Source organism: Sturnira hondurensis, unplaced genomic scaffold, assembly GCF_014824575.4.
Source record: "Sturnira hondurensis isolate 20B ecotype Veracruz unplaced genomic scaffold, ASM1482457v3 Scaffold0021354, whole genome shotgun sequence".
Lineage (NCBI taxonomy): Eukaryota > Metazoa > Chordata > Mammalia > Chiroptera > Phyllostomidae > Sturnira > Sturnira hondurensis.
This window is the reverse complement of record NW_028093985.1, coordinates 34,232,806-34,521,163: the sequence shown is the minus strand read 5'-3', so window position 1 is coordinate 34,521,163 and position 288,358 is coordinate 34,232,806. Positions and strand designations below refer to the sequence as shown.

Here is a 288,358-nt window from a genome sequence, read left to right as displayed (position 1 = left end):
CACAGCCATGTAGCTCAGGGTCCGAAAAGCGTCCTGCTGTTCCAGGTGTCCCAGAAGTCAACAGGGGTTTCAACGGATAGCTTCGTGTTTCTTCCCGATTTGTCTTCAAAAGAAAGGGTATAACAGGGAGGTGTCCGATGAATCTTGACCCTCATTTGGAGTTCCAGTTGAAAAAAAGCAGAGAAACGCAGTCTTCTCACACTCATTAAAAATAAAATTAATGGAGATGTGGGTTCAGTGGAAAACACCAGGTCCTTGGGGTGTCACCACCACCTCAGTGCTCCTGGTCCTTTTAGGATGTTTACAGTGAGATTAATAGAAAGTTAGACTATCAAATAGAAACACTGATAGAGTCATTGATAAAGTCAGTGTTAATTTCTAACCAAATAAGTATTTATTTAAATATGTATTAGCATCAAACATGAAATACAAGGACTTAGAGCAGCTAAAATAACCAGGGAAACATCTTAGAAACCAGCACAAACACACAGCACATACAGTGGCCAGCGCACTGCAGTCCTGGAGCCAAATCCAGCCCTCCACTAATTGTGCCTGATCCCCACGCTAAGAGTGAGTTTTACATTTTAAATGATGGGAAATAAAATAGAAGGATACTATTTTATGACATTAAAGTTATAAAAAATTCCTATTTTAGTGCCCATGAAGAAAGTTTTATTAGAACACAGCCACGTTTCGCTTCACATGTGTACCGTCCGTGGCTGCTTTCACGCTGCAGTGGGAGAACTGGGGGGCTTTGGCAGAGACCGTCTGGCCCACAAAACCAAAGCTGCGCACTATTCGGCCCTTTATTGAAAAATCGGTTTGCTGACCTCAGTTCTAAGAGCAAAGACAATAAACTGAAAGGCATATTTAACCTGAAGCAGAATTCATTTCAATGTTAAGTATAGCTGTATCGTGGAGATTTCAACCGACTGGCATCTATTTTGATGACTGATGTTTGGAATAATTTCAACCTATTAAAAGTTAACCTGAAATTCATTCATTCATTCATTCATTCACTCAACAAATATTAAGTGGCAGCTACTCTTCTGGGCCATGATATTCCATTGCAAATAAGAGAGGTAGGACTGTACTCTCATGAAATACAAACTCGAGTGTTTTTAAAGCACACATAAATAAACATATTTTCTGTCAGCATCTAGAATACTTCTCTCCTCCAGTTAAGTTGAAGCTTTTGCGTTCTTGCGTGTGTCTCCACTCTCCGTATCCTGGCCCTTCCTGTCCAGGTCTTCTACAATGCTAATATGCTGTGTAATGTTGGCTGCAGGCTGTGGTTATTCTTGCTTACAAGTAAACTTTTTAAGTTAAGTAATAATAATGATAGCTTTTTACAACTAAGTCATCTTTTAAAATTCATTATTTGCTTCTTTTCTAGTAATTGTAACAGTGACTAGATAATTACTGAAGTAGCAATCAACTGCAGGTCAAATCTTTCTAAGATAGATAAAGCAAAATTTTTATGTGCTAGATCTTTGACAGTTTCTCTGCTAGTAATTTGTTTCTTGTCTTCTTTGTATGTATTCGTCTTTATTTTGTCTTCACAACTAAATAATTCGTTACTTCGCATGAAATTCTAAGGTCAAAACTCCTCTTCCTTCAGAACTAGGCAAATTCTTCTATTATAACTGATAGACATTCTGTAAATTTATTTCAATGTTCTTTTTTATTAATTGTTGTTTCAGTACAGTTATCTCCATTTCCCACTGCCCCAATCTCCACACCCCACCCATCCCCACCTCCCACATTCAATTTTACCCTCACCATTGTCTTTGTCCATGGGTCCTTTATACATGTTCCTTGACTCAACTCTTCCCCTTCTTTCTCCAGTTATCCACTCTCCCCTCTGGTTACTATTTGTTCTTTATTTCAATGTCTCTGGTTCTGTTTTGTTTGCTTGTTTGTTTTGTTGATTAGGCTCAACCTATAGGTGAGATCACATGGTATTTGTCTTTCACTGCCTGGCTTATTTCACTCAGCATAATGCTGTCCATCCAGTTCCATCCATGCTGTTGTGAAGGGTAGGAGCTCCTTCTTTCTTAGTGCTATGTAGTATTCTATGTTAATGTGCCATTGTTTTTTTGATCCATTCATTTATTGATAGGCACTTAGGTTGCTTCCAGCACTTGGCTATTGTAAATTGTGCTGCTATGAACATTGGGGTGCATAGGTGCTTTTGAATTGGTAATTCAAGATTCTTAGGGTATAATCCCAGCAGTGGAACTGCTGGGTCAAAAGGCAGTTCCATTTTTAGTTTTTTTGAGCAAATTTCATACTGTTTTCCACAGTGGCTTCACTAAGTCTACATTCCCACCAACAATGTACTAGGGTTCCCTTTTTTCTACAACCTCACCAGTACTTGTTGTTTGTTGATTTGTTGATGATGGCCATTCTAACCAGTGTGAAGTAGTATCTCATTGTTTTAATTTGCATCTCTCTGATGCCTGCTGATGCTGAGTATCCTTTCATATGTCTCTGGGCCTTCCATATGTCCTCTTTGGAGAGGTGTCTGCTCAGGTACTTTCCCCCTCTTTTAATTGTATTGTTTGTCTTCCTGAACCCATTTGACCTAAAAGTGAATTTGGTGAAATAGTGGAATACAATGTCAATATTCAGAAATTGAAGGCATTTTTGTACACCAGCAATGAAATATCAGAAACAGAAATCAGGGGGGAAATCCCATTTGCTATAGTAACAAGGAAAATTAAGTACCTGGGAATAAACCTAACCAAGGAGGTAAAAGACCTATACTCAGAAAACTACATGACACTGAAGAAAGAAATTAAGGAAGACACAAACAAGTGGAAGCATATACAGTGTACATGGATTGGAAGAATTAACAACATCAAAATGTCCATACTACCCAAAGCAATTTATAGACTCAATGCAACCCTATTAAAGTACCAATGATGTATTTCACAGATACAGAACAAACATTTCAAAAATTTATATGGAACAATAAATGACCCTGAATAGCCTCAGCAATTTTGAGAAAGAAGAACAAAGTAGGAGGGAATCACAATATCTGATATCAAACTATATTACAAGGTCCCTGTAATCAGAACAGTCTGGTACTGGCATAAGAACAGACATATAGACCAATGGAACAGAATAGAGAGCCCAGAAATAAATACATATCTCTACAGTCAACTAATATTTGACAAAGAGGGCAGAAGCATAAAATGGATAAAGCATAAACATATCCTCTTCAACCAATGGTGTTGGGAGAGCTGGACAGCTACCTGAAAAAAAGAAATAAACTTGACCACCAACTTATACCACACACAAAAATAAACTCAAGATGGATAAAAGACTTAAATATAAGTCATGACACCATAAAAGTCCTATAGGAGAACACAGGCAGGAAAACCTCAGATATCCCACACAGCAATATTTTCACGATATGTCCCCTAGATAAAGGAACCTAAAGGAAAGAATAAACAAATGAGATCTCATCAAAATGAAAAGCTTCTGCATGGCTAAAGAAAACAACAGCAAAATGGAAAGAGAACCAACTGTGGGAAAATATGTTTGCCAATGACACCTCAGACAAGGGTTTGATCTCCAAAATATATAAAGAACTCACACAACTCCACTCTAGAAAGACAGACAATCCAATCAAAGTTCCTTTTTAAGAGAGACTTTTTCCCCCTATGCTATAAGCTTTTGGAGGTTTTCTTTAATTGCTACCAGTTTATCCTCTATTTTCTTATTTTGTTATTATAAGAATGCTATATAAATGAAATTATTTGATAACTATTTAACTTTATTTTTTAAAAGAGGAAGGGAAGGAGAAAAAGAGGGAGATGTGTGAGATGTGTGTGTCTCACATTGATGTGTAAGAGAGTGATCACTTACCTGTCGCATACCCTCAGCTGGGGACCTGGCCCTGAACTCAAGCGTGTCCCCTGACCAGGAATCAAACCAATGACATTTTGGTTTGCAGACCAGCACTCAGTCCACTGAACCACACCAGCCAGGGCATATATTGTATAACTTTTTGAGACTGTTTTTTTTAAATCCACTCAGCATCTTTCCTTTGTGAACCATCCCAGCTGTATGTATCAATGGTCCATTTCCTTCTATTGAGTGGTATTCTACAAATGCTGTACCACCGTCTGTTCAACCATTCACCTGCGGAAGGACACGCAAGTCCTCCCCAGTTTGGGGCCGATAAATAAGGCTGTTATGAACATTTGTGCGCTAATAGAGGGCATACCGTTGGCAGCCACCTCCTTAGAAAAATTTCACTCAAAACTGATGGACTGCTCCAAGTTCTACTCTTGGTGATCAGGACCTGGAGTCAAACTGACCTAGTTAATGTATTTTCCTCATTGTTCACTCAGAGTGCAGAGTTTTCTGCTCTATTAAACTGAGCGACCCTGTGAAAACCCTGCACCATTTCTGGCTTAGAATGTGAAACTTTCTCCCCCCTCCCTATTCCCAAACTTTAGGTACATCAGGTTCACACAGGGAGAATTCTAATCCATAGAGTAAAACTCAGGCATTTGTAGTCTTAACTCTCTCCCAGGGGACTCTAGGATACTGAGAGGTAGTAGTTAATCTTTTATTTTCCCTAGGAAATAAATAAATAAATGTTTTGGGAAAAGGGGCTCATCTCTCTCTTGATGTAAGCCCTGCTCAGAACAGTTCGGTTCTAGCTTGGTACATTCTGCCTGCTAATTATCCTGTTCTCCTGTCAGGCCTATAATCACAGCCCCTCCAAAGATTCTTTTAACTTACTTTGGGATCAAATAGGGCCACAGCTACTGAAAAGGGTAAGTGGTTAATAGAATAAGCATCAGAGAGAGCTATAAGATTAAGACAGTTCAGAAAGAGTTTCTGAAATTAAACTTCCTGTTGGAATCATCTCTGTTTAAGAGACAGCTCAGGAAACAGGGATTCAGAAGTTGCTTTGTGAATAAGCCTGTGCTGGGAAACAGAAGGCGAGGAGGCGCACTGCGTCGTTCTGTTCCTCTCCCAGCTCTCAGCCCTGCCTATCCGTCTGAAGGTTTCTGTTACCCTCACCTTCTCTTCAGCAGCATGACTAATATTTTCCTGGGCAACCTTGTTTAGTGAACATATGAGATGGAAACATTTACAATGCTGGAGAGAGGCTTAGGAGGAAATGACTGGGCCGGGCTGAACTCGATGCTGAGATGGGGCAATAAAAACTGTTCCTTTTGAACACATTCTAACCCTCTTGGATCATACTGTTAAAGGCCTGGAAAGTAGGCCTCTTAGGAGCTGAAGATTCGTTGAGGACTTTCACTGGAAGCAAAGTGTGTGTTCACTTCTCATCTTCTCTCTGTGAGCATCGCAGAGAGGCATTACTTTGTCAGCACTTCCAGGAGAAAGGTCACAAAGAGCCAAAGAACATGTTTATGGGATCGAGATGATAGTTATGTGACAAACACCACCTGGGAGATGGACTAAGAGGAGAGGCCCGGGGAGAAAGCCCCCTGGGTTCTTGCGCCTGATACTGACCAGTCGTGTTTCTTTTCCTGATGTATTTTCTCCACCCGTGAAAACAGTAGGGAGATTAAAGTGAGGGGAAAGGCATGGGGTCCCACAGACACATTTTTTTGGTTTCACAATTTTATTTTCTTCCCTTTGTTGTCTACCTTTTTAAATTCCTTTTTCTTCATTCTCCATCAAGTTTAAAATAAAATATAAATATTGGGAAAGTGCACCTAACAATGTGTTGTTCAGATTCTCTCAGGAGATGGGGAGGGAAGGTGGTGCCAGGTCTGTTTCCTGAGTGGCACCTGCCTCCCATTAGGAGTGAGTGGCGTACCCGGTTCTGTGGCGTCTCCATCCCTGCCACGTCTCCATCCCTGCCACCTGCCTCCTGCCTCCCAACGCCAACACCAGTGTCGGCTTCCACACTCTCCTACATTTCTGTTTGTCCTGCAGACAGAAACACTACTCTGTACCCATGTCTCTCTAAAAGGGGGAAAATGTAAGCTAGACCATAACATAACATTGTGTTAAAATAGAAGAGGAGTAGTGAGAGAGGGCATTTAATTTACTTTCTTCTTGATTGATCACATCTCTAGCATTTTCCTCAAAAGAAACGAATGTTGTAAATCTGTCAAGGTTGCCATTTTAGTCTAGCACACACTAGCTATGTGCCGTATCATTTTAGTGAACGAGATGAATTCTGTGATCTGATACCCGACAGTGTGTAATGTGATCTCTGCCTGTGACCATGCAGAGTGGCTCAGGTTCTCTGCTGCTGGCATGCGGCTCTATCCTCTCTCAAGAGAGCATTCTTGGCATGTTGTTCTGTTCCTGTGTTCTTTGCCTCTGCTTCTATTCTTTCACTGAGTAGGCAAAGGCATGTGGGCTCAGGTATTTAATTTCTCATTAAAACAAACTGCAAACTAAACTCAAGATGCTACATTTTAAATCTTCCAACTTTCATTCTGGAATAAATTCAGCCCCTCAATAAGCATCTAGTGTCTACTATATTCCAGGGTTTGTGCTCCCCTTGGTGATACAGAGAAAAATTGTAGTACCCCCGACTCACAGGCTAGTGGGAGTGAAAGACAAAAAGAACATTCCTGATCACATGAGGTCCAAGGCCCTGCCAAAGGCCTGCAGGGGGAGCTATTGATCACGCAAAGCTGGGGCTACTTGACTTGCTGAGCTAGGGAGAGCATCATTCTGACAGAGTTGCAACCGGTGCCTACAAAAGGGGAAGTTAGAGAAACGTTCTTATAGAACAGGTGGCAGTGGGAGTTGGGAAGAAGACCTACCTTGGTCATGAGGTTGTTTTAAGGCAGAAATTGTAAGCGAGATCTGGATAAAGATGAGTTAAATTTTATAAACTTAGGTGAGTTGCTGTACTATGGAGTGGTCTTTGTTTTACTAAATCATTTTTCATTGTTATTCTATTATAGTTGTCCCAATTCCCCACCCCGCCCCACCCTTTGCCCTCCCCTGCCCATCCCAGCCCCTGTTCCCACAGTCAATTTCCAAGTGTTGTCCATGTCTGTGGGTCATTCGCACACGTTGTGTGTCTAGTCCCTTCCCCTCCTTTCCACCATTATCCCCCTTCGAATTCACTTAGTGCAGGTGATCAGCCAGCATCAGCTGGGCTGATGACTTTCGTAGCTAGCATGGTTGTGAAGCTTCTGATTTTTCAAAGTGACCGCAGAGCCATGGAAAGAAATAGGGAGCCCTGAAACTTGCTGTTTTCACTGAGATTGAGCCCATTTTCTTAAATAAGTGCCCCCTTGGAATTATTGTAAGTCTTGCATTAATTTCCAGAGTTGTAAAGTATTTAGCTGACTTGGATCCCCTTTGCTAGTATTCTGTCTTACACAGGAGCAGATTTTTAGAGTGGATTTCTGTTTTGGAAGTGTTTCTCTGGGACTTTGCAATCCGTTGGCCTGGGGTCTAACACCATAAAATACAGACCTGAACGAACTGCTGTTCAAACATCTTCAGCTTAGTTTGTCATGACATCTTGTTTCGGTGCAGGTCATCTGTTTTGTGAGTCAGTGCATTCTTTTTTTCAGGAACCAGGTGCTTTGGGTGGAAAGGTAATGAACGGAGCCTGGGTTTGGTGGGGGGTAAAGTGAAAAGGTCAGGCAAGGCATCCTGGAGGGAGTGACATTGAAGAAGGGGAGGAAGCAGGAGAGGAAGCGTCATCCAGTCCATCATGACCCAGCAGCTGCTATGGGCCAGGCTCTGTTACAGGCCCTGAGGGCATAGCAGTGAAGAAAAACCCTGCTTTCATGGAACTTATATTCTAGTGCTGGGATAGGGCAGGGCACGGAAAGCAAACAAACGTGACAGTAGTGAAATGTGCTATGAAGAGAAGAATCTGGCAGTTGGTGCGTGCTGATTGGAGTACTGTTTGTACTCGAGGATCAGGAAATTCTTTTCTGACAAGACATTCAAGCAGGGACTTGAAAGTGGGTCCTGTGGTTTTCTGGGGCAGAATTTTCTGAGCATAAGCGAGTGGTGAGTGCCAAGGCCTGGAGTGGGAACAGAGGAGTGAGTGACCCTGGTTTCAGAGAAGTGGAAAACTGGGGGCTTGAGGATTTGCAGAAGAGGAGAGATCCCTGAGCACAGAAGCTGAGGTTGTCAACTCTTAGGGGAGGGGGGAAACGAAGATGATCGCAACACAGGCAGACCTCAGAGCCATTGCACTTTGGTTCCAGGGCACCCCAACAAAGTGAGTTTAGTCACACAAATTTTTTGGTTCCCCAGTGCATGTAAAAGTTATGTTTGCACTATGCTGTAGTCTATTAAGTGTGCAATAGCACAGTGCCTATAACAACAATGTACATACCTTCATTTAAAAATATATTGCTAAAAAATGTTAGTCATAGTCTGAGCCTGTTGGAGAAATGGAGCTGACAGGCATGCTCAAGGCAGCGTTGCCCAAAACCATCAATTTGTAAAAAATAAAACAAAACAAAACAGTAAAGCAAAGTACAATAAAATGGGTTATGCATGTAAGTGTAGATCATCAGAGGGTGGACCTGCATTCGGAGTCAGAGACAGTGGCACCCCCTGCTGCAAGGTTCCCTACCGTCTCTTGGTCTGAAGTTGTTAGTTACACGGGTGACATCCATCGGAGGGGGTGGAGCCTGGCCACAGTGCTTTGCTGTTGCCATGGCCTTCGTAGCTGCTGCGTTTAGACTGCTCTGCCTTTCTGAAATGGAGAATACTTCAAAGGATTGGATTTACAGAAGCTTCTCCATCTAGTCCTGGTCTGGTAGCCTAATCTTAAAACATTGAATAGTTGCTCTGCTTGGTCTAAGAGAACCCAGAATTCGACTGCCCTGAAAAAAGAGGCACCTAGTGCCTTAGGACACTACTAGGGACAGAGATTCAAAACAGCCATGTGGGTGTTCAGAGGTGGGCAAAAGTAGGTTTGTAGTTGTAATATAGATAAATAATGCAATACTTAAAAATAATGCAAGAATAAACTCTGTGTTTCGCGTACTCACAGCTGTAAACCTACTTTTGCCCACCCCATACCAGTGAGATAATGCCTAGGCTTTTCTACATTTTCCAAGCAAGACCCGCGATTTCTAGAACTGTAAATAAAAGATATGTATCATCACTGTTTTAATGAATTAGTTTGAGTTGCTGTAATGTTTTACTAGAGAAATATTATTCATCTGTTTATTCCCTGCTATGTCCCAGTGTTGGAATATTAGGCACTCAAAAATTATTAAATTAATAAATCTGTTAGAATTAACTTCTGAAAAAGTTTACTATATTATTAAATGTGATTATTATGTCCTCTCCTGGTGTGTTTAAACTTCTTTCTCTCAAGGCTCTGCCTGTTCAGCCTATACATATACTTGGGCTTGTCCATCTTCTAAACAAAATGTCCCTCTTAATTCTGACCCCCTCTGGCTACTCCAGTGTCTCTAGTTACATACCACACTCCCTTAACTTATGTTATTCACCCCCGAAACCACTGCAATCGTCCTTCCACATCTGTGAGGCTAGATCCCATTAAATAGACTATTTTTATTGCTGAAAATAATTGATGACTTTAGAGCCTCATTTTGTTTAGCAGAGACTACTTTTTTTATTTTACGTATCTCTTTAACCTTCATGCCATATTTCTCCTCTAGTTCCAATCTCTCTCTCTCTCTCTGAACAGTTTTCTGCCCCTGTTCCTTTATTATGGTCTTTCTATGAGTTTCGTCCTTATTTCTTTTCTCTTTGTTCTCTTCTCACAGAGAGCTGATTAGTCTAGGGAAGCATCAGGCCTGAGCACCAAACAGACTCAAACAGGAATCTCAAATGTGACTGGGCATACACTTGCATTTACAACATTCCCTCACTTTTCTCTTGGAAATGCTCTCATTCTTTTTTTTTTTTTTCACCTTCTCTTTCTCTTCCTCCATCACATTAAACTCCCCTTCCTCCTTTACATGTCCATCCGATCAGTCACTAGGAGCTGCCCATTCTGCCTGTTGCACGTCTTGAATTGCTTTACAATGTTATTCCCTCTGTATTTACCTTGATTCAGAAGCTCACTGGCTGTAATCTGTATTATTTAGTTCATCTCCTGATGGTTCACTCTCTTTTCCGTTCTCCTCATGCCTCTGCTTCAATAAGGTGAAGAGGGTTATATAGGAAAGATCAGGTTGATATCTACTATGTTATTATTTTAAAATTTTCTGCTCATTAATCGGACACTGTGAAGAGGCAGCAATCCTCCTTGGTGCTATACTTAATTTGCTAAGTATACCCTTCTAAGATAATGGCAAACTTGAGCAGTATCCAATTTTATAGTAATGGATCATCGATCTAGCTAATTCCCATAAAATAACGTATTATTGTATGGCTTGGAGACCTTTCCTAGGTAGCAATTTCGCTTCCCCCTCAAAAGCTACTCCCCTACGTCTTTCCTAATAGCACCTATTTTCCACACAGCCATGGCTTCAGGGGAGGCCAGCCACATTAACAGGATCAGGGAATAAATGTATAATTGAACTAAGCCAACCCTCCTGGTTCTTTTTTACTTTCAAATGGGTTGTGTGGGCAAAGGCATATGTCAAAATTCTGTCTTGAGACTTGAATGGAAATTCACCGGGAGCTTTTGGGAATTGCTTGTCTTGCTGATACACGGAGGCATGCCAAAGAGGGAAACGTGGCTTCTGTTTTCCTACGGGACGTTGTCATGGGATGTGGTTTCAGGAGCGGCTGCAGCCGTGGTAAGCGCGAGAAAAGCTAGCTGGAGGGAAGGACCCATTTGCTGAGGGTGATAGTTCGGCAAAATGTAAAGAATGTGGGTCCTGGATAACATTTTTCAGTGGCATTACATTTAAAACTCTCCTAATGACAGAGGGAACATTCTCCTTTTATTTCACACACTTGCATCAAGGCTGTCTGTTTCTTTAGGCCAAGCGCGTCCTGACATTCTAAGTGGTAACTTTGCCACGGTGGCACTTGCTCGGTGACGGAGGATCTCATTTGTCATCAGAGAAGTCTTGTCTTGAAGAACTATTATTCTTACTTAATTTGATTTTTTACAAAAGAGCAAAATCATGTAAGAGCTAAAAGTACAATACATTTAGAAATCTATTAGTCCAGTTTCTAACAACCTCAATTCCTTTTCTGGAGCTGGTGAGGCAAAGAATATAACTAAATCAATACGAATAGTCCAACTTTATTTCTACACATTAAGAAATAAGGGTCCAAACAGCTAATGACTTACTGGTGACCTCACCACAGTAGCAAACCTGTAGCAAACAGTGGCAAAATTCTGGTTTCTTCTTCATTGTCCACTGCTCTATACACTAGGTTTGACCCATACTTTTATATACTGAGTCGTCCTGTGATTAGCTCTGCTTTTAATCAGGAAGGGGCAACTCGTTCAGTCATCCATGTGCTGCTTCTCCTTACATGCCTGCCGATGGCCACTCTCAGTCTCCATGACACTAAGAATGCATGTGTGTAGATGGTTTGACCCACACTTTTTGAAAAGTGACAGATGAATCACTCTGAGCGAAGGCCAAGAATTGATACCTCAGAGTTCAAGAAGATTTCTAGATTAACTTTTGATCAGTCTATGTGGGTAAGTAAACTAGAAAATCCAGGCAAGTATCCCAAAAATTTAAGTCAAAAAGCACGTGGCTTTCATGTTTTTGATGTTAGAGACTGGGGTTTTTGTTTGTTTTCATCTCCGATATCATGTGTTGGTGTATTTCTGGATCCAGTAGTATGCTTGAATTTACCCGAAGATCTCTCGTTGAGGTCTTTCTAAAATGGGTGGGACAGAAGTAGTCTGATGACATGAAACCCACTTGGGCTGAGGAGGCCGGCTCTAACAGTGTGATCTCTGACTTGGCAGGCACAACTGCAGAGTTTGGGCTATTCAGTTTCAGTCTGATTCTCTACTGGCTCAAGTTCCATCTTTGGAACTCGATGGGTCCCAGCCAGCCTTAATAAGCAGCTGCTGCACTCACAAAGCAAAGAGGTCTTGCTTCTGACCTTCTCTGAAACTTGCCTCTGATGCGCTCACTAAATGCTCCATCTAAATACTCACGTATCATTCCCTCATTACCTCATTTGCCTAGGGCTTGTTTTCTTGAGAAGGGAGTGGAGCCAGAAAAAAGTTACAGGGACACTGTTGATGTAATTGAATTGTACACATATTTAACATTGAGATGCTAGAGGAACCTAATTTAAGCTTTCATTTGTTCAAATGGATAAGATGTTCATTAAACTTTAAGATGTACTTTGAATTTCACTAGAGGTACAATTTCCTCGTCTAGAGGTGCCTGTGTTGTAACATACCCGCATGTCAACGGTTGTGACAGCTTCATGACCAAAACTAACGTGTGGAGGACTGCAGAGGCAGTTGGGGCACGTGCAGCAGTTCTGTTGTCAAAGATGTTGATGCCTTTGGATTGTGTATAGCCTAGAATAGCATTTTTTTTCCCCAGAAAATAATCATTTGATAGTTTATAATTGACCACATCATCATGTTGTTGGGTCAAAGTGAACCCTGATAACTTGAGTTTATTTCGGTGGAAGGTAAAAATCCCTTTAATTTTTTTTATTACCATTAGCATTTCCCTTTCTTCTTTTAAATTTTTTTAAAGATTTTATTCATTTATCTTAGAGGGAAAGGGAAGGAGAGAGAGAGAGAAATATCAGTGTATGGTTGCCTCTCATGCGTCCCCTGCCGGGAACCGGGAACTGGCCTGCAACCCAGGCATGTGCCCTGACTGGGAATCGAACCGTGATCTTGTGGTTTGCAGGCCCGCGCTCAATCCACTGAGCTACACCAGCCAGGGCAGCATTTCCCTTTCTTAGTGACTTGGCAAAGACATTTGTAGGACAGAGATAAGCAAGAATGTGTTAAATTTTAGTATTTTTCTTTTCTCTAAGGTAAAAGTTGCTATCATTTTGTTTGTACCTATAAATGGCAGTGAGTGATTTGTCTTTAAGAATCCTAGCTTAAGACTTGACTTGGGGTGGTAAACACAATATAATATGCAGATGATGTATTATGTAATTGTATACCTGAAGCCTTTGTGATTTTATTAAGAAGTATTGCCCCAATAAAGTCAATAAAAATGAAAAAACAACCCAGAAACAAGGATTTTTTCTTCTTTCTTTCCTGCATAATAACCCACTGCTGATATCTATAGTTATGCTAATAGTTGTTTGGAGAAATATGAACTAAAATGTTTAGGTTATTTTGCTTTGTTTTTAGTTTAGATCGGTTTTTCTTATGTAGGTTCTGATACCAAGGGATATGATGGTGGAGAGTGTTCAGCTTTTGTCAAGTCCAAATCTTGTCCTGTACTGGTTAAACATTATCTTTGAGGAGGAGGATAGAAAATGGTTGTGAGTTGTGAGGAAAGAATGAGAATTATTTAGCTGTGGTATTCATGACTGGAATCTAAGGCAAGAAGAAGGATTAAGATACCTATAGGATACTGTCAAATATAAGAACCCCTATTCCTGAGAAGTTACAGGGCACGTCAAGGCATTAATGCCTTAAATGAGCCAAGCCAGGCTCAACTCATAACTATTTTCATTGTCCTTTCATAGTGTGGCAGATCATTTTTTCTCCAGAGAGGAGAGTGATCTTATTTTCTTATTCAGCTGAACATCCTGTTGGGTGCAGTTCTCACTGTGTACCTGGTCCTGATACTTAGGAGTCTTAGTTCTCTTAAGGAACTAGATGCCGTATCATGCATTGCTACACATGCACCCATATATCTATTGTTCCCTCTCTTTCTTCTTCCGTCTCATTCCTTCACTCATTCATAATGAGTGTTTTATATTTGTAGAGCATCAGGCAGTGTGTCATCAGTAATACATAAGACACTAAAGAAGCCCATGGTCTACCAAAGAAGATAACATTTGTATGCAAATAATGATAATGCAGTGTGGAAAGTGATATAGACCATGTGAGAGGTGGGAGGACCAGGAGGAATTGAGTGGATAGAGAGTCCACTTCCAGTTAAGGAAATCAGAAAGGCTTCATTTTTTTGCTTAGAAGTCAAAAGGTTGTATGGCAAAGAAAAACAAATTGATTTGAATGAGAAACACAGCTGGAGCTGGAAGTTGGTAGCCTGATGGCCTGAGACAACTTATCCTCCTCTTTCTACTTGAATTCATGAAGGATTTTCCACTTTTTATTCTCTCATTCAGACCAAACTTTCCCAATTGCAATTAATTTATATAAATGGAGGTTTGTTTGACGACCCTCTTCTCTGCCATAGATATTTGCATGACATCTGTGAAATGAATTCCAGGGATTGATAGTATAGAAACACCTTTTAAAACTTTCCTTATAACCATTGGAATTTCTTTGAACCAGAAAAATAAATTTTGGAGCCATGGGGATCTTCAGAGATTGTTGTCTAGGTTAACTAACTGCTTCCACTTCATAGATGAAGAAACTCAGGCCCGGAGAGGCAAAGTGACTGAAGTCTGTCATAAATGACCTAGTTAGAAGCAGAGTGTTTGAGCCCTGGCTGGCATAGCTCAGTGGATTGAGCACGGGCTGCAAACCAAAGAAGCAGAGTGTATGTTAGAACTGAGGTTTCCTGGCTACCCTTTCTAATAGACCGTGTTTCCTCTGTTATTTGCTTCTGTAGTTTGGATCAAGTTGGCATGAGTAATATATAAAGGAGAACTGGGAGACAAGGTGGCAGCAGGAAGAATTTCTATGACCTCAGAAAGTGTAGACAGTTTTTATGGAAGTAGCTTCCTTCCTTCATTTCTTTCTTTCTTTCTTTCTTTGCTTTTGTCCATTTTCCCCACATTGTTTCCACAACTTGGGACATGAAGGCCACTCCAGTCATCAGAAGGGTACCCACTAGGCAGACTTGTTTCTCAGGATCCGAGGGTGTTTCTCACACTCACTCCTCTCATTTTACTCAAGGTGTAGTGTGGGTTTTATTTTACCTTCACTTATTCCTTCTCTGTAGCTCTTTCTGTCTTTATGTAGACCCAAGTTTCTGAGCAGTATCATTTTCCTTCTTTTTAAAGAACTTCTTTTAACATTTCTTGCAAGACAGGTCTCTACTGGCAACAAATTTCTTCAATTTTTATTTGTCTGAGAAAGTCTTTATTTCTCTTTCATTTTTGAAGGATAATATTATAGGGTACAGAATTCTAGTCTGTTTTTTTTTCCTTTCAACAATTTAAATGTTTCACTCTATTCTTTTCTTGCCTGCAGGGTTTCTGAAGAGAAGTTGAGAGAAGGATATAGGTTTTATCTTTGTTTTCTGTTTTTTTTTTCAGGAATTTTTAGCTTTGATTCTTTGTAATTTGAAAATGATACATTTCATTGTCATTTGGGGAGCGCGTTTCTTGCTTGATGTTCCCTGAGCCTCCTGGATCTGTGTTTTGGTGTCTGAGATTAATTTAGGGAAAATTCTCTGTCATTATTGTTTAAAATATTTCTTCTGTTTCTTTCTCTCTTTCTTCTCATTACACAGGTTATACCGTTTGAAATGATCCCATGATCCTTGAATATTATCTTCAGGTTTTTTTTGGGTCTTTGTTCTGTTTGCTTTTTTGTTTTTGAGAATTCTTCTGATATATTCTTAACCTTAGAGATTTTGTTCTCAGAGTAATTTATTCTACTAATAAAGCTTATCAAAGGCATCTTCATTTCCATTAGCATTTTTGATCTCCAGCACTTCTTTTTTGTTCTTTCTTAGTTTTCATCTCACTGCTCACATTGCCCATCTGTTCTTGCGTGCTGTCTACTTTATCCATTAGAGCCCTTACATAATAATCATAGTTGTTTTAAATTACCTGTGCAATAATTTCAACATCCCTGCTGTGTCTGGATCTGATACTCACTTTGTCTCCTCAAATTGTGTGTTTTTTTTCTTGCCTCTTCATATGCCTTGTAATTTTTTTTTGGTAGTCAGACATGATGTACCTGGTAAACGGAATTGTACATAAGATATTAGGAATGTGGTGGTGAAGCATGGGAGGTGAGGAAGCAATCTCACATCCTATTACTTCTTGGTATTTTAGTGTTCTGTGTTCTAGATTGTGAACTTTACAAGTGTTTCTCATTTTTTTCCTCCCCTGTTGGTGGGATATAATAGCTAATGGGACCTGGAGTTGGTTATTTCCCTGTCCTGTTTAAGCTCTCATAATACTCTGGCAGGTTAGGCTCTGGTTAACCAATTTCCCTTTCAGCCAGGCCTTATTAAGAAGAATAGAACGTTGTAAAATAGGGATGAACCTCGGTTCCTTCCTCATCATAAGTTTATGGTTTTCTCTGTAGAAGGCACAGCTTAAATGCTAAAGCAGTATTTTTTTTGGGGGGGGGGCTGTCCCACTAATAGACTTCCCACTTAAGAAAGGATTTTGCCACAAAGTCGAATATAGTAGAGCAGTTTGGAGTAACACACACCCTTCTGCAAGAACGGACAGAAGTGTCCTTTGCAACTTTCCTAGTCCTTATGGGCATAGATCAATTTATTGCTGATCTCTGGCAAAAATTAGTTGGCTGTCAAAACCTGTCAATTTTGAAATAGGTAGAAAAAGAAAATGAAATGGTTAAAAATAAAAGAGTTTAAGGAAGAAAAGTCTAATCGAATTAATTTGTGAATGGGATAATTCTGGGTTGGATAAAAATACTTGCTTTTCTGAATGTGGAGGAGCCAGAAAATATTTCTTCTAGAATTATATATTGGATATCTGCACTATAACTAAAGAGACAGGCTGCCAAAGAAATACCCTATTCTCTCAAATAAGCACATTTTTCTATAAGAAATAAGGCTTAGTATGCCAAGAAAACAAGAAGACAAGTTGGGGCCAGGGGAAAATATTTGCAAAAGACAGATCTGATGAAGGACTGTTATCCAAAGTATACAAAGAATTTGACTTCTAGTCAAGATGGGGGCATGGATAAACACAGCTTGCCTCCCTGCACAGCCACATCAAAATTATGACTATGCTGTAGGACAATCATCACTAAGAACCATCTGAAATAGAGTTGAATGGAAGTACGACAACTGTGAAATTAAAGAAACCTCATCCATACATACTGGCAAGAGGGGTGTAGACACAGAATGCGCTGGTCCCATACTGACGTATGGTGGATAAAAATTCAGGAGGGACATCTTGGAGGGAGGGGTCCCAGCTACATACAAGGCCTACCACCCCAGGCAGGATTCTGGTGCCAGGAAGATAAGCCCCCATATTTTCTAGCTATAAAAACCAGTGGGGACTGAGTTGTTCAGAGAAAGTTCTGGAGCCCCAAGCAGTTCCTCTTAAAGGGCTCTCACACAGACTTATTCAGACTCACTTTCTCTAAGCCCCAGCTCCAAGTAGCAGCTTGAACAGCACCATTGGCATATGGGGAGGAACTGAAGTGTCTGGCAACAGGGTGAGACCTGGGGGACAGCTTCCTCCCAGACAGAATGGCTGGCCAAGGCCATTGTTCTTTTTCTGGACCCTCCCCCCACAAAGCCTCAGGGTTGGCAGATGGGTGCCATAATTGAGACTCCATCAACCTGTCTTACACTATTTGCCCCCATTCTGGCAATTCCATAAGGCTCTGTCCCACCCAACTTATGGGCCCACGCAGGCTGTTAACAATGGCTTTTCTATATAAATGGCTGGTCTTGGCTCATGCTTCACATCTTCCTAAATCCTTTAAACAAGCAACAGCCTGTCTCAGTGAGCCCCTGTATCCATACTTCTTGCTAAGTGACCCTAGGCCCAACTGTAACAGAAGCCAGCCTAGGTTCAAAGTTTGGCTTTGCGTGGAAAACTCCAAGCCCAGGACAAGTAGCAGCCAGCTGCAGATTGCTTTGTAGGTCATGTTGGGTGGCCCCAGGTGAAATACAGGTAGTGGCTAACCATGCCCTGAACCACTCACACCCTTGCTGCTGACTGGCCTGGGTAAATCCCTCCCATTGACCAGCCAACAGCAATCAAGGCTGAACTATAAGAAGAAGGTGTACTCAGCCCACACAAAAGGTACATTTTGAGTACCCAGCATCAGTGTTAGGGGGAGCTGTGCCGCTGGACCCTAAAAGATACCTACTACATTCAGTCATGTTACCAAGACAGGGAGTCATAGCAGCTTTACCTAATATTCAGAAAAAACACAGGGAGGCTGCCTAAATGAGGAGACAAAGAAACATGGCCCAAATGAAAGAACTGATCAAAACTTCATAAAAAGAGATAAACAAAGTGGAGATAAGTAATCTATCAGATGTAGAGTTCAAAACCCTGGATATTAGGATGCTCAATGAACTTAGCAAGGACCTCAACAGCATAGGAAGGATTCAGTCAGAAATTAAGGATACACTAATTGAAATAAAGGATAATTTGTAAGGAATCAACAGTGGAGCTAATGAAGCCAAGAATCAAATCAATGATTTAGAAAATAAGGAAGCAAACTACAAAAAACAAAAAATTTAAAACCCCAACCAATCAGAACAAGAAGAAAAGTGAATCTGAAAAACAAGGATAGTGTGTAAGGAGCTTCTGGAACAACTTCGAGTATTCCAACATTAGCATCATAGGAGTGTCAGAAATAGAAGAGAAAGAGAAAGAAATTGGAACTCTATTTGAAAAAATAATGGCAGAAAACTTCCCTAATTTGGTGAAGGAAATAGACATGCAAGTCCAGGAAATATAGACTCCCAAGCAAGATGGACTCAAAAAGGTCAACACAAATGCACATCATAATTGAAAAGCCAGAGGTTAAAGATAAAGAGAAGATCTTAAAAGCAGCAAGAGAAAAGCATTAGTTACCTACAGAGGAGTTCCCATAAGGCTGTCAAGTGATTTCTCAAACATTACAGTCTAGAACGGCTTGGCAAAAATATCCAAAGTCTTGAAAACCATGGACCTATAATCAAGATTAGTCTACCCAGCAAGGCTATCATTTAGAGTTGAAGGACAGATAAAGAGCTCCCCAGACAAGAAAAAAGCTAAAGGTGTTCACTACTACCAAACCATTATTATATGAAATGTTAAAGGGACTTATTTAAGCAAAATAAGATCAAAACTATACACAATAAAATGGCAAAAATTACATATCTATCAACAATTAAGTCCTGGCTGATGTGGCTCAGGGGATTGAGTGCTGGCCTGTGAATCAAAGGGCTGCTGGTTTGATTCCCAGTCAGGGCACATGCCTGGGTTGTGGGCTGGGTCCTTGGCAGGGAGCCCATGAAAGGCAACCACACATTTATGTTCCTCCCCCTCTCTTTCTCTCTCCCTCCCCCTCTCTCTAAAAATAAATAAATACAATCTTTAAAAAAATAAAATAAAATAAAAACAATTGAATCTAAAGGACAAACTAAGCAATCAAGAACAGAGACAGAATACAGAGAATGCTTTGATGATTGCCAGATAGAAGGGCAGTTTGGGGGGATGGGTGAAGAGTTGAAGGGATTAATAAGTACAAATAGGTAGTTACAGAATGGCCATGGAGGTGTAAAGTACAGTACAGGAAATGGAGTAGCTGAAGAACTTATATGCATGACCCATGGGCATGAACAAAGGTATGAGGTTTGCCTTAGGAATTGGGGGGTGTTGGGTGGAAAAGTTGGGGCAACTGTTACAGCATAATTAATAAAATTTTATTTAAAAACAAAGTATACAAAGACTTATTAAAGTTTAATGATAAAACCCAATTTTAAAAAAAATTGGCAAAAGTCTTAGGCGCTTCACCAAAAATGATATACAGTTGACAGATAAATGTGAAAATATGGTCAACATTCTTTGTTATCAGAGAATTGCAAATTATTTTTAAAATGACAATGAGGCCCTTGATGGTGTAGCTCAGTGGATTGAGCACATTCTACGAACCAAAGTGTCGCTAGTTTGATTCCCAATCAGGACATATACCTGGGTTGCAGGCCAGGTCCCTCGTGGGGGCACCATGAAAAGTAACCACACATTGATGTTCTCTCCCTCTTTCTCCATCCCTTCCCCTCTCTCTAAAAATAAATAAATAAAATTTTTAAATAAACCAATTAAAAAACAACAACAATGAGATTCCCCTGCATACCTATTTAGAATGGTCAAAATTGAAAACAGAATCTGGTGAGGATGTGGATCAACCGGAACATTCATAGATTGCTGGTGGAAATGCAGAATGGTACAGTCAGTTTAGAAGTCAGTTTGGTTGTCTCGTTAATAAATTAAACATATTCTCAGTGCACCATCCAGCAGTTGCACTTCTTGCTGTTTACTCAGTGGAACTGAAAACTTATGTCCATACAGAATCCCGCACAGGCGTATTTCTAGCTGCTTTATTCATAATCACCCAAACTTGGAAACAACCAAGATGTTCCACATTAGGTGAGTAGATGAAACAGCTAGATGCGGTACATGTAGGTGATAGAATATTACTGCTAAAAGGAAACAAAACCTCAAGGTATGGAAAAGCTTGGAGGAGTCCTAAATGCATATTATTAAGTGAAAGAAGCCAGTCTAAAAAGGCCACAAACTATATGGTCCCAACTATATGAAGTTCTGTAAAAGGCAAAGCTTTGAAGACAGTAAAGATCAATGGTTGCCCAGGGGGTAGTGGGAGGGAAGAGATGAAAATGATTTTTAGGGCAGTGAAACGATTCTGTATGACAGTATTGTGGATACATGTTGTTATACTTTTTTCCCAAACCCACAGAATATACAACACCGAGAGGAAGCCCTATTTTAATCTGTGGACCATGGCCGATAATGGGGTATCAGTGTAGGTCCCTCATTTATGACAAGTGCACTACTCTGGGATGGACACATTTCTAGTGGTGAGGCGGTGCGTATGTGAGGGCAGGGGTACATGGGGACTCTCTTTACCCACCGCTGTGAACCTAAGGCTTTCCAAAAAACAAGGTCTATTTTTTAAAACCTGACTGTGTAGCATGGTACCATGTCTTTACATTTGTTTCAAACAATGGGAAAAGCAATGACCAGGGTTGAACCCATCATACAAAAGCTTGTTTTTGTCTTTATCCCAAACAGGTTTGTGTTAAGACTCATAGAATATTAAAATAATAAACAGAGTCAAGCAAATGGGCAGGAAATACAAGCTACTTTTGAATGGGAAGCCATGAGTTCTTCTCTCGTGTAGTATTTGAGAAGTCCCCTCTCCTTTCCTGTCGGTCTTTAAGTGTGAGGACATTCATCATTCTCTTTCATTTATTTATAGTTTCTACCCATGTATTTTTTTATAAGGCACTGGTGCCAAGAACAAAAGCATGGACCTATCGGTAACCTGATGTAGGACAGTTAATAAAATCTTATAAACTAGGATCAATGTTTCAAAACCCAGCACTCCGTGATGATCTCTGTATTTCACCGAAGTTTCTGTGGCCTGAATCTGCCCATTAAAAAAAAGAAAAAAAGGAAGAAAGAAACATGTCCAGCATCTGGTTATAACTTGATGCCTTTACAATGGGGCATGATAGTTCCCGATGACATGCAAACCTCCCCTGTGAATGCCTTATTTTACTCCTCAGTTGATTAGAAGCTCATAATAAATCTTTTTTCCTTTGAGTAGCTCAGAGGCACCAGCATCGCAAGATGTTAAGACCCCTTGAATTGAATGTATCTGAAGTTAGAATGATCCGGTTTGCTCTCTTCGAGCCCCAAGATGAAATGCATCTGCAGCTCCTCGCTCGCTCTGCTTGCCACGCTGGTTGTACTTGAGGCCTGGGGTCAGGCAGATATATTGGTGGTACATTCAGAGTTAGCCAGACTGTCACAAAGATTGGATCCAGTCCAGCACTGAGACACCCAAGAAAGGATTTAGATTCCTTCACGTATTTACTCCTGCGGCATAAAGGGGATAAAACAGGCTCGGGAAAGTTCTAGCCACTAGGCCTTTACAAACTGTAACAAAACAGGGAGAGAACAGCCTTTCATTATTTTCTGTGTGGGTCTAGGCTGGATCACTCTTGGATAACTCAAAATAAGGTATTTAAAGACAACATTATAGAACTTAAACTCTGGATCAGGATCTGCTTTGTTAGATCAGCCTTTTTGTTAGATCATAGTAAGGCCTTGGTTGTGTTTGTGGCCCAGTGGGGCAGTGTCTCTCCCCTTCCTGTGAGGACTTAAGGGCACATGTCCACAGCGGTCAACCCTCAGACACTGACTCTCCCATTAGTGTGTTGTAGCGTAATCCCTGGGACAACCCAGGATTTTAAATCAGTAAAATTGTAGCTGGAATTTGCTTATTAAAATAACTGTACAGAAAATCCTGGGGCTATGACTTCCTTAATATGTTGGATGTCTGTAAATTTATAACTTGATGCATACAATTGCTGACAATCACCAATGGAATGAATGAGAGCTAAGGAAAATGGATCAAAATATTTATTTAGCTCACAAAATGAAAAGGTGGCTAAATATTTACCAGTTATAAAATATATCAGGCCATGCATTTTCCTGGCAACTCAATTCTCCATTGGTTTTTAAAACTCTCGTTAGGATAATAAAAAGTATTAATATTTTGATAAAATATTAAAATAGTATTATCTGGTGACCAGACAGTCTCATACAGTTTCAGGGTTTTTTATTGAAAGATGCATTCCTATTAGTGTGTCAGTCTGTGAATAAACTTCTTTTCAGTCTTTCATTTCTAGTACCTGCAATATTGATACAAATAATGTTATCTTTTATCTATTTCACCAAATCACTCTTTATTTTTAATCGGACACTTTGAGTACCCTGAAAAAAGTTATGTAAAAACACAACCATGTCCCCAAACCTCAGTATTTTTTTCCAGGTTTCTGGTGACACTCTCGCGCACAGTGACTACGTCCAGGGAGACACCCACGCACGTTCACTCCAGTGGGTTTGCCGTCCATCATTTTCCATGTGGTTGAGCCCACCCAAGGCAATTGCTCCCCCTTCTCCTTCCTGATGGTGTATGCGCTGCTGCAAAGAAGAAAAAAATGAATTATGTATTAGGAGTGAAAGCATAAGTTTAAAAAAATCATTTAGGTGGGAAAGCTTGAGAAAAATATAAAAAAAACCCTTACATGTTTTTTTCAGTTTCTGGTCTGTGGATATAGGCTTGATGGCCTAGAAATATTTGATCTGAATAATGCTAGGAAAAAATTATATTGTACATTTCTTTTTTTTAAATTCTTACCCAAGGATATAGATTTGAGAGAGAGAGAGAGAGAGGAGGAAGGAGTGAGAGAAAGAGAGAAACATTGGTGTGAGAGAGAAACATCAATTGGTTGCCTCCTGTATTTACCCCGACCAGGGATCAAACACACGGCCTAGGTATGTGCCCTGGCTGGAGATCAAACCCACAACCTTCTGGTGTGTGGGACTACTCTCCAACCATCTAAGTCACCTGGCCAGGGCTGTACATTTCTTTTTAAGTGATACTCCTGTTCTTTCCCCTTTTGCTTTCAGGAAATAACTCTGCAAACACAATGGATTTCCTCATACTCAGCAGACTTTTAAGACTAGAGGTCATAAACCTTATACTGAGGCATGGTTACAATTTCTTTACTGCGGAGGCACCAAGAATTCCCATTCTGTGAGCCTCTGCCTTCCTTTTCTCTCCTCCCAGATGTCCAGTCATTCCTAAATAGGATGGTCTCAATACTGGAATTCTGAGGGATCTTCACAGTGTAGCTACCAAAAAGTTGAGATTTGTTCCAGATAAGAAAGGAGAGGAAGAGAGTGACTGGGGCTCTTTATTCTGAGGAAAGTAACTTTCTAGTAATAAAATGATACCTCTGTGTCATGTTTATTCATACTATAGGACCTCTTCAAGTATCCTTCACTACTCCGAGCTGCATCTGTCAGAGACTCACCTTTTCTTTGTATCCTGATAAAAACGTATTAAAATTTAGAAAGTTGCCCTGCCTGGTGTAGCTCAGTGGATTGAGTGCAGGCCTGTGAACCAAAGGGTCATGGGTTTGATTCCCAGTCAGGGCACATGCCTGGGTTGCAGGCCAGGTCCCCAGTAAGGATGCGTGTGAGAGGCAACCACACATTGATGTTTCTCTCCCTCTTTTTCTCCTTCCCTTCCCCTCTCTCTAAAAATAAATAAATAAAACGTAAAAACTTAGCTTAAATACAGCTGAGCTTTGATCTTAGCTTAAATACAGCTGAGCATTTTTTTGAACTTTGAGACTGGGCCCTCGTAGCCCCTGGGGTGTCTCTCTGACCTGGGCCTTCACCATTGCATTCAAACGGTCTGGTCCGGTGGTATGTTTGTTGTTGAGTGCAGCAGTCCCAGCGTGCTGTGTGCTTTGGGCACTGCGCAACTCCGGGGCAATGGCTTGTATCTGTAGTCGTCTCGGATATGTATGTTTCTCACAACACTTCTTAAGTGGATGGCAACAAAGCATCTTGAGAAAGGAATGGCACTTTCTATTTCTTAAAATGGCCGCATTTGGATTGTGGGCAGGCTGGTCTTTTCACTACTTTGTCCTTGCAGTACAGAACTTGATGATGCAATATGAAATTTAAATAGGAGGTCTGTAGGATAAATAGATGAATGAACACATTATGCTCTCAATAAGCACTTTTCAAACCCAATTAAGGTGTCCAGTTTTTTATTTCATTCCAAATCTCTGCTCTCTTTCTAAATATTTCTCCAAGTGACTATGTGTATTATATATTGATACATTTATAATTTCCTGCACTTCTAAATACAGTCAGAGCTTCTAAAGACTTGGCTCTTTTCATCACATTAATTTATCACATTCTCAGACAATTACCCATCTACAGCAAAAAGCCATAACTTGAGCTGGCTGCTGGCATTGCTAAAAAACAATCCAGGTGGGCATTGAGTTTTTCTCTTAAAATGCTAGTTTGTTAGAAGAACATCAATTAAGGTCTCCTTAGGCCCATTAAAGCTAGAGCTGTTTTAATTAGGTTCAGTCAACAGGATTGATTAGAAGTCAACAAAAGCAGCTTTGGTGAAGTGAACTCGTAGGGGTGCATTTCACGGTCTTTCCAAATTGTGTTACGAATTTAATGAGTATATGAGCCTGGACTTGTTCAAAAGCTTTTTCATCCTTCATTGTAAACCTGTAAATTATGGCACTTAATAAAAATAACACGTGTATAAAAATACATACTAAATATTAAATAGGCATGTATCTATTATTACAAGAAGATTAACTTTCTTAATTACAAAAATTGTTTTTTAATAGCAAGTAAAAAGTAATATGGCATACCCTAAAAATACCTATGCTATTTCTTGCTATTAGAATGAAAATCATTTTTAATGTACAATTTTTTAATTAAAAAAGAAATGTATGGACAATATTACATGTAAAATAATATGAAAATGTATGAATAATTCAATAGTCTCCCCTTTCACCTCCCTAAGATAACGTAGTGTGTACCTTCACTATTTTTCTCACTCATCTGAATGTAAGCCCAGACACAGGGATGTTTATGAAAATGAGGTTTTACTGTACATATTTTTTTACTGCTTGAATTTTTTAATTTATCTTTTGATTAGAGTTGATATACGTTATATTAGTTTCAGGTGTACAACATGGTAATTAGACATTATATAGCTTACGAAGTGACCACACTAGTAAGTCTAGTACCCATCTGATACTGTACATAATTATTGCAAAAATGGTGACTATATGCCATATTCTGTGCTTAACGTCCCTGTCACTATTTTTATTACTGGCAAATTGTACTTGTTAATTCCTTCACCTTTTTCATCCAGCCCCCAATCCTGCTCCCACCTGGCAACAATCAGTCAGTTTCTGTTTTGTTTGTTCATTTATTTTGTTTTTTAGATTCCACATATAAGTGAAATGGGATGCTATTTTGCTTTCTCTGTGTGACTTATTTCACTCAGCAGAATCCCTCTAGGTCACAGGTGGCAAACACACGGCCTGCGGGCCGAATCCGGCCCTGCACCTTGTTGTATCTGGCCCGGCAGCTTGTTTCTACCCAGCGGCAGCGCTGAGCTCCTTGCCCCTAGTTAAGGTGTAGTTCCATTTATACAGTCCTAAAATTACATTTGGCCCTTTGAGGGGGACTGTGAGGCTGATGTGGCCCCCAGTGAAAATGAGTTTGACACCCCTGCCTAGGTCCATCCATGTTGTTGCAAATGGTAAGATTTCATTCTTTTTTTATGGCCAAGTGACAGTCCATTTTGTACATATGCGCCACCTCTTCTTTATCCAGTCATTCACTGCTGGCCACTCACATTGTTTCCACATCTTGGCAATTGTACATAATGCTGCAGCGAACATAGAGCTCCATCTGTCTTTTTAAAATCAGTGTTTTGTATTTCTTCATATAAAAACCCAAAGTGAAATTGCTGGGTCAAATGGTATTTCTCTTTTAATTTTTTGAGGACCCTCCATACTGTTTTCCACGGTGGCTGCACTGCGAGCGCTCCCTTTCTTTCCCCTCAAATGGTATTTCTCTTTTAATTTTTTGAGGACCCTCCATACTGTTTTCCACGGTGGCTGCACTGCGAGCGCTCCCTTTCTTTCCCCTCCTGGCCAGCACTTGCTGTTGATTTATTGATGACAGCCGTTCTGACAGGTGTGAGGTCACAGTTCTTTGTACGTCTAATTGGCATTTCCCTGATGATTAGTGGTGGTAATCATCTTTCCATGTTTATTAGTCATCAGCGTGTCCTCTTTGGAGAAACGTCTATTTGAGTCTTCTGCTCATTTTCAAATTGGTTTTTTCTTTTTCTGGTGTAACATGAGTTTTTAATATATTTTGAATATTCACTCTTCTCAGGTGTATCATTTGCAAATATCTTCTCCTTTTCTGGAGGTTGTCTTTACATTTTGTTGACGATTTCCTTCTCTGTGCAAAGACTTCCTAGTTTGATGTAGTCCCTCTTGTTTTTGTTTTCTTTGTGTTTCCCTTGCCCAAAACAAGGCATGCAAAAAATATTGCTAAGAATAACAGGAAAGAGTTTACTGCCTGTATTTTCTTCCAGGAATTTTATGGTTTCTAGTCTTACATTTAAAGCTTCAATCATTTTGAGTTTATTCTGCTTGTACATGGCGCAAGAAAGTAATGCGGTTTCATTCCCTTCTTTGCATTTATCTGTCTAGTTTTCCCAACACCATTGATTTAAGAGACTATCTTTACCCCATTGTATATTCTTGCATCTTTTGTCATGGATTAGTTGTTTATATCGATATGGGTTTATTGCTGGGTTCCCTATACTGTTTCATTAATCTTTGTGTCTGTTTTTATATTACCATGCTATTTTGATTACTATAGCCTTGTGGTATAGTTTGAAATCAGGTAGTATGATACCTCCAACTTTGTTGTTCTTTATCAAGATTGATTTGGCTATTCAGGCTCTTTTGTGGTTCCATATAAATTTTTGGATCATTTGTTCTAGTTCTATAAAAATACTATTGGCATTTTGATAGGAATTGCATTGAATTTGGAAATTTCTTTGAGTTGTATGGACATTTGTGCTGATTTGAATTCTTCCTGTCCATGAGTGTGGTATAGGTTTCCATTTATTAGTACCTTCTTCAATTTCTTTCTTCAATGTCATATAGTTTTCTGAGTACAGGTCTTTTACTTTCTTGGTTATACTTACTCCTAGGTATTTTATTCTTTTTGATGGAATTGTAAATAGGATTTTTTAATTGCTCTTTCCGATAGCTCATTATTGCTGTATAAAAATGCAACTAATTTCTTACTATTAATTTTGTATCCTATCACTTTACTAAATTCACGTATTAGTTCTAATAGTTTTTTGGTGGAATCTTTACAGTTCTCTCTACATAGTATCATGTCATCTGCAAATAAGGACAATTCTATTTTTTCCTTTTCATTTGGAACATAAGAAATAATATTCTCAGTTATCTGAAGCTTTAGTCTGTGATGAGAGGAATAAAGGAAACACATACAAGTCCATACATATATACATACATACATACATACATTTACACATACATAAGTATGTACATAGGAGTTGTATAGTGTGGTGAAAATGATAAACTGTTTAGAATTAGTTATGCCTGAATTCAAATCCCAACTCTGCTTGTTACTAACCATGTCATTTTGGATATATCAATTAACCTGTGATTATTTTCTCTTCTGTTATGAGAATTGAGAAAATTAAAATCCAATGATACATAAAGTGCCTGCTACTATGTGTGGCATAAATAAAGTTAATAAATTGAAATAAATAATAATACAATTGTGAAACTACTGAAAAATACTCAGTAAGACAAAGTTGTGAATCACTTTGTGTAGCAGATAAAGGCCTAAACATTTGGGATAAAGTAACTTCTTTCTATGTGCATATGTGTGTGTTTGTAAACTGCTAACATTTTCTTACTGACTTACATTGTAATTTTAGAGAATGTTTATTTTTTTTACGATTGATTAACATGTGGTCTTCATCTTACCTCACCCCAGTGTCTGACCTCTCCTAATCCATCTGGTGCCTGCCTGTCTGCCGTACAGCAACCCTTCCATGAAGTCAGGAAGTTTCCTTTTCAAACAGAGAATATCGATGTAATGCAAACCATCTCTTTATATACACAGATTTGCTTCAAGCAGGGCATACTTGTGCATGTTGCAAAGCAATTTCTCCTTTACTCTGGGGTATTCTTAAAGCTGTGACATCAAACATGAATATATTTAATGTATTCTTGAGGTTTTCTTAGCATTTGTATGCAGAACATGATGTTTTGCTTTTTCTTTTGAGATGTGGTTTTTCTCTCAGATTTTACAGATTATTTTTAAAATCTGTAGTAGGGAGGCGAGGTTTACCCTGGGAGAAATTAAGTATATGGGAAAGGTCAGTAATCAAACTCTTCGATTATCTTCCATGTGAAGTACCAGGAAGACACATTTTTAGAGATTTTGAAAAAATACATTTAAAAAGTTGGGGTAAATATATATATAGGTTGGAAAGCAGTCTTATCTGAAATAGTCTTCATTTTTTGTTCTAAATTTAATGTAAGTGATAAAATAGCTGCTTAGGTAATACAGAGTTTTGTTTAATACATGTTTATATTTGTTACTTTTATTAGCACAATATGTATTTATTAATGAGAGGTGATCCTTGTTTATCTTTGTTGAAAAATATTTTCAATGGTTTATTTTATGGTTTTAGAAGAGAAATAACAACATAGGAGATAACTGTCTTTTTTTTAAGCAGTCAAAGGAATTTTTATAATTGAGTCATCAATCTGATTATCATCACAAATCTTAAGGTATAGGGATTTTGGCTAAAAACAAACTTAACTCAGAATATTATAGAGTCCATGCCAAAAAAGATCAAATCAAGTAAATTCTTAGGTGTGGGGTTACTAGTTTAAAGGTTACAAGGGTCTTTATAGATTTCTTTTTTGCAGTATAGTATCGTACCTGTATAATTCCCCTAATGTCTAAAAGCAAGGTATTAAATCTCTCTCAGACAGTTTATTTTTCCACAAAAGGAGAAGGCTGGCAGTAAAAAGCATCACATTTTTATCACAGCACATTGGGGAGTGAAATAACTGACATCAAAATCTTTGCAAAGTGTAACTCGGTACAGGAGTTAATCATCACTCGGAAACTTATTTGCAGTTAGGCCTTCTGTCTGAACTTCTGCGGCCTCTGCACGAGTCCTTATAACACATTCGGTTCTGCTACCACTGAATGGTCTTTATTTGTGAATTGATCTGCTTACCGAATCCTGCACTCTTTGAAAGAAATAATTTTCTCTCTCTCTTTATTCATGTTTGCACTCTCAACCTTAATCTGATGTCTCATTCCATTCATGTTTGAGTTAATTAATCATGCTAAAGTGGAGAGTAGAGGATTTATGCTCACACCATTCATATTTCTGTCATCCACTGTACATCCGTTCCTTGCTTTATAGTCTCTAACTCCCGATAGGAACAGTGTAAGTAAAGATGAGCTAGTATTTTGACCTTTGTAACAGGAAACAACAAGCCTCTAATTGGAAAGTTGTAGGATTTGTTTGGGAAATTAAAGTGTGGAAAGAAGATGAAAAGGAAGAGAATGTTCCTTTTAAGAAATATTAGTACCTCTCTCCTTGTCCAGGATACTGTACTGGCTGGATACTTATTTCCCAGGGAAGTCAGAGCATCCGCATTTGGCACTGCATCGTGCATTTATCATAGGCTCCATAAATTCAGAGGTGACTGGGAAGAATCATAAAAGCTGTTCTGTACAATCCGGTACAGATCAGAAAATGGAAGCCCAGTGACCTCACATCTCACATCAATGTAATGTTAGAACTCAACTTGATTACTCATTGGCCAGTTCAAGTGCTGTGTTCCAGCCGCCCAATCCAATCTGAACTGATGGATAATTGCTTCTGTCTGTTGAGCTAGAATGACCAGCTAGGAGAGCCGGTCCTCCGATTTAATTTTTCAGAGCCTTGGAAATTGACATCATCTTGGATGTACACCCATCTTTTGACCTTTGTCATAGATAGGAAATAAGAGGAGCAAGAGACAGTAGCTACTGCTGGAGAGACCCCCTTCCTATTGCACAGTGTCCCCCTTGAAGGACCGAGTAAGAATCATAGAGCAGGAAAGAACAGAGATTATATGAATCCAGCTCCTTAAACCTGGAATGTAGGGTACAGGATCCTGATGAAATGGTTCAGTAAGATGAACAGGATTTTCCTCAATCATCAATAAAACATGGTTTATTCAGCTTAGAAGTTCATTAACTCTGGCTAATTCTGTTTTGCTCCTAAGAAAACCTCTTTCTCTAGCTCAGGCTGTGCTCACTGGCTTCTGTCTGTTTCTGTTGCCTGTCCACTGACAGGCTGAGGGGGAAATGAATGCTTTATAACAGACATCAGAGGAAACCATTGGGCATGCACACAGTTTGGAGACTCCTTAGCCCACTCTTCTGCAATCAGAGTACAGAGTTAGAAACAGGATTCTCACAGAAAAACATCACCCTGTCCACCCCCATTGTCACTCTATTGCCCTTAAATGTTTTGTAAAAGTCAGATAGCTTGAAATTATAATAAAGTTCCTCTCACATGGTTCTATGGATGGCACTGGAGTGTAATGAGACCAGAAAAATCATCTTGCTAGTTTGCAATATAGGAGGTCTCATTCACTGATTTCTCAAATGTGGTGGTAATTATTTGCCATTTGAAGAGCCCTAGTCGATTGCATTCCCCCAGTTGTCAGGTTCTTTGCCAAGTAAATTGGCAGCGCCTTCCACAAAAGATGTTCTTCTTTTAACTTAAAATTCCCATGTGATTTGCTTTAGTCAGTGGAATGTTAGTAGGTATGACATGATCAAAGCTTGGAAAGTGTCACACCTTTGGTCTTGCTCTCTGCCATCACTGTAGGGAGATGCCTGTTAACCACTGAGTCTGAGCAGGAGGGTGAGAAAGACATAAAAGACTCTGCCCTGGCTTAACATAGCTAACTGGCAGCCAGTGTCCGCACTTGTGAACTAAACAAATACTTCTGTAGGCCATTGACATTGTGTGGTTGTCACACAATATTGTGGCTATAGTTAGCTGATACAAAAAGTTTCTTGAAGTAGAGTAACCATTTATACTTCTGCACAGACTGGGAATTTTTAAAGTAAAATAGAAACTATTAATCATTACATGGGACAAAAACATAAACTGAGACTGTCCTGTGTGACCCAGGATGTATGACCATTCTACACCTAAGGATCTCTAAGCTTTTGTTAGTCCTAAAAGAATTCTTGATTTGTTAGAATTAGTTAAAAATAAATAGGCATATTCCATTTTTATGATTTTATTTATTTTGTTAACATTATTTAGTGCTTACTGGGAACAAAGCTCACCTCAAGTGGCTTACATTTGCTTAGGGAAGACAAAAATTGAAAAATAACTGTCTAGACTATTGGCATTTGTGGATTTGCAATCAGTGTTATGATTTGCTTAGGCAGCTATATTCACTGCATATGGAAGTTTCAAACTGTGCAGGGGCATGGCTTAGAATTGCTTATGCTTTAAGGCTGGTGTGCACAGGTAGTTTATAACTTAGTGCATGGCCCTAGCCAACCACCTTGCATCACCTGTACAACTCAGCCTACATAATCTTTTCTTTTCAATATTTTATAACTCCTGTGAATTAATAAAATGCTTTGTTGTGGAAAACTGACCACCGAGCAACAAAAACTCTGTAACAAAAAGCTGAAAATGTGGCTAAATTGGAGGACAGGAAACATAAAACTCCCAAAAGAAATAGAATTTGGGAGACAGCCCGAAACTATACAAATGTATATGTACAAATTCAGGGGTTAATTTCTCAGGAACAACAAAGACTTAATATTATAACCAGTGGGGACAGAGCACACACATGTGCACATGTACATATATACATGCATACATGGACATGCATGTCTGTGTTCCACTACGGTCCTCAGAAAACACCACATGGCAATGAAGATTAAAGATAGAATGTGCAGGCTGGTTAGTTTTCTAAAACTCTTTCTTCGAGGTAAAAACACAAATAAAACAGCACACAACTGAGTACATTCCAGCAGTCCCCTCTCATCTGCTGTTTTGTTCACCTTGCTTTCAGTTAACTGCAGTCAACCACAATCTGAAAATAATGGAATTTTCAAAATAAACAACTCATGTCTTAAATTGTGTGCTGTTCTGAGTAACATGATGAAATCTTGTGCTGCCTGCTTCCTTCCACCAGGATGTGAATCATCTCTCTGCTCAGCATTCTGTATGTGCTCTCTGCCTGTTAGTTCCTTAGTTGTCGTCTTGTTTATCAGTTGGCTCTCATGGTGTTTGCAGTCCTTGTGTTCAAGTAACCCTTGTTTTACTTAATAGTGGCCCCAAAGAACAAGGTATGTTGCTGGCAATTCAGATATGCGAAAGAGAAGTCGTAATGTGCTTCCTTTAGGTAAAAATGTATGCGTGTATAGGAAAAAAAAACATAGGGTGTATATGGTTTAGTATTATTCACAGGTTCAGGCATACACTGGGGATCTTGGAACTTATCTTCCATGGATAAGGAGAACTACTGTACCACAAAGTGAACACATGTATCCAACTCCCAATCTGCAAGGCCACTGGAGGGCTTTAAATTTGAACTGCCAATCAAATTCATGACACACAATTAGGCTTATGCAATACCGAATTTACTTAGCTTTAAAAAAGCATACAGATCAAGCAGTAGTGACACTTCATAACAGAGACTTCAGACACTCAGATGCATTTTGGTCACAAGTCTGCCAAAGACTGACACAAGTGTGGATCATATCCACATAGGGAAGCCAGCCCGAGGACCTTAAGGTTAAACACCTTGCTAACCAAGTAGTCCCATTCTTTAGCTCTTAAATTATGAGCTATGCAATGAGCATCCCTGGCAGCCATGCGCAGTGGGGTAATGAATGTTTGTAGAACAGTGATCAGCAGTGACAGGGCCTAAGAATCCTCTTCTGTCTTCAGGGTTAATGTTATAAAAAATAGAATATTCCTTATTCTTAATCATTATTAATGATAATAATATTCTATTTCATGACTTATTTTTTAAGTTTATAAGCATAAAACTACTTGAACAACAATAAAATTAAAAATAGAAAAAAGAATAACATGCTGTATACTATTTTGTGGCTGGCATCTCTTGCTCAGCATCAAGTTTTTGAAATTCATCAATGTTATTTTATGTAGTTGTGTTTTTTCATATTGATAGTATCTCATAAGGATTTATCACTATTTACTTAGCCTATTGTTGATGATATTTGGATTGTTTCTAATTTATAGCTAGAACAAATATTGTTGCTATGCATAGTCTTGCAAATGTTTTTGGTACACATGGGCATGTATTTCTCTTTGGATACATGCCTAGAAATGGAATTGGTTCATTCAAGGGCAACATTATGTTTAAATAAATATTTTAAATGTTTTCCGAAGTGGTACTAATTTGTATTTCTATTGATCCTACAAAGTAGTTGATTAGAATTTCTATTGATCTACATGTTCTGTTATGTAGGGGGGAGAAAAATTGTCACTTCATCCTCTAGATTTTTTGTGGGACCTCTTAATTAAGTTATAACCTTAAGATAGATTCATAGAAGAAAAAAATTAATCTTGTACATATGGGAGCCCCTAAAAATATGAGACTTAAAGAAGTGACTAAAGCAGTCAGATTTTATACCTTTTAGAGAAGGAAACACTAAATGTGTGATGAGTTGACAAGACAAAGGAGTTTGGACTTGGGGTAGTAAATTAGTGAAGAAGGGCTTGCTTACATAGACTTCTTGGTCCTGAATTCCCTATTTCTAGCAATAAGAATGTCCTTTACCCTTTGGTACATTGTATCTTTCACTTAGGAGTTTTATTTCTTGCTTTCAGCAGGGCATAGGATGGTAAGAATGTCCTTGAGCCAATTGTTTCTCAAGTAACTTTAATTAAAAATGATCAGTATGCCAAAACATCATATTTGGGGGTAGCATGTTCTGCTTCCCTTCATACAATATTTGATATTATCAGTTTTTATTATTGCTAATGCTGTGATGTATAGTGATAATAACACATTTTAAATATCCAGTGTCCTACTGAATCACAAGGTTTAGGATTGCCGCAAATATGAAGTACCCATATAGAATCTTATATGTTGTTAAAATTATACAGGTTTAAGAGGGTAGAAAGTGTTTAAAAGCATATGAAGTGTTTATAAGAGGATGGGAAAGGTTTATAGGAGTGTGGGAAGGGTTTATAAAACCTTAAATATATATATATAAATAAAAAATAAATATAATGACGCTACTTCACAGATTTTCTCCTATAGACAGGGTTTCTGGAATGTAACTCCCACGATAGATGAGGGATGACTATACTACCCATTGAATATCCTCTTGTGAAATGCTTACTTAAGTCATTTGTGTTGTCTTTATTTTTCTATTGGAATGTCAGTCATCTTTTTCATTGGTAGAAAGTATAAACTTTAAGCACAATGATTATCTTACCACTGAGTGGCTTGCCTTACCCTCTTAATTTTTAAAAATAAACAAAATTTCTTCTTTTTAGCAAACTTTTCCTTTATGGATAGTACCTTCACTATTCTGTTCATGGGTTTTTGTTATTCAGATTATGAGACTGTCCCCTAATATAATTGTCTAAGTGCTCTATTATTTCATTGTTTAAAAATTAAAACCTGATAGGATAAACAATTCCTTCTTACTCTTCTTCAAGAGCATCTTGATATTGCTGTTTTTCAAAATTGGAATTTTTTTAGTGTTGTTCAAGTACAGTTGTCTCTATTTTCCTGCCACTGCTCTCCCTGCCACATCCACCCCCACCTCACAACCTCAATCCTAACCCCCTTTGGTTTGTCCATGGGTCCTTTATACATGTTCCTTGATGACCCTTTTCCTTCTTTCCCTGGTTATCCCCCCTTCCCTCTGGTTACTGTCAGTTTGTTCTTTATTTCAATGTCTCTGGTTCTGTTTTGCTTGCTTGTTTGTTTTGTTGATTACATTAACTTATAGGTGAGATCATATGGTATTTATATTTCACCACCTGGCTTATTTCACTTAGCATAATGCTCTCCAGTTCCATCCATGTTGTTGTGAAGGGTAGGAGCTCCTCCTTTCTTTCTGCTGCATAGTATTCCATTGTGTAAATATACCATAGTTTTTGGATCCATTCACTTATGATGGGTACTTAGGTTGCTTCCAGCACCTGGCTATTGTAAATTGTGCTGCTATGAACATTGGGGTGAATAGGTTCTTTTGAATTAGTGTTCAAGATTCTTAGGAAATCTAAGGCTGTCAAAAGGCAGTTCCATTTTTAGTTTTTTGAGCAAATTCCATACTGTTTTCCACAGTGGCTGCACCAGTCTACATTTCCACCAACAGTGCACTAGGGTTCCCTTTTCTCCACGTCCTTGCCAGTAACTGTTGTTTGTTTGTTTGTTTATGATGGCCATTCTGACTGGTGTGAAGTGGTATCTCATTGTGGTTTTATTTGCATCTTTCTGATGGCTAGTGATGCTGAGCATCCTTTCATATTTCTCTGGGTCCTCTGTATGTTCCCCTTGGAGAGGTGTCTGTTCAGGTCCTTTGCCCATTTTTTTAATTGGATTGCTTGTCTTCCTGGAGTAGAGTTATGGGAGTTCTTTATATATTTTGGAAATCAAACCCTTGTCCAAGGTATCATTGGCAAATATGTTTTCCCATATAGTTGGTTCTCTTTTCATTTTTCTGATGGTTTCTTTAGCCATGCAGAATCTTTTTATTTTGATGAGATCCCATTTGTTTATTCTTTCCTTTATGTCCCATGCTCTAGGGAATATATCAGTGGAAATATTGCTGTGTAGAATATCTGAGATTTTCCTGCCTATGTTCTCCTTTAGGACTTTTATGGTGTCATTACTTATATTTAAGTTTTTATCCATCTTGAGTTTATTTTTGTGTATGGTGTAAGTTGGTGGTTGAGTTTCATTTTTTTGCAAGTAGTTGTCCAGTTCTCCCAACATCATCTGCTGAAGAGGCTGTTTTCACTCTATTTTATGCTTCTGCCCCCTTTGTCAAATATTAATTGACCATAGAGACTTGGGCTTTCTTCTGGGCTCTCTATTCTGTTCCAATGATCTATGTGTCTGTTTTTATGCCAGTATCAGGCTGTTTTGATTACAGTGGACTTGTTTAATAGTTCATTTTTAATAAATATGAATTGATGTTGAATTATATCAAATGCTTTTTCTGGGTCAGTTGAGATGATCACATGTTTTTTCTCTTGTTCTTTCAATGAGGTGAATTACATTGATTGTTTTCAAATGTTCAAAATTTGAATAAACAATCTCTTTATGATAAGTTATTCTTTTTAAAAACGATTTATTTACTTTTAGAGAGGGGGAGGGAAGGAGAAAGGGAGAAAAACAATCAATGTGTGGTTGCCTCTTGTACATCCTCTACTGGGGACCTGGCCCACAACCCAGGCACATGTCCTAGACTGGCACTTGAATTGGTGATCCTTTGGTTCATAGGCTGGCATTCAATCCACTGAGCCATACTAGCTAGGGCTGTTATTCTTTTTATATTCTTTTTATATGTTACTTAATCAGTATTAAAAAATCTTTTTTCACCTATTGTAAATATTTTTGTTGCCTATAATTTTTTCCTTTTAATATACATGATAGGTTTTGATATTAGGTTATTCTAACTTCATAAAATCTGGAAAGTCTTTTTTTTGTTCTATAATAATTTTTCTTTTGATATTAATTCATTGATAAGCTATCATAGGGTGGGTTTGTCTCCATTGATGTATTTTTAATTATGGATTCAATGTTTTAATAATAGTAGAGTAGTTATCTTCTATGTTTTATCATATTAATTTTGATAAAATACATTTTCTAGGATTTTCATTTTTTCTAAATTTTGATATGTATTGGCATAAAGTCCTCATAATATTCTCTCATTGTCTTGTTAATATTTGTAGTATTTGATATGTAACCATGTTGCCTATTTTTCCTTTCTCATATTTCTTAAATCATTTTTATTTGGGGTTTATCAATTTGAATAATGTTTTCAAAAAAATAATCTTTTAACTTTTCATTTTCTTCATTGTAATTTTAGTTCATATCTTATTTCTTNTATTGGCATAAAGTCCTCATAATATTCTCTCATTGTCTTGTTAATATTTGTAGTATTTGATATGTAACCATGTTGCCTATTTTTCCTTTCTCATATTTCTTAAATCATTTTTATTTGGGGTTTATCAATTTGAATAATGTTTTCAAAAAATAATCTTTTAACTTTTCATTTTCTTCATTGTAATTTTAGTTCATATCTTATTTCTTTTTTCCTTTTATCCTGCCTTCTACTATACTTAGGTTTGACTTGCATTTCTTTTTCTAAGTTCTTAACATAGATGACTATCGTGTTGATTCTCAGCATTTTTCCTCTCTAATAAGAGCTTGCAATACAAAAAACAATGAAAGACTATAACTGATAAACTATAATCCCCTTTCCAGTATAACTTTACCTGAATCCTATAAATATTTCTCTTTTCATATTGTTTTATCTGCAATGTGTTTTATTTTCATTGTGATTTCTTCTTTGATTCATGGTTTATTTAGCAGTGTTTGGTTGACCTCCAATGACTTGACAATTTTCAGTTACATTTAAAATAAAACATTATTTCTAGCTTAATTGCACTATGGTCAGAGAGCGCACTTGTATGCTTTTCATCCTGTGACAATTGGGGGCCTCTGTGAGTAGCAAAAGATAAATTTTGTATGTGTTCGGTGTGTCCTCACAAGTGATACCTATTTTTAATAGCTTGCTGTACTACATTGTGTCTGTAGTACATTGCTCATCGTTTTGGTCAATCTTTTACATCTTTATTGGATTTGTTTTAGTCTGCTTTATCTCAGTAACTACTGAAGTGTGTTAAAATCTGTATGATTGTATATTTGTCTTTTCTTCCTTTTAATTCTGCCCATTTTTATTTTATATCTTTAGGTGCTCTGTTATTAATGGCATTCCTATTTATAACTTTTAAATCTTTCTGGTGACTTGATTGTTTAATCATCACAAAATCCTCCTTTTTATTCCTATTAGTGCTTTTTGCCTTATAGTATATTGGGTTGGCCAAAAAGTTTGTTTGTTTTATTTCTGTATGATAACTCTAGTAGTGTTTAGTTGTCTTTAATCTCATTTGAAACAATTTTGTTAGATTGTATTGTAACAGCAGTTATATCAGTGTGCATTTAAAAAAACTTGCCAAAATTGGTAAAATTTTGTGTGGGCATTTTAATACTGAAGACTGAAGAAAATATACAACATTTTTGGTATATTATTTATGCTTTATTATTTCAAGAAAGGTAAACATGCAACTGAAGCAATTGAAATGCAAAACAAAAGATCTGTGCAGTTATGGAGAAGGTGCTGTGACTGATCGAGTGTTGAAACTGGTTTGTGAAGTTTCTTGGTGTTATTGACATTTTGGCCAGATAATCCTTTGCTGTGGGGCTGTCTCATGCATTGGACGACATTTAGCAGCACCCCGGCCTCTACCCACTGGAAGCCAATAGTGGGAGACAGCCAATATACTCACAATATCTAAATCAATAAAGTCATTGGTGAAAATGAAAAATGTGTTTATTTTACAAAAATAACACTAAACGAACTTTTGGCCAAACCTATACTTTCCTTCATCAATATAGCTACACTAGCTTTCATTTGTTTAGTGTTCTTTATAGTATCTTTTCATCATTTTACTTTCAAATGTTCTATATTCTTATAATTGTGGATTGTCTCTTGAAGTATCTTAAAGTGGAGTTTAATATTTTAAAATGTTCTGATTATTTAAAATTTGGATATTTAGCACATTTAAATTTAATGTAATTATTGATGTGTGGTTTTAAATCTACTTTCTCATTCTTTATACTTGATAATCTTTATTCTGTCGTTTCTTAGTTAATTTTTGTAACATTCTTTTATCCTTTACTAACTTGTCAATTGTGGCTTTATTTTTAAAATAATTATCCTAGTGATTACAATATGTGTTTTTGACTTCCCCATATTTATTATCTCTTCTCTAAGAATATAAGGATCTTAAAATTCTTTAATTCTCTTTATTCCCTTCCTGACTTACACTTTTGGTGTGTATTTTGACTAAATATATATATGTTTAACCCACAATAATATATACATTGTTAATATTTTCAACTGTCAATTTCCCATTTGTTTCAACTGTTTAATTCCCCATCTAGTAATCCTTAGGTTACTAGTCATTTCTTACATTGCTGAGCATCTCCCTAGCATAATGTTTTCCTCTGCCAAAGGAAATCCTTGTACTATTTGAGAACAACTTTTTCTCTTTTTATTATTCTAGAAAGAATACTTTATTTTACATTTTGAGTGAAAATATATCCTAGGTGTGAAATATTGGATCGGTTGCTGTTTTCTTTGATTGTTTCTGATAAAGTTAGCTTTGTTTTCAGTATTTGCTTTTTTAAAAATAATTTCTTTAGTTTTTTGAAGTATAGAAAAAATATTTTATTTACAGTTCTCTGTAACTTATTTTAGTGTTTTTTGAATTTGCATTTATCATACTTTGGGTTTATAGGTTTCTTAAATTTGTGACAATGTATTTTTTCAGTTTTGAGAAATTCTTAGTCATTATATTAAAAATTGTTTCCGTTTCCTTTTCTTTTATCTTTTTATCTAGGGCTCTACATAATGTATATTAAATTTTGTTTTCACTGCACACTTCTCATTTTCCTTTGTATTGTACTCTTTCTGTCTTTTATACTCTTTTCTGTGTTTTGAGCCTTAAAAAAAAGTTTGATCAAGTCCTTTCCCCATTTTTTATTTGGGTTAGTTGTCTTCTTAGAGTGAAGTCATGTGAGTTCTTTGTATATTTTGGAGATTAAACATTTGTCTGAGGTATCATTGGCAAATATGTTTTCCCATATAGTTGGTTGTCTTTTTATTTTAATGCTGTTTTCTTTAGCCGTGCAGAAGCTTTTAATTTTGATGAGATCACATTCGTTTATTCTTTCCTTTATATTCCTTGCTCTAGGGGACATATCAGTAAAAATGTTGCTGCGTGAAATATCTGATATTTTCCTGCCAATGTTCTCCTCTAGGACTTTAATGGTGTCATGGCTTATATTTTAGTCTTTTATCCACCTTGAATTTATTTTGGTGTATGGTGTAAGTTGGTGCTCAAGTTTCATTTTTTTGCATGTAGCAGTCCAGTTCTCCCAACATCATTTGTTGAAGAGGCTATCTTTGCCCCATTTTATGTTACTGCCCCCTTTGTCAAATATTAATTGACTATAGAGAGTTGGGTTTATTTCTGGGCTCTGTGTTCTCTTCCATTGGTCTATGTGCCTGCTTTTATGCCAGTACCAGGCTGTTTTGATCACAGTTGCCTTGTAATACAGTTTGGCATCAGGTATTGTGATCCCTCCAACTTTGTTCTTCTTTCTCAACATTGCAGCTGCTATTCGGGGTGGTTTATAGTTCCATATAATTTTTTGAAGTGTTTATTCTATGTCTGTGAAATATGCCATTGGTACTTTAATAGGTATTGCATTGAATCTGTAAATTGCTTTGGGTAGTATGGATATTTTGATGATGTTAATTCTTCCAATCCATGAACACAGTATATGTTTCCATTTGTTTGTGTCTTCTTTGATTTCTTTCTTCAATGTTGTGTAGTTTTCTGCATACAGGTCTTTTACCTCCTTGGTTAGATTTATTCCCAGATATTTTATTTTTGTTTTTGCTATGTTGAATGGAATTTTTTTCTTGATTTCTGCTTCTGCTGTTTCATTGTTAGTATACAAAAATGCCTTTGATTTCTGGATATTGACTTTGTAACCTGCTGTTTTGCCAAATTCATTTATTAGTTCGAGCAGTTTTTTGGTAGAGTCTATAGGATTTTCCATGTACAGAGACACATGAAAAGATACTCAATATTGCTTGCTATCAGAGAGATGCAAATTAAAACCACAATGAGATACCACTTTACACCGGTCAGAATGGCCATCATAAACAAAGCTATAAACAACAAATGTTGGAGAGGGTGTGGGGAAAAGGGGACTCTAGTCCACTGTTGGTGGAATTGCAGACTGGTACAACCATTATATAAAACAGTATGGAATTTTCTCAGAAAACTAAAATTAGACCTGTCTTTTGACCCAGCAATTCCACTGCTGGAATTATATCCTAAGAACCCTAAAACATCAACCCCAAAGAACCTATGCACACCAATGTTCATAGCAGCACAATTTACAATAGCCAAGAGTTGGAAGCAACCTAGGTGCCCATCAGTAAATGAATGGATCAAAAAACTATGGTACATATACACAATGGAATTCTATGCAGCAGAAAGAAAGAAGGAGCTCCTACCTTTTGCAACAGCATGGATGGAACTGGAAAGCATTATGCTGAGTGAAATAAGCCAAGTGTTGAAGGACAAATACCATATGATCTCACCTTTAACAGGAAGAAGCTAAACAACAAAACAAATAAGCAAGCTAAATACAACCAAAGACACTGAAATAAAGAACAGGGGGGCAGTGACCAGAGGGGAGAAGGGAGGGAATTTCAGGGGAAAAAGGGGAGGGATTTAGAGGAACAAATATAAAAGATACATGGACAACAACTAAGAAGGGTGGAAATGGAAGGGAGGGGAGGAGCACGGGGGGTGGGGGTGGGATGGGATGGAATGGGAGTAATAGAAAACTGTACTTGAAAAAAAATTAAATAAATTTAAAAAAGTTTGATCTTCCATAGGGGCTATTTTCTCTGACATTTCTTCTGTTTCACCAGCTCTTCCTTCTGTGCTATCTAATTTGCTTTTAATTTTACCTTTTAAAATTTTTTACTATTCTTTTTTTTATTATTGTTCAATTACAGTTGTCCCCGTTCTCCCTGCATTACTCACCCCCACCCTACCTGCCTCCACCTACCACATTCAGCTCCCCCCTTTGGCTTTGTCTATAGGTCCTTTATACATGTTCCTTGACAATCCTTCCCCTTCTTTACCCCCATTATTCTCCCTCCCTCTCCCCTTTGGTTACTGTCAGTTTGTTCTTCATTTCCATGTTTCTGGGTTTTTTTGCTTGTTTATTTGTTTTGTTGATTAGGTTCCACTTATAGGTAACATCATATGGTATTTGTCTTTCACCACCTGGCTTATTTCACTCAGCATAATGCTCTCCAGATCCATCCGTGCTGTCGGGAAGTATAGGGGTCCCTTCTTTCTTTCTGCTGTGTAGTTATTTTAATTTTTAGTTTTCGGATTTTTAATTGATTTTGTTTTTCATTTTATGAAAATTTCAATATAATATTTATTTTTAGCATAGATACTTAATTTTACATGTCTGTCTGGTAACTCCAATATGAAGGTCTCTATGGGTTATTTCTATCATCTGTTGAATTTCTTAGCTTTATAAAAATGTTCTCTCTTCTCTATAGCCAGTGATTTTAAAAAGTGGATTCAGAAATCACACATGAAATTATCTAGAGATAATAGGGGCCTAAAATTGTGTTTTCTGTTTTATCATCCTTTGAATAAAATTTACTTTTTTTTCCTCACAGAAAGTTTTGAGCATTAGTAATCTGGATCATCTTAATCTATTCAGGACTGAAAACATTATCATTCTGAGGTTTAGCCTCTGAAATGAGCTTGACTTGTAGTCTACACCTGTTGCTAAGGTGTCCACCTCCCCCTCTTTGCTCTGAGCTCTCTGCTCTGAACTCCAATTAATCTTTTTTTTATGATTGTCAAAAGTTCCGCTCAGCACCTCAGTGTCTCAACAGTTTCTTGCAAAATTGGCAGACAGCTTTTGCAAAAGTAGTCCCAAATATTCTTCTCAATTATCTTGTTTTCTAGATATTGATTTGTCATTGTTTACTTTGGGGAGTGTCAAATTTCCTTGTCCACCATTACTGAAAGCAGAACTCTATGCTCAGTAGGGTTTTGATTGTGAGAACGGATCATAGCCCACACATGACATGGGGGGAGTCAAGTCTGGAGACACTGGCAGAACTCAATGGAATAACTTGTCTAAAACTGAACGTTGTTTGGGAATGACAGGAAGAGCCAATGTCCTTTGGGCCCAGGTGATGGGTGGGTTTCATGTACACAGAAGTTGGACTTCATCTGGTTGATGCGTGGTAGGACACCCAGGATTTTTAAGCAGGGAAATGAAATGATGTAAGTTGCATTTTAGAAAAATGAATCTAACATAATAGTGCACTGTGTGCACTATGTCACAGCATATTACATCTGATTCCAAGAGAAGACCTTGGTCTCTTAGGAAGCACTTTATATTTTGAATACCATCATCAATTCTTGGGGGTGTTCTTGCTCAAACCTTTTTTTCTATAGATATCCTTTATTAGAGACTTGGGAATCAGAAGTATTTGGGCCACAAGCTATTCCCAGTATTTAGATTATGTTAAAAGTCAAATACCATTGGACAGAGAGACTGTTTGCTTTCTTATACATTAGAAATTTTAAGAGGTCTGAAAATTGATACATGTATAAACTATAAATCTGATTTTTGGACTCCTATTTATCTGCAAAGTGTTTAATAATTTTAAAAAATCATTAAATCTCTGCGATGCTTAGTTCTTCCCTTCTATGTAAATACAGTTATTATTTACATCTCACATATTCTTTTCTTCATCAGAGAAATTACAATGCTTTGGAAATGAGGATTTCAGAGCCATAAGGAACTTCAGAAATTATCTTAGTTCAACCTCCTTAATGCACAGTTCTGGAACTGAAGCCCAAATTGTGTATGGAACTTATCCAAAGTCACACAGTTGTTTAATGGGAGAGCTAGAAAGATAGCCAATATAATTTGGATAGTAGCCTTCTAGAACATTTTTCATTCCAAAACAAATTTTAAGAGATGTAATAGGTTAAATAGAAGATTATTAATTTACAGACAAGAAAATACACATTAATTTTAAAACTTTCTATACAAATTAATATGTAGCCCACAGATAAGCTTCAGAGTACCCTTAAATAACATATGTATTACTGTATTGCATGCATTTGTCTCTTGAGAATATACATTTTTTTCAGTTCTCAAATGAGTTCATGAATCAAGAAAAATTAACTGCAACTTACACTTTTTATATAGTTGGAGTTAAAACGTAGCTTTCTTTCATTCAACAGTATTAATTCGATGCCTACTTAATGCCAGAGACTCTCTTAAAGGTGGAGGATACAAAGATAAATGGTATATTTTCCTCCACAAAGGGCCTCACGTTGTAACCAGGAGGTGGAAATGAGTGACAGTGGTACAAAAACTGGTCAGATGATCTGATTCCCAGTTCAGTTCTTTATCTATCAGATCAAGGCCACACTGCGGGAGCCTAAATAGAAAACTGGAGCAATTACAGAAGTACTCGGAGTCTAAGATTTCTGTACAGACTCTGACTCATGTGGATATAGTTGACATTATCCAGATACATTGTATACTTGACCTCGGCAGAGGCACAGGCATGATTTCTACATAAGAGATCATTTCTTATCTTTTTTCAGATCTCACATCCAATAGAATATCAGGCATGTAGGTGATTTCTGATAAGTGGTTGTTAACTTTTGCCAATATTTTATTTAATCATTGACCCATGGACCCCACCTTACTGCCAAGTTAGCCAGATAGTTGATTTTCCATAGAGACAATTGAAGAATTTTAATTTTTCTCTGAATAGACTGTAGCAGTAAAGGAACTAATTACTTGCATAGTTATTATTTCAGAAGGTCCGTTTGGCAAAATTAACATGCTTGGACAATTGTTTAAGTACCCAAAGTACAACATTTCTTAAACCCACAATGCTAGTGGCTACCAGTTTGTTTGGATGCCAAAATCTCTTAAATTGCTAGTTTTATAAAGGTAACAAAAACAACATTAAAAACCAAACATTTCTATGGCTTTTAACTTTGGAATACAATGCAGAAATATATAGTGAATGTAGACTTAATAATTACAGTCTGTGAAATTGCAAAGCATTTTCTCTAAATACAAGTGACATTTTCCTTTACCTTTAAGGGGAAAAAGTAGGTAGCATAAAAAGTAGAATCTCCACTGCCGCTTTAGATAAAAGAGTTTGTCCAAGAATTGCATTGGACATAGGGTGGCATTAGTTTACTTTGAATGGAATTGTTTGGAAACCCATTAGAGAATGTGTGCAAACTTGTGGAGAGAAAACTATTCTTGGGACTACCAAACCCCGTGAAACTTTGGAAAACCAAAACCGGAGCCCCAGTCTCGGTGAGGTCATTTAACACCACGGACATGGAGAGTAGCTGCTGTGGTCCGCTGCACCTGTGCTTCAAGTTCAGCATGGGTCTGGCTCAGGTAATGAGCATCTTTTGAGTCCTGCTAACTATGAATTCAGGGATAGAGAAAGAACCCATGCCACCTACTTTTAAGACTGAACATCTAGTACAGATAAAATTATTTCCTCAGCTTCATCATTAGGTTGAGCTGCAATATGATTACACTTTAAAAATCTAATTGAATAAAATATTTTATACAGTAATATGTATCCACTTTAAGTATGCACAAGTATGTTGACATAGGTATGCACTCATGTAACCACCATCCAAATCAAGATACAAAAAATTTTCATAACCCAAGAAGGTTTCTTCATACCCTTTGGTAGTCAATTCCTCTCCTTTCTCCCTTCCCCAGGAGAAATATGAATATGAATGCTTTTGTATCTTTTTTTTTTGCTCAGCCTAATGTGTTTGAGAGTCATCCATGATACTGTGTATATAGTTAATTTCTTTTTCTTGCCGAATATGTGATAATTTATGATAATTAATATTTATGAATATGTGATCATTTGTTTACCAATTTACTCGGTGATATTTTTTCAGTGTTGGTGTCTATGAAAATCTGTATAAACAGCTTTCAGAGACATATGCTTTTGTTTTTCTTGGATAAAGACTTAGCAATGGAACTTCTAAATTATTTGATAAATATGTATTTAATTTAATTTTGTTTTTTATTTTAATTTTTTTAAAGATTTATTTTCAGACGGGAAGGGGAGGAGAAAGAGAGGGCAAGAAGCATCAATATGTGGTTGCCTCTAACACACCCCATACTGGGGTCCTGGCCTGCAACCCAGGCATGTGCCCTGACTGGGAATCGAACCTGCAACCCTTTGGTTTTCAGGCTGCCACTCAATCCACTGAGCTATATACCAGCCAGGGCTGTATTTAATTTTAGAATAAAATGTCAAAATGGTTTCCAAAATGATTATACATATGTTACATGTAAAATGTGACAATAGTGTCTTTTGACTACCATGTATTTTGATAAAGTCCAGTTTATCAATTTTTTATTTTACGATTCATGCTTTTGTGTCTTGTCTGTGATATTTTGGCTAATCCCAAGGTCAGAAGCACTTTCTACTGTATTTTATTTTAGCAGTATTATAGTTTTATGTTTGGGCCTACGATCAATATATATTTAATTTTTGTATATGGTGTGAAGTCATTATTACTTTTTTTTAAATGTGAATATCCAGTTGTTCAGCCTATTTGTTGAAAATTATCATTGCCTCATTTAATTTTCTTCTTGTGTGCCCACACACATCCATACAACATATATAATACATATGTGTGTGCACATATATTTGTGTATGTTCTTTGCATATTTATAAATTTACTTATATACTTATGGACTCTACTCTCTTGTTTTATATGATAGATAATTATGCCAAAATTACACTGATTTTAAGTAAACCTCAAAATCAGGTGGTTTGATTCTTTCAACTGTATTCTTATTTTTCAGCGTTGTCCTGACAATGATGGGGTTTTTGCATTTTCATTTACATTTTTAAATCAGCTTGTCAATGTCTACAGAATTACCTTCTGAAGTTTTAATGGGGCATCTTTTAGTCTGTAGATTTATGTAGGAAGAATTAACACCTTAACTGAATATTGAGTACTCCAATGCATGAACGTAGTGTACGTGAAGGATTAGAGAACCAGAAAGAGTGAATGCCCAGGCAGTTTGCACAGTCAGTTGACGGCACAGATGGAGGAAGTCACGCATACCAGACAGCCAGTACACTGCTGAACCCTTCAGCCCAGCATCCTTCGGTGTGTGCGGACCATTGCATGCCTTCAGCTGGTTCGTGTCTGATATGAATGTTTGCCTTTCAGAGGGCATTTCTCTTACTCAGGGCATTTGTCCTCATGTCTTAGAGCCCCTTCAGTGACAATGGGAAGGTGTCCTCATTATGTAGCTGCACTGTACTATCTTATATCTAAAGGAGGGAGAACACAGCTTTCAATCGAGAGGCTTCAGAAAACACCAATAGCAGAATGTCTCTGCTATGATTTTAACTTGATCCAAAAATGGATGGATTGGCAACGGCTTGCGAAACAAATAGTGTTGGTTCTATGTGTCAGTGCAGAGTTGGATTGTGTGGGCAGGGTTTCCAGGCATCGCTCCATTTGCTCCTCCAGATCAAAGGGCAGGGGCGCCGGGGGCAACTGAAATGTGGATTACAAATCCCATCACACAGAAGAGCAACCTTCTTCCTTCTTCATGGATGAAAATTTCACTTTTCAGTCAGAATTTTGTTCTTTAGCTCACAGTCCTTATAATGAATCTCTTAGCACCCTGGAGGATCCCAGGTCTTCCATTTTATTTAGGTGGTCCTTTCTCAGGATCTAAAACATTTTTTGTTTTTTTTGTAAAGCCTCCTCTGACTTCGTAAGAAATGCAAGAAAAATGAGGTAGTTTCTCTTGACCTCTGCTTTAATATCTGATGATTCTTAAGTTTTTGATTGAATATGAAACAATAAGTAATGAGATACCAGATGACCCTAGGCCTTTGCGCTGTTACTCTGCATGACAGAGTACTGTGACACACCCCAGACAAACACAACAGTGGCTTCTGCACCTCAGGGGACTCACAGAACACTACGCAAGGGCCTCCTCAGGAGAGGCATGAGGTGGAAAATGAGGTGATTTCCTACACAGCAACATTTCCTAAAAATTATATTGAACCATGTTTGTTCTTCACCAAATCTTATGTGACCCCATAGCTTTTCTTCTCCCCACCTCCCATCCTCTCCCCTTTTCACTCCCGCATCTTTTCGTCTCGGGTGCCCCCAGCTGTTCTCTTAGCACCATCAGGCTCCCTCTTTGGGCTCATTTCTTCGTTCCTGCTCCCTTACATTGCCTTTGGGAATACAACAGTGGACCCATGGCTCAACTCCTACTTAGAAGGTGAGGGAAGGAGAAAGTTGGGGAATATTTATATTTTATTGCCATTGTCGGCATGACAAATGTCACATGGAATTGATCGATGTTTCAGTTATGATGTCTCCATGATGTATGGAGTCAGCTTAGACACAGTGAAGTGGGTTGACCGGAACAAAGAAAGGGCGGCTGTTTTGCTTCTGAGGCTCCAGAAGTGTTGAGAACCCGTGAAAAACCTGGTTTTAGAAGGTGAGGACTCGACATGGTGTGCGTTACAAGGTCTATGCCGTCGATTAACCAGTTTGAGACCTGGTTATGTCACCTGTGAAATGGTGATTACAGATTTAACAAATGTTTGCCCAATCTGGCACTCTGCTAGTCGGTGTGTATATAGACATTTTTAATACTGACTTTTTCTGAGGAAGCGGGCAATATCACTGGATGGAGGGGCAAGAGCGTAATTATCACAGTTTCATCCACACTGTTGCAGAGGAACGAGAAGAGCAAAGGGGCAGCCGCTTCCTGGGCAAGCCACAGCGCATTCTGAATGGGCAGTGATACGCGTTCTAGATTAAGAAAGGTGAGGATTTAATTACCAGCAAGTAAATGTTGTTCCTGTTCGAGAGGTATAAATTAATTGCCTTCAGGGGCCAGGCAAGTGATATAAATATGCAGAGTGGAGGACGGTGGACAGCGTACAAAAGGAACCTGTGTCAAACTGGAGAGGCTGTGCCTGTTTAAAGCTATTCAAGCTCAAAATAAGTCTTTAAAAGCTCTTCTGAACAAATAAACAAAACCTGTAGGCAGATAATGGTAATGCCATGCATAATGTGTTTGAGGAACACGCTGTACACTGCTTTGGGGAAGTGGGGAAGTGGGGAAGTGGGTAGGGGAAAGGGTAGGACAGCTAGCTCTGTCAGGGGAAAGTGCAAGGAAGAGAGGGCATTTGGACCTGGATGTCGGGGCCTTCTGTGCTGGCCTAAGGAGTTTGGATGTTATCTTGTAGACAGCAGGGAGTCAGCTGAGTTTTTCAATTAGGTGGAGTGACATAATAAGGTTTGTTTTATAGAGTAATTTATTGCCCTTGAGAAAGTAAAAAGAGTGGAATAAATTGCCCAGTGACACATTGCACAAATCCATGTGAGCTGTGATGAGGGCCAAATCAAGGCAGTAACAGTGAGAATGAAGAGCGGCTGATGTACAAGGTGAAACTTCTGATGTAGGTTGAAGCCAGTCTCCTTGGAGTCCCTTGCGAGACATAATGGGAATGAGAGCAATTTGTAACCAGCACAGTGTGGTGTAGATCAAAGGTGAGGCTAGACTCTTACATGGAGAGTGGCTGGGGTCATTGCTGGAGAGCCTGGTGCTCCCTTATTCTGTTGTCATGGCCTCAGTGGGCACTCTGAACTCTGGGGGAGGTGACCTGGAATTGGATCCCTCTGAGGCTGACCTCTTTCCTGCAGAACACAGGCCTTAATGTCACCCTAGATTTGGCCACTTCATCTGGGCCTTGGTGCTTAGGACTTCCTCCTGCCCCCGTAGATGGCTTCTTCTATAAGCATTCAATTTTCTTCATTAAGAGAATAAACTAAAAAGAGCAGACAACTTTTATATTGGCAGAAATGTTACTCCATGTAAAAAAATAATACTAATACATCTCACAACTTCTAGCCAGAATCTGCTACACTGCTGCTACAGCAACCTGGACAGAGGACTCAACGCATCGCTACCACATCCTCTTCCGAAGCCATATACCTGGTAGTCACCCTCTTAGGGAGGCTGTCTCTCTTACATTACACCCACCAAGTGAAGATCCAAAGCAAAGAGACAGAAAATAACATCTTCTAACAATCTGCTTGTCATTTAGAAAAAGCTCCCTGTATAAATGTCATGGAAACAAGCTGTTCTTGCAGAAAGAAAAGAAGAAAGCCCTGCCTCACTTTCTTCCTTTTCAGTTTCAATCTTAGGAATAAAAGGGTAACGCAAAGCAAATGTTAAGTGTTTGAAAGCAAATATCTCTGGAGCTTAGCCATGGCATGGTTCAGCCACATCCAGCCTGCTGCTTGGCTCTAAGTAGCAGAAGTCCCAGACCAAGCTCTCTGTGTGAAGATCAACTGGATGCTACCCAGAGAACGTGAACTCAAAACAGGCTGATAAGAAACAATGAGTATTTTTCTTCTAATCAGAAAAAGATCCTTTGCTAGGTTACTGGCTACAAGGCCAACTCATTTCTGTTCAGTTAGTAAAATTCATGGGCATATAGTATGTACAATTCATCATACTTTGATTCTCTGTGGGAAACCCAGATAAACACGACTCTGTTCCTGAGTGAGAGGTCTTGCAAGTCTCAACTGCCACAGAAGGCAGGGTATGTAGGGAACACAAAGAGAAAACTGTGGTAGCTGAGAGCCTGAGGAAGGACCCTTTATTTTTAGCTGGAATTAGCAGGCAAGGAGGGCTACAGAGAAAGTAGCATTTGAACTCAGCCCCAGACAAGAGGTAGGATTGTAACGGCAGCATTAGGGGAGGAAAAAGAAATTATAAGGACATATTAAATTGAAACAGGGTCAAGAAAGTGAAAGTGTTATTCCTCCAAAGTTCATGTGCTGGAAGCTTCAAAGCTGGAAGCTTCGTATATCATAAGTTAGAGTAAGGAAAGGTTTTTTTTATCAAGAAGGCACCAACTGAGATGAGGGGAGACTTGGTGATGCCTCAAATCCATCTTCAGAAAGTACAGAGTTCGGGCTCCCTTTATGTCAAGGGAAAGAAGGAAATGGGAGGTGCAGGAGGTGATTGACACCCACCTACAGCCTGGGGAAGATTGTACTTAGTCTGTTGACCCTCGATGATGCGAGTCCAGTCGCCAAGTACCTGCAAATGTTTGATACAAAACACATATCTCCTTATGTCCTCAGGATAGGCACTTTCTGGTAATTGGCTGTTTTTGTAACACTGGCCACAATCAGAGGTCCTCTAATAATTAGCATGTCTACATATAAGAAGCTATGAATCTAAAGGTCATGGGAACAAAGCAGGCTTGAACAAGCTGAAGCCAGAGGGGTCAAGTATTTCACTCTCTTACAGAAGTGCAATATTGGAGAAAAATCATGGAAGGTGTTGAATAACCTTATAAGCACCATCTTACCTGGCTGGCAAGGGGATTCAGACAGATGTAGGGTATGTGTGATTAGTCAGTACTCACCTGAGAATCTCCTGATTTGTTTAGGGACACAAACAAATACCTTCCCTTTGGGAAGGGAACTTGAGTCATGTCACTCACTGCTTAGGGCTGAGTTATATAAACATGTATAGCAAAGTGGGGGAGAGGCTACAATGAAACTAAATTGTAGAAAGAAGCTGCAGAGCCTCTAGGGGAAAAAACTTCCAGAAAATTAAGCATGGTGAGTTAAACTCAGTATAATGGTCTGGGGCGTCAGAGAAGAGAACTAAAGAGAGTAAAAATGTATTCCTGTGGAAGAGGAGACTGCCAAAACTCGGGACCTAAGAGACCCAACTATATAATTCTTATAAAAATAATAGAGATGAGGGGTTTTTATTTTCTATTTACCACAAAGGAAATAACCTCCGTGAGGTGTCATAGTGGAGCTGTTACAGAACACTCAGCAAGGGTTGAGGAAGGGCCCATGGTGGAGGAGAGCAATGCGACGGAAGCACCAATGCACACGGGCAGGCACTTGCGTATATTTGAGTCCTCCTGAGAAGACTAGGAAGTTGGGGAAGGAGCCCTGAAAGGAAGTGGCTCAGAATCTGAAGTTCATCCAATGGAAAAGTGCTATAAAACTGGAGAATTATAGGCTTAACCTTGGCACACAAATTGATGATGTACAAGAAACATTTTAGGCTATGTAAAAAAAAATTGTGGTTGATTCTATGGGCAAATTGTCTAAGTGCTTTGGGAAGAACACTCATTCTGAGCAGGGTAGGACTTAAGCAGAGTATGTTAGGTTGGAAAGAGGGTGTGATGTGCAGAAAAGTGAGGAAGTCTTCGCAGGAGACCAGGAAAATGTAAGGACCTGGGCTAGGCTGGTTGGATACAGCTGGAAAGGGAAGGAGGTACCACAGGAACCAATTCACTGAAGGAAAATCGAACAGAGATAAAGGCTAGTTGCTTGGTCCGTTGTTTGGTTAGACATGAGTGAGAAAAGCAAGAATGATTAAAAATTGTATTGTGAAGGGTTAAGAGCCAAATATTAACAGTATTTATATAGCATAGCTGTTGATGAATGAGCTTTAGTGCGAGCCGAATTTGATCCTGCCTGGGCCACTTTCTAGTGCGGGACCCTGGGTGTCGCTGAGCCCTGCTAAATGTGTTTTCTAATCTGCAAATGGAGAGAATGGTGTCTATATCTCAGGCTCAGATCTTGCATTAAATGATATATTTTATATAACATAGTTAAAAAGATAATTGACACAAAGAGTTATCAATTTGTGAAGAAAAGCAATGAATTTGTTTTAAATAAAGCCATCTATTTAGGTCTTTAAAAAAATCTTGATGATTAGTATTTTTTGTATAAGGTTGCTTAATATCTTCCATTAAACTTATTCCTAAGTATTTGACATAACTTATGTTATTGCTAATTGTATGTTTTAAACATTGTTAATTTATAATTATTTGTTGCTGATTGGCTTTTCTATATTCACTTTTATCCAGCCAACATACTGACCTCCCTTACTAAGTTTATAGTTGATCTGTAAAATTGCTTCAGAATATCTATGTACATAACTATATTGCCTATATCACCGTGTTATTACAGTATACTGTGTGTATAGTATTCTTCCTTCCTGCATACTTTATAATTTATTCCATTTTGCTTCATTTGTTTTTTCTGAACTCTGTACTCTCTGAAGACGGATTTGAGGCACCAGTAAGTCTCCCATCTTCTCAGTTGGTACCTTCTTGATCAAAACATCTTTCCTACTCCAAATTCTGACATTTTGAATTTTGGCCTTTGAAGCTTCCAGCACATGAACTTTGGACCAGTGACACTGTCACCCTGTTGACCTTGTTTTAATTTAATGTGTCCTTTGCATGAACTACCCTCTCCTCCATCAGTCTCAGAGGGTGAACTTTCAACGTTCTACCATGACAGCAGGAAAAGGGAAACCACCCCTGTTATTGGTGGTTTTCCTTTTCATTGTTTCAGCTACTAGGGTCAACCATAGCCTACAAATATTAAATAGAAAATTCCAGGAATAAGCAATTCATAAGTTTTAAATCGCACACCTTTCTGAGTAGCGTGTTGAAATCTTGTGTCATCTGAACAGTTCTGTCCTGCCCTGGATGTGAATCATCCCTTTGTCAAGCATATCCATGATGTCTACGCTACCCTGCATTCGTACTACCCCGGGCTTCTGTTCAGTTAACTCTCACAGTGTCCTAACTCTACGTCACAAACCCTACATCATTTACTCCTCTTCATCTCATCACATAGGCATTGAATCATCTCACATCCTCTCAACAAGGGTGAATACAGAACAGTAAGATATTCTGAGAAAGAGATACCATATTCACATACATTTTATTATAGTATATTGTTATAATTATCTTAGTTTATAATTAGTTATTGTCAATCTATTATCGTGCCTAATTTATAAATTTAACTATCATTGGTATGCACGCATAGGTAAAAACATATACTATATATAAGGTTCGGTACGCTCTGGGAGTCTTGCAGTGTGCCCCCTGTAGATAAGGGGGGACTACTCTAAGACGTCTGTGGTAGGTCTTGTGTAGATTCCTTCCATCAGATTAAAGAACTCTCCCTTCCTACTTTGCATAAGTGTTTTAATAAATAGAAGTTTAATTTTATCAAATGATTTTATAAATCTATTGAATAGATCATATATTTTTCCTTTATTCTGTTAATGTGGCGAATTACTCTGATTGAATTTTTAACATTAAACCAACTTTGAAATGCTCGAATAAACCCAGATAGATTAATAAGTAGATATATGCATAGACATATTTTAATTTTAGTGTGCAAAATATTGGCTCATAATTTTTGCCTTGGTATTCGTGAGGGAGATTGGTGGATAATATTTGTTCTTGTGATATGCTTTTCAGGTTTTGGTATGATGGTTTTTCTGTCCTCATGGAATGAACTAAGAAGTATTTTTATATTTCTACTCTTGTCATTATTTATTTAAATGTTTGGTAGAATTCATTGATAAATTTATGTAAGCTTGGAATTGTTTGTGGTAAAGTTCCTAATTATAAATTTAATTTCCTTAGTAATATAGTACTACTCATCATTGCTATTTCTACTTTAGTCAGGGCTGGAAAGTTGTAATTTTTAGGAAATTGTGTCATTTAAATTTTTGAATTTATTGCCTATGAATTTTTTATACTATCCTCTTAATATCTTTTTAATGTCTGTGGTATCCTTTGTGATGTCTCCTTTATCATGTTACATTCTTTAGTTTTGTGTTAGTCTTAATCACACTAGCTAAAGATTTATTAGTTTTATGCACCTGTTTAAAAAAACAAATTTCATCCCTAAGACCTTCTATATTTTATGTTTTCTACCTCATTAACATGTGATATTCTGCTTTTCTAATAGAACTTTGAAGCTGTGTATTACCTTTAAGCATAGATTTAACTGCATAATACAATTTTGATGTTATATTTTCATTATCAGTCACTTCTGACCAGGTGGCGCTAAAACTGAGGCATAAATGATGCAGATTGCTGTGCCCAGAAAGCACTGCTCTCTGTCTGGGAGACAGCACAAAATGCAGCCTGTGCAGACTCAAGGCAGAACATGGCTGAGTGAGTTCCCAGGAGACAAAGAGGGCCAATGCTAATGAAGGAAAGAGCAGAACGTTGGCTACAGCATAGGCTAGAGAATTACCGAACTAGAAGACAGATCTGAAGAGAATATCTGAAATGCTATATAAAATAACAAAAGAAACCACATTTTTTTGATCCACTCATTTACTGATAGGCACTTTGGTTGCTTCCAGCACTTGGCTGTTGTAAATTGTGCTGCTATGAACATTGGGGTGCATAGGTTCTTTTGGATTGGTGTTTCAGGGTTCTTAGGATATAATCCCAGCAGTGGAATTGCTGGGTCAAAAGGCAGTTCCATTTTTAGTTTCCTGCTGAAATTCCACACTGTTTTCCATAGTGTTTGCACCAGTCTGCATTCCCACCAACAACAATGAAATAATTTTTTAAAAAAGAACACTGGATGATAATGACTTACATACCTTTTTGAAATAATGTTTATATTATACAAAATACTGCATATTAAAACAAAACAGCAATCAAAGAAAGAACATACCCTAAAACCACAAGGATGCCTTTGTTTTTGTTTTTAATTTCCTATTATTTTTGCTACATCTGTCAACATACTACTTTCAAAAATTTTTAAACATGTAGCTAGGAAAACTAAACAAAGAAACAAAAAAGCAAAAAGCAAAAAACAAAATGGGGTTGGGAGACATAAAATATGCAATGTGAATGTCTAATATTAAACTAATTGAGATTCTAGTAAAGCATTTCTGCAGGAAAGAATAGAGAGATGTGGAGAAACAATATTCAAAAAATTTTAAAAACTTTTCAAAATTGCTGAATTATGTTTTTTTTAAATTCAGGAAGTCTATTAAGCTCAAGACACATACATAATAGAAATTAATACTACACAAATCATACAACTACAGATAATCATAGAATTAGATTCAAAATTAGCAAGAGGAAAAAGTCAACTGTCTTTTAAAAAAAAACTGACAAAAAGTTGCCTTTTAATGATTGTAACACTATAAGCCAAAAGGCAATGGCTTCTTATCTGGAATATATAAAAGAATTCCTGTAAACTTCACTATTAATCAGAGAAATGTAAATTTAAACAGCACTGCCTGATTGCTCCACACCCACCAGAATAGCAGATATTAAACAAACAAACGATACTTAGTATTTCTGACAACCCAGAAAGATTGGAGCTCTCATACTCAACTTTGGGGAGTGGAAACAAATACAACTGATTTGGGAAGTGGTTTGGCAATAGCTATTTCAAACACCAAAGTTGAAGGTATTCATGTGCTCTATGCTTCAACAATTTCATTCCTACCTTTATATCAAACAGAAATGCATACATATGTTCCCTAAAATACATGTATATGAATGTTTTTTCTTCATCAAAAACTCAACACAACCCACATGAACCTTAAGCATAGAGAAGTTCCTTGTGGTGAAAGTACACAGTGGAAATGCTACGGCAATAGACATGAACTCCTGCAACCAGTGTACCATGGATGGACCTCACAGACAAAATGTTGTACAAAAACTGAAATACACAAATGCATGCATACTCTATGGTTATATTTACATAAAATTCAAATGAAGCTGAATAATCTCTATTGCAGCAGTCAGAATAACATGACCTTTGGAGAGGAGAGAGGGTGGTGTCTAAAGAGCTCATGATGGGAGCACCTGGGCTCCTAGTACAATGCACTGAGTTGGGGTCTCCCGATTTGTGTGCTTTTCTGTGTGTCCGTGATACTTCAAACAGGTTTCCTTAACATAGTTAAGCACATCAAGCTAGTTCTTAAAGGGGAAAATTTTATGTTGAATGTTGAAGTAAGTGCTCAACTTTGAAAGTACTAACAAGAATACCATTAAAAAAAACAACAATGAAGATGGAAGAAAACACAGATGGAAGAGAAAATGGGTATAGAAGGTGAGGGAAAAGTGAGTACATAAAACATAGTTTATTCTTGTATTATTATTTATTAATTATTGCATTATTTTCCATACAAACAACTGTAAACCTACTTTTGCCCCACCCTGTATTAGAAAAAAATATTGCCAAAGAATAGAGAAGAAATGTGAAAGAGCTAGGAACAATATTTAGTAAAATAAAAAAGAAACACTATATGAGCAAGGCCAGAAGTTGGGGCTTTAAGAAGACTGATAAAACAGATAAATCTTTGAGAAATATTATCAAGGTAAAAAGATAGAAGAAAGAAGGCAGAAACAAGCAATTCTAGGAATTTAGATAGGGATTATGACAATGGACATAGTAAATTTTTAAAAAATTAAACATCATGAGAAACTTTATTCAAGTAAAACTGAAAGCATAATGGAATTATTCTTACAAAATAAAAGATTTTAACTGAGAAAAGAGAACCCTTTAATAAACTCAAAAATAATTAAAAAATGAATCAAGTGGTTAAATATCTTCCCATCAAAAAACTGGAGGCTAGATTATTTTCTAGACAAGCTCAAGTAAACCCTCAACTAACAGTTAAGCACCGTTTTATAACTTTCAAAAGAGAAAATCCTAAAATAAGACAACAGTATTAATACAGCATAAGACAGTAACATTATATGCTATGTCTTGTGAAAACACAAACCAAAACTTCTAAATGAGCTATTAGGACATTAAAATCTACAATAAATATATATCTTAGAAATCATAACCGAAATTATATAAGGAATATTTCAAAGTATATGAAGTCCTACAAATCAGTAAACAAAGTAACACTCAGTAGGGGAAACGGAATAAAGGAATGAATAGGCATCTAGCAGAAGAAGGAACTCAAATATCCAACATACATGAAAACTTGTTCCAATGCAAATCAAAACCACTAGCAGATACAACTTCATGCTTATACGGTTACAAAAGTTAAAAATTGTGTCAATACTCATAGTCGGTAACTGTGATACATTGCGAACAGTTTTCTCCCTTTGGTAGGATGTAAATTGGTTCCATTACCTTGGGAAACAATTTGACCACACTAGGAAATTGGAAGACGGGCAAATGCCGTTGCAAAGCAGTTCGCCTCCTAGGTGTATCATGAGAGCAGTGCTACTTGGAGTGTAGTCTGCAGACTGGTTATGATCTGCAAGTTGTTGCGACCAGTTCATGAAGAAATCAAAACAAAAACTAAAAATACGCATTTAGAAATTTTGGTAGTAATTTGATGTTGCCATGTCATCTACTTTGTATTTATGAAATTATCAATTGTGCAGTCAATTGGGACCTAAAAACTGGAGGCTTTTTTTCTAATTTGAAGTTCTATGATTTTATAAAATGTTTCATTTTTTGCCTTACAGTTACATTTGAAAATAGTATAGTTTTTTTTTCTAGAAAGTAGTAATAGTCAATATTTTGGAAGGGTCGTCAGGGAACATGTATGAAGGACACATGGACAAAAAAAAACGGGGGCATTGAGTGTGGGGGTGGGTAGGGCAGGGGAGAGTGCGGGGGGAAATGGGGACAACTGTAAGTGAACAACAATAAAACATTTAAAAAATTAGAGTGTCCAGCGAAAAGGGGCTTATGTTGGCCGCTGCTCTCATTCATGCTATCTACATGAAAGAGATAAAGCAGTGGACTTATTTTTCAATTACAAATTATAAATAATAGACAGATCAGCATTCTAAAATGCATTAGTCAAGTCATTTTCCATAAATACAAAATAGACTTGATGTAGACTGTATGAGGATGTCATTATCTCTGCTTTTTGAAAAAATAGTTCACTTATTATTGTATTTTTCCCACTACCATTTATGCCCTTGTACCCTCATCTGCACCTACCTTAACCGCCACACTGCTGTCCGCATCCATGAGTTCCTTTTCTTTTTGGCTGGATCCCTCTACCATCTCCATCGCCCCACACCCCGGAACTGTCAGCCGGCTCTCTTTCTCTGAGTCTGTCTCTATTTTGCTTGTTAGTTCAGTTGAAGTATTGCTCTAGATCAGTTCTTAACACTCAGTGACCCTAATCCAGAACATTTCCTCTGGCTTTGTCTTTTCTAAAACTGACATCTTTGAAGAGTAAGGCTAGTCTTTTACATCTCAATTTGTATTTATTTGTTTATTTTGGTCTAGTCTCTGAACTTGTCTGATAGTTCCTCATTACTAGATTCAGGTTATGCATTTTGGGTAGGAATCTCATGTAAATGGTGTGTCCTTATTTCATTGTATCAGGAGGCATATGACACAGGTCTACACCATTATTGGTGATGTCGCTTTGTTTCCTTGGATAAGGAGCTAGTCCCTGGTTTTCCATTTCCTTTTTTGTAAATAGTAAAATTACTATTAACTCTTTGCAATTGGTAAAATAATGTATTGAAAGGTATTTTGATACTGTATAAATATATATCCTGCCTGGTTGGTATAGCTCAGTGGATTGAACACAGGCCTGTGAAGCAAAGAATTGCAGGTTCAATTTCCCATCAGGGCACATGCTTCCGGTTGCGGGCCAGGTCCCCAGTATGGGGAATGCGAGAGGCAACCACACAGTGATGTTTCTCTCCCTCTCTTTCTCCTTCCCTTCCCCTCTCTCTAAAAATAAATAAAATCTTTAAAAAAATTAAAAGAATATACATCCAGTTCTTACAACTTTGACCTACTATAAGAAAAAGTTTTCCCTTTTTATTTATTAAGCAAGGGCTTAATAGATATTTTTATTTTATGGGTCATAAACTATTAATAATTTTGATGCTCAGATTATCCCATATTTCTGATTTTATGATCTGTGCAGGCTGGCTTTTGTGTCTTTCATATCCTCATGTAAATATTCCTTGCTTTCTGGCATAAGATGTCACAGACTCATTTGAATTTCCCTACTACACTCCTGAAACCTGCCATTTCAACAAGGTGAATGGTATTCAGAATCCAAGATTTAAGCAATAGGCCTGGGATATTTTTGTAACTGGGTATTTTCAGCAAATGGATTAGAAAATGAAAGCACAAACATACATTTCTATAAACATGTATCTAAAGTCATGTCTATGAGTTCATACGGATGCCTCCAGTTTCATTTAATTCCATGGGGTTCCTCCTAGCCTAGCTTCATTCTGTGTTTATAACCCCTTCTCCAACATCTGGAACCTGGTTCCATTGTCTTCAATTTATTTATTTATTTTCTCAACCTTCTCGTGTACAGAAAGTAGTTTCAGAATTTCCAAGCCACACTGGTGTGAAAAACAAGCCCAACAAATTTAGACCAAAGTTATTTAGTGAAAGTGAAGTCTGTAGATCAGTTATACCTATGTTAATTTCTTGTTTTTATGATCACACGAGGGCTCTGTAAGATGTTAAGATTAGGGGAAGTGGGGTAAGAAACATAAGAAAACCTTTTTTACTTTTTTGGGTAACTTTTCTGTACATCTATGATATAGTGCAAAATAAAAAATTATAAAAATTGTAAGAGTTGTTTCCCATCTAACATACACATGTTGGCACAATTATTTTTTTCATTTGAAATGCAATGAGCTTCATTTATTTTGATTTGTATTCTGTTTTAAGATTTACCCCATATTCTCACTGGTATAATTTTTGGCATAAAAATATTAACATGGTTCAAAAGAAAAAATTATTATTAATAAGCTCAGAAAAGTGTGAGTATCATCCACCCCATTCTTTCCACTCTATTCCCACTTATTGCATGTAGATATTCAGTTTCCTCAGTTTCTGGCTTCTCCTTTCTGTACTTTTTTTTTTTGCAAAAATAGATGTTTTTCTTCTTTTTACATGAATATACTAAATATATAAAATATGTAAGTTTTACACTTTGCTTTCTTGAAATTTATCAATAAATCCTGGATGTCATGCCTTATCTGTTCATGAAGATATTTTTCATGCTTTTATGCAGCTGCATAGTATTCTGTTTTTGAACAAAATTTTTAAATGTTAGCATTTAAGTTTTATCCAATGTTTTGCAGTTCTAGGCAATGCTGTAATTAGTAACTTCATTGGTATATACTTTTATAGGTTGTATTTTTAGAGTAAAACCTAGAAGGGATTTAGGATGAAAAATTAATCTATTGTAGCTTTTCTTAGATATTGTCAAGCTTCCTTCCAGAGGGTTGTACTTTTCTATTTCTACCATCAGGGCAGTGAAGAGCTTATATTCTCAGCAAAGTATGCTGTCAACTTTTAATTTTTGTCAGTTTGGTATGTGAGAAATGGCAGGTATATTATAGTACTTTTAACTTGTATTTCTTTTATGAATAAAATGAACATCTCTTATCTGTTTAAGAATCATCTTATTTGGTAAATCACCTGTGTTTTGCACATTATTCTATTTTTCTCAGTGTTCTATATTTTTTCCTTTCAATTTTAAGAATTCTTTCTCCATGTTAGGGGTTTTAGTCCTCTATCCATAAGTGTTGCAAATATTTTCACCCAGTTTATCAGCTATGTTTGACTTTTCTTATAGTTTTCTATTGCTATGCAAAAGGTCTTTTCTTTTCATGATGTCAAATTTGTCTTTTCTTTTATTGATGCTGGATGCCAGAAAGCCTTGCATTACACACTAGGTTTTAGAGTAACCCATACATTCTGTGTTCTAATACCTGAGTCGGTCCAGTTTTTACGTTTAACTTTCTGATCCATTTGGAGTTTATCTTTTGTATGATAGAAAGTATGGACGTAACATTATTCTTTAATAATACTATACTTTATTTAACCCAATAATTCCAAATACCATTTCTTCATACAATCGTTATAAAAGAATTATTTTTTCTATTTTTAATAGTTAATTCTTTATTGTATTTTTCCATTACAATTTATCCCCCATATTCTTTTCTACCTCTGCCCAACCCCTGCCCCCTGTAATCACTGCACTGTAGTCTGTGTTCATGAATTTGTTTTCTTTTTTGCTCGACCCAAACCACCCCCCAACCAGAGATGTCACCCTGCTCTCTCTCTATGAGTCTGTCTCTATTTTGCTTGTTAGTTCAGTTTGTTCATTAGATTCTACATATGAGTGAAATCATACAGTATTTGCCTTTCTGACTGGCTTATTTTACTTAACATAATATTCTCTGGGTCCATCTATGCTGTGTCACAAAAGGTAAATTTTTCTTTTTTATGGCCGAGTAGTATTCCATATTGTAAATGTCCCATAGTCATTTTACATAGTTACCTATACTTGGGCTGCTTCCAAATCTTGGCTATTATAAATAATGTTGCAATGAACACAGGGGTATGTATATTCTTTTGAATTAGCATTTTGGATTTCTTTGGATAAATTCCCAGAAGTGGAATTTCTGGGTCATAAGACAGTTCCACTTTTAGTTCTTGGAGGAAATTCTATACTGTTTTCCACAGTGGCTGCACTAGTCTGCATTCCCACCAACAGTGCATTTCTCCGCATCCTCACTAGTACTGACTGTTGATTTATTGGTGATGGCCATCCTGACAGGTGTGAGGTGGTATCTCACTGTGGTTTTAATTTTATCTCTCTGATGATTAGTGGTGCTGACCATTGTTTTGTGTGTCTGTTGGCCATCTATCTGTATGTTATCTTTGGAGAAGTGTCCATCAACTTTTTAAGAATGCCTGTCCAGTTACACCAGGTCATTTATTAAAAAGTATATCTTTTATGCATCTACTAGTTCTTTGGCCAATTATGATGTTTATTTTTCTTTAAAAGTAATGACTGTTAATTTTTAGTTTATTTGAGTTCTCCAACGTAAAAGAGTTATCAAGATCTCACACAATTATTTTTCTTTCACTTCAAATAGTTTTGCTTATATGCTTTACTATCATTTAGTGCATAATTCATGTCAGGTTTTACCCCAGAACTTTTATAAATCTAATATGGCCATTCTCTGTGACTTCATACCTCTTGCGGTTTCCTTGAATTCTCTTAGTCTAGATGAGTTTTGCCTCACTGTTTTTGTTTACACCAGTCTAAATTATGCCATGTAATTTGGATTTTAACATTGCCTATCATTTTGTATGTCTTTTGTAAAAAGTATATAGGGGCATGTTGTTTTTAGTTCAATCTTGTATTTTCTATTCTTTGAGGTTGCAAATTTAACCATTGTTACTTATGTCACGCTGTTATGGTTCATCTCACTTTGGACACTTTGTTTTATTCTTTTTCATTTTTATGCTTTCTTGTTTTTTGTTTCTTTTACCAAAATCATTTAAAATTTTCTAATTATCAAAATCTAGAATGAAAACATGTTATTACCTTTATTCTCCACCTTTTTATAAACAATGTTTTATTAAATACCATTGCAAATAATTTTTTTCTCTAAAAATGAATTCTTCTAATTTGAAAATACTGCTTTTTAAAAAGTAGCATTTGGCCTTTGAGTAATCTTTCAGGTCCTCTTTATGAGTAATACAGGAAAAAATGCCCTCCTAATGTGACTCTATAGAAGAAGGAGCAGACAGGATTCTCATAAAGATACAAAGAAGTCCGCTCTGGAGCTGTCCGCCAGTCACTAGAAAATGTCTGTCCGCCTCGTGTTCATGCCTCCGGCTGCTTTAGGAGCAGTATCACCTTTGTTACCCATGGTCTCCGTGAAGTGCTGTAAGTCTCAGTCTTCATGAGCATGTTTTAGAACAAATGGTACAAAATTAAGTTTTTAAAGAAAAAGGAGGTAGGAAGCGCCCTATTTCAGCCATATTTAAGAGATGCTACTATATCCTTGTAATACATATATTTTTCCCCTTACAAACTGAAAAATAAAAATATTGGCTCATTGAAAGCCTTTTATCCATTCACTGTTAATTTCCACTCCGAGGCAATGATGTCATCCAACAGACAGGTTAATTTTGAACTTACATTCCCAAAGCCCACAAAATTAGGAATGTTGGACACAACAATTCCATTTTATGAGCCATAAAACACATAAAAGAGGGAGTCACTGAGATAGAGGGACAAGCGAATTAGAATTACGTGTAATCATACATGTAAAAGTGGAAGAGACAGGACTGCATGAGCTCTAGCCCCTGAAGGAACGGTACTTGGCACAGTGAAAATTCTGGTCTTTTAGACAGAATCGTGTAGATTTAGAATGTTATGACCAGAAGGCGTTAGATTTTGTTGTACACTATACCGAATGACTTCTTACTCAAACAATTTTCATTCTTTCTTTACAGTAAAGATATAGTTTAGATATTTTTATTTAGTATGTCATACTATTCCTCATCCACCATCAGAGGAAGACAGTTGGCCACAGTCCCTTCAGCACGCGAGGCGCAGGGTGACTGCGTGTTCATTGGGCTGCAGCAGAGGTAACAGGTGGTGGCGTTACCTCTGACTCTCAGTGGCAACACTGTGTTCATCCCGTGACCTAATTCCATTGTCATTCATACCCCCAGAGTAGGCCCCGTGCTTGTGTACATTTCCTTTTGTGTTGAACTCATTTGGAGTCCCCGCATGTTTTCATTTAGCTGAGGATGCTAAGTTTTCACTGCGACCTTTGGTCCAACTCTTGGGTGACTGTACCAGCACATCCCCAACCAAGCACCCCAAACCCTAGGCATGGAGGACAAGAACCTCCACATTTCTGGATTTTATTCATGAACAGATGTTATGCGATGGCAAGAAGAGGAAAAAGTATGTCAGAATCACCACGACAAAGCATTCACACCTACTGATGCTCTAGTTCACAGTAGACAGAAATCAGTGATAGGACCAGGAAGTAAGTAATCTAACCCAGAATCCAGTCAGTTTATGAAAGAATTAGACAGATGTGGGGGAGATTTTCTAACCTATATATACTGCCAGCTGTTAAAAGTTATACATAAAATAGGCATGTAATAGGGTACTTAGTATTTGTTGCCTTATCCTGGAAATAGTAATAAAAAGTATCTATCATCATTTGGTAAAATGCCAGGCTTTGCAGAGTCTCACTGATATCTATCTTTTAATACTCATTTTGCAGATAAGAAAAAGGGGCAGAAGGATTAAGGCTGTCCAAATACACAGAGCTAGCAAGAGGCAGAACTAACTTCCAAACCCAGGTATGACTTTAAACCTATTTTTTCCTTACCAAGAACATGTTTTTATTGATCTTAGAGAAGGGGCAAGAGAGAGAAAGAGACAGACAGCAATGTGAGAAACATTGATTTATTGCGTCCTGTAATGCCCCAATTGGAGATCCAACCTGGAACCTAGGTTAGGTGCCCTGACCAGGGATTAAGCCCACAACTCTGTGGCGTACAAGCCAATGCTCTAACCAACTGAGCCACCAGGCAGGACTACCCTCATATTTTTCTACATCATTCTTAAGACTTGGCAAAGATGAAAAATAGGAGAGGGCTATAATCTTAAACTGATAAGAACAGATACTACACTTGATCTTAGCCAAAAGGCCGAGAGGCGATGGGGCTATAGTATTTTAATCCACCCGTGGAGATTCATATTAACCCTAACCAATTGGTTTTTCTCCCGGTTTCCATATTCTGTTTGGAAGAAAATTATTTGATTATTCCAGATGCTTTAATGGAGAGTCTCTGGAAAATTTTCACCAACAGGGGAGGAATTAGGGAGAAAGCATATAAAATGTTACAGGTGAGCTACCTGTTATGAATTTGGCTCATTCTTACTGGAATCCTCATTTTAGTGACTAACCTGTGACACAGTGTACAAGGAGGGGAAGTAAAGAAAATTATTAAGGAAGGGGGCGCCATTTGTAATTCAAACTGATTTGTGGTAGCCATATGCTCTTGGATGGCTGTGGAGAAATAGGAAGGCCAGGGTGATAGGCTGAGTTGTACTACAGACTCAGTCATTATTAGAAATGTTGAAAAACAGAGTGCAAATTAGAACATCTGTCACCGCAGCAGAGCAGTCATCCAGGGAGCCCTCGGAGGGCTCTGCGTGATGTTCCCAGAGGAGTCCTGGTTGTGCTGGGGGAAGGAGGGTTCACTCAGCGTATCGCCAGCCACAATGTCTGTGCAACAGATAGGTCCTCTCCTTCTCTTTTAAATTGTGGTTATTTGGTGTTTTCTAAAAATTAGAGACAAAAGATCCCCCACTTTTGCGGAATCATTGCCAGTCTTCATGTACTCTGCATAAAGGAACAGGACAAGCCACATCCATTTAGAATACAAAAGCATGACATCTTACATGAACTGCAGCTAATTTGGAAGAAGAATAGACCCAAGGTAACAAAATCTAAATTAAAACCCTTTTTCTTCTCTTTCCTTCAACCAAAGGAGCAATACATTATTCTTTCCCTCTAGTCTTCTAGTGTTTTGGGATGGTAGTGTTCACTGATCAGTACGATGATAATTAGTCTTAATTATCTGCTACTTTGCCTGCCTTTTAGTCACAATAGAGGTTGAATCTCCAAGAATTAACTGCATTGCCCTGGTTGGTGTAGCTCAGTGGATTGAGCACTGGCCTGAGAACCAAAGGTTGCTGGTTTGATTCCCTGCCAGGGCACATGCCTGGGTTGTGGGCCAGGTCCCCAGTTGTGGGTGTGTAAGAGGCAACAAAAAGATTTTTTTCCCCATTCTTTCTCCCTCCCTTACCCTCTCTCTGAAAATAAATTTAAAAATTTTTTAAAAGAATTAACTGCATCAACTGCAAGAACAAATTAATCATTTTTCTTTTATATCAAATGCTTGCAGCAAATTCTTGATTCTGTTTTTAAATTGAGAAATTTTTAAAATATAGTTTTTAAACATTAATTTTAGAGAGGGAGGGGAGAGGGAGAAGGAGAGAAGGGGAGAGAGAGAGAAGAGGGGAAAGGGAGAAACATCAACATTGATTTGTTGTTTTACTTATTTTGCATTCATTGGTTGTTTCTTGTATGTGCCCTGTCCATAGGTCGAACCTGCGAACTTGGTGTATCGGGATGATGTTCTAACCAATGAGCCACCTGGTCAGGGCCCAAATACTTGATATCTTGTATGAAACCCAGAATACATAAATAAAATTTTGATTTCATCCATGAAGTAGAAACTCTGATAACGCAGGCTTTTGAAATTCATTGAACTGAGCAGTATGTTCCTATAAGCAGCGCTCTGGTAGTTTTTCTTGCTCTCATTATTAAAGGACTCCCCAGGCCTTGTCCTTATCCTACACAGATACAAGACACATAAGCGAGCTTTATATTTAGCCACTTTGGATAGGTAATAACACTGTTATTCCCTGGCAATCTAAAGTAATTATAGTTTTATGTCCTTGATCTTGAATGGAAATGTTCAATTTTGCATCAATTACGCAAACTAGCTATGAAAGTGATTTCACTCATTGAGCTATGCGAGATGACGAAATATGCCACTTTAGTTTTGTGTTGAAGAGGGAAACTACTTGGTATGCTAGCCATGTGCCGCGCTGCAAGGTAGACCCCAAAGGGCATGTTGTAAAGTAAAGGGAGGAGGGTGAAGCAGATGTCTCTGAACACGAAGGGGGCATTTGTAGGTTTAGGGCAGCCCAGGCACGTGCTTTAGAGCTGTCTGGGCAAGGCCATGTGTTTATGATGCGTTGCCCTCTTACCCCACGTCGGTCCTTCCTGTGGACTCTGACACGTCCTCCCCATGTGAGGGAATGCCACATTGCTCTCATTTCAAGGATGGTTCTCCAAAACCCAGTGGAAAGAGATGCGTCTGCATCAGTAACTACCGAGTTGCCTTTTACAGAAACCGACCCCAACCACCCATGAAATTAGTGTAATGAAACTTACAAAATTTACTAGACGCCACTTACTTCCTGGTACCAAATGTGTAGGCACAGAACAAGAGGGGACCATTTGTTAGGTGATGTGTGACATGTTAAGAGTTCTGCTCATTTATGTTCATTAAGTTATAGGGACTATGCACATGTGTATGTGTAATCCCAATACTTAGAGTGCACGGTGGGCCCAGATTACAAGTGACTGTATGGACAGAGATGACATGAGTAATTGCAACTTGAAATTCTGCAACTTCAGTTCACTGCCAATGGTGGATCTCAATAATTTAAGTTCATTTTGGGGGTGAATTTGTAATGAAATAATTCTTAAAAGCATCTGTACCTCTTGCTCATGTATGTTTTCATAGAACCACTTCACTTTCCACATCATTTGGAAACAAACCACATTAGAATTGAGGCACTATAAACTCAAACAATAAACTGGTCTGGGTGAAATGACTGTGACTACAGTATTCCACAATGAGGGAAAATCTTCCGTGAAGAGGGTATGGAATAACTGAAAGCCTTCTTCCAACCAGCTGAACTATAGGAAGTGAAAATTATCAGAATGCATCAGATAGCAATCAGTCATTTTGCCTGGAAACTAAGGTGACAAGTGAGTCTTTAGAAATGTCAAGTGACCAAAACCAGTATGTGCAGAAATTAACTTTTTTATTATATATCATATAATGTAGTAGTAAAGTTTCTTTGAAGTGCATGAATAAAAAGTTAGTGAAATTACAGGAGGAACAATCTATATAGCAATAATAGGTGCATTCCCTGTGCATCTGAAAGAAAAAAAAAAGAGTTTTCACTCATTTTGGCCTAAAACTTAGTGTTCAGGTTCCCAGGATTCTGACATCAGAACCCGGATAACGCTGATTAGAACCATAGGGGCTTTACAATAAAAGCTAAAATATTGACCATATGATGGCAAAAAGTCTTATTTTGTGATTATCTGATTCTCTTCTAGCTACTCTCTGATGAAGTTGGAGGCGCTGTGGAGGAGGACCGCCGCCTCCGGGACGAGGACCGGGACCGCTCGGCGTTGTAGGTGGCCTGCTTGTCGTAGTTCTCCATCTGAGCCTCGATGAAGTCTCGCTGCTGCTGCCTGAGGGTCTGGCTGATGAGCCCAGGGAGGGCGTGGATGCTTCCGATTAAAGTCTCTAATTTCGTTTCTAGGGTAACAATCCTCTTCTCGAAATCTTCGCTCCGCTCGTTTAGGTCAGAAATCATGTCATACATGATATTCTGGGTCTGGAAAACAGGGACAGAGAAACAAAGAACTAAGGCTTAGTCACTCTGGCCGGGAAGCGAACTGTCAGCTCTCAGTGCGGGAGGCTGGTCTCCCTCAGGTGACATCCAGTGCAGGGGGTGGGGATGGGAAACGTGCATTTGCAAACTGAACATTTTATCTTGCAAGTAAAGTTCAGTATGTTCATTCAGTGCCAGGGTTTAGGATTTTACTGTCTTAGGCATTAATATGATCTAGTTGTAGGGAATGCAGGTGTTATTCCTAGTGATTTCTGGTTGTATACAGATAGATAAACATGTTTTGGTTTAATATTTATGTATATACTTTAATGGTTGTTACAAATGTTAGAACATTGAATTCATTTTGTAAGAGGTAACACTAAGGCAGGGCTAATTTTTAACAAGAGATTTAAAGAAAAACAAATACTAGTCTGAATGGTATTGGGGTGTAGCAGAAATTCTGATGAAGGAATATGAAGTTTAGGACAAACTGACTTGATTACATAATTTAGGAGCTTAAAGCTGTAAAAAAAACTTCTGATTATCTTATGCTGTCCCATGTGTAAAATTAGGGTTCTCTGTGGGTCAGAGTATTTTTGCAGATAGTCATTGAGAGAATGAAAGTCGGAAATACCAAAGGTACAAGGCTACCTTATCCGCAAAGATTTGATCAGATGCTAAGTGGTTTGAAATAGATGTTTTTGGTGTCCTGGTGAATTCTGCAATTGATTGTCTTGACCAGCGGGTGTCATGGCTCTGACTCCCGGTTTTATTTCCAGAAGAATCGCAGAGACCAGAGAAGAGGACCTCGGGGTTGACTGGCTCAGAGGCAGGAGGGTGGCCACGAAGGGAAGAATGGGGATGGCAACCTTAGGTCCAGGCAGCCTTCCCCGAGTCTCAGCCCCCTTTGAATAAGCTTTCCTCCTTTACCTCATTTCCCTTTGCAGTATGTGCTCTTATACTGTTCAGCAGTCCTGTGTAACATTCTCTTAATGATGACAAACTGATTACATAAGGCGTTTATTATTCAGAACACAGGCCACTAGTTTTCAGTTTGGCCACAGAGATAAAACACATTAACTTTGTTTTTACTATGTAGTCTTAGACTATTGCAGCAATATCCACCCATTCAGAAAATATCAAGCCCTGTGGCAGGGGTAGCCTATGGTCACAACAAGCACTGAAGGATTAATTGGAGAGAAATAGTATCTTGCCTACAGATATACTCTTGAAGTATATGAAGAAAAATTATATAGCTCATATATAATAAATATTTCTATTATACATTATATTATATATAGTAAAATGATATATCACATGTATATTACTTCAAAGTGGTCTGTTTTATTTTTGCCTAAAAACAACTAATTTATCATTTGACACAGGAGTAATGAAAGAGCCCACGCCCTCTTTGTTCTTGACAAAGAGCAGGAGTCATGTGTAAATAACTGACACTAATCAAGGACGTCTTCGAGTGTCCTGTGTGTGTGTCCCGACTTCAGTGCATGATACAGTACACTCTCCTAGAGGTAAGTCATTCAATAGTTCACTTATATCTTCTATATATGTCTAATATTTATCTTCAACATTTATATGGCATGTTCTATTGATATATATGAAAGTGAATATAATTTAGATGTGTTACTTCATGAGTAGAAAAAGTATGTGTGGATTTCACAGATTCTACCTGAGGCCTCACAAAGGATGGAGCTGATTTATTAACTATGTTTAGAACATACAGGTTCAGTTGAGAATTGCCTCTTTGGAAGCATTTGTGTTAAAAGGCTGAATATTTACATAAACGCTATTCTAATCTCAACTTTAGAATTTAAGAAAATGAAACATTGTGATTGTTGACGAATACTCATATTATGAAGGTAGAGTTTACTTGGGAGAACAACCAAAAATCAAGCAGATATATCTTATAAATCTGACAGACGAATCTGGGGACTATTAAGGTGCTTTTAAAAAGAGGAACAATTTTCAAATTATGAAATGGAGAAAGAACCATAAATTATTTTTAAAAGATTACTTTTTCAAAAGATAACTTTTCACTTTAAGATATAATTTCTGGTATTTTTAATTCAATTTTACATTCTTCTGAGTTTGCTTAAAACACATTTTAAAATTTTTATCGATGAGTCTTAGCCTCATAGTCAAACCCAGGATACAGTCCTGTTCTCACAGAGATTGAACTACAAATAAGAATCCCGAAGGCATTGTCTCCACCCACATTTCTTACTGTACTTCCAAATCATTGCAAGTAGAAAAGCTTTCAGAATGCAGTTGAATAATGTATACAGGCAGAAGAGAAGACATTAAAAGTTTAAAAATAGTCTACTAAGTTGGACAATTACTTTAGGGCAGTTGGTGGGCTCAGTTGTTAAATATACTGGGGGTGGCCCCCTCCTGAAGCTTTATTAGTTGCTGTGCGGTGGTTAACTGGGACAGATGCATGGGTGAGGGCTGAGACCCCAAGCTTACCTTTGCCAGGTCCACCAAAGTATTTGCTTGGTCGTTCAGTTTCCTCTGCTCCATTTTCACACTTCTTAATCTAAAAGACAGAGTCTGCAGTCAGAAAGGTTGCTTTCTTTCTACGACTCTCATACGCCTTCCAAAGAGCATGCACAAAATCGACAAGAGCAATAACTGCATGGATAATGCCTGAGTATTGGGGGTAAACTCCAAACTGGTTATGTGTCTGGTACAATGAGAAGCATGCTTCCCCAACACCACAAAAAGGAAAGGAGAAAGAGAGAGAGAGGTGAGGTGTCCACAGGACAACTACTCACCAGGTGGTTAAAGTTGAATTAAGTAAGAAAGGCTCATAAGGATTGAACCATATGAGAAAAGCCAAAACATTCCTTAAAGCCCCAGTATCGTGACAAATAGACATAGGAAGAAATATGCAAAGCAACTGGAATTGCGTCAATGTTGGAGCAGTGAGCACCTTCCTATGCCTACGTGACTAGATACAGGTGTTAGCCCTGTTTAGTCTGAAATGGATCGGGTTAGGTATTTGCACCTGATGAAACACAGTGATAAGTGAGATTCTTATTAGCAAAAATAAAACTTTTATTCAACCAGCAGCAAGATAACTCAAAACACATAATTCCCTTATTCTTCATTTGACTTTTAACTTAAACTGCCATTGAATTTGAAGAGAAACCAGACCATTTCCTTGGGAGAATTTCTTTTAATTTTGATTGTACATAAAAGTCAGAGGACAATTAAAGTGTCTGACAGATGGAATCGTTACTTGTAAAGTTACTTTTAGATACTTTTAAATACCATTGCATATATGTGATTGACAGTCCAAAAGCCACTGTTCAAAAAAATCTTTCTGAATAAGAACTCTTAACTATTCCTTAACTTGTTTGCTTAATATTTTAACAAATACTTAATTCAGTGCTTGCTATGGTACCAAGACATTAAGATCTTCCAACAACAAAAAGTGCCTTGTTGTTCTTTAAGTCAACAATTCAAAGTTTTGCTCTGAAAGAGAACCGGGTCTCTCTGAGCTACCTAGAGAAAAAAATATATATGTCTACGCTGACTTTAATGCCTTGATGATGAATCATTTTACAAAGTGGAGTGGTAATGCTGGAGAGAGCACTTTTTATTATTTCCCAATTTAAACTAAAGGTAATTACATAGAAGGAAAAAACATTTACAGGGCAAGATTTTACTGCCAGGGAGATTTTTGTGACAAATGTTCACGATGCTCAGTGATTCTGTTCTGAAACTGGGATATCCAATATGTCACCAAATCTGCTCCACACTGAAGATACAGTTCCTTCTGCCAGTGAGTTTAACTGACACCTGCCTACATCATGCTCTTTAACGATCTAAAAAACAGTTTAAGGTTATAACTTGTCACTGCGACTGTGTGTTTATTAGAATAGAATGGCTCCTTTTCGTGCTATTACAGAGATGGAATATGTTCTAGTCTAAAGAAATTTGCAAACATAGATTTAAATCTAATATGTTGTTGAAAGATGTTTCCCTAAGCACTTACAAGGGGTACAAGTCTTGATGTATGCCTTTTAAAAACGAGCCATAAACAAAACCCACCACTCTCCACCCCCCCAGGAAACCAAACTTTAAACGTGTGAGTCACTGCAGAGACGTGTATTGGAGGGGGTGGCAGGTGTGTGGTCCACCCTCCCTCTGCAGCTGGTTTGACCGGCAGGCTCTTCGTGCACGAACTGAGGTGTGTCAGGTCAGTGTTTCTGAAGTGCTGGGTTTGCACCCAGAGATGTTCTAGATGACTTAGTAACACTCAAACAAGGCATCAAAAGACACTAAAACGGGTGGAGTGAAAGCAATTCTTGTTAATTCTCCTCTAATTTTCAATTATTATTATAAGGAAAAGGTTGCAGGCCGGTCCTATCCTGTTTTTATCTCTGAACACCTGCCATCTTCTCCTTTTTTAAAAAGAGAGTGAGCGGACTCACAGCTCACAGCTTCCTGCAGACAACGGCCTGTAGCCAGAATTCAATACCAGTGTTTCAATTGATATTACTTTTATCTCTCTTTGCTGGGAGTGCTATTTTTAATCCATTTGTGATAGGGATTTTTATCAAGCTTTCCTTTAAAATTGAATAGTGTAATTGGGGTCACCAGACCTGAAGCCCCCTACAACTTGTAAGTGCAGAGAAAGTCCCAAACTCGTCCAGTCTGGCGGCACGGCCAGTGCCGGTCTCTTGGCTGAGGGGGGCACATCAGACTCTTGTCAATGGAGCCTAATTGACTTCCCCTGGGTTACCATATTATGTTTCTGACAGTAGAATTTTGCCCATTTTATTTTCTACTAATCTAGAAAGCTGACCTAGCGTAGCCCTGTTTGCTTAGAATCCCTTTGGCCCTCTGCACTTAAATCTTCTCGCCTCACTGCTTCTTAGACTGGCTGTGGTGTGGAGCTGGTAGAAAAAGCCTACTCAAGCTGCAGCTGCCAGAATAAAAGGTAACACGTAGATGTGTATTTTACTTTTTTCTCCCCCCAGAAAAATAAGAAACATATGTTGCTTTCTTCCTTGTGAACTTCACTTATCACAGGAAAATATCATGATTTTGGATCACATTTCCATAGCAGCAATCAGACTAATAAAATTCACAAAGAAAGGATCCGTTGGGTGCATGCAGCCCAGAGAAAACTCTGCGAATGTTGAAGGGAGCGGCTCACACGACTTACTTCCGAGCTCTATTTTCATTTTGTTGAAATAAAAAGACAAAACAAAAGAAAAGAAACTGTAAAATATTCTGGAACAAAATAACACAGTGTGGCGTTCAGTGGTGCACAGGGGGCTCGATTCATTGGCCGGAAGATCCCGTTAAGATTCTGCAGGATTTGGGCACACTGACCAGAGAGGGACACTCTTCAATGTATTGTCATGCCTCGTCCTTGCTACCGTTCTCCCCCACCTGAAAGCCCATAGTTTCCTCCAGAGACAGAGTTTGGAAGGAAGAACTTGTGTCATGTCATTTTGGCCTCTTTGATATAGGATGTATAAGTAAACAATAGAAAACATTTTTGCCTCATACGAATATGATGAGCTTAAAAGGACAGCATTCTAAACAGTAGGACTATAATCTTTTTGAAGAGGTGCATCTTTTCTGAGTTGGGGCTATTTAGAAGCCCGGCTTTCTGAAAGGGAGGCAATGTAACACTTTATGTTATGGAAATTATGTTTATTGAATTTCTTGGCTCTGAGACAAGTTCTGTTGGCTGATGGGTATATAGTTGAAATGGAAGAATGATAAACTTTAAAGTTAAAGCTGCTACCAGAAAAAGGGTGAAAAGCTATAGAACAGATTGCTTGGAGGCACTAAGTGGTCACCCCAAAAGACAGACACATCACTGAGAAGACAACACAAGCCTGCAGAGTTCATGACCATCGGGGACCAGAGAGGCCACGTGTTGAGGAGAAAGGCTGTGAAGCTTGGAAAGGAGTAAGACTTTGAAATAGAGCGGGCCTGACAGAAAGGGAGAGAGAGCTACTGAAAAAGCTCTCAGGTCAAACCAGAGAATACAAGAGGCCAGGACAGCTCCAGCCAATGAATTTGTAAATTTTTCCTCAACCAGCAAAGTCTCACTTTACCCAATGCTGACAGACAAGGCTGACAGTCTCATTGGGTGTGAACAGTGGGCAATAAAGGCCTTGCCCTTAGGAATCGAGCCCTGTGTGCTTGTCCTTATGACTTCACTAACTTAAAATGAAAGGCGATTATGCATGATTAGAATAAACTAGCCAAACCCAGCCCATGTAAACTCTCAGTTGTATTTTTTCACAAAGTATAAGGCCCCTCCCACCTCAAAGGAAATCCATTAACCCAAGACTAATTCATAAAAACAATTCAGAACACTTCTGAGTTGCTTGAAGCTCATCTGCTGTAGGAGTACGTATTGCTATAGAAGAAACAGAATGAAAAATGTCTGAAAGAGGCAGAGGACCCCCACGTGGTTCCCTCCATCAGTCTGTCCCCGAGTCTGTCCCCCAGAAGCGCGCTGAGGGGCCACGGAACCCTTAGGGTCAGGTCAGTACACCGGGAGCAATACGCCAATAGCTTACGGACAGTTTTTAAAACGGATTCACTGAAAGATTTTTTTCTAACATTTATTATGGAAAATTGAAAAACCTATAGCAAAGTTGAAAAGATTGTATGGTGAACACCCCTAAAATTCCCGAGTTCCTGAGTGCCAATGCATTCAGAACTTAATAGCTCTGTGACCATATATAAATATGAATATAAATATATAAATACCCACTACTCACACATGGCTACAGAATTATATTACAAAAAAAGCTGTCAAACCATTTTTTTCATGTTCTGTGATATGAAAATTTACCCAAGGCATCAAAGGAAATCCCATTTAATTATACACTTAACAGGTTACATTGGCAGGAAGGGACATAGACCCCATCTGGAGGCCATGGGACATGTGGCTGCTGGACACATGGACAGACTGACCTTGCCCACTTCAGGGTCATCTCACACCAGAAGGTGAGCTTTCCTTCTAATGCATTTAATATATTCCCCTATAGCTTAGTCTGGGAACATTAAAAGTGGGAAGAGTGATTTCTGCACAGCATACCAGGAGCACCTCTTGCATGAGCATTAGGGTCACTGTGTCACATGGTTTAGGGGGTGGGGGAGAGTTGTGCTCGGACAGGATAAAAGGCCCGAGGAGGGCAGAGGTGAAGGCTCAGCATAATTCAGGGGCTCGCTCTCCGAGATCCAAGAGTCGGAAATCGAGATGACTAAGCAAGGGCTCTAGGCGGTGGTGCTCAGTGACAAAGGCCGCTGTCAGCTCCCCAGAGCAGCTCCTTTTTCCAGACTGAATGCAAAGTTCCTCTCTGTGCTTTTCCATCTTATTCTTCCCCAGTCTTTAAAGGTGCATAATCTTAAAATTCTAGCTTTGTGGGCTTCTAAAAGGCATAGTGGTGTGTCTCATGCATCACAGAGCTAAAGGAGAAATGATGTCACTTTGGTGTTGGCGGCAGCAAGGGGAAGCGCAGGAGTGACTAGCAGTGTGGGTCGGCTACTCCACCGCCTGTGCAGGCTCCCTCTGATTTACATGCCGCGTCCTTGAAGTTTCTTTTCATTTAAAAAAAGCTGCAATTTCTATAGAGTGCATAGATGGCCATAATTACAGACATAGTCTTCATTGTCAGTGGTACTTAGTTAAAACAGGAAGTTGGTTGGACAGGTAAAAAGGCAATATGAGTGCTTAGTGATTTCCCACAAAATGTTAGTGTAATAACATGTTACATACAAATTACCTAAATATATAAAATAAAAACCCCAGCCTCAGAGATGTCTCATCTGCAGTGCCAGTCAGCTCTGCGAAGACACATTTCACTGCACAGCCAAGGGCCCTGGTGCTTACCCACCTCTCCAGGAGTGCCCGGTGGGCTGCGTGAGGGAAGCCCACCAGCGTGAGCACGCCTGCACTTTCCCACTTGGAAATGGCATTGAGCAAGTCTGGGTGGCATTATAACTGACACCCACACATGAATGTACTTACGGTGAGGGCGCTGCCAGCCTGGGGGAGAAAGACCTGGTGCTTTCAGGTTATCATTGAAACTTACTAGACATGAATTTACACTTTAAAGGTCTGTGACAATGACATGGTTAACAATGACAGGGCATGAAAGACTTCAACTCTGGTGTCTGGATAAAGTCAGAATAATGATAAAAGAGTCAGGGTCTACAGGAACCATAAAATCTATAACGAACATGTAGCATATAGAAAATCTCCCAAATCCTCATTAAAAACTCATTTAAAAATTCAAGTTTAAGTCATTTGTAGTACTACCTTCATGTAGAGATGCTAGGCAGTATGTTTAAAAAACCCAGAGAGATCATAAAACGTTAAAATGTTTTCTAGATTTTGTAGTAGATTCAAACTGAGTGTCTTAGAGCAAACTAAATAATAAGCTAAATTAAGATATACAATTTTAACTGAAATTATATTGCTTCTATAAAACTGAGACTTTTACTTACTATATATATTCAGTGACTATTTTCCCAATAATAAATGATTTTTAATCATACAAGAACTGAAAACTTTTCTGAGGATTTCATTATGAAATTATTAAATTGCCACATGATGTCCTCTGGGAACAAGCATGACGATGTTTCCTTCTTTGCTCCCTTGCGAGAGGACAGCCAGTGCTAGAATCAAAGCCTAGAGACACCAAACCAGGATGGAAATGAAAATGGTACTTACTGATGAATAGCTTGCAAGAATTTTCGTTGATGTTTTCTTACTTTTGCATGATCTATTTTTTTTACTAGCTTTGTATTTTTGTAAATCAGCCACGTTTCCCTGAGTACATTGGCAGCTGCGTTTTTCACCTGTTAACAAACAAGAAAAGCAGTACATAAATTCCAAAGCAGAACCCTTTGCAACTTTGCAGGGGGCTCACATTCTTCATCCCACTGATCATGATAAACTCTAGCACTGTTTAGTAACTATGTCTCAAGAAAACTATTTGCATGCATCTCTAGGTTTTAAGAAGTCCCTGTGTGGGAACAATACTTAAATTGAAATGTAAGGGAGCTACTGATCTCTTCTTGGGCTAAACTTGACCCTATCAGGGACTTTCATTCAACCAGTTTTTTTTTTTTCAGTCAAGAGGTGCTTATTTCTCCACCTTGTATTGCAATTGTTCTCTTTGTGTTCTTCATTTCTCTGGAGAAAGGAAAAATGCCAGGAGGTTAATCTTGTCCTTTGTGGGCTTGCTCAGCATTTCTGGCTGTGCACTACAGGAAGGGGGCATGTTTTCACTGCTGAATGTATGGGGGACCCAGTCCTGCAGCCTTGCAGATGAACTTAGCAAAGTATATGCTTGTTAGCACACTTGGATGAACTGGCAGAGCATCAAGTTGTCACGACTTTGTCGGTAAGTTAAACATACTGCATTTCAAATGCACGGGACACACCCAAGGACGAAAGCCTTACAGTGACACTGCCAAGACCTACTGCAGTGGATGGGAGGTGTGAATACTTCCTGGAGATGTTCAATTACTTGTTTTCTTGATTAACGTCTTCAAAAAAAAAAAAAATCCTGCAAGCTGATGGAGCCCAGCCAAGAAAATATTTGTTCTCTCCCTTGCTCACTACAAAATTTGAAGGCCCACAGCTTTCACTTGGCTTCTTGTTGTTCATTGCTTATTCACAGAAGCTATTCCATTTCATTCCTTTGAGTGATGCATAAAGATGTTTCATAGAGATGTTTCAAAGCTGCAGGTGCATGGGGGCTGGGGGAAGGAAAACAATGCTTCCAGGAAGGCAGTGTGGTGGGGAAGACGGAACGATGAGCTGGGCTTCAGTAAGTTCTTGACTGTACAAGCCGAGTCCAGCCAAGGGGACTAGCTAACCACACAGGACTTTAGTTTCCTCTTCATTATGTGAGGTTTGGGAGAATTATCATTAAAGTTCTTTTCAGCTCTTAGGTTTACAATAAGGAAGAACCTTAGAATCACACTAAAATTATGGGCCCATGTATGTATGTGTGTTTTTTCATGTTAGGAAAGAAAGCCTCTTTTCCGCTGTGCTGAAAAGGTTTCTTTTTGAGTGAAATTTTATCACTAGAACCCATTTTAAGAAAATAACTGGTTTCTGATAACTGCTTTCAGGAGTGACTTTGATGACACCCCCTGGATATGCATCAGCCTCTGCGTGGACAGCATTTCTCGCACCTACAGAAAAACGGCCGAGACACTGGAGGCAGAGCACCAGCAGTGCGAGTGAGGAGTATCACCACCACCCACAGCCAAGGTCAGACGTGTTCTGGGCTCTTCGGTCTTCTGGAAACACGCCTCTTTTCCTCACAGAGGGAAGAGTCACCTTTCGGAAGGCTTTTTTTTCCCATCTGACCCTTTCGTGTCCTTTCAAAGTTCAGGAAATGGATGCAGCATACGCTGTTGAGGATTGAGGATCCAGCTTTTGAAAGACCAGTGGGATGTGACTGGCCAGCACTGCCTGGAGGTGGGATAGGCCCTTCTGTTTGAAGAAGGACCAGCCAAGGGAGGCAGCAGGGGAGGTCTCAGCTCTCGTGGGCTGTCTTGGACAGCTGGAGCTGCCTGAAGACCAGTAAGGGCCCTGCTGGATGTCCCCTCCCTGACTTAATCAGCCTGAGACGTAGAGGAGCAACCTAGAGGGCTGGTGGGGAAGCCAGAACACTGGGTGAAAACTGAGGAGCAGGAATACAGCAATTGAACATAGCAATGTTTGGGATGGAACACAGCGACTGATTTTAGTTTGGATTCCCCACAGGGTTTTGAGTAATGAAGCAGAGTTTACTCTCGTATTACTGTTTATGACTGTGTTATTTTCCACATGGACAACTGAAAACCTACTTTTGCCCCACCCTGTAGAAATGGCAAATGCCGAATTCCTAAAGTCTATGCACTTTTACAAAGGTGATTCAATGCTTGTCCTCCATGTATTTTAAACAATTCTCTTTGTGATGGTGGGGGAATGGCTGAGGGAACAGAGGGCCTCGAGTTCAGAGCTCAATGGGACGGCGATGCCTGATGCCTTATGTTGCAGTATTTGCATTCACTCCTGTTAGTTGACAGGCTGAAACTGAAAATGACTCCTCATCATATGGCTGCTTTTAAAACCTGTGAAACACATGTATGCATTTATGTTGCAACATCTCCTTTCTAATTCCCTAATAGGTTTTCAAACATAGGAATTAAACTCTTAAAGTGTCAAATTAAACTGCTGTTTTTCAAAATAGCAGCCACAAAACAATATGTCCAAGAATAGAAGAACTTATCCTCTGCCTACTGCTCAGATGTGTTTCCCGTAGGTTTCCTCAGCGCCCCCTGGGTTGAAAGGGAGCAGTTGTCAGGGACAAGACGAGGTGGGCAGCACTTCAGTGTTTACAGGTTCGAACTGTGGGGAATTGTTACATAAAAGTGCTCTGCAAACTTACAGGAAAAACTGGGAGAGGAGAAGCAGGTTTATGCATTTGTGATCACTGGCACAAAAGAGAGATGGATCTGGAAGGAATATGTCCTTCATTTGCACAATTTAGAATCCTACAGTCAGTCACCCAGCAATGTAACCCCGGAGCCCCTCTTCTGTTTCCTGGGGATGTACAGCAGAGAGAATATAGGCAGGTTACAAATTCTCAGAGGGCAGGGGCCATGTCATGAACCTTTGTGTCTCCCTAGCTTAGTGCTTTGGGCCCAGCTGGTACTAAGTAAATGTCTACGGGGTTAAATTTGCATCATGAACACTTCTAATCATGAACCACAGATGCATATTTCTCAGCCAAAGGGGCTTCCTGATAAGAAGCTTGTACAGGTGAGAGAAGAGACCGAGGATACAATAGGCCAGTGCATTTCCCTTTATTAATTCAACATATTTATTGAGTCTCTACCACATGTTAGATATCATGATAGTTTGTATGAGAGATTCACAGATGTACCTCAAACATTTAGTAGCTGTAATAATTCTATTTTCAGTTAAGGAGCCAATACCACTAAGAGGTACAACTTGCTTCCTATATTTCAAAAAAAATGAGAGTGTGAGGAGAATTCTTTTTTAACACAAAAGAACTACCTATTCACTCCATCCCCCCTCCACACACAGAGGAAAAAAAAAAGAAAATAAGAACAACTGATTTTGCCTTACTAATGCACAACTCTAATTCAAATCTTTTATCAGAAAAATTGTGAAAGGCATGTTAATCAGATATTTTAATAATAATAATTTGAGAAAACAAAGACCCTAAAATAACTCAAACTATTAAAAGTACTATTACTTTCCCAGATGGCTTAAAGCCACTTTGTGGGTATAAAGGATATGAAATATTATATTGCTGATTCACAGGAAATTATAAAATATTAAAGTCATAAAGTATAACAGTACTTTATAAACCTCAAAAAGCACTTAAAGCCGATAGACTTTTAAATGACAGTTGCTTTGTTCAATCCTAAATGACACCCATAATTACAGTGCTGTTTAAAAGGCTGATTTGTTTACAATGTTCTTTTGCTTTATAGCACTGACTCTTTTCCCACTTATTTCTTTGCTTTTCTTCCTCTTGCCTCTCCCTTCAGAGACTTGCTTAAGTGCAATCCTTCCACTCTTCCCAAATATAAGGGGAAGGAACATAGTCTGTGATTTAAGAAGCAGGGCAATTTTTTTAAAAAGAACCATTTCTTTAAAATTTGTGTTTAAATTACAGTTGATGTGCAATAACATAGTAGTATCAGGTGTGCGACATAGTGAATCGACATTTCTATACTTACAAAGTGATCACCCTGGTAAGTCGAGTACCTATCTGGCACCACGTATAGTGATTATAATAGTACTGACCCTATTCCCGATGCTGTACCTCCTCATAACTATTTTTATACCTGGCGATTTGTATTTCTGAATCCCTTTCACCCATTCCCCTAGGAGGAGAGTTTCCTGCTTCCCGATTCTGAAGTCCACAGTGAAATGTTGCCACACAGGCTGTGGGGGATGCCTCCGCAACGCCTGGGACCAATGCAGACAGTGCTGCTGAGCCTGTGCACCAGCTATTGCACCAGCTGTCACGTGCTCTAGGCCCCTGCGGCAGCGGCAGTGGATGTGTTCGGGGCTCCAACCCTGCCGCCCAGGTCTCCTTTAGACCAGGTACCTGGCTGGGTGAAGGCTGTGATGGTGGGACACGGCAAGGCCAAGGGATCCATCGGTTCTGTGTCTCAACCCACCAGGCTGTGAGCCCGAGGACACTGTAAGAGCTACATGGAGATATATCCCTCAAAATTTCCGTTCACTTGTTAAGAGACACACAGGAAACAAAATTATATAATTACATAACAGTGTTCTTATTATGGATCTTATTGAGAATTCTTAACAGGATTGGAAACACCCACAGTGGACATTAATATGTATAATTATCCTTCGTGGTACATTTAGCTACTTGAAAAATTTGTCAATCTTCTTTCCAAAATGAAAGAATTCAGAGAGCTAAACTCCCAGATTTCTTCTTCGTTTAGACCTAAATGAAGAGCAATAATATATTTCCCAAACATGATAAGCACACCTCTGTTGGGGGAGAAGCTGCAAATCTGTTAGCTCGCTGGCCCTGTCATACTGAGCCCAGTGACAAGTTATTGCTCTCATGCTCTCATTTTAAAATCATCAAATTATTCTGCGTATCTTTCCTGTGGGCCACTTTTGAATCGCAGAATGTCAGGCACACTTTTGGAATTATATAGAACCATCTGCCTTCACGCTGGTGCACAGTGAACGGTGAGTTCCACTTTCCAACACAGCATTTTATGTGGTCACACACAGGCACAGTTTCTGTGTACAATTGTTCCTCTGAAAATGTGTATGTGGTGAATAGTTTTTCAAGAAAATTTAATTGTTCAATTCAGTTAAGACCTACAATTATAATGCGAGGTTTGGAAAGGGACATTTCTGCTTGGAAGAATAATCTCTTTTCACATTCAGATTGCTCTCTCCTCAGTTGGACTCAGACTTCAGACTGTCTGCATGTCTGTGCTCACGACCTCTGCTGACCATCAGAAAAATGCAATTTTTTTTATGCAGTGTTTCAGGGGATAATTGGATTGTTCTCTGACAATAACCAGCAGGCTTGAATTTGTATTTTTAAAAGTTTTTATTTTATTGCTTTTTGAGAAAGAAATGTGTGTCCCACGACTTTGGTGTATTGGGACAACACTCTAACCAACTGAGCTACTCAGCCAGGAGAATCTGTATTTTTAATCTTTTAGGTTCCTTATTTATTCTTGGTTATTCATTCAGAAAGTATTCATTACTGATCACTCAATATTTTAGACTTTTTATTTAAAAAGTTAAAAGTTCTAAGTGGGCCCATTTAGACATTCTACAAATAACCAAATGAAGTTTCAAGTGACAGTCATTAAGTTGATTAACTTTGTATAAAATAATGCAGACAGAACTATAAAAGAACTATTATTTTCAAATGCTGTATTGACTATAGTATCGAAATGGGCCAGAAATGTACCTTTGATTCTAAGGTCATTTAAACACGAGTGCCTGTACTCAGCGACATCTTGCCCATAAGACTCGCTCCGTCAGCGAGGCTGCTGGAGTGCCTTCTCAGGCCTGTGAGAGCCTCTGGTCCAAAGACACACTGCGAAGTAGCTACGTTTTTAAGTAGTAACAACATGATAGAATTAATAGAGCGGCAGAAGTGTCACGGAGAATTTAAAACCAGACCAGTAGTTTTTACGAGAAAAGCTTTTTACACACAATCTGACTCAAAACAAGATTATCTAAGAGAGTTCAAAGTATTGACTAAACAAAAACTACAGAACAGCGGTAACATCAGGAAACTCGGTCACTGTTGGGAAATGAGTCAGCTGCATGAAAACCAAAGGCAGGCCACCCAGATTCATAGTCCTCTCAGGGAGCCTGGACTTCAGGGGGCTCATGAGGAGGAACACAAGTGCTTTTTTTGTTTTTTATTTTTACCAAGTAGGGAAGAAAACGGAGCCTTCATCTGATTTGCTTAAAATAACAGAACTATGAGGCATAACGGTCTCTGAGGACTGGAGTCTGATACATCAGTTCTTTATTCTCAGCAGTTAACATAGACCTCGATGCCTTAGGTACACAGTATGTTTTTGTTAAATGAGTATCTACTACTGGCAGGAAGGAGATCACAATAAATTAAGTACACTCAAAGATTATCTGTTAAAAGGAACGGTCTCAGTCTCCACATCCTTGGAGATAACAAGCTAAAGCAGTGGTTCTCCTTGCAGGTGGTTTTGTGCCCTCAGGGGACGCCTGGCAACCTCTAGAGGCATTTTAAGTTGTCACAAGTATGTGCGTGGGGGGGGAATTTCTGCTGACATCGAGTATGTAGGGGCCGAAATGCTGCTAGACGGCCACCGATGAAGATATTTCTGCAAATGAAATCCAATCCGAAAGGCCCATAATGCCAAAGCTGAGACCCTGAACTAAAGTAACGTAACTGAAAGTCCAAGCTGGAATGGGGAGATCTCTGAATTTCACAAAAATCTTTAATTAAAAGCAAATTATAGCAGTTATACTGTAGATTTTAAAATCAAAGACTTTTTCTTTTCTAACTCCTAAATGCTTTAATCATATGGACATGGAATATCAATATCCCAAAGTTAATTTAAAGAAAGTACATATTTTCTTAAGATTAAGCTATACACCTGCTTGTGAACCAGGAGAAATCTGCTTAAACTTGACAATTGATTTTCTAATTGGTAACTTTGTCCCTTTTTTTTTTTACTGTTGAAAAGATTTATATGCACCTATGTATTATGTTTTAAAGTATCTTTTGTGCCTGATATCTTAAGTGTGGTATTAACTTAATTGTGAAAGAATATAATGTATAATATCTTTATGGTGAAATTAGTTGGATTATACAAGGGACTCAACGGAAGGATTTTTTGGATAATGTGTAACTTCTGCCTGTTAAATTGTATAACACAGAACTCATCCAAACAAGCACATGGTTAGACACACAAAATATCTGCTATAATTTTATGTAGACTAATAATCTAATATGTGTGTATTTTCATTTCCTAGTAAATCTTTGAGAATGACAAGAACCCCAACCTCCCATTCAGCTTCTCTCCCTCTGCTCTCCCCGAACTGTTCTGTCACACCCAGAAATGCACTTGGAGAATGAAATTGGGAACTGACAGAAGACTGTGTAAAGATGTTCCCAAGGGGTAAGTCCAGTACGAGAGCCTGGCATCCGCACTGCTTTGATCAGCTACAGTATATACGGACCTGCAAGGGGACGAGTCTCACAGCACTGTCTGATAGGTAAGACATAGTTTAGCAAGGCAGTTGGAATTCATCTTTCCATCTCATAAATATTATCCAAATAAATAAAATGTGCATTCAAGTGATTGATCTACTAGGAAGTATTTTACCAAATTTAGAAAAAGACGTGACTACGTTTATACCCAGAACCTCAGTCAAAAGTGAGTAAAAACACTGAGAATTGGAACTCTGCTTGAAATCTCTATTGATTCTTTTACGAGTGAAGTTACCAAGTGACTATATATTTTGTTATTTTAATGACGGCCTGACTAAAATCTACTTTGGGATGTAGTTACCAGTATATAGCAAGATGACACTGCTTTAAAATAATTCCTAGTTATTTCTGACTTTGGAATTTTGGTATCTCAAGTGCCTATAAAGAGGCTAAAAGTTTAGTGTAATAAAAATCTTTTTCCTTTCACATTAAGCAACTTATCTAACCTCTCTGTGTTTTGGCTTCTGCGTTTAAAAGCAGGCATAATACTGGCACTTCCCTTACCACGTGCTGTGAGGATGAAGCCAGTCCACACGCACGCAGGACGTGGACATGCTGGGACGGGCGGGCACAGGGCGAGTGTGTGCTCTACAAGTCTGTGTCCCTGTTTCCTCTCTTCCTCACAGCTGGACACCGGTCTGCCCTTCGGGTGCTACGTATTGTTCCCAATAGCTTGTGATGGCCTTTATGTCGTGGAAAGGGTCTGTGTCAGCCCCTGTACCTGGGATCCTAATCATTAGGTGTTTTTTTTTCTTATTTGTCTTTGTAACAATGACTTGAGAACAACCACTGGCTTACAGAAGCTCAGTAAAATATCCGTTGACTCACCTTCCCATAAAACTTCTGTATGACATTGACAGTGTTCAATCCAATATTGGCCTCTTCTTGTACAATGCAAACTTAAATGTTAAGAATGCCTATTTTTATCCTTGAGTAAATACCAAGGTTGTCTCATTATTTCCTAATTGATCTAAAGTTAGGAAGAGTCCAAATATGGAAACATGGAATTAGTTCCAAGACTAATTTAACTTTTTAAACTTATGTCACTTTAGCTTTGGAGGTCAAAATAAGAAGTATATTACCCAACCATGAAAAAACCCACAACAATATTCCCTCTAGAGACCCAGGGGGTGGGGACTTACCCTTTTCGTCAGCTGAGTATCCATCATGAAGTTGTGCACGTGCTTTTCTGCTTTGGTAAGTTCTAGCTTCCTTGCTACTACAGCTACCACCAGGGCTGTGCAACCAGCACCCTGAAAGAGAAGAGAAGCCCCAGACGTTATTTCTGGTCTCAGCCACATTAGAAAATGTTTAGCACTAAGTACTTAAGTATCTGAAGTAAAAAAGACCCAAACCTACAGTATTCGGTGTATTCAAATAAATACTATAGAAAATGCATGGCCAACATGCAGTGTATCTTCATATTGGGGTTAAAAAAACTTAGTTCACAGATGTTAGGAAATAAAGCATGATGTGTGAATCAAACACATTTTAATCATAAAATATAGAATGTAAAACAACTTGCTGAATTTTCAGAGACTTCTTAAAACCAGTAAATTCAGTTATATACCTGTATATATAACAGGAGCAAATAATCAATGAGTAAATTAGCATAAATGCACAGAGTAAAAATAACTGTCCCAATATAATAATCCATAATCTTCTCTCAAATATGATCGGCAGGTCTTTGGGACACTCAACATTGTTACACCAGGAATGAAGAGAGATGCACTGCACAACTGCAACCTGTTCTACACCCATAACAGAACGAGCACAGTGATCTGAACCTAGACAGCAGATACAAGAAGTGCTGAAGGAAAGAGAGAACCATTCTACTATTCTAGGGGTTGACCAGCACTGAGAAAGGTACGCACTACCTTTATTTTGAGAAACCTTAACAGTGGTCCTTGTTGAATTATGGTCCAGTGCTGATCTCTTAGGCAGAGATGTGTGACACTCAGTGTGGTGCCCCAGACATGACAGTCCCCCTGTTCCATGACCAAGGTACTCTCACTTCAACTCATGAGGTGTGGGATCTTTTTGGCTGATTACACACAGGAGGGTCAGGAGGCAAGGCCCTGCTGCTGCAGCCACTACGCTGAGCCTACACATGGTCGACTTGTTTGTTGGTCGGGAAGGAGCCCACTGAGCAGCTACCGCTGGTGCTGTGAGAGGGAAGTCCAGAGCTCCCGACAGAATCTCACCCTGGAAGGACCATGCAGCAGTGGAGGTCGCCAAGCTATCTCAGTGGACAGATAACCATGAATGGGAGTGTTCAGGCAATAGCCCACTGAAGGGGGCGCAAACAACGAGATGTTAGTTACTCTACCTCCAACTCTTTCTATGGACTTGAATCTTTATGAACTAGTTTTTAATAGCATCCCCTTTTATGTTAATTAGATGGTGGTGTACTCAGTGGATGGCCATCCGAGAGTCTTAAACTCCTGGGCAGGAGCACCTTTTCCTGATTACCAGAAGGTCTAAAAATCCCCAGTTATGACAGCAACTCTCTGCCTTGAAAATGTAGTCATCTATATCTTGAATATTTAATATTGAGGAATGGTTAACACAGCATATCCATAACATACTGACTATATTAAGATTTTATTTCTATAATATTTAAAGAAAATATAATGTTTAAGCAAGTTAGAAAACTGTATTTATAATTTGCTCCTAATTTTGCTTAAAAGGATCTATATTTGGAAAACTGAAAAGAAGTATGCCCAACAGTGACAAGAGGTTTTTCTCTCAGTGGTGGAAATATCAGTACCATCTTGTTCTTTGTGCTTTTCCCTATAGTATAAATCTTCTACATGGTGGGCAAAAGTAGGTTTACAGTTGTTCATATGGAAAATAATACAATTATTAATAAATAATGATACAAGAATAAACTCACGTGCACACAACTATAAACCCACTTTTACTCCACCCTGTATTATAAATACATATTACTTATACAAAAAATATACACTTTATACATTGTCAAACTACATTGACAGTTTGTAGTTTTAGAAAACATCTAATCTAACCTTTGCCTCTTTATTAATCTTAAAAATACAACCTAGGAAAATGATCTTTATGAATCATTCTCATGTTTTATTTATAGTTAATAAACATAATTTAGCCATTTAGTTACAGACCAAAGAAGGAATTATTAGGCCCACAACAAATCTGGCAAGAGGGACAAGAGTGAGAATAAAAAAATCACACACTTGCCCTGTCTTGCTATATAACCTGATAACCATGACCATAGAGAAATGACCTTGTTTAGGGATAATATTTTCAGAGGGTGCTTTCACAAGGGATTCAGTTGTGAACAGTAATTAGCACTGATACATTCCCTTTACCTCATCTCATAATACTTCCACCCTATTTTTATCTATCTGTGGTCATTTCCATATCTATGATAAAATACAAAGTACTGTATTTCAAAACAAGACTATAAAATTCACCTTATTTTAATATGATAAACTCTTAGTGTAAATGTTTAAAAATTGAGCAATATGGTTAATTACCAAAATAAATCAACATTGTTCCTCTTCAAAACTGACACAACTTTTAGATTAGTAGTTCTTAACCTTGACTGTGACTAGAGGCACCTGTAAGAATTCCAGGGCTGACAGGCTATGTGCCCAGTGAATCAAACACTGACCTCCAGGGGTAAAACCCAAGCATCAGACCTTTTGAAAGATTTCCAGGTGATTCCAACAGAGTCACTGCTTTAGATGAAGAAGTACATGAAGGGAATTTGGTAAAGTCCTAAACTACTTTCTGTTTTGAACAAGAGAGTTAAAGGTTTATATCAAAGCCATTTCGGAAATGATAAACAAGGAAAGTCCCAGAGAAAGGCAGAGAGCGAAGGGTCGGAAATGTCTGGGCGGGTGTGATGGCTGTCCTGATATTTCGTGTGTTGTGTAGGACATGGAAGCAAGGCGACTTCAGAGCTGGATACCAGTGAAGGAAAAGAATGGCCTTGGAAGCAGCTACTGCTAATTTGTGGACTTTAAAACATCTGCCACAGAATCTAAATAGTCATGTTCTACTGAGAGGGGTTAGCCAGAATCGTTGGCCACTCATGAGAGCCATCCATATTTCCCCACTATATAACTTATCGTTCGCATGACAAGGACAGCAAGTCCTTGAATAACGTCATTTTTTCAAAGTCATTTCCTTATCATGTTGATGAGGTGCCAGAGCAACGTAACTCTTGTTTGTATCAATTAGCCTATGGTAAGACTGGTTTTGTTATATGTGGTTTCACTTACAGTTGCAGGGTTATAGGCGACGTTAAGTGAGGACTTATTGTACGGGATCACCTGTTGCGTGATGCTCCCAGGCACTCCTCAATCAGTGAGGCGTGGGAGATTCGAGGGCAATGGCGGTTTCTGAACATGCAGAGAATGTAAAAATCTGAGGGGCTCTGTCACTGTAAAGTCAGCTCTGAGCGGCAGCTGGCATTCTAAGTTGAGTACTGTTTTCCCCTGGCAGGTGGCCACCGCTGAGATCCTTCTGGAAAGAAATCAAAATCCTAACAGGAGTGGAAAATCACTGGTATCAACAGCTTTTGTAAGTCAATTTTTATTTGTGTTTGTTTCTGGGCTATATTTTTTCCTTCTGCTGCTGGTCCATTTCTGGCTGAGCGTTCTCTGTTCACCAAGTCTCGTGCATGAAAATGAGTGCCTTTGTTGCCAACGGAAGTGGAACAAACAATTTAGTAATTATTAAAACTGTTACCTGTATCCCTCGTTCTATAATCATAACTGTACCCTTTAAATTGTACCTCAAGAGCCACTTAAAGAATTTGAGTTGATGATTGTTCAAATACAAAGTATTTTACTCCTTCTCTGTAAGCCTAATTTTAATTAGGGAAACCATAAACTCCCCAGGTTCTTAATAAATCATAAGAGGGTTTGATATATAAACAGAATTGGATTTCAAAATAACTTTTATTTTCTAATTTTTAGAGTTATGCAAAATGAAGCTGGCTCGCCTCCAAAAGCTTTCTAGGTTCAAGGTAAATTCCTGCCAATACATTATGATGATAAAAATAAGCAATAGCAAGACGTTAATGTCCACTCAGTGTCTATTTCCATGACCATTCTGTTTCATAAAGTGAATAAAAATGAAAGTAAATATGCTTTCACAACATTTTTTCCCAACGCCTGTCGTCATCACAATGGATACAGAAACAGTTGGGACTAACATATGTTACTCTCTGAAATGAAGATCCCTGTATGCCTTTACTGAGATGAGTCACATTCTGTTCACCGAAGTCAGAAAATGTATCTGCATTACTTTTCTCCCATTTCATTTACATTACTAGGAAAAGCTAAGGAAGTCAGTAACCTGACACTTTGAGATGGTCAGGCAACCAGAAGCCAAATGAAGAAAAAACAGTGTTATGAAGCCAATATATTAAAGCAGCCAAGGAAAACCTATATATTTTTTTAAAAATCATCTGTCCTTCTAACAAATTGGATGTTTCAAGAGAAAGAGAAAGGTGGAGGAGAAGGCCTGGTCCTTAGAAAAGATAAGTAATTATTCATTCCCATCACCCTATGCCAGACCAAAGTGAACTGACAATCAGACATAAGCTCTATGGCACAAGCTATAGCTGAACGCCATCACTCGGACAGTCTTATATGCTGCCGCATTACAAGGTACTGGTTTCTCTGCTGCATTCTTCTTGATCACAGCACAGATATTATGGTTGGTCCTAGAATGTCATTTTCCCCAAATCATTTATCATGTCATATTTGAAAAAGTCAAAGGGGTGACATTTTTTAGTTTAGATAACCTGGTTATGCTAATCCTACAAATGCTTCCAAGAATAATTTTAAAAACCATATTGGGATAAGGCTCTAATAACTTAAGACTACAAGCCCATAGTAATAAAAACAGCATGGTGCTGGCCTGAAAACAGATACATAGATCAATGGAACAGACTAGAAAGCCCAGAAATAAACCCAAGCCTACATAGTAAATTCATCTATGATAAAGAAGGCAGGAATATACAATGGGGTTAAGATAGTCCCTTCAATAAATGCTCTTGGGAAAACTGGACAGATAGATGCAAAAGAGTGAAACTGGATCAATTCTTATACCATGTACAAGGATAAACTTAAATGGGTTAAAGACTTACATAAGACCCAAAATCATAGGAGGTAAACTTTGTGACATCATTCTTAGTAAATTTTTTTTTTAGATATGTCTTCTCAAAAAAAAGGGAAAGAAAACAAATGGGTCTACACCAAATGAAAACTTTACGCAGCAAAGTAAACCATTGAAAAAATGAAGAGGCAACAGATGGAATAGGTGAAGAGATTCATCAATGATACACCTGATAAGGAGTTAATATACAAAATATGTAAGAAACTCATACAACTTAACAGAGGACCTGAATAGACCTTTCTCCAGAAAAGATCTTCAATGTCACTAATCATCAGGGAAATGCAAATCAAGACCACAATGAGGTACCACCTCAAACCTGCCAGAATGGCTATCATCAATAAATCAAGAAGTATTGTCAAGGATGTGGAGAAAAGGAACCCTTGTGCACTTGCTGGGTATTTATCTGAAGAAATTCAAAACATTAAGTGAAAAGATATATGCACCCCTATGCTCACTGCAGCATTACTTTCAATAGCCAAGAAATGGAAGCAACCTAAGTGTCCATCAATAGAAAAATGGGTAAAGGAGTGGTATTTTTATATAATGGAATGTGCACTTGTCATAGAAAAAGAATGAAATCTTACCCTTGTGACAGTATGGATGTATCTAGAGGGTATTATGCTAAGTGAAATAAGTCAGACAGAGAAAGACAAATACTGTATAATTTCACTTATATGTGGAATTAAATAAAGGAACAAACTCATAGCTACAAAGAACAAACTGATGCTTGCCAGACCTGGGGGTAGGGAGACTGGAGGAGTTAGTGGCATGAATGGACAAGGGAAAGGGATTGAAAAGTACATATTGCCAGTTATAAGAATCGTTATGGGGATGTAAAGGACAGCATAGGGAGTAACTCTACGTGACACCAGGTGGGTACCAGGTTTATTGGGGCAATCACTTCATCAGTTATGCTAATGTCTAAGCAATATATTGTATACCTGAAACTAATCTAATATTGTATGTCAACTAATTAAAAGATAGAAAAAGAAAAGTTTTTAAAAGCATACTAAAAAAAGGTGTTGATTCTTGTCCTTATTTAAAAAGGTACCTGGAAAAGATTCAACATAATGAAATATATAATTTTTTGGGAAATTCCAGAATACTCATACAGAGAATGACTCCACTAGTAAATTACAATGTTAAAAAGATTCCCAGTGTAGATCAGTGACCCTCCTGAGTATCGTACCTCCTGAATGGTCATACTTGTTTGATAGCCCATTTGTGAGACTCTCAGTAATTAAAATGTCTCAAAATAATATGAAAAATTATGCCTGTAATATAAAAACACCCAAATTAATGAAACAACTTTAAGATTAACTTCCATTTAAAAATATCAATTTGTCCTCCAAAAGAAAGGTCAAATGAGTACTTGCCGCCATTGTCCATGTTTCTGCCCCTGGGGCTGACGGACAATGCTCTATGGCAGTAAATACATTATTCTACTGCATTAACCTGGCACGCATAGTTATTCTTTCACAAAACTAGGTAAAACAATTGATTCTAGCTAATAACATTCTATAAAACATTACTTTTATATTATATCCCAGGAGAGTTTTGCAAGATCTCTTCAGGTCATGAAAATAAACAACACTCAAGGGAATTTTGAACAGAAATGCCCTCTATCAAAGTGCCCTCTCTTTAAACATCTTCAGATACAAGTGGACGTTTACCAACAGGAAGGTAGGGGTCAATGGTAAGGTCCTCATCTTAAGGAAGGCGGAAGTAGATACGGGTGGTTTTCTGAGTTCAGCAATAAAACCCAGGCTCAGGAAACCCAAACCTCCTTTGGAGTGATTGCCTGTTCAGATCACTTTTTTGTGTGTTTTGGAGGCTGGAAAGAAGGAAGTGCTACATCAAACTGATCATCGGTAATTAGTTGTCCCTCGGTTTGTGTCTTCTTACCGGCAATAGTGCCAACGTGAGCACACATTGTGGGACAGGACGGGCAGCTCTGCTGATGAAAAGTGCTAACAGTTCAGAAAAATTAGGTGGAATTGTAGAGATGAGTTGAGTGCTGGAAAGTCACAACAACTTCCAGCTATGCTTGCCTGTACCTAACAGAAAGCAACTGTCATACCCCCTAAGTAACTATCCCTGCGAGAAGTGAAGGTCTGCTCGGGGCACTGGTGACTGCAGAGACCTGCCTCCCTTTCTGCGGCCCTGCTCTCATTTTGTAAAGTTATTTGCTGCTTCCAAGTTTGGAAACCGCATGTGCTGCAGCAGGAACAGACTTTCTGTCCATTGGCAGGGGAAACTATCCTTAGATGCAAAGACAGAAAGTATCAATCACACGTGTCCAGGGGTTTGTAGATCACTATTAGAGGCCCACTCATCACAGGTCCCTAGAAATGGGCAGATACTACTCTGTATTTAAAGATAATTATGCCAAAAAATTCTGTCATCCACACTCTAAATGGCAAGAGCTGCTATAGTTTGCAGAAAGAGAAGAGGAAAACTACTCTTACCAATGAGGCTGAATCCTACTCTTGAAACTTTATGTACGTATGGGGTGAGGCAAACATAGGTTTACACTTTGAGTATGCAAAACAGTCAATTATTTATTGTTTTTCATACAAACAAATGTGAACCAACATTTGCTCCATCCTATATCCTCATAAAGAATAATTAATAATTTCAGCATGTGATGTATCTATGGGCAAATATAAAATGGTACATAGGATAACTTTTTAAATGCTAAATAGAATGATTACTGAGGAACTAGATGGTGCGCATGAAAAGCAAAGTTGCCATGATGGAACAATGTTATTTGCCTACCTACCACCTTCAACCCAAAGAATAAAAGCCATTTAGAGTTCATCCCATAAGGTGTCTGTGACATTCACAATAGTGCGTCTTCATGACTTGGTACCTCCTTACGTAGAGGAAGAACAAAAGAGTAAGAAGAAAGTAGGTAAATACAACCTTAATAGTTTTCCCCTGAAAAAATAAGGAGTGACTTTGTTTATTAGGCAGTCCTATGGTTTTACATTCAGGAGAGAGAAGAGACCTTTGGCTCTTATTCTACTAGTAGGTAGATCTTGATGGAAAGTAACTATATCCTTGATTTGTTTGGTCTAGCACAGTGGAATTTCTGTAAAAGCATTTCAGTATGTAAGATCCACTTAAGTATTTCCATTATCATTGCTGTAAAAATGTAACTACAATCTAAAAAATTATAGGAAAAGCCTGATAAGGCCATTTGTTTCTTTCTTAGAAATACTCTGGAATACTCTCTCCCCTCTTGGGGTAATAATATATTTCTTCCCAGAGCACTGCAGGTTAATTTTAATGTCCTTGGCTCCCAAAAATATAACTCATGACACGAATTAAGCTTTAAAACTATTTAAATTATAATTTAGAGTTTTACTAATGAAACATGAACATCTAAGAAGGTGCTGAGAAATAAGTCATTAGTTTTACTAGCTATATGAAGCAAAAAGCAGTGCTAATTTCTTTATGAGTATATGTTTGAAATGAGAAAGCCCTGTAAGTGTTAGCATTTAGATTAACTATATTTTACGCCAAAGTAAAGAAAAACTACAAAAGGCATAAGGTCTATCAAGATTTCATAAATGTGAGGACAAGAAGATCCAACTAGAAAAGCATAAAGACACAGCACTTCAGAAGTAATATACAAGATGATTCAGGGATGACTCTGTGCTCTAAGGGGTGTTGCAAATTATATTTCTTTTTCACAATTTACAAAAGGCAAGAGGGAAGGAGAGCACGCACAATATGACTCATGGGAAATCTGACAATATGCATGTTACCTACACATGCATTGCGAAAGTCCAAAAGGAAATGGGCAAATGCTGGAAATAAAAACAAGTTTTATCTGCTTAGATAATTCAAAAGTGACAAGCTGGTATTTAAATGTTCTGAAAACAAAAGCAAACATTTGACAAAACAGAAATACATTTCATCTTACGGAAACTAACCTTTTACATGAACTATGAAAAAAATATCTTCTTTTAGAAATCTATATTGTCAGCCAACACTCTCCATACTAGTTTCTAGAACATCTCCATCCATAAGCTCTTGACCCCAAGGGAATTTACACGGGATATAATCAACTCCAGAAGCTCACCCCAGGAGACTACTTGTGGCTTGACTCTGTCTTGGCTTAGAGACAGATACAATCCAACTCTTCATACTATTTTAAATGGGCTAGTCAAAGATTACTGAATTTCTCTAAATGCAAGCAAATGATCTTTGATGGGGTCAATTGAAAAATAAGTCTGTTCTTTATGCAGGATGTAGAATGGAGCTGCTTAGGCCAAGAAACAGAGGGAGAGTTTCACCATGAGCTTGGTGCAAGTGCAAATTTAATGGCATGAAACATTTTTGTGTCCATATCAATTAAAAGTTGCTTTTGCTTATAACTTCTACATTTAAAAAACAAAGTAAGATCACTAGTGAAATATAAGCAAAGAACTAGTTCAAGCAACTAAAAAGATTTGTGCCGTCAGATGCAACTTGGAAAGATTATTCTTGAGACATTAAGGACAAAGAAAAAAATCGAGGAAAGATAAAAGTACCACAAGATCCTGGCAAGGTTAACTTTAAATTTGGCTCTGGTCTCTTGGTAAATGAGGCTGTTTGCACGAACCCTGAGTCATACCTAATTCAAAAATAAAATGAGGGACATCTTGCCAAAAAGGAACATCAAGAAAGTTGTTTCTAAGAAGCACGGAGGGAGAATTACTGCAATTATTGGTGCTGTTTTTACAAGTAGCATCATTCTTCTCCCTGTGGGCTCATTTTGGTCCCTCCAGAAATAAATCCATGCAAATTTTATTTTCCAAAGCATTACACTATATAATAAAATGCTATATTTTCAAGAAATGATCTGATAGTAAACATAATGGACCATACCAACTGTAATGGGAAAAAATCGTCTAAAATTCACAAAATTGTAATTTTCTTTTACAGGTAAATAATGTTAAATTATAACCCCAAATTATATTTTCCACAATTGGGACTTAAAATTTTCACCGTTGCTACTAGTGACCTTGAAACTGGCCCCAGATTTTATTTTCACAGTGAATTGCCTTATCTCAGTTCACTAATACCAAGTGGGAGAAGACTGTTCCCACCCTCTCTGTGTCAAGCTCTCAGTCCTTCTAGCTAATTCTGGCTCTTGGAACAATCTTTGGAGGCAGCTGCTGGGACAGTACATGCTGCCCTGGCCACCATTCAAAAGCCCCCATGTGGGAAGCCTGCCTCTCGCTGGGCAGGGATGTCTCACTTCAGACACTCTGGGAATGTCCTGCCGGTAATCAGCTCCCGGTACTGATCCACTTCCTTATGTAGGCGGAAACCAAGCAAACATCAAGACAACTAACTCTCTTTGCTATAACCAAACTATAGAAAAAGCAGATAAGGAGAATCTAATACTCTTAAAAAGGCATATCAATTTGAAACATTTAAAAGCTCATACCCCATTAATAAATTTTAGATGGCATGTTAGCCTTCCATTTTCACATATCTAAAACAAATAGTGCAAACCAGTCCTGGCCAAATCATGGTATGTGAGGGGCAAGGAAGGTGTCAGGGCCTGCTGGGCACCCCAGGCAGCACACCTTGCTCAAGTGCTCCACAAGACCTGCCCTCTGTCCCCAGCCTCGTGCTATGACACTGTCCCACTTTACTTTCCATACTCCGGGCTCAGTGGTCTTGCATGTACCAAGCTCCTCCTTGCCTCATTACCTTCAAATAAACTACTTCTTCTCCAGAAGGCCCTTCCATCTTCCCTTTGTGCCTCGCTACCCACCTCAGCTTAAAGGTCAACTTTACAAGGATCTATTTCTCTGAGAAGATCTCATCCTTCAGTCCCCAAATGAAGATCAGAAGCTTTACTTACATGTTCGTCACAAGTATGATTAACACTTATTATTTTCAGTGTAGGTTTTCTCCCTGTAAGCTCCAACAAGGCAGGGCAAGAATGGTTTCTGTCTTTTACTGTATTTCCAGTATCTTGGCCAGATCCTAGCACTCAGTAAATAGTTGTTAAAATAACAAATCTAATCTAATATAATCCATAAAATATCATGTAATTCTTCAGGCCTTTTGACACACTTCGAAATGCTTATAGTGATCTACGTTTTACAGACGAGGAAAGTAGGATTCAGAGGGGAGAACTATTCAACTTCACACAGCTAGCAGGACAAAGTGGAATTCAGACTCACACAAAGAACTTTCTGACTCAGAAGCTGCAGCTCTGAGATACTTGTTCACCAAATTAGTGCGTCACCCACAAAGAGCAACCTAGCACCTCTGTGTCCTCAATGGAGCTTCACGATGAGAAGAATAAGATGAAAACTGTGGATGTTCTTTCCCAACACAGACTGGATTTGTTATACTGATTTCTACACATGGACCCAACAGTTTAAGTGCCTCCCTGAGCGTAAACAGAAGAGATGGAAAGTAAAAAGACACTTACCATAATTCCAGTAAGCAAACAGACTCCTTTCCCACAGTAAGTGTTAGGTACCATGTCACCATAACCAATGGAGAGAAAAGTTATTGATATCAACCACATTGCTCCAAGGAAGTTGCTAGTAACATCCTGTTGATCATGGTATCTGAAAAATAGCAAACAAAGCCAGGCCTTTATAATGAATCCATAGTGTGGTTGCTAAGGCCAGTTTGATTCATTTCGGTGAATTCACTCAGCATCTTCTATAAACTGCTCTATTGAGAGGTTTTCCAAGGCTCACAATTATAAATAAAATTGAGGTTCCACCTATGCAACCTGAGAGACAGCACAACGTTCTTCAACTTCAAAAACAATCTGAAAGAGAAACTCCAAACATGTAAAAACTGTTTTCTCACTGGTGTAACGGATAAATGTACATTTATCCTCAAGCCCTGCCCTGGTCCCTGGTCATGTCTCATCTCTCTGAGATGTGTCAGGTTTACAGGACAATATGTGGCCACCCCATCTCACTCCACACCTTTGTAGCACATGGAGGGAGCCATGCTGGTCGCTTTGCTTAGATGATCCTTTGCAAACTTTATTTGCCTAATTGGCTAGCTTTTAGTCATCTTTCAAAATACATTCAAGTGAGACCCTTCTGTCTCCTCTGGCCGCATCCACTCCTCAGGGCTCCCTCGGGATCCTGTGTGCTTCTCCACCCCAGCACTGTGCTGCACCGTGGATCCGGGGGTCCTTCGCTAGCTGTGCTCCTTGTAGACAAAATCTGTACCTTTGATCTGTACATGGTCCCTGCCAGGAACCAGAGCTGAATAAAAGCTGTTCCCTCAGTAGCTGCACACAGAGCTGTAGTCAAAAAGAAGGGAAGGGATACAGCTTATCCTGATTATCCTTTGAGTTGTCATTTTTTTCTAGTGGGGAGGAAGGTGTTTATATCAGAAACATATCCTATACCATTCTGCTTGGATTAGCAATACTAAATGGTAACCTGGCCTACCCTGGGGACCCCGCAAGCCACCATCTGTACAACAGTGAGGACGTGTGAGCCGTCACCCTGGGGGAACTCGCTCTGGCTGCTGTTCTGTGTAGTCATGTGGCAGAGTAGCCTTTCTCTTCTTGCCCCATGACAGTCAGACAGACTCTGGTCACTATAGGCATTTCTTGCTCATCACCCAACTTCTCATAAGGATCACCCTTCCTGCCCAGCTCTCAGATACCCACAGGGAGGGCTTTCCTTCCCTTGTGTGCTGCTCTTAGAGCTAGCTGATCATTTCCTGCCTTGCATGCGCTCAGTCCTGCCTTTCCACAGGACTCACTGTGCTGCCAGAGCTGTGGTGGCAGGAGGCTGCCCCTGGCCCGAGCCCAGCCAGGACTGCCCCCATACACAACCTGCACTGGGCCAAGGGAGTCTCTGTCCCTTCCCCCCTGCCCTCCACTTCATGGCAAAGCTCCTGCTGCTATAACCCCAAATTTAGAAGGTTCACAGAATACGGGCTTTGCTCTGTAGTATCAGTGGATCTTACTGTCTTCGGATACAAAAAGGCCTGTGCTTGTCACTTCTATACCTTTACTTTCTGCCAAATAAGTAAGAGAAGCTACAAAACAGTATTCCCAGTTACTGTGGTCTAAGCAAAGAGAAAACCTGGCCAGAGTGACAGATCCCCAGAGCACGGGAGAGTGAGAACAATCGCTGTAGAGACGGCACGTGCACAGGCAGCCAGCCCTTGCTGAGGAGCATCCTGAGAGTTTCTGGTGTCAGAAGGACAGATTCTTCCACCATTCTGCCACAGGGGACTGCCACCCTGGTCTAGCTGTGCAGTCTCTTTCTCCCAGAATGTCTGGGTAGAGAGGCTATCATCACCCATAAGGAGGCCGAGAGGTATTTTTAGCTTGCCAGGAAGACAGGTAAGTGCATTTCTCCAGAGAAACTCCATTAAATAACATGTGGATATGAGTAGGGTGATGTGATTCATGCTGTACTTCAGCTACAGTATGAGCTCACACGCTCTGCCAATGGCTGTAGGAGCCTGCTAGGCTTGTGTAGTGGGGCTTCTGTGGGAGCATGTACTTTTCATTTCAAACAAGACCCTTAGACCTTGGCTTTGGACTCTAACCTGGGCTGACCATGGGCATGGCTGACACTAGCCTGCATCAGAGCCCCACCCAGCAGGCTCCAGAGCTAATAACATTCCTGGTGACTGGCTTCAGACCACACCAGAGCACTACCCAACGAGCTGTGCAAATGCCACACCCAAGAGGCAGACTGGACAGGCATCAGAGCCCCGCCAAAGCAAATCCCACTCTGTGGGGTCAGCCACCACATGGCATCTTACTGGGGGCGTCCCAGTCATTCCCTATAGCCAGTCAGCCTGAGGGTCAATCCCACCTACTGACATGCCAACAGCAATCAAGGCTCAACTACAACAGGAGGGCACACACAACCCACACAAGGGACAACCCTGCAGTAAACATTAGCCAGAAGCATTGTGTCCCTGGGTCTCTCAGGAGACCTACTACACAAGGCCACTCTGGCAAGACCAGGAGATATAGAAGCTCTACCTAATACTTAGGAACAAACACGGGGAGGCAGGCAAAATGAGAAGACAAAGATCCCAAAAGAAGGAATAGAACTCCAGAAAAAGAAATAAACAAAATGGATCTGGTTGGTGTGGCTCAGTGGACTGAGTGCCAGACTGTGTACCAAAGGGTTGTTGGTTCAATTCCCAGTCAGGGCGTAAGCCTGGGTTGCGGGCCAAGTCCCCAGGAGGGCACGCATGAGAGGCAACCTCACATTGATGTCACTCTCTCCCTCCCTTCCCCTTTATAAAAAGAAATAAAATCTTTTAAAAAAATGGAAACAAGCAATCTACCACTTGCATAATTCAAAACACTGGTGATTCTCAGTGAACTTAGGGGAAAATAGAGGAACTAAGTAAATTCAATAAAAACATAAAAATGGAGACATAAAACAGTCAAAAATGAAGACTACATTAGAAAGAAACAATAGTCAATTAGGTAAAGAAGAGACTGTGGTACATCTACACAACAGAATACTATGCAGCAGAAGAAAAAAGAACTCCTACCCTTCAGCATGGATGGAACTAGAGAGCATTATGCTAAATGAGATAGGACAGGAGGTGAAAGACAAATACCGTATTATCTCACCTTTAAGTGAAACCTAATGAACAAAACAGCAACCAAAATGGAAACAGAGACATGGAAATAAAGAACAAACTGACAGTGACCAGAGTGGTAGGGAAAGAAGGATAATGGGGGAAAGAATGGAAAGGTCACCAAGGGACATGTATAAAGGACCCGTGGACAAAGACAATACAGGGGAGGGGCCTGAGTATGGGAAGTGAGGGTGGGTAGGCCAGAGGAGAGTAATGGGAAGAAAATGGGGACAACTGTAATTGAACAATAATTTTTTTTTAAAAAAGAAGAGGTTCTAGTCCATGACTTGGAAGACACAGTAGCAGAAAACACCTAATCAGTACAGCACAAAGGAAAAAAGAACCCAGAAAAAATGAGAATAGTTTAAGAGACATCCTGGACAACTGCCAGTGGACCAACATTCACATCACAGGGGTGCCAGTGGGACAAGGGTGAGAGCAAGGCATTAAAAACCTACGTGAAGAGGTAGTCATGGCCAAGTGGTGAAAACAATGGACTAGAAAACCTACTTGAAAAAGGTAATGACTGAGAACTTCCTTAATCTGGCCAAAGAAATGAACTTCACGTCCATGAAGAATCCCAAATTACATTAAATGAAAGAGGCTCACATCAAGACATATAATTAAAATGTCAAAGATTAACAAAGAAAGAATCTTAAAAATAGCAAAAGAAAAGCAGTTAGTTAAGTGCAAGGCAGCTCCCATAAGACTGTCAGCTGATTTCTAAACTTTGCAGCGAAGTGGGAGTAGCATGAAATATTCGAAGTGATGAAAAGCAAGGACCTACAACCAAGGTTCATCTACTCAGCCGGCTATCATTTAGAACTGAAGGACAGATGAAGAGTTTCCCAGACAATAAAAAGATTTAAAAAAGGTTCATCACCACCAAACCAGTATTAGAAGAAAAGTTAAAGGGACTTCTTTAAAAAGAAAAGATAAAAATAAATGAAATAGAAAACATAGGGCAGAAAAATATTCTCACTGACAAGGCAAACACATAAAAGCAGTGGATTAACCAATTATAAAGCTGGTGCCAAGGTTAAAAGGCAAAAGCAGAAAGATCATGTATATTTATAACAATAAATTAAGGGATACACAGACACAAAAAAGAAGTAAAAAAGAATGACTAAAACGTAAATGTCAAGGGGTGAATAAAATTCCTTGAACTTAAGTGACCATAAACTTAAAATAGACCGCTCTAAACATAGCTTAGTGTGTATGAAGGGCACAGTAACCACAAACTAGAAAACAACATGAGATATTCAAGAAATTAAAGAGAAAGAAATCCAAACACAATATTACACAAAGTCACCAAAATACAAGAGAGGAGAGCAAGAGAATAAGAATGGAGAACTACAAAAAACCATTAGGAAACAGTCAGTAAAATGACAATAACTACGTATCTATCAATAATCACTTTAAATGTAAATGGACTAAATGATCCAATCAAAAGACATAAGGTGGATGAATAGATTAAAAACAAGATCTGTGAACCTAATTGTAACCTAGGCTCAAGATCTGTAAACCTAAGGTAACAAATTCGTAATCAAACTTCAGATTGAAAGACACACACAGTCTGAAAGTAAACGGATATAAAAAGATATTTCATGCAAATGGACATGAAAACAAAACTCAGGCAGGAATATTTATATCAGACAAAAGAGACTTTAAAACAAGGGCTGTAACAAGAAACAAAAAAGAGCATTTTATAACAATAAAAGGATCAATCTAGTAAAAGGCTGTACCTCTTATAAATGCCTATGCACCCACCATCAGAGCACCTAAATAGAGCAAAGATTGGTGGACATAAAAGAGGTGATGGAGAAAATTACAGTCACAGTAGTGGACTTTTAACACCCCACTGACCTCAATGGATAGATCAACCAAACAGAAAATCAAAAAGGTAAAAGTGGCCTTGAATGATACATTAGAGAAGATGTACTTAAGTAATATTTTTAGAAACATTTCATCCCAAAGCAGCAGAGTACACATTTTCCTCAAGTGCTCATGGAAGCTTTTCCGGGACAGGCCACACGCTAGGCCACAAAACAAGTCTCAGTAAAGTATGAAGACTGAAATTGTATCAAGTGACTTTGCCAGTCACAACGGAGAAAACTGAAAAACACATGAACATGTAGAGGCTAAATAACTTGCTACTAAACAATGAAAGTTTTCACAGCTCAAGGAAGAGAGGAAGAAATCAAAATACCTTGAGATGAATGGAAACGAAACCCAATGACCCAAAATCCATGGGGCACAGCCCAAGTAGTTCTGACAGAAAGATGAGCACACCTCAAGAAATGAAAAAAAGAAATCAAATAAACAACCTAACCTTACAGCTAAAGGAATCAGAAAAAGAACAACGAAAGCTGAAAGTGAGTAGAAGGAAGGAAACAACAAAGGTCAGAGTGGCAATAAACAAAATAGAGTCTAAACAATAGAAAAGATCAATGAAATTAAGAGGAGAACAATCCCCAATTAAGAGAATAATCATAATTACATCGAAAAGAATAAAATACCTAGGAATAAATTTAACCAAAGAGGCAAAAGGCTTGTACTCAACCAATTATGAGACACTGAAGAGAGAAATTGAGGAGATAGAAATAAATGGAAGCATATTGTGCTCCTGGACACGAGGAATTAACGTCATTAAAATGTCCCTACTACCCAAAGCACTTTACAGATGTAATGCAAACCCTATCAAAATACCAATGGCATTTTTCACAGAATTAGAATAATCCTAAAATTTACATGGAATCATAAAAGACCCCAAATAGTCCAAGCAACCTTGAGAAAGAAGAACAAAGTTGAAAGTGTCATGCTACCTGATATCAAATTATACTCCAAGGCTGTAGTAAGAAAACAGCATGGTACTGGCATGAAACAGACACATAGATCAATAGAACACAACAGACAGTCCCTAAACAGGCCTGCACCTATAGGGTCGATCTATGGTAGAGGAGGCGAGAACCTACAATGGGCTAAAGAAGGTCTCTTTAAGAAATGGTGTGGAGAAAAGTGGGTAGACACATGCAAACACATGAAGCAGAATCACTTTCTTACACCATGTACAAGAATAAACTCAAAATGGATTAAAGACTTAGATGTAAGACCCAAAACCATAAAAGTCCTAGAAAAAACAGGCAGTAAACTCAGTGTGTGTGTGTCACAGCAAATTTACACACACACACACACACCCCTATATATATTTTTTGCTACGTCTCCTCAGGCAAAGGAAACAAAGAAAAAAAATAAACTGTACAACATCCATTAAATTCAAAGTTTTACACAATGAAGCAAATCATCATCAAAATGAAAAGACAACTGACAGAATGGGAGAAAATATTCACCAACAATACATCTAATAAAGGGTTAATATCCAAAATACATTAGGAACTCACACAACTCAACACCAAAACCAAACAGTTGGACTGAGAATGGGCAGAGGAGCTGAAGAGACACTTCTCCAAAGGAGACATACAGATGGCAAAGAGACACATGGCAAGATGCTCCTCACTCATCATCAGGGAAATGCAAATGAAGCCGCAAGGAGGTATCACCTCACACCTGTCAGAATGGCTGGGATCAATAAATCACCAAAAAACAAGTTTGATGAGGATGTGGAGAAAATACAACCCTCTTGCACTGCTGGTGGGAGTGTAAATTGGTGCAGCCACTACGGAGAACAATATCGAGGTTCCTCAAAAAGTTAAAAATAGAATTGTCATATGACCAAGCAATCCCACTTCTGGGTATTTGAGGAAATTTAAAAAGACATATCTACTCCTATATTCACTGCAGTGTTATTTATAATAGCAAGAAGATACGGAAGCAACCTAAGTACCCATCAATAGACGAATGTTTAAAGAAGAGGTGGTACACATAGACCACGGAATATTACTCAGCCATAAAAAATAAAATCTTACCATTGTGACAATGTTCATGGACTTAGAGGGCTTACAACATAATGCTAAGTAAAATGAGTTAGTCTGAGAAAGACAAATCCCATATGATCTCCATTTTTGTGTGGAATTTGCAAAGCAGATAAACAAACAAAACAGTAACTCACAGATCAAAGTACAAGCTGATGGAGAGGGTTGGAGGACTGTTTGTAAAAGGGGAAGGGGTGAAGACGTACACGGTTTCAGTTATGAAAACAGTCACAGGGATATAAAATACAGCATAGAGAATGTAGTCAAAAACAGTATTATAACTGTGTACGGCATCAGATGGGCGCTAGACTTACTGAGTGATCCCTTCACAAGCTGCTCACTAGGTGGCACTAATAATGTAACATTGTATGTCAACTGTAACTGAATTAAAAAATTAAGAAATCCCCAAACAACCAATCAAAACCCCAAACCAAGCCAAAGAACAAAAAACCTTTAGAAGCACAGTGGTATCACACTGACACATTCAAAACACATCTGGAAAGTCTCAGCAACTTCCAGGCTCTTTTTGATAGCAGGGTTTAGTGGAATGCGCTCAGAGGTAGGAGAAAACTTCTGAGACGGAGAGCTGTGGCAATAAACCTGGGTCCTGAAGTTGAGACTCAGAAAGACCCAGGGTGTACGTATCGATCATGAGAAATCCCGAGTGGAAAACTCCATTTAACCAGTGGCTCTTACCCCGAGTAGACCCAATGTCCTCTGTTAATATTTTGAAAGAAATTCAGGTAATATAACTTATCTATATACTTGATTTATAAAACACAAACCAATGCACCATCCTGACTGTAATGCGGAGATGGACCACAGAAGTAACTGACCGTGCGTCCTGTAGGACAGCCTCTGAACACTCAGGCGAGGCCAACCTGGAGGACCTGAGAAGCACACGTTGCTGGCACCTACGCGTAAGGCACTGGGGTGCAGTTTGGTCCGAGGGCTGTGTGTTGTCTGGTCTCCGCGGCCCTGCCACAGCTGCTGTGGTTTTCTGAGATGGGAAGAACTGCTGGTCAAATTACAAAGGAAACAAATGACAGTTTTCCTTCAAATTACACACTCTGTGTTATATAGCATTAGGCAAAAGTTAAATGTACGCTTCAACTGAGTGAAAATATTTTGTGTTTTTTTTTATAATGGGTCTATGTCTAAACTAAAAAAAATTATAAACCGCATTTTTGTACACAGAATGTCCAGGAGGTCAGGTGGAAGGCAGAACAGTTTTTTGTTGGGGGAGTGTCCCATGCAGGACATAAGACAGAGTGTCCCTGGCCCCACCCAGTGACAAGCAAGAACACCTTTTCTGCACTTTTACGAAATGGTCGGTGTGGCCAGCACGACTGCTGCCGAGAACAGCGGGCCCAGAGTCTCAGGGCGGCGGGAAGTCTATAATGGCCATCAGAAAAGCTGGAGAGCAGTGAAGCTAGAAGATGTAGAATTTGGGACAAATTATATTCTCAAGCTCTCACTACTCCCCAGGCAATACAATAAAAGAATGACGTTTCAAAATGTTATAACCAGGGCTAGCTAGCATTTCTAACTAGTTTCTCTTTCTTTCCTCTGTTCTTTACTAAGTCCTTAACAAGCAGTTATTTTAATTTTCCAGGGCAATCTCCATTCCTTCAGCTCCTACAGTGTGCTGGCATCTTGCACACAGTATGAGCTCCTCTGAGGGGAAGGTGGAAGACCAGGAGACAAGGATGGAGCCGTGCTCAGGTGGAATTTAAGATTCCCTTACTAAGTAGTCCATTTCGCAAAAACACAATATAGTTCATGTCGGATGCATGCCGGGCTCTGCTGACCGCAGACAGAGATGTCTGCATTGGCCTGGTGGGCTGTGCTCTTAGAAGGTTACTCCTAAAGCTTACCCACCACGATTCAATGTCTGCCCACCAGGACTTCCCACATGCGTGGCAGTAAGCAGACAGGTTTACGTCCCTTCTGGGAGGCCAATGAGAGCAGTGGGGCCGGCAGTCACTAGGTGGCAGTGCCACACCAGTTTATCTCCTAGGCTGCTCAGCTGAGTTTGGCTTGACCGGCAGCAGAATCAGGGGTGTGAGTGGACATTGCTGGGAACACCCACCCTCCTGGGCATCCTGAAAGTCGTGTTGCTCCTTGTGGGAAATGAGAACCACTCAGATAAAAGCAAACCCGGGCCACGCCTACACCCAGCAGCTCTCTTAGGGACTTCCCCTGAGGCGAGCTTGCATGCCTGTCTGGACACTGACTCTTCTAGATCGAATCTAACATAATCTGAGGTGGCAGCAAATCTCTATATTTCTCACCGCCCCCCACCCTGACCAAGACTCTCTCGACAAAAGACCAGCCTTTATTTCCTACATTTGTAAGAGAAAAACAATTCCCTGTGGATTTTTCTAACTAGGCCATGATGGAATTGAACCAGCATTTGAAGAGACAAAAGTCAAGGTCTTTTTTACTCACTCTGAGATTGAGTCAAAAGAAGAACTGCTCTGGATTCAGAGGGTCCTGACCCGCCTCTTAATGCTCTCATGACCCAGGGCTGTGAGTCTTAATACCTGAGTCTCCTTTTCAGGAGCTTCACACCAGAAACACAAAGGATGGCTGTGAGCACTGAGCATACGAAGTACCAATCCAAATGCTCCTTGATCAGTTCTCATTTTTGTGTTCTCCATGGACCAAATACTTCTCTATTTGTGGGAAAGTAGACAAAGAACAGTCATTACTTTTGTGAGCATACCTTCTTGCACACAGAGAGGAGCAAATGTCAGGCTTTTCCGAGCACAGGCAGCTTGTACTTTTGCTCCTTTCTACCTTCCCCATATTCCTTTGTCACTCACTGCCAATGAACACAGTGACTGGTACCACTAAGATGCAGAGGAGCACAAAGGGCTGCAGGAAGGAAGCGGGGCAAGGGGGCGGTGAGTCAGGAGTTACCTTGGCAGAGCAAAGGCACTGTGGCGTGAGGGTAAGTCAGTCTACGAGTAAGGCGAGTGGGAAGAAAAAGGGATGCTCAGTGACAAGAAGTCCAGATGTAAAACAGAACAAGGAAAAGCTTTCGACCCTCTTGGGCTGGTCTGTTCTCCTGCCTCCTCAGTGTGGTTCCTGCCACCAACACAAGTACGTCCAGCCTCAGGGGACAGGTTGCAGGGGGGAGGGTACATTTCCCTGTCTAGAATCCATCACGTGTTTCTGAGAAACTTTTGACGGGGCTGCTGTGTAGGACTCTCCGTCAACTGAAAACGATCCAGTGATCCAAATCAACCCAGCTCCAGGGTGCCACACTGACAATGGGCAATTATCATAAATGCATTCTAAATTTTTAATTTTCAAAATGCAGCAAGTGAAACTTCCTCCTTGGAAGTCGTAGCCTCCAGCACTTCCCAGTTTCAGGCTATGCTTCTAGGGAAGCAAAACATTCCCGAATGTCATCCTTTTATTCCTCAGAGAGAAAGAAGCAGAGAGTGGGAGAACTGAGCCGCCAAACCAAGAGTGCTGATAGAGCTCTCGGGACACTGAGCTGAAGGTGGTTGCTGCATGCAAGGCTGAAGAGCAGGACTGTGGAGGTCATTTTCAAGGTTTACCAGTTAAATGTCCCACTTCAATTCTAAAAATTAGTCTTAGATTGCTTTCTAATTGCACCTTGCTTGACTCAGCATGGGCAGCTAAAATATAGACTGCAACGCTGTGCATCACGCACTGAGCAGCGCAGGACTGGGCTCCCTGGGGAGGAGTAGGGGCGGGAGCAGAGCCTCTTCACACCCAGCCCCCCACCAGGGGCCTTCCAGCCCCGNCCCCCCCCCCCCCCCCCCCCCCCCCCCCCGCCACTGTGTAAAGTCCTCAGAAGAGAAACAATCACATTGAATTGCGATGGAAACATGTGTTCAGTGTGGGGAAAAAAATTATGCAAGCAGAAGGTAAAAGAATGAATGAATGAAGGAAAAAGGAGAGCAGGTAGGATAATAACAAGAAAAGAAAAAAGGCTGAAAATTATTAAAGTGAGTAAATAAACAGCTGACACTCCTGCAAATAAAAGTTGGGGAAAAAATATAAGTAATGGTGGAGGAAAAATCCCTGCATAAACCACGAAAAGTCAAAAAGCTTCAACCCCAGCCAGCCTCCTAACAACACTAAACACAATACAAAATAGCCTCATTGCTAGCGTCAGGCACCCTTCGATCACAGTGTTCACTAGTTCCAACTGAGTTTCCACCTATGTATGCCTGGAACAGAAAAGCAAGAACAGAAAAACGACTCAAAATTCTTTCACCATCTTTCCCATTTTAGTATTTTAGGAATATAAACTGGTAATCAAAAACACATCCTGGCTGACTTGGTATTATCACCGGGAGCAGCAAGGCGGTAAGTGCCCTCTTAGTAAAGTGGGCGACACACTCAGCTAACCAAAATACACTGGCGGAATGGTCGCCCATGTCAAGTACAGCCACATTGCCCCCCAGAGAATCACAATGTTAGCTTGCCAATTTGGTGAGATTTAACTTTGTCACACAGACAATTCAGGAATCGAGAGAGAGAGAGAAAGAGAGAGAGAGAAAATACTGCAAAAGGAAGCCTGGGTGGAAAGTGACCTATGCATTTTAGCAGTTGGCAGGCAACTGAGGCCATCCGGGACCAGAATTACAAAACTCAAACACACCCAAGAGCTTAGGTTTAGTGCATGGTGCTTGCCAGCCAGCTCTTCAGTACAAATACATGGCAATGATGGGACCTTCTTAAATTCTATCCCATTTCAATTGTACTAACCAAATATGAGCCTTCCAAGCCCAGAAACATTCTGTTCCATCAAAATTAGGATTATAGCAGTCAAACCCTTAGCCAATGCAACAGCTGGATCTAAAAGCACAAAGTCCTCTGTACGGTGAACTTAGATGAAGGGCGAGCCAGCTATGCAGGTAAAGGTCAATGGGGTCAGCACCAGCTTTTCCTTCCCTTTACCAAATCAAACAATTAGTCTGTTCAGAGCTTGGTAGACACAGAGGTGCGCTGGGGGCCAAAGTATTTGTATGTGTTCTACAGAGGCTTTGAGGCAGCTTATAGGAATATCTGACCTGCACACACACAAGTTAGAATGGGAAGGGTGAATTTCATTACAGCACTGTCTAAATTACTTTCTGCCAAAATTTTGAATATGTTCAATATCTCTGCTGTCCAATTCAATAGCCCCTAACCACATGTGCCTATGAGCACTTGAAATGTGGAATTTTTAATTTTATTTCATTTTACCCCATTTACAATAAAATCAAATAGCCACCCGGGGTGACAGGCTGTCATGTTGGATAGCATGAAAACTGTCCACATGAAAACTAGATACAGGAGAGCCACAGGACTCAGGTCATCAGGCCTTAACAACATGGCTTTTTAATTCAGCCACAACGTTTCTTCTGAACGTTCTCTCCACCAGAGTGAAACCGGATTGAGAAGTACAGTGCACCCCCCGCCTTGCAGGACTGTAGCCTACATCTACACTTAGCATGACATTCAATGCTCATTGCCACGTGGTGTCTTATTTTGTTGTTACGCTTCTTGGGTAAAGGGAAAGATTGTTTTTAAGAAATAAATGGAATTTTGATTAACTTGTGTATATTAATTCACTCAAACATGCAATGCTTCCCTAGATCATGTGTAGGCCATACCAGGTGCGGGGGCCATGGGGGGGCCCAAACACCTCCACCCACCAGGGCTGTCTGCAGTCAGCAGTGAGTGAAGGACACCTCAATCTCCCAGCCGGGCCGACCTCCCCTCTTCTTCCCATCGGACCTGTGTCAGTCACTTCCCACAGTCCTGCCCTCACAGTGGGACACAACTGGTGCTCAAGGAGGGACCCACAAACGGGTGACTCAGGGCAGCCACTTTTTGGTTGACAGCTGCCCAAACTGAGCAACCAGAGTGCTTCTCTCACTCTCGGTATTCAAACTCTGCTCACGTGGCATCACATTGAAAAAAAATGGCAAACTTAGAAATTTCCATATTTCTAAGATAGTTTTTCATATTGTTCAGTGATATGAATATTAATAGCAAACTACAGAAAAAAACGTCATGGGAATGGGTACATAGACGCTCTTTCATTACTCTGTCTTTTGATATATGTCAAAGTTATTTCAAAACAGATGTTTTCATGGTGTAAATATTTCATTTATTCAGTCACTCAGCTTATACAGCAATAGCCTCTAAGCAGTGGGAAGGGCAACGCAGCCTCAGTGGCTTTCTTTTGTTCCATTCCATTTTATTAACATGTTTGTTTCTTAGCCTGTATGTTTTACTTAAACATAGCATTTTCATAAAGTCTCTCACTGAGGTAAAGGCTGCTGAACAGTTATCAGAGTGTTGGCTTTTAAAATTAAAGAGGGAGCACTATCGTAACTGCCACACATCGTTTTCTTCGTCGCCAAGGGAGACACAGCATGTTGGGGTTTTTTTGTCTCTATTGTATAAAGGATTTACTTGATTCTCAGTTTGCACACAGGCATTATCAATACAAGGGGTGCTTGTCCAGTGATCTCATGGCAGATGTCATTTTATATATTGTCTAGGACATATCTTTCAACAATCCCACAGACCCATTATATATATGTGTGTATGTGTGTGTGTGTGTGTACACATGTCACACACTGTGTATATACACACACACACAGAGACACACACAAATTCTGGCAGAAGTAAGGCCTGCTTGAGTGTGGTTGGTGGGGTAATAATCTGGGTGTAATAATTTATAGTTTTAATTCAAACATTTCACCTACAATGTCATACAGGGTGCTTGAGTGTGTATATTGTTGTGTCACAGAATTACATGCTTATAATTTTGTAATAAAAAGGGGGCATTATTTGTGCTGGATACCACACATATATATATTATATATGTACATATAACACACATATTATTATATATATGCACATATAATTATATGTATCATATATTATGTACATTATATAATATATATACTATACATAGTATAGTATATACACTATAGTATATGCATACAATACATATATATATTTACACATTTGTATATGTATGAGCACACATACACAATGTTACCACTGCATTCAGAGTTATGATCTCCACCATACACAACTTAGGAAACATCTTCACTTTCTTTATTGAGACTAACCAGGACCAGCAAGGACACCTGATGGCTTTGAAATGGTGGCTTAGGAACAGAACATAATTCACCGACAATGGAGACTCACACAGGCATGGCACAGTGCTACGTGGGGTGCAAGGAGAAAAACTATTTCAGGCCAATTCGAGTGTTAGCTAGAAAGAGCAGTGGGCTTCCTACAGGTCTGTGTCCTCATCCACTGGCTGGATGGAGAGACAGGAAGTACAGTGTTCACCACGACAGCTGGGGCACATGCAGGGTTCTGGGGATGCTCAGGTCTGCACAGCACCCTGACATACCGATGGTACCCTTCTCCCATCAGTGTCAATCAGTGCCACACATTCCTCTCCTCTGTGAAGGGACCTTTCAACACCAAGCTGCCCCAACTCAAGTGAACTGGCATCACCTTGAACTACACCTCATTCCTAACTGTCTGGTCACCTACCTTCAATTGTTCCCAAACTGAGCCATTTTTTCTTGGCCTGGACTCTGCTAGCCTTTCCAGTCTTAATTCTTGCTTGTCCCAGACTTGCAGTCTAAGCTCCAGCAGAAGGCCTTGCAATGCATGGGATGTATGTTGTTCTTACCCCTCTGGGCCCCTGCACAGGCTGTCCTTTCTCCTTCTGTCTTAATTCCCGTTTAACCTCACTCCTAGTGCTCTGCATCTCGCCTTCAGAGTCACATCTTAACACTTCCCCCTCTCCTCCCCCTACGAGTGGGTCAGGCTCCCCTCCTGCATGTTCTCTTGGCATCAGTAACTGCCCTACTGCAGTCTTACTACTTGCCACAGGGGTTGTCGCTGTGTCTTGTTCAAAGCTATAGGCCCCCTGCTAGTTAGTGCCATGACTGTTGCATGGTAGATGCTCAAAAAATAGACTTTTTAGTGTGTAACTCATTAAAAGAATTCCCATTTCCTCCTTATTCCAGAAGTGAGCTGATGGAGGCTTAGTCAATTGCAGCAGACACTTGACCAGCCTCCTCGTCTCCTTGACTCCAGCCCATCCCTCTGCATCATCCTTCTCACTGCTTTGAGTTATCTGTCAAAAACATAAACCTATGTTACTTTGTCTCAGAACCTTCAGTGGCTCCTCACCGCTTAGAAAGAAAAGTCCTACCTCCTTAGCAAAATATCCAAGGTCATTTACAACTTGGTCCCAACCCACCTTTTCTGTTGTACTTCTCTCTATCACCAGCTAGAAGCCCAACTGTGCCCCTTTTCCCTGGGCTTTATTTTTCAATTGTCGTTCAAGTACAGTTGTCTCCATTTTGTTCTCACCACTTCCCCCACCCCCATCCCTGCCTCCCACCCTCGGTCCTAACCCTCTTTGGCTTTGTCTGTGTGTCTCTCATTCATGTTCCTTTCCCTTGACTTGATTGACCTTACCTCACTTCCCATCTTCAACACCCACACGTCTGAGAAGGACTCCAGACTTTCCTTCGGCACAAGTCCAGATGCATTCCGCAGTATTTGTGTTAAATGGCAATTTTATTTTGTTATTTGTCTCTTTCACTGATCATTGGGCACCCGAGGGGCTGCCTCTGAAACCCCACAGACAGGCTCAATACTTGGTTTCCAGTAGGAGCCCAGTAAATGTTTGTGTAGTGAATTACAAGTCCCAATCCTACACATTTAACCACTAAAGAAATTCTAATTTTGAATGTTATTTGCTTCAAGTAGGGACATAAAAGCAGGATAAACAAAACTTAACATAGCTGTATTTTTGTCATGTAGCCAAGTAGTAAGATAAATAGATGTATTGCTTAGAATATTACTGTTCATGCTCTTACTTAGGTTTTTACTGATTTGTGTTGTGATATGTTGTAATTTGTTCATTGCAAATGTGTCTCAACTTTACCAAATTAACAAAATTTAATAAATTCTATGAAAACATGGGTTTTATATTAGCTTTAGTTCAATAATTATAAACCTATCAAACTAATTACAACTATTACTCCTTTCCCCAAGATAAAAGGACAAGTTTCTTAATGTGTAGAATACTACATATCTTAGGCATTTACTAATTCGTAATTCTTGTGTTTCTATTCTTTTTTCCCTAACTCTTTGGTTTAATTTGGCTTAAAAAGAAAAATATTCCTTATATAAATCCAGTGAAACCATACCTAATGATTCAAAATTCTTTCCACACGTGAACAATGAAGAGTATGCGGCAAAATGACAGAAACAGCCCACAAGACTTACACGGTGAAACAGCAAACAAATCTTAAAACAACTGTATTAAGTACTAGTTGTACTGGTAACTAAAACTTACATCTCTTCTCCCCAGTGTTTTTCTCTGAATATTCACTGACTTTTTTCCCTATACTTAGGAACTGATAATAGGATCTTAGAAGTCATCCACTTTAACCTTCTCACGTAATAGCGAAGGAAATTGAAGGCTAGCAACGTGAACGGAACATTCGAGGTGAGAGAAGTGTCCGTTGCAGACAAGACTTAGAGCCGAGGTCTCTCTCCTGCCAACCGCGTGCTCCAGCCTCTCACTCTGAGCAACTCTGAGGTCCGCCAACTGCATTTAGGTTTCAATACTTGCTACCCGTGGATCGATTTCATGTGCCTACACAGATTATTTCTACTATAAAAATTTTAAAAGCTTCTAAAATCAGTATCCTTCATTAAACTGCTTTCCTGAGAGCCCTTGAGAACAGAAAAATAATTATAGTGAAATCCACTTATTCATAAGAAATTAAATATTTTATGCAATGGATAATTTGAGATCCTTGTGTTCTTGTTCTTTTTTAACTCTTCAATCTGATTTAGACTCAGCAAGCAAGACATTCCTTACATAATCCCAATGAAGAAGCTCCTAATGATTCTCAGGTTCTTTCTACACGAGAACAATGAACATTGTGTGGCCAAATGCTGAAAGTAACCTACAAGTCTTCCACTGAAGTAGAAAGTTTTAAAATCTACTGTCAACACTCAATTAAATTCTCCAGAATTTAATCAGGCATTCTCTTGTAGAAAATACTCCAAAACCCTTCTATGCTGGCATTCGGAGGTCCTCTAAATGAGGTTCCAATCTGCCCTCTGACCTTACCTTTGCAAGCTACGTTCTCAAACAGAATTACCAACTTGTGTGTTCTCTCTCCAACTGGTCCCACATGTCTCCCTCCATTCACAGCCATTCCACCTTCTTACGGTCTTGTTCAAGTGGCACATAGCGCATAGTACTGCAGCAATTTCTGTCTTTCTCTCAGGCATTTCTCTCTTTCTAACGAGTGCTGTTGTCCCTGGTGCATGTCTGCCAGCTGTGCTGCTGACCTGTGGACTCCAGAGGGGGGTCGTTGGTCCCAGTGTTTCTGATGACTGACTCCTGAATAACCAGGCAACCATCTACACCAAGCCTTTTTACCGCTTAGTTTTTCTTCTCCCCCAAATTCACCACGTAAATGTCCCTATCCTCCAAACCTGGGGTGGGTACAGTGGAAGATACTTTTTTCTTCATGATAGAGTTATCTCTCCATACGTATGGCTCTAAATATTTGTTCTGCCACGACAGCAATGCTGCACCAGGGAAGGGACTTGCCCCAGATGGCAATGCGCTGGACTGTGGTTCCGACGTACTGGCACTTCTCCCGATTCGTTTGCCTGCCTGCCTGCCACCCAGTCCCGCTGTCACTAACTGCTGTTATCCCACCTCAGCGGTTCCTTCCCTTTCTAATTTTCAACTACTGGAGAAATGGGGTTTTGAGCTGCACTAAAATATTGTCTGATGAAAGGGAAGCAATGCTCTCCCTAAACCGCCAATTATTTTTTTCTACGAATAAAGCACACCAGAGCTTTCAAGCCTATACTTTTGACCACTCATTGACAGTCTCGATTCTTCCGTAGCTGAATTCCAGAAGGGCCAGCTGTTGGGTAACAGATCACTGGGAGTAAAGTGAGGCAGCCCGAGGTGGTGTGTCTCTTTTATGAAGTTTGTGTTTTAGACAGAAGGTTTTATCAGTAATCATACGTACTAGCATGGAAGCTTATCTGTGATAGCCTGCCGAGTTAAAAAAAAATACAGCATGATGTAATCATAAGAATGATCCTGTTTTTATTTTGAAGGAAAATCTGTATTGACACATAGTTTGGAAGAATAGAAGCCTCATTAGCATGGAGTTTTTGCCTGAAAAAAATAGTCATTATTGCTAGAGATTAGGAAAGCTAGAAGGCCATGTTTTCAGTTTAGATTTAGTTACCTATAGAATTTTGATTTCTAACTTCTCTGCACTGTTGTCTAAGAACATAGACTACACTTGGATGCCAATCATAGAACATCTACTGAGACATTTCATGAATCAGTGACACATGGTCAAGTAGCGAATAATTCTGTGAGTGCTGGAAAGGAATGTGTGCTAATTTCTGCCTATTGGGTTCAACACATGGATATTACTAGATTAAGCTGGTTAAGTGTGTTATTATCATCTATAAGTTATATATATATATCGATATAGATGGATATATATATATATATATCTTTTTAATCTGTGTGACCCATTAAATGTATCAATCTCTCACTATGATGATGCATAGGTAAATTGCTCCTTATTTCCTTATTGTCTTATTTTATGTATTTTGAAGCTATTTAGTTCAATATATATGGACAAGTTTAGAATTACTATCTGTTTCTGGTGAATTATACTGTTAGTTATGTAATAATCTATTTATTCCTAATAAAGCTTTTACTTTGAAGACTATTTTTATTTAATATTAACAAAGCTGTACCAACCACCTTTTGATTAGTATTTTCCTACTGTATCTTTGTCCAATCTTTTATTTTCAACTTGTTTATATACTTATGTTTTCGATATATTTCTTTTAAACTTTACATAGACATAATATAAAAAATGTTAATAATTTATTGTGACAACTAGTATATGTGGGTTTATTTCTGACATATTATTTTGAAATTTCTATCTGCCCTATCTACTATCTGCTTCCTCTATACTGTCATCTTTTATCCTCTGTTTGGGTGTTATACCTGCATCCCAGTTTTTATTATTTTGCTGGATATCCTTATAACATCCAACAGGACCCACATGACTTTAGATTTCAGGTCAATAACACCCCTTCCGCCTGGCGCATGGCCTGGAGCAGGCTTTGTGTCTAAACCTTTTCTGAAGGACACCGGGAGGCGCTGTTGATAATATAGTCCCTCCCTTCTTGATTATCTAATAATGCCTCATTTTTCACCTTGTTTTAGGTAGGTGTAGAATTCTAGATTGACAGTTACCATTGTCCAGCACCTTGAAGATATGCAGTAATCCAGCTCCCATTACATCTTTATTTTTATTTTTAAAGATTTTATTTATTTATCTTTAGAGAGGGGAAGGGAAGGCAAGAGGGAGAGAAATATCAATGTACGGTTGCCTCTCCTGTGTCCTCTGCTGGGAACTGGCCTGCAACCCAGGCATCCTGGGCCCTGACTGGGAATCAAACCAAGATCCTCAAGATCCTATGGTTTGCAGGCCCGCACTCAATCCATTGAGCTACACTAGCCAGGGCCCATCATATCTTTAAATCTGCGAGGTCTACACATACGGCAATAGCAGTCAATAGGACAAGTTTATCTTTTCTGATTCCTTTTATGATCTTTTACTTGATGTTCTGTAATTTCACTACAATATGTCTACGTGTAGATTTCTTTTTCTTTACTTTGCTTGAGATTTATGGAGCTTCCAGAATCTGAGGCTTCATCTCATAAATCTAAAGAAAATTCCAAGCCGTGTACTCCACTTTTACTGTTTTCTTCTTCTGAAAGTCTCCTTTGAGGTATTTAAACCTTTTCATTATTCCCTTATATCTCTTCATTTCATTCATATTTCCCATCTACTTCTAGAGACAAAAAACACAAAGCATTCGAGAAGTATTTCTTTGTCTCTATCTTTTAGTTTACTATAATTCTCTGTGAACTAGCTGTGCCTAAGTAGCCACTTACCACTGAGTTTCCTGTTTGGTCCCTTCAAAGCTTTTTCTGGTCTTTTGACAGTATACTTCTGATTCATGTTTTTCATTTTATCTTTCCTAACCAGTTTAGATATATTTTTTTTCCATTCGCCCTATTTGAAGGCCTAGAGGCATGGTGTTCCATCTTTCTGTGTGTTTTTCTGCCCACTCTCTCAGTGGTTTGTATCCTCACGCATTCTGTAGCCTTGGCTGGCTGAAGAAAGGCTTATGTCTTATGCCAGGAAAGATACCCTGCTGGACAAAGACTGAGGTGTGTTCCTCCGCAGAGGTCTCTGTATTTGCCTCTGCTAGGTGACTCCGGGTGTTACCTACCCGGGATTTAAATGCTGATGCCTCAACGTGCAGCAGCGTAGATTCGAACACAACTGTGAGCAGGCCTGTGGTTACATGTTGTTCAGGGATCCCACTTTCTACACCCAACACCACCAAGCACACGCTCCACTCCGGCAGGGGATAGCTATGCTTTTGTTGGTCTCATTCCCTTCCGTGGTGGGAGATTTTATGTGTAGTGTACCCTTTCATTAAAGGTGGATCCCTTTAGAGTGGTGTTTTTCAAACTACTGCCAAGTCCCATTCACGGTGAAATCAGTTTAGTGCTGTGGTTCTCAACCTTGGCTATGCATTAGAATCACCCAGGGAGTTTTTAAAGCCCTGACTCCCAGGCTACAACCCAAGACCAATTAATTCAGAATCACACAGGATGGGATCAGCAATGTCCATTTTTATAGCTCCCAGATGACCTGAATGTACAGGCAAGACTGAGAACCACCATCATGGCCAGCAGTTTATAACAAAACAGAACGGAACACAAAATAACAGACAGTACTTCAACAGTGATCCCCAGAACTATGCATGTTGCTACAAAATCTGCTGCTGGGTGCTTGTATACATGTATCATGTTCCAATAGAAATCCTATACTTTACTGTGCTTTTCCCTTTTTAAAAGACCTAAGCAAATCGAACCTCTCATTTGCCATGATTGGAGTAGCTGACGCCTGAGGTTTACCCTTGCCAGCCTCCTGGCCTCTGTGATTTTCTATATGGGATTCCCCTGACATTATGGCATGGCCAGCTATGCTGTTTCATTTCGCCAGCTCTTCCGAGTATTTTGTAAAAGGCAACCAGGATATCAATTTACCATGTTGTTGAATATGGAATTCCAGATTCTTGATATGCTTCTGTTTCCTCTGAAGTTTATGAAAAAGCATGCACCATAATGTCTACATTAATTTACTCCTAAAATGTGTTGTAATTATATTCTGTTGATACTAATATATGCTACAAAGAGAGCACAGAAAGTGATTAAGCATGCCTTTCTGATACTCCTACTAAAGCATCAAGGTTGTACACACACACGCACACTCAAATTCCACACAGATGGGGGCTTTGAAAGAGGTTCTTGAAGACTGGGACCCAATGTACAAAAGCAACAGTTTGGGGGCAGGAAAATAAGAGAAAATAGGCAGAACTCAGGGGGAGACACTAGGGCAGAATTTCTTCCTGACCCTTGGCTGAGATAAGATGACCAGGGAGCACAGTGTTGACACGCCCAGAAAGGGAAAAAGCATCACAGAGACTGTGTTTGTTGCTGTCGTTGCTGGCGAGGCTAAACCAGCCACTGGAACACTTGGGCACCTGAGATTAGGGGTGCTGGCTGTTAAGCCCTTTTTCTAGCCTGTCCCAAACACATCAAAAGATGCAACAAAAATATTTCTCTAATAATGCCATGCCCCACTTCTGGAATTCAATCCTTTGTCCTATCCTAATCCTCCCAAATGCCAGGGACCTGGCCGAAACTCCGTCTAGCCACATGGAGTAACGAGAGCGAGTCCACAGGGAGGTTGTCCAAACCAGGCTGGTGCTAAGCAACCTCTCTGTGTGTTACCATTGCGGCACGACTACAGTTCCATCCGTAAATACAGTAAGTATGCTCTCTGGGAATTGTTATGTTCACAACTGTCACACCTAGACCACAACACTGAAATCGGGCAGGTTGCTGACTGTCTGTTTTCCTTCTCTAAGGCAGTAAACAGCTGCACAGTTGCTTTAGAAACACTAAGAAAGAGATAAAGGTGGAATGAAATAAATTAACAGGCTGACTGAAGTAAGGTGGGGCTTTGTCTTTTGTTTTGGTTCAACTGGTCAAACTATATTACTGTGCCCACAGAACTAGGTGCTAATCTTTTGGGAGAGATAAAAAAGCAAGAGAAATGTAACTGGAGAACAAGGAATATTTAGTAAAGTAATGGAGAGAGAATGCTTCCGAGAGAAAAAGGTATGTGACTGCCCGACCCCAGGGCATTCCGCCTCAGACATCATCAGGCACTGCTTGCCCGACCCTCTGCGCCCACCCCCAACACGCACGCTCCCCCACGCTCACAACTGGCCATCTTCCTAGGAGGACAGAAACCCTCCTACACCAGGGAGTCCAACAAGAATGTGGCTTCTTTAATTTCAAATTGTCCTCCAGGACGGCAAACAGTGGGGAAACCTTTGTGTTCACCACCAAGGATTTGAATTATATAACACTTTCAGTAGTCTCGAAATCTTAACACTTTTTCATTTTCTACTTTTAGCTCTTTCTGTCTTTAATCTGAATGGAGGTTATCTGTTGTAAAAGAATTAACAGATTTTGTAGAACATTGTTTATGTTCTTGTAACTCCTGAGTCTTCCCTACAGAAAGCAGCTAGATTAAATTGGCTCCCCTATACTGTATTAGAGACTCAGTACAGTAATGTCACCTCAATTAGAATTCTTAATTTAATCTTTACTGTATTTTTTCAATTCGAATTTATACATTTTTAATAAGCAACTCCTACAGTCAGGCACATCCTCGTTTGCTCTCTCTCTGCCACTGTCCCCGTTCCCGTCTTTCAGGAAGACTCTGTTTTCAATTCCTGCACTGCTCTTCCATTGTTCTGGGAAGAAGTCCATTCGCTTCTGTGTACCAAATTTATCATGTTTCAAATGATCTCTTGGACAATTCTTATGGATTCTCTATATAACACCAGTTCTCTAGTTTTTGTGCCAATTTTTCTTCCGGACAGCTTTCTTTGGGTGAAAGACTTAAAAGTTCAACTTCTCTTACAACACATACACACAGGCACACACACAATTTTACAAACATGAAAAAACTAACCAGCCAACAAACAAATACACGAATCTGCGCTGTCCAATCTGGTAACCACTAGCCAAAAGTGCTTGCTTAACTTTAATGAAAAGTAAATAAAATCTTAAAATCGTTTCCTCAATCATGCTAGACACATCGCCAGGACTCAGTAGCCACACGTGGCCAGTGGTTCATACTGAATAGCGCAAAACCGGAGCCATCCCTGGGGAAAGTCCTGTCGAATGCCAGTGTTTTAAAGTATCTACAGCATACGAAAATATCACTGGAAAGCTGGAACGCATGACTCACGGCCTCTTCTTTCCTTCCATGTTTACACGTCTCCATGGAACCAAATGGAAAATCTATAGCCAGGCCTTTCATTAAATGTCAGTGTTAGGTGTAGTCCAAAACATGGAGAAACAGTGACCAGGAGAATGAAAACCCGACAACTCTCAGGTACAGGTGTGCTCAGGGGGAGTTCCAGAATAAATATCCAAGCCAAAAGCCATGACTTTCTACGCTGACTTCAGGGGGTTGACTTTCTAAGGTCTTACCCAACGAATCACATTTCATACAAGTAAAACCAAGACCGTTCAATTTAAGGCATTCTCTGCCCTCCTAATTTAATGATAGTTTAATGGGTCCACAAAAGGAAAGGAGAGAATCACCCGGGCTGTTCATTACCACGTCCACACACTGAAGTCCAAAATTGTGTGCGACTGACTCTCAAGTTTGATAGAAAGCCATTCCTAAATCTATTATACCTGTGAAACACCTAAAACCTAAGTAACACTACAAAACCTAATGCAAGTATTATAACCACTTTGATATTTATGACCTCAGCTGNCGGGTCCACAAAAGGAAAGGAGAGAATCACCTGGGCTGTTCATTACCACGTCCACACACTGAAGTCCAAAATTGTGTGCGACTGACTCTCAAGTTTGATAGAAAGCCATTCCTAAATCTATTATACCTGTGAAACCTAAGACCTAAGTAACACCTAAGTAACACTAAAACCTAAGTTTTAGTGTTACTTAGTTTTTACCTAAAACCTAAGTAACACTACAAAACCTAATGCAAGTATTATAACCACTTTGATATTTATGACCTCAGCTGATTAGATCCTTTTCTCCGGGCATTTCCCTGTTTTTAAGTGACAGGGCGATGAGCTGCAGGGTGGCACTCTGCTCTCGCCCACGACGAAACGACCTTGACTATTCCTTTAGCAACCAGACAGGTGAAATGTAGCTTTTCAAGCACGTGCAGGCAGGTTACAATGGACAGGCCGCACTCACTGCTGACCAGTCCCAGGTTTCCAGGGGGGAAAACCCGCGCCCGGGGGAAAACGACGGCTAGCAGAACTTCAGGCAATCCTCACAAAGAAGCTTAATAATAAAAGTAAAATGAAAATTCAAGTGCTCATTAATTCATCTAGTAAATGAACTGTGCCTTCTTGAAAATAACCCAAAATGAAGGTGATTTCTTATAGGAGGAGCAATTAAACTCTGCCTTTCTGTTCATGTATTGTGCAACTTTAAGATTTATAGACTTTAAAATGATTATCATCTAATATTCCATTTGATTCCTAAAGGGGTGAAAGGCAAGGCTTAAATGGGAAGAATCTAAAAAGCCAAGCCTGTTAATAAAATTATAAGCATCTAAAATAAAATGAATTCCTGGGATAACAAAGAAAGCATGAAATTCTATGGTGCTTATACTCCTTTGATAACGTGAAAAGGTATTTTCTTCTCTCAAAAGAAAATTTTGTCAGGAGTTAGACTTACACCCACACAATGGAATATTATGCAGTAATTAAAAGTACAGCTTATAGACTTCCACATTGTAGTCTGACATGTAAGGAGCATGGAGTTGTCATTCCCATCCTCACAACAAGAAAAACTAAAACTCATCAGCTCTTCTAAGACTCAGCAGAGAATTGAAACCCTAGGAATCATAAGCACCCTGAAAACCAGAGACAGAGGCAGGCACAGAAAACGCTCGGAAACCGTCTCTGACACAACCAGCGCCAGGCAGGAATTCTGAAAGGCTAACTGAGGAATTGCTGGAGATGAGCGGGAATTAGCTGGAGAAAGAAAAACTCCCAGAGCTTTGGCTCTGGGTGGGGGTGGCCTGATCCTTTCATGAGTTTCACTTCCAGAAGGACCTTAGAAGGAAGATCACAAAAAAATCCCATCCTGCTTCCAGAATGGAGAAGGGAAAAATAACCATCTTCCAATAAGCTCAGGGCAGGTTGTTCCCTCTGGCATAAGCCTGCTCTTGTAGGAACTGTTTTAGCAGAGCCTGATCAAATGGGGAAAGGGAAAATCTGACTGGAGCTCTTCCAAAGTCTGACGGGGAAGGAAATTAACCTGACTCCAGGTCCTCTGTCCTTCCTGTCTCACCTACAGGGAGGAGCACCTGAGGAGGCCTTGTGAAGGTGACAGCCAGGGACATGGATTCACTCAAAGGCTGCACCCTCATCATAGGACACAGATGCTACCCCCCTACCCCACAACAACAGGGCTCCTGTGTAGTAACAGAGGGTCACAGGCAAGTAGTTCACCTCAGTTACTTGCACCCAGTGTCCCATGTCTGGCTTTCAAAATAGTTATAACGATAATAGTAATACTAACAGTATATACGTATGAACCTACAAAAAGGCAAAAAAAGAAAACCCAACCAAAATTTGAAGAGAGAAGCAAGCAACGGCCCGATTCAGACACAGAAGGGCTGTTGGAGTGAAAGGCATATTAAACAGCAGGGAAAGCGTGATGAACCAAAAAGATCCAGTCCCTGCAGCCAAAGACCTCACAGTCTGGTGGGAGAGCCAGTCATGGAAGCAAAGGTCGCACAAACAAATAAATGCAACCGACTCTGGAACAACACCACTTTGAACTGCCTGGGTCCACTTATAGGCAGACTTTTCTCAATAAATATACAGTTGATCCTTCGTATCCCTGGGTTCCCTATCTGCAGATTCAGCCAACTGCAGATTGAAAACAGTATTTTCAACTCATGTTTGGGGATCTGGGAGTGTCGGGGACCAACGGTAAGGATTATTGTATGCTGCTTTCTATCTGGTTGGCCAAAAAGTTTGTTACGGCTCTAGTGGTGCTTAGTTGTCTTTAACTTCATTTAAAACAATATTGTTAGATTGTATTGTGACAGCTCTCATATCAGTGTGCATTTAAAAAATTGGCGAATTTTTGTGTAGCCATTTTAATATTAAACATGGAAGAAATGCAACATTTTTAGCATATTATGCGTTATTACTTTAAGAAAGGTAAACACAACTGAAATGCAAAAAATGATTTGTGCGGTTCATTGGGAAGATGCTGTGACTGATTCAATGTGTCAGAAGTGGTTTGCAAAGGTTCCCAGTACTACTGACATTTCGGCCAAATAATCCTTTGCTGTGGGGCTGCCTTATGCACTGGAAAATGTTGAGCAGCACCCTGGCCTCTACCCAGTAGAAGCCAATAGTAAGAGATGGCCAACATACTTAAAATATCCAAATCAGTAAAGTTATTGGTGAAAATGAAAATGTGTCTTTTATTTTATGGAAAAAAACATAACAGGCTTTTGCCAACCCAATACAAGGGACTTGAACATCCACAGATTTTGGTATCCATAGAGGGGTCCTGCAATTCTCCTGCAGATACCAAAAAACGACTACAGTTAGGTTTTGGGGGATTTGAAATTTACATGCGGACTAATTCCTGTGTTGTCCAAGGGTCAACTATAGTTGAAAAGTAAAATGAATATATATTTTTTTAAAGATTTTATTTATTTTTATTTATCTTTAGAGGGGAAGGAGAAAGGGAGAGAAACATCAATGTATGGTTGCCTTTCGTGCATCCCCTGCTGGGAGTTGGCCTGCAGGGAACTGGCCTGCAACCCAGGCATGTGCCCTGACTGGGAATTGAAGCGTGATCCTCTGGTTCGCAGGCCCGCGCTCAATCCACTGAGCTACACCAGCCAGGGCTAAAATGAATATTTTCAAGAAATGTCCCAGGGGTCCACCCTGGGACCTAATTTAGATGAAGAACTGGAGTAGGGTTGTAATAAGGCCAGGCAACGTGACTTTGAGGAAGTGACAGTAAAATCTAAATGAGGAGTTGGATTAGTCTTGTGAAGAGCTGGATGAAAGAATATGTATGAGACTGTTCATCAGAGTATGGCTTCAGTGTCCATCACTGGGAGAAGAGCACGGTGAATGCACGCACTGGAGTCCTACACTAGAGTTAATCAGCTAGATCTGCAAGCAGCAACATAGATGAATCCTGAAACAGTGTTGGGAAGGAAAAAGAAACTGAATAAAGTCCATTAACACCATGTCATTAATAAAAATTAAAAACACATGCACCCACAGAAAACACTGTATAGCATAGGTGGCAAACCCAAGGCCCATGGGCCGAATCCAGCCCTCCACCTTGTTTTATCCGGCCCTGCACCTGTTTCTACCTGGCAACAGCCGAGCTCTAGCTTAACAGTTAAAGAGTAGTTCCATTTATACAGTCCTACAATTACATTCAGCCCTTTGAAGGCAACCTCAAGGCTGATGTGGCCCCTGGTGAAAACGAGTTTGATGCCCCACCATATAGCTTTTAAAGACAGACACATTTTAAAACATACACTGCTAATCCTTAAACAACAGGGTTAGGAGCACCAACCAGCCACCTCCTGCATAGTTGAAAACCCACATTTAACTTTTGACTCCCCCCAAATTTAACTACAAGTCATCCTTTGGTATCCATGGGGGATTGGCTGAAGGACCCCTGGTCATACCAAAATCTGCAATGCTTGACTCCCTTATGAAAAATGGCATGGAATGACGCATACACCCCCAGATTACCAACTGTGTTTGATCTGAGCCTGCTTGAATCTATGGCTGTGAAACCTGGGGACATGCAGTGTCAACTGCATATTTATTGAAAGAAATCTGCAAGTAGGTGCCCCCATAGAGTTCAAACCCATGTTGTTCAAGGGTCAACTGAACCTTATAAAACTGAATGGGCTTTGGGGGGAGCCCAAATAAACAGAAGGCTTCTCTGGCACTCAGAGCAACAAAGTTGGGGAGGGGAGGCGTGGCTCAAGATGAAGCTGGTGAAGCCCTGTAAGACTCTTAGAGAAAAGGTAAGTCTCACATTTCATGAACCACAAGAAAAATTTGCTTATTGTGACATAGGAAAATTTTTTAAGATTTTGTTTATTTATTTTTAAAGAGAGGGGAAGGGAAGAAAAAAGAGAAGGAATGAAACATCAGTGTGTGGTTGCCTCTTGTACACCCCACAACTGGGGACCTGGCCCCCAGGCATGTGCCCTGATTGGAAATTGAACCAGTGCCCCTTTTGGAGTCTGGGTTCGCAGGCCCACACTCAGTCCACTGAGCTACACCAGCCAGGGCACACAGGAAACTTTTAATGGGTCCTTCTAAGTGAACCAAGTGAGAATGTACATGTTGCCTGTCACGGCGCATCCTCAAGACCTCATGGGCAGCTCTGAATTCTATCCTATTACAGTCCTCAACAATGAAAAACCATAAAACAGAAGCAAAACATTTAAAAATACATTAGGAAAGACAGAGCATTAATATTGATTATATCTGGGTAATTTTTTAGGTGATCTTGTAAAAATTCTACCTATGTTTTTAAAATAATTTATCTAAAGTGTCCAAAGTATTTAAAACTAGTGTTCTGTAGATTCAAGGAATAGAACTAAAATTATACTTTAGGAAATACCAACTATTCCATGAGTATAATACGTTGTAAATAAGTCTGAAAGAACTCATACTTCTTTTTAATGGATGCAGTGGATTCATTTAATGCTTATCTCTTTAAAGCACTTACTACTTTATATCTGTTATTAAAAGACATTCTTTTATTATTCTAATGAGAAAATCCCCATAAAACTGAGACAGTGAAATGAAAAACCACAGTACAACAAAATTGCTTGGTAAAATTGAGACTGAATACGTATAAAAGAGCCATCATCTTTTCATTGCATAAATACGAAAGATACAAAGAAACAGGAGGGAAGAGTTACCACTGACCAGCCCCTCAGGGTACTGAAATGAATGTGGTTTATTCCTGACATGTGACCGAGCTGGGCCTGAGGTGTCGCATTAGCTCTTCTTTATCTTCTCACGCACACATGGCCCTTTCATAAAAGCAAAGGCCCATTACGATATGCTTCACTTTCTGAAATAGCACTTTTACATTAATACTACTAAATTATCTAGACATGTCTATGATGGATTCACTCTGTTATGGTACAGTGTTAACTAGGCCAAAAGGCATCATTAAAAGATTAAACAGAATAAAACACTTAAGTATCCAAAGGCCTATCGGTCATTTAGGCTGTCCCCCACTTTATTAATAAGGTTATGCCTTAGCATTCCAAACCAATCTTCAAATATTTGCAAGAAAGAGACTTATCAGGGAAAGACCTCATTTACTGAAAGCTCTGAGGAAATATTCCAGGGTAAATCAGCACATACAGAAAATATTCTTTTAGCCTTGGCTGGTTAGCTAAGTTGCTTGGAATGTTGCTCTAACACGCCAAGGTTGTGGGTTCAATCCCCAGTCAGGGCAGCACATACAAGAGTCAACCAATGCATGCACAAATCAGTTAAACAACAGGTCAATGCCTCTTTTTCCCCTCTCCCTTCCTCTTTCTCTCTCTAAAATAAATTAAAAAATATATTTTTCTATACTGCTTTTATCACCAGCTGAAGTAAAACAGCTTCAGAGAACAGACTTTATAATCCCTGAGATCAATATTAACATTATGTAGACTTTAACAAAAGTGGGATGGGTTTCATAGGAGTTTACAAGCCAAAAAATACCTGAATATCTCCTTGGATGACCTTGTCACCTGTAATCCACCAGCCCCACCTCTTGGACAAATCACACAGTGGCCAATCCCGCTGGCCCTTTATCCAGCCCTATTTAACATCTCTCTCCTTTCTCTGCTTTCTCCCCTGCAGTCTGAGCCCTCCCATCGCAGCCACGTGTCAGTTTTGTTGTATTATTAATTAGAAAACATTTCAAAGAAATGGCAATGTCACAAAAGTACTTGGTGAGCAGCAAAAAAGAAACCTCAGTGACCTAGAATTCGGGGGAAATTCCAGACTATGTATGATCTGGAAAAAGATCAAAGGTAAAATGGAAGAAAATAAGGGAAACGTGTGAGCAGCAGCAGAGATCACTTCCAGATCTGGAAGGTGACAGGCAACATGTACGTCCTCACTTGGCTCATCCAGGACGCATTTGAAGTTTCATACCCCGCAACAAGCAAGTTTTTCTTGTAGTTTATGAAATGTGAGACTTACCCTTCCTCTAAGAGTCTCAAAGGCCTTCTACACCAGGAAAGATTCCAAAAGTTAGTTTTGTATATTTCCACTAGAGAGAGAGTACACTTAAAAACGGAGGGGGAAAGATTGGAAAGATAAAACAAGAACCTGATAAAGCACCCTGCCAGACAGGGATGTGATAGGAAAGTTCAGGTGGGTCTGCCCCTCCTCCCCCCAAATCACTAACACACAATTCTGAAAGAGTCTCTGAGTGCTCTTGCTCATTTCAGAACAGTAATAAAAAGTGCTACACTGTTTTAAAAAAAGTTCAAGTAACTGCTGATGTTTCAGATATTCATATTTATCACAAATTTTAAGAAGAAGCAAGATGGAACAGAGATTCAAAGGAGAATCCTAAAAAGACATCAATAAATTCTACCAAAAATTTAAAGAATTAATACCAATTCTTCATAAACACTTCCAAAATACAGAAGAAAAGGGAATATTTCTTGTCTCATATTATTAGCCATATTTACCTGACACCAAAGCCAGAGATATGAGACATACGAAAAATACAGACCAATACCTCACACACATAGGGAGGCAAAAATTCCCAAACAATACCAGCCAATCAAATCCATAGATATATAAAAAAATTATACAACATGACCAAGTAGGATTTAGCCCATAAACACAAGTTTGATTTGACATCTGAAAATCAATTAATATAAAATATACCACACTAACAAAATAAAAAACAAAATCACCTGATTATCTCAATAGATACAAAGTATTTGGCATAATCCAACACAATTTTTATCATAAAAACACTGAACAAATTAAGAATGTGAGGGAATGTCCTTAATCTGGAAAAGGCCATTTCTGAAAAACCTACAACTAACATCAAGTTTACTGGTAAAAGACTGGACGCTTTCTAAGATTAGAAACAAGACAAGACTATCCATTCTCACCACTTCTATTCAACATTGTACTAGAGGTTCTAGCACCTTAGTAGGCAGAAAGAAAGAAAACAAGAGGGGAGGGGAGGGGAGGGGAGGAATAAGCATTTATATTTGTTACACAGTGTTCCCTCCAATAACTTGAGTGCCCGCCTGGCACCACAGAGAGTTACTCCGATACTGTTAACTGTATTCCCTATACTCTACGTTACACCCCCGTGCCACTGATATTCAACACAGTGTTGGAAGTCCTGGCCAGAGCCACTGTGCAAAAAAGAGAAATGAAAAAAAAAAAAGAGAAATGAAAGATAACCAAATTGAAAAGGAAGAAGTAAAACTGTCACAATTTGCAGATGACATGTTATATATAGAAAATCTTAAAGACACCATTAAATAACTGTTAATACTAATAAACAGATTTAGTAAATTTGCAGGATACAAATATCAATATACATACAGTATTTTCCTGTGTATAATGTGCCCCTTTTTCCAAATTTTTGAGGGAAAAATAAGGATGTGCATTATACATGGGTAGTACTAATTCTGTATCTATAAAAATGTTTTTGATTCTTTTATTTACATCTATGCATTAAAAGTGCAATTCTAGAAAGCAATATTGATATCCATATGCAAAATAATACCCTGGAATATGATAATCAGTTTTGTTTCTAAATATATATAAATAAAAACTGAATTAAAAAATTAAAACAAATTATTTTTTACTGAAAGTTTGAGACAAATACATGGGTGTGCATTATACACAGCAAATTATGGTAAATCTCTTGCATTTACAGATACACTAAATAATGAACTATTAGAAAGAGAAATTAAATAAACAATCGCATTTACAATATCATCAAAAAGAATAAAATATAAAGGTATGAGTTTAGTCAAGAAAATGACAAGCTTGTATGTTGAAAACTGTAAGACATTAACGAAAGAAATTGAAGAAGATACAAATTAATAGAAAGATGTTCCATACTCAAGGATCAGAAGAATCAATATTGTTAAAATGTCCATATTACCCAAAGAAATGTACATCTTTGATGTAATTTCTATCAAAATTCCAATGGTGTTTTTTACAGGAATAGAAAAACATCTTAAAATTTGTATGAAACCACAAAAGATCCCAAATAGCCAACACAGTCTTGTGAAGAACAACAAAACTGGAGGCATCATATGTCCTCATTTCAAACTACATTACAAACCTATAGTAATCAAAACAGTATGGAACTGGAATAAAAACAGACATAGATATCAGTGGAACAAAATAGAGAACCCAGAAACAAACCCACCCATACATGGTCAACTTTTTTTTTTAATAACAAAGAAGCCAAGAATGTAAATGAGGGAAAGAGAGACTTTTCAATAAACGGTGCTGGGAAAACTGGACAGCAAGACACAAAAGAATAAAACTCAACCACTACTGTACACCAGCCACAAAACACAACTCAAAATGAGTTAAAGACATGGAGGTAAGACCTGAAACCACAACCTCCTAAAGGAAAATGTGGCACTAAGCTCCTTGACATAGGTCTTAGCAATAATTTTTCTGGCAGAATAAAAAGCAACGAAAAGAAAAATCACGTGGGTCACCATGAAAACCAAGAGCTTCTTCACAGCAAGTAAAATCATCAATCAAATAAAAAGGCAACTACTGAATGGGAAAAGATATGTGCAAATCATATGTCTGATAAGTGGCTAATATCCAAAATATAAAAAAAACTCACACAATTCAACTGCAAAAAAACCCAATTTAATTTAAATATAGGCAGAAGATCTTAATAGACATTTTTCTAAAGAAGATATAGATGGCCAACAGGAACATAAAAGTACTCAGTATAATTAATTATCAGAGAAAAACAAATCAAAACCAAAATGGGATAATCCCTTCACACCTATTAGAAATGACTATTATCAAAACATACAAGAAATAACGGATATTGGCAAGAATGTGAAAAAGAGAACCCTGTGTACAATTGGTGGGACTGTAAATTGGTGCAGCGGCTGTGGGAAATAGTGTGGAAATTTCTCAGAAAATTAAAGAAAGAACTGCCATATGACTCACAATCACACTCTGGGTACCTGTCTGGTGAAACTCAGAACACTAATTGTAAAGACATCTGCACCCACATATTCACTCGTGTTATTCACAATAGCCAGGACATGGAAACACATAAGCACCCATCTAGTATGTAAATAGCATATATACGATGAATATTAGTCAGCCATAACGGAACAGAATATTATCATTTATGACAACAGAGATGAGCCTTGAGGGCATACTACTATGTTAAACAAGTCTGACAGGGAAAAACAAATATTGTATAAACTCTCTTATATGTGAAACCTAAAAAATCAAAACAAAAGAAACAACCTTAAAAAAAAAATCCCCCAAACCAGACTCAGAGATATTGATAGCTGCCAGAGGTGGGGGTTGGGGACTGAGAGAAATGAGTGGATGTATTAAAAAAAAAAAAAAACTGACAAATTTTATACTACTCCCTGGTCAATTTGTTGAGTAGCAATATGACATACATTTTTTGCATAAAATAAAATCTAAGATAACCTTTAAAAGTTTTAAAACAGCACAAAGTTGAACAAAATAGGAAAAAAATTAGAAAGAGGTGTAAAACATATACACTGAAAAATACAAAATACTGTTCAAAGAAATTAAGGAAGATTTAAGTAAGTAGAAAGATAAACTACCTCCATGAATCAGAGATCTAATCTTGTTAAGACAGAAAATACTTCCTAAATCAGTCCACAGAATAAATGCAATCCCTATAAAAACCCCCAGCTGGCTTCTCTGTCGACACTGAAGAACTAATCCTCAAATTCACATGGAATGCAAAGGGCTCAAAATAGCCAAAATTATCCTGAAGGAGAAGAACAGCCATAAAACTCCTACAAGAAAACACAGGCAGTAAATGTTTTTAACATCACTCTTAGTCATATTTTGGGGGGATATGTCCTCTTGGGCAAGAGAGCCAAAACAAAAAAACAAACAAAAAAACCAAAATAGCAAACCCAAATAGGTCTATACCAAACTAAAAAGATTTCGCATAGCAAAGAAAACCAACAGCAAAATGAAAAGACATCCTACAGAATGGAAGGACATATTCACCAATGATACATCAGTAAGAGGTTAATTTCCAAAATTTATAAAGAACTCATACAATTCAACACCCAAACCTCAAACAATCCACTTAAAAAATGGTCAGGACTGAATAGACATTTCTCCAAAGAGACAAGACAGATGGGGCAATAGACATGTGAAAAGATGCTCAATGTCATTAATAATCATAGAAATGCAAATTAAAACCACAACGAGCTATCTCTTCACACCCATCAGAATGGCTATCATCAATAAATCAACAAACAAGTATTACAATGTGGCAAAGGGAACCCTTGTGCAGTGTTACTAGCATTGTAAATTGGTGCAGCCACTATGAAAAACAACATGAACGCTCCTCAAAAAATTAAAAATAGAACTGCCATATGACCCAATAATTCCACTTCTGGGTATTTATCTAAAGAAACCCAAAACACTCATCCCAATGATAGATGCATTCCTTATGTTCATTGCAGCATTATTTATAATAGTCAATATACTGGAAGTATCCTACATGCCTATCAACAGAAGAACAGACTAAAAAATATGGTACATAAACATATACAATGGAATGTTACTCAGCCACAAAAAATGAAATCTTACCATTTGGGACACACATATAAACCTAGAGGGTATTATGCTAAGTGAAATAAGTCAGACAGAAAAAAAAATATTGTATTATTTTACTTATATATGGAATCTGAAAAACAAAATAACTGAACAAACAAAACAGAAACAAACTCTTAGATACAGAGAACAAACTATTGCCAGGTGTGTGTGGTGGGGGTACAGGTTGGAGAGCTGGGTGAAAAAGATGAAGGGATTAAAAAGTGCAGATTTGCAGTCAGAAAATAGTCATAGGAATATAAAATACAGTATAGGAGAATATAGCCAATAATATTGAAACAACTAAGTAATTTGCCAGGTTGGTAGCAGACTTATTGAGTGATCACTTCTTAAGTTACATAAATATCTAACCACTATGCCATACATTTGAAACTAACAAAATATTAAATGCCAAATGTAATTGGGAAAAAAAGAGAAACAGCATTGTACACTCACTTCCCAATTTCAAAACTTACCACAAAGCAACTGTAATCAAGACAAAGTGGTATTGATATAAGAATAGACACAGAGATCAATGGAACAGAGTCCAGAAAAAAACCTATAGTCAATTGATTTTCAACAAGGGTGCCAAAAGCATGCAATGGAGAAAAGAACAGTTTTTCAACAAATGGTCCTGGGACCAATGAATAGCCACATGTATAAGAATGAATTTGTCTCCTATTACACCAGATATAAAAATTAACTGAAAACTAGATGAAGCTCTAAATTTATGAACTAGTACCATCAACTCTTAGAAGAAAACTTTGGTATATAACCTCAAATTTAGTAATGGTTTCTTAGATATGACATCAAATACATGAGCAACAAAAGAAAAATACATAAATTGGGCTTTATTAAAAACTTCTGTGCTTCAAAGTACTATCAAGACAGTGAAATGACAACCCACACGAGGAGCTATTTGCAAATCACATATCTGCTATCATTGGCTGATAAGAAAATGCAAATAAAAACCACAATGCGATAACAATTTACAAGAAATTGAAAAAATTCAAACCCTTACCCACTCCTGGTGGCAATGTAAAATGATGCAGCCGCTTTGGAAAACTGTCTGTAAACTTTTCAGATGATTAAAGACAGAGTGACCACACAATCTGGCAATTCTACTTCAGGAGATATGGCCGAAAGACTTGAAAATGTATGTCCACACAAAAATGTGTGTTAACGGCAGTATTTTTCACAATAGCCACAAGTTGGGGACAACCCCGTCTATCAACGGACAACTGAAGAGACAAGTGCAGTGCACCTATATGATGAAATACTATTGAGCTGTAAAAAAGAAAGAGGTACTGATGTATGCTGTGAATACTGATACATTTGAATTACACCTCTGTAAAGCTATTATTTAAAACATTAATTAACTGAAATGCACACAGTTCAGCAACAAAGATTGTCATTCCCATGACTCATGGGTGTCAGTCAGAGCAATGGGAAAGGATGCAGAATTAAATAACACAGTCAGGGAAGTAGTTGTAATAAAGTCTAAAATCTGAAAAAATTCCAGAAGAATCGGGTGAGGAAAGGACATGAAGGTGAGACTTGGAAATCAGAATCAATTTCATCTGAGGAAGGTGGCCTGAGTCCCCTCTTTTCAGAGCAACTGGGACAAAAGGAGCAGCTTGGGTAAGAATTGATCAGATGAGCAGACACTCTGTGTCCTACAGCCAACCTCAGTGAGCAACTGGGTCAGTGAGTGCTTCAGCCTGCCTAGGAGTCAAGAACTCCGTGAAAGGCTGGTTGAATATTTAAATATTAGCTAGGCTTAAATTTTAATAAAAATAACGCTGTATGTCAACACTGTTGTGTGATATTTTTAGGTTAAGTTCAGTAATAATCTTTTTTTCCATTACAGCTATGATTTTATGCTGCAATGTTAAATAGCTTGATTAAGTTTGTAAAACAGTGTTAGAATGTTTAAGTGAATTTGATTTGCTATGAGCCTAGTTTATTAGATTAATAAGAGCAATTTAAGTGTCTGAGAAGTTTGGCCTATGTTGTAAATGTTTCTTGTCGGGCATTTGAAATGTCTAAAACAGAAAAATGAATATATAAAAATATAACAGAACTTAAAGTGAAGGCAATTTAATTAACCAAATTTGTAAATAAGACTAAGAATTTAGTCAGATCAACTTTAATTAACCATTAAAAAAGGTAACAGTAAAGCTGCTTGTTTTTTTATTCTACTATATTTATCAATAGTATATTGAGATTTATAAGTTGACCTTAAATTCTTAAGAGAAGCTAGGTGTTAAATATGTAATGTTAATAGATCTATTAAAAATATATAACCTAAGTGACATATAGTTTTCTAATATAAAAAAGGCCCCATTCAGACTTTCATGAAAATACTAATCTTTACATAAGTGTCTTTAAGCTCCTACCCTTTGCAACAGCATGGATGGAACTGGAGAGCATAATGGTAAGTGAAATAAGCCAGGTGGTGAAAGACAAATACCATATGATCTCACCTAAAAGTGGAACCTAATCAACAAAACAAACAAGCAAGCAAAATAGAACCAGAGACAGGGAAATAAAGAATAAACTGACAGTAACCAGAGGGAGCGGGAGGGGGATAACAGGGGAAAGAAGGGAAAGGATCAAGTCAAGAAACATGCGTAAAGGACCCATGGACATGGAATGGACCATAGAGGTGGGGAGGAGTGAATGTGAGAGTGGGGGTGCACAGGGCGGGGGAGAGAAATGGGGGAAAGGGGACAACTGTAATTGAACAACAATAATTTTTAAATAATAAATGTCTTTGTACAACCAAACAATGCTTTTAAATACAGAGCAACCCCAGCGGAATTCATTCATCCAATAAATATTCTGGGGTACATACTATATGCCAAACAGGGTTCTAGGTGCTAAGGAAACAGCTGTGACTAAATGAAATCAAGTCCCTGCCCACATGGAGTTTACATTCTACTAGAAGAGATAGGCAGTACTAAACACATATTTATATATTAGATAGTATTTCTAAAATATATATTTATATCACAAAAGAATGGAGGGCAGAACAGCACAGTGACTTAGAAGACGGGTTCTGCGGGCAGACAACCGAGCTCCGATTCCAGCTCCAATATGCAATAGCCGCATGATCTCCATAAGTGACTTAACCTCTTGGTCCCTCAGTTCCTTTGTTTCTAAAATGAGGATGATACTAGGGTTACCCCATAGTGTTAATATAAGAAGGTGAATGAATTAATATTTGCACTTAGAATATTTCTGATACCCAGAAAGTACTACAGATACCATATTTTTCAGACTATAAGATGTACTCTCCCCACCCCCAAATTTGGGAGGAATAATGGTTGTCAATGCTGCTGTTGAGTTCTGTTTATATTTACTTTAGTGAAATATTATGCTATTTATGTTATTAAATATTTTACCACATTTCTTGCTTCAAAAATTTTCCCCTATTTTCCTCCTCTAAAACCTAGGTGCGCCTAATGATCCAAAAAGGATGGTATTTAGTTATAGAAGACATCAGGCAATAACTGCTATGAAGGAAAATAGAGTAGAGTAAGTGGACAGCGAAGTGTCTAGAAAGTGAGAGGGAACCACTTCAAAGCATGTTGGCAAGACCCATCTCCCTCCCTAAGAGGGGCCATCTGACCCGGTGGCAGGCTGTTGTAAGGAAGAGCCTGTGCAGAACTGGAGGGGCACTAAGCGAGGGCCGGGGCCCGAGGACAGCTGGACGGATGGGTGTGAGGAAGAGCAGGAGTGTCAGTGTGGAGAAGTGGCCGGAGGCCAGAGATCGTGGAGAGGCTTTTGGGTTTGTTCAAGTGTGATCAAAGTCACCAGAGGGTTGATTAGCAAAGTTATAAGATCTTGATTCCATTTTTAAATCCTTACCCAAGGACATGTGTATTGATTTTTTTAGAGGGAGAGAAAGGGAGACAGGGAGAGGGAAAGAGAGAGGAAGGGAGAGAGAAAGATGCTTACCTCCCACACAAGTTCCACCTAGGGATTGAACCTGCAACCCAGGCATGTGCACTCACTGAGGATCAAACTTACAGCCTTTTTGGTGTACAAGATGATACTCCAACCAATGGAGCCACCCACCCAGGCCAGGGCTTGATTGGGTTTTTAAAGGATCTCTGGCTGCTGGGCTGGGATCTGACCATAGAGGCAGGGGTCAGCACAGGGAGCGCAGGTAGAAGGCTGTTACCGGATAATTCTTTAAGACCTACTTTCTCTTAAGAATGAGAAATGGGGGGGTGGCTTGGACCAGAGTGGCAGTGAGGAGGTGCAGGAAAGTGGACGGATACAGCATATAATTTTGAAGGGAGAGCCCACAGCATCTGCAGGTGGGATGTCTTTGACAGCTGAGAGAGCCATGGTCCTTGGACCAGAAGCATCAGGACCACCTGGGAGCCTATAAGAAATGCAGAATCTCAGGCCCCATGCCCAGCCTACTGAATTAAAATTGTACTTGTATAAGATCCCAGGAGACTTCTCTGCACAGACAAGGTTGCACCTCGGTAGATGGGGTGAAATAGAGAACAAGGACAAGAAGCTTAGGACCTTGGAGTCCAGGGTGAAGGATGTGCTATGTGTGTATTGAAAGCATCAGGAATGATGACTGAAGTGGTGGAAAAGTCAGTAAATATGCAAAGTGCCACATGAAGTGGCCAAGAGGAAAGTCGAGAATTGTAACAGGAGGCGCATCTACAGTATGTGTTGCAAAAGTACTGGAGTCTTTAAGGAGTAGGGGGAGAGACACTGGTCTGCAAGCAGAAACCAGGAGCCTTAAGGACACCGGCAGTAGCTCCAGCAAAGAGGTCACCAAGGTGTGCAAGTGAAGACAGCCACCACCCAAGAAAGTTTCCAGAAAAGCAGTGTCCTCAGAGGCAGCCCGTTTAGGTTACCAACACACCACCCGACCCACAGCTGTCCTGTTGCCAGAAGCATTAAAAGCGGTGGTTTTATTTCTTTAAGGTCTCCTGATCATTCAAACATACTAGGCAAAAAAACCCCAAAAACAAAAAACAAAACATACTAGGCGAATACCTGAATCTCTAAACATGAAATGCATTAAAAGTATGCAAAAGTTTATTTAAATAATGTGCTTCTGGATATATCGTAATATATGCGTACAACTTCAAAGGCACTGGAGAAGGTTCTTTTTAGTTGTTAAGTAAAGATGACATAAAGTCTTTACATAGCAAACTTTTAAAAGATCTTATTTTAATAAAAACTTTTACATGGCATTTTGAAAATATCAACTTATTGAATCCTTATAACACCAGTATCAAGTAGGCACATTTTTACCCCACTATACAGGTGAGTAAACGGAGGCAGAGAATTTAGGTAAGATGTACAAGATCTCCATGCTGGTAGGCATGGAGCTGAAGTTCGAAGCCTCAAGCTCCAGGGTCTATGCTACAACTACTATACTGCTTCTCTTCCACTCAATATATGAAACCGCTTTGAAAAAAAAGGAAAAATCAGAGACTTATTGGACATAAGAAACCAAGGCAAATTGTGTTTACTTTCGAAATGGGCTTATCCCAACTGCCTTCCAGGCTGATGAGAAATCAATCTCATATTCAAAGAGCCATAGAGAAGGCCATGCCATTACTTCCCTTGATAATAACTGACCACAGTAGTGAACGCCTCTCACTGCCAAGGTACTTATTCTCCTTACACTTAACCTGAAACATCATTGTTGCAATTTAAACACATTCTCCCTTTGCAGTTCTCTGAAGACCAGTCTGCTAGGCTCTGAAAATTTAAATCCTTTCCATTTCAGGATACCTTCTCTCCCTCCTTTTTCCCTTTACCATCCTAGAAATTTCCACATGGAATCATTACATTCATTAGACTAAGTCCAAAATGCACTAATTGTGATTCTTTGCTAACTTTTCCAACTTGGAGCACCAGAAGTCAGGAACATCTAAGATGCTTGGTGGAGTGTCCTTAAGTGACTTAAATGGAAAATACCTCTGTGGTCAGGCTTTGAGGACAAGCACATGTCACCAAGGAGACATGCTGTACTTCAGTCTCACCTGTGGTAAACACAACCCAGAGCTTCAGGCTTCATATTATACATATACAGGACCCTAAACTGCAATGTTGCTCTTACAAAGCACCTCAATCTGTATCCTTAATTAGCAAAAAGGGTATCTGGAGTTGTCACAAGAATTCAGTGATAAGAAGTCAGTGGCTCCTACATTTAGGGGCATTAAATGTCTCAAGTGCTGAGAACTAATGAACCACCATTGCACAAATATGTGCAATCATCTGCCCGTGTGGGTGTAACCTAGGCTGGTGACACAGGCCTTACATTCACAATGTCATGGCTTTCAGAATCCCTGAAAGTCCTTTTAAAGTATATATATACTTTATAAAGTATATATATATATATATATATATATATATATNTTTTAAAGTATATATATACTTTATAAAGTGTGTATATATATATATATATATATATATAAAAGTATATAAAATATATATAATAGAAAGTGTGTATATATATGGTATGAGTGTTTGTGTATACTGCTGACCCCTACTAGCCAACTAACAAAGTCAGCCAGAAAGTATGAAATGCATACTGGTCTTTGGGGTCAGTCAGGGTGGGCCCAAGGGCCAGCCACACCAGGTAACCAAGTTAGGCCACCTCAACTTTCTGAGCCTCAGACATTCCAATTACAACTTGAGCATAATCTGTATTTCTCAACTTTTTCATATCACCCCTGCTAAGGACCCCCCCTCTTTTTACCTAATCACCCCACATATTTTAATAGCATAGGATACTATGGATCAAGTTTTATACTTTATGTATATTTAAATTTTATACATAAATTATGAAGTTTGTTCATTCCCTCAAGAACCAATGTCAATCCCTTGAAGGTCATATCTCCCCTCTTTAGAATGTATGGGATGCTGATGTCTATTTTCTAGGGTAGTTCAGCAAAGAGTTATGAGCATGACTAGGCAGCAGGCTCAGGCAGAGTACAGATTATTATCACAAAGCTCACATCTTGGCAGTTTATCTAAATACATGCAAGCCTCCCTGAGAACAAGGAAACTGTCACTCCTTATCATAATGCATCCTTAGATTGCAGATTGCGCGACTGGACTAAAAACGTCAGTGGATCACAAACTCCATCACTGCACTGAAGACATATCTCCAGAGCAGCAACCGACAGCCCCCCAGCCACCCCAGAGCACAAAGCTCAGAAGGGAGCTGGAAGGGACTGAACTGGTTAGTCCAACTTCTTCAGTTTGCAAATGAGTAAATCAGATCCATTTTCGATGTGCATATTTTTAACTCGAGTTCATTGGAAAGAGGCTCTCAATACACCTACCAGCACACTTGGGTACTGACAGGCAATACAGCTAAAATCCCAACAAAAATGTTTATATTCTTTTTAGTTTGTGAAACTTTAATAAAGGCAAAACATAAGCGCTTTAACTTGATAACATAATTCCCAATTAATTCTGAAAAACTCCTTTATGTTCATTATTTAATACAAAAGAGACTGGTATACATTTAGAAGTATCTGTGAAACAAGCTTTCCTACTTTTTACATTTCTCCGAATTTCTGGACTTTTCAATGAAGTTTTGGAATCACCAAGGCTGGAGACTAAAGCTCACACGCAGTCACACACAACTGCATCGTGGGCATAACTGAAGGGAGCCCCATGCTCTCCATTTTCCCTGCAAATCAGAGTTCAGGGCTAGCTCTTCTTGACTGACAACAGTAAGAAAATTGTTTTCCAGTTATTTTAGGGAAAAAATATTTGCTAATTTTGGTAGAGGCTGAATGAAGACATCGGGATTCATTCTTAAAGTGTTGTAAATTTTTCCCGCATGTGAAATAAAGCAAAACTGTGCCCTGAGGAGCCAACAGGCAGAATCTATTGCTACAAGGACAGTGAAGAGTGATGTTACAGAGTAGGAAAGGGACCCTGTGACAGGGCCGAAGCAGATGCTCTAGCCAGAGAACAAGTACAACCCGCCTTGGAATTCGTCTCTTCGAGCTGCCAGTCTGCGTGAGCAGCAGGGGCAGAAAGAGAATGACATGTGCTCCCGAACTGTGACGGGTGCCTAACGATACATGCGTATCAGCTTTCGCCAACTTTTTTTCTGCCGCAGTGGACAGATTGATTAAGGAAGCTGTGTATGAAAGAGAAAGGAGTCTGCATTAGAGAGCTTATGATCTGGTGGACCCGACAGAAATAGCCTAAGTAGTATGTGCAATCCCAGGTAGAAGTGAGCAGAGATCCTTAAGTAGGTTAGAAATGGAAGCATTTTAGAAGCTCTGAAGAGAGAAATACAATGCATCTTCTAATCTGTATTCAAATGGCCTTTCACTGTAAATATTTAATGAAACTACTCCAAACATCATCCAACAGAAGCAACCCCATATTTTTGTCAAGGAAACTCTGCGGCCATTAACCGAAGTCTCAGCCTGACTATCACTTCTTTTCACGGATCCAGCAGGGCACAGAGGTGAGGAGGCAGCACTTAGAAACTCAGGTGCAGCCAGCCACTAAGGCATTTAAGTTGTTTCTATTGTACCTATTACTCTGAGGGAAAGTCAGTATATTTAAAAATAGAGTAAGCTGGTCCAAGGAAAGAATAGGCTTTTGCAGGAGTTGGTAAGGGCATGCTTTGAGGTTCCGAGAATGGCTGGAGTGACACTGTGTGAGATTGATGGGATTCAAGAACTAAATTAATAGTTGGACAGGTCACCTTGAAAATCAGTTCCATCCCTAAACTTTGGAAATTCTGTGACTGTGATGTGTGGATGTATGTGGTTTAGGACTGTGGGTGCAGGTCACACAAGAATTGGGGATCTCACTTGTGCAAGAATCAGAGTATATTAGTTTCTAGCTGAATTTTCTTAGTAGTTGTCACATGAATCTGAAGTTGCAATATTTTGAGATTTATGTAGCATTTTTAATATTTAAAAGCAGAACAGTTAAGCTCCTTATTCATACCGAGGCCTTGGGTAGAACAGAATATCTCTCCTTTACTGACTTTAGATTGTTCTATCTTTATGAAGCTTTTTTCCACATACAATGCTTTATCTTCCATTTCACAGAGACCAAAGGTCATCTGATGGGAGTTCCCTTAACTTCCTTTTGAGTCTTAACCTATTTTCACCTTTTCCTCTCTTCCTATCTTTTAAGATAAATGTGGTACCTTCCCTCCCTGCCCCCCTTTCCCTAAGGACCTTATTCTCTTCTTTCAACATCATTTTGGCACCTGCAAAGTAAATTCCTCATTGCTTTCTCTTCAACTCTCTCCTCCTGTGTTCAGTATATCTTTAAGTCCCTACAATGTTTACCATATTATGTAAGTTAAAATCTCAGATTCCTCTTTGAAGACTTCTCTCTGACCCCCATACATCACTGGGTACTACTCTCTCAATATCTGGTTCATGGAAGGACCATCCCTTAGTCAGGGCTCCTCTTCTCTGGTCCAGATCCTGTGATAGCCTCTGAGGTGGATTTCCTGTTCCCAGATGCCCTTTACTACACCACTGCCAGGCTTTCCTTCTAAAGTGCCAGCAGCTTTTACATCACTCAAGTTCCTAAAAGCCTTCAGGCCATCTCCAGGGTCTGGAGCAGAGTTTCGGAAAGTATAGAATTGGGCGTGGCACAGGCTAAGGTTTTGAAAGGTATTTGAGGTGAATCTCATTAGCACAGAGATTCAGAATTTTTTTTTAAAATCTTGTCTTTCAATCATTCATTTTCATTTTGATCCTCTTTTTATCTTTCTGATACATCTAAGAAAGAACATCAGTTTGGTGCTAGTTAGTCAAGAGCACCCCTTAAATACCTGTTGATCTCCCATTGTAACAAGCCTATGGGCTCTGCTTAGGGCAGTGGAAAAGGAACAAGGTCAAATTAGAATTTAATTATAGTGTTGGGCTTCTGGATTTATTTGGAGCAGGTGATAGAGGCTTATTATTTACCATAGTAATAGGAATCGCCTTTTAAAGTGAATGTGTTAGAGAAAAATAAATGTCAGTTTAATACAAGTTCTAATGAAAAACAATGCAGGCAACAAACATCACGAAGGAAGTATTTGGGAACAGCCCTGTAGACTGAAATCCGCATGCCTATTTGTCCTGCACATCGGCAGGAATTCAGCTACTCATTAACTGTAATTCTTCTTCATAAATTTGTTGTTGTGGACAGAGGAGACCCTTGGCTATGCCCTGTGCTTTCTCTTCTCCATGCCCCTTATGTAGGCCACTCCTCATTCTGGACCAGACCTCCTCACTTTTTGGCATTTTGAAATTCTAAGTCCCAAATCAAGTATATGTTTCTCTAGGAAGTCATCCCCTGAGTTTTTACATTATAATTTAATGATCCATGTGCTTGCCCCTCAACTATGGTGCTTATCTTATTCTCACTCACATTAGAGTTTTTGACATATTTACCCTACTTATTGCAAATTCCTAGAGGTCAAAGATAATGCCATTTTTTTTACTTATGCTCTCCACCACCAAGTAGAATGTGTATATATATGCATATGTGTGTATGTGTAATATATATATGATATATATATTATCCATATATATATCCTGGAGCAGACAGTGATATATATATATAACTGTTATATATCTGTCATTTGCAGATATATAACATATATATATGTTATATATATATATATATATTATATATACATATGTTATATATCTGTCTGCAAATGAGCTAATATGTAGGAATTTTCTATTTCATCTCACTGTCTGCTCCAGGACCCATTTGTGGCATTTATTTTCCTTTTGATAAATGAGTATCCTCAGAAATAGATCGTAATATACTTTTTTCTCTTAATAAATGAGTATCTTTAGAAACAGGTCTTAATATAATTAAAAGCAACTCTAACTGAGTAGAAGACAATTTATGAAATACTTTGTAAGCCTCTGAAGAGGTCAGATTTTTGTCTCCTCATTTAAACTCACATGAGTCAGTATTTTTGCCTACGTCTTTTTTTTAGGGGGGGTGGGAATTGTATGGGTGGGAAATCGCGTTCCAATCTAATTAGGTCTGAGGATTTGAGGACAGGACCTTAAAAATTAGCAAGGCGTCCACAGCTAACCACTGATTATCTTATTCAACAACTGTTGACTGCTGGCTTTGTTCCAGGTTTTATGCTAGGAGCACAGAGAAAGTCAAAGCCACCACCGTGCCCTGGAGGAGCCAAGCTGGGAATCAGAGTTCTTTTTTTTTTGAAAATGGGGATTAGTGCCTTGTTGCTTTGCTTCAGATGATTCTCAAATGACAACTACTGAACTTGTTGAACACCCACTTTGAGTGAGCTCACGTGCTGGGTCTTGGGGTCGAGTGTATTTCTCTGTTCTAACTTGATTTGTCACAATATATGATCGGCGATGTTTACCTCCTAAGACAGAACCTGGCCAATCAACAGTAACAAGCCCCCAAACTCATACAACGGTAGATTCTAACGATTGTAAAAGTGCTAATCATTAGCTAGGCAGAATGCCAACTGACCTTAGTAGACCTTCCTTTCTGAAAAAGTCCAGTCAAATTGGGGTCAGTTATCTGTGACTCTCTGATGATGGTCTTTCTATGAGGCACTACATTTGCTCAGAGAGAACAGCTTATAGCTCTGCCCAAAGCAAACTCCAGGGGACAATACGGCCAGACTTACCGGCCTGGCCTCATCACCACATGTCCATGGTGATAAGAAGGATTGACCTCCCACTGATCTAAAGGGTACTGAAAAGATGGCATTCACATTATTTATACATAATATTATACACACCACTTAAATTATACATATAGGCTGTCCAGCCATTGCTAGTCATCAAGAGACTTGCACACCCAGCCCCTTGCTGTTTTTACAGAAGACTAAGACGTGCCTACATAATCTGCTTGCTATGGTGATGTCACCGTGAACCACGCAAGTTCCCTTTCTGAGTCACACTTTTCCTTTGTGCCTCGTGGTGATTTCTGAGAAGATGAATTAGCAGAACAGTTTTGGTAGAATACCAAAGACTAAAGACTGATAACGGAAAGCTGGGAAATGTAAGGGTGGTTCAAACAGGGTGCTTCCTTTCAAAACATATGAAGAAGATTCATTCCAATTTAAATAAAAGCAAGCAAATCACAGACGTGTTCTTTTAAGATTTTGAAGATGTAAGCTACCATAACAAGGCTTAACCCACATGTTGACTTCTTTTCACGTCTTTCCTTTTTTCACAATTTCACCTAAATATGTTGGTTCACTAGTAACCATCACTCAGGATTTCTTCCTTTCTAACAGAGACAATCTATAAAAAGCAAATGCAATATATGCTTAAACAAGAACATCCCAGGCTATGTGCAAAATAGATTGCAAAGTGTTTAAGACAATTTAAGGCTGTATTGGAAAGGTACGAAAATCTGCAGCATTCAAAAAAAATAAACTTGTTTAGAGATAGAAGCACATTGTAATTTTTAGTCACATCCCACCTACCTGTCTTAAGTGTGAAAAATGTGGCCATCGAAAACACTGGGGAAGAGAGGGAACATTATTTGTATGGAGCTTGAAAACTGCTAGGCAGTGGTAATCTTCTGGGGACAGAGCAGGCCCAGCCAGAGCAAGACAGACAGACCCACAGCCGGTCTGAAGGATCAGCTGGAGTGAAGAGGGACAGAGCTGTGACATGACAAAAAGATGCAATTCTCACAAAGCAAAACTGCCATTAAAGCTCTGGATCTCCTAGAAAACAAGTTCTGAAAATGCTTTCTTAAAGTAATATAAATAATGTTATCAACAACCATGATATTTTCCCAGATTGGTACCTTAGCCAAATTATAGCTTCTCTCTTTATACTCTTCTGAGGAACATCATGTTTATAGAAAAGGTAGTAATGTTGAAAAGAAATAGTCAAAAAAAAAAAAACCAACACCAAACCAAACCAAACCAAAACAAATCTCACAAGGACTTATTAGAGACTCATACAAGAAAATCAAACAGGAATCATTTCAGAATTCTGTTGCTGGTCAATTTCTCCCATGTTAAGTGACATAAGCCGACTTGCTAGAAACAGTCCTGCATTTGGAAGCAGGGACTATAGAACAAAGACAATCATGGTATTTTATGACAATACTCTATTATATAACAGCCATAAAGATTGTTTTACCCCCAAAATGCCAACAATAAGCACCACGGAGCCACAGGTTTACCTACAGCTCAGTAACATACTGGAGAGGACAACACAGCAAGAAGACTTCACAGTATTTTCCTAGTCAAAGGAAAGTCATTCTGCCAATGTTCAATGATTACTATTGGGGGCTTTTAATTCTTAATTCATTGTAAGATCTGCTCCTCCAGAACTCCCAGATTAGATTTCTTAATGCTTGTGTTTCCACTGATGTTACTCAAGGTGAATGAGGTCAAAACCCCTTAAGGGAGACTAGATCCCTTAATAGAGTCAGAGCACTTCTTTCATACCTTGCTGCATTCTCTTTAGGTGGACAAAGGAGGCAGAATTTGCTTAACATACATTCAAAATGTATCCCGCCAGCCTCTGGCTAGTACTAGTCTGTATGACGCTTGGGCCCATCACTTAAGCCAAAGTCAGTGATTGATCGTTGGTCACCAAAAGCAATTTTATATTTAGTCTTAGGTATACTATAATGACTATTTGAAAAAGAAAACAAACTCCTTACTTAAGCTGTGATAAATATCAATTCATTGTCTGAGATTCAAAATAAAATTAGAAGAACTTTTTATAATGCATAATACCACATTGTGCCTGAAACAAATTTGACAAAAATAATGTTACTTTAAGATCGGTAAACTTTGTTCCATAAAATGATAGATGAGTATTTTAGGTTTGCAGACCACATGTGGTTTCTGTCACAGTGATTTAAAAAGGTAAAGACTATTCCTAGCTCGTAAGCTGTCCAAAAACAAACAGTGGGCCAAATTTGGCTCCTGGGCCACAGTTTGAGAACCCCTGCATTAACTGGAAAAGCTATTTTCATTCCCTCAGTTCTCCCTGGTGTTTGTCCCTAAAAAATTATTAATAAGATGCACAGATGAAGAGAAAGACGGAACCAGGTAAAAGAAAGGGCCATCCATAAAAGTCTTTTTTTTCCTTTTTTTTTAATTGTTCAAGTACAATTGCCTCCATTTTCCTGCCACCACTCTCCCCACCCTACCCAACCCCACCTTTTACCCTCAATCCTTCCCCTCCTTGGCTTTGCCGACATGTCCTTTACACATGTTCCTTAATGACCCTTCCTTTTCTTTCCCTTATTATCTCCCTTCCCCCTCCCTTCTAGTTACTGTCAGTTTGTTCTTTATTTCAACATCTCTGGTTGTATTTTGCTTGCTTGTTGGTTTTGATGATTAGGTTCCACTTATACGTGAGATCATATGGTATCTGTCCTTCACCTCCTGGCTTATTTCACAAGTCTTAGGTTATCTTTCAGATAGCCTACTTGGACCCCTTCAAAGCTGAGGTTACTTAAAGATACGACTGCATGAGAATGTTAAACCTGGTGGTTTAAAACTCATGATGCCTTTTTCCTTTTTTCCCTGTGGCGGGGCTTCTCAGAAGTCCTGCAGACCACAGTGAGCGCACTTGATGTATGCATTTCTAACAGGCCAGGCTCGGGGACTTAATACTTATTACCATTAATGAGGCTCCCGGGAAGTACCCATGACATTAAACATACCACGGGACCTAAGCTGACGGCAGAGGGACAACTGCAGTGACCTCAGAACATGGGAAGTTTTGTGAGAGAAATATGGAATGCCGCTTCAGGGACACTCACTGGGTGGCACATTGCTCTGCGCTGTGGAGCTATGACTCATGTCGCCTTGGGGCGGGGTTCCCTGTGCCCGCTCTTCACTAATCCCAGCCAGGGACTGTCGCCACACAGATGCTGAGAGCCCATTAAGCGACACTCAAGACGAAAGGCCCAGAAGGTCTGTCAGAAGTCTGCGTGCTCCAGCAGAGTAAATGAAGTCCCTCCACACTGAACACGGAGAGGGGTTTCGAGCAGCGCTGCACCACCTGTCGTGTTTCCGAGATGGAGGTTTCGGGTTTTCCAGACCAATGTGCCTGCCATCCTCAAAACTCAGCGAGTGCTATTTCCACCCTGGCTTCAAAGAAACTTTAAATTAACAGAGAGCTCCTCATTAACCTTTGTTAAATTACTAAATAGCAAAACTCTAATTACTTGCTATTAATCAGTTCCTAGAAATAAAAAAGACATGAGTTTATTCCACATTTATCATACATCATTCCCATTAGTAATATTCCTTCAAATGACTCTTACAGGGTTGAACTTTAATATATGAAGTAACTCATGATCAGTCTTCTCCTATTCTGACCAATGGATACGGAGCTGTGCAGGAATATTTACCCCACAAGGCCTCACAGAGCCATGGCAGTTGGTGTTACTTTTGACCTGGTAGAAGCAGATCACTTGCAAGGTCTTATCTGACCCGGATACTGAAGGGCTCTGGGCCGTGAGGATTGAGATGTACCAGATACCGTCTTTATCCATGAGAAGTTGGTTCAAGTGGGGCTTTTGTACCTCCATCTGCACAGGTGTACAACACCACAAGTACTCAAAGAATACTTTTAAATTAGAGAGGGAACTCACCCCCTACCCAACCAGGACCAGACACAGAGTTTGGGCATATTACGGCAGTGATGAATGATTGCACTATTCTACCTGGTTCTTCTTCATGACCACATCAAACCTGCCATCATGACACCTGAATGTCGTTTACTATCCAACCATCCCTCATCACCCACCCAATCAAAACACATGCCCCTGATGATAAATGCCCACAACCTTGGTAGGGCTGAAAGAACAGGATCCAGGTAATACAGTAGGTGAATGGTGGATAAGAAGAGGAACACAAGTTACCAGGATGTCAAAAGTGGAGAATCTTTAAACAGGAACACAAAACCCAACAGAGTTGCCTCTCATTTCAGACTGACAGCCCCAAACTTCTTAGAAAATTTTTGTCAAAAAACACTTTACTACCCAGTAGAAAGCACAGTGGGTAGGCTACCATAATAACAGTAGTAAATCTAAGAATATTCATGCCTTTCCAGAAATATAGAAAGTCAGAAATTCTAAGGGCTGGCCACCACTAACTTAAGTTAAATTACTGACCAAAGCTGACCTTCCTGTACTAAGTAAATGCTTCACTTTGCAATGCCATAAAACCACCCTTAAAATAATAATAATTGGAGATTCAGGATAATTCTCCATAAACATCCATTAACGCCCCAGTTTTGTTCAAAAACAGAGAACTTATTATCACTAATATGTTCACTCATATGAAATATTAAGAACCATTTCTTTAAATGTAAAGAGCTACCAAATTTAACTTTTCACTATGGTCACTGTCAAGAGATTTTTTGCAGGCCCTGGCTGGTGTAGCTCAGTGGATTGAGCGTGGGCCTGCGAACCACACAATCGCGGTTCGATTCCCAGTCAGGGCACATGCCTGGGTTGCGGGCCAGTTCCCAGTTCCAGTTCCCGGCAGCAGACGCATGAGAAGCAACCATGCATTGATATTTCTCTCCCTCTCTCCTTCCCTTCCCCTCTAAAGATAAATAAATAAAATCTTTAAAAAAAAGGAAGAGATTTTTTGCAAATCCATTTGATCTGAATACACTGCACCTTATTTTGTGGCTTCCATATTCACAGATCATGACTCTTGCATGAAGTTTTGTAAGTGGTTCAATAGCCACAACATTAGATACCACAAAGTCTACAAACACTTATTTTTTAAAATTTAATCTTTATTGTATTTTTCCCATTACTATTTGGTCCCCTTATACCTCCCTCCCTTCAGCAATCACCACACTATTGTCCATGCCCAAGAGTTCTTTTCCCTTTTTGCTTAGTCCCTCCCCCTGCCTCACCCCCCGCCCCAGCACTACCTGTCAACCAGCTTCCCATCTATGAGTCTGTCTGCATTCTCCTTGTTAGTTCAGTTTGTTCATTAGATTCCACATGTGAGTAAAATCATATGGCATTTGTCTTTCTCTGACTGGCAAAAACTTATTTTTAAATCGGATCTTCTTGTGTTAGAATAGTAAATACAATTCCGTAAATAAAAATAGTATTGTACATGTTATGTAATGCAGAAAGCTTTAGTACACTAAATCTATGAGAGGAGACCTGGAAGCACTGATATTAGGCAGCAGTCACTCAAATATCTTTTGCCCCTGAGACACTGTGAAATACTGAACGTCAAATACCAATTGCCGTATCCCTGGGAGTTGTACTGTGATATCCCGTCACCGTGATACAAAGCGTGCCTTGAAGAAGCATCAAACAATGGTCACCTGGTTGGGCAGCCCATGGCTAGATTATTACTCTTCCAAAGTCATGATGTGGATGGCCATAAAATCTAGTGAGGCCACGTGACAAGGGTTGGCGGGGAGCTTGGTTTTTAACAATCTTTATCTACATTCCTAAAATGGGGTCAGACACGTTATGAATGTTTGCCCTTGGTCATGAAGAAAGCTGTGGATGGATAAAAACAAAGTGTTGCCTCAACTGGGAAAAACAAAAAGCCCAGAGAACCTAGAACCTTAACTATGCCCACTGGAGGCAAGTCAGGGACATGTTCACCCTCAGTGTAAAAATGACATGTTCTCTGGACTTTATTTTTAATACTTACTACCATTATAAAAGCAATGCAAGAACTAGAAAGATATTTTTCCCTTGCTCTTTTCTCTTTTTCCTGCTACTAGAAAATAGGGGTCACTAAAAAAGCAAGACTTGAGGATAGGAAAAGGGCAGCAAGGAGAAGCACATGAAGCAGAGCACTTAACAAGAAAGTCAAGTCTCTTCAAAGAGTTCACAGTTCCTGGGCATGTGTAGCTGGCTTTTTCTCCCATGTGGCTTTGGGAGGCAAGGCAAGATTGATTTAGAGAAAAGCAAGTATGTGTGACTTCCACATGCATAAAAAACAGAAGAATGAAAAGGAAAAGACAAGCCACCAAAAATATTAGCAAATCATATATCTGAGAAAAGACTGGTAACCGGAATAGATAAAAACTGTTAGAATTTAAATAGACAAATGACCCAGATTAAAAACAGGCAAAGAGCCCTGGCTCAGGGGATTGAGTGCCACCCTGCAAACCAAATGGTCACTGGTTTCGTTCTCAGTCAGGGCACACGCCTGGGCCACCACACACTGTTTCTCCCTTCCCTTTTCCTCTGTCTGGAAATAAATAAATAAAATCTTTAAATTTTTTTTTTAAAATATGCAAAGATTTTAAATAGACACTTTGCCTTAAAAAATATACAAATGGCTAATGATCATATTAAAAGTGCTCACCATCATCAGTCATTAGAGACCTGCAAATCACAACCATAATAAGATACCACTGTGCACTCACTAGAATGGTTATAGAATTATGTAAATAAATATGCATATGTGTCTGACGGTGCGATACATCCATATATGTGAGGACAGTGTAGTCAACGGTGTGAAAAAACTAGGATGCGTATATATTGCCGACTTCTGTAATGTAAAATGGTGCGACCACTTCTATATTCTACCTAAAAACAAAAACACATGTTCACACAGAGACTTCTGCGCGAACGTTTACAGCAATCGGATTCAAAGCCGCCTCAAACGGGAAACCTTCTAAGTGTGTATCGGCTGGTGAACGGATGAACAGAACGAGGCATATCCTCACAATGGAACACTGTTCCTCAAAAAAGGAACGAACTATGATACACACTACGACACGGGTGCACACCCGAAATTTAAGCTAAGTAAAAGAAGCCAGATGCAAAATTATATGTTATCTAATTCCATTTTTACGAAAAGCTCAGAAATGTCAATCTCTGGAGACAGCACGCTAGTGGTGGCCAGGGACTGCAGGGGGCAGGGAGGCAGTGCAGACAGGGCCTTGGGATCTTTTGGGGGTGATGGGTAGAACTGTTTGACACTCAACAGAGGTGGTGGTGGTACAGTCGTAAACAGTTACTAACAACTATTGAATTATACACTTACCATACGTACATAAGTTATCCCTCAATGAAGTTGTTACAAAAAAACCTACAAGAATGACAAGAATCCTCTTTTCTTTTACAGTTTAGCCAAAAATTATATGAAACTTCACATAAAATTTTTTTTATTCATCAAGCATATATAGAAAAATGAGCATGCCACCATGGTAGGTTTGACTCCCTGATGCTTGGGCCTTTTCCAACGTGCCTAGGAATTTGGCAGTGACCAGGCTATTTATTAATTCATGGGCTTTTGAGTCAGGGACACAACAGGGCTGGAATGGCCGAGTGGGACAGTTCCAGGACTGACACTGCCCTCCTCAGGCCTCCTGGCAGCAGACGAGCTACTGCTCTACCAGGCCACTAGCCACAGAGGAACAGTTCACCCTGTCCTTCCGGGGGTCAAGCCCAGCAGCCTGCCTGACAAGTAGCAGGTGCTCTGTACCCCAACACGAGCTCTGGGATGCAATCCCAAACCTCAAGTCACTCCCTAACGAATACCCATAGCATCAACCAAGCCCATTCACAAGTACTCAAGTTATAAAAATTTACTATTAGACAAGAATGCAGACTTATCCAAACTCTATGTATGTTCCAAATGTGCAAATTTTATTGCATGTAAAGGCACTTTTCTTGTCTTAAATTTCGTTTGTTATTTTAAAGCTCTCTAGCAATAAGGTAACATCAAAAAGAGTGAATTTAAACTTAAAAAAATAGAAAACCCTGCAGGCAAGTAGGAAAAATTTGAGCTTTCTCCAACCAAGCCCCATGTATGTCTAAGAAATGTATTAATTTTTTTCTTAAAGACAAAGTGTTGGGGCATTGACATTAGACTTTATGTTCTTAGTATTTTTTATCTAAAATCATGGTTCTGAAGCTAAATTGCATGAGAATAATGCACAGGGTTGTACACACACACCGTGTCCAACGCACTAGATGAATACCAAAGGGGTTTTCTGAAGTCAGAAGGCACTTCAAACGCATATTCCATAAACTTGATACTTGGGCATGGGAGCCAGGACAGGGAGGACTAATGGACTGAACGTAAGGCCAGTGAGGTTGAATTTCTGAGCTATCTGGCTTCTTATCTTTTCTGCTCGAATAGAATCACTCTTGGTATTTTCAAACTGCACTCTTCAAACCGGGATCTCAAAGCATCTTGCAAATGAATATTAAGCCTATTATTCCATCAGGAGGAAGACAAACACACGCACACGGACACAAATCCTATTTATGTAGGAATGAAGAGAAAACCTGGCTTGAGAGAGTATTGGCTTTTCTTTCCATGAGATTTTAACCACCAATTTACTTGGAAAACATACTGAACGTTGATGTTTTGCAAATCACAGATGCATCCTGAATGCTTTCAAACTGTGACTTTTATACCTTGAAAGAGCCCATTTTTAAGTTGTGATTCATTAATGGACCTGAAAATGCTGTATCTGTATATGTGAATCAGACCCTGGAAGTATTATTCGTTTACAAAGTATTACATTGACACCAACCACAAGTTACACATCCATTGATGAAATAATCCAAGTATTCAGTGCGCTGTAATAAGCAAGATACCAAGCAGGACGTTCCCTTAGCACTGCTGTGCTTGCTTCAACACAGCTTTCACAACCACTGAAGAAACTTAGTCACAAGTAGCGTGTTTCAAAGTAAATCAAAAGGAAATAAAGTATCTCCGATGGTCAGGGCTTGAACAAGAGCAGGGCCCTGTGTGAGTCTCCTAAAATACAAAATAAAATCATGGATGGTAAATCAAGAAAACTAGTGTTTGAAACTGTAGCTGCTCATTTCCTATTCTCCTACATTTGACCCTGTATAAATAATAAAAAATAAATAAAAGTAACAAACGAGACTTTCAGATCCCAAATATTTCTTCCTCCTTACAAAAATGATTTCTATCATATAACAAACTAAAACTTTTTTGCAATAAGAAACTTGAAAATTAGAACCCAGATCATTTAAGCATTCTAAACAATTTATCACATACTGAAACTTAAAGTCCGGCTTTATTTAAAATCATGCTCTAACCTTGGCAGGTGTGGGTCAGTGGATTAAGTGCCCACCAGTGAAGGGTCAGCCAATTCCATTACTAGTCAGGGCACATGCCTGGGTAGTGGGCCAGGTCTCCAGTAAGGGGTGTGTGAGAGGCAACTACACATTGATGTTTCTCTCCCTTTCTCCCTCCCTCCCTCTCTTTCTAAAAATAAATAAATAAAATCCTTTAAAAAATAAAATCACACTCTATGCAAAGGAAGGCATAATGCATGATTTTAGAGTAACAGATTTACATCTAGCCACAAAAAGGTGAGCACAACCATGCTGACTTCATTTCCTAGACGCAAACAACGACCATTGTGTATTTGGTTGCATTGGTTCTCAGGAGTAAGGGTATTCATTTTACCTCAGTATGTAGGAAACTGAGATCCTATTCAGGGCCATGTTCAACAGAAAGTGGAACCCCAAATCATACATCCTCTACAAACTGGTGCTACAAGGATAGAAACCTGTGTAGTCACCATAAATAGGATGCTCTCCCCTTTCAAGGGCTTTCCTTACCAACTTCTCCATGACACGGTATTAGTGTCACAAGACACAACCAATCCTTGTGTCACAGCAACTATTTCATACGAAATCCATGAGGAATAAGGTTTTACTATGGGCTATGATTTGACTGTGCAGTTTACAATATTCTATGTTATAGTAAAGTAAGTTTCAAGTGCATTTCATAAACCATTTTCCAAGCAACTCTAAAAAGTGCACTGTCAAAGACTATTTGTGAGGGAATTAAAACAACGGGGAAAAGCTGGACTTGATTAATGGAAGAAATAAAATAGAATTTTTAGAAACTGAGTAGTAGTACATGCTAAAGACAACTGAAACACACTCATTCCTCGGGGTATCTTTGATAACTTAAAAAAATAAATACCAAGTTTATTTTCATCTATCAGTTTTTAGTGATGAAAAAAATTACTCTCAATCCATCGAAAATGCAGTTTGCATGATTGAGTCTATTCAAAACAAGCTCCCTTTGTTTCTTTCTCCAATTCTCCACTTTGAAAATAGCAAACCATTCTTAAGTCAATTTTAGAACAGTTTTTCTCCTACCTAACGCATACTAGTTAATGCATACTTAAATGCTCTTAGAGATAAAACAGTGAGGTAAACAGAAACAGCGAGTTTATTTAGCCACTCACGTCTTACCTAAATGAATCCTCTGGCAGTGACAGAAATAGTCCCCAGCATCTCGATCAGAGATTACTATGACAGCTGCCTCAGTGCTCGGGAACTGTGCCCCCACAGTCCTCGCTCCCTTCCTTCCCCCTTCTTCTCCATCCAAAATTCACCCCCTCTTCCACATTAGGAAACTTGTAGGAAAAAAAATACTATATTAAACAGAAAACTATATATATTTTTAAACTCCCAAACTGTGTAGAAAGCTATAATTGTTTTTTGTCACTGAAACTTTAGTAGTGACATATGAGTTTCCCAGATGTGCCAAATAATGTCCTTTTACCCTCCTGGTTATTCCCAACATATGGTGTTTTACAGAAAAAAAAGAAAGAAAGGAAACGAAACACTTTTTTGTGTGTAACACAGCACTGGCCCGTGGTATCGAGTCCTGACCCTTGCAAAACAGCTGCTAATCTTCTCCTGAAACAGTGGCCAGAGTACACACTTTGGCTTGGACGGGCCATCTTTACAGAACCAGTGAAGCCTCAAAAGGTACAAGTCCAGATGGAATAGTTCCCAATTTTCAGGACCCCAAGCTCTTAAGTCCAGGCTTCTTTTAAGACATAAAAATTCCTGATGTTTCTCCTGACACATTTGATTAAATGCCTGGGCCTAGGTCCCCATGAACATGAGATCTCTTAACAGCATCAGGACACACTCCCCGGGCTGCTTCAGAAGACAGTGCTCTTTCCAGGCCTGAAATCCACTGCCATACAGTGAGAGACCGGAACCAGAGAGAGAAGGGACACTGTGGTCTGCTCAAGGGGCAGCCTCCTCCTGACAAATGTAGCCACAGAAATAATGCCATATACTTGGCACCCGGCTCTCTCCTGTCGCTCACAAAGAGAGAAAGACAGAGACAGAAACACACACACACACACACACACACAGAGGAGGAGGTGTTTTTTATGTATGGGTAAATCAGAGGTGTATTATCTGCCAGGGAAAGTAATACTGCCAGGAACAGATGCCTCCTGCGGGACACCCTCTTCATTAGAGGAGAGCCTTCCCCAGAAACCTCTAGATGTGCTGTGCTCAGTGGAAGGCAAGGGATAAGTTTGCAAAACAAACTTCTCTAGAAAGCCATCTGCCTCTCTTTCAAAAGCTTTCTTCTAAAAATATTCTTACACATTTTAATTAACTAAGAAGAAAATGTATATCAAGTGTGAAACCCTCTTTAACACGAAGAGAATGCCTGCTTGGATAGACCAAAGATGGAGCTGGTGGGGCTCATTCGAATCCAAATTCCAAACCAAAGAAATGAGAGCTGCACGTTGCATGAAGTATGGCACACTTCACCTAAGTGAGGGAGGGAGTAAAGGAGGGAAGGAGGAAATTAAACTTCTAAGGAAGTACGAGATGCAGGTGACATCCTATTTAAAATCAACTTTATGAAAAACAAAGCAAAAAATTGTATCTTTGTATGTGACAAGTCACAACACAGAGATTATGTGCAGCAAAGTGGGAGGTTTAATTAAAAAATGTGGAAAATCTTTTACTATCACAAGGCTGGCTAATGATTTTCTTTTCTTTTATACATTTGTAAAATTTCAAAATGTTACCTTTGGAAGCAGAAGGCTTATCAGTCCACTTTGTTCACAATGAAGAAACAAAGGCAAGAAGAAGTTAGCTGACTGGCCTGAGGTCACTCAGCCTTTAAACTGTACACCTGGGACTGAACCCCAGTGTCCTAGTCCAAAGTCTGGTCTTCCTTCCTCCCCCACCTCTCACGGATCTGCTCCCTTTTATTTAGCTGCTGGCTACACTCTCCTGCTTGATAAGGAATGGGGAATTTTCCCTTCACCATGTCCTCTCTACAGAAACAAGAATGAGTGGCCCCCTAACAATGTGAGCATGGTACAAAGCACGCATGCTTTGGGCTGCTGAGGTTAGGTGCAGTTTGACTTAGGCTTTCTGTATTTAGTGATGACGGGTTATGACAGCTAGCAGGAACTGGTTTTGTAAAGAAAATAAAGGGCATGTGCACAATTTTGAGGCTATTTGATTTAATTGGCCCTTGGGAAGCAGATGCCCTAGGGACCACCATACTGATGTCCACGTTATAAGTGAGGACTAAAGAGCCAACTGTATACTTTCTATACAAATCTACAACTTGTCACTGTGGGCCTCCCTAAGGGTGGTCTGGGTATGGGGCACGGAACACTGATTTCAGTATCTTTATGTATTTTCTGAACAATTCAACTGGTCCGCGGGAAGCCTGTGTTACTGTCCTGCCATAATAGTAGAAGCCTGGATGACAGTGTGTGAATTGAAAGGGCAAAAAGAGGTCTCAACAGTTAATATGTGAACATTTACTTACTTTTCTATTTTCAACTCAGCAGGCCTGTTCTCTACAGCATTTGACTCCTCGCAGCCGGCCCACCGACCTCACATTTTACTCCCTAAAACCACGCACTTCCAGATTCCTGCAGGTTGGTGAGAGGCACTACCAGAGAAAAACTAGGCATCCAACTGCTTTTATGCAGTGTTTGAACCTGCCCGCACATTTAAAGCTGTGTCATTATCCCCACTTACAGAGGGGCTGATGTTTAGGGTTCTGGAGGCTTTGGGGCTGCAGGGTGTCCATTCTTAGTGGAAATATGGTTGCTTCTTGACTTTTTCAGCACTGCTGGTGTAGAATTCTCCTTTCTTGAGTTAGGTAAGTCAGTGATTGGTTCTCAACGGGCTTCCTGGCTTCCTTACCATTGATGGTCCAGCATTCTTGTTTTAATGATGCCTAAGGGCTCGCCAGGAGGCCCCCACCCAGTGGCTGTGTCCAGGTTCTTGTCACGACACAAGAAAGGATTTCAGAGAGAGACACAGAGATTCAGCAAAGCATAGCAAATTTATTAAAGTGACTGTCCCCACTCAAGGAGGAGGGGAACGTGGACCAACTCAGGAAGGGAGTCACATTGATGGGGTCTGGGTGGAGTTTTCGTCAGCTGTGGGAAAGGGGAGAGGGCAGGGGAGGTTCAAGGTCTCTCCCATTGGGGAGGGGTTGGTCTAAATGGCAGCTCACCTCCGCCCCTCCCTTCAGGATGGTGGCTTGGTGATCTGGAGCGCAGAGCAGCTTCAAAACTTCCAAGTAGGTACGTCTTGCTGAGACTGTTTTTTGTTTGTCTCGACTATTATTTTTACCCCTGGAAATTGGGATGGGCACAGCAAGGAAACAGGTGTCTAGTCACAGGTCACATCCCAAGTTTCTAGAAGGAGAGGGGCAGGTAGAACTTGGGACCTCTGTTCCCTGTGCCAATGTTTCCTGCCTCACTTGTAGATTTGCACTTTTTCATCTGTTTTTTTGTTTTTGTTTTAAATGACTATATTTTATGGGGGTCTAGAGAGGGAAATGAGGTCAGTGTGTTTGTTGACTCTGCCTAGTTTTATTCAGAAGTTCTACAATAGTTTTTAATGTTATGTATCTGAACCTTTTTTTTAGTACTTCTCTATGTAACTATGGCATTTGAATAATTAAAGTTTTCCTTTTAAAGAAAGGTAGACTCCTCATGGTAATGCTTTGTTTCCTAGCAATCACAGTATTTGGAGGCTTATGATACTTTCTCAAGCAGACGTACCTATGAAGTTTGAAGAATAAATGTGGAAGGTTTTAGCTGATATACTTCTTTAGCTTATGAAGACCATTTTTAATTAAAAGTTGCACATAACAACATTGCAATGGGAGTAAAAGTATGAGCAAATAGTCAAAGTTATCTAAACACAGAAGTAAAGGTCCTAAAATAGAAGCCCCTCCCCCCAAAATAGACCAGAATAAAAGTGAACCTTTGGGGAAACAAAAAATATACAAAGAGAAAAAATTATCCTTAACATCTCCAGAGAAATAAAATAGTGCATCTATTAAAGAAAAAAATGAGACTTTTCAAAAATGAACCTTCAGAGATAAAAAAATAAGATACTGAAAAATAATACAGAGTGGAGAAGAAATAAATTCCCAATAGAAAAGATAAAATTAAGGTTATCTCCCATCTATAGAGCAAAAACAGAGATGGAAAACAATGCAGAAAGAAAATAAGAAAATTAAAGAACTAGTAAAGGAGGGCCAATATCCATCCACACACCAAAATACAGGAATGAAAAGTATTAAATAATTCAATAAAGTAAGTTTTCCAGGAATGCAAGGACAATGCCAAGATCGATCTGGCCCACCACACTTCTGGTGAACTGGGCCAAAATGGATTCACACCAAGACACATCCCTGTGCAGTTTCAGAGCGTCCACCCTAACGGATTCCAGGATAGAAGAAATCAGAACTGAGAATAGCATGAGATTCCTCAACCCTGGACACCAGAGGAAAAGGATGTTGTCAATATTGAGGGAAAGTGATTTCTAATCTAGAGTTTCATATCCAGCCCAGTTTTCAATCAGCATCAGAGAAGAATAAAGACTTGCCATAAATGTCTCAAAAACTAATCTTGTACTCACTACCTTTTCTTAGAAGCTACTGGAAGATGTATTCTGCCAAAACAAAAGAATACATGAAGAAAGAGGGAGAATCAGGGTTCAGGAAAAAAAGGATTTTCAACATAAAAAGACAAATGAAATCTCCAATATTATGGAGAAGCAGGTTAAACAGTCCCAAGAAACATTTATTTAAGGTTAAATTGATAGGCTGCCCAAAATATACGAATCCAATACAAGAATATGGAGATCTGGGAGAATTTAGAGATGATTTAGTATAAAATAGATACAGAAAAAGTAATCAAATAAAACAAAGAAAAATTAGCAAATAAAATGAGGCAATTATTAATTCTAAAGAAAATATAAAGACACAGGAAAGACAAAATGATTGCAACATACTATATTATCCAACAATTAATGTAGTTCACACAGTCATCATAATATAAACATGGAATATATATCACTGGCATTTACATGACTTATTGAGAAGAGAGAAATTACTTTTGGGGAAAGCAGAGACATAAAAGGGTGAATACCTATAAATGAAAGAAAACTAAAATCCCAACTTCCATAAAAATGTAGGTGAAAAATCTAGATGTAGCAATATAAGCAGTATCCCTTAGAAATATGAAAAATAATCACCAAAGAAATGGCTAAAATAATTTAAAGTGATCACTTCTGGAAAGCAGAAATGGGGGAGGGGTGTTGTGGGTTTGCTCTTTTTTTGCAACAGCTCTCATAGACATTTTTCTTTATTAAACTGTGTATGTGTGTGTATAAAACTTGGACTTTGAAACACTGTTTTAAAAAACCTTATCACTACAAAGACCAGCATCTTCATATTCTAGAGTGCTATAAATTTTTCCATACTTCCTGTCTATTGCTAACTTCAACTTGACTTCTCTTAACCAAGGTCACACGAGATCTACCACCCTCAGGACAGAGCTCCTCCCCTCTATGTAACAAATCTGTTTTTGTTTGTTTGTGAAGCAGCAAGGTTAACATCACTGATGCTATACCTGACTAATTCAGACTCTCTGAGCTGCTCACTGAGAATGTGTGCCTGGGTCTAGCACACCATAGTTCTTCAGACACAAAACAAAGACACACTGCCACTTCTCACTAACTGTTGAGAGGTCAAGTAAACAATATTATTCCTACAGGCCCCACATTAGTGATCACATGACCGCTATTATAAACAGGCAGCACAGTCAACAAACCACTCTGAGATACTCCCTTACGTCCAGACACCATGCGGCACCTCTTCACCCTCAGATCCCTGCCTTGACAGTAATCAACGCTGTAACCAATGAAGCACCACAATGATTCAGTAGGACCATTCAACAATCATTTTTGACAGAAGTCTCTTCTTCAATTTATAGGTCTCCAAATTTGGACACAGACTATAAAGGCATCCCTCTACCTGAAAACTGATCAAATCTTTTTTAAAATACATAATCATCAAGGCACTGCTGGATGCGGAAATCTTAAAAGTTTTGTCACAGTCATTTAAAAGAAGCCCATCGGAGAATCCAAAATTCTCAACAGTGAGTCACTATGGGCATCTAATCAAAAATGGGTTCTTTCTCCCACTTTCAAGGACACCACATGGCAAATTATGTTCTCAGGAAAAGAAACAAACTTACCTTTCACAAGCTCGGACAGTCCATGCGGCAATTATCCATAATGAAATACTAAAAACCAAGAGTACAGTTCCTGGGCATATAGTCATTAAAGTCTTCATAACAAAACGTGTATTGAAGTTTATCTTATTAAGTGCTCCAATGCTTCTAGAGGAGGCATCAGTGAAAAGTTTGCTATGTAAAAGCATGACTCTGGCAATCAGATAGAGTCTTAAGAACATTGGTATAGATAAAATAATATCCACATCAGCGGTGGTTGTGGATGGGGCATAGGAGAAGGCAAGCCGGGCCGTCCATGTGAACGTATAATTCCCAGGTATGGGATGAATAGCACACACCAGTATTTCCAAGCAGATGAAGAAAATACGCTCATAAGTCATGGCTATTCTCCAGTCATCTGCTCCATTGTCCACCATGAACAACTGAAAAAATAAAGTAGAAAATCAGCTTCAGTATGACATGAATGGTCCACAAGTGTCAGTGCAGATTTCAAAAATACACAACAGATGACTTTTAGCAATCATGGCAAGCTAGAGGTTATAACTTTAAATGCTAGCCAGGCACACTATTTTTAGAAAATGGTATGGGCACAAAGGGAGACTTTCATTTTGTGACAATTAAAATGAAAAACTCGGTACACAGGAGCTGAAATCAGTTTGGAGTCCGTGCCCCTGGACAATCATGTACATAACATCATTTTAAAAGAAGGGGCCCTGGGTCTATCCGTGGAGCACCCGCCTTAGATGAAGTCAGATGAACCTGCCTGTGACACACTGTTCTCCTCTTTAAGGGTTTGGACCTAAAAGCCCTTACACAATTCTAACTGCATTTTCAGTGAAATCTATTTATGGAGCCTCTGCAATCAGTTATACTCTATAATGCAACTACATGTGAGCGTTCTTACAGGAATCTTATCCTTGGCTTCAGAGAGAGAATCACAGGAGACCACAGACCAAAGTGGCAGAAGCATCACTCCCGGCAGCCTCACACTGCTGAGTCTTCTGTGCCCTCCTGGGCACTCCCTTAGCCTTCCCTTGGGTTATTTGTTTTCAATCTTTCTCTAATAGACTCCTTCTTCCCATTTCTGTCACTCCTCACCACACACAATGAAAGAAGAAAAGAAAAGAAAGAAACAGGAGACTGATGGATAGATGAATATATATTTTTGCTATGTATTTTTGACTGTATTTTGCTATGTACAATGCCCGAAATTTTGAGGGGAAAATAGGATGTGCATTATATATGGTAGTACCTGAAATGCCTTGTATCTATTTTTGTGTTTTGTAATTATTTGTTACGTGAAATTTCTTGTACCATAATATATTAAAAAATAAATGCCAAAATTCCTTTATAATACAAAAGGTATTTAAATATAAATAAATAAATACTTGAAGTAAAAATTGAAATGAAAGTTTGGGCCAGAAACGTAGGTGTGCATTATACATGGCAAAATAGATAGATGGGAGGGAGGGAGGGAGGGGGAGAGGGAGGGAGGGGGAGAGGGAGGGAGAGGAAATGTAAAAGGGACAGAAAAGAGCATTTTTCTGTCTTCCCTGGCTTCTCAGTAAACAAGTCCACCCCACTCCGGGAATCCACAAACAACCAGAAGCATTTGAAAATGTGTGGTGACATTTCTGACTGCCACAATGACTTGTGGGGGCTACTGGCATTTAGAGCCAGGAAGCCACGGGTGCCAACTGTGCTGCCGTTCTGGGAGTCCCACGCACAAGGAAGACCTGTTTGCCCAGAACGCCAGCAGCGCTCCCCCACTAAGAAAGATGACATATTCTTTGCCTTCTGGTAAGTGAGATTCTGTCGGAGATCTCAGCTGGGCAAAGTGACCTCTACAGACCCTCTGTCTAACTATGCAGAAAAATTATCTGGCACATTTTTTTTTCCTGAAAGACCAGACACATGCAATCATCAGTACAAAACTACTTTATTGTCTCCCTATTAATCTGTTTAAGAATAAAACACTAGTTGTTCTGATGAAATGTTTACTTATTTCTCAGTGAATGGGATCCTCTTAGTAGGTCCTGGTTCTGCAGGAAATGGTGAGAGCTGAAATTCCCCAAAGAGATAAATGCCATCATTATCACAGAAAGTGATGCCATTATTAGCCATTTGAATGAAACATTAAGCTAAGCAAATCTGTTTTATTTTCCTCTCCAAAGACAGCTGTATATACCAAAAAATGTTACACCTTTAAACATTTGTTTATCTGTGACATATATGTAGATATTTGTATGGAGTTTTCTATATATGTTACATATATATATGTATTCATTTACTCTACGTTATTTACTTTTTTAAGGGTTTTATTTATTTTATTTGTTTTAGAGATAGGAAAGGAGGGAGAAAAAGAGGGAGAGAAACATCAATATGTGCTTGTCTCTTGTGCACCCTTTACTGGGAACCTGGTCTGCAGTCCAGGCATGTGTCCTGACTAGGAATCAAACCAGTGACCCTTTGGTTCCCAGGCCGGCACTAAATGGTGCCATTCCAATGGTGAATGGATCATTCGCCACCCTGGATGATCCATTGCTGAACCCACAGGATCTCTCGGGGAGGTCATAGAGGATCTCTGGGGAAAAAAATATATATATATGTATATTGGAGAGAGAGAGATACGTGTAAGAGATGAAGTCGAGAAGCAAAGACCAAACAACTAAGTCATGATAGTAGTCAATTTAAAACACAGGAAGGAGTGGCCCCAGAATTCCTGGGGGTCACAAAGGCTGCCACCCATGCAGAGCTCCTGCTGCACCCAGTTCTCATGGTGGCCTGGCCTCTCTCTCTCTTCCCTGATGGCCTGACAATGAACTCCCATTTCCTTGGGCGAGCAGAGCACAGCATTCTTCTCTGCACCTTAAATCGGGCCACACATGATGGCGTCATTAGTGACTAATAAATAGGGTCTTTATTTTTTTCCTTGTTATCTTCCACAGTCCTTGACTATTCAGGGACACTGAGCAGTCAAGACTTCTGACGTTTCACTTCCAAGGATATAAGTATCATGAACTCCCAAGTCAACCCAGGGCCAAACGGTGACAAGGAAGCCCCAAACACCATTTGTGTGATCTAGGGAATATAGTTTGGTTCTCCCTATTTTCTCCCTGACACAAACACACAGAAAGTTCTACCAATTGTCTTCAGATTAAAAAAAAGTACTTTAGTAGCTTATCCAAAACCACTTCATGGGTTTTCTGGGGCTTTTTGTTTGTTTGTTTGTTTGTTTTGAGAGGGATGTATATTTATCAGCTATGTAATATCTGCATTTTTACCTTGCTTTTATATTACTATTATATTTTCACTTTCTTTTTCTCCAGCCTGGACTAACTAACTGCCCATGGAAATCCCTGGTAATTAAATTTGCTTGCACAAATTGAGGTCCCCACCTGGAAGCCACGGAATGCTTTGCTCTACCTGCTGGAGACAGGTACACACTTTCCGAAACCCCAGTTTAATCAATGCATCAGTCAGGCCAGGGACACTTCCCTTCTGTGAGCAGATTACTTCCTCTCACCAAACACTACTTCTCCTTTGCAATTAATGATTCAGGAAACTGTCTCTCCTGGTTCTAGTATTTACTATTTCCTATGATCCAGTGGGATATCCTGTGATAATACCTAATCAGGAATCAGAGAGTAACTTGCATCAAAACAATGGTCACAATCTTCAGTTTCAGACTGAGTCACTGGTTGTGAAAGTAGTCTGATAAACTATGGGCACCAGAGTGGATTCCACCCTGACCCTGCATTGGAAACACTGTCACCCGCAGGTCCTCTGTGCATGACAACAATGCTGGTGATGACTGTAACAGCAGTTCAACAGCCATATAGAGATGCTGCATCTTTCATGCCAAGCCCCTCCCAACTGGGTGGTAAAGCAAGCCAGAGAACATCTTTGCAGGCCAAAAGTGAATAGCTAGTACCAGCACCACAGAAGGAAGAGCATAGGGCTTCCTGTCCCGGCATGTTTCACCTCGCTGTGAGACCACGTCAGTACTTTGGATATTTTCATCACCTCTAAAAAAATTTTGTGCTATTTTTCTTCAATATTAATATTGAAGAAACACTGATCCAAAACTTAGTAATGCAAAGGGGGGATTGTGTTATTTTTTTTAATCCTCTTCTAATCCTCAAGTCCGGACAATTGTGGGTATTAGCACACTTATCCAGCATCCTGGGGTAGTTAGAAGAAACCTCATTTTGTACCTGAGAAAACAGGGCTGGTATTAATTAAATAACTTGCTCAAAGTCACACAGGTAATTAAGAGACAGAGACATTTTGCAAACCCTGGTCCTTCTGATTCCAAAGTCCACCCTCTTAAATGCTAGTCCATACATCTGAACTCTCTCTGTACCAGCGACTTCCTCAGACCTTTCAGTCAGGCGCACAGCATTGACATATAATTCTTGGGCTCCGCAACACAGAACTTTGTAATTATATTCACAATCTCTTATTCTCAACTCCAGAATCTATAACGAACACTAAAAAATTTTAAGTTTGGTATCAATTCTCTTCTGGTAGCAAACTCTAAACTAAACCAACATGGGCCTCTTTAAAATGTGAATATTTACATGTTTCACTGAAAAAAAATATTGTTTGATTAAGGAATGTTGTCCAGATACTCCTTAACATGGGGAGTTTTCTGTTATATACTGTAAATGCCCCCCCTTGCTTTTTTAAATTCTGAAAAAAAAATCTGAATGGTGAATTTCCAAATAGATTTGGCTCCAAGGATTTGGAAAAGAAAATACAGGCTTATCCTTTCAATTAGGGTTGATCTGCTCAAGGAGACTATGATCTGCCACCATTATTAGCCCTGAGTTCTTCTAGTTCAGTAAATCTCACACGAGCCAACATGCTATGATCACTGGGAGCTTTTAAAAGTCCTAATACCCAGGCTTTACCCCAGACACACCTTAGCCAGAAATGCTGAGGGACGAATGTAGGCATCACCATTTCTGAAATGTGCCAGCTATTTTGTATATACCTGTCTGAGAACTTTGGCCCTAACTGAAAAGCCTTAGAAAACAAAAAATGGTATTTTCTAATAATCTTCTATTAAATAATTTTTAGGCTGTTGTGTAGTACTCTGGTTTACAACTTTATCATCATAAACAATACTGAGGTGTTACTATGTGCTTACATGAAACTTTGAGCATCTCTTTCATTCTTTTCTTAGGATTCCAGAATTAGAACTATAAAATGCTGAGTCATAGCACCATAAATTGCTGAGTCATGGTTATCGCAAATGCTGAGCCATAGTGCCTCAAAAATGCCAAGTTATGGCTACCTGAAAATGCTGAGTAATGTCCATCTAAAATGCTCAGCCATAGTTTTCCCAAAATGCTGGGTCATGGTTATCCAAAAATACCAAAAATACCGAGTCACGTTTATCAAAAATGCTGAGTCACGGTTATCCAAAAATGCCAATTCATGATTTTCTTAAAATGCTAAGTCATGGCTATCTAAAAATACTGAGTTATGGCTCCATAAATTGCTGAGTCATGGTTATCCAAAACAAGCCTTGGCCAGCAGGATGTGGCAGAAGCGATGGCATGCGAACCTGTCTCAACAGGCCTCGCAGCTTCTGCTCTGAAGCTCTTAGGACCTGGCCACCAGCCCTGACAATCTTGCTGGTGGCACGTGGTCCACCTGACCATGACCACCAGTCTCCAGGGGTGTCGGTGAGGCCAAACGAGTCCATAGAGCCCCAGCTCAGTCACAGGGTGACCACAGGTTCTTGAGTGACCCTGAGTGATGTGAGCAGAACTTCTCAGCAGAATGTAGCCCAAACAGCTGAGCCACAGAATGATGAGCATGTAAAAAAAAAAAGTAACACAATCCCCCCTTTGCATTACTAAGTTTCGGATCAGTGTTTTGTATAGCAATAGATAACTGGTACCTATGATCTTTGAAAGCTGAATGTTCTCATCTCTCCTACCCTTCAAGTGAATAAAACCAGACAATTTAAGAATAAGAAACCAACTAAAAAGACCCATTGAAAAAACCTCTTGCAGGTACTGAACATGTCTTCACCATGGGAGGGAGGTTCCTCAGAGACAATCAGCAGGGGACAGTCTCTTCATACTTTCTTTCTTTTTCTTAGAGGGGCCAGTGACCCGAAACCAAATTTACAGGTCACCCTACAGGCATTTCCTCACAGACAGAGGACACATGTGGGGTCAGACCTGGGTCTTACACTGCTCGATAACACATTAAGTGAAAAGAAATCTCCTATTCCTGTTTTTCTTTGGAATTTGATTTACAACAATAATAGTTCCATGAATAAACTTGAATTTGAGGAGTGGTCATGAGGGTAGAGTGAAAATAAAATAAAACATGGGGAGGAAATCTTGCCCGTTAAGGTATGATGAGCTCAGGCCACTGAGGGGGGTGTGGGCATCAGCAGAGAGAGCGGAACTTACTTGAAAAAAAAGTAATAACACATGGACCCGGTGTTGGAAGAGGTCAGTATCCACATGCTGGATGGCTGAGGGTCTTGTCCTGAGGGGAGGGAAAGGGGGTTCCTATGTTTTAAAAGGCTTACAGTTTTTCATAGCCAGATTTCTGAAAGCAGCAGAAAATCACTTTCTTATTATGAAAACGTTGCCAATTGAATATAAATATAGTGCAATTTTTATATTTTTGGCAATGGGTGAGGCACTTATACACATTGTCTAAGTTTCACAACAATTTTGCCATGGGAGCAATATTGTCACTATTTTAGAGACAAGGAAACTGGGGTTCAGGGAAGTTGGGTAGCTTGCCAAGGTCGCAGCTACTAGGGCATCTTGGTAATAAGCTTAAATAGAAAGCATGAGATGAAAGCAAGTTGAATAAGAACCTAGTGTTCTCAGGAAATTAAATCACAATGGCTGGCAGAGCAGATTTCCACTACGGTAAGATTCTACGTACTTTGCTCTTCCAGAGCGAGGAAAGTAATTTCCCCACCATTTTAGACGATGGCAAATTCCCATTCCAGGTGAATTTTCTGCAGTTCATAGTTACTACTCAGCTGTTACTCAAACGCTGCCATCAGTGTTACTTTGCAAGGACAGGGACTGGAGGACAAAAATGACTACTCTTTTCTGGTATTTTAAGGAGATAGAAAACTAGCAGAATCTCTCAGAGACATGGCAACATTTTAACAAGTTAGTTATGACAACATAATGACGTTAGGTTTACCTTCAACATAACTTTTCATCTACGAACCTTAAGGTGTTTGACAGATGCTATTAGGTAATAAAAGCCATATTTTCTAGTTTCTACTAAAGAAATAGATAATAAATAAAGCAGCCCAAGCTGACTATCTACATATTCTAGTTCAGTCTCACCATTTTGAAGATCACACTGGCGTGAAGGATTTCAGTAACACATACAAGAGACAGTGTACATATAATGGCAGAAGGCTATAAATTTTACATCAGTGAATATTCACTGAGTACTGGATAACTCTGAAGAAATGTGACCCCCAAATCTATTAAAACGTTTATATCCAAAGAACATGTCCCTCAGACTAGTTCCTTTAAGAGGCTACATATCCATCCCCAAATTGTGTTCTCAAGGCCTGTTACAAGTCACGTAAGAAAAACAGTATTGTTATTTAAATCTGTATTTCCTTTTCTACTAGAAATGGTATTACCTGGTTTGTCTACCTTCTTCACCAAACTTGGCTCTGAATGACTTGGCAAAAATCATATCCATTCCCAAAGGGGCCAAGGATCGATAGCACTTCAGATAATTGAAAGCTGTGCCGCAGATTCTGAGCACAATCCCAAGACAGGCTTTCCTAACAGCACTGTGGGCCAGGGCAACAGAAATGCAGAGTAACTACTTCCCCAGGTAATTGGTAAGGAAACGCTGTTTACAGTAGGATTCTGATACATTGCCTGGAAACAGTCTCCTTCCATCACTCAGGGCGTGCTGCTCCTCTGACCTCACTCTTCTTTCTTCCCAGGGCCCCTGTCATGGTCCCTCTACTCACTTCCCTAACCACATTGGTTCTCTCTCCTGGGTCCCATCACTTCCGTCAGGGCCTCACTGGCTTCCTCAGCAGCCCCACCCACCCCCTGCAACTTCTGCTGGGCCTGCCCGGGTAACCTCCACCTGGGACCTGATGCCCAGGCTGCTTCAGGTGGATGGGGGCTACCACACGCCCATACCTCGGGCTCAGCTGAACCCTCATCATCACCCGTGACCTTTCCCTTGTCCTCCAGAGCCTCTGCCCCAGATAATTATCTTTCTCCTCAAGGGCCACCATTGTTTCTCATTCTCTCAGTATACTTCCTTCCCAATATCAGAAATATTCTCCATTTCATACTATAGCTACAAGTTTACCTATATCTCACCCTTTTCCCCTTATTTCCCTTCTCTTTTGTCTTACCTAAAGCAAATTACACCAAAATCTGATTCTCCTGTAGTGAGAAACTATTTGTTTGTTTTTCAATGAGAGTTGGCATGCAATATTACTCTGTATTAGTTGCAGATGTCCAACATAGTGGTGAGACAATCGTGTACTTTACAGTGTTCCCCCCAATATTTTACACGCCCACCTGGCCCCACACATAGTTATTACGATGTTACTGACTATATTCCCTGTGCTGTAATTTACACCTCTGTGACTGTTCTGTAAGTACCAGTTGGTACTTCTTAATCCCCTCACCTTTTTCATCCAGGCCCCTGGTGCCCCTTCCCTCGGACAACCGACAGTCTGTTCTCTGTATCTATGAGCTGTTTCTGTTTGGTTTTTGTTTGTTTAGTTTCTGTCTTCCTCTCAGCAGACTACACAAGTTCATCTCCACCATTCACTAGAAACAGAGGATCCAGGCTGCCTCTCTGTGTGCCCCCCGGTGGTCTTCGTTTCCGCATTCCCTTTCATCCCCCAACACCGTGAAGCAGCGTTTGCCCCGCCACCCCACCAGCACTGCTCTTACAGAGGTCGTTAACGATACCTTAATTACGAAATCAGTCCTTGCAGCTTAATTTTCATCTTACTTGATCTGCTCTTAATCACTCCTTCCTCCCTAAAAAAGACGTCTTCTTTGGGGTTGTGTGACGTGTTGTTTTTTTCATCTGCCGCCCCTCTGAAGGATCCATCTCAGTTTCCCTAAAACCCGTTCTCCCCAGCCAAGCGCCCCTGCTCTGCTGAGGTCCATCTCCGACTCTGCTCTCCGCACTCTCCTGAGCGACCTCTCCCTGCCTTCCGTCTCCACTATCACATTCCTCCTACTGGAAGCTACCCTCCATCCTCTAAGGACCTTTTCTCAAATGTAAGTTACATAATCCCTTCTCTGTCAAGATGAAAACCATTCCAAGGCCCCCATTCCACAACCCAGTTGTGCCTCACTGCCTATCACTCCTCTTTCATCTCCCTCTGGTCGCAGGCTCTGGAACACACTACCCTCATCATGCTTCTCTACGTTAGTCCGTATGCTCCAATGGAATTTGCTACATCTTTCTACATAGCAAATTCTCATTCCTTTAAAACAAAACTCTGTGGTCACCTCCTTAGGACACTGCCCATGCCATGGCCAAATCTGAGACCTCCCTCCTTTATTCTACCAAGGTCCCCGCATGTGCCTCCTACAGACGCTGTCACAGAGGACAGTGAGGACTTCTTTGTAAGTCTGTCACCCCCGCTTGACTGGGAGGCTCCTCGGGGACAGGAACCACGTCTATCCAGTAGAGGTAAATGCCTGTAAAATGAACTGCCTTCTTATTTCTCATTTAATATTTACTCCCTGCACCCCTGGATGGGCCCTAATGCTCACTGAATATGCACTGCAGAAGAGAATGCCCACACGCAACACAAGTGAAATGAATCTGTGACATTTTTCAAATTTGTAGGGAACACATCCTACTAAATGCTAAGCCACTGCAGCAGCATGATTTTGCAGTTGCCCAGGAAATCCAGCGAACATTCTTCTTCAGTACCTTCCCCAGAAAAACGTTCTGTTACATACTGTCAGGGACGTAAATCAACACCTGGAATAACTGCACTCTTGGTTTTGTTTTACCATAGCATACACATATTTTCATGCACAAACTAAGGAAAAATATTTCTTCTTCTTTCCACATACTTGCCCCCCCCACTCTTCATTGCCGTTTATGCCTTTGTTTATTCATTAATTTACCAAATACCCAGTGTACTGAACAGTTCACTGTGCGGCAGGCACTGTGCCACTTACGAGGCATGTGATAGGGTTTACAGCAGAGGAAGGACTGGCCTCATGAAACCAACTTTCACCGGGAGAGAAGACAAAGTCAAGAGAGCAGACCTAAAGCAACTGAATAAAGTGATTATGTCTGTGGTCCTCAGGGAAAACATCTGGAGAAGGACCATTTAGGGCAAGACCTGAACAGGTCTCATGAGACAAGCCAGTCACAGAAAGAGCCAGGAGAAGAACATTTTAAGCAGAGAGATAGCACATATAAAGGCCATGGGCATTAGAAAAGCTCACACGCTAAGGAAATTAAACACACACACACACACACACACACACTAGAATGCCTGAAACTTACTGATCAAGGGGCAGAGTGAAGGAGATGAGTCTGAAGAGACAGACAGGGGCAAGGTGTTCAGGACCTTGCTGGCAATGGAATCAAGACAGGATTTCATGCCTTGGCCACATGGCTCAGTTGGTTGGAGTATTGTCTCCTGCACCAAAAAGCTGTCAGTTCAGTTCTTGGCCAGGGCAGATGCCTGGGTTGTGGGCTCAGTCCCTGCTTGAGGCACATAGGGCAGGCAACCTATTGATGTTTCTCTCTCTCGCCCCACCTCCCTTCCTCTCTCTAAAAATCAATCGAAACATGTCCTTGGGTGAAGATATTTTTAAAAAGTGGATTTCTTTCCACATGCTTCAGGAACCCACTGAAGGACATTCGGCAGAGAAACACATCATCTAACTTATAGTTTACAGGTCTCATCCTTATTGCTACGGGTAATCACAAGGGGATACATAAGGGTACACAAGGCAGTGCATACGTTAGGAAGTTTTACTGGTTATGGTTCATATCCTCATGACCTGGACCAGGGGGTGGGGACTGCCATAGAAATGGAAAGAGTGGGTACACTAGAGATATAATTTGCAGATCTCACTTCATTTTTCTGATGGGCTGAATGTGAAAGTGATGAGATAAGAAGAACCACATGTAGCTGAGTTTCTACTCTGAAAAAGACAGTGAACGGCCGTGCCACTCCCTGAGTACAGTGGGTCGGCAGCGGGGGAGGGGTGGTGAGAGAGGAAGGCAAAGGCTCCTTTTGGCCTCTGTCATCTGAGTATAGATGACAAGTCGGCAGCAGTGTACGTAAGCACTGAGAGGAGGAGTGTGAACTACTGAAATAAACTCGGAAGGCATCAATATTCAGGTAGTTTTACAAGATCCAAAAAAAGAGGACAAGTCCTGGGGAAGCCCAAATGTGAAGCACTGACGGAAAGTCAAGGCACTCTGTGCAGTAGCAAGAAAAGAAAGTGCCTGGTCAAGGGGGAGGGCTGTCAACCCAAAGTGGAAGATGATATTTACTCAACTTAGAGCTATTCTACATAGAAACGAAAACACTTTAAGCATCACAGTTATTAAAAACTGATTCCAAGTATTAAAATATAATTATAAAAATATTCCCATTATATTCTATATGATCAAAATAATATATATATATATGTTTTAAGCTGACTTGGGGGGTAGAATAATCAGATGACAGATATTATCACATCTCTATATTCATTTTTCACTTTGATGTTGCTAAGAAAGATTTTGGGGTGAAAGCATGAGTTTTTTTAATCTACTTTAATTCTAGAGCTGTGGTTAATGGCCTTTGCCAAAGGACTAAAGTAACTTGCAGGCATAACACAGAATATGCCCCTCGGAATAAGGTCTGTCCAGAAAGCATCCACCCATGTACTATGAAAAATAGAGACATTTATTCAAGAAGATACAAGATAGAAGAAATATTGTTCAATATTTCTCGACCATGACACCTCAGTTCCCTTCAAAATAGGCACCTTGGGACCTCACACAGTTCTCCCAATCGCCATCAGCTGCCCTGTTGTATTTTCCTGAATCTCATTGATGCTCTGAAATCTCTTCCCTTTCAAAGGTGATTTTACTTTTGGGAAAGGCCAGAAGTTTCAGGGAGCCATATCTGGGCTGTAGAGGGGCTGAGTCACTGGAGTGATTTGATGTTTCACAAAAAAACTCTGCATGAGATGTGCTGCGTGAGTAGGCACATTGTTGTGATAAAGCTGCCAATCACCAGCTGCCCAGAGCTACAGCCTTCTGAATCAATTGAATAGTTTCCATGGAGGAATGTTCAAGTTTAATGCAAAATTTGACGCAGATTCATTGTTTTACTTGCTCAGTCATTTTGAATGCAATGGTCACACAGTATATGTACTCATTCAAGGGTGTCTACCACCCCCACTGACTAGGACAGTGAAGTCATCATTGTTTACACATGTGCATTCCAGTCCACTCTCCTTGGGTGCCAGGTTACATCAATGTCACACAAACCATTCTCATTATATTAACAACAGATGACAATAAGCCATCTTTTTCCAGATAGATGTCATATATCGCATCACAACTTGAACGTTCCAGTGTACCCGTTTTATACTGGCTCAGATGCCCAAAACATACTTCAAACTCATTGTCCGAGCTGAACGGGCAGTGAGTCATTAGCAGGAAGAGGGTATGGAATTTAGCTGGAGAGTACTGCCACGATCGGGTGGCCTACTGGTGTGGGAACCTGTGCTCAACCCGCCTGGGAGTGGGAAGAGCTCAATGGCAGAAGCCCCAGGTGCTTTCTGCACATGCTTTTTCTCCTCTGTGAGGCTGCAAGCTGTCTGGCGTACAGGTGGCCTATAGACACATGAAAAGATGCTCAGTGCCACTAATCACCAGAGAAATGTAAATTAAAACCACAATGAACTATCTTCTCACATCTATCATAACGGCTATCATCAACAAACAACACATGTTAGCAAGAACGTGGAGAAAAGGGACCCACTGCGCACTGTAAGTGGGACTGCAAATTTATGTAGCCACTATGGAAGAGTATGGACTTTCCTCTAAAAATTAAAAATAGAACTGACTTATAACCCAGCCATTCTACTTCAAGATATTTATCCAAAAAACCCAAAACACTAATTCGACAAGATATAGGTGCCCTTATGTTTATTGCAGCACTATTTACAATTGTCAAGATATGGAAGCAACCTAAGTGCCTATCAAGGATGAAGAAGATGTGATACACATACACGGTGGAATACTACTCAGCCATAAATAAGAATGGATTTTTACCATGTGTGACAACATAGATGGACTTGCAGGGTATCAAGCTAAGTGAAGTAAGTCAGACAGAAAAAGACAAATACCACCTGATTTCACTTATATGTGAAATCTGAAGAATGAAATAAACAAAATAGAAACAGACTCATAGATGCAGAGAACAATCTGGTGCTGCTCAGATGGGAGGAGGTTTGGGGGAATGAGTGAAAAAGATGAAGGGATTAAGAAGTACAGATTGACATTTAGAAAGTAGTCACAAGATGTAAAGTGCAGCATAAGGAATACAGTCAATAATATTGTAATAACTATGGATGGGGCCAGGTGGGCCCTAGACTTATCAGGGGGCCAGTTCATAAACTACATAAATGTTTAACCATTATGGTTTATACTTGTAACTAATATAAACTGTAATTAAAAATAAAAATACATACTAAATACAATTTTAGTCATGCACTGATCAAGAAAGTAAGTGTAGGTAGAATAGCCAGGAAAACTCCAAAAAAAAGAGTAATAAGGAAGAAATTATTAGACAAATCAATAATTAAAATCATGCGGTACTGACACATAAAATAACTGTGATGCCATAGCAGAAAGTCCAAACAGACCAAATACACTGGGAATTTCATAGTATTACAAAGGTGGACAATCAAATCTGTGGGGAAACAGTTTATGGACAAATAACTTGGGGACAATTAAGTAGTCACCCGGAAAAACATCGAATGGAAGTGATGTTTCACACCAATACATCCAGAAAAATTCTAGGTCAGTGAAAGATTTAAATATAGAAATGAAACAATCAACAGTTTGGAGAAATCATGTAAGAATTATTTTATAAGTTTACAAAAGGAAGGCCTTCTAACTCTGACAAAAAAACAGGGTTTTAAAAGATTATAGTGATACATTTGACTACATTAAACTTTCATTTTCTGCACCTGGTCAAAACTATAAAGAGAGCAAAAAGACAAACACCAAACCTTGGAGAAAATGTTCACAACTGTTAGCATTGAAGACTAATTTCCCTAATATATCAAAGTTCTTACAAATCTTTCAGAAAGCGATGAGCGGCCCACCAGAAAAATAAACAAAGGACAGAAAGAGCAGTTAATGGAAAAGGAACTAAAAGTGGCTCTTAAAAACAGCTCAACCATGAGAGTGAGATCCATTTCTTTGACCTGTGATATTAAAGAAGACCTAAAGTTTTATAACACACTATACTAGTGAAGGCATGGGAAAACAGGTAGTCTCATATATTATAGGTAGAAGTATAAATCTCTACAATTTATTATATTATAAACACACATTCCCTTTGACCATGAAGTTCCATTCCCTTATAGGAAATTTGTTTTATTGATATATTTGCACATGTAAAAGTAAACACATGCAATCATTTGTTACAGCATTGCTTGTATATTAGCAAAAGACTAGGAACAATCTAAGTATTCACAAATAGGGAAAGAGGTTAAACAAACTAGGGACACTTACAAAATGACCATTAAAAAAGGATGAAAAATATTTTATGTACTATTAAAGTAGTCCAGTAAGTGAGTTTAAAAAAAACATATCCCAGTACCTGTTTACTTTTGTTAAGTGGAAGAAAAGATATTTGTATTGGTACATGTATAAAATATCTGTGAAAGATCCCTGGCTGGTATGGCTCAGTGGATTGAGTGCCAGCCTGCAAACCAAAGGGTCGCCAGTTCAAGTCCCAGTCAGGGCACATGCCTGGGGTGCACGAGAGGCAACCACACACTGATGTTTCCTTTTTCCTTCCTTTCCCCTCTGTCTAAAAGTAATAAAATCTTAAAAATATATCTCTATTGATATATCTGTGAAAGAATATTCTAGAAATTAATGACAAGTGTTGCTTAGGGGAGGTGAACTGAGTGTCCTTGGATCAGAACTAAAAGAAGACTTTAACATATGATCTTTAATACTTTTTCATTTAGAAACCATATGTATAAACAAATATAACAATAAATATAAGAGAAAATGATTACAAAAGAGAGAGGAAGAAAAAACGAGAATGAATGAGGTCATCAGACACTCAAATGCATCCCCCACAATAGACTATGTATACAAAACTACAAAACTAGAAAGTAATAATAGCTGGCACTCATAAAGCCTAAAGGACCAAACACATGGAATCCAATTTATACCTAAAATATTCTGCTTACTAAGGCAAAACTTTGAACTGTTACATTACATAACTGTTTCAACACAATGAACGAACATAAGTAAGATTTCTTGGTTAACCTTTAAACCAAATATTCAATAAAATGGAGCTCTTTTTTTTCCATTTAGTTGTTGCATGCTTGTATTTGTAAGGTTCTGTGGATACAAATACAAAAAAAACCCTTGGTGTTTGATGAAGAAGGTGAATATATAAATGAGTGTTCACAGTGCCTGTGGAAATGGCCACAGAGGAGTCCAGAGGACACAGAGGAGGTACAGAGAAGGCGTCAGGGGCTACAGGCCCCGTGGAATGGGACGTCCCTCCCGTCCACTGTGGTTGCCCGGACTCTTGACCTAACTCAGGACTAGGAACTTCCACGTTGAGCTCTAGGTTAATTGGGAAAAAAGGTCTAAAATAAAACACACAGAAATGTGTTCATCCAAAAAAAGGCCCTTTCCTTAGAAATCAGCTTTTGAATGAAATATAGTAAAAAAAAAAAGCCACTAAAGAGGCAGGCCAAATTATGAAGTTTTTCTTAATTAAGGCATTGCTAAGACTCAATCAACAAAAAAGTCAGCTCATGACTGTCTGCCACAGACTAGGTTAAAGGACAGAAGAGAGACTTTTCAACAGTCTCACAGGAGTTTCCTCCAAGACCATTCGTGCAGAACTAGGGCGTGGAAAAGACAGAAGAGCTGTTCAGAATTCATACTGACTGACCATTCCTGAGCAAAACTGGGAGGGACCCAGCAAAACCAATTGCTCATCGTCCCCTCACCGCAGACCCTGTAGCCTCTCCTGGTGTTCGGGGCTCCTGCCCATCCCAGCAGCCCTGCGCACTCAGGTTTCTGTGTCCAAGGAGGAGGACTTCAACTAGTCCGGAAAAGTGTCAATCACTGAACAGCTAACCATTCCCAGGGTGAAGAAATCTCAATGCCCACTACTTGGGGAAGGGGTTAAACAAGTTACAGACATCCACAAAATGATCATTAGAAAAAAAGAGGAGGAAAATTATTATTTACTATTAAAGAAAGTAGTGTAATAAGGAACTGAGTTCAACATACAAACACGCTATAGGCCATTACTCATGTAGTTCTGATAAGAGGGAGACATATGTGAAAGTATTTGTATTTGTGCATAAAATAATTCTCAAGTACTGTTCTAGAAGTTAGTGACAAGTGCTTCTTAGGGGAGGAGAGCAGAGTGGCTGGGGATCAGAAATGAAAAAGAGACTTTTAATTATATAATCTGTAATACTTTTTAATTTTGGAACCATGTGAATAAATAAATGTTAATAAATAAAAGGGAAATTGAGGGGAAGTCACCATGTAACATACCATGATGTAGCCTTCCCTGACCCCTTCTCCTGCAGAGAAAAGAACTGGCCTGGAATGCACAAAACCAAGACTTGGATTCCAGATGTTCTAATGTGTTACATGGCCTTGGGAGGTTATTTAAACTTCATGGACCTTATTTCCATCATCTATAAAATGGAGATGACATTTGCTGTCTCTGAAAGTTCATTGTAATGATGAACACCTACCATGTGCTGTGGACAGCACAGTTAACTGGCTAACCCAATGCCGTTCCCATCCCTCTTTTCTCTTGCAGGAATATCCACTTTCCCAGACTCTTTTGGAGGTATGTGTAGCCATGGACTGCAGTTCAGACTGGAAGTCATAAGCAAAAGGTTGTTGGAGAACTAATTAGAAGGCTTTTGCTTTTTTGGATAAAAATGACATCTAGCTAGAATAGCCCCCCTCTTCCTTCCCTTCCTCTGATCCTAAACAGAGGCAACGCCTGGGTCTGCAGCAGCCAGCTATATTGTGGCCCTGAGAAAAAGTCCAAAGGAATCACAGTAATGCCAGCATTATACATTAAGCCACTGAGCCAGCAAAACCACTTACGCTATTTGTTTAAGCCTCTACTAATTGGGTATCTGTTAATTTGAGCAGCTAAAAGTATTCCTACATTTAACTTAATACTAAAGTGATAAGTCAAGGTTTATAAAAAATAAAGAATAAATATTAACTTGGACATTTCAAGGGAACAATCCAAAATGGGTGGTTCTTAAATACTTTAAAGCACAATAACGACTGGGTGGGGTGGAGTTATCTATGAGTGGGTGGTATTTGTTCATCTTTTTAAAATATCAACCACCTGCTCAGAATATAATGTAGTATGAGTCATAGAAACACACACACACACACACACACATTTTGGAGCCAGAGAAACTTGGATTTAATTTTTGGCTTGACCACTTACTAGCTAAGTGGATTGGGGCAAGATAATCCCTCTCAACATCAGATTGTCATCTACAAACAAATTAAAATAATGTCACCCTTGTATGATTATTATGAGGCAGCCACCCACTCTGCTGACCCTAGTAAAAATGTCCCCATGAATAAGTAATAATAAGTAATAAGTAATAACATGGATCCTCAGGAGGGGCAAGTACATGAATTAAATATTAACTTGTGATATGAAAGTCAGAAAATTAGTCATGGAAAAGGAGAAAGGGAAATTGGTAAGGAAAGATAAATTAGAGCAAAGTCAGAATTAATAAGAGCTCTAGAAACTTTGCCCCTATTTTTGAAAGAATTCTAATCATTTCCTGAAAACTATGAGTTTCTGAAATTCTCTTCTTGTGACTTAGACAAGAGCTTTGTCTAAAGACAAAAATCTAGAATTGCCTAATTCTAGGTAACATCAAAAAATTCATGCCCCGCAGATCTTAAAACTTATTTAGAACCCCAACTCCCTCTCGTGTGGCTTCTCAAACACCTTCTGCGGTCCCACTCAGGCATTTTGGACATGCTGGTGTATTATCAGTTAATTATTCTCACACTGCACTTTATGTAACTTGCCTCAAGGATGACAGCTGGTCGGGTGCAGATTAGGGGGTAGAGAAATGGAGGAAAAAGGACGCATGGACATGGACCACAGTGTGGTGATTGCTGTTGGGAGGGGAGTATAAGGGGACTAATTGGTATTGGGGGGAAAAGCAATAACAATTAAATAATTAATTAATAAAAATTACTTTTGAACTTCTCCAGAAAGATAGACTAATTCTTCTGCCCTTTAGGTTCTCTCAGCAGAAGTGATATCACAGAAAGCAACATGGTTCATGGCTAAGAACTTGTACTCCAAGATCTAAAATCAGGCAGATCTTTAGAATATTGCAGAAATTTGTATGGAACCAAAACAACCCTGAATAGCTTCAGCAATCTTGAGAAAGAAGAACAGAGTTGGGGGGATCACAATACCTGATATCAAACTATACTAGGAGACCACTGTAATCAAAAGAGTCTGGTACTGGCATAAGAACAGACATATAGATCAATGGAACAGAAAAGAGAGCCCAGATATAAACCTAACTCTTTATGGTCAATTAATATTTGACAAAGGAGGCAAGAGCACACAATGGAGTGAAGACAGTCTCTTCAATAAATGTGTTGGGAGAACTGGACTGGTACATGCAAAAATATGAAATTAGACCACCAACTTACACCATATACTAGAATAAACTCAAAATGGATAATGGACTTAAACATTAGTCATGATGCCATAAAAACCCTAGAGAAAATATAGGCAGTAAAATTTTGGATATCTCATACAGCAAAATTTTTGCCAATATATCTCCTAGGGCAAGGGAAATAAAGGAAAAAAAATAAACAAATGGGGCTACATCACATCAATAGCTTCCGCAAAGCTAAACCATCATCAAAATGAAAAGGGAACTGACTGTATGGGAGAACATATTTGCCAGGGATACATTACACATGGGTTTAATCTCCAAAATATATGTGTAAAGAATTTATACAACTCAACACCAGGAAGACAAATAATCCAATTAAAAATGGGCAAAAGACCTGAATAGACACTTCTCTAAGGACAAATAGTTCATACACAGACAAAGAAATGTTCAACATCATGAGCCATCAGGGAGATGCCAATTAAAACCATAATGAGATGTCACTTCACACCAGTCAGAATGGCCATCATTAATAAATAAACAAACAAGTTCCGGCAAGGATTTGGAGAAAACAGAACCCTAGTGCACTGTTGGTGGGATTGCAGACTGGTGCAGCCACTGTGGAAAACAGTAGGGAATTCCCTCAGAAAACTGAAAATGAAATTGCCTTTTTGACCCAGCAATTCCACTGCTGGGAATATACCCAAAGAAACCCAAGATACCAATTCAAAAGAATTCATGCGCCCCTATGTTCACAGCAGCACAATTTACAATAGCCAATATTGAGAAACAGCCTAACTGCCCATCAGCAGATGAGTGGATAGAAAAACTGTGGTACATTTACACAATGGAATACTATACAGCAGAAAGAAAAAGGAACTCCTACCCTTCGCCACAGCATGACTGGAAGTGGAGAGCATTATGCTGAGTGAAATAAGCCAGGTGGTGAAAGACAAATACCAAATGATCACACTTTTAAGAGGGATCTAATAAACAAAACAAACTAATGAGCAAAATAGAACCAGAGGCATAGAATCATGGGACACACTGACAGTTGCAAGAGGGGAGGAAACGAGAAGGACTGATCAAAAGAAAGTGAAGGGATTAGCCAAGAACATTTATGAAGGACCCATGGACATGGACATGGACATGGACAACAGTAAGGGAACTGGTTATGGAATTGGGAGGTGGGCTGGCTGCAGAGAGGCAAAGGGGCAAAATGTGGGACAACTGTAATAGCATTAACAGTAAAATATTTTTAAAAAAATAAAAAGAAAATCAGGCAGATCTAGATTTTACTCTGACATCCACTATTGACTACATCTGTGACCTCAGAAATATCACCTAACCTTTCTAAGCCTCAGTTTAATCATTTGTTAAAGCTCTGATTAGAGTATTTCTCTCACAGGATTGAAAAACAACTGAATGACGTAGTGCTCAACAAGTGTTTCTTTCATAATCATTAATTTAAGTCCTGTGTCAACAGTTAGCTTCCAATGAACATACTCTTACCTAACTGAGGGTAGAACAGAAAGAGATGGTCAAAGATACAACATCACTGACTATAGCTATTTGAAAGGATGAAAATCAAGACTAGAGAAAATGTGAAATAAATAAAATTCCACCATGATCAGTTTTTAAATAATTTTTCATTAACATGCTGATGTTAACTGTCTATTAATTCTGGTAAGCATCCTCAAGCAGTTTTGGAGAACAAATGGATAAATTCCTAGAAACATACTCTCTTCCAAGACAAAATAAAAAAGAAACAAAAAATCTGTACACACTGAGTGACCAACAAATTTAAATGAGTAATCAAAAAAACTCCCACAAACAAAAGTCCTACACAAGAAAGATTTGCAAGTGGATTTTACCAAACATTCCCAGAAAAACAAACACCTATCCTTCCCATGCTATTTGAAAAAATTCATGAGGGGGGAAGGCTCCCACACTCATCTTATGAAGCCAGCATTATCCTGATTCAAAAACTAGACAAAGGCATTACAGAATTAGAAAATCATAGGCAAATATCCCTACTGAACATACATGCAAAAGTCTTCAGTGAAATATTGGCAAACTGAATTAAGCAATACACTAAAAAGATCACATACCATGATCAAGTAGGATTTATTCCATGGATGCAAGGTTGGATAAATATCCACAAAAATTAACATAATACACCACACAAATAAAATGAAGGATAAAAATCACATGGTAATATCAATAGATGCAGAAAACCTGTTGACAAAATCTAGCATGCATTTATAATAAAAAAAACTCTCAGCAAGGTGGGAATAGAGGGATCATATCTCAAAATAATAAAGGCTATACATGACAAACCCACAGCTAACATTAACCACATGGGGAAAAGCTAAAATTGTTTTCCTTAAGACCAGGAACAAGACACAGATGTATTCTTTCACCACTCTGATTCAACATATTGTTGAAAGTTCTAGCCACAGCAATCAGACAAGAAAAAAAGATAAAAGTCATTAAATTGGAAAAGAATATGTAAAGCTGTTGTTATTTGCCAATGACATGATACTGTATATACAGAACCCTGAAAATTTTACCAGAAAACACTAGAACTGATCAATGAATTCAGTAAAGTAGCAGGATACAAAATATAGATTCAGAAATTGGTTGCATTTTTATATACCAATAATAAACAATCGAAATGTTTTAATCCCATTTATAATTGCATCAAAAAATAAAATACCTAAGAATAAATTCAATCAAGAAGGTAAAAGACATATGCTCAAAAATTATAAGACACTGAAAAAATAAACTGAACAAGATACAAATAAATGGAAGCACATACCATGCTCATGGACAGGAAGAATTAACATTGTTAAATTGCCCATACTACTCAAGCATTCTATATATTCAATGCCATCCCTATCAAAATAGCAATGGCATTCTTCACAAAACTTGAATAATCCAAAAATGTATGTGGAACCACAAAAAACCTGGAGTAACTACAGCAATCTTGAGAATCAAAATTGAAGGTACCACACTATCTGATACTATAAGGCTATAGCAATCAAAACTGTATGGTACTGGCATACATACAGACATATAGACAATAGAACAAAAATCCCCAAATTAAACCCATGTCTATACGATCAATTAATATAAGACAAAGGAAGCAAGAACATGAAGACAGTCTAGTCAATAAATGCTTTTGGAAAAACTGAACAGATATATGCAAACAAAATGAAATTAGACCTCCTTCTTACACAATATACAAAAAATATACTAAAAAATGGATGAAAGACAAATGTGACTTGAAATCACAAAACTCGAAATCATTTCAGAAGAAAAATATAAGCAGCAATCTTTCTGACATTCCTCTAAGTAATTTTTTTCTTATATATCTCCTCAAGCAAGGGAAACAAAAGAAAAAATAAACAGGTGGTACTCAATTAGTCTAAAAAGTTTTTGCACAACTGAGGAAAACATCAACAAAACAAAAAAGACAACCTATTAAATGGAAGAACAAATTTTCCAATGATATATGTAATAAGGGGTCAATATGCACAATTTATAAAGAGCTCATACAACCTAACACCAAAGAAACCCCAAACAATCCCATTAAAAAATGGGCAGAAGACCTAAACAGACACTTCTCCAAAGAAGACATACAGAGGACCAACAGACATATAAAAAAAATCTCAACATCACTAAGCATCAGAGAAATGAAAGTTAAAACCACAATGAGATATCTCCTCACACCTGTCAGAATGGATATCATCAATAAATCAACGAACGACAAGTGTTGGCAAGGATGTGGAGGAAAAAGAACCCTCATATATAAAGACCATAGACGACAAATCCATAGCTAACAATGCACTCAATATGGAAAAGCTAGAACATATGCTTTAAAATGCACTGTTGGTGGAACTGCAAACTGACACAGACACTATGGAAAATAGTATACAAGTTCCTAAAAAAATTAAAAATAAAACTATCTTATGACCCAACATTTCCACTCTGGGTACACATCCGAAGAAACCCAAAACACTAATTCAAAAATATATACAGGTAGACCCCTCCCAAACCTAAAATTATCTTCTAGAAATGGGCCCCTTATAGTATAGGTTTACCTTGGTAGGTGAAGTTCTAGGAACCCATCTTTATCAGTGTATGAACTGGTGTTGTGAGAGGCTGTGTTTGGCCTCAGTGAATTTTTTTGAAGAGTCTTTCAAGGTGTTTGCCTGTTTCATAATGGGTGATTTACAAGTGTGCCTGCCTACATTTTTGAGCAGTGGAAAAGACATCTTGATATGTGTAATGCATCAAATGGAAAGAACTTTGAAGGTGACTGAAGTTTAAACATCTAAAAATAAATACACAGCTTTTTATAAATAAATTCTGGTTTTCTGGGTCCCCCCCTCATATACACCATGATTTCACAGTATTATTATAATAGCCAAGATATGGGAGAAACCCAAGTGCCCATCAATATATGGGTGAATAAAGAAGCTGTATTATATACAATGATTACCCTACCATAAAAAAGAATGAAATCATATCAGTTGTGACAGAATGGATGGGCCTAGAGAGTATTACGCCAAATGAAATAAGGCAGACAAATAAAGAGAAATACCTTATGATTTGCTGACATGTGGAATCTAAAGAACAAAATAAATAAACAGCAAAACGGAAAAGACTCATAGATGCAGAAAAGAAACTGATGGTAGACAGATGGGAGGAGGCATGAAAAGCTGGGTGAAAAAGTGAAGGGATTAAGTACAAATTGGTGGTTACAAAATAGTCACAGGGATTCAAAGTACAGCATAGGGAATATAGTCAATAGTATTGTAATAACTATATAGGGTATCAGGTAGGTACTTGAATTATCAGGGGGAATCACTTCATAAATTATATAACTGTTTAACCACTGTGCTATATACCTAAAAGTAATATAAACTAATACTGAATGTGAACTGTAATTAAAAAATAGAAAGTTTTTTAATTAGGGGGGAGCAGGGGTGGGTTGAGGTGGAAGAGGGTATAAGGGGGATAAATAGTAATGGAAAAAATACAATAAAAATTAAACAGTTTTGAAAAAAGAGCTAGCTAAAACCAGTTCACATTTTTCATCTCATTTGCCCTTGTAACAGTCCAATGAATGAAGAGGCAATGGAAGGAATTTTGTCGTGGCCACATTGTAAGTTACTGAAAAACCTGAAGCTAAAGTTCAGGTCTTCTACATTCTCAGTATTTGATGGGGGCATCAGGTCTAACTGAAAAGCTGGATGCAGATCAAATATTTATAAAGCAAATAACCACTTACCCATTAATTTACATCATTATTTCTAAAATGTCACATCTTAGTCCCTGATGATCTTAGATGACAGCAGCTCCTTGGACTTCCTGCTTCTCTGGCAGAAGCAAATACTTACATAAACTTGCACATTTGCACTGAATGCCCTGGGGTAACAGAAATAGACTCCTTCCTAGATTAGGCTTTCTCCAAGTTAGATAGTCTCCATCCTGAACAGTGTTTTGAAACTTTGGTTGTACAGAACCACAACTTTCATACATTACTTGAGAGGAAACTTGAAAGCTCTTTTAAAGTGTGTTTAACTCACTACAGGTTAATAGGGCAGTCATGGCTCTAACCTGTTACATGTATGATTTCATGTAAACCACACAACCACTCAGGAAGGTAGATACTAATTGGTCCCCTATCATAGGAATGAGGAAACTGAGGCTCTGGGAGTAAGAAACAAGTCAGGGTTACATGGTACTAAAGCATGGGGTCACACACAAACCCAGGCAATCCAGCTGTAGAGCCTATGACCATTGTAAGTTTACTGTGGCTCACCACTACTGAGCCAGTTACAAAACAATTTTAGGAAGAACACAGAGACGATACTAGCGACGGCATCAAATGAACTCACGGAATATTGACAAGTTATAGAGCCCTAGCATTCAGCAATGGGGAAGAAAACAGAACACTGAAGTCAGAGAACCATTACATTCAGTAAATCAGTTCTAGCAAATCAGCTGTACTCCCTACTATCGGAAAAGAGAAAAGACTCATAACATACAACACATAACCACACACACTCTCTACAAAGCAGGCACAAGGTCCAAAAAGACCCGACAGTCTTAACTCATTTCGTGAAAGACCTAACAGTCTTGTACATGTCAATCACTGAAACGACATCGCTGTATTACAGCGCAAGGCAAAGTCTCCTGTTTTGAGTAATGGCTCCATGAGATTTCCTTGTTCCTCTTTTTGAAGAGGATATAAGCAGTGGCATATAGAATCATTATGCCTATGCCTACATTTTAGAAATATTTCTATCTAGATTGCTAAGATAAAAATAGCTGTAGAATAAATGGATTATAATATTCAAAGGTCTAAGGGTCAGTCTAAAAGTCTACACACACATAAAATATCTTTCAGGGCAAAAAGGTGTGAGACATTATCAGGGACAAAGTGAGGAGTAGAAATGGCTTTTTAAGGACAAGCTGGAAAAAAACAGAACCCAGAAGGAAGGATCTGGAGAAGCAAAGGAACAAGTAAGCATGCTAGGAAGTCTCTGTACAAACTGACTGTAAATAATTGTAATTATCAACCTCATCATAATGACTCACCTGGGTGAGGCTGGAAAAGCAAGACGTAAAGAAAATACTGGGCATCAATAACTTAGATGAAGGGAGGGAGATTAAATGAAGGCCTCCAAGGGTCGTTATATTACGTAGAAGAATGAGAGAAATTCTGACTATCAGAATTTCTAACTTCAGACACCATTAAATACACATATTTGGTAAAAACTTAAGAGTAACAACTAAAAAAGGAAATCAAATTATATAACTTTTAAGTTGTCAGAGGAAAAATAGTGAATTTTTAAAAATCCTCACATCATTCAATGCGAGGTAAGAAAAGAGGAGCAACGAAAAAACATTATGAACTCAAAATAAATGTCAGAAATAGGTATAAAAAGAACAGTTGCTATAATTAATGTAAATGAACTAGACTATACATCCAAAATATAATGTAGTGTGAAAACATGCAAGTTGTAAAGTAATAGATATAGCAGAGCATCTACAAGAAATTTAAAGGATTACAAATACTGCATAGACTGTTTATAAATGTATTCATATTTGCCGAGTACATAAAAGCATGGACTGGAAGGGCACACACACCTTTCTGAACGGCAGAGGCCTCTGCAGACTGAAGGAGAAAATGACTGCGACTTGGAACAAAATGAAGAATATTTCAACTTTGGCTGTAATGTTCTTTTTCGTCTATGATAAACACAATCTGGGGGGGAAAACATGAAACAAAACCCCGACTGCTCATAGGCAAGAAGCTGCAGAGCCTTTGGGAACAAATACTTCTGAAATGTCGTGGGTTCTAGACTCAGAGTCTCCCTCACAGCCCTGGGCTGGGGGCTTTCTTCTTCTTCTTTCCTCTTTCGTGGGCAACAAAAAGCTCGGTGGGAGCTGAACCCAGTGAAGAAGCTGTGAAAAGAAGAAAGTCGCCAGAAGGACTTCGTAAACTTGCCTAGTCCGAGTCCGGGCAACTGGGAACATAGCCCAGAAGTATGTGAGACAGGAGCGGGTAGTCTAAGTACAAACCACAGGAAGAAATTTTTTTAGTTGTTTTATTTTGCTAAGCTAAGCCTTCAAAGTCAGTTAGAGCATCATGAAACACGTTAAAGCTAGTCTGATGAGTCAAGGTTAAGCAAAAGTGCACTAACTTCCTTTTAAAAACACTTTACCTGACTATATTGCAGCTGCCATGAGATGCCATGTTAATGGTCACTTTTCTGCTTTTAAGAAACAACATGACAAAATAGGTACAAAGTGCACATCTGTCCCAACTAGCCACACCTGAATTAACTGTAAGGAAGTCCGGATCATGAGGACTAGCTCTGAACACACCCGTGGTAAGTCAGGGCTGGTATTGACGACTTTTAATAAAGCCTATCAATTTATATTCTTTGAATTCAAATTAGATGAATATTCTTCCTCACTACTGCATTAAAGAAGAAATAATCAGAGGGGCCACGATGAAGTTTGCTTTTTTTCCAGGACCCTCGCTAGGTCCATTTCTCCACCCTAATCCTTTGGAAAATGGCACATGTCCAGAAAGTATTCCAAGACCACTGAATGACACAACATGAAACTACTGTGTCCTGAAGGTAGGACGTGGAAAATAAGAAAGGTAGAAGGTATGTTTGCTTATTTGCCAGATGGGAGGGACTTTTGGGAAGGGGCTGGGTGAAAAGGTGAAGGGATTATGAAGTACAAGTTGACCATTATAAAAACAGTCACAGGGATGCAAAGTACAGCATAGGGAATACAGTCAATAAAATTGTAATAACTATGTCTGGTGCCAGGTGGGCACTAAACATATGGGGTGGATCACTTTATAAGTTATCTGAATGTCTCATCACTATGCTGTACCCATGAAATTCATATAATATTGTATGGCACTGTCATTTAACAATATAAAAATATTTTTGAAGGGAAGGTAGAAAGTAAAACCCCCCATAGTTCTTAAGGAAGGTTGTTGATCAAAAAGAACCACCCGCCTTGCTGACAACTCAGTGGGGGTAACTGAGGAGTGGAATCTGTAGCACACAGATGCTGAGAGGCAGAAAGAATGTCTTCGCCGTCATTTTAGTGATCCAGTTCTTTACCTTACACACAGCAGCACCTGCCCCTCCTTTACTCCTGAGGTGTATGTTAGTGAGGCAGAGGTTTAGGATGAGAGAAGGAAATCTCACCCCATCTTTCAGATGGCAGGAATTCTTAAGTTCCTTATTTCTATGGAACACACTAGATTCAAAACTCAGGCTACTGCCAAAACAGGATGCTGAGGATGTATGATTGTTAAATTGGCAATACACATAAACCTGCAGGAAAATAAATAAAATCAGTTGACTGTGTTGCTACTGTCCAAAATTTGTAGAGGTGATAGAAAGACTGGATAGTCTTTTATAGATACAATTTCAATCACATTCAATGCAGCCAATGTTTTGAGCCTACACCACAGGCCAGCCTTTAGAGGAGAAGCAGAATTGAGGGAAGAGTCCATGACATCAAGGACCCCCCAGTGCAAGGGAGAATAGACTGCACAGATCAAGGGTTAGAATTCCACTAAAAGGGCTCAATACTCCCAAGCATTGAAGCTTAGGCAACTCACTTAACGTCTTCATGCTTCACATTCCTCAATACGATAAACATATCTACGACACTAAGTTATTATACGATTACAAGGTCATCCAAGCATGGCCCTTTGCACAGTCCCTGGAACACAGAGGGGTAAACGAATATTACCCATATGCACCATCGTCATGACTTATGAGAGTACAAAATGCTAATAAAGAAGGAAGATAAGTAGGTCAGCCTGTGGGCTCAAGAAAAGCCTGCCAGAGAAGGAAACCTGAGCAGGGTCCAGAGGCAGATGGATGAAAGCGTATATATTCCAGGTAACAGGTGCAGCACATACAGGGGCACAGAAAGCTGAGAGAAGGACATAGCTTTGGCTCCCCGAACAGTTTAGGATGGTTCCAATGATGTGTGTGTGTGTGTGTGTGTGTGTGTACAGGGGGTGGGTGCTGTTAATAATTAATAAGATGAAGGAATAGGCAGGATCAGATCACAAAGAATCTTACAGCCCTAAGGAGGAATCTGGCTCTTCTTTCACAGTATTCACTATATGTATTAAAGGTGTGCCTCGTGGATGACATACACCAGTTGCATGCATCAAAACAAATAAGTATTTTTAAATTTCAAATATGAAATGGTACAGAAAAGTTTTTAGTATCCAGGTCTGGAGGGAGAAAGAGAGAGAGAAAAAAGGGAGGGGAGGAACGAAGAAAAGAAAAAAGGAAGAAGAAAGAAGAAAGCAAACACGTGCAGGCAGGTAGAGAGTGAGAAGCCTGGGGGCCTGACAGTCCATTACGGTTCCCTGCATCCGCAGACTCACCAAGTTCAGCAATAATGGAGGGATCAACGCATCTGCACACCTTCACTATTACAAGGTAGAGTATTTCATCATGCCAAAGTCATTCCTGGTTTATTAAAATAAACTTCCTAAGACGGCGAGGGACAAATCTGCTCATGTAAAAATAGCATAAGACAGTTTCCTTAATGATTATTTTTGAAACTGAGTTACTTCTTTACTCAAATACTCACAATTTATCTGCCTAGAGAAGCAAACATAAATTATATATTTAGGTAACTGAAAAGGGGTGGCAAATATGTATCATTGGGCTGCCACTCACTTTCCCCTCCTATACTCGTGGTAGACACTAGTTAACCAAGGTCCTCACCAGTATAGCCCTTCTGTGGTTTAAAGAATGATCTCACTTATATGTGGAATCTAATGAACAAAATAAACTGACAAACAGAATAGAAACAGAGGCATGGATATTTGGAACAAACTGGCAGCTGTCACAGGGAAGGGGGAGGGGGCACTGGATGAAAGAAGGTGAAGGCATGAGCCAGAAAACATATATGCATGCCCCACTGACACAGATAACAGCCCCATGGACACAGATAACAGCCCCATGGACACAGACCAACAGTGTGGAGGCAGCCTGAGAGAACGGGGTATGGGGGCAGGGTGGACAGGGACAAGAGCCAGGGTAGTGGGGGTGGATGGGAACATCTCTAATAGTGTAAACAATAAAAATAAAGTTAACAACTTGCTTAGATTTTTTTAAATTCTCGGTGCTATACTTAGTCAATTACAATCAATTCATAAGAGTTGGTATGTGAGAGGAAACCTCTTTGACATTCCCAACCAGAACAGTACAAGTCTCCTTCACAAGAAAGCTTTCCTGGGCCTCCCAAGCCATTTGGCTCGGTTGAGTATATGGCTACACTAGGGAAATATTTGAAAGAAAACATCAGAGCTGAATTAGGGGTGGGGTTAAAATGGGAATTCCAGCATGGAGGACAGTTACAGCACAGACTCAGGTACCACCCAGATTTGATGACCGTCATCAGCGCCCCTTCCCATCCTCTACTTCCCTTTCACGGAGAATTGAGTACCAGCGTCTATGCCTTTACTGTGGCTCTTTCTGAACAAACCCTAGAGACATGAAAAAAAAAAAACTAAATAAAACACATTCTATAGAAGGCTTAATTAGGAATAAAGAATGTTCTACCACAATCTCCTTGAGTCAATGGTGGTGAAGTAAAAGTAACACCACGTAAAATTCAGAGGAAACCATCTCTTTCATCCACATTAGTAAACCAAATGTTTGAATAGCATAAGTTTTCAAGAAGGTGTTACTTTATTTAATGGTTATAAATTACATGGGAAATAGCACTTTTCTGATATATTCCCGACAAAATTATACCTAAGGGCCATGTGCCAATAAGAAAAGAACCTTTGAGATCACAGATCTGAATTTGACTCTCAATTTTGGTGTTCACTAGCTGAGTAAGAATTACAATCTAGATTAAATGAGACTGAGTATAAAGATACAGAACCCACTGCCTGCTCACAGTAGGTACATAATACATACTAGTTATTTTGATACACATTATTTTACCTTTCCAAAGAATGATGTATGTAGCTAAAAACCCTGACTGTTATTTTACATTGCTCAGCCACTGCCCACACTGGTCACGTTGGTAGCCTTCTATTCCTTCCCCCACCCACCGAAAAGCATTAAGTGGTGCTGATTAAGCCTTGCAGCATGTCCCCTTTCTCTCACCTTCCCTTTCAAGACCAGAGTTATCCCCAGGCAGTCAATATTTTAGCATATTCCTTAAGAAATATCACTTGCATCTCATCATTACCTTCATCATCACCACACCTAATTTTTAAGATAATCACTAAATACTATATGAGTGGGAGAGCGATAAGAAAATACAGGGCCTCCCTGGCCAGGTGGCTCAGTTGGTTGGAGCATCAGCCCGTACCACAAAAGGTTGCAGGTTTAGTTACCGGTCAGGAGACACACTAGGTTTTGGGTTGATCCCTGGTCAGGGCATGTATGGGAGGCAACTGATTGATGTTTTTCTGCTCTCACATCAATCANTAAATAGGCCCTGGCTGGTGTAGCTCAGTGGATTGAGTGCGGGCCTGCGAACCACACGATCGCGGTTCGATTCCCAGTCAGGGCACATGCTTGGGTTGCAGGCCAGTTTCTGGCAGGGTCCAGTCCCCTGCAGGGGATGCATCAGAAGCAACCATACATTGATGTTTCCTTCCTCTCTCCTTCCCTTCCCCTCTAAAGATAAATAAATAAAATATTTAAAAAAAAAACTAAATAAGACACATTCCATAGAAGGCTTAATTAGGAATAAAGAATGTTCTACCACAATCTCCTTGAGTCAATGGTGGTGAAGTAAAAGTAACACCATGTAAAATTCAGAGGAAACCATCTCTTTCACCCACATTAGTAAACCAAATGTTTGAATAGCATAAGCTTTCAAGAAGGTGTTACCTTATTTAATGGTTATAAGTGACATGGGAAATAGCACTTTTCTGATATATTCCCGACAAAATTATACCTAAGGGCCATGTGCCAATAAGAAAAGAACCTTTGAGATCATAGATCTGAATTTGACTCTCAATTTTGCTGTTCACTAGCTGAGTAAGAATTACAATCTAGATTAAATGAGACTGAGTATAAAGATACCGAAACTACTGCTTGCTCACAGTAGGTACATAACACATACTGGTTATTTTGACACATATTATTTTACCTTTCCAAAGAATGATGCATGTAGCTAAAAACCCTGACTGTTATTTTACATTGCTCAGCCACTGCCCACACTGGTCACATTGGTAGCCTTCTATTCCTTCCCCACACCCACCGAAAAGCATTAAGTGGTGCTGATTAAGCCTTGCAGCATGTCCCCTTTCTCTCACCTTCCCTTTCAAGACCAGAGTTATCCCCAGGCAGTCAATATTTTAGCATATTCCTTAAGAAATATCACTTGCATCTCATCATTACCTTCATCATCACCACACCTAATTTTTAAGATAATCACTAAATACTATATGAATGGGAGAGCGATAAGAAAATACAGGGCTGCCCTGGCCAGGTGGCTCAGTTGGTTGGAGCATCAGCCCATACCACAAAAGGTTGCAGGTTTAGTTACCGGTCAGGAGACACACTAGGTTTTGGGTTGATCCCTGGTCAGGGCATGTATGGGAGGCAACTGATTGATGTTTTTCTGCTCTCACATCAATCAATCAATCAATCTCTCTCTGAAATCAATAAATATATTCTAAGGTGAGGATTAAAAAAACATACAGGGTCAACACTCACAGACCCCACTATAGCCTAGAGGTTCATATTCAGGAACAGGAGATTTAGACTAAGAAAAACCTATCCAAAGTCTTCTGTAAATTGTACAAAACCTAACTGAACAGTTCCTCAACTAATGGTCACAGATTGGGTATTGTAGCTTAACACCCAGGCAAAATTCAAAAACACTTTCGTAAGATACTCATTTGTTCCTATTAACTTCATCTTCTGTACTCAGGAAGGTTATGCATTTGCATTTACATTCACAGTTCACTAGGTCTTCAGGCCAGGGACATGCTATTAGACGCAAACGGTCCAGAGGAGTTCTGAACTCGAAGAGTCCCATGACATGGGTTTAACAGCAGCAAGTGCTAATCCGGCAGTGGCTGATTTCCAGGGATGGACTCATGACCAGCATTGTGAGAGCAGATGCGCCCCAGTCATTTGTTTATGACAGAAAGCTGCACAAATGGGCGAGGGAAATAACACTCTTTCATTAGACAAGAGAACTACTGAGTCCTGGGGAAGAGAGGAATTCTCTCCCAGGTGGCTTTTCTCGGCTGGCTTTGTTTCTAACTCTAAAATCCAGAGAAAAAAGGTATTTAAGTCAAGTGCCTTAAAGCAGAGTTCCTTGGGTATCCTAAATGCAATCACCTGGACCCAGAGAACATAAATGCCAACACGTGAATAAAATGACTCAAGATTGACTGTTTCTCCCTGCGGCAGCAATACTCTCACGTAGATAGATATCTATACATCAGACCACTGTAACTCAGGTTCAGGCCAGTGAATACGCACTAACAACAATTTACTTACTACACCTGGGAGATGGCTGCATATTACAGAAAGGATCAGACGTGCAGCCAACTTGGAGACATTCTGGGTGCCGAACACAGCACCTACTAAGAGTAACTGAAAAGCTAGAAAACCCACTTGAATAGCCACAGAAGGCAAGGCCTGCACCCCACAGATCACAAATAAAGTAAAACCAAGAGAAAACGTATGCCATGGCTCTCTAAGTTGCCAGAAACTATGCAACCATTTTCAAAGCCCATTTCTGAACCATGATTAAAATATGGAACATATTATATACATGGGCAAACACTAACCTCACAGCTCATCTGTTAACAGATAATCTGTCATTCTCTCACAGGTGCAATTATCCAGATGGATGAATATTGTGATATTCTTCCAGGTTACAAAGGAATCCGTATAGTGAACAGACCCTCCACCCAACCCAGCCCTGACACCCAGCGCCTTCGGAGAAAAATGTGGACAGGAGAGGACCACTAGCTCCTGCCCAGGCCCCTCCCCTGGTGGACAGCAGTGTACAATGGTGCAGCCAGTAATGCAGCTTTGGGGCAGAAAGATGTGTAACTGCCCTCGAGAGGGTAAAGCATACCCACAAAAAATTACTCAAGGTCGCTTACATAATTATACAGAACGGCAATAAATACCAAACATTAACCAGAAAAGGAAGGGGATGAGTGTCTGAAATAATCAGATGAAGCTTCACGGAGAAGGTGGTGTTTGGGATTAGCAGAAAAAGCCAGAGAGTATTTTCTATGGATCAAGAAGTAGGGGACAATCACATCGGGAGGCACGGGCGCAATCACCTTGCAGGAAACCAAGGGAGGCCAAGAGGAGGCTCTGCCATCAGACAGAATTGCTGGCAGCCGACCTATCACCTATCAGAGCCTCTAGCATGACAACCAATCCTCAAGTGACCAGCGCTACATCAGCATGCCACTGTTGTGTCTGGATGACTGACTTTCACATTTCTTTCAGACACACCTACAAAACGTGTCTCTTCTGATAGAGCTATAAATAGAAACAAATGCACTACTACAACTTCAACCAAAGGTAACAAACTGTACTTTCACTCATTTTAACATCTAGTTTAATAATTCAAAGTCAAGCTGCATCACAAATAGTGAAAGCTAAATTCCTTCAGTGATATAGAAATTGCAGTATAAGAATAAAAGAGTGGAAAGAGCTTATGCTAAGAAAAGGCACGTTAACTAAACTATTAGCAGGACTAGACTGCCATACCCCCTCCTCTGAGACAGGTTATTTTACGCACACAGTCTGTATCCCTTCAGTAAACTGAGAGGCCGGAGCAGCGATGGCTGTCCCCACTCCACAGAAGGAGGAGTAGTGCTACTTCGGTTTACTGTCACAGAGGTGGATGGCGGCGAGATGTACGGACCCCAGAGGCATTCACGTCAGGTCTGTTCCAGAGACTGCTCAGCCCTAGGATGTACAGCAGAGCTGGACACAACACCTGCGGACAGTGAGTAGAGAGCTGGGGGGGCGTGGTCAGGGCCTGAGTGATGTTGCTGTAACAGTGCTCTCCCTAATGAACCCCGAAGGCCCCTGGCTGCACCAGGCACCTCACTACTCCCTCCCACCTGGACTGCCCCCAAACCCGTCATGCAATCCTAACAGAACCCCATGATGCCTTATCCCGTTACAATGAATAAATATCTAAAGCAATAAGGACAAAAATGATGCTAATGCTTGTGTGATTGCCATGGGCCCAGCACTGGCCCAAACATGTGATCTCAGTATAATACTCACAGACCTCATGAGGTAGGCCCGATTCTCCCCACTTTACAGATGAGAAACTGAAGTTCAGAGCTGTGCATAGGCTGTTAGAAGTCACTGGTCGTAAACTGGAAAACCTGGGTTTGAATCAAGTTCCAGGTTATCTGAGGGCTTGTAATCAGTGTGTTCAACTGCTGGGGCAGCCAGACAAAGGAGGGGGCAACTAAGTCAAAATGAATGACCTGGTTGGGCAGGGGAGGCTGCCTGGCAGAGATGACCCCGGAGTCGAATTTTCATGCACCAGCAGGACTTGGAAAAATGAAGAGGGAAAGGTCTTCAAGGCACAGAGACACGGAAGAGTGTGATGTCCGTGGGGAACTGCAAGTTGTTCAGTATTGCTGGAGCAGAAGTGGCATATTAGGGGATAAGAACAGGGCTGAGAGGGGCTGACAGCTAGACGGGGCCATCGTGACAGGTGTGTTGTGAAGCACCTATATTAAATCAGGTTACCCTGACAACAGAGGGCCATGAAATCACCTCAGAGTTGATGTGCCAGGATCAGATTTATGTTTGGGGCATGTCATTCCTGCAGCAGCGGCAGGCTGGGCCACCAGAAAGAAGTGGGGGTAGGGGGCGAGTTGTCAACCGGAAGCAGGGAGAATACACTCATACACCTTCAAAATACCAAGGGTAAAAACCAAGGCAGAAATTCCCCAAAGGGGCTTTACATGTTCCTCTTAGATAATTCTAGGCTGAATGGTGTTTACATACAGTTTTAATTCATTATGCATTAGAAAATACTCAGGGACTTCCGGCCAAGATGGAGGCACAGGTGGAAATACTGAACCTCCTCCCACAACCAAATTTAAGGACAACGAAGATTTAGAGACAAAAATACAACCAACACAGACAGAAAATTCAACTCTACCAAAGTCCAACAACAATGAACCATTCAGCCAGACCAGTAAGAGGGGCAGAGTGAGCGGTGGGTGGAGAGGGGTCCGGGCAGGAAAAGGTGGCTGGAGACCATCAGACCCAGGCCGGAGCAGGACAAAAACCCAGTAAGGCTCACAAGGAGGCTGGCTGACCATGGACAAACATTCCTGTGCACATAAACCAGGCAAAAAAGCGGGCAGTGAGACAGACCGCACAACCCAGGGCCCCAGCAATGAGAAATGACGCCTAAAAGCACCGACTAGAAAAACTTTCAGGTTGAAGTGCCGGGAAAGGCTCCCAGCCTCACAGGAGAGTTTGTTGGAGAGACCCACAGGGTCCTAGAAGGTACACAAGCCGACATACCTGGGAATCAGCACCAGAAGGGCCCCAAAATCCAAGAGAGAGAGAGGAACAAGCTCCATTGCCCCTCTCTGACCCTACCCCCACATACAGCGTCACAACCCAGCGACCTGAGTTGCCCCCGCCCTGGTGAACACCTAAGGCTCTGCCCCTCATACGTAACAGGTGCAAACAGACCAAAACATTATGGCTCAAGGAGAAAAACAGCTCAAAGCCCCAGAGTCAATACTTCTAAGCAACCAAGAGATAGCCAAACTATTGGATGCACAGTTCAAAGCACTGGTGATCAGGATGCTCACAGAACTGGTTGATTTTAGTCACAAATTAGATAGAAAATGAAGGCTATGCTAAGTGAAATGAAGCAAAATGCACAGGGAACCAATAGTTATGGAAAGGAAACTGAGACTAAAATCAGTGGAGTGGGCCAGAAGAAAGAAAGAAACAACCAAACAGAAAAGAATGAAGAAACAAGAATTCAAAAAATTAAGGAGAGCCCTGGCTGGTATAGCTCAGTGGATTGAGCACAGGCCTGTGAACCACACGATCGCGGTTCGATTCCCAGTCAGGGCACATGCCCGGGTTGCAGGCCAGTTCCCAGCAGGGGACTCACGAGAGGCAACCATACATTGATATTTCTCTCCTTCTCTCCTTCCCTTCCTGTCTAAAGATAAATAAATAAAATCTAAAAAAAAAAGGTCTACAGTTTTAAAAAAATAATGAGAGGCTTAGGAATCTCCAGGACATCTTTAAACGTTCCAACATCCAAATTATAGGGGTACCAGAAGGGGAAGAGAAGAGCAATGAGTGGAAAACTTATTTGAACAAATAATAAAGGAGAACTTCCCCAATCTGGCAAAGGAAATAGACTTCCAGGAAGTCCAGGATGCTCAGAGAGTCCCAAACAAGGTGGACCCAAGGAAGCACACACCAAGGCACATCATAATTACATTACCCAAGATTAAAATGAGGGAGAGAATTCTAGAAGCAGCAAGAGATAAGGGGACAGTCACCTACAAAGGAGTGCCCATCAGACTGTCAGCTGATTTCTCAAAAGAGACCTTACAGGCAAGACGGGGCTGGAAAGAAGTATTCCAAGTCATGAAATCCAAGACGTACATCCAAGATTGCTCTATCCAGCAAAGCTTTCATTTAGAATGAAAGGGCAGATAAAGCACTTCTCAGATAAGGTCAAGTTCAAGGAGTTCATCATCACCAAGCCCTTATTAATGAAACGTTAAAGGGATTTATCTAAGAAAAAGAAGATAAAAAATCTGAACAGTGAAAGGACAGCAAACTTGCAGTTATTAACAACCACACCTAAAACAAAAGCGAACTATGAGGACAGCTAGATCAGGAGCTGAACCATAGAAATGGAGATCACATGGAGGGTTAGCAACAGGGAAGTGGGAGGAGGAGAAGGGGGGAGAAGGTGCAGAGAATAAGTAGCATAGATGGTAGGTAGAAAATAGACAGGGGGCAAGGCAAGAATAGTATGGGAAATGTAGAACTAAAGAACTTGTGACACATGGACGTAAACAAAAGGGGGGGAATATCGGGGGAGGGAGTGTGCAGGGTGGAGGGGAATGAAGGGGGGAATGGGACAACTGTAATGGCATAATCAATAAAATATATTTTTTAAAAAAGAAAATACTCATATAAGCAATTATACTAAAATCCATAATATTATAGATATTATTACCTAAAATGAGGTTAACAAAAGGCAGTTAACTTAAATACTAAATATAAAAATAAAATGACATAAAGTTAAATATAAATAATAAAATATAACATATGCTATTAACATTTTAACATATTCTAATAAATCATATAGAAATATATATTTTATATATCAAAGATATTATATAATACAATATATAATTATTGTATTATATATTATGTTTTCAATTTTTTAAAAATATATTTTCTTGATGATGCTATTACAGTTGTTCCATTTTCCCCCTTTCACTCCCCTCCACCCTGCACACCCCCTCCCACCCACATTTACCGCCTTCAGTTCATGTCCATGTGTCATGCTTATAAGTTCTTGGCTTCTACATTTCCCGTACTATTTTTACCCTCCTCTTGTCTATTTCTACCTACCATATATACTATTTATTCTTTGTACCTTTTCCCCTTTTCCCCCTTTCTTCCCCCTCCTACTCCCCTGTTGATAACCCTCCATGTGTTCTCCATTTCATTATATATTAAATTGTACTGTGGTAGTATATATATTGTCACAGTATAATAAATAGGTATACCTTGTACAAGTATCAATAATATAATATGTACAATATATGTATATGTAATTATATTATATATTGCACATATTATCACAATGTAATATACAATATAGTATATAATATTGTAGTATATGAATATAAGATAGTTATTAAATATCAATATAGTAGTAATTGTAGACAGGGGTATCAACTCATTTTCACCAGAAGGGCCACATCAGCCTACCGGTTTTCTTCAAAGGGCCGAATGTAATTTTAGGACGGTATAAATGTAACTACTCCTTAACAGTTAAGCGAGAGCTCGGCACTGCCACTGGGTAGAAACAAGGTCCCAGGTGGGATAAAACAAGGTGGAGGCTGGATTCAGCCTGTGGGCCTTGTGTTTTCCACCTGTGTTGTAGGAGGACCTGGGAAAAGTTTAAGCTCAGAAACAGAAAATGAAAGCATTTAAGAATGTGCCCAGAAAGCAGAAGTAATGCACAGAACAGCAAATATCTATAGTACCTGATGGCTGCACTGGGGGTGAGTGGTGAAGAGTGGAGGTGTGTGGAAGAGGAGCGAAGAGCAAGCTTCCTCCCTGGGGCCCTGGCGGACAGGTAAGTGGGCCCAGGGGAAGCGGAGGGCCTGCGGGACTTCCAAGGGGAGATGCCAGGAGGCAGCTGAGAGGGAGTGGAGAAGATAGTTCACATAAACTCTGACTTTAATCACTCAGAACAGAAATAAGTAAATTAATAAATTAAAAATGCAGCCAGAATTATAAACCTAAAGAAAAAAACTTACACCCTTGACTATTTACCAACTTAATTTGTGATTTTTTAATGGTAAGTTATGGAATTAGAGAATAGTCAAGTATAAAACCCTTTTTTCAAAACAGGGAACAAATGAGCCCCCCTTCCAGACTGAGGCCAGTTCCCCCAACAGCACCCTGATACTGGAAACCACCCCCTTGTTAACTGTCCTGTGGTGAAGTTACAGAACTGAGGGTCAGACAGGACCAGCCTCTCAGCACTGGCCTCCACCAGAAATGACTTCGAGCCCTGAGGTTCCTGCTTAGACTCCCGGTGGGAGTAGTTCCCGCTATGGCCATTCTACTCACACATGATGACGTAAGTCTAACTCCAATATTCCATTTCCCCTCAGACCCAGAAGTGCCAGCTCCTACAGGGAGACTGAGGATTTGGGTCACAGCGGAGACCTTGCCCCTAAAGAAATCTGCAGTTCCCAGGCAGTGAGCAGGTCTGCCTGAACCTCTACTCATCCCCCACCTTAATAACACTAAAATTGGAGCACAGTGTAGAATTACTTTCTATGCAAAGGCAGAAGAAACACTTATGTGCACCAACCTGGTCTCTAACTCAAGGGTCAGCAAACTCTTCAGTCAGACACCAGAGGAAACACTGCTGACTTTGCAGGCCACCAGCAGTAACAGACAACATGTAAACAAAGAGGCATGGCAGCATTCCAGTATAACTTTATTCGTAAAAACAGGAAGGCTACACTTGCCTAGGAGACCAGATATGGCCTGTGGGCTTTAGTTTGCCACCATTTTACTCTAACTAGTCTGGCTTTTCTGGCCTATTCCCATCTCTCCAGAACTTGGCTCAGCTACCTTGAAATATAAACACATTATTACCCTCCACCACTGCCCCCGTGAGATCCTCCTAGATTCTAGGCTCTCCTTCCCTGCTAGGGCTACAGCATTTACTTATTAACAATAATGACGCAAGAGTAATAATACAACTTAACATTTACTGAATGTGCCATTTACAATGTGTTGGACATCATGCTTGATAATTCATAAACACTGTCTCACCAAATCCCCCAAACAATCTAATGAGACAGGTATAGCCATCATCTCCACTGCACTGGTAAAGAATATGAGGCTGAGAAAGGTACAGTGTTTTTCTCACAGTCATCAAAGTGAAGTTGGGTTCCAGCCCCAATCTGTCCGGATCCAGAGCCAGAGTTCTTATCTGTCTTCTGGCTGCCTCCCAGAAGCACATGCAGCTGCCCAGATAGAAGGTGTCCATCCAACCACTCATCCTGCCCTGCCCTCTGGGGGGGGCTATTCTTTGTGCTGCCAGCCACACCCTGCTGGACAGTGACAGCCACACCCTGCTGGACAGTGACAGCCTCTCCAGGTGGCATCCATTGCCTCCAGGCAGTGGCTCTTCTACTTTTTGCAAAATTTTTACATTCAACATAAATACAAGTGCTAAACACCATCCACCACCACCAGAAAATGTTATGTTTATGCCTATTTGTTCTCCCTTTGATGACGGTGATGCAACAAAGGGTGTAAGAGAGCTGCATATATCCTCAACTTGTCCCGTAGGATCGGAGTCAGCTAGGGAATCCTGACTGGTGGCTGGAAATCTCAAAACACAGCATATGTTTCCCCAGAATATTCCCAAGTGAAGCAAGGCTTGGGGCAGTGAGAACCTCAGGTTGTTTACACATGCCCAGCAGGAGCCTCCCAGATTGCTGGGTAGGGAGGGCCCTCCTTAGAAGAAAGGATCCAGTAACAGGGAAATTTAAAACAAATTCAATGAGATGATTTTAAAATCCTGCTCTTATCTTCCTGGTAAAGAGGATTGGCTTTGTAGCACTTCATTGCAATTTCCCCTATTGTGTTTAAGTAAAAAGGGTAAAAATTGATTGCTTTGATCCCACTGTAAAGGTGCAGGTCATCATTATACCAATAGAGGACAGAGGAAATGAGAGCAAATCACGAAAATCCCGTATTCAGCCCGATAGCGCAGCTAGTGCACAGAGCACCTGGCTACCTAAGCTGGTACCCCTCCATCCTCCCAACCCCATTCCCTTCCATTTGCCCAACTGGTTCCCATGTGGCAGCATGTCATAATTCAGGTCTAGAAGATGAGCCTTCATCCCACCCTCCATCCCATTGATCATCTTGCCATGTATGTTCCTGCCCAGTGGTGGCAAGGAGACCTCTTGTTGCTGAGCAAAGGGTGCAGACAAATGCTCACCACTGATTATGCGCAACCCATGCGTGGTCTCTGCACAGGGTGTTCTGACACGGGCTTGTGACACTAAATCCTCAACACCTGTCCACTTTCCTTCTCTGGGCATTTGTAAAAAAATGTAATGAGCCACATTTGATGGATAAATTATTTCAAAATAGCTGCCACTGAAGCAATCTGTGTACACGGTGACAGACTGAGCGAGAAAGGGAACATGAGTGCGTGTGGGCGGGATCTTCATCCCTAAAGCAAGGAACACCCAGGGATGCGTTCCAAGACAGGAAGCAGAACATGGCCAAAATGCAACAACCGAAAAATGGGGATTGCTGACAAAAAGGATAAGAGAGATGTGTAAATTGATGTCCTAAAGAAAAAAAGTAAAAGGATACAGATTGACAATTTTTAAATGATGCAAAAAATCTATACAAGCCAATGAATTCCAAATCAAGAAAATTAAAAAAAAATTTTTTCTTCCCTAAATGCAGTGTTGATGTTTTTGCCCCCCCAAACAAGCATATTGGACATTTTTCTTTGTATCATTACTACTTAATTTTTGAAAGTCTGACCAAATGCATTTTCATTAAAAATCCTCTTTGACATTGAATAATAAGAACAGTGAGGTTCTTGACTAATGGAAAAGGTACCATACTATTCTAAATATTTTTTCCAAAACCAGCATTAAAATTTGCAGTATTACCCATAGGCTTAGGCAGCAAACTAAATCAAACAAATAGAATATTTAACTAAATAAATATTTCCTAAGCTATTCTCACTTCCAAGGACAGATATAAAAATATTTTCTAAGTGTGGGAGGATTCACCAAAATAAATATGACCTACGACAAGTTTCCAAAACTCAAGACAGTCTTAAATTTTCGTAACTAAACTCATATATGCTGAATTGTTATCTGTCAGTAACTTTGACTGCATGTATGTCTAGAAGTACTAGATATATCTTTAAAAAAACAAGAGGGGACTGTCATAAATTGCACAGCCATCATGGTTTTTTAAAAATATTTTTTTATTTATTTTTAGAAAGAGGTGAAGGGATTAAAGAAAGAGACGGAGAGAAACATCAGTTGGTTGCCTCTTGCACTCCCCCAACCAGGGATCTGGCTTGCAACCCAGGCATGTGCCCAGACCAGAACTTGACTGGGGATTCCCTTCAGTTTGCAGGACAGCACCCAACACTGAGCCTCCCCAATCAGAGAAGCCATCCCTTTTAAATCAGGTATGCATGCAACTTTAATAAATATTCAGTCTGATTATTATTTTCCAATAATCCATGACCTTAAGAATAAATCCAATACTATGATATAATTTCTTTTAGCCACTCAACCCAAAAAATTAAGCAGTTAAAAAATTAGTACCCATGTATTTTTTAACCCTCATGACAGTAGATACTATTCTCAGAAAAGCACTATCTGAGGTCAAAACCAAGATAAGTATACTATAGTACTTAATGCTTCCTCCCCCAAACTCTGTGAGTTTCCATGAAAACTAATCTCTAAATACTGCATAGAATTTCCTTGGAAGACCAGAACTTCCTGATAGAACGAAGACTACCTCAGTGACCAAACAACAAAGGCTGCCTGTCCAAATCTCAACAGTCGGATCACTCGGAAACAGCCCCGTCCTAACCGACACCTGTTGAATAACCGCTACTGATGAGCCCTCGTGCATAACTGGGTAAAAGTGCTCAGAGTGTTCAAGAGGGCAAAGGGCAAATTACTGACGTGGAATGCTGGCTGTTACAACCTGTCTACATGGTTCAGCTCCAAGTTTGTGCTGTCTGAATGCCAATATGTTTCACAAACTCAAAACCCAAGTCTAAAACTCACACAACACCACATCATTCAAAAGACAGAGACTGGCTTAGTACAGATTCAACTGGTGATTATGTGAAATGAAACAAAAGAGAAGAGGCAAGCTCTCTATAAAAAGTAAATCCAATCACTGTACCAAGAATATTTTGAGATACTACTTGTCATGTTTGTACATAAAAGTCTCCTCAATTCTTTCAGACCTGTATTGCAAGCACTATGGTTGGAGGTGGTGGCGTATGAAACAAAACTCTCACCAGACATAAGCCCAGTCCAGAAAAAGAAAAGATTTTTTATTTAAATATCCCATAGACCTATAATGAATACTGACAAAGGTGCTGTCAGTAACAGTCCTTCATACATAGGCCTTTGGCTGTTTACTACCTCTTAGCCTTTCAGCAGAGGTTTAATACCAGAATTTTCCATTATCCAAATTATTCCCTTTGCTTACACTTTAGAGTGCCTTGCTTAACTCTGTCAAGTCACCAGGGTCCTAATTAGCAATGAGGAGACACTGTCAGCTGTGACCTGGATGCCCAAAGCCTTACTGCCAGCAAGAAGCCACACCCATGGTAGGTTTGCAGGGGAAATGGCTATTTGGTAAAAACTGAGAGTCATACCCTTATACTGCTTTAACACCAGTTTACAGACCTGAAACCTAACACAGAAAGTGAACTTTTATGTCCTCAGAGAGCCAACCTGCCTAAGGGCAAACCTGAACTCAGTTAAAAAACTTGGCTATCCTTAATATAGATCAAAGTGCTTATTTTTTAAAAAATGAACATAAACATACACACAGTCTAGATTAAGTGTCAGTGAACTAATGAACATTGTTCAAATGCCCATTTTTTCTGTTTCCTCTCATAAAACTTGTAAAAAATATATATATATAGTGATATACATATATATATCACTATTTCCCAAAGCCCAGAAAGGGTTCCTCCCCTCCCCAGAGGGCTCTAGTTCCTCCCCTTCCACCCCAACAAATCCCAAAACACCTAAAAATAACTGGCAGTGACAGCTAAATAACTGTCACCACATGCAGGCAGAGCTCTAGGTACATTACATATACTATGCATATATATGTGTGCATATATGCATATATACACATACATGAGTATGTATGTATACATAAACTTTCATTTATGTATACACATTAAGTGTGCGTGTATGTTCTATGTGTGTACACACACACGTTCTCAATCCTCACAGCAACGCAATGAGAGAGGTACTCTATATTTCCCAATACACAGATAAGGAAACCTAGTACAGAGAGATTAAGTAACTTGCCCAAGGTCACACAGCCAATTAGTGGCAGAGATGGAATGAGCCCAGACACACTGGCTCCAGAGGCTGCACACAAAGCCACAAGGCTCTGTGCCCCAGGGACAGTCTGATTGCTCTGCTCAGCAGGTAAGTTTGTAGAGAAACATGTCAGAAAGTATAGTGTTTACAGCTTCCATAATAAAAAGGACTGGGAACATTTGGAGGCAAAGTTATCTTCCCAAACTGCTTTCACACTTTTTCTTTACCTATTGAAAAAGGATATTCTTTTACAAACCTGGTTAGCCAACATGGAGAAACCAGGAGCATGGAGAAATAGAAAGGTGGAGAAACTATGAAGCAGCAATTCCCAGATTTACAAAGTACTCAAAAACACTAACCATAAATTGGACCTAGACATTCCAAAAAAAAAAAAAAAAAATCAAACACACACACCAGTTGTTTAACAAACTGGCCTGGAAGTACTTTAAAAATGAAAGGAATAATAGAAACGTTTGGGAGGACAATTTGAAAAACTATCAATTTGTCTAAATAATATCTTTTAACTTTGTAATGTCTAGCTTGGTAATTTATCTTTAGGAAATCATCAGAGATGCCACAAAAGTTCATCTGGAATAGTACTCAGTATAAAAGTAATTTTAAATAGGTTCTTTCTAATTTTATTTAAGGGTCTAAAAAAAGGAAAAGAATTAAATTGATTTTATCTATATGATGGGGAAAAATGGAGGCTACTAAGACTGTTTAATGGTATGGGGAAATTAATAAAATGATATGTGAAAAGAATAAAAATTGCATATATACACATATCAAATTCCATGAGCATCTATTTTATATAAATACATTATAATAAATAATAATTACCTCTGGGTAGTGAGATTAAACTAACATATTCTTTTTCATGTTTTCTATGCTTTCTAAGTTTTCTAACTTCAATAGCTATTAAATCTATAATTAAGGGAGAAAATGACAATTTTTAGGAAGAAAGGCATTTGGTCATAAAGCCTACACTGTATCAGTTTTGTTTCCTTCCTGGATATCATTAATAGATCATAAGATTGCCATTCACAGGAAATTTGCAGGTTTCAGCGAAGGATGAAGGATCCGAGAGCCCTCTGGACACCCTGGTGAGAAACGTGGTCGGCTACCAGTCAGGGTTCCCAGACCTGTTACTGCTTGAAAGGCTGCATCAAGTATCAAGGCCAAGCAGACGGCAACAACAGAAAAAGGCCCTACTGCTGAGTTCAGTCTGCAGCTCCCGAACACCATCCGCAGGGGCTCCCCAGGTCTACTTCTCAAGCTCATGGCTAGTGTAAAGCCAAAAAGAAGGGCTAAGTGTGTCAATAGCAGGTGTGCAAACCAGGTAACAGAGGTAACAGACACTAATACTGACCATGTTCCTGGAACAGAATATAACACTAATCTGAAAACCTGGGTCTTGCCAATTATCCAGCCAGTCCACACATAGCATTTTTCAAAACTAAAGTGTCAAATAAACATGAGGATTCAATAATTCTGACTGGATGCAATGTTGGCCTGAAACCAAAATGCTATTTAACAAGGTTAATAAATGTGAAACAAACATTCACCTAATGACAATTTTACAAGTGTTACTTGGCGACAGTCCCTGTGAAGCAATGAGCACTTTAAACGAGGAATGGTCACTGTCCAGCAGCATGTTTGAGGAAGACCAGCAATGATCGCACTGGCATATTTTATCTGAAAATATTGGGTACATTTCTGACCTTCTTATTTAAAAAGGGATTTCAACAAAACAGAATAAGCCCAAAACAATGCGATCAGGAACAGTCAAAGTCTGATAAGGAATATTCAAAGAGATGGGACTATTAATTAACAGGATATTTAAAGGGACTCACCCAATGTTTAAACGTTTGCTCTGTGATTCTGTGAAAGGGGGAATCCATTTTTTCCCTATTATCCTGGAAATTACAATCTGTCTTCTTTCTCTGCCACTCGACAGAAATGGCTCATCAAGGTCAGTAATGACCTTCAAGTTGTGAACTCTAAAGGCACTTCTCTATGCCATATTCACAGATGTGGAGGCGCTCTCCACACAGCACCGTGCCTCCTCCCAACACTCCCATCTCCACCTCGGGGACAGTGGACAGTTCTCGCTTATCTCTTTTCCCTAGTTCTTCCTTTACTCGCCCTCTAGATGTCAGAGGTTGATTGACTGTCGACCTTCTTCTCATCTTTCTATTCTCACTGGGTGAGTTTATTCATTCCTGTGGGTTTACACAGTCTCGGTGCTGATAACCCCCAAATTTAAATTTCTACCACAGACCTTTCCTCTGAACTCTAGATTCTCTCGTATAATCAGAAGCATTTCGAATGTATTATGCCCAGACATTTCTGATTCCTCGTCCTACCCTTCGATTTGAGTCTTCCCCTCCTGGTGCCATACACCGAGTTGCTCCAACCAGAACTCTGGGGATCATCTTTGCATAGTCCCCTGCCCTCCTCACCTGCCACATCCAACCCTCTAGGACACAGGTGGCAACACAAGGCTTGCAGGCTGAATCTGGCCCTCCACCTTGTTTTATCCGGCCCTGCACCTTGTTTCTACCCGGCGGCCGCACCAAGCTCTAGCTTAACTGTTAAGGAGTAGTTACATTTATACGGTCCTCAAATTACATTTGGCCCTTTGAAGGCAACTTCAAGGCTGATGTGGCCCCCCGGTGAGAATGAGTTGGACACCCCTGCACTAGGAAGTCCATTCTAACTCCAATATAGATCTCAAATCAGACCACTTCTCCTCATCTCCACTGCTGCCACCTAAGCCATGTGATTATCCTCTTTCACTATGACATGACTTGCCAAGGGCCCCCGATGGTCTCCAGACCGATCCCTGCAGAACATCAACAAAAGGTCTGTTTAAACATAAGCCGGGCCGTGATTATCCCACACTTCAAATGTTTCAATGACTTCCCCACTACACTTTGAAAACAAAATCCAAAACTCCTTCCCATACCCTAAGACTCCTGAGTATCACAACCCTCCCATCCCATCCAGTACCGTTCTCCCAGTGTGGGCCACACTGGTTTGCTCTCGTGTGTTTCGGTGCAGCAAATTCCTCCCAGTCTCCAGGCCTTTGCACAGGTTGTTCCCACAGATTCTGCCAAAGTGGCTACTTCTTTTCCTTTACATCTCAGTTTAAAAGTCACTTCCTTAGAGAGTTCTCTGATCGTCAACCTTGCACCCCAATTATTCTTCTCTCAGTCCTTTATACCTCCTTCTTGGCACTTACCACTACTTCCAAGGATTTTGTTCCTTTAATTTCTGTTTCTCTTCTTAACCCCAGTTGCTTGGAATGTCAATTGCAAGAGGGAAAGAACTTTACTGCCTTATGCCTGTTGTATTTACAGAGCTCAAAAACTTTTTAGATTTTGCCCCAACCTAAGGCAAATCTTCCTAAAAATAAGAGCTGCCTGGCAGTGGGACAGCCTCTGGCATTCATGGACTGACATTCGTGGACTGGCAATTGTGGGTAAAGGGCTCAAGCAGAAAGTGGGTGACCATTCTATTGAGGCTGACATAAAGGGAGTTCCGGTGCTGGGTGGGAGACTGGGCCAGTAACAATTCAAGTCCCTTCTGTGAACTTTCTAGTTTTATAAATAGAATGCTTTGGGAATTTCAGGCTAAGAATATACTTTTAAAGTAGCAAACATCATATTATTTCCTCACGAGCCAAAAGTTCTCTCTAAATGGCCCCATTAAACAACCTTCTTCCCTGAACAAAAGTAACTCCCCTGAAGTTAGACCAGTGCAGGCTCCTTCTGTGTGTCCTGCCCGAGGTGGTTCGGGGCAATGACAGCCCACAGTGCCCTTCTTTCCAAGCCCTACAAAACGTGGCCCAGAAACGACTTGGCAGAGCGAGCAAGCCCACTTGCGGTAAACCGAAAGTTCCACTCTTCATTCATTTGTGATGCTGCTCTGTAAACACACCAGGATCGTTTTATTCAGCGGCATACCCATTAATAATGCAGAGATCTTTACACAGGCAGGCGGAGAAAATTGGTCCTGAGTGATTCCGCTACGATGGTGTCTACACAAATTCAGAGGGACTGAGAGTCTCATTACAAGGGAGGTAGAAGCTACTGGCCACACAGGCTCCGTGGCGGAGCTGACCACTGTTCCGCAAAGCACAGCAGGCACGTTTCCCACCTCTGTCCTCCAGAGTCTCACAGGCCCTCAGCCCTCTCCTCCACCTCACAGACATGCCAGAGACCCAGAGGCCAATCCAAGATCATTCCTTCTAAATACTTCGGTAGCTTCCTTCCTCTACGTCGACCTCCTCCAAACTTTTTAAGTAAAAAAATTTCTAAATATGCCATTCTTTGGTTCTGATGGTAACTTTACAGTGATTTTTCAATTTATCAGATTAGACAACACACCATTAGATACTATAAATTATTGGATATTATAAAATATTGCAAATACACCTATAGGACTATGAACAGTACCCTTAAATAATTTGCCTCCAAAAATTTTTCAGAAAGGTAGCAAACATTTTAGACTTTAAAAGCCAAGGATATTTAAAATTCCTTTTTATCTATCCAGCGTTAACCATGCTACAGAGCAATACGTGTGGGGAGCAGGGAATGTGAACTGAGAACCTTTCTGAAGGGCTGGTGGACCACACTTTTCCATTTAAAACACAAACGCCCTCTGATTCAGCAATCTGACTACTGGATGTTTAACATTTGTATATACTCTGATTAGATTAAAATAAGCACACAAAAGCATTTGTTTTAGCATCCCATATAATAGCAAACACCTAGGAGACTCAAAAAGCCTATCAGTAAACCACAGCACATCCATAAAATGGGACAATGTGCTGCTGTCACGAAGGAACGAGACAGATCTCTATGTGCTGGTGAGAAAACCCCATTAATAAGGATAATGACTACATGCTGTATATTCTGCATGACCTGGATGCATCCACTCGCTCTGTGTTGTGGGAAAAAGAGCATCCTTTGGCAGCCACTGCTAGGTAAGCCGTGGCACCTATTAAGTGGGTGCTTGGCCAATCTTCCGGAACCAGGCCAGGTACCTTCGGAGGCTGCCGAGGCCCCTGCCCTCACTCACTCTGTCCTCCTTTGCGTGGCCTAGATGCATGAGCGAAGAGAAATTTTAATCTCTGGTTTTCCAGGTTTAGATCTGTATCATTCATTTCTGAAAATCTACCTCGAAAGAGAATGAGTAGAGTCTTTTCCACTGCAAAAGAGATGAAAGGAAAATCAGTGCTTCCTCTAATGCTATTCGTTATGTAAAAAAACACAATCTAAGAAAAATGTTTTCAACTTTAAAGTACAGTGCCTGCCATTCTTTCAAATCCCAAGAGAATGAGAAAGATCAGACTGCAAGGGGCTCTCTTTCCCGACTAGAAGCTTGTCTGTTTGCCTGGCTCAGAGCGGTAAACAGCTCTTTCAACTGAAACTGCTTCCCCAGGAGAAATCAGAGTATGTTAAAGGTGAAAACATACAGTGAGATCTACACATTTTTCATATTGAAAATCTTAAAGACTATGTGAACTGTTTTGTAGTTATTCAATCAAAGAAATACTTCCAACCCCAGGGGGGGTGGACGGGAGATAAAAAGAAGAGCCACAGAAGACTGCGCCTGTTTTCCCCCCTATTATTTGACCCAAGTCTTGAGGTAGGGAGACTAATTAGTTAGTAACAAGTGATATTAACTAAGTTTCCAAGTTGTATAAAAGAAATCCCATTTACGGTGCTTCTCCTTTGTCACAGGTTGTGATACACAGGCATTTATTTACCTAGGTTGTTTTACTTACACACCATTCATTTGGGGGGACTTTATTAATGAACATACAAAGTTTAAGGCCAGATGTCTATTTGAAAAAGTCTCTTCGCCAAACAACTTTGACCACTAAATCTGATTTTATGTAAGCATTCTGACAAAAAATAACAGTGATTTCATTTTTGTTTGGAGGGGTGTGGAAGTAATTAGTTAAATGAACAAGCTATAGCCTGGTGCACTGAGCTGTCTGTGGTCCTGAAAACCGACACCAAACTGAAACGTACTGAGCTCTGTTCTTTCAAAGCCTCCCCCATTACACTGCATTAATTCACACACTTCAATCATGACTCACATGACCATCTTATTTTGCCAGAGCGTGTATAAACATTTTACCAAAGGTCACAGTGACTGGCTTTCCAAGGTTCTCCTTGGAAATGTCAGGGACTCCGGATGTTTCCTTAACCAATTCTGGTACACAGAGCCAGAACTGGCTGTAATGCTTACTTTTCCTGAATACAGTGGGAGATCGTACCATGTACCAGAAACCCACACTAGCCAGCTCTTGCTATCTAGTCATCACACTGATATGCTAATACGAAAAAAAAATGTCATTTTAGACTACATGCTACACAAAAGGACATGCTCGAAATGGCATTCGTTTCTTTAACTCTGAGCTAATCAATATATTTGGAATTCTTACTAGTAAACTGAGGTTGCCTATTTGCTGAAGACTTAAGAAAGAAAGACACTTATAGCAGTGACCTCATAAGTAAAAAAATAAGCCTGTGCACTTGAGTTCGTTTAGCTTCAGGGTAAAGTATTTCAGCAGCACCTCTGACTCTATTCTCTGTATCAATTAGAACATTCTTCAAAAGGGGGAAAAAAGAAATTGGGACAACTGTAATAGAGTAAACAGTTTTAAAAAATACTTAATTTCCCCAAAATATATAACATTCCCATTTTTCTGGTTCTTCACTTCTAGCTCAGAGTTTCTACATTCATTTAGTCTTTCCCCATTATATATATATATATATTTTTAAAACAACTTCAGGTAAGAGATTATAGAGCTTCAGCTTGAGAGGAAATCCCGCTAGATCAAAGATTCTCAACTGGTGTGCCGCAAGAAATTTAAAAACACATAATGCCTGACTATTTGGTCAGGAGCACTGACCCCTTTTCCCTTAAATGGTCAAATTAAAAAAACAACAACAGCCAACACAACTATAGTGTCCAGTGTAACTAAATCAGAGTTATACCCATTTTTGTTGTGTTAGGAAAAATACATCTTTTGGTGCACTACAGAAATTTAGCGGTTAGTGTCTGTGTGCCTTAAGAAAGATGAAAAAGGTTGAAAATTGCCGTTCTAGGTAAAATACTGAGTGTGAAATCTACATTCAAAACAACTAAATGATATTACCCAAGTGTGCATTTAGAAATTATATGAGGTATGATTTGTTGAACAGAACCACGTGTCATATAAAATAAACCCCATTTTTGAAATCTATCATTCTGTCATATTTGTATCACCCCACGGAAGAGAGGGTTGCTGTGCTTATCTGTGGCCTCGCATTCTCACCCACGCCACGCACTCCAGCCGATACATCTGCGCACCGTGTGACAGAGCCTGAACCAGCCAGCGAGGGCAATTCTTCCAGCTATGACATAATTCATAAAATATGATTTCCTATATTTTATTAGTTCTCTAAGTTTCGGAGAGTTCTAATGTGGTTTCACATATCTTTACAACATGCACTTAACATTTGGCAGCTCCTCTCAGACTCCTATAAGTTATTTCCAAAAATACCTCAATAATTCTTAAAAAGTCAGTGTTTTTAGGAAGTTTTGATGTTTAGGCCATCAAATATCCTTCTTCATGAATGTCTGTATAGCTGTGTGCTTTTCAGAAGAAACCGGATAATACAAAAGCTGATGATGGAAGAAAAAAAGGAAAGAAAACAAACAGCGGTCTCTTTCCAGAGTCGATTAAGTAATTAAGTAAAACCACTCTGGTCTCCAGGTCAATAAATAAAGAAACAAATAAAAGATAGTTACTTGATCTTTTATCATACCTCAATAATATTTTATATTAATCTTTTAAGTTAAACATTATTCATATATCAAGCTTTTGGACTTAGAAAGAAACCACAAAGAAATGTGCATGGGCAGGGCAGCTGGCAAGCAGTAGCGGAGCACAGTGGGACGCATCTGGACCAGGGGCTCATATTTGTATCACCGGGGCTCAGAGGGCTGGGCCTGGTCACGCTCTGCACTGGCTGGCTGCTCGACCTACCGGCAAACCGCTCACCTCTTGGATTTCAGGTTCCTCATCTGGAAAGTGCCTCAAACATCCTAAGACCTATCTTGTGCCTTCCAGCTCTGTCTACTCTTCAAGTCAAAATGGATACACTCATAACACTTGAGTTATATTTTAGTATCACTTTAAAATGTTTCACCCTCTCAAAGGCCCATTATCATTAATTAGTACCTAATTAAAAGCAGATGTATGTAAATTATTAAATTTTAAAGAGTTCAAATGTGTGTTATGCCTTGTTTTGCCCGTGCAGTTTTATTACTTACCTCCAAATATTCTCTCTCTTTCTAATTCTCCAAACTCACTCCCTCAAAATCACACTTTTCACCGTTCTTGCAAATTTGAAAGCAAGATGAATTAATTTCTCCCTCCTCATTTGGGTTCATGTCATTTTTATTTTGTTTGGGCAACAGCTAAAACTGGTTTCTTCTGTATTTAGTCTACATTTGCTAATTACTAACTTAATATTAATTTAATTTATAATTAACGCTAAGTTCCTTAAATGGGAAATTCTATACAACGCTTCAAATTACCACTCCTAAAGGAAAGCAGGTTAAATTTAAGGGTTTAATAGTTCCAACAAATGTCTAACAACTGTTCCAAAAATATCAGAAAATACATATTAGGTGTAACTCTACACTGGAAAACCCCAGTCATGCTTAATTTTTGAAAACCCTAGATATTTTAATTCACAAAGCTTAATTATTCCTTTGACTAAAGGCTACAGCAACGTAAACAGCTCAAAATATGACCCATGAATTTTGTACAGAGGATTCTGAAATCGTCAGTAACAGCCAAATCCAACAATAAAGTCCTGGTTGCATTTAAAACACTTTCCTAGCGAGACCTCTCACAAGGGCAGTAGCCTTCCCTCTTGAATGGCATTTTTTTAAAATGATGTAATGTTTGCAGCTAAGAATCTAACAAATACCATATATACAGAACTTGTATTCAAAACTTATAGCAATTATTTTTTAATGTTGGGGGATGTAGAAAGGGTTAGAGCTTTTGTCGTGTCTTATTTATATATGTTAGCTAGGACTATCACCAGCCTTTTTTCTTTCCGAAACTACATTATAGAAAATGATACAGAAGAACACAATCTTCCATAATGAAGCAACCACTAGGAAGAAGTGGTATCAAACTAGAATACAGGTTCACCCTACAGATCGCAAGGCTGGTACGTAACTGGCATTAGGGAAGCAAGTGCAGAAGTGGATCTACCTGAAAGATAGGGGGACATCTGAAGGATTTAGTAAATGCATCCCAGAAATGACTGCGTGTTTACATGCTGCACTATTTTGTATTTAACTTCTTAAAAGAACAGGTCAGGTGCTAATGTAAGAACACAGCATGTGTCTTCTGTAACCTCAAGCAAGGACACGAGGGTTTGGGAAAAAGCTCTGCTGCTTTGAGCTTCTCCAGGCTGGTGGCCTGACTGGATCATTCATAAACAGCAGAAGCTAAGTTACCTGTATTTCCCTGGCGTGGTACACGATGATCAGACCGAGCAGAATGATCGTGGAGAGACTGATAAGGCATTTCAGAGCTAAGGAATACAGCGACGCCTGCAACACAGTCAGACAGAAGCACTTTTAAGAAAAGAGCACTTTTAACCACCTAGGCCCCTGAGGGGTAGGGAGGGTGGGTCAGTCAGTCCCCCAGCAAGTGGGCCTGAACTCACAGCAAGGGTTGGGGGGGAGGGGGCGAGGAGCTGTCTTGGCTCTGTGATATGTCAGATCACTTGGCCTCAAGGCAAGCGAGAGGAGAGGAGAGAGGAGAAGGCCGGTGATCAGGCAGTGGGATCTCGCCATCGCAGCCCCAAGTGCAGCTCCTAGCGCTGGAAACCGGAGAGAAGTTAGTTATTCCTCAGTTTAAGGGCTCCAGGTTGAAAAGGGGCCTCCTAAATCCCCAGCGCTAGAAAAGGATTAGAGTGCCTTCCCCATCCATTCCTCGAACTATTTAGTTAATCTACCCAAAGGCGCTGGACATTCACTGCCTCCAGAACTTTGTGCGCGCGGAAAGGCTTGCTCTCTGGAGTTGCCTCAAGGACTAAGCATGTCCATCTGAGCCATGCTCGCTGTCCCAGCAGGCGCCTCCGATTGTCCCGGGAAAGCTTGCAACTGGCAGGCAGGGAGTTCTCGCCAGTGCCAATCCCAACCACTGGACATCCCACTTTGCCGCCCTGGACGGGCGTGCAGAGGGTCGAGCGCCTACCTTGTCATATGCGCCCCACGACAGCTCGGTCTCGATGACCATAACCACGATACCGAACATGCCGAAGATGAGCGCGTAGTCGCTGAGACGCTTGCGCTTCTCAAACAGGGCACGCCGATGGCCCAGCTTGTAGCCGATATTCTGGTTCTTCTTTTTGCTAGACTTGGTGCCACTGCTGCTACCATGCCCGCTGCCGCTGCCGCCACCGCCTCCCGTGCTCCCGCCGCCGGCTCCATAGAGCGCCAGGTTATTGGAGTTGTTGTGCTCCGGCTTTGACACCACGATCTCCGGAGCTGAGGATGAAGCGACGGCGGCGGCAGCGGCAGCTGCAGACGGGGAGGACCCGCTGCCACCTCCTCCTAAGGACACGGGTGGCTGGAGGGGCTGTGCCTCTGAGTCCATCTCGTGCAGGTTCCGGCGGGACGCGCTCAAGTTGCTCAACGGCCGCATGACGCCCCCGTTATACCTGCAGCTGCTCATGGCTATTTCGGTGAAGGGGTTGCTCTCGCGGCGTGCCTGGGGCTGGTGGTGCTGGTGGTGCGCCGGGTGCGGGTGGTGGTGGTGGTGGTGCGAGAGCGGGGGCCCGGAGCCCAGGCTGCCGAGGCTGCCCGTGGGGCTGACGGCGGGCTGCAGGCTGTGGCACTGGTGGTACTGGGAGGCGGACGCCGGCTGCTGCGCGTACTGCTGCCGGAGCGCACTGGCATGGCTGGACGGAGTCAGCTCGCTCACATTGAGCTGGCTGCCCCGACGCGACGAACAGCAGCAGCAGCACGACGAGCCCGACAGTGGCGAGGAGGTGCGGGTCCGGAAGGCGCCGCCGGGTGAGGAGGTGCGGAGCAGCAAGGACAGGTTATCCCCCGCCCCCGCCCCCGCCACGGGGGCACCGGAGGAGGCGCAGCTGTTGCACCGGAGGCATGGGCTGCTGCCGCCGCTGCCCGGCTGCTGGTGCACGAGGTGCGGGTGGTGATGTGAGTGCGGGAGGGGCACGAAGGGCGGGCACGGCTTGTCCTGGCTCTGTTGCTGCTGCTGGCAATGCAGGTGTGAGGAGCGTGGCGTTGGCTGCTGCTCTGAGAAGAAGCCGCGCTGGAACTGCAATGAGGTTTCCATGTCAGGGCTGTTAAAGCTGCAGGGAGTCCAGGCGGTGGTGCACCCTGCGCAATGCGTTATGGTCGGGAGCGGGGACTCCTGCTGCTGGTTCGAGGAAGGGCCCATGCCGGCTCCGGTAGAATCCAGGCGGCGAGTCCGATTGGTTGGGCTCACCAAAACAATGGGCATGACATCACCTGCGGGGACCAAGACTGAGTTTGCAGCGCGCGGCTTAGGGCAGTGTGTGTGAGAGAAGGAAAGATAGGGAGGTGTATCTGCAGGATGAAAACCCAAGGGTGCACAGGATGAGGTGAGGACAGGGGTTCCACCTGCTGACTGGGAGCGCCTGTGAGCACCACTAAGGACAGGGAGCCTCCAACCAGTGCAGCCAGGTCGCAGGGGCAGGAGGAAAGAAAGGGATGTCCATCCTTCCCAGGCCACCGCCCACCTAACTATTGCTGGATGTGCACTCTAATCACCTGCGCCGAGTACTGCAGCACAATGGGCAACCCAGCAGTGTGGCAGGTGCAGGGACAGTGCGGAACCCACTGTGCTCTCCTCTAAGGGCAGTGGAACAGCAGTCCCCTCACCCCACGCCCACCTCTACTTAATTGTCCTACGGAGAGTGGGCTGCCAGCTGACAGCCAAATAACTGTGGGGAACCCGCTTTGGAGAGAAAAAGTTTGGCGACTGGCTACACGAGTGCAGCCGGGCTTGGGGAGAATCCTGGGGTTTGAGCTCAGGTTTGGCCTTAAAATCAGACCGGGTTGCACCCAAGGATCTCCCCCTCTGCCACTGGGCTCCAGCGCTCTGGAGTCAGGATTGGCTGCACAGAGTTCTGTCTCCTAAAGCACTGTGGAGCGGGTAGGGTTAACTGCTTAGGCACTCGGGCAGGGGGAGGATGGGGGCGGGGCCGGAGAAGGGGGATCCCCGCCGACCGCGGGAGGAGCCTGAGCGGGCTTCCTGGGTCCCCCTGGCGGGGGCGGAGGGCTTTCCCAGCTACCGCTCGCTCACATTTGCGCTTTCTTCGAAACATGAGGGGCTGGCGCCCCCGGCCGCCAGGTCCCGGGCTCCGCCACTCAGGCCCTCTGACCGCCTCAGTGAGTAGGTCCTTGGGTTTCTCCGGCGGAGAGGCAGCTTGCTCGAGGGTCTGGGGGCTGCTCTAGGATCGCTGGGCGCCAGATCCTCCTCCTCGGTTCCTGTTTCTCTTCCCCACCTGCAACACAGACACAAAGCAAAGGCAGGTCACAGAAGCGCAAACACTGAGCGTCTTCATTGCCAAACCCTGACTGCAGCGGCGGGTGGGAGAGGGGCCTGGCACGGGCTGATTCACCCAGTAGTCATAGCCCGGCTGCGAAATTACTAATAGTGATCAGTCGTGCAGAATAATAGCTGCCCGAGGATAGAGTTAGATTTTTGTAAGAATTAGGTATACTAATAATTTTACTCCCCAGCAAACCAATAAAAATTGCATTTTCGTGTTTCACAAATCTCCTGTACTGTGTGCTTCTCTTAAGCGATGGAACAGCTCAAAGCAGTGGCGGACCCTTTCGAGGATTCTTTGTTACTGATCCATCTTTAGTCTTGATTGTCTTTGTAACTTGAAATTCTCCCCTCACCAAAAATGAAAGAGATTGAATATTCGTTTCCATTTTTAATAGTGATTTTAAAGCACGATTTTTATTCTAGAGATTATTATAATGAATTAGATACACCAAGAAATTAGAGTGAAAGCAGATCACCCTCCTCATTAGGTAATTGGAATTCTCAGCTGGATCCAATTTCCTGATACTCTACTCAGCAGCTGCCCTAAAGTTGCTTACCAGTACTGGCTCAAAGGGAGTATGTGTATGTTTCCAATGCACTGGAGTGAAAAATTCAGCTTAGGACATGGGCTAAGCCATTTAAAATTTTTTGAGCATTCAAGTAAACACATTCAAAAGAAAAAAAGGAGAGTTTGCTTTTAGTTCCATAGCCCTCAACCTGACATAATGAATACTGTCAGAATTTGCATTTCTCAATAGTCTTGGTCAGGGATAGAATTTGAATGGCTAAACATTGGAGACTGAATTTGAATGGCTAAACATTGGAGACTCTTCATAATCTATTAGAATTTCGGCGGTTTAATAAAACTTGTTTAGAATTATGGAGCTCATTGAATGTTGGGGTGGCTGAGTAGATTATTGCATGACTTGTGTCGTGAGCATAACTATTAAAAACAATTCTAAATGAGTGGGAATTACAATGAAAACTTTTGCATTAAAAGCTATTCACCTGGTGTGAAACAAAACCCAGCTCCAGCACTAAATCCATCACATTTGTTTCCACTTTAAAACAAACTATACAACCGCCTTCTAAGGCACAGGTGGCAAACCCAAGGCCCACAGGCCGAATCCGGCCCTCCACCTTGTTTCATCTGGCCTAGCATCTTGTTTCTACCCCGAGGCAGTGTCGAGCTCTCCTTAACTGTTAAGGAGTAGTTACATTTAAACAGTCCTAAAGTTACATTCGGCCCCTTGAAGGCAACCATGAGGCTGATGTGGCCCCCATTGAAAATGAATTTGACACCCCTGTCTAAGTGGTTGCTTTATGAAGCTGATTGAGTGAACAAGTTTGATTCAGCTTTACAAATCTAAATACTTCAAAGGAGTGTTATCAAAAAAACTAGCTTTGCCCTGGCTGATGTAGCTCAGTGGATTGAGCATGGGCTTGCAAACCACACGATCTCAGTTCGATTCCCAGTCGGGGCACATGCCTGGGTTGCAGGCCAGTTCCCAACAGGGGACACACTCGAGGCAACCATACATTGATATTTCTCTCCTTCTCTCCTCCCCTTCCTCTCTAAAGATAAATAAATAAAATCTTTTAAAAAAAGAAAACTAGCTTTGCATAAATTTAGATGAAAAATTACATAGACCACCCCCCTGAAATATACAATAATTGCTACCAGTATTAAGTTACATATAACGTTTTGGAATTAACAAAATATCCTAAGAAAAGTGGTGGCTACACCCTCTCTGTCAAACCGACTTTCTCAATTACCAAAGCTTTAGAGATTCCATAAACAAAATAATGGGAAAATATTGTATCATTTTCCATGCATATCTTTGTGCCTTACTATGAGACTATGTGCAGTGCTGTTAATCATGCAGAAACAAAAGTGTTTACTGAGGTTTATGTCAATGATGTGTGGAGTTCCCACTGTTCACAAAGAGAGCTATGGGGAAGGACAGGACTCACAGGGTAAGAAAGAGATAGAGGTCTGTACCACAGCTCAGAGAACTATCACAGTATCAAAACTCGGGTTAACAATGTGTATGCTTAGTCAGTATTTTGAAAAAGCTCATGAAGTGGAATAATATGAAATCTACTTTGATTGTAGGAAGAGAAAGTCCATCAGATATTTATCATATTTCTGTTTTAAGGAATCATCAGATCCTACAGACTCAAAAAATCATCTTGCTAATAAGTGTCTGTATTTGGAGAGTGTGATAACCCCCTATTTGTATGATGATGAAAAAAATCACAAGATGTCCCAACAATTTTATGACTTTTAAAAAAACATCAGGGTGACATTGGTTAATAAAATTTTATAGGTTTCAGGGCTACAATTCTATAACACATCATCTGTATATTGTATTGTGTGTTCACCACCCCAAGTCAAGTCTCCTCCCACCACTGTTTATTTCCACTTTACCCTCTCCTACTCCCCCACACCCCTTTCCCTCTGGTAATCACCATACCTCACCATACTGTTGTGTATCTATGAGGTGGTTATTTGTTTGTTTGTTTGTTGCTTAATCCCTTCACCTTTTTCACCCACTACCCCTTCCCCCTCACCTTGACACTTGTCAGTCTCTGCTCTGTATCTATGAATCTATTTCTATTTGTTTGTTAGGGTTTTTTTTTCATTTCTGTCTGAATCACCCTGAATTTATTGTTTGGTGCATCTTACACTATTGGGTTATGAAATAGGCACATTGAACGGGTTCTTATTTTCATTATTCTTTTCTTTATAAAATTAACAAACTGTAAGCTAATACATGAACTTTAAAAATGTGTATGTCAGAAGCTTGCTTTTTTTTCCTATGTAGGATTGTAGAGATACATGTAAAGTTAAGCAATCAGAACAACATAGACAACACTCTATCATGTGGACAGTGCCTTGCACATGGTGGATACTCATGTATATTTGTGAGGGTGAGGAGGGAAGGAGAGAGAGAGAATGAAGAAGGGTCGAGGGAAAGGTCTCAAAACAATGGCCTACTTTTAGAAAATTACATTTGCTTCTCTTTCTGCCAGTAAGATATTTAAGTGCTGGACTTCTCTAGTTTAACACCAGAGGTCCTACTCATCCATGAAATGCATTTCAAAAGTAATCAATGAGATACCTTTATTTCCACCAATATAATGTTGTGTAAAAATTGCCTGTTTTTTTCCTTGTATACTAGAATAACTGCTTTCCCATATTTGTTGTATGTCAATCTCATGAATATGCAAGTATACATGCCACACCCCCAACACACACACACACACACACACACACACACACACACACTCTTAACAGCCTTAGAAAAATAATTTTCCCAGACCACAGGGACTTGGGGGAAAAACTTTTGATCATTTGCTCTTCGATTCCTTATTTTATTCAGATTTATATTATGCCATTTTTTATAATTTTCCTTTTCATAGGAGTTATTTGTCTGTGTTCTCTCTCTTTACTGTTCCTTAAAAAGCAGGACTCTGTTGAATTTGGAGGTTTGTGATTCACATCCAAAGGCAGTCAGAGCAGTTGAGGTAGAGGGCCAGGGTGTCTGCTTCTCACACTGCCTGGTAAGGGAAACTCTCACCTGCAGCGTAAGTGCTTTTCTGAAATTTATTTTTCTTTACCCAGATGAGTAGATTACTGGGCGGTGCCACACACAGGTGTTGTGATGAGATTGAGCCTCCCAGGACTTAGTTGGCTTAAACACCAACAGGGACTGTATTACCAGAGTTATCTTCTTAGCACGATTTCCGGAAACAACAGTTAAAAGGTCGTAAAACCGCTGCTATTCTTAAACTACACATTGTCCTGGCTTCATACAAAATATACTACATTTAAAGTAAACATTAGAAAAATATTTATTATTTGTATGTCTGCATTGTGATTAGAAAGTATCAAGACCTGAATGAGATGATTGATGACAGTCTTGTTAACTTTTAGCAAACCACTATTATTTAGGGACTAATTATCATGTTGGGCCCTATTCATTAACTTCATTTATTTTCCAGTTTGTTTCTACTTTTATCCTTGTCCCCAATTATTTTTCAGCTAACTATCATATCATATTGTTTCAGGAGCGACAGCAAAAACAAAAAAATAAGTAGAAACTATACTAGTTTTGCTAATAGAATTGAATGGCTATGTAATTCAGTAGGCAAACAGGTTGAAATTATGTACTATGATTTATGGACTATTTTAAAAAATAGTCCATGGATTTTATAAGCAAACATCCCTTTGGCATTTAGAAATGCACATCAAAATCTACAAAGTCTTAAAAAAAACTTAGTGGACAGCACATTCTAGTTTACAAAGTAGTTTCTCATGTGCTACTTTATTTGCATCTCATTAAGGATACTTATGGAAGGTAAAAAAGGTTTTATCATCATCTTCATTTTACAGGTGGTATAATGCTTGAGATGCTGTGTTCGGCTACTCCAGATCGCACAGCTAGTGAGTAGCAAGGAAAAGCCAGACTTCAAACACAATCATCTTATTCTGTCGAGTGATTCTGTTTAACATTCTCCTAGCGTTACCTTCATAGAAGAATAACCTATTGACTCCATCAACTTGTATAGGCTTATACTTCACTGTTAGGCCAAGAATGGACAATAGTGACTTATTACCACTCACTGTGTTTGAACTGCCCAATGAACATTTCCTCACTGGCTTGACTGAGATTCTGTGATCCTTAACAAATGTCCTTCTGTGGACTTCATTCCTTCAGCAGAATAATTTATAAGCATCTAATACAAGTGTGGATGAAATGGCAATAATGTAATTATATAGGTCCAAAGTGCCTAATTAAAAGTACTTAAAAAAACCATACTTTGGTCTATTCACATATAGTGTTCTGTCTACTTTGCTGGCAGCCTAGTCATTCATTATTTTTGGCAACATCCATAGCACAAGTTGAAGACCAATGAAGTATACTGACACTCACAATGTTCATTTTGTATTTTTCTATAATCAGGGAAAAGGAACAGACTCGAGCTCCCTGCCCTTGTCTGCGGTCCTGCAGCGACTGAACCTGCCTCCTCCTTGGCCCCTCTGTGCTCTGCCCGCTCATTGTTTCTCCCTTTATGCCAAGAAAGGAAGCAAGGCTGCGTGCCATAAAGAGAAACTCCTGTGTCTCACGGCCAGGGTCAAGAGTTAACAAAAGTGGGGCCAAGGAAATGGAAAACCATCCCTAAATAATGAGGTCAAATCTTCCACTTGGAGACCCCAAAGTGCCATGTGTGCTCAATACTAAGACAGAATGAAGCTACAAAAATTCCTGAAGCTTTATTTTCTCCCTGAAACCAAGACATTTCCCCAACATTGTTCTCTCTTCTCTTAGAATTAGGGCACACCATTCATTATCTTTTTTTCTCTTTTCCTGTTAATTCCATTCTGATGTGTTATTTTTCAATTCTGTATGTTTTCTTTTTTCCTTCTGTAACAGGGCACAGCCAAGAGGGGGGCCCAAAAAAGGGATTTGGAATGGGGTCCAGAACTCAAGGTGTCCAGGAAATATTAGAAAGACATATAAGATGTCCTCACCCCTTACCCTCCCCCCACACTCACACAGGTGTCAGTTCAAGGAAGGGACAAATGAAACAGGGCCATTGAGAGTTGTTTTGCATAATTATTTAACAGTTTTGCAGATAACCTCTAGAATGGTCATGTAACATATCTATAACATATAACTGGTTTCATAGATATGTTAAATAGCTGTGGCCATACTTTGAGCCAGGGAGAAGGGAGAACTTCCACCCAGGCTGTAACTGGGAGGCAACTCCCCCTGGTTACAGTGCCTGCGTGAGAGCTTGGAGATGATTGGGTCCCCGCCATGGGGCCACACCTGCCCAGACTCACTATGGCAGCCCAGTAAAGCTGGGAGGATGTGGGAGGGCTGGCAGGTGTAGTCCATTGTAGGAGGAGTCGGAAATGGGCTGCAAAGGACAATGGGTGCAGGGATTTAAACAAAGACGTGCAGCCATTGAGGGGAGAGCCACGTGGTTTTGGAAGAGTGAGAAGAGTGAGGACCCCCTCTTGGCCAGGTGAGAGAATCACCGTGGGGCTTTAGCAGAGAACCACCACTCAGCTTTGCCAGAGTGGGACTCTACCCTCTCCACAGCTCTGGTGGAGAGAAGAACCATGCGATTTTGGCCAGAGTGCAGACCCCTGCACTTCTAGTAGAAGAGGACCATGCGGCTTTGGGGTGCTCCCTTTGGCCAAGTGGCCTGGGAAGCAGGAGAGACTTTGTCTGAAAGAAGGATGAAAGAACTCTTTGCCAGTAGACCATGAGAAGATGCCACATGGCTTTGGAGTAATTAGAGACCCTGCCTGGACAGTGACATAGCTGATGGTGCCAGGGGCCTGAAACACGGATTTGTGCTTCTTTTCCTAAGATACGGTACCCCGAATTAGGACAGGGGGAAAGGAAGCGCTGTGGGCGTCTGTGGTTATCCTAAAAGACTTTGATATATTAATGGGGACATTGGGTCACTACTTCAAGTCTGTATAGCTTTAAATAAACCTTTCCTTTCCTTTTCACAAATCTCTGGCATTGAGAGATGTCTTTCCTCTGGCAGTGGACAGATGAGCCCAGTAGGTATTAGTGTACTGTCCTTGGGAGGGGCCCCTGTAGTTCTGTAACAGTTTTTGGCATCCCTGGGTGGGCCAAATATTGTCCCCCCCTTGGACCTCTGTTCAATAACACTTCCATCTCTTGCCAAATAGGCTCAGGAAATCTATCACCCTTTGTTTATCTTTATATTGTCTCCTCATCTGAAACTATTTGAGAATCCCAATTCCCAAATAACTGTCTTAAGGTAAGGAGAGTTGATGCCACTCATATAAAGAGAAAGAACCACAATTTCCTAAGTTGAACTAAATGTAACAGTGTTATCAGCAACAAAGCATTCTAACTGCTAATAAATTTTCTTCAACATTTGCCTATTCTGCCTCATCTAACATACCAGGTTTTTCTTAAAAATGACTTTTTTCAGTGTTGTTGCTGTTGTATTTTATTGCTATAAAATGCAATTTTTATAGCAAATTTCAATACTGTTTTTAATTATTAATGTACAATAATTATCCACAAAGTACAAAATAATATAAATGATACAACATATCAAGGAAAAAACAGTTATATACAAGACAAATATAATGACAAAACTCACTATCTGACACACATTTTGCCTTCACTACAAAGGCTTATTACTAAAATATTTTCATTAGTTAACACTATTGGACATTTTAATGTACAGTGCAATAAAAATATGTAGAAAGTATCAACAAAAGTGTGAACCATGCAAAAACTAAGAATTCTTGAAAGAAACTAAATGAGAGTCCTATATAAGTCTTAAATAAATTTATGAATTCATTGACTAGAAGATTTAGGACTTCCAGTCAAGATGGAGGCATAGGTAAACACATGTCTCCTCACACAACCACAGAAACAGTTACAACTAAACCTCAAAACAAATAGCACCTAGAACTTTCAGAAAACCAAGCTGTATGGAAGTCCAACAACCAATGATTTAAAGAAGCCACATTTATTCAGATGGATGGGAGGGGCAGAGAGGTATGGAGATGCTGTGTGGCCTGGAGTGGCAGTGGAACAAGTGGTCTTACATTGATGTGTAGATAAAAACTGGGAGAGATACCTTGGGAGTGAGCAATCCCAGGCCCAGGTCATATCACACAGCCCAGTATTCCAGTGCCGGGAAGATAAATCCCCATAATTTCTGACTATAAAAACTAGGTGGGGATTGGAGCAGTGGAAAAAACTGCCCAGATTTTCAGGGAACTCTGCTTAAAGGGCTCACATGGACTTAGAATGTATGCAGACCCAGTTCCACTGGAATTCAACACCAGGGCAACAGCTAGAAGGGTACCAGTCACATACAAGGAATAAGTGAGGTGCCTGGAGACAGGGCTAGTGATGGCAAACCTCCAGATGCTAGGTAGCAGCATCGTCCCCTCTGCAAGCCCTCCCCCCACATAAAGCTACAAAGTAGTGAAATGGGTTGTCCCACCCTGGTGATAGCCTAAAGCTCTGCCCCACACAATTTACAGGTGCCTTTTCTACAATAGGCCACACTACTAAGATAGGGGGTCAAAGCAGCTCTACCTCATATACAGACACAAACACACAGAAGGCTGCCAAACTGAGGAGACAAAGAAATATGTCCCGAATGAAAGAAGAGAACAAAAATCCAGCTAAAGAACTGAGTGAAATGGAGACAGCCAACCTATCAGAGACAGAGTTCAAAATACTGGTTATCAAGATGTTCAAAGAACTCACTGAGTGTGGCAACAACATAAAAAAAGACTCAGAAAGAAATGAAGGTTACACTAAGTAAAATAAGGAGAAATCTATAAGGAACCTGTAGGAGACGATTCTGCGTGGTGTGGGTCCACCCCACAATGGCAAACATTGCCTGCAAGGTAACTTCCTAAAATCCATGCTAACCCTTCCAAGGACAAGTGTAACAGGTTCAACCACTTTTGCCTTTTCATTTGCAAATACCCCTTTTCTGTGATGTGATAAGCGGCATTGGCTCCTTTGTTGTCTATAAAAGGCAACCACCCAAAGCAACCTGTGCATAGTAAATGAGGACCATCATGTAATGTGCCCAGAAACCCAATAAAGGCTGGTAATGGCAAGGGCCAAGGCTTTTGTTCCCCTTGAGAGAAAAGCCATGCTCTCCCTTTTTCTCCACTGGACTCGGTAGTCCATGTGAATGTCTCATTTCATAATGACTTGGACACTGTGGGCCAGTGTCTGCATCAGGAAGCTACAGTGGAGGGGAGGAAGCCAGGATTCAAATTGGGTAGGAACATAAGAAATAAGCATTCAACCAGAATAGCAAGAAGAAAAATTTCAAAAAATGATGGTATAAGGAGCCTCCATGACATCTCCAAATGTAAAAATATCCAAATCATAGGGGTGCCAGAAGGAGAAGAGGAAGAACAAGAAATTAAAAACTTATTTGAAAAAATAATGAAAGGAAACTTCTCTAATTTGGTGAAGGAAATAGACATACAAGTCCAGGAAGCACAGAGAGTCCCTAACAAGTTGGACCCAAAGAGTCCCACACCAAGACACATCATAATTAAAATGCCAGAAGTTAAAGAGAGAATCTTAAAAGCAGCAAGAGGAAAGGGGAGAGTTACCTACAAAATAGTTCCCATAAGACAGTCAGATGACTTCTCAAACTTTTCAGGCAAGAAGGAACTGGCAAGAAGTATTCGAAGTGATGAAAATCAAGGACCTACAACCTAGATTTCTTTATCCAGCAAAGCTATCATTTAGGATAAAAGGGATATAAAGCGCTTCCTAGACAAGGTAAAGCTAAAGAAGTTCATCATCACCAAGCCATTATTACATGAAATATTAAAGGGACTTATTTAAGGAAAAGAAGATCAAAGCCATGAACTTTAAAATGCATCTAAAAAAACAAACTAAGTAAACAACCAGAACAGGAATAGAATCATAGATGCGGAGATCATTTGAATATATATCAGCTAGGAGGGGGAAGAGGAAAAATGTGGGGGGAGGTATAAGGAATAAGAAGCATAATTTGTAGGCATAAAATAGACAGAGAGGTTAAGAATAGTATAAGAAATGGAGACGCTAAAGAACATATGTGCATGACCCATGAACATGAACTGAGGGGGGATTGCTGGAGGGAACGGGGTACCTGGCAGAGAGAGGCAAAGGAGGGAAGTTGGGACAACTGTAGTAGAATAATCAATGAAATCTGTTTAAATAAAAATAAGAATATGGCCAGCAAATTTTTTTAAAACATTTAATGTTATTAAGATATCAACATCCCCCAAATTGATCTACCAATTCTGTCAAATCCTTATCAAAATTCAAAATGATTTTTTAAAGAAACTGACAAACTGATCCTGAAATTCATATGGCAATAACATGTAGGCCAGAATAGCAAAAGTAATCTTGAAAAGAAAAAAGAAAGTTGAAAGACCCACATTTGTCGAATGAAAGCTTCCCACAAAGCTACAGTAATTGAGATAGTGTGTGTAACGGCAGAGCTCATAAGAGCCTGGATTGGGAGATGTCTTATAGGGCACCTAACCCCAGCAATTAGAATACCACGTACATAGTAGGTGCTTAATAAATGTCAAATGACCCAAATACGTGACTCACAAATAGTACATTCATAAGAGCTATTTACTGATTTTTTTTCTATAAGACATACTAGCTCTTTTGAATTTACAAGCTGCTTGATCTCAGCATGTTTGTCCGATGCTTTAAAACAAAAGATGGGGTAGTCTAACATTCTTGCATTATACCGGGTAACTTGATAACTGTCAATTTTACCCATGTCTATGCTACAGGAATTACAATAAAAACATATTTCTACATTAAAAAAAGATAGTGTGTAATAGAATAAGGATAGATATATAGATCAATGGAACAGAATTGAGAGTCTAGAAATAAGCCTGTAGATTTATGGTCAATTGATTTTTAACACAAGTGCCAGGATAATTCAATAAGGATAGGATAGGTCTTTTTCAACAATGGTGCTGGGAAAACTGGATATCCACATGTAAAAACTAACCTGAACTCCTTCCTTACACCAAACACAAAAATTAATTCAAAATGGATTAAAAACCTACATGTAAGAACAAATAAAGAAATATCCCCCTCCAAAACAAAAAACACTGTAAAATTCTTTTTAAAATGTGAGTCATTGTGACCTTGGGTTAGGCAATACTTTCTTAGACATGACACTAGAAGCATAAGTTGCAAAAGAAAAGAAAATAGCTAAACTGATAAAATAAAAAATTAAAACTTCTGTGTTTCAAAGGGCACCCATAGGAGAGTAAAAAGACAATCCAGAGTGGAAGAAAATATTTGCCAGTCATAGCATTCTCACGATGACTGGTGTTGGTTACTCATGGCCACTAATTTTCTGTGAATATGTTGGCTGTCTCACCCTCTGGGAGCTCTGACACATACTCACAGTATGGTGAGACCAGAGCTTTCCGGAAGAGGTTACCAGTGGCAGTTTTAGAAGTGCCGTGTATGCTGTCCTTCTTGAGAGATGGCAGTGAAAGTGCACTCCACTCCACGGCCAGCCTGCAGCAGGGGGCTGGAAGCTCATATCCTCAAGGACTCAGCAGTCAAGAAGACATCGCACCAGGCTGAGTGGGTGGCAGGGGTTTCATTTGATATTGACAAATGGCTGTAGCATCAGGATCAGACTCGTGTCAACGCTCACTTCAAAACTAAGACCAGGGGAGACACAGGCCCTCTTATTCGAAAGCCCAGCCTTCGGCTTCAAGCCCTCTATTTGTCTAGGGGGTCTTGTTAGGTGGGTATTATATTAGAGGAAAGCAACATTCCTGACCATTTCCTATCCTCACAGAATGAAGTCATTTGCTGATGCAGTTTTTTTGTTTGTGTCTTTAGCCAAGATAAAGGTCCTGATTTTGTTTAAATTCATTAAATACTTCGCTAAAAGTAAAAAAACTTTGTTTTGTTTTTCTAATGTCTTCGTGGTCCCAGAGACAATGGAAGAAAGACATAGAAACAGAACACTTTGTTCTTGAAGATAAATTATATGACATGTACCAAGCCATCGAAATAAGATTAATCAAAAAGATTTTTCTCGGTTGTTAAGTGGAGTTCCAAGATAAATGGCTCTTAGGTTTCCTGTTCCAGATTTTTTTGTGTTTGCTTATCCCCAGATCAGGGCTTTGGAGAACAACAGAGAGAAGGCTGTTTTGAAACTGGGCTTTAGCTGCACCTGGTGGAATCAGACTTAGCTGGTGGAGGACTGCTCTTCCCCTTCGCCAGCCTGGGTGCCTGACCTTGTGTGTTAGAGCTCCACGCAGAGGGAGGGGAGTAGAAGGCAGCCGCGCATGGATGCACATAGGACAGGGATAAGAAAGGGCCTTTCATGTCTTTGTGTCCCTCTCTTGAACAAGTAGCACAGAAAATATGCGTCCCAGACTTAGTCCTTAGGAGGCCCTTAATTTACTTTTCTTTTTTTCCTTTGAGAGGAATCTTTGGATTTTTCCTAGGAAGCAGAGTTCATTCTCCCAGGTTTAAGCAGGATCTTGGTTTCACAGTTTTCAGGACAAATCAGGGAATGAAAGAAGGATGAGGTCTTTTAAGTGACTAACTGGGCAGAGTCCAATTAACAGCAGACTGGAAGAGGAAATAGACAAGAGGCAACATCAGTTCACACTTGAATGCATCACCAATTATAACAGAGATAATGTCCTCAAGAAGCTCAAAGGACAAGACACTTTGCTTCTTTCTCATTTGATTTCTAAAAACTAGGAAAATCTCCTCAAATGAATGTTTAGAAACCTTTCTAAGCCTTCTTCATGTAGCTGCTCTGATTGATCCTCAGAAGAACAACTCACTAAATGTAAGAAGTAAAACTCCTTTGTACAGTGTATAAAGGATGTATAGGTTTATGACCCAGAGATGGAGATGATTTTCCTAAGTAATTTACTAAACCAAACAGATGTAAAGGAAAAGACAACTGATTTGATCTTACCACATGATAAAGTATCCACTGGCACCAAAAACAAAAAGACCGCATATTTAACAGAGGATTAATATCAAGAATATGTTTCTTAAAAAGTCTAAGAAATTAAGAGTAAAATAAAAAACTAGAAGGAGTGTTGGGAACTCCCCTGCCTGGTTTCAGAAGCTGTAACTCCCCCGTGGCTAAGGTTCAGTGAGTGACCTTCAGAACTTAAGCCACTAAGGAGACAAAGCTTATCTCCCTGGCAGGAGCATCGATTCTGCTCCTTTTACTTCATCCATAACTGGCTCCCAATGCTTGGTCCGTTAGGTAAAGACGGGTAAGATTCCTCAAGGGAGGATGGACCTAAGATAGGCACAATCACGTGGAGGCCCCAGAGAAGGACTTGAGGGGCTACAGCAAAAAGGGGTGATGAACCCTCACTCTTGGGCTTTGACATAGCCTGAGTCCTCACTCTGTCTTGAGCAGTCTCCTAATCTCTTGGCTGCCTTATTTCCCCTGCCTGACTTAAGCCTGAAACAATGACAGAGGGTGGTGCAGCCCTGTGCTGGAAAGGACGGGTTCCCCAGGGTGATCAGGCCTGAGACAGAATGTATAAAATCCTGTGAAAACTGCTTTGCTAAGGAAGTTCTCAATTAAATGATAAGGGTCCAAGAGGGAAATGCGTTTGTTTCCCAAAGTTTTATAGCCCTTTAGCTAACAGACCCTGACTCAAAATAGGTCCTCAGAGTTCTTTGTATGTTTGATTCTCACTGCCTGACAATGCTTAATAAACTTTACCTGTATTCCTGTGCTAATTAAACCCAATAAAAGCCTGTCTAGGCAAGGATGTGCACGCTCACCCCTCGAGAGAGTGGCCTGCCCCTTTTCCTCCACAGGACTCGGTAGTCCATGTGAATTTGTCTCGTATCTCATCCATAACGCCACAGACAGTGCAGGCCAGTGCCCGCATCAGAGGAGAAATACAATAATAGAAGGATACAAACAAGCGATTTAAAAAAAAGATACAATACAAATAGTCAAAGAAGACCTGAATAATAAGGGATATGCAAATCAAAACAAAACGTCTCTTTCTATTAGATTGCATGATACTACTATATAATGCACTGGTGAGAATGCAAGAAACCAGCTTTCTCATGCACCATACATGGGAGTATAAATTGGTAAACCTATTTGAAAACCAATTTGGCAACATCCATTCAATTGTTAAATGTACAACTTTTCATTTAACAAGTCCACAAATAGAAATCTATTCTTTAAAAATATTTAAAGAATATACACAGATATATTCTGTTCATATATGCACAGAATGCACAGATAAATTGATAGTAATCTTTACTATAGCATGATACAGGAAAAAATAACAGAAAAAAAAATAAATGCCCATTAAAAATCAGCCTACAGCCCTGGCTGGGTAGCTCAGTTGCTTGGAGCATCATCCCATACACCAAAAGGTTGCAGATTTGGTCCTCAGTTAGGGCCCATACCTAGGCTGTGGGTTCAATACCCAGTCAGGGTGCATACAAGAGGCAACCTATTGATGTTTCTCTCACATCCATCCTTCTCCCCCTCTCTCCCTTCCTCTCTCTCTAAAATCAATAAACATATCCTCGGGTGAGAATGTTTATCAAAAAGCATCCTACAGTGATTTTCAAAAAGGATGATTAGGACTTATATGTAAAGAAATAGAACGACTAATATTTATCATTAAATTAAACCAAGTGACAACTATTCATACAGCATGGTCCCACATACAAAAATTACACACTTCTCTCTGTGCAGGGAGGAGACCCTCGAGATGGTGGTGGGAAGCACTGAGGAGTGGATGTGACTGTGGACATGAAGGATAGCTCTTTGGTGTTGCTTATGGGGTGAGGGGTATCCATTAAATAGACTTAAAAGTACAATAAAAGGGAGAAAGAAAGAAATCACAAGACTCAGGCATGTGAACCTACTCGGAGCCCTTTCCCGATCTCTCACAGGCCCAGTTCTGCCTTTCTCAGCATCGTAACCGGTGGTTCCTCCTCCTCACTGGCATCACGTGCAAGGGAGCTGTGCAGTGGGTATTTGAGGAATTAATGTCGAATTAAAGTTAAATTCATAAAATAGAAGTTGTTGCTTCAGGCCAAAAGAAAAACCTGGAGGCTATACAAACTTTCAAGAATCAAAGTCTTGTTTCTTCCTTTCTTCTTTCTTTATTGTTGACATTATTATAGATGCCCCCCATTTCCTCCACTTTGTCCCCCTCCACCCTGCCGCCCCACCCCCAGCCTTCACAACATTGTTGTTTGTGTAGTCTTGTTTCTTTATTTATTGGTGTATTAAGTAAATTACTGAAGTCCTGGTGCTAATTGCCACCCCAGAGTTAATCAGGCCCCTAATAAAGGTTTTCTTTTTTTCCAAATTGAAATGATTGAAATCATATAGGCAAGAGCTATGACAGAATCAGATTCTAGGTATCAGAATTTTGCACAGGTTAAGAGGAAATCTACAGATGAACCACAGGTTGGGCCCAGTTTTACCAATGAAGTACCTATTTACCTTTAGAAGGTAAATTATCTTTTGGCCATTAGGTAAGCTAAAGGAACAATCAAACAATCTCCTGAATTTTGCTATAGATAGATAATCTCACTTAACTATCTCATCCATCACGGGGTGAGAAGGAGACAGAGCTGGTCTCGTTCATGTGGCAGCAGATTTTTCACACAGTTAAAACCTTCTGTACTTACTTACTATATGTGGCCAGCAGGTATAAAAGATAAATATTTTTGTATAATTCATGCTAAATGAGAATTACGGGCAAAAAACACATCCTGTTAGCTTTTAATGAAGAAAAAACCAAACATAATTTAATACACAATTTAAATCAGGAAAGTTTTAAGGAAAATAAAATATGTAACACTGATAGTTCAGGGAGCAAAAAATAATAAGGCCCACATGCAATACTTCCAATAGCAAAGAAGTAGATAGCTTTTTCAAAACTCCAATCATTGAAAATTAAATGTCTTAAAATAATATTTGTGAGGAATTTTGTGATTCTTACTTTAATATGTATTATGCTCTATTTTTCTCCTCTAACTACATTTGCTCAACATCTTCCTACATCATAGGACTTAGAGAAGTGTTAAAACTCATTTATGATTTAATTCACACTCATGTTCTCATCACTGCTCCAGTGAATTTTGATGTGTGTATGTGTGTACACATCATGTATGAGTGTGATTCATTGTTACTGTGATTTCTTATATTCATCACCATTCCCTATCTCAACAAGATTTTCATTCAATTTCCATTTAGTGGGAAAGACTTTCAGAATCCTCATATATCTCAGATGTCCTTGTATTGTCAGGTGAACAATATCTCAGTATGTCCTGGTGAGAGGGTTCTTGCAATGGACTCATTTCCTCTGAGTAGCCTACTTATGTTATTTCACTATATTTTAACTTCTAGTGTTGCTATTGGGAATTCAGATACTAGTCTGATTTTGTTTCTAATGAATATAACTTTTGATCTCTAAGAGGGAAGCTTATTAAGATTTTTTCTATATCTTGGAGTTTAGAAACTTTTGTTAGGGAATATTTCAATACATGGGTGTTTGGTCTGTTTTCCATTAATTCTTCTACAGACTTGATAAGTCAGTCTAAAGGCTCTACTGTTTCTTCATCTCAGGGTATTTTTGTTCTGTATTTTCATTATTTTTTCAACTCATTTTTTCTGTTTCTATAAGTAATTTGCATATTTTATCCTATATGTCTTCCAAATCATTTTTTTAGTTATGATTTCCATTTCTTTGTATGTTTGTCTATGTTTTGAGATACAACTTCCATTTAATCTTCTAGAATGCTAATGTGGTCCTCATTGTACACATTATTTCAAGCCATTTTATTAAGTTATTAAAATTGAAAATCATTCCTAAAATTCTAAACTCCCTCCTGGCGAGTTCTCTTTACATTTTTAAACTTTGTATTTTGAAATAATCTTAGTTTTGTGAAAAATAGTACAGAGAGTTCTAGCTAGTCTTCATCAGCTCCCCTTAATGTTAACATGATTTATTGTAAGCAATGGGTTCACATGACGAGGAAGGCTAAGAAGGCCTAAGATCAGCAGATGGCAAGCTGGAGACCCAAGGCTTGGGAACTGGGAGAGCCACCAGTGTGAGTTTCATTCTGAGGGTTGAGAGACTCGAGACCCAGGAAAAGCCCATGTTTCAGTGCAAGTCAGAAGGCAAGAAAAAACTGAGGTACCAGCTCCAGGCAGTGGGGCAGAAGAGTTCCGTCTTATTCAGTTTTCTTGTTCCCCTCAAGTCTTTAACTGATAGGCCCACCCACATTAGCCAGGGCAATCTGCTTTACTCAGTCTTCCAATTCAAATGTTAATTTAATTCACAAACACTCTCACAGACACACACAGGATGATGTTTGACCAAATATCTTGACAGCTGACAGACAAAATTTACCATCACTGATGGTAATCCTGAGTGATCAAGGAAACTTTAAATTATGTACACCATAATCTATTTAATGAAACAAAAATATATTCCATTTAAAAGAATTCTTTACAAAATATTAAAATATTCTGGTTATATAAACTTGATCTTAGAATACTCATTTTTCTACAGATAATTTGAGCTTTCCAAGAAACCAGTGTTGTTGAGTTTGTTAAAAGTTTACTGTGGAGTGCCTACTTGCAGGTCACACATGTTGGTTTGACTCTCAACTCTGAAGAAATCTCTTTGGAGGGAATCTTTCATCCCCATTCCATGAATAATAATCTGCCCCCAACCCACTTCCCACACGTACTACAGGGCTTGTCTGAGATTAGACAACTCTGTAATTCTTGATATTCTGTGTATCTACGTCAATTCACTGATGCCTTTCGGGTATGTTCTAAGGGAACATAACAATTTAACCTGCTTTTTATGACCCTCTGCAGAGTACTTTGCCTAAGGAGGCATTTTAATATGCTATTTGATTAAATGATTAAGAGGGTTGGCAAAAATCATTCTGGGGATATAATTTAAAACATATATTATGTAAGCTTTTGAGTTTCTGTTTTATGTCTTATTTTAAACCATTAGCAGGCTTTTGCCATTATCAAGCAAAATGGAAAAGACTAAAAGTTCTTCAAAATTCTGTAATTTGGCCATAAAAAAAAAAGCTGAGACGAGAATACTCTATAAACCTTTGTCATTGGTATTTTATGAGTAATGACATGTTTTTATACAGATTTATATTGTATTCTGGTTATTAATAATTTTAATGAAAGACTTCTGCTTAGGGAAGCAACATCAACCATGGGAAACATACATGTGTTTGTGTGTGAATGTACATGTGTGATATATATTCTATTATATATATACACATCAGCAGTCCTCAGGTCATAGTTATTTGGCATATAATCAGTTGGTTACAACTAATGAAAACATTTGTCCAATAAATTGTAATTTGGTTGTCAAGAGGGATGGTGGAAAAACTTAAACAGAAGACAATTGAGCAATGACAGTCTGCTCGCTCTTTTCATAGGTGATCCTTTGAATTTTTCTTTTTATAGGTGAAATTAAATATTTGGGGATGGAATCAATAAACTCTTCTTTTTGGGAAAAATATTAAACTTTTGCTTTATTTCATTGTGTGTTTTTTTCATTATGAAATGGAAAAAAGTTAGACTTTGAGACAGAAAGTCCTGAATTCAAATCCTGCTTAGGATTATGTAACCACAGGCAAGTGTGTCATCTTTTCTGAGCAAAGTTGCTTCTGTTGTACATGGCAGAATGCATAAAAAATTAACTTGCTTTGTCTTCTGTCTTTTGTCACCCTTTTCAAGAAGCATCTAGAACTTTGTATCTCAAACTGGGACTCTCTTCGTTCAGCAGGAAGGGGCTAATACATTGGGCTTTGTGGTATGAAGGTCTAGGTAGAGGTTGTGGGCTCAAACACCTACCCACAGGGCACTTGTCTGAAATAAATGAGTAAAACCCCTCTGGTATAAGACAACAGGGAGTGGTAGGGGTGGCGGAAACTGGGAAACATCTGCCCCACTTGAAGGAAACTGAACCAGCTCCTCTTGAGCTAGCTGTTGCCATTGAGGTCTATAGAGCCAATATTGCTAGATTTCCTGTGTTTTTAATTAAGAGAAGCGCGAAATCCAACCTTTTATGTTAACTCTTCTAATTTTTAAATATTTGTAGCTTTAAAACTTTTTAAAATACAAGGCAATAGGTAGGGCATGATTGCTGCTCAGGGTGTGTTGCACACCACAAGTTTGCCAGTTGGAGCCAGGACCACGAAGCACTGAAGCTGTATTATTCAACAAGGATGTAGAGTTTTGGACTACTCAAAAATGACACCTGGAAGGGGAGCCTGAGTCACAGGTTTTTCTGACTGGCCTTCCCCAAAATGGTTTTGGGGGAGGCAACACCTCAGCAAGAGCTGGCTCTTTAGGTGACTATGAGAAACTAGAGCAAGTATTGTTGCTTAGGGAATCTCTGTGGTGAGCCTCCTCACCTGGGTTGTGTGTGTGTGCACATCATGTATGAGTGTGATTCATTGTTACTGCAATTTCTTATATTCCTCACCATTCCTTATCTCAACCAGAGTTTGAGCAGGGTTGGGCAGAAAAGAACCACCTGACCAGTTGCCTATGTCTGAATAGTCCAAGGGACCTTTGCGCAAAAGAACAGGGGAGCTGCCATCCAAGGATTGAGCCTGTAAACCCCCTCCAAGGGACCTTTGCGCAAAAGAACAGGGGAGCTGCCATCCAAGGATTGAGCCTGTAAACCCCCAGGTTCTTGAATGGCCCAAGGCCAAGAATAGTCTCCTTATTTCCTGGAACTCATGTTTTCTTCTTTCTGGGTTTTCTCCCTCATATTGCTGGAATACATTTTTCAGGAACTTTTAAGCAAGGGCGTGCTGGAAATCAAGAATTGCCTTCTAACTCATTAACCATCTCCCCTCCTCACTTTCACCTTCAGTGGAAGTACTGCCCAAGGTTGTTGGGGTCATTAGGGGCTGGGGACAAGAAAATTTCACCTTTCACTCCCACAAGAAAACCCCAAACCTAGAAATAATGCTGGGTTTTCCAAAGCTGTAACTCTAGTACTTACCACTCTTCATTCTCCCCACGAGTTATATCTAATTCTGTAGGCAGGTTCTGGTACCTAACCCCCCTTATACGGTGATGTAGAGTAGTTGAAAAAGCTAAAGAGGAAATAAGACCTAAATTTAAATAATGCTCCACCCGTTTTCTTTTCAGATTTGTTAATCTTTCTAAATTTTAATACTTTAATTTATAAAGTGAGGACAGTGCCTACTGTCATGTCAGGAGAATGACCCATGTTGGGTGCTTTCTTAAAGTACCAAAAGGACTTTTCCTTGTCCCTAGACATGGACATGTATGTAAAAGTGATTAGTGATAGCTTACATCTACTTTATCATCACCTCCCTGTGTTTAGTACTAATTCATGGAAGTCCTTTTTGGCTTCAACCAGTTTTCAGTATTAGGATTTCAGGTGGAAATAGAACTTGAACAATTTGGGTTCATCTGCTAAATTGTGCATGAACAATCAAAGCATAACTTAAATACAGATGTAAAAGTACAATGTGGGCTGAATGAACCTTAAAAAAAGCCTAGTCATAAAAAGTCCTGCAAAGGGACTCAAAGTGCACGGCCAGTCGATTGCTGTCAAGGAAATGACTTGAAAGCCTTTGAGGAAAATGAGAACATAACCAGCTTCCCTAGCTGGTACAAATTCAATACATTGAATCTTCTATTCCCAGTGACTGGCTTTATAAAAGGTACAATTCAGACTTTCAACCTTAATTTTCTTTATCTAAAGCCTGAAGGCAAGTCAGATGTTAAATGTAACTCTTTATATGTAAGGTTATTTGTTCCAGAGAGAAAAATCTAGCTGGACTGAAGTTAGGAATTTATAATGGGCTCTGCATATTAAAATTCTGTACAAGCCAAGTATGGTTATTTTTTTCCCAGAAAAAAATGCTAATGACTGTGGTCATTCACCAAAATCAACCAGAAATTATCACAAGCCAGCAAACCTTGTTGTGGCAATGAGGAGAACTCTGGCTACAGTCTCAAACTTTGTGTATTTGTTCAAAGGACCCAGTGGATATACTGCTTTAGGAAAGGTAAGAAACCTTTCCTGATTCATTCCAGGAAAAGTTAACCAGGATATCATCTCACCTTTCTGCTCTCCTAAAAAGATGATAAATATACACATTTACAATGATTTCCTATGCTTTTCTTGAAGATATCTAGGTCAGATACTCCAATAGCTCTGAAGGTGTTCTTCTCCACATTTAATGATTATTTCTTGTATGTGTGTGCTTTAAACATATATGCTTTCATTAAGCATTTTGCAAAACATGGCAAACAATAATTTATTTCTATTCATATACTTAAAGGCAATCATGACCCTGTTTTGGCCTTGATCAATGTCAGTCAGTTACTTTAGCCTGTCTTCAGGGGTCAACTTACAATCATTCTCAACATTTAATTGTTGAGAGAGTGACTTTGCAGTAATATCAGAAATATGACTTCATTCAAGACCAGTTCTCAATTAGATTCTTTCCGGTCAAATCTGGATGTTTTTTCTCATTCCTAATTTCACATGACCTGTTAGTTCTTTGAAACTACCTGTTAGCCTCCATTTCTTGAAGCTCTTTCCATTCTCAGTTTCTGAGGCTCCACGTGATCCTGGATCTTCTCCCATATTTCTAACTACATTTCCCATTTCCTTTGCTTTCTCCTACTCTTGATTCTTTAACCTGAGCAACACTTAAGGTTCTATCACTTGCTCCACTTTACATGAACTCATTTCTTTCATTTTTTCTGAATTTTTAAAACATAATTGACACATAACATTGTATAAGCTTAAGATGTATGATATAATGAGATTTGGTGTACGTGTATATATTGCAAAAATGATTGCCCCAATAAGTTCAGTTAACATCCATTACCTCAGATAGTTACATTTTTTTCTTGATGAAGACCTTTCAAATCTACTCCTTTTGCAACTTTCAACTCTACCATACACTAATTGTTATAGTCACCATGCTGTTTGTTACATTCCCAGAACTTATTTATTGTATGACTGGAAGTTGGTGCCTTTTGACCCCTTCATCCATTTTCCCCACCCCCATCCCCTGCTACTGGCAACCACTAATTTGATCTCAGTTTCTGTGAATTCATTTTTTTAGACTCCACATATAAGTAAGGTCACACAATACTTGTCTTTGTCTATCTAGATATACCTAATATACACACATATGTATATACAAATGTCACATTTTCTTTATCCATTCATCTGTTGATGGATATTTAGGTTGTTTCTGTATCCTGGGTATTTGTCCATTCTACATAATCATGCGATGAACATGGAGGCACAGGTATCTCTTCAGCATAATGATTTTGTTTCCTTTAGATGTATATTCAGAAGTAGAATTGCTGGGTCATATGGTAGTTCTATTTTTAATTTTTTTAAGGAACATCCATATTGTTTTCCATACTAACTGCACTAATTAACATTTCTACCAGTAGTACATGCATTCCTTTCCATGGATACAGGCTTTATCCATATGTTATGAAACCACAATTCTGTCTCTAGATTTCTCAGTGGCATGACTACGGTGGCTGCTGAGTCAGATAATGATACATGAGGTATGCACAACTGAATGAACAACATTAAAATGCTTAAAGTTGGGGCCAGACAAAATGATATGGAAAATAAGGAGAGAATGGGAAATTCAGAAATATTTGAGGAGATTGTGAGACAGTTAACTGCCATGCAAGAAGTACCAGACAAAGATGATGTGGAAAATAAGGAAAGATTACAGGATTCAGGAGGTTTCTGAGGCCGTCTGTGAGGCAACTAACTGGCATGCAACAAGTGCAGGCTTCCTTATACAAAGAAGACAGATAAAACAGCTTTCAAGGGTTCTGAAAACTAAAAACAAACAGAATCCACTCTAGTAATGAGGATGTTTGCTGCAACCTCTGTGAGAATGCAACCAGATTTACCTGAAGAGGACCGACTCTGAGCCCCGTATCATACTGACCACAAGCACACAGTGTGTCTGTCTGCAGCACAAGCGGGATCATCATGGAAATTCAGGGCTCTCCAGTCCTCTGTCCCGTTCAAATGCCACCGGTTAATAATCAACCTATGTCATTCACATGGGTCACATCACTATGCGAATGAGTAGGTAACTTCTACCTATGAGAAAGGTTAATTTTTTAATAGAAAATGAAATAAATTGCATACATTGTGTTAGTACATTAGTGTTAGTACATTAGTACATTGCATATTCCACTTTTTTTAGTGCTTGTAATATATGAGAAAATTCAGCAATGGTAGAATATCTGACAGATTAACCTTGAAATCCAGTTTCAAATGTAAAAATAATTTTAGACTTGTGATTTTAAATTGAAAATGCTAATCAAGTATATTAATTCTGTTAAAATTATTGATATGTATAAAGGACTTGAAATTATATATAATTATCAAGTATATAATTTATATGATTTGTAATTTATATAATATATATATAAATTTATAATATATATAACTTATATAATTTATAATTACAGGGTCTGGCACCAACAATGCTCCTTTTTTATTACAAAATCTTTTATTACAAAATCTAACCACATAATTCTGTAACATAAGAATACCAAGTACACTATATGACATTTTAGGTGAAATGCTAAAACTACTGTCCATCTCGTGTGAGACATTCACGTATCCTACCAACCACACTCAAGCAGGTATTACTTATGCTGGACCCCTGTATATATTTAATAACATATTCTTAAAAATATATAAATTATAATGTAATCTAATATTTTATACACATAAACTTTATTAGGTTTATGAGAAAGTACATATTAATATTTAGAAGAATTTGCATGTGAAGGTTCTAAATGCTCTAGAAGAGACATAGGAAGTATTTAAAATTTAAATTAATTCTATTGAATTTATAAATGCAATTTAATGTTTAAGAGGATTTAATTAAAGTATAAAATGGAACAAATTGTTTAATGGGGTTTACACTGTTAAATTTTATAAATTTGAATTTACTAAAAATTATTAAAACGATCCTTTGAAAATAATTGTTCCTATTTTATATGATCTTCTAGATTTACAAATAAAAATGATATATGTAAGTTTAGTTTATAGATTAAGGCAAACTTCATTTAAAATATTTAATTGTTCTGTACCAAAATTCACAGGGGAATTCAAAGAAGAACTAATGCCTCTCACTGTCAAATTATTTCATAAAATTCAAAAGAAGGGAAGGCTCCCAAACTCATTTTATGAGGCCAGCATGACCCTAATTTCAAAGCCATGTAAAGACACTACAAAGAAAGAAAATTTTAGGCCAATAGTCCTGATAAAACTATATGCTAAAATCCTCAACAAAATATTAGCAAACAAGATCCAGAAATACATTAAAAAGATCATATCATGATCAAGTGGGATTTACTCCAGAGATGCAAGGTTGGTACAATACCCACACATCAATAAACACGATACACCCCATAAACAAAATGAAGGATAAAACTCATATTATGTCAATAGATGCAGAAAAGGCATTTGATAAAACCCAGCACCCATTTAGATAAAAACTCTCGGCAAAGTGGGGATAGAGGGAACATAACTCAATATAATAAAGGCCACATGGGACAAATCCACAGCCAGCATGATACCCCATGGAAAAAAAGTAAAGCATTTCTCTTATGATCGGGAACAAACCAAGGATGTCATTTTCACCACTCTTATGCAACATAGTACTATAAGTAAGTCACAGCAATCAGACTAGAAGAAAAGATAACACTAGAAAGGAAGAAGTAAAACTGTCTGCAAAGAAGTTATTTGCAGACAACATGATACTGTATATAGAGAGCCCTAAAGAGTCCACCAAAAAAAGCTACCAGAACTGATAAATGAATCCACTAAAGTAGCAGGATGCAAAATAAATATCCAGAAATCAGTTGCACTTTCATACACCAATAATGAATTATCAGAAAGGAAAACTAAAAGAACAATCCCATTTCCAACTGCAGGAAAAAAAAGTACCTAGAAACAAATTTAACCAAGGATATAAAAGACCTATACTTGGAAAATTATTGGACACCAAAGAAAAAACTGAAGAAGATACAAATAAGTGCAAACATATGCTGTTGTCATGGATAGGTAGAATTAACATCATTAAAATGCCCATACTACCCAAAACAATATATATTTTACAGAACTAGAACATTCCAAAAATTTATATGGAACCACAAAAGAGCACAAATAGTCACAGTAGTCTTGAAAGAGTAAAATGAAGTTGGAGGACTTATGCCACTTGGTATCAAACTATACTACAAGACTATTGTAATCAAAGCAGCATGTTATTGGCACAAAAACAGACATATAGATCAATTAGACAGAGTAGAGAGCCAAGAAATAAGCCCACACACTTACAGTCAATATTGACAAAGGAGGCAAAAACCTACTATGGGATAAAGATTGTCTATTTAGAAAATGCTGTTGTGAAAATTGGACAGATACACGTAAAAAAAAATGAAACTAGACCCACATTCTTACAACATACACAAGAATAAATTCAAAATATATTAAAAACTTAAATGTTAGGCACAAAACCATAAAAGTCCCAGAAGAAAATATAAGCAGCAAAATCTCAGACATTGCTTGTAGCAATATTTTATCAGATATATCTTCCCAGACAAGGGAAATAGAAGAAAAAATACACAAATGGGATTATATCAGACTAGAATGTTTTTGCACAGTAAAAGAAATCAACAAAATGAAGAGACAACCCACTGAATGAGAGAACATATTTGTTGATACATCTGATAAAGGATTTCTATCCAAAATTTATAAGAAACTTATAAAACTCAACACCAAAAATCAAAAAAATCCCATTAAAAAATTCTCAGAGAATCTGAATAGACACTTCTCCAAAGAGGACATACAGATGGTCAACAGATATATAGAAAGATGCTCAATGTCACTAATCATCAGAGAAATGCAAATTGAAACCACAATGAAATATTACCTGTCACCTGTCAGAATAGCTATCATCAATAAATAAAAAATAAGTATTGGTGAAAATATGGAGAAAAGGGAACCCTCTTGCACTGTTGATGGGAAATGCGGACTGGTGCAGCCACTGGAAAGCAGTACAGAGTTACCTCAAAAATTAAAAGTGGATCTGTCTTATGATCCAACAATTCTACTTCTGGGAACACTAATTTAAAAGAATATACAGTGTAGACTGTCCAGAAAAAGTCCAGCCATTTTTAATATAATGAGAATGGTTTGTACAAAATCAGTATTACCTGATAGCCAAGAAGAGTGCACTGGAATGTGCATGTGTGAACAAAGATGACTTCACTATACTAGTCAGTGGGGGCAGTAGATGCCATTGAGTGAGCATGTGTACTGTGTGGCCACTGCATTCAAAATGACTGAATGAATGAGTAGAACAAATTTCCATCATATTTTGCATTAAGCTTGAACATTTCTCTATGAAACTATTTAGATGATTCATAAGGCAACAGCTATGGGCAACTGGTGATTGCTGGCTTCATCACCACAATGTGCCCACTAATGCATCATGTCTCACGCAAATCTTTTTAGTGAAACATCAAATCACCCAGGTGACTCAGCCCACCTACAGCCCAGATTTGGTGCCCTGCCAAATATGGTTTTTCCCAAAACTAAAATGACCTTTGAAAGGGAAGAGATTTCAGACTGTCTATGAGATTCAGGAAAATACAACAGGGCAGCTGATGGCAATTGAGAGAACTGTGTGAGGTTTCAAGGTATGTACTTTGAAGGATTCTGAGGTATGATTGTCCTATGTATGATGTTTCTTGTATCATGTATCTTCTTCAATGAATGTCTCTATTTTTCATATCCCATGGCTGGATACCTTCTGGACAGACCTTGTAAGCACCCCTATGTTCATTGCAGCATTATTTACAATAGTCGAGATTTGCAAGCAGCCCAAGTGTCCATCAGTAGGTGAGTGGATAAAAAAGCTGTGGTACATTTACACTATGGAAGACTACTTGAATATAAAAAGGAAATTTTATTCTTTGTGACAGCATGGATAGACCTGGAGAGCATTATGTTAAGTGAAATAAGCTAGTCAGGGAAAGACAAATACCATATGATTTCACTTGTATGTGGAATCTGATGAACAAAATGAACTAACAAGCAAAATAGAAACAGACCCATAGACAGAGAGCAGGCTGACAGCTGGGGTGCTGGCGGCTGGGGACTTTGGAGGGTGAGGGATTGAACCAAATTTTTTAAAATTTAATAAGTTCAACATTAATAGTAAATTGAAGTAGTTTTTTCTATACACAAAAAGCCCCCTTGCACATAAGAGTGTCGTTGTCATTGCATCCAGCTTAACCTCAGTCTTCTACTTATAATCGCACCAAGTATACACAAGTAAAATTGAACCTATTATTTTTCGCAGGACACTCAGCCCAAATGAAACAGATGGCTCATTTCAAATAGATTGCTCAAAAGAGCAAAGGACGTCTGTGTTACAAACTTTCATGAGAAGCAGTATTTTGAAAAGGAAGTATAGGTAGATGATAACCTTCAACATAAGTAACAAGAAAAAACGTATAGAAATAAAATTCAGAACATAATTGAGGCATAATGAAGCAAAAGGATAAAGAAACCTCATTTATGTTCCACAAGTCTATCCTGTATTCCAATTTTAGCTCTTTTACTTGTTCCATTCTTATTCTGATTTTCATTTGCTGGCAGGTTTGCCACACATCCCCTCCGTGCTTTATGCTCACATTCCCCCCCTTTCTTTCTTTTCTTGGATCTAATTAACATGAGCAATTGTTTTACTTCTGAAGTTTCTCTCTTTATTCTCATGCATATCAGCATTTCCTCTCTCAGACTGTAAACTTTTAGAGTGCTTGAATCATCACAAGTTATCAAATCAACATAACTTCTATGGGTCAAAAAAAGTGCCCACTAAGGTTAGGAAGGCCTGTGCTGTTGTGAGGTGAAGCCAGGTGCTGTATAAATAGAGGCAGGGAGAAATGGGTTTCCCCAAGGGGGAGTTAAATAGCTGGCACTGATAGCCCGCCTTCCCACCCATATTTGGGGTTACAGGCTGGTGAGAGCAGGTAAAAAGGAATAACATCTGAATGAGGCAAGGGAAATGCAGGAAAGAATGGTTTTTTTGATTCTCTGAATGTTTAATTCAATCTATCAAAACATTTGAAACTACTAAGAGGAGCCCCTGTATGGTCTTCAGCTAAGGCCCTTATCTCCAAAACCAACAGCAGGTGTATAAGTTGTTACTTCATCAATCGTGGTGACTATCACCCATGCTCGGGGCCGCTGGCTACAGATAGTTCTGTCACTGTGAGGTAGCTGGTCAGGAATCCGGGACCACCTCATATCTGGCTGAATAACAACCCCAGACAAACTACACACTCCTTATCATAACAATGATGCCATTTCACAGTCTTCCTTTCAGCTTTGCTTGTCCAATCATCACTCTACTCACTTTCCTGTTATTTAGGCTTATTAACTATGAAGTTATTTTGGAATCCTCTATGCTATTTCCTTTTACTTGGTTTTTGTTCCTCACATGGGTTGCAGAGAGCAGAGAACTTTTCTCCATTGTCTGATAAGCTGTCTGTCCTTAAGTCACAGCATTTTTCTGCTGAGGAAACACCCAGCTCATACAGTAGGTCATCTGCTTCTTGAGCTTCTTAACTATCAGTCTGTCTCTGTCACATCAGTCTCTTCTACTCAACCCTGTTCTAGACTGGAAACTCCTGAAATTCAAAACCTTAGAATTAATACAATAAACAAATGAAATAATTAATAATTGTTGCCTCCTCTGAGCTGCTGAAGAATTCATGCATACCTCTCCCTCATGGAAATTTTAAGTTTTCGGCTTTTGTAGACATTTTTGCCTACATTAAAACTTCAGACTAAACTCTTAGCAACCTATTTGTAGATTTGAGCATGGTTTTCCCATAGTCCAATGGGGAAGCACAAGTCCTGGAACTGAGCAGATGTCCAATACACGTTCAAACAGTGGAGGGACTAAAACCACCTGTGGGTGTTGTCTAAGCGGAAGATCATTCTACACTGGAGAAAAGTGAATACTTCTCAAGAAATGCAGTTCTGTTACTTATAGACATTTTTAACTTAGAATATGTCAACTTAATGTAATTTGATAGATGTTTATAGAGAACATGCTTGGTCACCTGTTGAATAAGAAAATCATTGTTTTTATGTAATCATTGCATGTGAAGTACTTGAGGGTACTTGAAAGTAGTTGATTTTCTTAAGTAGATTAATTATTTATACTATAAATTTGCATATGCATAGAGCATAAAGTTTTATTTTTATCACATCCTCTTAAAATACTATAAATTGTCTATTAGTAAAAATCAAACCAACAAGGCTTTTACGTCTTTTTTTTTTAAGATTTTATTTATTTATCTTAGAGGGGAAGGGAAGGAGAGAGAGAGAAACATCAATGTATGGTTGCCTCTCTTGCGTCCCCTGCCAGGAACCGGAAACTGGCCTGTAACCCAGGCATGTGCCCTGACTGGGAATCGAACCGATTGTGTGGTTCGCAGGCCCGCGCTCAATCCACTGAGCTACACCAGCCAGGGAGCTTTTTTGTCTCTTGATGTTTTGTTAATATTCATAAAATACCAACATGCCTTCTTGACCTTCATGTGGCCGATTCACTGCTGACTGAGCCTTATCCCACACCACACTGCCTTCTTCAACTTCCGTCACCTGGCATCCCTCTCCTGTGACCCCCAATCTTCCACTTTCAGCTCATCCACACGCAGCTTTCTCATTCTACATCTCCAAACTGAATTCCTCTAGCTCCTTTTTCCTCTCAAATTCTGCTTCATACAATTTTCTCCTCTCTATGCCAAACTTTGGCTTTTATTCCATGCCTCAGAGTTCTGTTATGTTTGTTATCTGCTGATACTCAGAAACTTCACAGCCCCTTCAACTGCCGGAGCACAGCTATGGAGCAACCTGTTGGCTCTGCAGCACTTCAGCCAGTGATAGATGAGAGAAAATATTCCACTACAGAAGCAGAAAATTTGGCAGGGAGTTAATTCATGATGATAAAGTAGCTCTGTTTTGTAAATAAGATGTGTATATCATCATTAGGGTTGCTCTTTTCACACTTTGGCATCATGTATAAAGGTGGAGCACCTGCTAATTTGCTCTGCAGTCAAATAAGATATAACATTGTGTAAGTCAAGGTCATCCTGTGTGGCAGGGAAATCTGGTTTAATGTGAGAGAAAGATCCCACTCATGGGTAAGTAGCCCACAAGTAGCAATTCCTCCAGTGTGGATGAGTGTCCATGGGAATCTGAAGAGGAAGCAACTACAGCCATCAAAGAATGCTTCACAGAGAAGTGGCTTTTAAACTGCAGTGTGATAGTTCAGTGGACATTTGTCACATAGATTGAAGACAGTTTGTGCCCAGAAAGGGGACAACCACTGTAGAGGTTTGGAGGTGTGAGAGTGATGTATGTTGACAAAAACCCACGAAAGATTTGTCTAGAGGATGGGGTGCTTAAGGGTGACAGGAAATGAGGCAAAAAAGAGAATTTTGTGTAGGATCATAGGGGCCATTCTAAGAGCTCTGTCATCTTGTATATAATAGATAGTCTTTAAAATATGAGGGTTACACAATCCGACTTTTCAAAATGTAATGAATACCTAACTTAAACCTAGGAATTGCTAGGAGTTCAAAAATGATCTGGGGACATAGAAAATGTGTGGAGTACTCCATCAGAAGTGTGTGTGTGTGTGTGCGCGCACGCATGCATGCATGCATGTTAGATATAGAAAGAGGGAGAGGCGATGGTGGGTATTGATAAGCAGAGCCTTAGGACAGAACTCACTCCATGAAGTACCTGAACTAGCACAATAAGCCTGACACAATGAACACTTCTTAGTTAAAAGGATATAGAAATCTGAGTGTAATATCAGCTTTACGGCTCATATAGAAATGATATTCATTTCTAGTGTAGACAACTAGATAAAGGTCAAGTCCCTAAAAAAAACTGAGATGTGGTAGTAACTAAATGGATTATTTTAACACACTCTGTAACAACACACTGGGGCCTTGAGATCCATCTACGAGAACAGTGTCCACATGGGACAGACTCAGTTTTCCTTTCTCTGTTGCAAACCCCTTCAGAGGGTGGTGCTCACTGAGGGGCACAGGTTGTTGCCTATAGACTTAGGGTTGCTGCCTAAAGACTATGCCAGCACAGCAGCAGGAGAAATGATGGCATACTAATGAGCAGGACAGAGCAGCATCAGGGCCACACCACCCTTAGCAGAGAAGTGGCAGTAGGTGGAGGCTGAGCAAATAGAAGATAGGGAGAGAAACATCCTGGGGATTCCATGTTCTTGAGGAAGATAGACTCGGCAGGACACTGGGCATTTTCCATCAGCAGATGAGTGTAACATGATAAGGACATTCAGAGATGGATGGATGTTATCATCCAACCATGGAGAAGAAAGTAATAATTTTCTACAGGGATATGTAGTCTACAGCAAGAATATTTAGCTGATAATACAGGTAAGAAAATGTAGACACAAATATAGACACAAAAAGGCTGTTGGAACATCCTATGTAAGGAAGGATGTGGGAAGACATTAGTTGAGGATAGTAATTAAGGACTGTATGAGGCAGAAATACAGTTTCAGCCATCTGAAAGGGCTGCTTATGACTGTCTTGTAGCATTTGCTGGCAGTGGTGCAATGGTTAATGTCTGAAAGTGACCTTTAGTGCCCATTCCGTACTGCTTACAATGACCTAGTTAGAATGAGTTGGGGGCAAGGTTCTCCCTGTAGAGAAGGTTGCTCCAATCAAAGCTCAGTCACGTACAGGAACAGTGGCTTCTTCCCTAAAGAAGGGGGGTTGTGGTTTCCCATGGGTCCCTAGGTGACCAAGCACTTTGCAGCTGGTTCCCTAGACCACACCTGTAAACAGCTGTCATTCAAACAGATCATTTGTGCACTAAGATCTCTGTTTATCCTCCAGTGACAAAGTTGCATTCATACTTGCATTACAGTAAATGAGAACAAGAGTGGGGAAGGACAGGAACACAAACTACCCCAGCAAATCATCCCGGGGTGGTGGGAAGATGGCAGGGGCTGGTGGTAGTAGTGGAGGGTACTTCTGGAAGTATCAAGAGCAGATACTTCTCTTGGCTTCCTCAATTTATTTTATCTTTGGTAAAGTCTATCCTTCACTGGTAGTATTATGCTGCTGTAGAACTTGTCTGAGGCCCTGGACTATGACAGGTATTAACAGGCCTATTAAGGAATCTACCTCACAAGACCCAGGGCAGAGTCTCATGAATGAACCAACCACAGCTGGCAATCCTTGAATTCTAATTTGTAGTAAGAGCATACAACATGATAGGACTATGGTTAGACCAGACACTTACCAAAAACAAGTGAACACACAAAATACAATTACTGATTAACTGACTAATACATTGACCATGATATGGAATAAGAGGTTCTAACAGCTCCCCGAGCAAGGAGGATGAGCCTTGATGTAGCACATGGTATTCATTATGTGCCCAGATCTTAAGGATCCACATCTATTTAGAAGGATACTGCCTCTCCGATTAGTAATGTCTATAAGTTTTCTGGGGAAAGCAGAATCAGATGTCAAAGAAAGAGATTGGCTGATTCAGGTAGTAGTATTTCTAGGAGACGAATAAAATTGGGAGAATACTAACTGCTTGTCATGTCCTTATTACATTTGCATCTACCTCTTTGATCTATCAAATTGAACTAGCTGAACTTTCCTCTTGAAAGTGAATAACACAGACATCTTTGCCCAAATTCCACTTCGTCTTTGATCTGTAAGAAGTCACGGCACAGCCCTGGCTGGTGTAGCTCAGTGGATTGAGCGCGGGCCTGCAAACCAAAGGATCGCGGTTTGATTCCCATTCAGGGCACATGCGTCAGTTGCAGGCCAGTTCCCAGCATGGGACGCATGAGAGGCAACCATACATTGATATTTCTCCCCCCCTCTCCTTCCCTTCCCCTCTAAAGATAAATAAAAATCTTTAAAAAAAAGAAGTTACAGCATGGAAAAAGAAAGAACTCATCTGAGACAATTCAAATGACAACGATGACAAACTCACTGACAATATTATTGCCCCTTTGATTTTACAAATTTAGTTTAATCTGGATTTCAGTAATTCATCTGATTCCAACCTTCTGTGACCAATAGAGTTTTGTTTGTTTGTTTGTTTTGGGCCAATTATTCCTTAATACATAATATACCTAATTGAAATCAACTCAGAGAAAATTAATTTTTTTCAAGATAGACTTGTGATTTCAGTCTGTGCTTTGACACCGTGTGATTATGGCAGCTGCATGAAAAGATGGGAAGCCCTGCGCCAAACTCGTTTACTCCAATCCCACTGTGAAGTGAAGGGCATTCCGGAGGACAGCTCGGCTCTGGCATCTGTGGGAGTCTGCTGCCACATACACCAACCTGAAACAGGCCCGACTTTGAAACATGTATCTCAAGTGAGGAGGACGAAAACATTAAAAGCAATGATGCTTTAATAACCACTGAGGCTTTGATTTAATTGACTCTTCACAATTTGTCTGTTAGAGTAAATGCTGGGATCTTTGTCTACTTCTCATAGTTTTGAAACCAAGAATTGTTTGCATTTCAGCTCAGGGGAAACGTGCCTTTTTATTGACAACAAATACATTGTTCTTATTTTTTTTCCAGGTTTCATCTTACCTCACTTCTCATTTTCGTATATGTGTTTGTGATTTGCCCTTGGCCCCTTTGATGTCTGCTGAACAACATTTGGTGGGAAGAGCTAGACGCAGGAAAGAGAGGACCCCTCTTCTGCAGTGTTTGCCTTTAGCTTGCGAGCAGCATCTTTTCTCTAAGTCAGAGTCCACTGTTGCTAATAGAACAGAAGCTGGTATGTCTCAGGAAGAAAAGATGGCTATAGCCATGAGGAAACTTGCCAAATTAAAAGGACAGGGCCAAGGACTTGGAACACACAATAGATTGAAAAAAAATGTAATTTATTTAAAAATGAAGCCTCCTTTATAAAAATCCTTTATTGAATGCTTAGTGTGGTCAGAAGCTGTGAAGGGAACCAGATGTAGAAAGAGAGATGAATTTGGACCAGAAGGGTCATGTTGTAGAGAATGAGGGTCATATTCTTTTATTCTTTCCCCCCCAGAACTCTTGGCATCCTTTAAAAAAATTATTGTTCAGTTAAGAGCTCATACTCTTTGCCTTCCCAGTTTGGCAGAAGATCCATCTCCAACCACCCCCCCTGAGAACCCGCAGTCCAGCCACATTGTTCCTCTCACTGCTGTCAGTTCGTACCTCTCTCCTCTAGGCTCTACCACTTTGCCCATGTTGCTTCTTTCACCTGGAATGTTGCCTTATTTCATACAGCCTCTCTGTAAAACTCTACCCATCAGTTCGGGGCCAGTCCAGACTTTCCTAGGCATAATTAAATCTTCCTTCCATAACGTTCCCTCTGTCTTCTCAGTCTGTCTTGATATCTATCTTTTTCTTTTTATATACACACACATTCTCTCTCTCTCTCATTCCAAAATCTTCCAGATTCTGAAAGCTGAAAGTATTTTTCATGGCTAAACTGGAACTGAGGTTACTTATAATATTGCTTTACCCCCACTGTTATGAGAGTTCATACATTGTCTGGGGGAAAAATCATGTGTTTGACCTATCCCAGACCCCACTGAAAGTATTCGATAATTTGGTATAGGTAGGACTGCCCTAGGACTCATGTGGACCCCAGGAATCAGAAGTGCTCCTGGAAATTTCCCACGTACTCCCTCCCCTTGGGTGCACAGGACCAGGTAAGGTGGCAATTCTAGTGAGGAAAGGGATGTCCAGGCTGAGACCCAGACCCAGACCCAGACCCAGACCCACATGAGTTCTGCTTCTCATTTCTCTGCTTTGGTGGACTGTGTGTACACAGATGGCCTTAGGATGTCCATGTATGTCACTCTGATTCACTCCATTAGACAATAGGCCTGTCTGTAGGTCTTTCCTAAATAATCCCATCCCTGTCCTTGGATTTTGCTGAGAAGACTGAGGGTCAGATGCCCTTAAGCTTCCTAGATCCTCCTGCATTGATTGAGGAAATCTCTTAATCTGAGGTATTATCAAAAGGTTGGTTCTTTTTCTTTTAAGCAACATTTAACATTTGACATTTATGTTATAGCATGCTTTCCTGACAGTGGATCTCTTTATTTTCGCACCTTGTCAATATTATACAGGCTGAAAATTTCTCAAATCATCACCTGCTGGTTCTTTTTATCCCTTCGATTTACCTCTCTTGCACTTACTATAAGTACCAAGAGAAAAAAAACAAAAATATCTTCAAAATTTTACTTGGAAACCTCCTCTAAAATAGCCAACTTTCTAATTTACAAAGTCATTTTTTCACATAACTGTAGGGCAATTCTGCTAAGGTTTTCTACCATCATCTGTCAAGGATCCCCTTTGCTTCAGTTTCTGATAAAGTTCCTCATTTCCTTCAGAGCTTGCACTAACAGTGCCTGCCATGCCTATATTTTTACAATAGTATGTTCACAATGATTTAAGTATTCTTTAAGGCAATTTATGTTTTCTCTACCATGTTCCTCACTTCTGAGTCCTCACTAGCTGAATCACCAACATCCATATTCGTACTAACAGCCTGTTTGAGACAATCTAGGGTTTTTCTATCACGGTTCTCAGAATTCTTCCAGCCTCTGGCTACTGCCCAATTCCAAAGCCATTTTCACATTTCAGGTATTTGTTCCAGGAGCATCCCACTTCCAGGTACCAAAATCTATACTCATGCCTATTGCTATAATAAATTACCATGAACTCAGTGGCTTAAAACAAATATAGTACCTTACAGTACAGTTCTGTAGGGGAGAAGTCCAACATGGGTTTCTCTGGGCTAAAACCAAAGCTACATTCCTTTCTGGAAGATTTAGGGAAGAATCTGTTTCTTTCCCTTTTCCAACTCTTAGAGGCCACCCATAATGCTCAATTCTGCCCCTTTTCCTCCAACCTCCACCCAGCAGCATCTCATCTTTCTGATCCTTCCTCCACAATCACATGAGCATTTGATTCTGATCACAGCCATTGAAGATTCTTCACTTGTGAGGACTCAAGTGGTTGCGTTAGGTCTACCTGGATGATCCAGGATATCCTCCATATCTCAAGTGCTTAATCTCAAACACATCTGCGAAGACCCTTTTTTCCCCCTTTTTAAAGTCACATGTTCCAAGGACTAGGACGTGAACATGTTTTTGCCTTAGGACGGGGGACACTATTCTGCCTTCCTACAAGATTACTTACTTTGCATTATGTAGGACTTGGTACAGCACGTGAAAAATACATCATTAATAAAAGCTATTCTTTAATGAAGTTGACAAAAAGTTGTCAAATTAACAATCATTTTCATGCATTGCATTTTAGCTCATATTCAGTGAACACATGTTAATTAACCTGTTAATTTGGATCCCAGCAAGCAAGATTGGGTTTTCTATTGTATTACCAGACATGAAAACTACTTACAAAGTATTGGAGTGAATGTGAAATGAATATCTATTTAATTAGTGCAATTATTTACATTATTTTACTTACATTTCATGAAAAAAATGACTAAAATAAGTATTTTGCTTACCAAGCTAACTCTTAGTTTTATTATCTTAAAAAACTTTAAGTCTTTGAATTTTAAATATCAACTCAAGGTGGATGCAGTATTTACATTTATGATGGTAGGAAAATGAGATCAGTACTTTTATTATTTCTAATTGGGTTAAAAAAAAACAAATGAAAAAAGAACAACTCTGGCACCTGGACTACAAACAAGTCTGCTGAAGTTTCAGAGCTGGTTAGCCCCTAATCCAGGTTTTAAGCCAGAAAGTGTGAGTCCAGAGTCTATGCTCTCAACCGCCAAGCTTTGCAGCTTCCTCACAAGGAGATTAACTGATGGCAGTCGCTTTGTGATTAGGTAACCCTAATGTAAGTCGGGCTCCTCATTGTTCAGTATGGCATGGACTCACTTCAAAACAAGCAGAGTAATTTTATTGCTTTATTGTGTTTAAACACATTGCCATCAAAGTATATACAATCTCTCAAAAAATAACAAAGGAGGATTGCACAAAATCACAAGGGTTCTCTTTAGACCTGTTTCTCTCACTCTTAAACTCTCTCACAGGCTTAACTGTAGCTTCCAGTATCAATACAAATATCCTGCTGCTCTGATGTCCTGAAGCCAAATGTGTGTGTGTGTGTCCTTGTGCACTTGCCCTCACACCCACACACAGTAAATCCCTACATTTAATGAAAAGAGCACTGGGAGTCAATGTACTTGATTTATAACCTTGAACTGTAACTAATTCATATCTTTACTCATAAAAACATGGATATGAATGACTCCATGAGATTCAAGGCTCCGTCAAGTTCTGAACATTGTCTCCAGCTAGAATGTTTTTAATCCTAATAACACATTATTTGTCTGCAATTTAGCTATAGAACATCTCCCTGTTTCAGCTGCTTCAACTTCTAAGTGGGTGATTGGACCAAGAACATTTTAAAGTCCCTTCAAGCACCAACATTCTATCATTCTTAGGTTAAGTAATTCTCACTACAGGGCATTCAACAAGTAAACTAATTTTGAAATATAGCCAAGAAATGGGAAATTCAACTGTTAAGTCTTCATGTTAGTTGCAGCATAATTGTGGATTTTACTGTTGCAAGATTTGGAACAGGACTTCCGGTTGTCATAGAATTTTATTTAAGGCTGCCACGCTGAGGATATTGGGTAATAAATTCTACCATATTCTGAAGAGAGAAGCTGGATACTTCTCTACAAACCTCTGTAAAATGTCCAGTGACAATCACACCTAAGAGCTGACATAAGAGAAGGCCACACATCCATTACAGAGAGGAAAATACATAAAGGATCTTTCATAGTTGACAAGATTGTGGCATTTACCCTTCTGCCCTGTGCTTTCACTTCCCTGCCACAAATCAAGTGAGCGAAGGCCAAGAGAGCTCCTCATAAAGAGTACTCGTTTTCTAGCAAAGGAGACTTAAAAAAACATTTTTTTATTTTATTGATTCTAGAGAGAGGGGAAGGAAGGAAGAAACAGGGAGAAAATCATTGATGTGAGAGAGAAACATCCATCAAGCCTGTTGCACACAGCATCCAACCAACCAAGCCACATGGGCCAGGGCCCAGTACAGGTTTTTATTGCTTTCAATAAAAACCTCCACTCTGCACCATAGTTCTTGAGCTATAGAAACAGGTGTGTCTGTCCCATCCTGGCACCAGAGAAGAGGAGCATAAAAGGATTCTTGGCAGAACACAGGGTCTTAGAGTTTGGGAGCACATATGAACACAGAGCTCCTTCCCTGGAAAAATGTTTGGGACAACTATCAAGATACAATGTGGAAAGAGGACAACAATGGTGTGAACTGCACTTGTATAGTGTGGAAAAGCAAGAGTCTCCCAGTGATCAAGTCAATGCTACAGAAGGTAACTACACTCGGGTATCTGGAAAGGACCGCTCCATGTAAAGATGTGAGGAACACAGAGATGCATCAATGCAAAAGGAGAAGGATCCTGAAGAGTTCAGCTAGAGACTGTCTCACCTCATCAGGGACCTGTGCATGTGGGGGAATTGTCCCCTCAAGTGAACTACATGAAAAAGCTAGCATTTCAATGCCCTCCATGACAGAAGATATTTGACAGCTAAGAGAACTGAGAGAGACAACATCAGCTTAAAACCCCCCCAAAACCTCTGCTCCTTTATCTGTCACAATGTGCACCTTACACCTCCTCCCTTGTTGCAAGTTTGAACAATTATTTATAAAGTTGGTATAAAGTTGGTATAAACTATCAACAGATTGAGTGCTAGCCTGCAAACTGGAAGGACACTGGTTCGATTCCTGGTTGGGGCACAGGCCTGGGTTGCAGGTCAGGTCCCCATTTGGGGGCATATGAGAGGCAGATGATCAATGTCTGTCTCTCATATTTATGTTTTTTCTCCTCTCTCCTTCTCCCTCCCTTGCTCTTCCTCTAAAAATAAATTAATGAAGTCTTAAATAAAATTAGTATAAGCCATTTGAGATCTTTTTATTAAGATGATAGGATCTCTGAAGTCAAAATAACCTGGAAAAGTGGAGTTGCTTAACTGAAAGAATATTGAGAAATTATGCTCTAATAGGAAATTGAAGACCAGACGATGTAATCTTTGTAAAAAGTGTATTCCTTTAAGCTGGGTTTCAGACATTATACAACTGGCTTCCTGGAAAAAAATGAGATCAATAAGTTTCAGAATTTCTGCAGTCAAGACAAACCTCTATTTTCTTTTTATTTTTACAAGCTCTCTAGGGGCAATGTCTCAACAGCAGAAAGTTATGGAGCAGCAAAGAGCCAGTAGGTGTTCACTAGGGGAGCGATGAAGGTATGAAGCAACCGCAATGAAACAAAACAAACAAAAAACATAACCAAAACAAAAACGATGAATTAGGAAGAAGTTGTAAGAGTTCCCCTTCTGAAAAAGCCCTTTCTGGAAGGAAGTTGCTGGTTTCAAAAAGCTTTAGCATGAGTCCAGAATATGGAATTTATTCCTTAAGCATTTACTGAGTGGCTGCAATTGATTCACAAAGGCACCCTGTACTCCTCTGTTCCCTGTCCTCTCTTTCTGCATGGACTCAGGCATTACAACTGCACTTGTGTGTGAATATAAATTCATTTTAAGTATTACATGTCTTATCATTGTAACAACTTCACTGCAGTATGTTTTCAGTCATTGGGCTACATGGAGACCTAGTCACTTCTGGCCAAGAGAGGCATAGGCAGACACACTGTGCCTCCTCACACAACCAAAAGAAGGACAACAACAAATTTAAAATCAGAAAATAGCCAGAACTGCCAGAAAATCAAACTGTATGGAACTCCAAAGACCAAAGAGTTAAAGAAGAAACATTCATGCAAACATTCATGTAGGAGGGGCACAGTCAGGCAGCCTGGGCAGAGAGGACTTGAGGCAAGGTGGCAGCTAACTTAGCAGGCAGTCCCACATTTGTGTGGGAGGATAAACTGGGAGGAAAAACTGGGAAGCAAGACAGAGCACCCAGCCCAGGGTTCCACTGTGGAAAAATAAAGCCTAAAAACTTCTGACTGAAAAAACTTGAAGGGGTTGCGGCTACTGGAGAAACTCCCAGCCCCACAGGAGAGTTCATTGGAGAGACCCACAGGGTCCTAGAACATACACAAACCTACCCATCCGAGAATCAGCAGCAGAAGGGCCCAATTTGATTGTGGGTAGTCAGGGAAGTGACTGAAAGCTAGCTGAGAGCTAAGCAATCAGCACTGTGCCCTCTCTGACCCCTCCCCCACATACAGCACCACAATGCAGGAAGTGGGTAGCTCCACCCTGGCAAATACCTAACCACCCCTTAATACATAACAGGTGTGCTGAGACAAAAAATGGCCCAAATAAAAGGACAGGTCAAAGATCCAGAAAAAATACAACTAAGTGACCAAGAGAGAGCCAACCTATCAGATGCAGAGTTCAAAACACTGGTAATTAAGATGCTCACAGAAATGATTGAATATGGTTGCAAAATAGAGGAAGAAGTGAAGGCTATGCAAAGTGAAATAAAGGAAAATGTACCTGGAACCAACAGTGACAGAAAGGAAATTGGGAGTCATATCAGTGGTTTGGGCCAAAAGGAAGAAATAAACATTCAACTAGAACAGAATGAAGAAACAAGAACTCAAAAAAATGAATAGAGGCTTAGGAACCTCTGGGACAACTTTAAATATTCCAATATCTGAATCATAGGGGTGCCAGAAGAAGAGGAGAAAGAACAAGAAATCAAAAATGTATTTGAGCAAATTATGAAGGAGAACTTCCCTAATGGAGCAAAGGAAATAGATTTCCAGGAAGTCCAGGAAGCTCAGAGAGTCCCAAACAAGTTGCACCCAAGTTGGTGATGTACACACCAAGGCACATCATAATTACATTACTCAAGATTAAAGATACGAAGATAATCTTAAAAGCAGCAAGAGAAAAGAAGACAGTTACCTACAAAGGAGTTCCAATGAGACTACCAGCTGATTTCTTCAAAGAAACCTTGCTGGAAAGAAGGGGCTGGAAAGAAGTATTCCAAGTCATGAAAGGCAAGGACCTACATTCAAGATTGCTCTATCCGGCAAAGCTTTCATTTAGAATGGAAGGACAGATAAAGTGCTTCCCAGATAAGGTCAAGTTCAAGGAGTTCATCATCACCAAACCCTTATTATATGAAATGTTGAAGAAACTTTTCTAAGGAATTAAAGAAGATTAAAAACATGGGAGAAGATGGCGGTGGAGTAGGACAAAGAGGATTCCACTTCCCCACAGGCATGAGAGAAAACCCTGGCCCATCTGTGGACACAGCAAATAGCCAACAGTGCCCCAGCAAATAGGAAAAATGGAGTCCAGAAATTGTAGCAGACACTGAAAGACCAAATGGTGAGGAGACTGCTGCAGGTCAATAAGGTCCGAGGGATCAGCGCAGAGGCCACAGGCTGAGGCTGCCACCTCCGCTGGGCCCAGTGCCAGGGGCCCAGGCCAGGTCTGCCGCAGACTCTTTGGGAGCTGAGGGCTGGTGGCAAAGTCCTTGGGAGAGAGTCAGGTCATCAGCTCCCTCCCTACCCGGCCGGGCCCAGTTTGAAAAATACCAAGAGAGACCTGTTTGCTTGAAGTGTCAGAGAGAGGAATGGGCACCAGGAAGCAAACAAGGGGGTCTTGATTATCCATGGAGTCTGTGGTCATGGGCTTGGGAAAATTGAGAGTCGCACTTGAATTCCCCCATAGCACTGGGAAAGGTTCGCACCCAAGCCTGTTGGACCAGGAAAGCCTGGGTGGGCGCACATGCCCTCACCCTAGCCCACGGTGGTGACTCCAGGTGGTGACTCCCGGGGAAGAGTGCTCTAAAGAGGTCCTCTTAGAAAAATCCCTCAGTGGGGTGCTGGGGAGAGGCATGAGTCTGGATCTTGGGAGAGTGCTCATGAGACTGAATGAGCACATTGAAAAGGGAGAAAAGCCACACCAATTGCTCCTCAGCCTGCTGCAGCCAGTGGCACCAGAAAAACCAGTTTGGCCAGCTGAAAACCAACAGAGGTGTTTTTTTTTATTTTAAGTAATCTTTTATTTTTAAACTTTACTATTGTTTTATCTTTCAATACTTTTTCCTCTTTCCTTCTTTCTTGTTTTATTCCTTCTTCCTTTCTTTCCAAACTTATTGCTCTTTCCTCCCATCTGCTGCCTTTTTTTTCTCTCCACAAAACACTTGGAACTGCAAAAAGAACAGAGTTGGACTGAAAGAGACGGCATCCGAACAGTAGAGACAGAGAGACAAATTTCACTTTGCTATAGCATAGAAACTACAAGTTAATGCATCTTTGTATTATTTATTTTTCATTATTCTTACATCTTTTATTTTAATAGTATCTTTGTATTCTTCCTCTTTCTATATAGTCTTCATTGCCTTGGCTGGATATACTGCATCATTTGTCAGGTTTTCCCTGTCCCCTCATTCACAGTGTATTGCTAATTTACTGTCCTTTACTTCACTTGTGCTCCATCTACACACTATTGAAGGTCCAATACTCCCTATTCTTTGTATCTCATAGATTCTGTCATATGACTGTTGCTCTGATATTATTGTAAATAATAGCTATTCCATACTATTATAAATACTACACAACACCCTTCCCAGATCTTAGCCCACTTCATTGTTTCCTGAACTATAATACTGTAGTGGTTAACTCTATTCTCTCTCATACAACACCTATTTACTATCCTTTATTCTCACCTTACCTCAGAATCTGACCTCCCACAACCTCACTGCTTTCTAGATCCAACTCACAAACCTTCCCTCCCCAACAATAGCCTTATCTTCTTCCCATCCTTTCTAAAAAGTGGCTAGTTGGGTTGAAGAATACAGTTATCACTATACATACCCAAAGGATCTCCTATCTCCTCTCTACTGGCCGCTACTATAAATATCATAGAACACTCTCCTGCTGTCATAAACCATTTTGCCTTCCCCTCCAACTGATCACAAAAAAAGAGTAGTTGGAAGTGGTGAACACCAGGATACACACTGAAGGAGGAAACCCAACAACAAAGAAACCACCAACAGATAACAACAGAAGAAGGTGAAGGAGAGAGCGGAAACAAGACAAACCTCAATCCACAACCTATCTGGAAATACAACTAAACAGTGGAGAAACTACCCAGTGCAAACAACTGAACAAGAGCAAAAGAGAATCCTCAAAACCCTGTACACACAGAAGAACTAGCTACAACACAACCCACCATCACTAGCACAACAAATTAAAATGGGTGGTGGACAGAGGGACCATCAGTTAACCAGCTGGTGGGAAGGACCCACAAAAGAAAGACCCCAAAACAACCAAAACCCAAAGACAAACTCAGAGCCAATGTAAAGGACAGCCCATGATCAGTGAGCTGGGGAGATCAAGGAAACTACACCACTGAATCTCACAGGTATTATACCACAGAGGTTCACACCATAAACGCAGGAAGCCAAAACAAATCAATTTAAGAAGCTGAAGCTAACAAGAAGAGTCTCACAAACAATGGGAAGACCAAGAAACAATCCCCAAATAAAAAAAAGGAGGAAGCCTCAAAAAGAATGCTAGATGAAATACAGGCAAGTCAGCAATCAGATAATGAATTCAAAGCACTGGTTATCAGAAAATTCAAAGAGCTTACAACAAGCTACCAGAAACAACAGGGGAATTACAATGAACTCACTGCAAACTATATCAACATGAAAAAGGAAATAGAAACTATCAGCAAAGGCCAAGAGGAAATGAAGAATACAATTTCTGAACTGATAAACACAGTGGAAGGAATCAAAAGCAGATTGGTGAAGCAGAAGATCGGATCAGCAAGTTGGAGGACAAAGTAGAAAAATAAACCCAGAAAGAGCAAGAAAAGAGACTCAGAAAGAATGAAGAGGGATTAAGAGAAATGCAAGACAATATGAAACGTAATAATATCTGAATAATAGGGATACCAGAAGGAGACGAAGAAGAGCAAGAAATATAAAACCTATTTGAAAAAGTAATGAGGGAAAACTTCCCTAATTTGATGAGAAAAAAAAAGTCACACAAACCAGGAAACACAGAGAGTCCCAATGAAGAGGAACCCAAAGAGGCCCACTTCAAGACACATCATCATTAAAATGGCAAAATTCCAAGACAAAGAGAGAATCTTAAAGGCAGCATGGCAGAAAAAGGAAGTAACTTACAAGGGAGCCCCAATAAAGTTAACTGCTGACGTCTGGATGGAAATGCTCCAAGCAAGAAGAGAATGGCAAGAAATATTCCAAGTAATGAGAACCAAAGGCCTGCAACCAAGGCTACTTTACCCAGCAAGGCTTTCAATCAACATAGAAGGCCAAATAAGGAGCTTCCAAGATAAAAGAAGTCTAAAAGAATACACCTCCATCAAACCAGCTCTGCAAGAAATACTAAAAGGACTGCTTTAAGGAAAGAAGGAAAAGAGAGAGACAAAGAGAAACACAGGTATAAAAATGACAATGAATAAGTACCTATCAATAATAACTTTAACGTAAATGGATTAAATGCTCCACTCAAAAGACATAGAATAGTTGAACGGATAAGAAAGCATGACCTGCACATATGCTGCCTACAAGAGACACACCTCAGGACAAAAGACCTACAAAGACTAAAAGTAAAGGGCTAGAAACAAGTTTTCCAAGCAAACAGACAAGAAAAAAAAAGCTCGGGTAGCAATACTCATATCAGACAAAATAGTCTTCAAAAAAGGGGCCATAAAAAGAGACCCAGAAGGTCACTTCATAATACTCAAGGGAAGAATCCACCAAGAAGACATAAATATTGTAAATATATATGCACCCGACATAGGAGTACCCAAATATATAAAGAAAATCTTAGAGGACTTCAAGAAAGATATTGACAGCAACACAATTACAGTAGGGGATTTTAACACCCCACTGTCAAAAATGGACAGATCTTCCAAACAAAATATCAACAAAGATATTGTGGCATTCAACAAGGCCCTGCATGAAATGGACTTAACAGGTATATATAGAGCCCTTCATCTCAAAGAAGCTAAAAGCACATTCTTTTCAAATGCACATGGAATATTTTCAAACATAGACCACATGATAGGACACAAAACAAGCCTCAACAAATTTAAGAAAATTGATATCATCCCAAGCATTTTTTCCCACCACAAGGGATTGAAACTGGAAACCAACCCCAAGGGAAAAGACCCAAAACACCCAAAATCATGGAGATTGAATAGCATTCTATTAAATAATGAATGGGTCAAGAATGAAATTAGGGAAGAAATCAAAAAGTTTCTGGAAACAAATGAAAATGAACTCATGACAACCCATAACTCATGGAACACAGCCAAGGCAGTCCTGAGAGGGAAGTTCATAGCAATACAGGCCTACCTAAAAAAGATAGAAGCATTTCAAACAAACAACCTAACCCTACACCTGCAAGAACTCAAAGAACAACAACAAAGACAGCCCAGAGCAAGTAGAAGGAAGAAAATAACCAAGATCAGAACAGAATTAAATGACATAGAGACTAAAAGCACAATTCTAAGGATCGATGAATCCAGGAGCTGTTTTTTTGAAAAGATAAACAAAATAGACAAGCCTTTAAGTACGCTCATCAAGGAAAGAAGAGAGAGAACCCAAATAAACACAATCAGAAATGAAAGAGGAGAGATTACAACTGATACCACAGAAATAGAAAAGATTGTAAGAAATTACTATGAAGAACTGTATGCCAAGAACTTTGAACACCTAGGTGAAATGCACAAATTCCTAGAAAAGTATAATCTTCCAAAATTCAATGAAGAAGAAGCAGAAAGCCTGAACAAACCAATAACAGCAGATGAAATTGAAGCAGTAATCAAAAACTCCTGTCGCACAAAAGCCCTGGACCAGATGGTTTCACAGGAGAATTCTACAAAGCATTTAAGGAAGAGCTAACCCCTATTCTTCACAGACTATTTCAAAAAATCCAAAAGGATGGAAGACTCCCAAACTCTTTTTATGAAGCCAGCATCATCTTAATTCCAAAACCAGATAGAGACACAACAAAGAAAGAAAACTTCAGGCCAACATCGCTAATGAACATAGATGCTAAAATCCTCAACAAAATATTGACAAATTGCATCCAACAATACATTTAAAAGATCATACACCATGACCAAGTGGGATTCACCCCAGGAATGCAAGGATGGTTCAATATACGCAAATCAGTAAATGTAATACATCACATAAACAAAAGCAAAAACAAAAATCACATGATCATATCAATAGATGAAGAAAAAGCTTTTGATAAGGTACAACACCCATTTCTGATAAAAACAGTCAGCAAGGTAGGAATAGAGGGAGCATCCCTCAATATAATAAAGGGCATATATCAGAGACCTACAGCCAACATCATACTCAATGGGCAAAAACTAAAAGCTTTTCCACTAAGATCAGGAACAAGACAAGGTTGTCCACTTTCACCACTTCTATTCAATATAGTATTGGAAGTTTTAGCTACAGTGATCAGTCAAGAAAAGGAAATAAAAGGCACCCAAATCGGAAAGGAAGAAACAAAACTGTCACTATTTGCAGATGACATGATAGTGTACATGGAAAATTCTATTGACTCTACCCCCAAACTGCTTGACCTAATAAATTTGGCAAAACAGCGGGTTACAAAGTCAATATCCAGAAATCAAAGGCATTTTTGTATACCAACAATGAAATAGCAGAAGCAGAAATCAAGAAAAAAATCCCACTCAGTGTAGCAAAAACAAAAATAAAATATCTGGGAATAAACCTAACCATGGAGGTAAAAGACCTGTATGCAGAAAACTACACAACACTGAAGAAAGAAATCAAGGAAGACATAAACAAATGGAAACATATACCGTGTTCATGGATTGGAAGAATTAACATCATCAAAATGTCTATACTACCCAAACCAATTTACAGATTCAATGCAATACCTATTAAAGTACCAATTGCCTATTTCACAGACAAAGAACAAACACTTCAAAAATTTATATGGAACCATAATTGACTCTGAATAGCAGCTGCAATTTTGAGAAAGAAGAACAAAGTAGGAGGAATCACAATGCCTGATATCAAACTGTATTACACGGCCACTGTAATCAAAACAGCCTGGTGCTGGCATAAAAACAGGCACATAGACCAAAGGAACAGAACACAGAGCCAAGAAATAAACCCAAGTCTCTACAATCAATTAATATTTATAAAGGGGCAGCAACCTAAAATGGACTAAAAATAGCTTCTTCAACAAGTGGTGTTGGAAGAACTGGACAGCTACGTGCAAAAAAAATGAAACATGAACACCGACTTACACCATACACCAAAGTAAATTCAAGCTGGATAAAGAACTTAAATATAAGCCGTGACACCATTAAAGTCCTAGAGGAGAACATTGACAAGAAAATCTCAGATATTTCACACAGCAACATTTTTACTGATATGTCCCCTAGAGCAAGGGACATAAAGAAAAGAATAAACAAATGGGATCTCATCAAAATTAAAAGCTTTTGCATGGCTAAAGAAAACAGTATTAAAATAAAAAGAGAAACAACTATATGGGAAAAAATATTTGCCAATGATACTTCAGACAAGGGTTTAATCTCCAAAATATACAAAGAACTTACACCACTCCACTCTAAGAAGACAAGCAACTGAATTAAAAAATGGGGAAAGGACTTGAACAGACACTTCTCCAAGGAGGATATATGTAGGATCCAGAGACACATGAAAAGATGCTTAGTATCGCTAACTATCAGAGAGATGCAAATTAAAACCACAATGAGATACCACTTCACACCAGTCAGAATGGCCATCATAAACAAAGCAACAAATAAGTGTTGGAGAGGTTGTGGAGAAAAGGGGACCCTAATTCATTGTTGGTGGGATTGCATGCTGGTACAGCCACTATGGAAAACAGTATGGAATTTTCTCAGAAAACTAAAAATTGACCTGGCTTTTCACCCAGCAATTCCACTGCTAGGATTATATCCTAAGAACCCTAAACCTAAAAAAAATCTAAACCTAAACCAAACCTAAAAAAAAAATAAACTAAGCAAACAGCTAGAACAGAAACAGATTCACAGAAATAGAGATCACATGGAGGGTTATCAGTGGCAAGGGGGAGAACAGGGGAAAATGTACTCATAAGAAGCATAAATGGCAGGTACAAAATAGACAGGGGGAGGTTAAGAATAGTATGGGAAATGACGAAGCCAAAAAATATATGTATGACCCATGAGCATGAACTAAGGGGGGGAATGATGGTGAGAGGGAAGGTACAGGGCTGAGGGGAATAAAGGGGAAAAATGGGACAAGTATAATAGTGTAATTATTAAAATTACAGTAAAATACATTAAAAATAAAGCTGGAAACATTATTTAAAATAAATTATCGGGCTACACAGTGGTATGAAATATTTACACACATTTGTTTGTTTTACATGACTGGTTGTGATACGTTTTCTATGTGGATTTATTTCTGGGCCCAGGTTGAGAGTTTACCACCTTCTTTCCTGAGGACTCTTGGCTTTTGAACTCAGAATAACATGCGATCAAAGAAAAACTACCATTTCTACTGGGGGGAAAATGTTCAACTTGTCCCCTGTTGGGCAATTTTGAATAGGACATCTAACCTCTCTGAGTCTAGATTTGGCACCTATAAATCTAGGGGATTAAGCTAGTCTAGTGCTTTCCAAATCTTGTCTTCTGAAGTCCTAAGGTTCCTCACAGGTAGGTTAGGTGTCACCTCAAGGGCCAGGAGGCTCAGGTGACCTTATTCCAGGAGAGTAGTTCTGATATATCTGTTTATATGTTGGGACTCTATACAGGATATCATGGGGGTGAGCGGGGAAAGGAATTTATTTTTGAAAAAGAATTTATAATAACAGATACCTGTAAATTCTGTAAGGTACCATGCCATATCCCCCATAAGTCAGAGGATCCCCTGGCCACTTCCATCTGGGGGGCCCTGGATTGGTGAAGAAATGCTAAAATAGTCCACGGATTAAATGGCCATCTACATAAGGTGTGTGATGGACGTCTTCCTGTGCTCTCAGTGCTCCCGATGGCTCCCAATGTATCCACTTATTTGCAGACAACCTGTCAAGGTGAGATCCTTACTAAATATGAGGCCAAGACTGAGTGGTTTTCCGTTTCTCCCCAAGTTCCACCCTCAGGACAATACCTGATTCTCCACTCTGCGTGTCTGAGAGTCTTAGATAGTGCTTGCTTCTAGGATTGGAACGTTCAAATAAAATCACTCTACAGAAAAGCTTCGTTATCAAGAACCCAGAGAAATCCTGAGTGTTTTTTATCTGCTCCTGTGACATCTTTCTAGATACAGGCTTATTAAATGTGTTAACAGGGTTATTTTATTTCAAAAAACACATCATTTCAATAATCAAAATATTTGATTAGCCCAAATCCAACAAAATAAAGAAATCTGAATAGCCCCCAATATGTAGTAATGGGAACTGACAACTATTGCAGCCTATATCTAATTAATGCTGTTAGCTCATGAAAGGTAAAAGTATAGTAAAACATTTGATTTTTATATCATTTCAGTATTAAAGGAGCAATAAAATATGAGAATGAATCATAAATAATAAAATGGCCCATTTAAGAAATGGGAGATAAGTGTTTTTAAACGTGTCTACCTTCCATGGGTAGTATAGTATAGAGCTGTTTTAGTCATGTTCCCTGGCATGCATTAAACTTGATATTTCCTAGCTCTGTAACATAAGTCTGGCATTGCATCTGACCAGATACCCTAAGAACTCAGATTACCAGGGGTCTATAACTGGTGAGAATGTTGCTTGAATTAATTGGATTCACCAGGTACAACAGTTTATAAGAAATGTAACCCACAATACAACATATAAAGAAACAGGAGAACAGGAGATGCTCATGTCTTCTTGGTGCAAAGATGGTTCGGGGCAATGCACATTGATCAGAGAATTCTGATTCCTATTTGTTCCCATTCTAAGATTCTTATGTTGGGGTCACTAATACTTTCTAATTCCATTGACTTAGTGGCCTATGAATCAAGCTAAGTGGTGGGTGCACAGGACAGCAGTCCAACCCGCGTGATCCTCCTGCAGAAACTAGCCTCAGCGACATGCTCGAGCCTCTGGTTTCAGTTTGCCTTTGGCATTTAGGGATTTGACCCTCATGGTTTTGATGACTCTCAGGAGCACCTGAAGGTCCATACCACGTAGCAATGTATCATTTTAAAGGATAAATTAGACTCTTTGCTTCAGAGCATCATAGGTAAGAGAAGCCCCCCTTAGTAAGTGAGTGGGCCTAGGTGGCCTCTAACCACTATTTCTCAGGCTGGCTATCATTTTTCTACACCCTTACTATCTTGACACTAACTTTTTGGCTGTACAATTTAGATTCTTCTTTAAAAGAAAATCTGCTAGTTCAGTGATGACAATGAAGGGAAAATAATATAAGTCTAAGGCCTGGTTCTTAGTCAGGAAAAAAAAGTTTGGAAGAGGGAGCAGTCCTATTAGAAAAGGTCACACTATCAGGCGGTAAAAAGATGAGCGGTTTCCTGGAGTTGCTGGGAGGGGGTAGGTGGGGATGAAGGGCAAGAACAGGTGGAGAACAGGGCACTCCTAGAGCAGTGAAGATATTTTATATGATACTGAAATGTGGATATATGACATTACCGATCTGTCAAAAGCCATAGAACTGTCCTACACAAAAAGTGAACCATAATGAAAACTCTAGACTTTAGTTAATCATAATGTGTCAATCCAGGTTCATCAAGGTTAACAAACGCACCACACCAATGCAAGGTGCTAACAAAAAAACTGACTATGCAGGCAGGTAGACGGTACGTAGGAACTCTACTTTCTGATCAATTTTTCTATAAACATAAAACTTTCCTAAGACTAAAGTGTATCAATTAAAATTGCATTAGAAGTTTGCCCTGGCTGGTGTGGCTCAGTGGATTGAGCAGGGGCCTGTGAAGCAAAGAGTTGCCGGTTCAATTCCCAGTCAGGGCACATGCCTGGGTTGCAGGCCAGGTCCCCAGTAAGGGACACATGAGAAGCAACCACACATTGATGTTTCCCTCCCTCTCTCCTTCCCTTCCCCTCTCTCTAAGATAAGTATATAAATAAAACTTTAAAAAAAAAGAAGTTTGCTCATATGCATACAACCAAATCAAGTACACAAATACTGCAGACACAGGAAAAGTGATCCATGAAACCATTTCAGCGACTGCTACACCCTGTTGAAAAGCTGTTTATCAAATGAAAAATACAATGTCCAACAACATCAAAAACATAGTTATCTGGTTACATTAAAGAAAACCCTCTTAACTGAACAGTGATATTGGAAGAAGTCAAAAGCCTGTGCAAATATTTCTTGAAACAACCAGTAAGACAAATTTTAGGAAGCATTTTCCTAAAGGAAAGTGTTCCATGTTGTAAAATTAATAGGGGAGAACCACTGAGCTGTGAAAACGTGCCTTCCAAGTTGAAGAGAGAAAATAGACACATACTAAATAAAGATGTCTTTTGCAAACGTGCCTACCCAAGAAGGAAGAAGAAATTTAGAGTCTCAAAAGTCTGAGAGCAGACCATCTTCTCTGATATCTTGCAGATACAGCTCCAGGCTTAGGGTCACCTTCCCCAGCTGCTGTGACCTACCTCATGCTTCTATGTAATACATTTCACCTTCCTCTCCATCCCTGTCCACACTTCAGCACACTTTGTCATCACTGCAGCAGTTTTGCTGATTTAGATTACCAGGAAAAGATTACAATGTAATATAAGATTGGGCTTACTTTAGTGGGTGTCTTTAACAACTATATACATAAAAAAGACTGAAGCTCATATATCTGAAATTATTAAGGGTCTGAAAAGTTCAGCTGAACATTTTAGCTATAGCTAACAGTTTTAGCGGCAGGAGAAGGGGGAAGAAAATGTTCTTTGGTATGAAGCAGTTGAGGATTGAGGAAGGCCTTAGGAAGTCCCCTCATGAATAAGGTCTACTTTAATTTAAAGAAATTGACAACATTCACTGTCCCAGCAAAAGGGAAATGAAAGTTCCATTTATTTCAGAATAAATGTCTGAATGATGAAGCTAGCTGTACAACAGCAATGTAAGCAGAAGCCAAATGAACAAAAGCAGAGGAAACCTGTAACTCAGGCTAGTATCTGCTTCTCTATAGAGATCAAAACAAGAACCCAGAGAGTCAGAGAAGCTTATAAACATAGTAGCGATAGGGCAAGTCAGGAAAAAAACAAACAAAAATGTGTTTCAGCTCAAAATACAATTACCCAGGCACTTTGCAATTATGGTTAACTTGGGTTTTGCAGTCTTATCGTAGATCTTCCTTGAGCTACATACATTACTGAGAAATTAGCCATGTTACATAGCAATAACACCAAAAGCATTACTTTGAATAGCACCGCATAAAATAAACATTGCCTTGAAAACTGGGAGGTTGCTAGGATATTATGTCGAGTGTAATCCTCTCCAGTTTTATCTGATTTTTCCATTTTATATCTTCCTCAGTCATTAGTGCTTAAGCCTTACAGGAATTTACACGAGGATAGAGGATAGCTTACATACCTCTGCAAATACTAATGTTCCAGGGGGTCCAATCGATCCTTAGGAGGCCTTAGGCATTAATGCTAAGAATTTTGGACAGGGTCAGCTGTGCTGGAAAAAAGGCAACACTTGGGTTCTTGACCTTGTGGGGGTTTGTACGGAATAGAGGACGGAATTAGGCTGGGTCCATGTGGACATTTTCATTTTCCACTTCTATTTCTACAGAATGAATCAAGGAGAAAAAGACTTAGTGACAAGCCAAATCAATTATTTGAGTTATTTTAAGAAGAAGCAATTCATCGTATTGGTTGCCAAACTTAAAAATGCCTGGACAGCCTGTTCAAAGTGCCAGCAGCAGGAAGAGGAGAGAAGAGAGACTAGGCCAGAGACTCCGGCCAAGAAGCACGGAGAGAGGTGGGGCAGCAACTCTTCCTTTAGCATTTCAATGGCCCTGCTCAGCAGGGGGCTGAGAACGCCTGGGGGATTTCCCAGCTACTTCTATTTCCTGTATGAGCTCCTAAAATGTTTCTTTGTAGTCATTCTCTGCACTCTCTACAGGTGTATCCCTGACTCACCAATGTAAATAGAGTAGATAACACAGGGAATACTTCATGGTGAGCTTTGGATTTTTTGCCTCTCAGTACTAATACTGTGTGTACTGCATTCCATAGAATCCAAAGCCATGTCGCATTCCCCTCGTTAAACATCAGGGCCCTCTGTGAGGTGACTTTTCTCATTTATAGACCAAGAAAGAGACATATTGCACAAATGTGGATTATTAAAGTAACACTTTTAGGTTTTTCTGGTGTTCACTTTAATGTGTTTTAAAACTCTTTTTTTCATGGAGGGAAGAAAATTAAGGTTACCACTTCTGCACTGCCCAGCCACTCCTCCACGAAGGCCTTGCGGGGCGGCAGCCCCACGTTTGCTCAGGTCCTCGCGTTCGTGGTTTAGGGCGCTGCCGAAGGAGCCCAGCGCCTCTGGCTTCTGCGCGTCGCAGCGGCTGTTGTTGGTTTGTCTCTCCCTCCCTCCTTCTCTTTCTCTTTTGTGTTAGTGTGTAAACACAGGAGGGCACATTGTCAAAGGGAAGAAAAGAGGACTTGACGAGTGAGAAAATCTCCTAAGGTGAATTAATACGAATTCTCAGAATAAGACCATGGCAAAATCTGCTTGCTGTGCTCCTCATTGCCTTTCTCATTCATGCACAGATTTTACTGAGCACCTAACTCTTCCTGGAGTCCTGTGCTGGGGGTTGGCGCTCCATGAAAGAGTCGGACACGCATCCAGTTGTCAAGCTGTCCTCACTCTGGTAAGGACTTTTTCTGTCCTCGCTGTGACATGCACTCCAATCTAAGGCAGTAACGTTTCAAATTCGAGGGAAGAGGTACAAAAAGCTTGAAGAGGAAGTGGTTTCTGCAACTTGAGAGGAATAAGGAAAAGCTTGGTGAAAGGAGGTGTAGTGGGGTTGGGCCTTAAAGGATAGCAGACTTGTCCTCTTTCCTCCTGAGGTTTCATTCCACCTCATTTCCGCCTTTTGAAACTCAACCTATCCCTCAAGGTTTGGACTCTAGCCTATTTATAGAGCCATTCCTGATGGCCACACAAGAAGATGTTCATATTTTCTTTCCATTTTTTGAACCAGAAGTTACTTTGTACCCCTCTTGTAGCATCCATCACATTCTTTCTTGTATTACACTTGTCCGTGTGCATAGTGCTTGTCACTACTAGTTCTTCCCAGCGTCCCATTCCCCTTTTAGCACCTACCCTGGTGTGTAGTGTAGGTCCCAAGTGAGTCTCTGACAAACAAATGAATGACTTCATCTGCTTTTCCCTTTATTTTGTCCACTGACCGATGGTATCAACTGCCTGCCCTTTTTCTCATACAAAGGATTAATCCAAGCAATTGTTACCCTCATCTTTGTTAATAGCAGGGGGAAATATTTTAAGAAGTTTCAGTTTATATACAACTGAAGTTGGAATCATAAAATGAGGCTTTATTTGCATATTTCTTTCTCATGGGAATATGTAAAACTCAGGAGGAAAATCTAGATTATGGACCTTGATTTATTTTTACACTGCTTCCCATGAGTGATCAAGCTGAAAGTTGAACTTGGCTTTCGTGATTGAGTCTAGTTACATTATGTTATGTTCTGGACCCTGATTTTAACTTTGAATTGCTATTTTGCTCTGAAACATACTGTTCGAATTTTGTCTGCTTCAGAGAAAACTCTTAGCCCATGTGTAGTCTTTTATAGGTAATATGAAGGTTCTGAAACGGGCGTAAGTGAATGAGTATAATTGCTGACATGCCCCAAATTAAATATATTTGAAGCTAGTTCACTAATGGTATGAAAATAAATCAGACAGTAACATTAGACTTTCAGCTCCTCAGGCGTACAGTCTAGTTTCCTGAAATTTAACAGTCTAGTTTCTTTAATCTGGAGTCCTGAGGTAAAGCTAGCTATAAAATTACCAGATCCTTTGACAAAGAATTGTGAGAAACTTAGGAATCTCCAGGACAACTTTAAATGTTCCAACATTCAAATCATAGGGGTGCCAGAAAAAGAAGAGGAAGAGCGGGAAATTGAAAACTTGTTTGAAAAAATAATGAAGGAGCACTTCCCCAGTCTGGCAAAGGAAATAGACTTCCAGGAAGTCCAGGAAGCTCAGAGAGTCCCAAACAAGTTGGACCCAAGGAAGCACACACCAAGGCACATCATAATTACATTACTCAAGATTAAAGATAAGGAGAGAATCTTAAAAGCAGCAAGAGAAAAGGAGACAGCTACCTACAAAGGAGTTCCCATCAGACTGTCAGCTGATTTCTCAAATGAAACCTTGCAGGCAAGAAGGGGCTGGAAAGAAGTATTCCAAGTCATGAAAGGCAAGGACCTACATCCGAGATTGCTCTATCCAGCAAAGTTTTCATTTAGAATGGAAGGGCAGATAAGGTGCTTCCCAGATAAAGTCAAGTTAAAGGAGTTCATTATCACCAAGCCCTTATTATATGAAATGTTAAAGGGACTTATCTAAGAAAAAGAAGATGAAAAATACAAACAGTAAAATGACAACAAACTCACAATTATCAACAACTGAACCTAAAAACAAAAATACAAACAAAAATGAACTAAGCAAACAACTAGAACAGGAACAGAGTCACAGAAATAGAGATCACATGGAAGGTTATCGGGGCGGGGGAGAATAAGGAAAAAGGTACAGGGAATAAGAAACATAAATGATAGGTACAAAATAGACAGGGGAGGTTGAGAATAGTATAGTAAATGTAGAAGCCAAAGAACTTATATGTATGACCCATGGACATGAACTAAGAGGGGAAATGCTAGTGGGAGGGGGTGTGCAGGGCAGAGAGAAATAAGAGGGAGAAAAAATGGGGCAGTTGTAATAGCATAATCAATAAAATATATTAAAAATAAAATAAAGTTAAAAAAAGAATTGTGAGAATAGGAGCAAAGTTTTCTATCAATTACAATTATTAGCAAAATTTCCCTTTCCCTTTTAGAATGAGAATAATGTAGCATCAGGTTTGGGTTCTCTAAATCAATATATGAAGCAAAGAAATAGGGATTCATTTATTTTTCCTTTAGTCCAAATCATCCATCCATCCATCCATCCATCCCTCCATCCTGCTGGGAGCTCCAGCTCTGTGCTTTCTTAGTTATTTGGATAACTATTACATTCTTTCAGCTCCAACTCTTACTAGAACCATTATTCCTACTGCCTATTTAATGCTGTCTTTTGACTAACGTCACACTTTAATGCCTCAGCTGTGCTCTTCTTATTCTAAAGGTTCTGTGATACTGGCATGTGTGATATTTGTGGAAACACACTTGATACTCATATATAACCTAGAATTTCAGGGACATTAATGGCCGTGAAGCTACTCTTAACAAATAGAGGCTCAAGCATCAGTCATCTGCAATGCGGCCAACTCAACAGTGTAGTATCACATAGTCTTTCTCTCCTGTTCTGCTTTTCAACCCAATTCCCTCACTTTCGCTCTTATTTGAGAAAGATAACCTCTCGAATAAACTACTTGCATACAAATCTTTGTCTCAAGCTGGGCTTTAAGTGGAACCAAAGATAAAATGGTCGGTCCCAAGACTAACTACACAAGATGGTATGGTGGGATATTAGAAATGGATCAGTTTTCAGTCAAATAGCATAAGAACCCTCTCTGGGTGGTAAATGAGGAGTGAGGAAACAGGTGCGGTACCCACAGAGTCCACTGGTTTCACTGCTTTCTCGCTGACCCTGGAATTTGAGGGTCAGCCTTTCTCCTAGGTCTGAGCTTCTACTCCCTTTGCATTTTGACCCTATCCAGGCTCTACCTGGGATCTAATTTAAGACTTCATCCTTTTCTGGTTAAGGACTTGTTTTGTCCATGAGTATTTGGTTGGCACTTTGGCCTGACTCTTGAAATCAGGCTATAGAAATTGAAACTGTGCTGGCCCAATTCCTCTTGGAACCAGACCATTTCTACTGAAAAAAAAAATGCTGTTCACCCTTTGGTCTAATTTTTGAAGTCAAATTGTTTCTAGTGAACTTTTTTTGGTATCTGCCATGCAGGCTGTTTAGGTTTTTGCAAAAATGATATCTTACCTATCTACATTTTTTGAGGTCATCCCCCTGTCAGGGACCCTGGTCAATTTTATGTTCAGAAACAACAGTCCCTCCTAATGCACATTTCAAACTGAATGAACTGAATTGACCAAAAGTAATTTAGAAAACAAATGGCCAGGATGGGGAACCTTTGAATTTCCCAAGCTAACTTTTCTTAAAACCGAACTGAAAAACTATAGTTATAAAGTTGTCAAAACTGAATTGAACGCCTACATTGATTAGTATTTTGAGGCTTCCAAACATTCTCAGAAGTCTAAATTGTCTCTTTGCAGAATAAAATTTCAAATTAACTGAGACAAACACTTAAAGACAAAATGGTGTTTCAAATCTTATGCTCCTCTTCCCGGTTCCTTTGTCTCAGGCTCCAACTCCAGAGCCATTTCCTCTTCCTTCTAGCCTCTCCCCCCACCCTCTTCCTCTTAATCTGTCAGAACCTTTCTCTTTAAAATAAAGCCTTCTGAACATCAAAAGGCTCATTCCCTATTTTTTTATATTCCCTGGACTAAAACTGAACTGTGAGTCATAGTGAAAGATTCTCCCAAAGTAACTGAAGATTCTTTCTGATTTGCTGAGGAATTTAATATAGTCATTCAAATGGATCAATCTGGTTTCTCTGATTTATATCAGCCAGTTTAAATGCTTGTTTGTGAAGGCCAGGCTCAGCTTTGGATGAAAGTTACTGAGAGGGAAAATCCTGAAAGGTCTTTAGGATTGCAGTCAGGAGACTATCCCACTGACTTGTTCTATAATCAGGATTGGGAACTCACTGACTCTGGATTTGGTCAGTTAGGCAAATAAGCTTGCTCACAGCCTAGATAAGTCACCTGAGGGAAAAACCACTAAAATTCTTAGTATTTGACTCTGGCAGATAAATGACCCTATATGAAACCAAAAGTCTCCTAATTTTTGCTATTATTGCAAGGAGCGAGGACATTGGAAAAGATATTGACACAAACTTAAGCACTTCAGGTACCTTCGGCTGTCTAATCAGCCTTCCAGGGACCTCCTCACATGCAGTGATGGAGCTCTGAGGAACTACAGGGGCTCTTCCCAAACTTCCCTCTTACCTGGCTCAGAGGGACTACTCTCCATTTTGGGAATGCACCTCTGACACCTAAGCCACACTCTCCATGCTACTGTAAAGCAGCCTCTGCCTCAAAGTACTCAGACAGTCTGAAGAGTGGGATATCTAATAAATATTGACAGGGTCCTGTCTGTACACCTACCCCTTTTTGGGGAGCCCTCTGAGAGATACCCAGCATTTTCTCCTTAGCTCCTCCAGCCCTATACATTTATTATGCAGAGACTTCTTAGAAAAGAATCATGCTGGGATTTCTTTCTTCCAAAAGTGAGAAATAATTTTGTAATTTGAAAGAAGCCATCAAAATAACTAACCAGGTGAAGTAAAGGATGCTTCAACATCTTTTATTTGCTCCATTTTCTGATGGCACTATAGCTAAATCTGGAAGCACTGATCACTTGTTCCTATTAGATCAGCTACCCTTCTCTTTACAGGGAAATCATCTAACATTGGCAGAATCCACAGTGCACTTCCTATCAAGATGCCAATGGATTCATCAAAACTCCTTCCTAGAATCAATCAACACACCATAAATAAAGAGACCCTTTAAAGTATAAAGCAGGCAATGAAAGATTATAGAACGCAGGGCCTCATCGTCCCTCAAACTAGTGCCTATACTATTCCTGTTTTACCTGAGAGGAAAGCCCTGGGCCAAGGGTGCGGGTTTGTCCAGGACTCCCAGTGATAAACAACACTGTTGTCCCTGGCAGGCTGCTGTTCCTAACCCTCAGGTGCCGCTATCATCCATCCCAGCGGGAGTACCTTCTTCACTGTAACTGATTTATGCAGTGCCTTCTGCCGCACTCCACTCGATGAAGCTAGCCAACACCATTTTTTACCTTCACTTGGGAAGGAGAACCATTCACCCGGACAGTAATGCCTGGGGGTTTTACTGAGAGCCCTGCTAATTTCTCACAAATCCTGAAGAATGACCTAGATGATACCAACTTCTCTAGGTGAAGAAGTTGCAATAGGTGGACAACTTGCTTCTTTGTTCTCCCTCCCGAGTTTTCTCACAGGAAGACAGCACCAACTTACTACATCTTTTAGCCTTTAAGGGACATAAGGCCACCAAGGAAAAACTGCAGTTTTCCCAAACCCAAGTTCTTTTTTTTAAAAATTTATCTTAGAGGGTAGGGGAGGAGAGAGAGAGAGAAATATCAATGTATGGTTGCCTCTCATTCGTCCCCTGCTGGGAACTGGGAACCGGAAACTGGCCTGCAACCCAGGCATGTGCCTTGACTGGGAATCAAACCACGATCATGTGGTTCGCAGACCCACGCTCAATCCACTGAGCTACACCAGCCAGGGCTCAAACCCAAGTTCTATATCCAGGGCACCTGATTTGAGAATGAGGGCCCAGATTCAGATAGGCTTCACGGTGTTCTAAGTTTTCAAAACCCAAACTACTCATCAACTGTGAGGTTTAATCAGGCTCGCTGGTTATTGCTGAAATTGGATCCCAACTCTCTCTTTCAGGGCCAAACCTCTGTAGGTTTTACTAAAGAACAACTCAACCCAATTTTATGGGAAGAACAGAACAGCATAGCCTTAAAACCTTAAAGGAGAGTTTAATGAACCCACCTGTCTTCAGGTATCCCAGTGATCAGATTCTCCTTTTTCTTTTTTATAAATGAAAACAAGTGTACTCACCCCACCACATGGGGACCATCACTGACCCACAGAATAGTATAGCTAGCAACAGGGCCCTGTGGCACAGAGGTATCCCTCTTTCCTTGGAGCCGTTACTGTCACTGTCCTTTTGGTTATGGTCTCTGAGGAAATTGTGGGATCCCCTTAGTTATCTTTGTATCCCATGTAGTAAAAGCCCTCCTGTATTCTCATCACATTCAACATTTCTCAGTCAGGTACCTCACATCCTATGAAAGCCCTTTGTTAACCATTCCTTATGTAGCTCAAGATTAGAAATCCAACACTTATGGGTTTAGTGAAAGAAGAAAGCTCTGGTTTGGGCCAAATAACAACCCAGTCCTTCCAGAGACTCTAAAATTCTCACGCCTGATACTGGTCATACATTATTAACTCATTGGTCCTCTACAAGATAATAGTATTCATGAATTAATATCAGTGGAAAAATGAAAGGCCACAAAAATAGGATACTTCATTTGTCCCACTTGTCCAAAGCCTGTTCACACTATGCCCAGACTTTTTAAATTGCCTAATGAACCACCTGAATTTTGACAAGTGGATTTCATACAGCTTCCCTGTCTCAGGGATATCCAATATGTCTCGGTCATGGTCTATACGTTTTCTCACTGGAAGGAAAATTTCTGGGGTAGACGGGCTGCTGCCTCTTCTGTGGTTAAAGTCCTTTTGCAAAAGAGTGCACCTCCCTGGGGAGCCTCTCTTGAGCTCCATGGTGATCAGGGAGCTCATTCTGCCAGTCAGGTGTTTCAACAGGCCTGTGCTGTTGGTCAATTCTACAACACTCTCACTGCACTTAGCACCCCCATCCTCACACATTTAGTTCAATGGGCTTATAATGGCGCTACGACTCAATAGGCAGCGTTTATAAAAACCCTCCAAGTACCTTAGCCAAAACCATTGCCATTGGTCCTTCTAAATCTCAGAACCGCCCTCTTTAAAACTCATAAACTCTCACCCTTTGACAAAGTCACAGGATAGCCAATGCCCGGGCTCCTGCCTCTTTTAGTCTGCAGTTGGTAAGAGTAAGTGTACTTCAGTGTTTTAAAGACCTAATTGCTTCTATCATCATTAACGATATTCTGGTATAGGAATCTCCATACAGTGTGTTCCTTGAAGATGATCTTAAGCAACACACTTTGTCACCTGGACATTTTGTCTACTGAAAAAGTCACCTCTAGCAAGATTCTCTTCAGCTTCGCTAAAGAGGCTCTTCTCGGGTGCTGCTAACCAACCTTGGTGCTCCCAAACTCCAGGGAACAGACTCCAGGACTCACACAGAACATCTAAAGAGAGCACCCAACCCTGAGTGGACCTGCACACCATCTCATGACCTAAAGGTGAAGATTTTCTGAAATAAAGCAGATGATACCTGATGAGACAGCTTTCGCAAGGGCTTCAGACCAGGCAGTTAGGAGGTTTAAAACTCATAGAAGTCTCTTTAATCTGGGCTGTTAATTGACTCTGAATTCTCACACAGTTGAGTCTATGAATTTGCAATCCTATAGGCTGTATTATTGGTAAGACATTTTGTTCCAAACAGTTTCTTCTGCAATAATGATACTGTTCAATGGCTTCATTTTATCCCGCGTTCTGTCTTCCTAAAGTACTTAATTCTCTCAGTTCTGAGTGTACCTTCTCCACATTCACTATTCTAAGATAAAGGCTTTAAATGGGAAATCCCTGAGAGGTCTCCCTCCTAGCTCCTCTTGTGACTCAGATGTGACTACAATAGGTTTCAAATCTGTGCACTTTCCCTCTGATGTGAGTCACAACACCAAAATGCAATTCTTTGCATTCCTGAAACTCAATTCTTTGTTTCTCCTGCACACAACCATTTTGGTAGAGAAATTTCTGATGATCCTTTGTTGAAGGTCAATACATTAAAAAAGAAGAAAAGGAGAAAAAAAGACATAGCACTAGACGGATCTCATTGGATTTTGGCATACTATCTGGTCCTTAGAGCTAACCGCCCAGCCAATCCCTGACCTCTAGTTGTAGAGCTTCCCTGGTTTAGTTGTTCTACTTCACCTTATTTTTCCTAACACTACAGTGATTTGTCAATTCACTAAAATATAAAATGCTGTTCAGTTTTACCTTCCTCACGTTGTCTGAAATGTTAGTTCCATTCCTCCCTTTTGGCTACTGGCCTTGTAAAATCAGTCTTCTTCTCTCTTTCTCCCCCTCTGACCAACCCTTGCACCTCTAGAGGTCCTTGTCAGTGATTTAATGTACCTAGAGGCCTAGTCCTCAGCCCAACTCAATTTTCTAATTGCAGTTTCATTCCCTGAATAATTTTACTCAAAATGAAGTATAGAACAGTACTTGGCACCATTTCCCATTACTTTCTTTCTTATGTAAATGATTCCTAAATCATATCTCAGCTAAAACCTTTTCTAAGGGCAAGTCACCAACTTTCGCCTACCTGAGGATGGCTTTGATTGTGTGTACATTGATACCTCGAATTCCCAACATCAGAAATACAATGCACATAATGCATCCTTCCTTCTGAATTTACTCTCTCTAATGGTTTCTAAACTTCACTCCATAACAATACTTTATGTTGACTTGTCATTCTACCTGTTTTAAATCTTTTATTATACCAATGCATTGTAACCCTAATTAAGTTCTTATTTCTTATAGGTTCTATTGTAATAAGCTTTTAACTGACATTGCACACTGACTACAGGATTAACTTTCTTAAGGTGCTGCCACTCTCTTCCATTGACTCCGTGGTTTCTGGTTCTCAGGTTTGAGCTCTTTGTTTTCTTATCCAAGCCATGGCCCTTGTCTGCCTTTTATAAACTTATTTCCACCAATTCTCTTCCACAAACTCTGCTTCAACAGAAACCTGGGATATGTATTGATGCAGAAACTACAGGGCATTAAAGCCAAGCAAATCTGTATTCAGATCATAGTTATTCAACAAAGTGATTGGGGATCTTGGGCCCTTATCCTATATAACAACTATATTGTTCAGTTTTTCTCATTCAAAAAATAACATAATTAATACCTACCATAAACCCTTATTGAGAAAGTGAAATTGATATGTACAAAGCACCAGTAGGAGAGCAATAAGTACTGTTTTACTCATCTCTTCCTCCTTTAAATATGTACATATATATAAGTATACATGTATGTATACTTATACATACATATGTTTATATATTAATAAATGTAACACAAAATCATATATTTATATATACTATAATTTAAATGTATTTATTATATATTTATATATAATTTAGATGTAAATTATTTAATGTGTATTAAACTTAATATGTGTATAAATTATTTAATATGTGTATTAAATTATTCAATTATTTAATACAATAGGTATATCTTGTTTATATTATAAATATATGCATATATTTATTATTATGCACATATATTTATATATAAACACACACATATACTATATATGTATGTATAAATATGTGTATGAATATATAAATACATATAAGTATGTACATATATATATAATATATATAATATGTATGTGTGTGTGTATGTATGTATGTATGTATTCTCCCAAGATTTCCAGAAGCAGGACAATTCACCAAAACTCAGGTTGCTCAATGGCTAGTATGCCAAATTTAGTTAACTTTTTGGCACAGATCCAGTATATATTTGGCATGTATCCAAATCTACGGCCTCTGTGCTTTGCAAAGATTGTTATATTTGCCCTCAGGTCCTTGTCGGTGGAGCCTCTCTGATCCTTGCCATCAGAGAGAAGTCTTCTTTCTTACATTTGAACTTCCACAGTGACTATGTTATCTCTTACTTTCTGAGACTAACCAGTGTGGCTCCTGGAACACTCAGTGACATATATTTGGCTAACATTTAAATCACTAGTGGTGATTATTTACCAACCTGCTTCAGAGACACCTTCTAAACCCAGGCTTGATTGTAAATAGTCTGCAATGACCCCATGCCAAAATTCACCAAACCATTCAGAATGTTCTGCTTCACTTCATTGCCTCAGAACTCCCAGATACAAGGGTAGAATCACAGGTCTGAAGAAGGCTCCTCACATTTTCCTTTCTCTCAGAGGAATGCAATGTAAAATAAATACAATAATATTCTATTTGCATCTTGTCATTTATTTTCTCTTCTTTTCTTTTGCCAACCATCCAATCTCATTTTTCTAATTATTTCCACAACATAAGTAAATCTACTCTCCTTCTATTTTTCCATTTTAACTATCATTCCAGTTTGTTTTAGCTCTGCTATTAAAGAATGTCCTTATAATTAGAGACCCCATGTTTGTATATTTTGTCTGCAGCATCTTTCTGATATGGTCCTTTGAATATACCAGGTTATAAATAAATAGGTTTGGAATGAACAAATGCCATTATATTGTGTTAGATATAATACGATTTTGTAAAGAAATACAAACATGATGTCAATGCACAAGAAATTTACCCTTTTGGTAGAGATGTAAGTTACAAATAAACAGTTAATAACTATGAAAGGCCACAGATGATTGCAAACCAGTTCAACAGAACAAAAAGGAGGCAAAAGGCAGACATCAGCTCTCAGCTAAGAACACTTTCAATTAGCAGCTTGCAGTCTATCTAAAGTTCTCATGGACACTTTTTTGGAATTATATAGTGGGAAGAGACTTCTTTGAACTTTGACAGATGTAGATTATAACATTGTTTGGTCCCACTTAACACTGGCATCAACATTATTACTATTTCCCCATCTAAAATAGAAATAACACTTCATACACCACAATCATGTTTGAAAGGAGTATTAGAGATAATCTATGTAAAGTGTTTTATATTTATTAGTGACTTAACAAAACTTAGGTGTTACATTGCTTTAGTCAAATAAATGAATTTGGTCTCAGACTGGCATAAAAATGTTCTTATCTTGTGGGCTCAAATCTGCCCAGTGCTGATGCATCAGTTTGACACTCGTTTATAAGTTTCTGTGGAGTAACTTCTTAGCCAAGCGGTTAAATAGCACTCAGAGTTCTATCAGGCTGGGAAGTACTAATTGCAGTCAATGTCAAGTTGTGTCACTTTGGCTCCAGCACTGACCTCTTGTTGCTCAGTGCAGATGTCTTAGGAGGAAGACTGAAGAAAACCTGGTGTGTGGGGAGCAGGGGCAGTTCCAACCTCTCAGAAAGAGGGCAGCCAGGGACCGAGAGAAGAGCCCGTCCATGGGCAGCTACTGGACGTAGGACATTTCATGGTGCCAGAATTAGAGTAAATAGATGTGAGAGTTTTTTGTAAATGGAGAAAAAGGCAGAGGAAACATTCCCTCAGCATTCATAGGATGAAGGAAAAGACAATATGGACATTTCACTTGTATTTCAAGTCATAATGAAAGGAGCTGCAAGATTACACATAATTTTCTCATTTAATCCTTACAGTGAGATAAAGTTTATCATTCCCATTTTAGAGAAGAGGAAATAGAGAAGTTCAATAAACATCCAAGACTATAAAGCTAAAAAGCAATGAAGCTGTAACTCAAACTCTAGGGAATCAGTGTGAATAGTTTCTGGTAGACGATACTTAGAAACTCAGGAGAACTTATTTATAATGTAAGAACTCTCAAGAAGAAGTCCATAGATTCTGGTTTAAAAACAAAGTAAAGAGATACAAATAAACAAAAACACTAATTGAGGAAACTAAATTTTACTTTTGAAAAGTTTTTCCATTCTGTTGTATTTTTACTTTTCACATTACCATGCAAAGGAAACTGCACAAAGATCTCCTGTGACCCCCCTAGTGAGAGGCGGTGCCGCAGTCCAATGCAGTCACGAAAACAGCCCCAGGTAACCAAGTGCAGCATGCAATTTAAGATAGTTAAATGAGCAAATATGTGCTATATAAATGCTTTCTGAAGTCAATGAGAATTATATTAATCACTGTTACACAGTGAATGTCTGTACCCCTCTGAAATTCCTATGTTGAAATCTAACTCTCAACAGGGTGGTGTTTGCAGGTGGGACCTTTGGGTGGGTGCCTAGGTCAAGAGAGCAGAGCCCCCCTGAAAGGGACTAGTGCTCGTTCTTAAAAGTCCTCAGAACTGTATACTCTTGACTGAACTATTGTCTTCTCCTTTGTCAGACAGGGAAGGTTATCCTCTCCAACCAAGTGAATAGCCTCAAGAGGGACAGAAGTAAAGTTGTGAGGGAGAAAGGGGACAGAGTTCTCTCTCCTTTTCACCATGTAAGGACAAGAGAGGGGACAGCCCTCTGTGAACCAGGAGGCAGGCGGTACCAGACACCAAATCTGTGGGCACCTAGATCTTGGACCTCCCAGCCTCTAAAACTGTAAGAAATAAATTTCTTAAAGCATATAGTCTGATATTCTGTCACAGCAGTCTGAATAGACTAAGACAAGTGCTCTTTAGGAAAGTGATATTTGTAATCAATAATTATAGCTACAAATATGTGGATCAGCCCCTGTCTAAGTTTTCTAAAGAGGTAACTCAGCATAGAATATATTCACCCACATAATTTATTACAACCAAGGCAAACCACCAAAATACTCCAGTTCTCTTTTCCTTGTCTTATCAAACTTCTACTCATTTTTTTAAAAGAATTTGCTCATCTCACTGCTGTCATGATGATATCTGATTTCTCCTGCTAAAACTTAATTTCTCTTTTCTTTAAACCCCTGTAGTGTTTAATGTCTGCAGGATTCTGGGCATTTATTATGGCAGGAAGACAATGTTTGAAATATTCCTCAACACAATCGCATTAAGTCCGTATTTTATCCTAAAGCCCTTCTGCAATTAAAACTAGATGAAGAAGCTGAGGCCTGTAGACCCTGAGGTCTAAGGAAGAAAAGACAGAACAGTGAGGACAAAGAATTTATTTCCAGGCTTTTGAGCATCAAAAGAGACTTAAAAAATCAGAGTATGAGCAGAGGTGTCCAACCCATTGCCAGTGGGCGCATGTGGCCCAGGATGGCTATGAATGTGGCCCAACATAAAATCATAAATTTCCTGAAAACATGTTTTTTTTTGTGATTATGTGTTGCAATGTATTTAATGTGTGGCCCAAGACAACTCTTCTTCTTCCAGTGTGGCCCAGAGTTGCCAAAAGGTTGGAGAGTCCTGGATGAACAACAGTCCTGAAAGTCACTTTTAAATGCATGGGGTAGGGCAAGAGAGTGAAAAAGTTCAGGGGCTTTCAAAAACTTTGCTTGAAAACCAAGATCCAAAGCCCGAGGGAAGTGGTCATAAAGTTTAAGTGGAAAAATAAATTATGAGAGAGATAACTAAGGGCAATGTAAGGAAAGAAAGAAATGTTGACTACGAAGAGAGTAGGTGGGCTAAGTGCTTGGGATGGAGTGGACAACAAAACCCCATTTGGGGGTAACCCTCCACCAGGCTTTCAAGAGTACCGCTAGGAAACTGAAAGCATTATAGTGGGGGATAACTTTCCAACATGGCCCTGTGAATAGAGTAATGGCTGAGAAGGTCCAGACATAGCTGTACAAAGTCCCAAACAACCTACTCAGGTTGCCACCATCGTTTTCTCATAGGGGCACAAAAGTGGCAGAGAATGAACTGGAAAATCCCAAAATGGTGAGGTTGAAAATGAGTCCGTGGATCTCATGACTGGAGGTGCTGTGCCACCAGAGACATCAGCTGTGGCTGGCAGAGCACAGAGATGGAACCTGATGAGACAGGGGGTTCTCAGTGGAGGCCAGTGAAGACAGTCACAGATGCAACAGGCTTACTAGAGGATGATGGGAGGGCACCTTAGTACCCATCTTCCCTGAATTTGAAATGGACCCTGGGGAAAAGCAGCAGAAGGAAAAGGAAAAATAAAACCCTTAAGAGCCGGGTTTATGCTTTTCACTTAAAAAAATTTTAAGGCATTTAGAAATAAGGACTTATCAACTAAGCAAATTTTGATTGCACTCTGAAAGAACAGGATAAGCCTATCTATTGGGTTGTCCAAAAAGTTCATTTTTTTCTGTAAAATAAAATACATATTTTTCATTTTCGCTAATAACTTTATTGATTTGGATATTTGGAATGTCAGCTATTTCCCTCATGGTATAACACTGATTGTTCTTAATTAATGTCTCAATTTGATTGTTATCAATTTCAAATGGTCTACCCAACCATGGGGATCGTCCAGAAAGAACTCTCCAGCATGAAACTTCGCAAACCACTTTTAATATGTTCCGTCAGTCACAGCACCTTCGCCAAGCACTGCACAAAACTTTTTTTGCATTTCAGTTATATTTTTACCTTTCTTGAAATAATAAAGCATAATATGCCAAAAATGTGTACTTTCTTCCATCTTCAATATTAAAATGGCTATACGAAATTCACCAATTTTGATGTTTTTTCTAAAAATGCACTTTGATAGGACAGCTGTTACAATACAATCTAACAAAATTGTTTTGAATGAGTTAAAGACAACTAAGTGCCAGTAGAGCCCCCTCTTGGGGAAAAAAAAGTCTTTTTTGGCCAACCCAATACCTGGTTCAATAACTGATTCAGGAATGAGCAAAAACCTCAGGCTTAAGCCAAACAGCGTTTGACATTCTGATAGCCAAAGTGATTGGTTCAGGGATGATCACGTGATCTAAGTTGGTGTCATCAGGACATCTGTGTATGTGTGAATGCAGTGGGCCCTAGTCTCAGTGGTGGCTGACAAATGCAGAGCAGGCAGGCTTGGGATAAAACTAATCTCATGAAAGCAAAGATAGAAAAAAGCAAGAAAACAAGAAAAGAAAAAAGACTGAGACAATGGAAGGAAGACACATTCAAATTATAGAATTTTGGAAAACAGAAAATTTGGAAGAGGATAAAATAATCGACCCGTGATCTTACTATTCAAGAACAACTTCTGGGTACATTTTGGTTTCTTTAATTTGATTATTGGTTTATATTCAGGATTATTTCTTATAAAATATTTATGATGGTATTTTGTGTCATCATTTTTCATCCTGGCTTATTCACTTAATATATAATTTCAAAAATAAGTTTCACAACCCTAAAGCCTAGGCCTGCTAGGGGTAAGATATACCTAAAAACTGACCCAAATTCAACTTTTGATCTCTTAGTGATCACTTAGGAGTGCCAGGGTTGTTTCAGCAATTTGTATTTGGTAAGCTGGTCAGCACTGGCCTTTGTGGAAGTGGACAGCAAGAGAAACTTGGACCTCCGACTATGAATACTTCTGTGCCTCTCACCCAGCAGGGCCATGTCTTTGCAGTAAGTTGGATCTCTCGCGTACGTTAAAGAATGGGTATTCTATACTGGCTTCTTTCTTTCAGTCTACTGCAACAAGCCTACAGTCACAATATTAATAGTGGCTAGCAGCTAGCCCTTATTTGCCAAGTCCTTGACATGTACTAACTCCTAATCTTCATGGGCATTATACAAACTAGTTACTGTCATTTTATAGTCTTATTCCTTCAATTTTACATATAGAAATTGAGACACAAGAAATTTAAGCAACTTGGTCAAGTATGTTGCTAAGAGCTCACGGTTTTACCACTGTCCAAATACACCTTACTTTTTATATACTATACAATTACTTGAACATTTTCCATGTTATTACAAACACTTAATACATATTATTTTAATGACCAAATATTACAGCCTTACATAACCCAACCTCTGTTGTGTGATACTAAGATTATTTTACTTTTTCATTTCATAAATAGTCTTGTGGTGAATATATTTGCACAGAAAAGTTTTCTGTATTTCAAATTTTTCTTAAGAAAACATTCTCAAGTGGAATTATGAAATCTAATGGCATGACTATTTCAAGTTCTTGAGATAAATTGCAAATTACTTCCCAAAATTGTTGTATGAATTTACTTCCCCAATGACA

General features: G+C 39.6%; 1 protein-coding gene and 1 pseudogene across 2 annotated transcripts; both read right to left on the bottom strand.

Annotated features, from left to right (window-relative positions):
* Nucleotides 1-65,639: 65,639 nt before the first annotated feature.
* LOC118977529 (uncharacterized) lies at nucleotides 65,640-65,737 on the bottom strand (annotated as a pseudogene).
* A 2,949-nt stretch (nucleotides 65,738-68,686) lies between these two features.
* KCNN2 (potassium calcium-activated channel subfamily N member 2) lies at nucleotides 68,687-218,692 on the bottom strand. 2 transcript variants are annotated; one of them, XM_037032195.1, is made up of 10 exons: nucleotides 218,551-218,692; nucleotides 216,451-217,733; nucleotides 215,706-215,801; nucleotides 161,781-162,199; nucleotides 98,211-98,352; nucleotides 86,737-86,847; nucleotides 78,022-78,149; nucleotides 74,482-74,490; nucleotides 71,772-71,841; nucleotides 68,687-69,290 (listed from the first exon to the last, which is right to left on the bottom strand). In XM_037032195.1, exons 1-10 carry the CDS (start codon nucleotides 218,570-218,572, stop codon nucleotides 69,003-69,005), a joined length of 2,568 nt encoding a protein of 855 aa, XP_036888090.1. In that variant the 5' UTR covers nucleotides 218,573-218,692; the 3' UTR covers nucleotides 68,687-69,002. The 2 variants fall into 2 exon arrangements, with proteins under 2 accessions (XP_036888090.1, XP_036888091.1); XM_037032196.1 differs by lacking the exon at nucleotides 74,482-74,490.
* Between the last annotated feature and the right edge of the window lie 69,666 nt (nucleotides 218,693-288,358).

Bases quoted from the DNA above. Each gene is read 5' to 3' on its own strand.
- KCNN2 (XM_037032195.1), bottom strand. From the start codon at position 218,572: ATGTTTCGAAGAAAGCGCAAAT. The intron at 215,802-216,450 runs GTAGGCGCTCGA...ACTGTGTTGCAG, and splicing joins CGTGGGGCGCATATGACAAG to GCGTCGCTGTATTCCTTAGC. The intron at 78,150-86,736 runs GTAAGTCCCCAC...GTTTGTTAACAG, and splicing joins ATACTCAGCTGACGAAAAGG to GTGAAAAACGCAGCTGCCAA.